Source organism: Lissotriton vulgaris, chromosome 7 (assembly GCF_964263255.1).
Source record: "Lissotriton vulgaris chromosome 7, aLisVul1.2, whole genome shotgun sequence".
Taxonomy (NCBI): Eukaryota; Metazoa; Chordata; class Amphibia; order Caudata; family Salamandridae; genus Lissotriton; species Lissotriton vulgaris.
The window spans coordinates 1609413364-1609701721 of NC_141695.1; positions in this window are offsets into that span (position 1 = coordinate 1609413364).

Consider the following 288358-nt stretch of genomic DNA (forward strand, 5'->3'; position numbering starts at 1 on the left):
TAACCTGATTTACACTTTGTTGAAAATATTTATTAGTCTAGTACGACGGTTCTACCTCCGCACGCCGCACTTTAGAATTCAGCTTTGAAAGATTAACTGTGAAGACGTTTATTATATTTGTATGCAACGTACTCTTTCAATTCTAACAAAATCTTTTTGGTTATCCGAACCAGTCTACTAATTGTCTGCTTTTACACAACCTTGCACTTTATAACTCAAATGTTAAAATGACAATATGTATGAATGTTTTTCAGTATTCTCCTTCCTCGTACTGTATTAATTGGATTTCAATTGTATTGTATTGCTATATTTGAACTCTCAATAAAAATAATAAAAAATAAAAAAAAATCATGGGCAGCAAGAGTCATACTAACATCCCTAAGCATGGTGCTTTTATGAACAGAAGGTATTAGACCTGTAAGTTTCTAAAAGCACGGTCCTTAATCACCAAAATGTGACACCGTGGTTCAGAACTAACCGATTCTAAATGTACCAACAGTTTGTGGATTCTCCTGGAGTGGTCCGAGGAAATAGGCAAAATATCGCAAAAGTTTGGGTTTTAAAAAAACTAAAATAGGGAAAAAGTGCTCCAGATAAAAGTGTCTGGATCCCCTGGGCACCTGATCCACTTGGCGCAGGCATCCCCGCACAGCGGATCTATCGCTGCCGTGGGAGAGTCTCTCTGTCTTTCTTGCCGCCATTCTCGAAGCCACAAGACACGCCCACTTGTGTTGGCCACGCCCCCCTCACCAGGTACTTAACGCGCGCTGAGTACAAGCGCTGGATTATATAGGTGGAACCTCCTGAGGTACAGCCGGGAGTAGAGTTAGCTTGTGTTTTTACTGTGTTATAATTTGTTTTTAAAAACTAATTTACCAATCCCCTGGGCACCTGATCCACTTGGCGCAGGCATCCCTGCACAGCGGATCTATCGCTGCCGCGGGAGAGTCTCTCTGTCTTTCTTGCCGCCATTCTCGAAGCCACAAGACACGCCCACTTGTGTTGGCCACGCCCCCCCCCCCCTCACCAGGTACTTAACGCGCTCTGAGTACAAGCGCTGCATTATATAGCTGGAACCTCCTGAGGCACAGCCGGGAGTAGAGTTAGCTCGTGTTTTTACTGTGTTATAGTTTGTTTTTAAAAACTAACTTACCGATCCCTTGGGCACCTGATCCACTTGGCGCAGGCATCCCCGCACAGCGGATCTATCGCTGCCGCGGGAGAGTCTCTCTGTCTTTCTTGCCGCCATTATCGAAGCCACAAGACACGCCCACTTGTGTTGGCCACGCCCCCCCTGTCCTCTCTCCACCCCAATAAGTATGTGCATCTACCGGAAGCGCAGCAGACGAGCGGAGCGGGCGCGAAGTTTGCTCGCCGAAGGCACGCTCAAGGCAAGCTCGTCTGCGCTCGTCCGCGCCGAGTCCGGGCCCAGGGCCATACCCCCTACATCTCTACCCCAAAACACCACGCAATACAGCGCTGAAACTCTCCACAGTATTAGGCCCCTAGGATTGGACTGTGGCCTGCATTGCTACCATGCAGAAGAACTTCCAGATACTTGCCCAAAATGTAAATTAACTCTTAAACCTAAGCAGGTCCAAGAAACGACACACGAGTACTGTATGTTTATGTTAAACTGCAGATCCCTGCCTAAACACAGGGCGGAAATTGCCCTTTTGTTAGAAGAACGCATGCCAGACGTAGTATTCCTCACGGAAACGTGGCTCGCGACAGATTCCGACCCTGCCCTAGTAACAGCCCTCCCTCCAGGCTTCCAAATTACTCGGCAGGACCGACCTGAGGGGAGAGGAGGAGGCCTAGCAATTATTTACAAGGAACAGTTCCACTGCCGAGTTATCCCGGAAGCAATCCCCGATTGTGAGAGCTTAGCCTTCAGTCTGGAACTCTCTCCTAACAACTGCTTCTCAGGAACACTAATCTATCGCCCCCCAGGCCCTCCTAAGCAGTTCCACAATCACCTTTCCTCGATTGTGGCTGAGCGCGTTAGCACTTCCTCTAACTTCACTCTGTTAGGTGATCTCAACCTTCATTTCGACACTGCTCTGGATCATACAGTCACGACGCTTGTAGACGACCTAGCTGCCTTGCAATTAATTCAACATGTCAAGACCCCGACTCACGTCAAGGGCCACTTGCTGGACCCTGTGTTCAGCAACTGTGTAGACCTTGTAGTAGGACCACCAATCCCCCTCCCGTGGACGGATCATTTACTGGTGCCTTTCACCTGGACCACGCTTAAGCCACCACCCGCTAGAACCACGATAAGACACGCCAGATCCTGGACGCGGCTGCCAGTTAACGAATGGACTAATAAGCTCGCCAGCAATCAACCCTTCCACAATGAGGATCCTTGTCTAGCCAATCAGGCTTACGAAGACTGGATCACACAATCCCTTGAAGCCACTCTCCCTCTGAGTAAAATAACGCTGAAACGCTCCCACAAAACTGCCCCCTGGTACTCAGAGGCTCTCAGGGAAAAGAAACGCCAATGCAGGAAAATTGAAAGACATTGGCGTCTAGACTATTCTTTGGAGGCAAAAATTTGATACCGAGACGCAATTAATGCCTACAAAGCAGAAGTCAAAGCTGCCCAATCTGTATACTTCTCTGACAGAATTATACTAGCCTAATCCAAACCCAAAGAAATTTTCCAAATACTGAAAAAAACTCACAAAACTTCCATCATCTAGCCTGCACGAGGCAAAAACCACAGCCCACTGCAATGACTTGGCAGAATTCTTCCACCAAAAAGTCAATAAAATCTACTCATACTTCCCCTCTATAGCCACTGCCCCCTTAGCTCTGGCCAATACAAATCTGGTAGACACCCCACCAGAGCCTCCACCTATACTGGATCACTTCCCCCTTCTAGATCTTGAAACCTTAGAGTCCGTGGCTCGTAAGGTAAAATCTGGATCCCCTGGCGATCCGGCTCCGCCAGATGTCATGATGTCAGCATCCCAGATCACCTTGCCAACCATAATGGACCTCTTGAACGCATCCATCACCTCTGGCACTGTCCCTCCCACTTGGAAGCGGGCCATGGTCTGAGCCCTGCTAAAAAAAACAATTTGGATCCCTCAGGTTTTAGCAACTACCAGCCTATTTCCCTGCTTCCCTGGGTGAGTAAAATCCTGGAGAGATACATCAACCTCCAACTGGTGAATTTCCTGGAAAACAACCAGCTGTTAGATTCCACCCAGACGGGTTTTAGACCCAAACACGGAACTGAGTCCGCCCTCCTAGTAGTCACTGAGGAATCCAGAAAAATCCTAGATCAAGGAGGATCAGTGGCAGTGATCCTCCTTGACCTTAGCGCAGCATTTGATACGGTCAGCCACGACACCCTGCTGAACCGCCTTTCGAGTGTCGGAATAATAGATAAAGCATTTGATGGAGAGACAGTGTCCATGAGTAGACCATTGAGGTGTGGAGTCCCACAAGGCTCCTCTTTAAGCCCTGCGCTTTTCAACATCTATATGAGGCCACTGGCTGAGGTTGTCCGTCCATTTGGGGTTAAGATTATTTCTTACGCGGACGACACCCAGCTGGTGGTCTCATTGGCGCAGGAGGCCGACATGCCACTGTCAGGTGGGCTTAGAAAGTGCTTAGAGGAGGTAAAGGGCTGGATGTCTTCATCATCCCTCAAGCTCAATGGGGATAAAACGGAGCTGATGCTCCTGGGCCCCTCTAACCCCATTTTTTCAACTCCCTGTGGCTCCCCTGTCTAGGCACCCCCCCCCCCAGCACCCAAGGACAACACTAAGAGCCTCGGGTGGGGCTGGATAAGACCCTTTAATTTAACATCCAGGCTACAAAACTTTCGGCTACCTGCTTTGGCCTTCTTAGGATGTTAAAGAAAATTCTCCCCCTTCTACCCATGGAGGCTAAGCAGGTAGCCATCCAGGGTTTGATACAGTCCCGCTTAGACTTCAACAATGTCCTCTACCTTGGTGCCCCGGAGTACACCTTGCGTAGACTTCAGACAGTGCAGAACTGTGCGGCTCGTACACTGCTACTGCTCCCACGCAATCAGCCAAAGCTGGACTGATCAGCCTGCATTGGCTACCAGTGCGTCAACGAATCCTCTTCAAGGCCATGTGTATTGCCCACCAGGCCTTTTGGGACACAGGTCCTATGATCACCCGTGACCTAGTAAAACATTATCAACCCAGCAGAAGCCTCCGATCTAGCCAGGCCTTCATGGCTATAGCTCCGAGAATAAAAAAGGCAAGGTCTGGCGGCAGGACGTTCACCTATAATGCCCCTAAGACCTGGAATTCACTTCCCCTTCATCTTAGATCTAACCCAAGCTTTCTTTATTCCGAAAAAAGTTAAAGACATTCCTGTTTAACCTCCCTCAGTAATTTCAGCTAGCTACTCTGTCACGCCATCTCTATTGGTTCCTAGCGCTTGGACGCCCCCGGGCAGCAATCGCGCTTTTATAAATTTACTTTTCATTTCATTTCATTTCATTTCCCCTAAAAATAGCATCCATGAACAGTTTACTGAACTAAAGTCACCATCTTCCCAGCTTTTAGTACCATGCAGAGCTGAATAAAAAAAAACGAATTTTATACCACAGTTTTGGCATTTCTCTGAGAGGAAACCTATTTTCCCTATTGTTTGTGCTGTCAACCTACTTTCAGTTTGTGGTAGAAACCAGCATGAAAACTAGGGGTGATGCAGGAAAGCTATAGATTTCTCAAAGGTAGACACCGTTCCGAATTCGGCAAGTGTTCCTATGTGTACAATACTCAAGGTTCTCCCAAGGAAAATATCTGTTGAAATAAAGAAATATTGAAAATGAGTAGGAAAAAATAGGCATTTGTGACAACATATTCAACTTTGTCACAATGGCCAATTTACAAAAGTAATATACTATTACCCCTGGTAGATCCTTCTGGTTCCAGGGAGAGATATATATATATATATATATATATATATATATATATATATATATATATATATGGTTTGTAGGCTGTCTAAGAATCCAAGGTACCCAGAGCCAACAACTGAGTTGCACCGTTCAATGGGTTTTCATTGAGTACTGAATATAGACCAACTCATTTAGCAAAATAGGCAGAGTGAAAAATGAATATCTAGGAAACCTATATATTTCTGAAATGGGTCCAATATATTGAGTTTGGAAGCAGTGGTTATCTCTACATGTCTGAATTTGTGGGTACCCATACAAGTGTATGATTTAGAGGGGATTTTTCTAAATGTCCTCTTTTTAATACACTGGCCTACATTTGAAAGGCACAAATGCTGCAAAATCCAATTGATATTAAGAAATGTTCTACTATTTTATGCTCCCACTGGTGTCCCAATAAAAATGGCACCTCATTTGTGTGGGGAAGCCTAGTGCCCGCAACAGGAAATGGCCAAAAATGCAACATAGAAGTATCCCATTTTTCCACCAAAAACTGACCCTTATTTTCCAATGTGACCTCTAGCTTATGGAGCCTAGCACAGCCCGCATCTAGGGAAACCTAGCCAACCTGCAAATATTTGTAAACTAGACACCTAGTGGGATTCAGGGTGGGCTGACTTGCATGGATCTCACCACATTTTGTACCCAAAGTTTCTTAAAAACCTTAAACCTTCACTAAAAAAACAGATTTTCCTCACATTTCTGTGGTGAAAAGTTCTGGAATATGTGGGGAGCCATAACCTTCCATTCACATGGCATTAGCCCAAGTCTCCCAATAAAAATTATACTTCACCTGGGTGTGTTTGCCTAGAGCCCGCAACAGGAAATGGCCCAAAATGCAACATGGATGCATCACATTTTTCCACCTAGAACTGACCGTTTTTTTCAATGTGAGTAGCTCTAGATTTTGGACCCTAGCTCAGCCAGCACCTAAGAAACATATCCGACCTGTACATGTGTTTAAACTAGATGCTTGTGGGTTTGGGCAGACTTGTATGGCTCTCTCAATGTTTTTTTTACACATTTTCCGTTGCAAACCTCAAACCTTCACTAAAAAACGCATGTACAGTGAAAAAATGGGGGTTACCCAAATCGTGCTTAGGAGAGTTTTTTAGTGTTAGAACTGGGGGTCTCTAGTTGGCAGAGGTAGGTACCACTATCAAAATAGGGACCCTTGCTTCTAGTCAGGGTAAAGAGGAAACACTCTTTAGATATACTCTGCTCACCCCCTTGGTAGCTTGGCACAAGCAGTCAGGCTTATCAAAGGCAATATGTAAAGTATTTGTACCAACACTCACAGTAACACAGTTAAAACACCACAAACTGACTCCACAACAGTTTAGAAAAATAAAGGTATTTTAATCTAAACTACACAAGACCAAAACAACAAAAATCCACATACACAGTTCAAGAATATGGTTGCCAAAGAGTTCTTAAAGTTGCGCTAATAATAATCCACAATTGCGTGAAAGGTTCACAGTTGTGTCACGTTTTGCCAACAGGACCTTTTAAATGCGACAACGTTTTAAAGCAGAAGCTGGTGCAGTGGAAAACAAGTGATGCTTTGCTCCTGAGACCAAGGGGAGGCATTGGCGACAGCCCTGCTGCAGCAGCGGGTGTGTTGCGACGAATCCGGTCTGTATGGGGAGGAAGGTGATAACTTGTATGGATTCCGGTGCGTAGGTTCCGTAGGGAGTTAGTTCTCGCAAAGGCACAATGCGATGATCTGTAGAGGCTGCGTTAATCTCCTGGATGACGATGCGCGATCCAGCGGCGATCTTCCTCTCGCAGCTCCTCGATGCGATGGCTCTGCGACGATGTTTGCAGCGACGTGATGCGGTCCCCAAGCAAGCGGTGAGGCGATCTCACCCAGCAATGACAGGCTCTGCGACGATGCTCGCAGCAATGGAAATCTTCCCGCAAAGGAAGGATACAACGTCTCCGGCAGCGGAAACAGGCGACGACCTCGGCCTTCGTAGCGGCGGGAATTTCCTCGTACTGTCGTGGATGCGCTCCGCAAGCGAGCGATGCATATCTTTTCTGTAGCAAAGTCCCTCAAATCTTGGTTTCCAGCATCCCAACACAAGTACCACTTCCAGAGGCACCACAAATGGCCCAAGCACTCTAGGAAGGACAGAGCTCTCTCAGCAGAGCTCAGGGAAGCTGGGGGCGAAGTCCTTTTGTTCCTGGGACGTCAAAACAGGGAGCCAGCTCATAGCAGGCCCTTGGAGATTCCTTTAAGTAAGGGGACAAAGGAACAACAAAGTCCTTCTCCTCTCCTAGGCAGCAAAGCAACTGAAGGTCAGTCCAGCATTGCTCAGCAGGGCAGTACTTGTTCTTCAGTCTTCCAGCTTTCCCCTTGGCAGAGGTTCCTTCTTGTTTCCAGGATGATGTAATTTTCTGTAGTCAGGAGTTCTGTACTTATACCCCTAAAAGTCTTTGATCCCTTTGTGCAGGAGGGCTCTGAGCCCGGTATAAACCAGTTCTGGGTGTTCCTTGAGCACTTTTTTTTCCTGGCCTCTCCTTTCCTTTCAGAGAGAGGGGCAGGGTCATCAGCCGCCCAGCAGGAGGTGGAGCCAGCATTGTGGAAGGCAGGCACAGCCCTATTCAGGCCCAGGTGTTACCCCCTCCCACCACTCTAGATGCAGATGGAGCTATTCAGCCCAGGGATGGCCCACTCAGACTCTGGGAGCCACCCAGCCCCTGTCACTCACAAATAAGACAGTCAATTCACAAACAGGCGAAGGCACACAGAAGGGTCGGACAAGAGAACAGAAACTTTCTAAAAGGGCTGTTCTCAAACACAGTATTTAAAAACAACCTTTCTTAAATGATGTGTTATGAAATTCTGAGTTCAGGGATAGCAGACTTGTATGACCTATCTTGCTCCTATGGGAAGATTTAATGGTAGCCACTGTAGCCAGCATTCCCCATGATAACCTATGGGGCAAGATTGCCTTACAATAGTGAAAAACGAAAATGGCTCTAATTCACTACCAGAGCATGTCACCTGCACAAGTACATGCTCTACCTTTCACATACACTGCGCCCTGCCCAAAGGGGTTTCTTGGGCCTTCCATAGGGGTGACCAATGTGTACAGCAAGGGAAGGGTTAGATCTGGCCAGGAGGACATGGCAGTTCACAGACTGCACACAGGCACTGCGGTGGCAGGCCTGAGACACCATTTTAGGGCTACTCATGTGGGTGGCACAATCAGTGCTGCAGGCCCACTAGTAGCATTTGTTATCACCAGCCCTGGCACACTCAGTGCACTTTACTAGGGACTTCTTGGTGACACAAATATGTCAATCATGTATAACCAATCATAATAACAATTTACACAGGGAGCACTTGCACTTTGACACTGAACAGCAGTGGCAAAGTGCCCAAAGCATCTAAACCAGCAAAAACGAAATCCAGCACAGCCTCAGAAATACAGGAAGTAGAGGTAAAAAGATAGGGGGAAACCACGCCGAAGATGACAGGTCTAACATTTAGCATACTGAGAGACCAGAACATTCAATAACATGCTTTCTCAAGATCTTCATCCTGAAGTTTATCTTAAGGAAGCAGTCATCAAGATGAGCATATTAATTGTACCTGTTATAATAGGCGAATCTGAAGAGCCTCCGATAGATACTGATCTAAACCAGGGAGAAAACTAAGGACCTCATTAGAATGATGGGTTGACCTCCACTGACAGGCCATCAATAGAGGTCTGCCCGATGGACAGGCCATTCGTCCACCAGTCACATGTCAATTCAGGCGGTCGGTCAGCAGAGACTGGGGGGAAAAAGCAACATCTCCAACAGGATCCAAGCTCCCGTTGGGGTGGCGGTCAGAATCGTATCCCTACCATGGGAGCGGTGCCTGTGCAGGCACTTCCATAGCGATTATGATTTCCCTTCCTGACTGCCTTTCATGGTGGCCCCACCGTCATGAAAAGGCAGCCAAAAAGGGACTTTGGGGGCCCCAAACAGGGCCCAACACTTGGGGCAAATGGAGGGCCCCCACACACATTAATGCACCATGTCCCAGGCACAACATGGTGCACTTTTTTGACCGCCAGCAAGGCAGTCGCATCATGATTCGACCGTCGGACCTCTGCAAAACAACAGTCAGCAATCCGACCATTGTATATCGTTATTGGCCCCTAAGTACACAGTAAAAAGAATCTCAGGTTAAAAGTGTCACCATGGATAAATACAAACCTTGGACAGAATTTTCTGAGGAGCTTCCCCTGGTGGGTTGTGTTGTTTTATTCTTACTAGTCTACTATTGTTAGGACCTTTCAATTAAAATGTTAGCCACCCAGTGTGTGGTACGAGAGTATAGGTGTGTTTCTTTGTTTTCATTACAAACAAACAGTATGTTTCTAAACTCTATCTTTATGTTGTATAACTTTTAAGGGATTTATAGCAAAGCTTGCTGAATTAATTGTGTTGGAGTTTAGGTTAAATAAATACTGTGATATTTAAATTTTAGATTGCTCCAATTTAGCGTATAGCATTCTGTGAGAAAATGCTCCTGGTGGTCACCCCAATTTTTTGACAAATTTTATTGCTGATTTTTAGACTCTGCATACTCTGGCACTGCTGTTAAGTGACTGTTGTATGTGCTCTGACCCCTAAAACATGTAGAAATTGGGTAATACCTGACTGCCGTATTTAACTCTCCTGTAAGACCAAAGTATATGGTGCAGAAACTACAGCCATTGTATTAAAAGTTAAATGTCAGCTGTGGACTGCAGCAATTATCATGTCACTGACTAGTGTGAAAAAGAGAAACATGGCTTCAGGTCTACCATTGTAGCTTGTGTATAACCTGCAGCGCAATCTATTGAAATTACCTTTTAATATGGAAAACTCCCTTTAAAATATTAATAAGTCACCCCTATGTAAGCCTTGTAGCCTACAAGGTAGGATGCTAATGATTAAAAGGGGTATATGTAGAAAATGTATGTTACCATGTCCTTTAAGTGACAAGGCCCTAAAAGCCATTTTTACCATGATAAGCACAGCTGCCCTATGTAGAAAATGTAGTATAGATTAAAATACTTAACAGTATCTAAAGGATGGGACCAGATAGAAAAATAATAAAACACGATTTTTTTTTTTGTGCAAGACTTTATTGACGGTGTCAGTAAATTACAGTAGTAGTGTGCCTACAACCCTGGAGCCGGTCTAATCATCCGTATTATCCGGAGCATAGAAGAATACACAGCTATTTAGCCGACAACCAGCGGTCCGGCAGCGCCCTTCATAATCTATACAACAATAGACAATCCACAGTTTCTGCATAACTCGAATTAAAGACTCATTAGTTCAAAACCAGTGTTTCTTATCCTTTGCAATTTGCTTTCCATTGCTAGATATATACCATCCTGGGTCGCCTAGCCCACCACTCCCACCCCCTACCAGACCCATCCCATGATTCCGTTGTACAGCCCAGACTTACTCAGTCCGTCGCCCTTTAGGTAGCCATTGAGAGTATGCAATTAACGTTCGTCCATCTCGTCATCCGAGCTGTCCGAATCTACTTCTTCTAGGGGGTCACAGAGGTCCCCTCTATATGCATTCCATGGTTGCCATACCGCATTCCATTTACGCGGGTTCGCCCTCAGCCTGTAGACCTCCCGTTCTATTACCATCAGTGTGTCCATATTCCTGCACCACTGTGACAAAGTCGGAACCTCCACCGCCCCCCATTTCTGCACTATATCTCATTTTGCTGTCACAATACCCACTGTGGCCCACAATCTACCATAAAACGCTAGGTCATTAGCTCCCCACACATTCAGCAGGCACACACGAGGGTCAGGCGTCAGAGATGTTTCTAATGTTTGCGAGATGGTTCGCATGACCTGCTGCCAATAGCTTGCAATGGACGGGCATTCCCAGATGGTGTGTATGAAAGTGCCCTATGTCCCACATCCCCTGAGACAATGTGGGTGTGGCACCCTATGTAATCTGTGTAGAGTTGTTCTTGTATAATATATCCTATGCAAAATTTTTTGTTGCACCAAACGGAACCTAGCTGATACACCCGCCTCGCGTGGGGACGCCAATGCTGCATTCCATTCCGTTTCATCCAGGTCTCCTATTTCTGCAACCCATTTGTCTCTTAGCCTTTCTAGTGGGTCCGGTAAATTATTCAGCAGTTTACGATATGTAAGTGAGGTTGCCCCCTCCTGCATGAAATCAGTGAGCAGGCGATCCTCGAGCGGTGATGATTCTGGGACTGTAGTGTCCGCCGGGATTGCTGCCATAAGGGCGTGCCTGATCTGGACATATCTATATGTTTCAGTGGGACCAAGGTCGAAGTGTTGCTGAAGATATGAAAACGGGACCACCCCTTCTCGTGACCACATGTCCCCCACCGTGGAGATCCCTATATTATCCCACTGGGTGAACTCTTTAGTCTGACGTAACAGTCCCAGAGCCCTCGTGTCCCACAATGGAGTTAACTTCGTGATGACTCCCCCCCACTTCAGTTTCGCCTGCGCCTTATGCCATAGCAAGACCGTATGTTTGGTGGGTCCCGTTAATTTAGCCGCTGCTCCCTTGTGATACAGTGGTGTCAATAGGTCATGCGTGCCCAGTTGCGCCCTATCCGCGAGGTATGCCGGCTCAGTCTGCGGAGTGTGTAGCCATTGATTAATAACTTTAAGTTGCGCTGCCCAATAGTACAACTGTACATTGGGCAGGGCGATCCCACCATCGTACCAGTTTCTGTTCAGTTTTAAGTGCGCAATGCGAGCTGGGCCGTCTCCCCACAGCAATCCCGTCACTGCGGCAGTCACCTTTTGGAAATAACCAGGAGGTACCAAGGTCGGTGTGTTTTCGAGCACATACAGGAAACGCGGCAGCGCCATCATTTTAAATAACGCCGCTCTGCCCAGCATTGTCAGCGGAAGGGCCTTCCAATGCCGAACATCGCTTCTCAATCGAGTGAGGGGAGGTTGCAGATTTCTTGTAAAGAATTCTTGAGCGTCCTGGGTGACAGAGTCCCAAATATTTAAAGGAGACCATCGCCACTTTCAAGGGGCAGGTGCCCGGGAGTGCGGGAGCTGGGCCCTTCAGTTCGTATAGAACCGATTTCGCCCAATTTATAGTATACCCGGATATTCGTCCATGGGTATCGCATATTTTTAACAGGTTAGGTACACCTCTCTCAGGGTCCGTCAAATAAATCAACATGTCGTCTGCATAGAGGGAAATTCTGTCTTCCCAATTGTCATGCCATTTGATCCCCTTCAATAGCGGGGTCTTTCTAATAGTAACCGCCAGCGGCTCCAAGACTAGTGCGAACAGTAGAGGTGAGAGTGGGCCCCCCCTGTCTAGTCCCTCTAGCCAGCGATATTTCACGGGACGTATGGCCGTTCGCCACCACACGTGCCACGGGGCGGGAGTATAGCAATCGCACCCAGGAGATGAATTTAGGGCCGAATCCCATGTGCTCCAGGACCGCAAATAAGTACTGCCACTCCACCAAGTCGAATGCCATCTTGGCATCTAGGGATAATATAACCGCCGGTTCTGTCAAAGCGGGCGCTTTGGCCAGCGCTCCCTGTACTCTACGGAGGTTTAGTGCAGTACTCCTATGCGGCATAAAGCCAGAATGGTCTGGGTGGATCAAATGCTCCAGGCATGGCAATAGTCTGGTCGCTAACACTTTCGCTAGTATTTTAGCCTCGGCGTTCAGAAGCGAGATCGGTCGATAAGACGTGCACTCACTTGGAGATTTACCCGGCTTCGGAATTGCCACTATAGTCGCCGTCCGTTGGTCGAGGGGTAGGATTCCGTTTTCTCGACTCTCCTCATACATCGCCCGCAGGGGCTCACTCAATTATTCTGACCGTGATTTATACCATTCGATTGGTATCCCGTTCGGCCCAAGTGCCTTACCCGATCGTATGTTTCCAATGGCCAACTGAATTTCCTCTGTTGTCAAGTCAGAGTCTAGTTCCGCTACTGCGTCCGTCGATAAAGTCGGTGTTAAGACGCCGCGGAGGGCCTCTTTAGCCATGTCCTCCGTAATTTTGACCGCTGGGGAGTATACCTCTTGGAAATGATCTGCCAGTAGTTCCACAATTTCTTCCGGGCGCGTGTGCATTAGTCCGGTTGTGTCTGCTATTTGCAGTATAGATTTATTACCTCCCTTTTTCCTGTCCAACCAAGCCAAGAGTTTACTTGCTTTCTCTCCGATATCATAAACTCTGTTTGTGGTCACTGCGATATCCGCCAGTGTTTGGCGTCTCAAGTGGTCATCATAAAGTCTTTGGCTCAGCTGGAGGGAATGCAACGTATCGTCCGACGGAGCAGCCATTTGAGTCGCGTTTGCTGTGCTAAGCCCAAGCTCGAGCTCTACCAATTCCCTCTTTTGCGCGCGCTTATGGCCCGATATGGACGAAACTGCCTGCCCCCTCAGGACCGTTTTATAGGCTTCCCACAGGATGGACGGGGAGTCGACCGAATGAAGGTTTTCTGTGAAGTAGTGTCGGGTCGCCTTTTTCAGGTCTTTACTAACCGACGGGACCTTAAGATACCCCGGATATATGGGGTATACTCTCCTACGAGTCTTTTCCTGACTGGATAGGGTTAATGTTATTGGGGAGTGATCTGAGATACCTCGTGGTTTGATCTGCACCTCATTGATCGTAAGGAGGCCTGCACCCAGTGTGAAAAAATAATCGATTTGAGACAAACTATTATGAGTGGCAGAATAATAGGTATACTGCCGCTCCTGCGGGTGCATGTGCCGCCAGACATCAATCAACCCCTGTGCTTCTAAAAAGTCACCGAATCGGGACGTACCAGGCGCCTGTGTGCGAGCCGGGAATCTGTCTTGAGCATTATTTATCACTGCATTAAAATCTCCTCCCACGATCAGATCGCCCTATGGAAGTTCCAGTAGGAATTTCCCTAGGTCAGGCAAAGCCATCGCATGCAGCGCTGGTGGGACATATACTGAGACTACATTCAGCGGCTAGTTTAGTGGTCTGGGCTATAAATTGGGATGATCTCCGCAACAGTATGCCCGTCCCACGCGATCCGGAGGTAAACCCCGAGTGAACTATCATCTGGTTACCTCGCCTATCCAGCGCTTGAGTAGCAGTGCCCATTAGGTGTGTCTCTTGGAGAAGAACCAGCGCCGGACTCACCGTCCTGATACCTTGCATAACCAATCCCCGCTTAATCTTGTCTTCCAGTCCCTAACATTCCAAGACAGGATTTGCAGCGGAGATACTGAAGTTACTTGACGCTCCACTCCTGAGGCGTCACCCCGCTGTTGTGTCGCCATTCAGACTTCCATGTATCCTAACTCTTCGGGATGGGGATGAGTCTACCCGGGGCGAATACAACCCTTCACAGTACGGTGCAGTGTGTCTAATCTGGAGTGTAAGGTTCCTAGCAATGGTAACAGCATTTCTTGCAATGTATTCTTGAGTCAACAAGCTAAACAATCCCAACAAACTTCTCCCCCCAAACCCCCCCTCCCTGCTCCCCTGCTATACGGACTCAGAACTGCCCGCCACCCCAACTTAGCAGAGTGCCTCCCCCATCCCATACACACACACACAATACTTGCTCGTTGGGGGCGAAGGACATCCCAGAGTCAGCGGCCCCTCGTACCCTCTACGGAGGCCCTTAGTCCCGTGTCCACAGCAGCCCACGCAGCCAAATCCACCCCAGAGAGGTGTATTGTGTCCACCATACGTTTACTCCTCTGCCAGTAAGTCACCAGTGACGCTGTCTCTCATAGGGGAGCGCCTTTCTTCTTCGGGTTCCGACTGCTGGGAAGTTATGTGGTCACCTGTATGCCGATCTCCTGGTCTTCTACTTGAGTGGCGGGGCTGCGACGCCGGCCTCCAACCGTCCAGCCAGTCTCTAGCCACATCCGGATTATCAAAAAAACATGTTTTATTGTCTGCCACCACTCGTAGTTTGGCCGGGAACAACATAGAGTACGGAATCTCTCTCGTCCGCAGTTCCTTTTTGATCTCTAAAAACGTCCTCCGGCGGCAGGCCACCTCCGCCGTATAGTCTGGAAAAAAGGCTAAAGTGGAGTTTTGGATTTTCACTGGGGGGGATACCCTTGCCGCCTGCAGAATGGCGTCCCTGTCGCGAAAGTTAAAAAGTCTCGCCAGTATGGGTCTTGGGGTTGCTCCTTGCTTAGGGCGCCCCCCCGCACTCTATGTGCCCTCTCCACAGAGAAGAAGGTCGACAGTCCTTTAGGCTGGAGCTTCGATTTGATCAGATCCTCGACGAAGAGGTCAGTTGCCCTTGTGCCCTCAGATTCCGGAACCCCAAGAATCCTTATGTTGTTCCTTCTAGAGCGCCCTTCCTGGTCGTCCAGTTTTTCCTTCAGCAGTTTATTTTCGACCGCCATTTTCTCCATTTCCGTCTGTAATTCTGACACATCCTCCACCAACGACTTTGTGACTCGCTCTAGTGACCCCACCTGCTCAGCCATCTTGTGGAGGTCTGCTCGGATCAGCGTGATCTTGGTAGAGATAGAGCCAACCATCGTCTGTACCTGCGCCAGTGCCCGCATCACGTCATCAAGCGTCGCTTTCTTCCCACCACCTACATCAGTTGATTTCGCAGCTTGCCCTTTTCCATCAGCGGGGGAGATGCACTCTTGTCAAAGGCGTACCTTTCGATGTGAGTCTGCGTCGTGCTGCCTTTGGGTCCCTTACCAGCCATGATGTTCTCGAAGATGATTCCCCTTGCACTGCGGTGGGACGCTTAATTCTAGGCACCGATCTGGTCGGAGCGTCGGGGTTGCCGGAGCCGCCACCCCCAAGTGTTGCTATTCTTTCCCCGGAACGGGGGTACTTCTGATTGCGGTATGCGGTAGCTCAGTCCTCGTCCCACCAACCTCTTCTGCCGAGCCGCTTGCACTGTGCCCTTAGTGGAGCGTCAGTTCGTATCTGAGCAGTGTTGAAGGCTCCCCTCCTTAGTTCGCACTGCGCCCAGCACTGACCTTTTTCGTGACTTCTCCTGGCGTGATTGTGGTTCGTCGCATCCTTCTAATGTTCCCCAGCCGGTTACATTTTCCTTTGCTCGACGCTGTGTCTGTTCGGTGGTTGACCATGCGTCCCGGTGCCCCGACGCCCCGTTGGTAACCAGACACCCGTGTCACCGCTGTGTCCCAGGCAGAGCAGCCGGTCCTCGTGAATATTTTGCGGCCCCGCCAATGTCTCTGACCACTGAGCGCGCCGCAGGGGTCACACGACGGCGCCTGCGGCGTCCGCAGCGTCCATGGAGGTGGAAGGGGGAGCCCCACACAGGTCTTCACGCCGCCACCGCGGTCACCAGTCCCGCACTGTTGCCTCTCCCTATGTTGCCACCTTGCAAGGATAGTCCGGAGCTTTACTCCGTTGCCTCGGCTCACTCTGCCAATGGCGCCGGCGCCCCTCCCCTCAATTCCGCCGTCTACGGTCTTTGGGCTGTTGTGCGGCTGCGGGGCTCCCGGGCTTTCCGCCGTGTCCGGGGGGGGAGGTCCACTGCTTGTCCGCTCCTCCACTTGCACTGATCCTCCGGCGCCGAGATCTTCTCCTTCAGGCCACCGGCTATTTCCGGCGAGTCTCCCCCGGACTGATGGCACTTCCGGCCGGCCTCGCTCCTCACTCGAATCCCCTGATTACGGTCCACCCACAGGCCACCGGCGTAGTCGAGTGCCGTGTCATCTTCCATGGTCGGATATTCTCCGCAGTTTCGTCCGCGTGTGGCACCCGGTCCCGGGCCACGGGTCCCTCCCTCAGAGACCTGAAAATATAGCGGATAATTGTCCGGATCGGTTGAGAGGCCGCTTCACTCTCGGAGCTCGCCTTCTAGGCTGCCGCCATGCTCGGCTGCTAGCCACGCCCCCCATCCTAAAACACTAATTTTAAAACTTAATTGAGTCCAATTCATTGGTAAAATCAACTTCACATAAACATTAAGGAAAAAGTACTTCCATAAAGTTATCCTTTACTTGCCTAATCTGTCATAAGGTTGATTAGCAATAGCCAGTGCTCATCCTGGGAAGATGTGTGAAATTCCACCCTGGGGGACATAACAGGCGGACCAGAATGGGCATCGATGACTCCTTTGAGCTCAATAGAATATGCAGGGGTGTTGTACGTCTCCAGTTGACACCACAATGTCAGATCCTGTGTGATAGGATTGTCTAAAGCAGATGTATAGGTTTTGCACATTTCAAAGGGAGCAAAGACAATGCCAAGACACTGGCATTTTCACAGTACACTTCCCACTCACACCCCTAACCTAAGAGCCCAAGATAAGTGTGGCCAAAAACCGGCACTATCTTTGCTGTGCCCTGTCAGATTGCAATTTGGGCCTATTTGTTGTAAAACAAAGTGAAAATACTGCAAAAGTAAGTAGGTCATGGCCTGGGCTCCTTTACTCCATCGATCAGAAAGGGACTAGGACCGTCAGAGTTCTCCCACCCACAGCCTGAAGAACCCTACCAAGCTGGAACCCCACCAAGGATTCCTCGGACCACTGCTGCACTTAGTAGCTGTGACCTGTAAGAAGGACCTGAGAAGGCTGGCCCCCTCTTTTACTTGAAATCCAAGGACAGATAGATCTGCAAGGATCAGATGGCTGATTCCCTGGGTGACTTTAGAAACATATAAAAGCTGAAGAGGCTATCCAGTGATTAATTTCATTTCACCAGTGGCAATTGGATCTAGACAACACTTTAATGTTGCTTTATGCCCGACACCTTGAGAGTCTCCAAATGCTCCATCTGAGGTCTCGGAGGCCATCAAAACTAGTTTGGGAATATTTTTGAAACTTTCGCTCAAGAGCTTGAGAGTTTCAAGGGGACCGACTTTGAAAAGTCCCCAACCAGACGTTCTATGGCATCAGATTGAATTTTAGGTTTGTAGTATGTGGGGAAGAGTGTTTCATTCAAAAAACAACAAGGTCCCTTCTCAAATTTGGATTTTGAAACTTTTTTCAAATGTCACTACTTCTAGGCCCTATGAAGAACAATCTACTTGGTGCATGCAACCTACTCTCTATCTCAATTGGCCTCAAGATACATGTAGGACTAGGGGTGGGTGGAACTTGCAGAGTTCTACTCTGCTGAATTTTGTGGAGTGTACAAAAAAGTCCATGGGATTCCGCGGAACTCCGTGAGTGGGCGGCAGTGCTCAGCTGTCCATTCGTGCAGGTTTTCTACATGCTGGATGCATGATGTGTGCTTCCTCACTGCAAAACCAGCATGAATGGCACCATGTGGTTTGCATGGTTTTTAAACATAACAGCTGTTTAATTTTACCTGCTTACCTGTTCTGTGTATGAGCTAGACCAGTTAAATCTTTGCAATTCTCACCCTTTCCCACTCATTCACCTTCCATTTTTCTTTATTTTATTAGTGGGTGTCTTTGGCTATTTTGTGTTCTTTTCTTTTTTTCTTTCACTGTGACTTTTTTGTACTTTTTTTGATTTGCCTTTATTCTTTAGTTCTTCTTTAGTTCTTCTAAATTCCTTCCTTTTCTATTTCTTCTTTTTTCCCACTAAGCACCATGGCAGAGCTGAGCGTGGCTTGGCAAAGCGGTGCCAGTGCATCTTCTAGCTACCTACTGTGCACTGTACAGTCGCCGGCGCCAACAAGGGGTGCAACCGTACCCTTTTTTTTCCGAGACAGAGGGGGGCGCACTTGTTTTTTCTTGCAGCACCACCTCCCCTCTGGCAGCAGGCATCAGACCTGAGAATGGGTACACCCTGCGGGAGTGTCGGCTGATGTGGGGGAAGATGTGCCAGTATGTATTGTTCTACAATGCAATTTTCTTTTTAAATAGTATATTGTTCACACTCATAGGTTAAGTTTGTGTTGCAAATAATATTTGATCCAGTTTGAGCTAGCCAGGTGCTCAATGTACTTGTTGGCAATCACTTGGGCTTATTATTTAAGAAGCTATGCAAATTCCTCTGTCCTGTTACTAGATAGTGGTATAGTAGTAAGTAATATCAGTGAGTTAGTGTGGTCTGTGTCTTTCTTTGTGTAGCTTGTACAGTCACAAGCAATCTCCCAGTGATGTGTAGTATATGCATCTATGCATTGAAAAAAGGGAGACTGAGTTGGCCGGTCAAAGGGGGTTGGGAATGAGATGAAAAGCAAAGAATATTGGTTGCAATACATTAGTAGTTCAAAATGTAGTTTAAGTTCTGAAAATTTGGAATAGGCCTTAGGTTTAGGAAATTAGGAATAGGCAACTCAATATTAGTGCTATAGGCGATCTCATTTAGAAAAGTACAATGTTACTGCGTTTGACGTTGCCTGACAAAATATTTTGGGGGAGACTAACTGTACCACTCATCTATTTTTTTATTTTCTTTATTTCATACATCAGCACCCAAGGGCAAGAAGAGGGCATCTGAGCTGGGTCAGGGTGCCGGGCTGCCACCACCAGTACCGCAGCAGGTGGAAGTACCACCACCAGCACTTGACAGATCTGCTGGTCCTCCTGTTAATATATCATTATTATGTCCCTGATTTTTACCTCTCCCCATTTAGAGTGATTTTTTTCCTTTTTGTATATACTGTGACTGTCTCTTCTCTTTTTGTTCAACTCCCCTTTGTTACATCTGATGTTCGTTAAATTGTTGGTATCCCTACATTATACTTTTTTCTATATTTCATGTTTCTGTAGCTGGCTTCCTCCTGTTTGTACTATTCTGGAGCTTTGTTCTGATTTGTTAGTAAGCTTACCTTACCCCACCTTATATTTATTGTGGACTGATACTGTAAGACTAAGCAACCAGATTTTAGGTACACTACTATAAGCATTGCAGACCCAAGCTATTCTATGCCTGTTTGTTAAGAAGGCTTTATTTTTCTTGCTCATGTCATACAGTAAAACGAGAGAGCACCTATGGTCATGGACCCCCCAATGTTGTGTTGTAGTATGTATTGTCATTCATTAATACAGTATACCAGCAGTTTCGATGACAGTGCAGCATGGCAGGAAAGTAGTAAGAGGACGAACCCATTGCATGTGTAAGCCAAGACCATATGTCCTTCTCCATAAGGATCTTTATGCTAGGGTCAAAGTCAGTCAAGATGGTATATGCACAAAGCACTTTAAAATTGACAAAGGGGTTAGTCAGGGTTGTATTTTAGCCTCACTGCTTTTCCTAATATATATACATAAATTAAATACCTCCCTTAGCAACGCCACTTTCGATATTCCACCTATAGGGGACATGGTTATTCCTGCTCCCTTATACGCGGATGATGCAGTTCTTTTGGCCCGCACTGCAATTGGTCTGCAGAAACTTTTAAATTCCTTTGGATTTTTTATTCAATCCTTGGACCTTATTGTCAATAAAACCAAATTGCATACAATGACAATGGGGCAGAGGCCAAAAAATTGTAAAACTTTTTATTGTGAAGGAGTAGAGCTGTCAAGGGTTTCCTCTTTCCCCCATTTTGAAGTTTTATTTGATGAAAGAGGCTCCTGGATTCCCCATCTAAGGGCTATAAAACGTGTTATGTCGAGGTCCATAGCTGCCATTCAAGGTTTTGCTTCCCGATTGGGAGCAAAGCCTTTTGAAGCCTTGCTTAAAATGTAGGGCTCTAAAAGTATTGCAATAGCATCATATGGGTCTGCAATTTGGGGATATAAATCCGCAATGGTACTCCAGCAAGTTGAAAATAAATTCATGAGATATCTTCTAGCGGTCCCCAAATCTACCGCTACGTATGCTATTCACCAAGAGCTGGCCAGTGGTTTTGTTGAGGATCATACTGGCATCGGTCCTGCAATTTGTTGGCTGAAGACATGGATTAATTCCGAACTGGGACTGAACAGAGAAATCCTGAGGGACTGCTTAGCTTTGAACAACGTGGTTAAAATTCAGTGGTAATAATACGTCAAATCAATGCTTGGAAAATTGGGGCGACTGGAACACTTTGCAACTCCGGAAAAAATAGTGAAAGAAGACGTGGCATGGATTAACACCATCGATGCTAGTGTTATTTTCCTCCTGTGCTGATATATCTTGATTCCCATTGTTCACGACGAGCTCAGCTCATCATGAGTGTATGGAGGTGTACATCATGACGAGCTGAGCTCGTCATGAGCGTCGAAGGAGTTAAAGCCTAATTTTTAAATATGCTGTCTGCTGGTAGAGAGGCATTGGAGATTGCCAACCCACAGCGAGAGCACATTTGCTGTTAAAGACAGTCCCACGGATTGAACCGTATTTGTTAACCGTTACAAAACCTTTTCATCGATTTCTTCTAATTAAGTTTCATTATCTTTTGGCAGATGTGCAGGGCTGGAGCAGGGTAAAAGACCTAGGTCTCTGTACATGTGATAATTTTTCTTCGCAGGACACCATGCACTTTACAATGTTTTGGGAACATTTTAGCCCTATGAGTAGAAAGTTTTTAAGACCCATTTTTAAGGGGAAGGGATTTGTACAAGTCAAACCTGCCCTGCTATATCTGCAGTTGTTAAACAATCCATGGGAGATTTTTAATGTTGCGAACTTCTTGGTGGCGGCAGTCAGACACAGTAAGAAACTGAGCTAAATATTTTAAAGTGCAGATTGATTTTATACATTGATATATTTGCTTATACTGTATGATTAATTGAACTATAAGTCATATGTTTTTATTGGTATTATTTTATTTTTTGGTTTGTATGTGGTATATTTTAAGGAACCCCGAATGTACAAATATGTTTTTAATCAGTTTCTTTCTTAGGCATTGTTCTCTGTGGTATACTTTTATGGATTTGGTTAGCCTAATAAAGTGTTTTGATTGGCCATATGTCCTTCATTTACCAATGTATTCTACCCCTTCACTGCGTTTTAGTGACTCAGAGTCATCATAGCTCTGCCCATTCATTACAAAAAGCTTTTGGTTGGCTTGAGTACCTGGCTTTCTAACATTGTCAACCAACAAAATGCCAAAAGTGATATTTTCAATAGAGGATACTGCTGACTGAACTGTAGTGATATATTGTGGTTGTATTTTGTAAAACAAAATAAGCGGAGATGCATCTGGCATCTAAAATGTGTACTGTTTTTTCTAGATGCACAGACCACCAGCGCCGTGGCTGGAAGCAGCGCCATAAGTGCAGCAGATGCGGCTGTGGTTGGAGGTGGAGGAGTCCCAACGTAGGCAGGGATGGGCAGTGGGAAGTCAAATTGCTTGCTTATTGACAATTACTGGTATACTCACTGCAAGGGTGTTGTGAACACTTCACAGCTACAGCGGGGGTTGAGTTCTCATTATTGGCTTCTTTTATATACAACTCAGCTGGCAAAAGCTCATAATGAACACTACAAATGATCGATTGATGGAACAAGGAAAGAAGGATGGATGGTTAAAAGAAAGGATGGGTGAAATGGTGTATGCATAGGTGGATGATAGGTCGTATGGGTGGGTAAATGGATAAATGGGTGGTTGAAAGGGAATTGTATGATCAGTGAATGAAAAGATAGATGCCTTGATGGATGGATAAAATGGACAGATGGATATATAGATAAATGGATGGACTGGGATGGAATGGTGAAAGACTGGATGAGAGAATGTAAAGCTTAAATGGTGGGTATCATTGGGTGAATACTAAAACAATGAAAGGATGAATGAATTGCTTGGATTTAAAAACAAGGGAGCTCTTCTGGAGAGGGGCCTGCTCACCTACCTTGATAGCATTTGGTCAAAGTGGGGGGTATTTAAATTTTCTGTCTACTCCCTGCACTCATTGCATTTGTTAAGCGAGGCTGATATATATCCCACGCTTCATCATTCATCACCTTCCTACCCTTGGTATTATGCCAGCCATTACCTAATTGCAGCTTGGTTCAATTCAGCACTGCAGTGTTGGCTTTGCAATGAGTGTCTGCTTCAGTTTATGTATGTGCAGCAAGGGGGAAGGCCAGGACCTATTTTATTTTGGCGTCTTTAAATTAACGCTAGACCAAACGATTTATTTGCATTTGATCTGGTACTTTATTTATACCTTTTCTTCCACTTTAAAAAAAATCTTTGTTGAATACTCAAAACAGAAAGAGACAATAAAGTCAATATACAGAAAGTGCCTATGTACATATGGTTCATAAAACATTAAATGACGACATTGTGTTTTGAATACACATTATGGACAAACATGAGTGAGAAAAATCACCAACAAAACATCCTATTATCTTAATGGTCTTGTGTTACCTTTAGCATCAAAGTCTGAGTATTATTTCATATCTAAATATTATTTCATAGACATTATAAAGATGTTATATGCATCAACGTTTCAATTAAGAAAGAATGAGGGAACACAGGGAAAACATTGGTGTCAAATACATGGGAGTTTTCCTCTATATATAGAAAAAATTAAATTCAAAATTCCTCCATGGTCGTATCATATGGCATGATAAAGCCAAAGCGTTTCGAGTCCCTAATATTGACTATACAGACTCTCATCAGGGCTCTTGATTGTTGGCAGCACTGCTGGTTTCTGGAGAGCAGTGTGTTTTCAGTCAACTCAGTTGTCTCTATCTTTTCTTCCAGCTGGAGATGTTTGACTACGAGCTTCTCTGCCCATTTATTGTTTCAGTTATCGACTCCGGAACCCGTGTTCACTGTTGAATGCGGGGAATTTTTCTTCGCGCTAATTGACTCATGGAAACTCTTAATGAGCTTTGAAAACTTCGCGCATGGGCTCTCGTCCTCGTGATGTGCTTTTCAGTTAGAGCGTCTTTCTTATTATTCTTCTGTTCGCTCATCTAATTTTTCGAAGTGAGGCGATGGCATTTCCAATTGGAGGCATCCCAGCAATGGCTTATCTAATTCAGTTTATGTGGCATTTATAAAGTTTTCATTGGATTGTAAACCAAAAAAAAAGGTTTGTTTCCCTCCCAGTGCCCACTTAGTCACCTCCTAGTACTACACTCCTTTATTCTTTCCTTCTGTCCTAACCTACCAAAAAAAGTGATAAAATCATTATTTTTTCTGGGAAAGTTATCATTTATATTTCATGGTTTCCATAACGGATGTACAGCACACCTGTTCAAAGTTTACATTTTCAACATTCCTTAACTACAGTAACTGACTAAGCCAAAGCATTGGCAGTGAGCACATAACGATGATAAGTGACGCCCCACTATTCTAAAAACAAAACCTCTACCTCCTACCCAAGCAAATCCCTCTAACTTACCCTGCAGTAGAGTAAATTTCCTTTCCTGACTGCCAAGCTAACGTATTTGTTGGAAATCTTTTGTGCTGCAGCACGCGGTCAGGGTGTGCAGTGGGGTTAAGTAGCTACGTTTGAGTTTTGCGGATGGGATACTCTGTGAGGAACATGCCGAATTCCTTTCAGCCAGTCAATGATTTTGCCTTTTATGTGAGGTATGTGTTAGTAAAAAAAGCCCTGTGAGCGTGACTAATCAGTGTATCAAATTTCAATGCACCTAGACGACCAGCAATGTACAGCTACTGTGCCACTATATAATTTTGAGTAAGTCCGTTGCATAGAGCATTGTTTACAATTTCTCTTTTTTCTTTTTCTTGATATAGCTACTCCTGTTGATTGAACACCTACACAGCAGGAGATAGCAACCTGACTGCAGTGGCAGAGGCTAGAGGCAATCGGGGATGAATTCCAATGGCTGTCGGCCCAGCAGGAGGAGAAAAAGGCAGCTGCCGCTTGCCTGGGTGCCAGCCAGCCTCTAGCCAACAACATCACCACTGCCACAGGCAAATGGCATCCACCCGTCTTACCACCACCACTGCTTTCCCCTTGCGCTCAGATTGCCTATTTCAGCACCAAGTTCTGCAGCACCTGGCACAGCCAGACTGCAGGATGGCAAAGATTGAGGGTAGCCTTGAGGAGCTCCAGACCTACGTGGAGAATGCCCTCTTTTTGCCCTTTTGTTATTTTTTGTTTTGTGGGAGAGACGTTTTGTTGTGGGTGGAGAGGGTCGAATTGGGATATGAATGAGACTAGTTTGGACTATTCTTTGAACATTTTGGACATTATTTGGGGGCGGGGTGATTTGTTTGGGGGGGTGGTGCGCCTGTTGAGGGTGGGAGAAAGTGGGTTTCATGTTATATTGGTACAAAAAGATAAGTTGTATGAAAAACAGTTTCTTCTACTTTATGCCTTAAGTGTTTTACTTTTACTTTGCGCTGCAGCCTTTTTGCACAGACAGTTTTAACCAGGTTGTTAAAGTGTATGTATATCAGTTATACCCATGTCCTATTACCCTCTGTAACTGTAATATTGATTGACCATTGGGGGTAGAATATGCTGCCATTGCCATTAGTGCCTGCAACTACCTAGATAAACGAGGAAAGTCAAAGTTGTATTGGATAGCTATCTGCAGTAGAAGTTATTACTTACTAAGTAAAGTAGTTCACTTCACCCCAGTTCTCATACCTGAATAGCTGATGCGATCGCTGCTACCTATTTCAATCTTCAAAAACTTCTTGTAGGGTTACCAAGGCACCTTCTTAATGGTGGTGGTAGTAGTGGCAGGCTAGTGTGCTAACAGGGAAGGCATAACAACTGTAGCATTAACTAAAGGGATTATCCATCACAGACAACCAAATTGAAGAAAAACACAGAGTTATTGGGTTATATATTTTATCATAGTTTTAAAAAGACTGAGACCAGTATACTACCACAATGACTCAACAAAGAAAAGAATACCTGATATTATAACAAAAACTAGCAATAGTAACTTCTACTGAGCAATGGGGAGCTATTTAATTTAATTAAAATTAAAGTTTACGAAATCCTTGAGTCAGGAGAAGTGAACTTACAGTCAGGAGTGGAGTTCACAAGGTTAAGTGTTTCACCACACAAGGCCTGAATGATGAAGCTGATGAATGATGTTCTATATCTAATTGCCTTTTTTTGCTTTTAAGCATGGATGGGTAAATGTGCAATACATTTATGGCATATATATCAATAAATCTCAATAAATCACACAGCCCATGGAAAGAGGGTTAGAGGTTTGATGATTGGATGGGAAAGGGATTTGTGGAAAGAAGTGACAAAGACAAACACTAGGCAACCACAATATGAATATTCATCAGGGCTACAATGAGCAGCCTTTCAACATCAATCTGTTGTGGAAGGAAATGACAATATTAGTATGGCACAGTTCAGTTAAATCCATGGCAAACAGTCATTCAGCCACAGGGACCCAAGTTCCATATATTATTATTATTATTATTAAATCGGTTTTGTACAGCGCACGGTTACCCTAGAGCATCCCAGCGCTTTGCCAACAGAGTGTAACAGAAGTAGCAGAGGCAGAGAAGATCAACAAAAGAGAAAAGTTTTCAATTGTTTTCGAAAGCGCAGAAGACAAGGTTCTGCGTGAAGACATAGAGGGAGAGCATTCCAAAGGGTGGAAATGTAAATGTTCGGTCATCTAGGTTTGAAAAATACTAATTGAGGAGAAGGGAAAAGCAGTGTGGTCTGGGGGTGCTGAGAGAGGCTGTACGGAGTGATAAGTGCCTGGATATCTGGGCAATGTTTATCCAACCGGCCACTTGTGGCTAAACAGTGACAGAAGCACCTGGGTTACTGAGAGAATGTAAATGGAGGGTGTTAGACCTGTCAGCCCTTTGGGTGGCCCCTCCTGTCATTATTGATTTTGTCCCCTTTTTGCCCCTCATAACCTTCATTTTTTATGTCCACTGGGAATTTTTCAAGTGTTGACCAGGGGGGTTAGGTGCTCCTTGACCCCATGGTTTCTCTCAGACCCAGAAATCCCTCCTTTTCTGAGGTACAGCCTAGATACCTAAAATCGTGGACAGTAACTGCCATAACGGTCTCCTCAGGAGAAAGACCCATAGGCTCGAAAAGGGACCTTCCAGAACCTTCTGGACCCTGCTGGACCTTTGTAGGGGAGCCTATACAAGGCGGACTGTTAGGCAGACATTTTAGAATTGACCAGTGAGAGCACAGAGTGGACCTGGCAAGGAGAGAGGCGCCTCTGAGTTAGAGGACAACGCTTTACAAGGAGTGGGATCGACCTGTGGGCCGGCTAATCTCCTGTTCTGACCTGACCCCACTTGGGCTGACCAAACCCTGCCAGGGTAGACCACACCTACATTTCTCAAAAGACCCATGTGATATTCCCAATGCCCTGGGGACCCCGTATTGAGTCGCTACCGAGGAGCTGAGGAAATTTAACTCCGAGGGGTCATCCCTAGAGACTGCGGAACTCAACTTGCCCCTCATATTGCCTGCGGGGAGTTATCTGGCCCATTCATCACGGACTCACCGCGCGTGGGTCTTGCGAGGCCAGCTGTCATTCCTGTGGGGCAGAGGGACCCTATCTGGCGCGGACTCCTTCTGTTGTTGACGGAAGACTGAGCGGCATCGGAAGAGGCGGACCAGCGTCGGAAGAGGCAGACCAGCGTCGGAAGAGGCGGACCAGCATCGGAAGAAGGGGGCGGGAAATTGACAAAGGCTCGCCCACATCGCCTCCTCTCCCTCTGACGAGTAAGGCGCGGGGCGGGATACGACGTCTTGAGGAACGCCGGGAGAGACGCAGCATAACCCCGGTCCCGTCAGCTGCTTGGAAGCCGGCAGCACGGGGGACGGAGACACCACAGAGCTGGGGTGCGTGGCCGAGTGAACAGACTGGGACAAGTGAGCAGAAACCCAGTAAGGCTGTGAGTGAAGCGTGAGGCCCCAGGGGTGAACGGGCCCTGCTACAGCCTACTAAGTGGTGGCGGGAGGGGAGAGACTGTCTCACCCGAGTTGTCACCTTGGTACCGAGTAACTGTGCATTAAGTGGGAAGTACCACTGTTTAAGTCAACAATTTCTGAGGAAAGGAGCTAACTGACTGTAATTCCTCTCTGCAAATATTAGCTGAGGTATTAGGGCTGCACGGATGTTAAGGGGGAACCGGATGAGAAGTGTGTTCTAATTGCACAAAATGACCTAAAGCCTAAGGATGAGTCTGTAAGAAACGAATATTCCATTGTAGGTTAAGAGCAATCTAAATGGTGATATGAAAAAGTAACATACATTGCCTGTCGTTATCCAGATTTCCAGCTGCTTGCGCCATGATAATAGGGGCCTGTTAGTGGACTGTTGCTGAAAACCTGTACCCTCTGCCTGTAGTAGCGCTGAAAGGTCGAGGGTAATGTACAAAGTTGGCAGGTTGTAGGGCAATCTGATAACCTCTGTGTACCTTAATTGAAGTTGTGGAATGTACATTTCTTGCATGAGTTTCAGGAATTAAATCTGGGAACTTGCCTTGAAGAAAAGTGAAAAGTATTAATGCTGCTTTGTGAAATTGTGCCTAGACCATAAATTGACAACAGAGATATGTACTGTGCTGATGGGAGACTGTGCTAAAAGTTAAAAGAAACTGCTAAAGATTATTTTATAAAAGAACAGCCCGTATTTTCCTAAAACTGGTGTAGTGTCCTTATTTTTGAGTGGATGGACGTTATGTTACTGAAGGGTGTGATGCAAACTTAACGCATGTGCCTTTGAATTAAGCCTTCCTACTTAGTGCCAAGCTACCCTTTGTGACTTGAAGATCCCAGGTCCAACAGAGGGCAAATAGGAAAGATGTGCGTTTGTGATCACTCAAGGGCTTGAAAATGGGTTGTTGCACTACCAAGGTTGGGGTATCAGAGACAACATTAGATGGCCAATGAGATGGGGATACTGAGAGGTCAAAAAAGGAGTCAGAGGTATGGGATTCCGGGACCTGGTCCTAGAGTGAGGGGGGTCAACAGTCCCTGCTAAAGTTTACTGTACAACCAGACCATATTTTGTGCAGTCTGGCTCCCTCTGTAATTTGTGAACCCACACAGTTCTAAAAATGATGGTTGATAGAAAAATTATACTGTATTGCCAAATCAGGTGGTGCATCTGCATTCATATTGGAATGTCAGTCGCTGGTCCCTGGTTGAACCGGTAAGGTAAGCATGAGTGTGATGGAGCTTTCGCTTTTCGTGCAGGAGAAGAAGAAATCTGCGGATTGTAAAACAGAAAGATATTGTAGAGTCAAGGAAAAGGACAAGGTAAGCATATTAAGGAGTGTACCAACTACCAAGACTCAGAGGCAGCACAAGAACCTAGGCTGTTGCAATCATTCATTTAATTAGTCATGGCAGATTGATTAACTGAGAAGTGAAAGCAATGTACAGCCAAACACAGACAGGTAGTTCCATTTACCAGGCTGATACATCCCACAACTGCCCCCAAACCACAACCAAATCAGAGGAGTTTGACATTTGAGCTAGCGCACACACTCAGCAGCATTTCCCAAATCAACACATATTTGAAGTCGATAGACTCAATACATTCCTTCTTCTGGCTGTTGAGTCCTACTCTTCTCCTCCTTACTCTGAGTAACAAATAAATCCAACTCCATCCCAAGATCTGTAGTACACTGATGTTGAAGAACAAGAAGAGAAACAGAATTTGAGTATTTTGTGTAGATTTGTCTTTGTTAACTAAAGTGACTGTTGTGTCTCTGAAGAACCTGTAAAAAGAAGTGGACCCTGCAAGTAAATCTTGCTGAGTGCGAAAGGGACAATCAACTTCAGGAAAAATAAACACCCATCATTGCCCCAAATATTGCAAATCCTTGAAATAAAGTTTACAAATCATTAGTTGAACACCCTTCCACACTGTCTGCCACCACATGAATCATCAATCATCTCTCACAATCATTCAATAATCATCACTCATTGGTGCTATAGTGAGTTACCTGTTCAGATCCAAGCAGGCAGGTAGGCAGTATGTACACAATTGCATCTCCTCTTTGATACAAGTAAAATATTGGAATTTAGCAGCCTTGTACATAAAATGATCTTTACTGGGGCAGCCCTGCTAGGGATTAATAAAAGAAGGATAGGCACGGAGGGAGGCAGGCATTGTCTACAATGTCCTTGAAGGGAACGGGGCGGATTCTTCACTCACTACACCGTGGTTCAAATCCAATCCAGCCATGCATTGCCTATAAATGGTGGGGCTGCATAAGTCTGACACAAACATAATGGTCCACTAACTATATATTTATTTTTGGGCAAATCAGCTTGGCGATAAATAATTAAAAAGTCTGTGGTGGCCTACTCTCAGTCAACGAAGTAGAGTTCATCCTCAAACTCAGGTGTTTCGCTTAGAAGTTGGTCACCATGATCTATGGCACTTGAGGCTGACCAACCCCCTTCTTCCTCCTGGTATTTCAGGAATGGTATAATTGTGTGGTATGAAATGTTGGTTCATTTTGATCATGGTCAATCTCTCCACATTTTGAGGCAAGAGACTGGTCCTTCTCACCGTGACAGCGCCACCAGCTGCACTGACCATATGCTTAGCAGACACACTGGCTACCGGTCAAGCCAGATACCTTACAGCCAGCCTGCGGAGTTCTAGGCATTGAGGAATCTTCCAACATCATTACACCAATGGGTTTTGATTCGCATAGACCTCTTGTGTCATCCAGATAGTCCTGTAACATCCTATGAATGGTCATTGATGCTGTCACTTGCTCTATTGTGTTTTTATCTAGGAACCTAAATCGATATTTCTATTTTATGCCCTTGTACGGTTATAATCAATAATATCCCTATAATGGCATAGGAATCATAACCATATTTAGTTGTAGCCCATGCAGTCACATTAAGCAAGGCTACTTCCCCAGACTCCTAGAAAGCACAACGAGTTCTCTAAACAAACCAAACCTCCAGCAACCTGGAAAATCCCCATTTGCTTTTGTTTTGATTTCCTAGAACTCCTGTGAAGCACTGTTAGAACGGCCAGTTCAAAGTGACATCTTTATTGACGTCTTATGTCCAACCTTACGACAAACCCGGCACCTTTCAGGTATAAATATACCAACGTTGCCTTAAGCAAACACACAATGGTGGTTTTGGAGCCGAGCAGCTATCTACTTGCCCGATAGCCCAGCTGATGCGAGAGCCCACGGACGCCGCCCCTCCCTTTTGACGCACTGAGAGAGACGCTGTCTTTTCTCCTACCGAGAAATCCAGCTCCGGTGTTCTCAGCCGCCTTCGCGGGCTGCTGGGATATCGAGTCCTGAAAGAGAGATACCAGACCACCTGCATTCTAGTACCCAGGTACTGAGCTGACTAAACCCTCTTTTCTCTGCACTCTGGTGAAACTAAGTACGCACGATTGACTGAGTGAAATAGCTGTCTATTTTTTTCACACGACTCTAGAGATACACTCTTATTCTGAGGGAGCAAAGTTGTCATGTTATATGGGTGTCAGAAGATAATCTCTTCTTGTCTATCCAGGGAGGTTAAACTCCTCCTCGTTTATTCGAGAACGTTTCTAGTGACCTCTGAGCTAGCTGGCAAACCTTAAGTCTAATATAGTCAGTAGAGACCTCATCGACCTCAGTCCTACGTCTACACTGCTGAGTATATTATTCCAATGCACAGAGCCTATTGGGAATATAGGAACTACACTACAGCTCGACCTCTTTTGCCTTCACCTCTGCACTGGGCTTAAGACCTGCAAATTGAAAGTAACACAATGCAGATGTTTTGGCCATGTGTTGTATTCCTGTTGTTTTTGTTGCCGCTTGTGTTATTGTTGCTGGTGTTGTCTGCTGTGAGACAATAGGACTGCCCTTCCTGGAAGTTGAAGGTGGCACCCCAGAACTTGTGCCCGATGGTGGGACTCTAATTTTCAGCCGTTCTTCTTTCAGGTCTGTGGCTCACTAAACAATCCATGCCCTGTATTGTGAAATATTCCCTTCTGAAAAAGGAAGAAAAGTCAGCAGCTGTTTGTTTATACCACGGATCAAGTACTGTGGCACAGATATACTCCTTGGATGACACGTTCAATGTGCAGCCTTGTATCATCAGCCCAAAAAAAAATTTCGTTGTGAACCAAATTATGCACATCTTCATTCACACCTGTGAACTTTCAACCACCATTTTTCTCTGGCCCTGTAGCCGATGCAGCAACAGGATAGCCTGGCCCATTGTACTGTCCTACTTGCTGACTTCCCTTGTGAAAACTTCAGAAGGAAGTAGCATCTCTATCAGGCATTTGACTCTGTTCTTTTGTGCAACACAATAGACATGTTTTTCCCAGTTACAACCCCTCCTCTTTGAATGACATACTCATTGATCAATTTGCACTACTCAAAATATACATTGCAGCATGTAATAGGTCGAGTTCCAATGTGATGGCTGCTCCTGTATGAGGGTTTTAACTGGTACTCTGTTTTCAGGCTGAATGGTCAACTGCTTCTGGGCTTTAAAAGAAAGCCAGGAATGAGTGCAGATTCTTCTGCAGGGGGTTAAGTAAGTTGCTGACTATTTCTTTGGTTTTGATAAATTCCTGCACAATGAGGTGGATGCAATGTGGCAAACACTGGACCCTGAATTAACCACCATCTGCCATGGCCCTAACTATATGACTGCCATTGTCCATGGCATGAAATCCAATTCTGAGACTTCAGGGTCTCAGAAGGGGTAAATACTGAAATCCAAATGGACTGAGGACTATCGAACTCTGTGTTTGTATATTTTCATTAGATTTACTCCAGGTGGTGAGTGCTGTGTTGCTAAACCCTCCTGGGCATGAGGGTGATTAATGAATCAAAACACGCATTTCCTTCCATAGAAGTAACATACCCATACTGGCACACCTTGATTGAAAAGTTCAATAAAGTTTCATGAAAGTCTTATTGCTGGTTTATCCATAGATTGATTTTATTCTTTTTTGATCATACTATTTCATTCATAGTACATTTTAAGAAACTTGTTTCATTCCATACTGTTATGCCCAAAGCATTTCGGGCAGAAGCCCTTCATCGGGGGACTTTAATTCTTAACAACTTTGTTCATTGTGGTAAAACTCATCCAAAATAGCTTGTTTTCAGCATGGCAAGATTGTTGTCCATGTGCACCTCTTTACTGGAGTTTGCTTGAAAATTTTCAGGCTGAGTTGAGACCACCAGTCACCCCCACACCACGCTGCTACTGTACACTGAGGAAATAATGCACAGCCTCTGCTAATACGGAGGGAAAGCTTCAAAAATGCCGTTTGTGCCCAATGAACAAAGTCATCTTGTGTGGAGAGGATTCCGTGACCTGTTGCCATGCGGGCTCTGATCAGCTGTTTGAGTGTCCTAAGCAACTTTTCGGATGCGATTTTACTTCAGGGTCTCAGCCATTCCAACACCTTGCTTTTAACGTCTTCTAAGATATTTGCAGCACCATGAGATTTCTCTATGGCAAACAAGGTGACTTTTGCACACCATTGAATGCCCTTAAATCTTTCTTCAGTGCTAAGACCCAGAGAAACTTGCTGCCTTAACCCTACAACAAAGATCCAGTGTGCAGTGATGCACATGTAATCAGTGGCTTGACAACTTGTCCACATGTCTGTTATCAGGTGGACTCTTCAAAGCTTGTCCAGTCAATTGCAGCACATCCTGCCGGAGAGCTGGAACAGACACTCTTGCAAAATAGGTCTGGCTGGGAACCTTTCATTCTGTCAAATTCTAAAAAAGTACTCCTTCCACAAAAGAAAAAGGGAGGAGGTCCATTGCTAACATTTTCTTTTTATTGAGTGGATTTAAGCATTACAATTGATGCAAAGAAAGAAACAATTTCATTAAACAATTCTGTCCTACAAAAGCAATCAAAATAGGGATAAAGTCCTAGTGCAATAAAGATAAGGTGCTAAGATTACAACTAGAGATACAGTGTAAGTATCACAAATATAAGGAAGGAACAGCAGCCATTATAAACTACATCAATAGCAGCATCTTAAGCTTAGATCACACTTGAGTCAAGTAAAATAAAGTTCATATTAATACCAAAGATTAGTTACCATCTAAAAGAGAAAAGACATGCATTGTTGAAAAGATTAATAACATTCGGAGTGGAAGTGCCCCCAAGCAATTTTAATATACATTGTTGAAAAACCCTGACCAGGTTGCTGCAAATCTATGAAAGGACTATATACGTTTAGCATATGCTTCTTCCCAGATATATGTCCTAACCATCTTGTCATGCCAATGATGAATCAAAGGTATCTTGTTGGACTTTCAATTCTGAAAAATGAACAACCTAGCCACTGCTATAGCTATGGAGAAGAAATATTATGGTCATTTGACAGTGATGGACCTATATTGACGAACCAAATAAGATCTATTTAAGAGAAGGGGTAATGTGAACCAATAATGCTAACTATTGATTTATCATTTGAAATACATCTAAGCAAAAATTTTGTGGATAACGACAATTAAAAAAAATCTGGTTCCAAGACCCTATCTCTAGGTGCCTGCACCTAAAGCAATGCTCTGAGGAAGCCGGAAACATCTTGTGGAGTCTTTTCGGCATATAGTTGGCTAGCCATCTTGACAAAAAAGACATTCTTTTATAGTTGGCAGATAGCAGAGCTCTATGCCCTACTCCACATAAGGTCTGCCATTCTTTTTTGCTGACACCGCACCCGGTTTCTTTTGATAGTTTAGAGAAAAAGTTACCAATCTCTTTAGTCTCCCCCAGCTTTGATAAACAAGAGTACCAATTGCAGACTCCAGTTAAGCCGTGAGCATATAGTTAACTTAGGATCATACATTTGTTCATAAGAAACTGGATAAAGGTAAAAGAAAGGGCTAAGAACCTAGGGTCCAGCTGCTGAGACAGTGACTCACAAGTGCTCAAGTTTGATAGATTGAAAAATCCCCCAAATGTTCAAAGCCCACCTCCCTCCATAATTGTAGGGTCCCCTGAGAGAACTGGAAGCCGGAAGCCTGGCAATTGTTAAATATTAGATATGGATGACATCTAGGAAGTTTATGTAATTTGAAAAATAATTGTATGCAATAAACTAGATCTAATAAGGTCTTTTATCAAGGATTTTTTGGCAATTTCGGGGGTGGAAAAAAACAGGTAATTTAGGTGCACTCTCAGTCAGCATCGTGTTTAGCAAAAGATTTTTGAATTTAGAAGATATCATTGGGAGCTGAATCAAATCATTCAATAATGCTGCATGATAATAAAGCTCAACATTTGGGAGGGCGAGCCCCCCTGAGTTCGGTCTAATTGTAATATTGCTAACAAAGTTCATGGCTGTTTATTTGCCCAAATGAAATTGTGAATTAATTTATGTACATCACTAAAATAGGATTTAAGAATTTTTAATAGGAAGATGAATGAACAAAAATAATAATATTAGTAAAATGGACATTTTTACCAAGGACACGCAACCTAATAAAGTTAAAGGAAGAAGAGACCATCTGTCCAAAAACCTCTTCGCTTTTTAAGTGTGTTTCCATAGTTAAGCATGAACAATTGATCATAATGATTAGTCACGAATAACCCTAAATATCTAATAGGTTTAGAGTCAGCCTGTTGAGGGAAAAAAGGAAATGATGCAGAGGGAGTATTAATCCATTGTTCCTCAGTCTTAGCTTGATTTAGCCTGTACCCGCCTATTCGTGTGAAAGCTATTATTTCATCAAATACGTTAGAAATATTAGATTAATCTTCTAATAGTTAAAGAATAATATCATCTGCGAATAACTAGATTTTTGCCATGGTCACTAGAGAGGCACTATCTGGGAATTGTTACATACATTTATTGCCAGAGATTCTATGAAAAGCAAAAATAGAAGAGGGGACAGAGGGCATCCCTGCCTAGTCCCACGCCGGATCTTAACTACTTCCACCTTGTCTTTATTTATCAAAGCTTTAGCCTCTGAACCTATATAAAGCTCTCTTAACATTTTAACCAGCTGCTCAGGGAGACCGCATTTTTGTGATATAAAAAACAGAGCCTGCCTGTCAACAGATCGCTGCCTTGACCTTGCTGACTGACAGGAATCAATCGCTTGTGTTAAGAAGTAGGTGTTAGAGGCTATAGATCTATGAGGTAGAAAACCTGTCTGATCCAGATGGACCACCTGTTGTGCACAAGGAGCAAACCTTGATGCCCAAATTTTCATGAAGATTTTATTGTATACATTAAATCGACTAATGCAGCAATATGCACTACGATCCTTATATTTCTTAAGAAAGCAAACCACCACCCCTTCTTTAAAGTTTTTTAATATGGGCTCACCATTTTTTTAATCAAATTTTAAAATTTTGTGCGAAAGGGCAGAAGCTCAAAGGTTTTAAAAACTTCAACAGGGAGCCGTCGTTACCTGCTGCTTTTGCATTAGCCATAGTTATTAATATATTACTAACTTCAATTCATGAGATAGGCTTATCGAGGGAGTTGCTCATGCTCTTTGAGATAGAGGGCAATTGTAGAGATTCAAAATAATATATGAGTGAAGCTAGGCTTATATCCTGCGCTTCCTCATAAATAGTTTTAAATGTTACAGAAAAACCTTGGCAACTTTATCCTGTGAGTCTTCTACTAGATTTTGACTATTCTGGATTTTAGTAGCCCAGGCCAAATATCATCCTATATGTTGGCTTTCCTCACAGAGTTTTGTTTGTAAGCCTTACTCCCCTTGATTGCCTGTAGATTAAAAAATTGCCTCAGCTTGTCTTTGGCTGACACTAGGTCTTGTAGAGAGGCAGTTGTTTGGGATTCTGACCTAGCCTTATTTAAGCTAATACTGACTCTTTCGACCACCGACTGTAATGAGAACACCACTTGTGATCGTAGTTCAGTCTCTGCAGCTGTATGTGCTATTACCTGGCCTCTAAAGGCTGTTTAAAAGCCTCCCACATACAAAACACAGGAGCAGAATTCTCACTAATTTCAAAGAAGTTTTTTTATGAAAAGCAGCATCTCAGCTATCCAATTCACACCTTCAAGAAGGGATTAATTGAAATACCAATGCTTAATACTTCTAGACCGAGCTTCCTTCAGATGAACTATCGTAGAAATACCTGAATGGTCGGAAAAGGAATTATAAGTGATGTCAGACTCGCCTCTGAATAGCATGTTGTCAATCTTTAAAAAAATCTATTTGAGAGGCTGTCTTGTACCTAGAGGAATAACAAGTATATTGAGACTGCCTTGGATGGCCTTGAAGCCACAGATCCAGAAGGGTAAAATCCTGTTTCGTCCTATTAATCAACTTAATTGCTTCTTATCTGGATTTGAAGTGTCTAGCCGAATATCTTGAATATAGTTGAAGCCTCCTCCTCAAATTATAGAACCCTGAGAAGCAGCCAATAAATCATAAATTTGGAGCAAAGCCAAAGTGTCATCAAATATAGGGCCATAATAATTCAAGAGACTAAACAGTACACCTCTAAGCTTAATATAAAAGAAATCCATCGACCTTGGACATCTCGACTATCTTTTAATGCTTCACAATTACAATTATTAGAAAATATAATAGCGACCCTGTGAACAGACATACCTGCGGAAGCAAAATAAGCTTGATTATACCCCATGGGAAGAATCATTTTGGGTGCATTTGACTTCAAATGAGTTTCCTAAATTAACGAAACATGGGGTGAGAAAGACAGCAGCCAAGTTAACATAGAGCTTGCTCTTTTAGAATTCAACAATCCATTTGCATTACACAAAATAATTTTGATACTATCCAGAGAGACAGGCGCTTGAGCATTGAAAACAGATAAAATAGACAAATAAACACAAAGAACAAAATGAAAAAAGTATTTTGATCCACTTGTATTTCCCTGCAATCACAACCCACTTCCGACCCACCCTACCTATCCATGTAGCTGGAGTCATCCTACCTCGCAGAATCCCCATCTGAAAGGATGCAATGGAGTTGCATCCTAAGTCTGTCAAAGCCTGTCAAGATCACCACGCCCAACAACCCACCCCCCGCCCACCCCCACCTCCCCTGAACCCCTGTCAACATCCTTGCAGGGCGCAGCCCCAAAAGGGAAAAAAAAAGTGAGGAGAAGAAGAAAACGTTTTTTACTTTAACTTCTAAAAACAACTTTCATTTTTGATTCACTTTAGAAAAGCCTGGGCTTCGAAAAAAATATTAAGGATCTTGAATTGACCTTTCCAAAGAACCTTCAGTTAATTGGATTGTAATAAGGAGGCCTGGGCACCTATCAACCTAAATTCAAAGGCTAGTTCGTGAAAGGCCTTTCTCCGCGTAGCTGAAGCCACTGAAAGATCGAAAAAAATCTTCAGGGAACCGTTTTGAAGCACTTTAACTTTTTCTGCTGAATAGCTCTTGAAAGAATTTGTTCCTTAATCCCGGATATCCTAAAAGTTAAACAAGAAAGTTCGTGTATATTTAGCCCCTGGTAGCTGATGAAAAGGAACTTTATGTGCACGCATAATTGTCAAATCCTCAGAGGCGGATGGTAATATCTGAAATTCTTAGCCAGGCCCGGACTGGCCGTTGCGGGCACCGGGCAATCCCCCGGTGCACCGCGAAGGTGGGGGCCGGTTTTGGGCCCCTGGGGGCCGTTTTTGCTACAGGGCCGTTTTTGCAGCATAGCTGCAAAATCGGCCCTGTAACCGAATCGGCCGAAAACCGGCCCCGGAAAAGAGCTCGGCGGCACCCCCAGCCCAGGTGGGGGTGTGGGGATGGGGCTGGTCTATCACTTTGCCAGGGCCGGTTTTGGTTCCCAGTCTGGCCCTGTTCTTAGCTCAGCTTCCTGTGACTGTTTTGGAAGTGCCAGTAAGATTTCCTCCATCTTAATAAGCCTTTGATTTAACAACTATGTATCCAAAGCTTGCTGTACCTTTGGACCGTGAATCTCAACCAAAATTGTATCGAGCACCCTTTTCAAAGTTTCTGACAGAAATTCCTACAGAGCGCTGGGATTTTTAAAGCAGGATACTTGCGGGGGAGCACTGGGTTAAAAGTGCCAACCGCTTGAGGAAAAAACTCTGTGCTGAAGAGGGACCAAAAGAGAGTTCATCTGAAATCAGGAGGACATTTGGAGCGCTAGAGTTTGGCCCCTCTCTCTCTTTCTGCAAGTTGCCCCTCTCAGTTGTTAACAACAGTGTTGATACATCTGATGCCATATTGCTATTGGAGTTGCTTGACATTAACCCTATACTGGTGTCAGCGTGGTCCTCTGCACAGTTAGGCTTATGCCCTATTTTTTTATATAGGGGATTAGTTTTAGCTTTTTGAGAGGGCACACACCTTGAGGGTCGCCTTCTTCTGAGTCATCGCTGCAGGAGCTCTTCATGTGACAACAAATGCGAGCGTCTGACAGAGGAAAAGGGTGGGGCCGGGGAGAGCCAATTCCACAGGCATCCGCAGCAGGACATGGGGCTGCTGCTGTGACCCATTTCCATAATGTTAAGCCTTTTAAGGACTTTCCAATTCCTGAGCCTCTCCTACCATGTCTCAGGCTCCCCAGAGGCCGGTGCGGCAGGCACAAGTTTGCCGAAAAGGCTCTGCCTGGCACACCAGTGGTGGATAGTTGCTTTTTCACACTGGCTACTTTCTTGGCAGCATTTTTCTTTGGGTCCATCTTCAAGCTGTCAGTTGGCAGTGACACTTAGCTGAACAAGTGGAAGAGAATGGAGGACACTCATCACGTAACGTGCTGTGTGGGCACATCATTCTGTACAGTCCATCTGTCTGGCAGTATTCTGGGTGATGTCTCTTTTGCACGTAAAAGCAAATGAGCACGAAACCATTTAGTGAAACATGGCATTGCTTGCAGTTTGATTATGTACAGCAAATTCAACATCATTTAGTGTGGTTACTTAAGTTATTATCAACAATAGTGTATCCATTCCAAAGTAAAACCACACCACCATAACATAAATATTTAATTCCCAATCTACACAAACAACATACAGATGCAAATGTTTGCTTTATGTGCATCTAAGTCAGGGAGGCAACTGTGGTGGTCAGGAAGGTGCAGGGGAAAATCTAATAATCCATTAAAAAATAATGCTTGTGTGCGCCTATTGTAGGCAAGGGGCCAAAGGGAGAAATGGAATAATCCTTAAGAAATTAATGCTGGCGAGTGTGCACCTATGGCAAGCATGGGGTCCAGGTGAAAATTGGACAAAGGAGGCATGGTAATACTGAAGAAAACACTACCATTAATTCAGCAATGCCAAAGACAAAATTTACATGAGCTATTAAAATGTTCACAACAATACACGTCCTCTCAAGGCATCACATATCACCCCATCTATACACTTTTCGTAGAATAAAATGTGAAATGCCCTAATAAACATTTTTTATTTAATTCATTGCCACCACTGCCCTAAATGATGTTTTAAGCAACATATAACACAGAAATCGTTGTTTCATGCTCCCATCACTAATACTGGGTCTACTGACTGGGTGGCCATTGGCAGACTAGGCCACATAGTAAAATAAAGAAATAGATTTCAATTCTTTTAAAAACAAACATAGTGAAAATGTACTAAACTGTGCAATTTTTTTTTTACAAAAGAAACAAAATTGAATGCAAAAAAATAACTAGGTCCCTACTGAAACTGCAGGCCACCCACTGCAATACATTTTAAAAATCGAATGAAAGTTCAAATAAATGCTGGTGCATGCCTTCTATTAAACAAACAACACCCTTATACAACAGTTTTTAAATTTACCTGTGATATCATACAAACAAAGTCCTTAAATTCAATGGTGTATATGCAGCAGACAAGAAGAGTGATCCTTCCAGTTGTAAATCCAAATGAAAAGTGACCAGGCGATGGACATAGCATTGGGAAGAGCCTGCTGGGCAGGAACAGAAGTTGCAGTCTCTGGTGCACTCTCTCCTTGCTGAAAAAAAAGTAAAATAAAAAATGGTGTCTCACACTACAAGCAACTTGAAGTTGGAGTAGAATATCAACTCGAAAACGTGTTTTGGAGGACATTTAGCTGCTTTGTGAGAAGACAATCAGCGACCGCATTCTAGTATTACGGATAGGGCGCTGTCACACCAAGGAGCCACACAAGTGCGCACGAAATCTCATGTATGCGCACTAGCACCTGGCAAGTCCACTGGCTCCTGCCACCGTGTGCCAAAACAAGTCTCCCATTCTGCAACTGAAAATAAATTCTGACGGATGGCAGAATTGGCGGCAACTCAGTGTAACATGTGGAGCGGGGTGTTCCTGAATTCCACAAACTCCATGAGCAGAGTGAATTTTCCACCCATCCCTACGTAGAACCTGGTCTACTACGATCATTGACTATCACTGGCACATTTCTCTTTTTTGGAACTATTTTCCCAAAAATCATTAAAAATTTGTTTTTCTGGTTCCCCTTAGTATAGTTCTGTACTTTTTTAACTTTAATTTTGCTTATAACATTTTTCTCTATTCTGATAAACAGGAGTGAAAGGAATATTATTGTGCTCTGCTTTCAAGTTTTTATATGCTATGGTGCTTCTAACTGCTTTACATATTTTTTTAAGTTAAGTCTGTTACCTATGGTGTACATCAATTCACCCCAACTAATAAATCATTTTATCACACATTTCAAGTAGAGAAAACATTAGGATTTAATTTGGAGTTAGAATTAGAATTATGGATAGGGTTTTGATAAGGGTATTAGTAACGGATTAAGTTCAGAGTAAGGCTCACTATCAGCATTGTTTTTAGTTTTACATGAATTTTTAGGGCTGGTTCTGTGAGGATTTATGAGATGCCAGAGCTAGTCATAATAGCGTATAATACAGAATTTCATCTAAAAAAACATTAATTTTCACAATTAAATTTTACAATCTCATTTTAAATTAACTGCCATTTTAAGTCAAACCAGACATGGTACGTCACCTACCCCGATTAACCAAATTTCTTTCTAATTACAATCAATCATTTAACAAAGTTTAAAACTGCACAGCAGATGGTCATTGAATCCAAGGAAAGTAAAAACCTATATCCTTCAATAAAAAGAATAGGATTGTAAAGGCTTTAAAATTGGAAATTGATTTTTAACACTCACAGATTTATACATTGGACAAAAAAGTAAAAAAAGCAAAGTGCTCTGTGATGTAAGGTAGTTACATGGGCAGGGACATAAATTATTCTACCAAGTACATTGCTGTGGAAAAGCCACCAAAAAGTTGACCAGGAAAGGTGAAGTTCTCGTGCTATATAAAGTTTTTGTTGAGAATTCATCAAGTGAATAAGATAAAAACTATAGTGATTGAACCGAATAGTTAAATCTAAATGGTTCACTGATTTAACAATGCACGTCACTTGCAGGCACTGAATCAGTTTAAAATACCATAGGCATTTTTTATACCAGGTTTGGCTTGATGAGGCATGTTTGTAGGGTTATTGAATAATACGCTCAAACCCAGCTTCAACAACATATTGTTGAGATACTTAAACCATCGAATACTTTGAACAATGGAGTGTGAGGCACTCCAATATGATTGTTCTGGTAAAATACAATTCCAGAATTTTCCAGATGTTAGCAATAAGGGGCGAGACCTACATGTTCCTACACTGGCTCGAGTGTTGAAGCACTTTTTTGGGCCATCAAGAGTCTTCTAGTAAAATCATTCTCGACTCTTTGGAGCTTAGCACAATCAGCATGCTCCCACACTTGCACTCGATAAATGGCAATTGCTTAACACTTAGCCCTCAGAGTTGTTTGCTCTTTCACTGGCTATCTGAACAATGCCTCTACTACTCTCATTGTTTTCAGAGCTCTTAAGGTTAATAATGAAGCCCAAGATATTTGAGCTTTAAAAACAATTCCCAAATAAGAGAAAGGATTGACCTTCTCCATCTCATTCACCCGAACCACAAAAACATGAGATTTTGTTCTTTTCCGGCCATACACCATAATAAACAACTTTTTATGATTTACTTTTAGATCCATAGAGGCCATAAAACCTACAAAGGAATTCAAATATTTCTGGACACTATTTGTTGTCCTTGCAATAAGGATAGTATTACCCTCATGTAAAAGTGATGCAATATTATTACTTCTAATCTTGATAAAAATCAAGATTTTTCCCCAGCAAGTAAGCCTCCGACCCATTAATGTAAACGATAAATGTCGGACATTCGCGATAGTATTTGAGTGGAGCCTACGTAATAGAAGAACCAGAGATACCTCAACACCCATGTCTCCTAGCATGGACCACAATTTGCCGTGATAGACAGAATCAAATGCGTAGGTAAGTCCGTTAAGGCAAGATGGACATAGCAATTCATGGACTTAGTATACTTGATAACAATCAATGACAAATTGAGGCATTGTTCTACTGTAGCCATACCTCGTCTGAACCCATACTGGCTTTTTGATAATATATTGTTCTCTGAGGTCCAATCTACTAACCAATCTAAAAGAACCCTTCCCAATATCTTAACCTTTGAATCAAATATTGATAAGGGCCTATAACACCCCAGGTTATTTGTATCCCCTTTTGTAAAGACAGCAACTACTCTTGGCTCTCTCTAAGACTTCTGGAATTGCTTGTGTTCGGAAAGAGAGAAACCCATTTTTTTGAAAATCTACTACTAACAATGACTCCTGAAAACATGATAAATCAAATCTGCAAACAAACGCTACCCAATCATCATTACTAAACTTTGAATTTATGCCTGCTATATTGCACGATAAAACAGAAAAACTGGGGTCCGAGTGAGCAAATGCTAACGGGGTTGTTTCAATCAATGCTGACCCTGAGGAACATCTTATAGCATGGGAAAATTATGTAACTTCAAACATTATAGCTGACGTCCCAACTTGGGAGTCAATAGGAGTGAGAGAAATATCAGCTTTCCCTTCTGATTCACCTTCCATTGGGACACGCTGGGGTTGTCGATCAATTTCAGCTAGGCCCCCTAACAGTTCAAATCTAATCACATGGGAAAAGGAGTCCAAGGTGACTGTAGAGTCTAAGTACTGGACCCTGCATACCACAATCCATATTCCTAAAATTCAGCGGAGGGTGAGGATAATAGTCCAAAGATCTTTCCTGGTTACTACCCTGCTTTACGTTGTGTAAACACGTCAACAAAAGTCTTGCAAACCCTGGTGTCCTAAAATGTATCACTATACAGTCACCCTCAAGGTTCTTCAAAGAGGGTCCCACCCATTCCACTCTCCAGTCTATGAGAATGTAATCGAAAATGGGTCTAGGGGAAATGGGGTTCCTCGTGTACCAATGTGCTGCTTTGTTAATAAGACTGTGACAATCCTCCTTAACCACTTCTGACAGTATGGGTACTCCTGTTAAAATATTAGTGTGAGGGGTACTCTCTGGTAGAAAATGTAGATGATCGGAGGGGGATGGTGGGTGGGATAGCATGCATCCACCGAACTGACATAGAAATTAAACACATTCAAACAGATCATATGGAATCCTGTGAATACCTAGGTATTAATATAAAGGCGACAGACAATCAAAGATGCACCCTACATGCCCTGTACCTTCCCCCAGGAAATAATGCGGCTTTCATAGACCAGTTAATGGAGATTATCACGGATAACTCTAACAAGCAAGCTAATAACATATACCTGGGCGATTTCAACCTGCACTGGGAAGACAGGGAAGACAAACAGGTTAACGCGATGAAAGACTTTTTGACAGAGCTAAATCTCTATCAAGCGTGCACACAACCAACACACTCGAAGGGTGCAACACTAGACTGGATAATAGCAAGAAAAAAGAACATAGTGATTCACTCAATTGCACCATGCGACTGGTCGGATCACCATGCAATAATCTTCCAAATTCCAAAATTGAAAAGGAACAATATCTCACAGCCCATCAAAAGCAAAAAGTGGACTCGCGACACAAAAGACTTGAACATCGAACGGTTAGTGGAAAACTGTGAGAAGGAGATGAAGCCACCTAACAAATTGGGGAATGTGAATGAACTAACAGAGCACTACACGTCGACCGTAACAAACATAGTTAACAACACCATGCCACTCAAGCTGAAAAGAATCTCAGAAAAGGACAAAAACCCATGGTTCAATGGTGCATTGAATGAGGAGAGAAGGAAATTAAGAATGGCTGAAAGAAAATGGAGAGAACATCCTGCAACACCTGAACTGAAATCACTCAGAAAAATCAGAAACAAATACAACAAAAAGATCCTCAGATCCAAAAAAGAATATATTAGGTCAGAATTGGACAATGCAAAAAATAGACCTAGGAAACTATTTGAAATTTTAAGACAACAATCCAACAAATTAGCAAAATCGGACCAAGAAACAACTAAAACCCAGTTAAGTTGTGAGGAATTCTCTAGTTTTTTCACCGAAAAGGCAAATAAGTTGGAAACAGAGCTCAAGACGGCAGCGGACCAACTGAACAACCAACCGCCTCAACTGAACAACCAACCGCACACTCCGAACAAGACCACACTGCCAGCCGACCAAGTGGAAGCAAAAAACAAAGCGCATTGGGACACCTTCAAGCTCTACGATCAGAATACCATCGCCAGGACACTAGCGGATATCAAACGGAACAACCACTATAATGATCCACTCCCCGCCAAATGTATACAAAAAATACACCACGTCATCATCCCAATATGGACAAGAATAATAAACGCCTCCCTATCTCAAGGGATCTTGCCAGATTGTTTAAAAACAGGCCAAGTGGTCCCCATCATCAAGAAACTAACAGCGGATCCGGCAGACCCCAATAATTTCCGCCCAGTCACTAATATTCCAGTTCTGGCCAAGCTAATCGAGAAATGCGTTCAAAACCAACTGACCCAGCACATCGCTAATTTCATGCTATTGGACGACTGCCAATCTGGATTCAGAACAGGTCACAGCACGGAAACAGCGATCCTACATATAGTTGATGACGCAGTACAGGCCCTGGACAGCAATAAGACATGTCTTCTAGTACTTCTTGACTTATCATCTGCATTCGACACTGTAAACCATGTAAAACTACTAGACAGACTTCACAACAGGATGGGAATGTCGGGAAATGTACTAAAATGGTTTGATTCCTTTCTTCAGAACAGAACACAAAAATTCTGGGTCAACCAGACACTATCCACATCAAGTCCAAACTCGATCGGAGTTCCTCAAGGCTCGACACTATCTCCATCACTCTTTAACCTTTATGTCGAACCTCTGACTGGAATCCTACGAGACGCAAACATATCCTATCATATGTATGCGGACGACACACAAGTGTATATCAAAGTCGAATCTCTGGAGGACATCAAGCTACTGAATGAGGCTTTGAAAATGGCACTAAGATGGCTAACCAGCAACCACCTGAAGCTCAATGCACAAAAAACGGAATTCCTTTTGATCTCTCCTCCGAAGAGACACTCTGAGGTAGAAGAATGGACCAGACAGATCACAGCTTTAAACTGCACCCCTACGCTAGTGGATTCTGCGAAATCATTGGGAATCACATTAGATAAAAATCTTGACATGAAAGCACACATCAATGTAATGGCAAAAAATGCCAGCTTTCACCTGAACTACTTAAGGAAGATGAAACCTTTCATCTCATCAGCAGATCTCAAACTGGCAATTCAATCACTAGTTATCTCAAGAATCGAATACGGATGTACAACCCTAGCTGGTCTACCGAAAATTTCCACTGCACCTCTGAAAGCATGCCTCAATGCAGCAGCAAGGCTCGTTACCGGATCGAGGAAATATGACCATATCTCCCCACATCTAAAAGCGCTAAACTGGCTGCCATATGAAGCCAGAATCCAATTCAAGATGGCATGTGTCACCCACAAAGCACTTCATTTCAAAACACCAAGATATCTGGCCCAGAAGCTTGAAATTTCAGGAGGAGTCAGACCAACCAGGAACGCCAATGCGCTGATACTGAAACCACCCATCTTCCGAAAAAAGAAAACATACGATAGAGCCTTCTCAGGAGCAGCACCCAGAATATGGAACTCACTCCCTCCAAATATCAGGAAAATGACTAACACGACAGCATTCAAAAAGGAAACCAAGATCTTCTTAATGAGTAAGTTCCTTACATAGCCAGGAAATGACCTCAACAACACCACGTGCTAAACTTCTCCCTACGGACTAAGAGAAGAAGAAAGTGAGAGTCGCAAAATAGATGGGAACTTGCCTCAAGTGCCTTATGGACCCAAAACCGAGAAGAAGTATACACAAACAAAGATAATTTGCCTGATCTATATTTAAAGGAATACAATGATCAAATATATTCGAAGAGCCATAGACGCTGACTGAAAATACTGATAAGGTGTAAACAGATGTCAAATACTAGACTATACTAGAATATGCTATGATATGTCCCTGATAGACCTATACAGACCCTACCTCACAGAAATGTAAATGTGTTCCTTATTGAACTTTGATGGAATCTTTTATAGAACTTTTATATGACCTTCACCTATCTACCTCATAGCAGTGGGATATGCTACCATATAGCCACATATTTACCTACCTCACTCGCCATATAACAATTTGTATGTATTTAGTGCGAATTATATAACTCATGTATATGTCATTGTGAAGCGCTCTGATACCCAAGGGTCACGTCCGCACTATATAAAACTCTTTAAATAAAATAAATAAAATAAAATAAAAATATGGGTGGTTGCTGGGGAAGAGATCTCCTCATGCCAGATATATTCTTACAAGCTTAGAGAGTTGTGGAGGGGCTGATTGTTGCACTGTGGCATCAGTCCCACCCCTACATGACGCATTGGAGGGACCAGATGTCTTAAAGGAGTCAGATATAGCAAGTCTTTGCTGTTGTGAAGAGACTTGACCAAGGCCTTCACTAGCCATTAAAAGTGGGTGCGTTAGGGTTTCTTTGTCTGTGTTGTTTTCCTGTTGTATAGGGGACCCCTGATCACTAGTTAAACTAAACCCCTTTTTGAGAGAAGACTGGATTGAATGCAATCTGTCTTCAGTCATCCTCAAGCAGAGCATAATGGGATTCAAGGTATTTAGTATAAGATGTTCTAAATAGTCATATGTTTTATTTGTGCCACATGACCCCCCCATGGAGGACTCTAACTATTCCTGCTGGGACAATCGGTCCTTTCAGGCCCTTCTTTTGAATAGCACATTGTTTTTTTGGGTCACACCACTTCTTCCGCCCTTTTTCATTTCCCCTGCCTGGAATCAGTTACTGCTTCTCTGCAATTATTCATAGCTATGGCTGGAGCAACATTGTCCAATGTTTTGGGAGGGATTTCAATTGTGACATTGGGAGAAAGGAGAGTAAATAGAGTATTCTCATGCTAAAAGTCCTCCTGACTAGATGATGCTTCCTTATACTCAGCTACTAGATGTGGGGAAAATTAGGACAATCTCCTTTCTGCCAGTTCAATTTCTTTATTTAGAGCCCACTGCAGAAAACCGTCAAGTGTGGTGCCCATTACGCCTGAGACTATGGTGGTTTTCTGCACTCCTAATCCAAAGTTACCATCACAGAATGCCAAAAGGACATTGAAATCAACTTAAACCACAATCCCTTCATGGGGGGTGGTTTATACAAAGGCGCCAAGAAGGGGGGCCCAGCCCAACCTTGTACGACCACAGGATGCCTCTTGATATTTTATGGCAGTCCGGCGCCTCAAAGAAACATTGTGGCCCTCTCTCCGGGCCGAGAAGGCTGGGAAATGTAGTCCCCCAGCAGGCAGGCAACAGGCACAGAAGACAAAAGTTGGCGCGAGGCAAGAGCCATCCATCCTGTCTGCCATCCTCAGGCATCATGATCTAATCTCTGGCAGTGCAAGCACCGTTTTCTCATTGGAGGAGATGGGGGACACCACACACTCAAAAGGATGTGGATTACGGAGATATATTCTAAAACAATAACAGGTGTTCCACTGGGGAGAATAAACTGCAGGCCTTCCAAGAAGGTGTAAGATATATTCTGGCAAAGCAGTCTAAGAAGCAAATCATTTGTGTGAGGTTGTTTGTTCTCATCTACTCGAGCTCGGCTGTAACGGGTAGGTCAAGAAGCAGGGACACAGGCATGTTGAGCCTCACCTAATGGGTTCACCCCTGATGTCCAATCCCGCCGACCCTCATGTGGTATTTAGTCCTTGACCTAGAGGCATAGGAGACCCCACAGAGGTAACACACAACATATACATGACACAAGCATGTCCCCTTCTCTCACTTTTTGTAAGGTCCTGAAGAATCGCGGGTAACTTGACCCAACGCGTGAAACATGTCGACCACTTTTCTCTAGTCTTCTCTAGTGTCACTCAACCTTATCTGTTGACACCTAGCAAGCTAGCCACACGTTTTAATTGCAGCCAGGGGACCCCCAGAATAAAGTGATTTCCGGTACCCCTAGCTACATTTTAGCAACTACATCATCATCACATACCACCCTGCCCACACACCCCCACTTCACCATAAGGCTGTTGGATAAAAGATCTCCGCCAAAGAGCCCCTCTTGAGGTGAGCCCGTCGGGGATTGCACCGCCTCCTCGACGAGGAGCAAACGCCGATGATGAAGCATGACATCCTTCGGGGTGTGTGAGGCAAATACATCCAACAAAATGGATGCCCCAAGGTGCCATTCAAACACCTTTGGTCATGCCAGCTAAACTTCCCCTCTTCCACAAAGGAACAGTACAGCAACCTCCCTCTTGCATCAGTTGTTTGTTCTCAAGCACAACCCTGGCTTCATATGATGTGATTGTGGACTATGCTTATTTGGGGTACAGGACTTGCAGAGGGGGGTTGTGTGCAGGTAACCACATAAACAACCCATGCCAAAAGCAGGACCTCAATCTTGCACAACCATGCAAGTGCACATGTAGGGCACCAATCGCACCACACATGGACACCCTATTATGTGAAATAAACTCTACATGCATTCTGCATGTCATGAATCACAGTCATTTGGAAATATTGTATGGGTATATCTTACCAAAATATAACCCGAGCGTGGTGGACAGAATAGATTCATGGGAAGTTCATTTGTCCTCTCCCAGTAGTACACGTAAAAAGCCTGTGCCCTGCACTAAAAATCTACCTATCACTGACTGCCATTGTCCACTTAGCTTGGAGAGGGGGCAATAGTCGTCCTCCACTATGAGTGTGAACATATGGTGTGTATACTATACTATGGCAGTTCGGGCTGGACTGTTCCCATGAGGCACAGGGTCAGACTGATTTGCATATGGCCATGTCTGAACTGGGGTGGTGGAGTGAGCTAAAGAATGATGAATGATTAAATCCAGATCAGTTGACTGGGGGTGAGTGTTTAATTTGCTCAAGCGCTCCATCCATCATCCCCTTTGGTATTGCTTTGTTCGCCCTAAGTTGGCAGGGTAAGCACAGATGTGGGTCCCTTGCTCACTTTGCCACTGGATTCAAGCTAGCCTGGCTGATGATGGCTGATTAGCCAGAAACCGGTCCCAGGATGCTTGTTTCTGGTCCAGGGAAGACATTGCTTGGCAGTTCGGGCTGGACTGTTCCCATGAGGCACAGGGTCAGACTGATTTGCATATGGCCATGTCTGAACTGGGGTGGTGGAGTGAGCTAAAGAATGATGATGGATTAAACCCAGATCACTTGACTGGGGGTGAGTGTTTGATTTGCTCAAGTGCTCTGTCCATCATCCCCTTTGGTATTACTATCATGTCCAGCAGAGCCTTTTGATGTGGAAGGAGCAAAAACAAAATGTGCAGCACTTCTAGTCGGCACATAGATGTGTAATTGACTGGAAGGAAAGCCACTGAGCTGGCCAAGAAGCAAAGAATGCCTTGGAGCAAATATTTATTTTCAGGAAGTTAAAGAATTTAGTTCCTGCACGTAGCAAAAATCAGATGGAAGTCTCCAAGTTGTAGTTCTGACTTATAAAACTAAATTCAACAGACAAGTGATGAATACAAAACCCAATCACAAGATTTGATAAGCCACAAACTAAGTAATCTTGGCCTCAGGCCAGGAACAAATATTTCAAATAAATGCTCCGACCTCCAGCACTGGTGGAAGATTTACAAAGAAATAGCCAATGCAGCCCAGAAACCAAAGTTGCTGCACTGGGTTGAGCTGGGTGGAGAGAGCTTCGCAGAGTCCTCCATAATAAATATGGCCTGCTGCTGCTCTCTTCCGCTGGGCTGACACTTTCAGAGATTGCTTAGCAGCACCCATGCACCTTAGCACCATAGTGCAAAGGTGTGTGTGCTGTACAGCATAGGTTTTGGACTGAAAGGGTACCCTTTTAATACAAAATATTATACTTCTGTATCATTTTAATTTTTCTTACATTGGATGTTTGCTGTACAGTGCAGCATATATGCAAAGTGTAAAATATAAGGAGAAATAAAAACATTTCTCCTATGGCTCGCTTGCCTCAAGGAGGCATTGTATTTTGACGCAAAGGCTTAGTATATAGGGTTTTGCGACATACACCATGGTTGGTTGCCCTGGAAAGCCCAAGTACCACCGTGGAACTGCCCTGTGATCCAAATCAGTGCATATTGCTATTTGCACTACACAAATGACACTTTTCCACAGCAAAAAAAAAATTGTGCTTGAAAGTAGTTATCATATCAAGACCTGGCACTAATTTGCATCAATTTGTGTGACTTTGCAGCAGCGCAAACTCTTGCTTAAATTGCCCCTTGCTTTTTCAAAATCAGGAGCACATTTACCAAACTGTCTCACAACGTAGTGCTGCTGCATTGTGTGACAGGGAGATAGCAGGAAAGCAGCATAGGCGAAAGGAGTCTGCATGAGTGTAGTGTAGGTTTTGTTCTAGAATGGTGATCCTCCAGTACAAAATTCAACGCTTGGACTAGTTTTACAGCGTTTCCCACTTCAGTGTGTGCTGCACAATGAAACACTCATTCAAAGTAGGAAATGTTAGGTGAAATAAGAGTATTTCTCATTTTTAATGCCTGCTTCAATGTGGCGTTAATATTTTGTGCAAAACCCTTGCCACTATATTTAGTAGACAAGGTTTTGCTCCAACAATGTGTGGTTGAAGCCAATGCCCATGTACCACCCTTGGAACCCCCCTTGGCGCAGAGTGCACAAAGCAGCATTTTGCACTGCTTTGCATTAAGTTAAGACTACTTTCCAGAAAAAAAAATTTGCACTGGAAAGAAAATCAAACAAAAAAAATTTCCGAAGGTTTGCATCACTTTCGTGATGCAAACCCAGCGAAATTGGTTCGGAAATCTGGGCCCAGATTAATTAAGGACTTGCATTGTCCTTGCATGACGCAAGTTGTTGCACGGCAACACAAGTTCTTGAAAGGAATTTACAAAGCCACACAAGGGGATATTTACGCTGCTTTGCATGATTTTGTAAGGAAATATAATGCAACACTGCATTGGTTACATTTAGTTGTGGTAGGCAGTCCTTGGGTGGAGTTTCGGCATTCTTATGCATCCACCATGGAAGCGGATGCAAATCCAGATTTACTACAGGTGGTAAGCCTGTGATTGAGCCAAAAGTGTGCACCTACCACAGAGAGGCGTAACGGGTGAAATATATTTATTTCTCCTCATTCGATGGGTGATGCATTCTGCATAATGCCTATAAAGTGGAGATTGCCCCTTGTGATTGTTTTTGTACAAGGAAGATGTCCCTTCCCACACTAAAACTGTAGTATATGATTATTGTTTGAAATGACGCGCGTGAATGCACGCGCGTCATTCACAAACAATAAACATCGTGTTATGGTTTGAATGTGTGTATTGTCGCGTGTTGTGTTCGCGTGAGGTGTGTATGTAGATCTGTGCCGCGTGTCTGTATGTTGTCCTTTGAATGTTGCGGCGTGCATGCAGGTTTGAGTCGCGTGTCTGTGTTGTTGCTTGAATGGAAACGCTTGGGTTAAATAGTGTTGCCGTGCGGTTAAACCGGCATTCAAATTGTACGCTGATGCTTTTGGCTGCACATTAAAGGATCTGCTTACCGAATTAACTGGAATTGTCTCCTGGAGAGTTTCTTTCACTTTTATTACACTGGCGACGATCAGGAACACGTTTCCATGCGTGCAACAAGTATATTTTTCAGAAGTTTTCTCATTTTTTCAACAAATCATTTTCATTGGCTGTTTCACTTGGAAATGTTTACATTGGCATTTTCTATTGGATGCTTCTCGATCTTTCTCATTGGATAATACAAAGAAGGATTTATAAGAGCTTTTTCCATTGGTAACTATTTGGAATCATCGGTTTTTAAAAAAAAAAAAAAGAGGAAACACTTTATTTCTTCAGTTGACTGTGGATTGTGAACAAGCAGAATATATTTGTCTAGAGGAGTATTTACAATAAGGAAATTAACAGTAAGTGACATCTGTGATTCGCACACACTTTTGTGAGTCACAAACATTTCAATTGTAAAATATTTATTTATTTTCACTATTTAAATGTGTTGCTTTTCGTTAACTATGACTGGGATTCAACCTCCTCCTTCATTTTTGGCCAGTAAGGGTGATCCTCCTATTGAGTGGGACATTTGGGAACCTATGTTTTTAGCATACGTTGAAGTTTTAGAGGAAGAAGAATGTGGAGCAGAAAGGAAATTAGCTCTATTAAAGCACTGTCTTGGTGGAATAGCACTTAAAGACTTCCAAAGTCTACCTCCTTTAAGTGACACTTCTAATTTGGATGTGTATCAGATTGCTACTAGGCAATTAGCTATTAGATATGGAAAAAAAATTAATATGGTCATGGAAAGATTTAAATTTTACTCAAGAAAACAACAAACAGATGAGTCCATTGATAACTATGTATCTACACTGAGAGCATTAGCAGTCACATGTGATTTTGAACATATTAATTATGATCAAGTTTTAAGAGATCAAATTCTTATGTGTACTAATAACAAAAAGATACAACAAAGACTATGGACAACCTCTGATATGACCTTAAATGCAGCGATTGAAATTGCAAAGTCAATAGAACATTCTGAAAAATTTGTAGATGAAATATGTTCGCAGAACAACAGTAAATCTGATATTCTAATTATAAATAAAGAAAATGAGAAATTTAAAGATTCAGGAAAATATGAAAAAAATATTAATACAAGGAATGATAACCAGTATAAAAATGAATACAGAAATAGATGGCAAAAACCTGATCAGAGAACAAATATGTGGCAAAGATCTGATCAAAGGATGAATACGTGGCAAAGAGCAGATTCAAGAACATACAATATGTACTGTTTTAGATGTGGTAGTAGTTACCATCTAGGGAATTCAAAATTATGTCCAGCACTGGACAAAGTATTTTCAAGATGTGAAAAAAAAGGGCATTTTTCAAAAGTTTGCAGATCAGCACCAAGGAGAGTCAGTTTAGTTCAAGATCAAGAACATGAAGGTTCAAGTGATTGTGAATTTGATGTGAATACTATACTGTGCATAACGAAGGAACCAAAAGTAAGGAAATTTCCTTCATGTAATATCACTGTTAATGGAGTTTCTACCAAAGTATTTGTTGACTCTTGCTCATGGTACACAATCCTACCTGACATCTTATTTAAATCTAATTGGCCTAATGTTAATTTGATACAACCAGATATCAAGCCAAGTGGATATACAGGCCATAAATTACAACTCATTGGTTACTTTATTGCTGAACTCAAATTTAAAAACCACTCTACACATGGGAAGGTGTATATTACAAAATCTGGTGATTCATTATTAGGTTGGCCACATGCAGAACAATTGGGAATGAAACTTGATCCTAATGCTGATCCTCCTGTTTATTCTATTGACTCTGAACCAAGCAAATCTGTACAAAGTAAAACTGGAGAAGACTTGATTTCCGAAATTAAAGAGAAATTTCCAAAATTATTCTGTGATGTTCTAGGAAAGTATAAAGGATTCGAACATCGGATAAAAGTACATGCAAATGCCTTGCCTGTCCGTCATAAAGTAAGGAATGTGCCTCTTTCTTATAGAGAAAAATTAAAAGAAATTCTAAATGACATGTGTCAAAAGAAAATAATAGAACCCATTGAATCATCTCCATGGGTTTCACCCATTGCAATTTCGATCAAATCTGGGGGAGATCTTCGCGTATGCATAGATTTACGCAGTTTGAACAATGCAATTTGTGTGGACTCACATCCTTTGCCCAATCTACACGAAATAGTTTCCACTTTAGATAATGCTAAGATATTCTCATGTCTAGATCTAGCAAGTGTGTATCACCAGGTGGTCCTGCATGAGGATTAACCCCTTCCATGCTCATGACGAGCTCAGCTCGTCATGAGGCACAGTTGAGCTGTGCTGATGACGAGCTGAGCTCGTCATGAACAATGGGATATGAGAAGATCCAGCACAGGGGAAAAATAACCACAGCAGCGATGTGGTTAAAAAGACTTAACTGCTTTTATTACACCTGAAGGGCTACATAGGTTCTGCAGGATGCCCTTTGGGTTAGCAAGTGCAGCTGCAGTTTTTCAGAGGCTGATGAAAGAGACATTAAGTGGATTAACTGGGGCAATTGCATTCCAAGATGACATTTTGGTCTTTGGGAAAGACATAATTGAACACGACAAGCATTTATTTGAAGTATTGAACGCCTTATCGGAGAAGGGTTTAACTCTACGTGCGTCCAAGTGCAAATTCAGGAGAGAAGAAGTAGAGTATCTTGGACATTGTATTAGTGCAAATGGTATTAGACCTAAAAATTCACATTTGGAAAACATTAGCAAAGCTCCTGTTCCTCAGAACAAAGAACAATTAGTTGCCTTCTTAGGTCTTGTTGAATTCTATGCAAAATTTATCCAGAACTATGCAAGTGTGATTGAACCTTTCAGGATGCTCTTGAAGAAGAATGCAAAATTTGAATGGACAGAAACTATGACGGAAACCTTCAATGCTGTAAAGTCAATGATTATTAAGGCACCCTGTCTTAAACCATTTGTGATTGGCAAGAAATGTATTGTAACAGTAGATGCAAGTAATTGTGGGTTGGGTGCTGTGCTGATCCAAGAGGAATGGGGTAAAGAATGGATCATATCATATGCCTCAAGAACGTTGAGAGAGTCTGAACGTCATTACTCTGTGATTGAAAGAGAACTTTTGGCATGTGTTTGGGGTGCTGAACATTTCCAACCTTTTTTGTGGGGAACGAAATTCACCATTAAAACTGATCACAAGCCCTTGGTACATATATTATCACCAGGCGGAGGACGTACACTTTCTTCTAGGTTAGCTAGACTTTCATCTAGGTTACAAAATTTTCAGTATTCTTTGGAATACATTCCTGGGAAATCAAATGTTCATGCTGATTGCATGTCAAGGCTTCCTTTGGCATGCAGAGATTCTGATGTGGTTGACAAAGATGAATGCGAAGTGGCACATGTTTATAATGATGTTAATTTAGTGTTTGGAGAAAATTCAATAGTAGAAGAAGAGACATGGAATGAAGAAATGAACAAAGACTTAGAACTCAAAGAAGTTAAGGAATATGTGTTGAAAGGTTGGCCTGAAGGAAGGAACTTTACAGGAGGTTTAATGAGTTATCACAAGATTAAGGATGAACTGGCTATAGAAAATGGGATCCTATTAAGAAATGATAAATTTATTCCACCTTTTGGTCTTAGGAAAAGGTTTCTGGATTTGGCTCATGTGGGGCATTTTGGAATATCAGTCACTAGAAGACGTTTAAAGAATAATTTCTGGTGGCCGGGTATTGATTATTTTGTTGAGCAACAGGTAAAACTGTGTGAACTATGTGCTAAGAGTGATAAAACAGCTAAGGCTTCACCCAGTGTACCACAACCTGTTGGATTACCTGCATCACCATGGAATAAGATTGGCATTGATATTATTGGACTATTTGGTGTTTTACCACAACAACATTCTTTTGGTATAGTACTTATAGATTATTTCTCAAAATGGCCAGAGATAAAGACAGTCAAGGAAGTTACTAGTGATGTTATTATACAGTTTATGGATGAAGTTTTCTGCAGAGAGGGTATTCCTCAAGAAGTAGTAACGGATAATGGTCCACAGTTTGTTAGTAAGCAAATGGAAAAGTATTTTAGTAGATGTGGCATTTTTCACAGAAGAATAGCAGTATTCCATCCTGAAGCCAATGGTCAAATAGAGTGGACAAGGAGGCTATCCAATTAGCTGTCAAAGGTGGGCTGTGCTGGAACAAAGCTTTACAGTCCATGCTATTATCATATAGGACTGCTCCCAATGCCATTACTTTGCTATCTCCTTTTGAGATGTTGAGAGGGCGTAAACCCAGTACTAATTTGGTTCCTTGGTGGTTAAAGAACAAGGATAGTAATCGTATTGATTTTGCAGAAGTTGATTTTGAAGAAATTCGCAGGAAAGTTGATATTTATAAGGAAAAAATGAAGAAGGATCTGTCAAAAGTGGAAACAAGGAGTTGTGTGCCTGTTTGTGTAGGTGATTTTGTGAGATTAAAAAAAGGCAGTTATGTACATAAAGGACTAGCGAAGTGGTCTGATCCTGTTAAGGTTGTTGAAGTATTTAAGAATGCTGTAAGAGTATTTGATGGAAGTGTTTGGCATTTTAGCAGAGTTTCAAAATATAATATCAGCAAAGAACCTTCTGAAGATGATTCATCTAATGTTGTTTCGGATGAGGATAACTCATTTAATGTATTTTTGGATGTTGACGCTAATGATTCAAAGTCATCTGAATTACCCACTGCTTCCACCAATTGTGATTCCAATACGCAAGAGTTACTAAGGAGTTCAAGATATCGCAGAATTCCATCAAGGTTCAATTACTTTGTTCTTTCTTAAAAAAAAAAGAGGGAGGTGTGTAGTATATGATTATTGTTTGAAATGACGCGCGTGAACGCACGCGCGTCATTCACAAACAATAAACATTGTGTTATGGTTTGAATGTGTGTATTGTCGCGTGTTGTGTTCGCGTGAGGTGTGTATGTAGATTTGTGCCGCGTGTCTGTATGTTGTCCTTTGAATGTTGCGGCGTGCATGCAGGTTTGAGTCGCGTGTCTGTGTTGTTGCTTGAATGGAAACGCTTGGGTTAAATAGTGTTGCCGTGCGGTTAAACCGGCATTCAAATTGTACGCTGATGCTTTTGTCTGCACATTAAAGGATCTGCTTACCGAATTAACTGGAATTGTCTCCTGGAGAGTTTCTTTCACTTTTATTACAAAAACAATCCTGCTTGTAATGCAGGCACACGTGCAACATGGCGGAAGGGTGACTGCATTGGCTCTAGGCAGCCTCAGGAGCACCAGGATAGATAGAGAGCTGAAGGGTGCCATACTTTAGTATGTTCAGCTGACTCCTGTTCACGCAACGCAACAACTTTGCTTGACGCTCGGCGCTGCATGAATTGTTAGTAAATATGCCCCTTGGTCATTAGCTGCATAAATTAACACAAAAGTCTGACTCGTGCTGTGTTGCTTCACACAACACTCAACAATCTAGGCCTGGGTCTGACTACCTAGGAGTAAAGCAATGAAAGGGCTTGCAGCGTTCAAAGTGCCAATGTCTCCCTTTAGGTAAAAAAAAAAAAAAATTAACTATTCTTTCACAGCCCTGTCTCATATTCTGCTTTACTAAAATCACCATGACTATAAATTTAATCGGCAAAGCAACAATACAAATCACGCTTGTCGGCTTGTCCCTTTCTTCAAGCTTTCTGCAGACCATGGGGGAGTTGGAGAAGCAGGGCCTTTTGTTTTTTATTTGTTTGTAACTAATTAAGTGATTGGCCCTTCTAATAAAAATGTCATACCTAGAATCGTCCAGCATATATGTACATTGTTAATGTAAAAAATTTAAATTGATTCTTGTATAGCGCACTACTCACCCGCAAGGGTCTCAAGGCGCTTGTACGAATACCGCTGTGGAACCCATCCTGGCTTTCCCTGTGAGGCGTCCACTCCTGGGCACCCACAAGGTGGAGGCCAGGCATCCTTAGCGTTGTGGCGGTCGTTGTGGAGATTAAGCAAGCTATTGCCCAGAGTTGCAGAGTGGGACTCCATGATTGGAATAGGCACCGAGGCGAGAGTTATCAGGTCCGTGGAATTTTTGAGCCCAAGACCCGCCGAGGTGGGAATTAAACCCTGGTCCCGGGCTAGACCTCTGCATCAGGGGCTGCCGCTCTAATCATTGAGCCACAGTTCTCCACTACATTTGCACTTGTGGTGGTGGCAAACAGAAAATTAAAAGTGCATCTCAACTAAGTTTACAAAGTCTTAGCAAGTTGTACCATTCTAGTAAAAAAATATGCTGCTATTTGTAGGACAGATTTTTGAAAAAAAATCGCCTTTCTTATGTGATGAAATCATTAAAACGTCCGATCAAAGGCACTCTTTGTTCATCCCTGGACTTTGAAAGAGCTGTCTCGGGTGAATCTGAGGGCCGCTGCCTAATATTCCCCGACACGTGAACTTTTCTTCAAATACTGAAAATACTAAAATAGACTTGAATTTCAGACTTTGCCAAATGAGAGAATACGACAGCTTTCTTCAGCCTCGTGAGACTCCTCTAAGAAGAACCCGAGGCACCGACACGGTTCCTTTCTTTTCCTTCACGCCTTTCCCTGTGTAATATTACTTTGAATTTAAGGTGTTGCTGTCGATTACAACGTACAAAAGAATGGATTTATTTTATTCGACTTGATGTTCTAAAAAACAGATTCGTTTTTTAGGTTTGCAGAGGTGCTGTATATTCAATGAACATGACAGATTCATTTATAACAGATAAGTGTACACCCCAAGTGTCCCCTTGTTAATTTCAGTTGTCTTATGTGGGATATGATGCATTTATAAAGTTTTTTAGGTAGATCAAAATTAGCAAACCTATATAGAAAACTCCTAACTTGCAAAAGAACTAGCCATAAAATCACCGTTAGGAAATACTCCAAAAGATTTATTTCTTCATCCTCACTTCTCTAAGTAAGTCGGTGGAGTTTGTGTCTACGTTGTGGGACATAAACGATCTCATTGTACAGGGGTGTGTATATAGTATTTGCACATGATTTAGGTAACTTTGGTTAACACATCTTTGTGACTTATCTGGTTACCTTGACTTGACAGCAGTTTTCTTGCTCAGGAGGTACCTGTGCCGCAAGGAAAAGGGGATTATGTGCAATATTCTTGGGTGGTCTGCCAGTTTGTGAGATGGTGAAGGAAGCGAGCCGTGCTTAATTTGTAAAAACACAGGAAGTGCCAAGGACCGAGGAATTTCAGAGATGTACTCTGCTGTTAGCACCACTCACAGCTACTGTTGGATGCAAGCCCGACCTACTTACTACCCATCAAATTCAAAGAAGTGTGACCTTTTGGAATATTTCAGGTCACCTCAAACTGTGGGGTGGCCTGGTCATCCCAGCTTTATCATTTTTGTAAGTATATTAAACAGTCAAACACTTCACTGACTTGCTGTTCTAAAAAACAGGCACACATCGCCATCATGTGGTAGACTCTCAAACATAAAGAGGTGCCGGTGGTCAGAAATAAATATTGGTGCCCAGCACTGAAAACACCTGCACCAATTTACGTACATATACACGTATACATATATATGAATAAGTGTCCAGCTTTGTTCACCTACTGCTCTGGTGCCTCTGCTGCAGGTGCCGGTCCCATAGCATAAGTCCAACTAAACCTTCAAAGAAGAAGAACTGACACACCAGGATAAGTGTTTATTCAGAACAAGGCTCGTTAGGAAAGGCATTTTTAGGTCGAGGACCGTAGGCTGAGCTTGCGCAGTTCAGTCCGAAGATTTAATGTTTCTTAGTTAGGGGGCTTGAACCCGCCCCTCTTCTCCATTGGCTGGCCTCGTAAATGCTGGCCAGCCATTGGAGGAGAGGGGCGTCACTCCCTTCAAGCCCCGTCTTTTCCTGATTCGGGGGCGTTTTTTATCTCTTCTTTCTCTCCCTGACGTCATCGGGAGAGAGCACGCCCCTCATCACGCTGCCTGCATGCTCAAATCGGCTCTCTGATTGGTGTTCCTTATTACCCAATCAGAGGGCCGACTTGCGCGTGCAGGCAGCGTGAGCAGACTCTGCCTCGCTTTTCTTGTTTTCTATAGCGAGTTTTCCTCTTGCCCAGAGATGTTAACATATTGACAAAGTTAGACAGCACTCGCCCAAGACAAGTGCGTCTGCCCAAGTCAGGTGTGAAGGCGGGCACATAAAAAAAGGTGACGGCTCGATTAACATGGAAATGGGAGATCACCCAAGTCCCTGGTGGGTGCCAATGTGGCGATGATGTGCGTTTGGAGGTTGGCTGCTCTCTCAGCGCTAATGCTGGTGGTGGGGGCTGTGTACGCACTCACTCTCTCCACTTTCCGGGGTGCCTGTCCGTGATCGGAACCCGTGATCGGCCTCTAGAGCCTGAGGCGACCCCAGCACTTGCGCATGAGTCACACCAGCTACGCGGAGACAGCCCCGGCACACCCGGAGCCCACGTCAAGCTAGTGCCCTCCTGGTCGACACTCCCCAGCCCTCCATGTTGGACCGGAGGGGGTGTACCTGTGACTCACGCCTGCGTCGGAGCAGATTAACTGCCTATTAGGCTTCCCACAAAAAGGCAGCGCTAAAAGTCATCTAGAAAAGGTGCTATGAGGCTGCTTTCTGCGTCACATTAGTATTGACAGCCGACCCCGGGAGTTTCAAAGGCGCTCTCCATGGTCTGGGCTGCGCGCCTCCCCTTCATCTCTCTTTGGCTGTTGGACTGAGTGCAGCTGGGCTCGGACCCCATTGGACACCGGTAAGTCTCTGCTGGTGTTCTCCAGGGCTCGGATGGACTCACCTGGACTCCATGTTGCTGCTGAGAGAGGGGCATTTTGTGGAATGGTCTGGATTAGTAATTTATATAAGTGTGCGAATAGAGCCGGTCACCCATTTCATCGCCTATAACCTGTTACACCACACCAAGCAGCAGACCAGATGGTATTACGTTAAATGTTGTTGTTTTTTAATGATTTTTGTAAATTATTTTTTTGCATGCGATGCTGCTGAAAGATGAAACTATTTTTGTTACAATTATTACATTTATATAGCAGCGAGTCAGCCTGCGTGAAGTGTTTACTGACAGAGTGACTCTGATCGGAGCGGACAACGTCACGGCAGTGTGTTAAATGCAGAGACAAGGCTCACTGGAGCCTTCCAGCTCTCGAGCACAGGGGAAATGGCCGTGGGATTTAAGGAGACAAGTACAGCTCCTTCCAAGCGCCTCTAGAGGGCAGAGGACACCGAGCCAGGCAGTACAATGCAGTGCGCATGCGGGAAAGACACTCGGACGCTCCTAAGATGCACTTCAGCAAGGGGGGAGCTCATGGATTCTGGTATAGTGCCATAACTTTTCTTAAACGTGTTGTGGGACTGAATGCTCGATGGGTAGAGCAGTAAGGGACGTGCCTGCATCGAGTAATGATATTTTAATGTGAATACTACAATAACAGATCAGTCACTCTTTCCTTACCGATGCAAACTCCTGATTTCTAGAATCTTTGGTTTCATTCGTGATTGGCTCTTCTCTGATCTTTGCTACAGCTGCACACCTCTCTTTTGTCTTCGGACCTCCCGAACGGCCTTCATACTGCCTGACTGACACCGAGAGATGAAGGGGGAGCCCCCTTGCTGCCACTGGTTCTTTCGCTTTTGTGCATCATGTAGATCGAGCCTTTTAACCCTTTCGCTGCGGCGGCAGTTCCGCTGCAGCACTAAGGGGGTGGCGCAGGCGCTCCAACGCTTATGACGGAACCGCTCCGTCATGGCCCTCGGGTGGGCTGTGCTTGTGACGGAGCGGTTCCGTCATGGCCCCGCCCGTTCTTTAGAACGTCAGCGCAGGCGCAAAATCAGCGCCGCGCAGGCGCGGCGAGCGGGCCATGACGGAACTGCTCCGTCACCAGCACAGCCCACCCGAGGGCCATGACGGAGCGGTTCCGTCATAAGCCTGGGAGGGGTTAAACTATAGGAACATAGGCATGGCATCATTACATTTTATTATTCTGGGACTTTCATCTGTCATTTCGAGGTTTGGCATGGGCACAATGCAAGGTCCGTTGTGCCTGGAGTGTTGTTTGAGGTGTCCATGGATAGACTCAGATCATGTATGATATATCTGGTTTCTTTTTCCCTCAGCGCTACCTGGGAGTGCAAATATTTTTGCTCTTTCCCCCTCATTTCCCTAAGCTAATCCGTTGCTTTCCTCACTCCTCCCCATCAAGAGAGTGTGTGTTCACCCGTGTATGCATGTGTGTCCGCACGTATATACATGTGTGTTTTCTAATTATTTGATCCCCCAACCATTCAATGTTGCTGCGAAAACTCTGAGGTGCAGACGTGATGGTGCATGCATGTGTATATGTCATCATGCTGAGGTAGCCGTAGCGTCAGGATGCAGAAATGCCCTACACAATCATTTGTTACCATATTGGGACTTTCTTTTAGTTTATTTTTTAACTCTTCCACGTTGGGAATAAAGCTTTTTTGTTTGTGGCTACTACACAGCATTGGCAAACAGCAACTGGCTTGCTAATGCAGTCTATATATCAACTTCTGCCTCACATTTGCTGTTTATAAGCACTGTAAATAGGAGATTATAGTCTTTTCAAACTCATTGCTGCTAAGTTTATTAACATCACAAAAAATAAATGAGTTGATCGATTCAGCCACATTCTAAACCTAGATCTCCAGCTGATACACAGATCTCATCAGTGAGTCCGTAACTCACTGACCTGTCCAAGAAGCATTGATCTTAAGTATAACACTAACTCCCCAGATTCTTAGAGCCTTTAAAATTGATGTTAATATGCCCAACTGAATGATGCTAATTTTATCAGCCCTAGAAATATAAAAGCATGTGCAGCTACACCAGGATTCAAAACCAACCTAAAAGTTAAACACAAATGTCAACAGTAAGTGCGCCGGTTTGTGAACATATACATTTTGAATATTTCACAATATCCGGTTTCCACAACATTTGTCAGGGTCAAAGTGCAGGATTAAACAAATCTGTACATTTCCATTCAGGTGATCGTTTGCTAATGCCTGGTACTCATTTTAGGTTTCACCTGTATAGCGCTTGCACAGTGCTTGAGAAAACGATTGTGTTTAATATAAACCTACAAGGGACTTATATCCTTCCTCACTCTCTCACTATATAATACTCACTCTTTGACTTTTTACTACTCGCTCTCTAATACTCTCTTTACTAATAACTCTCTCCTACTCACTATCAACTACTCACTCTACTACTCTACTACTTACTCTGTGTGTGGGTGCTAATGCAATAGGTCTCGCATATGCAAACGATTAAGCTATTGGCAATGTAAATGACAATGCGTTTATTTATGATTTAAAAAAATATATATATGTCATGAGCAATGCCAATAGCTCTACCTTTAATAATGCTGAGACCATTGCATTGTAAATGCTTGTTTATTTTATTAATAACTTTGGCGCCGTTCAACAAATCTGCACAAAACTTTCCAGAAAAAGTTCATCCACTTTGTCTCTTTAAAGAGCCGATCAGTCAAGCACGGGGGCAATAAAACGAGTTTCAAAAGTGTGATTTCCCACATGTAGTCTAGACCCCGAGGAAAGTTTGCACTCAATACAGAAAAAACCAGCTGAATTACACAAAAGTAATATATTATAGCAAAAGGGAGTAAAAAGTAAACATACATCTTAGAAACAACAGACTTCAAAATATAGATCACCCTACAAACGTATGATGAAACGTTCTGCTATCTACACATAAATAGCCTACCCCAAGAACCAGCATCAATGTCTTAGTCTCACTCTGTCAAAAGTGCATGAGACCCTATTCAAGATGTGAGGCTTTCCTTACATTGCATAAGGCACCAAAGATGTGGATAAAATGATAAACTCCTTTTATTCCTGGACACTTAATTTGTATGCTATAGTCTAATATATTGCTTATTATATGTGCTTCCTATAACATTATATTTTTTCCTGCTTTTATAAGTGGTTTAATGTAAACAAAGGTGTCACATTAACTGTAATCGAAATATTCTCATTGGGAAATAATTTGTTTTAGTCTTACTGTGAGTAGCCCAGCTTCCTTGAGTTTGCTGTGTTGCCCTAATGTGAGCTATACAAATAAATCTGAAGCAACAATTAACATAAATCAGCTGTAGAACCCTTTACACTTAATTGCCAATCTTTGAGAGAGTTATGCCACATCAGAAAACTCAGCTCAGCACAACTTACAACCGAAATATGCTTTCTGTCTGCATTTCAATAATGTATAGTGTTGTATAGTGAACGTTATTTCTTTATCTTTTCCCAACTCCACCCCAATTTTTATTTTCAGGTATAAATACGCCCCCCCCCCCCCAAAAAAAGAAGATCGGATATTCTGTTGATTTTGTCTCATTTTCTCTTGACCCTATTTTGACAGGTATTTGTTTATTTCGTAATTCGAGCTTTATCTGCATCATTCATTTCCTGGAAGTGCTGTTCTACCTAGACTGCGGCTTTGAAATGATTGGTATTGATTGCTACAGAATTAAGTGCATGGATTGGAATAGTTTAAACCAATCTCTCTTCAGCTGCAAATACAACACTGATTTGAACGTGCACTGCAATCAAAGTTCACATTTAGATAACTTTAAAGCAGTCTGGGACCTGAGACTGGGCTAAGAAGAAAGACATCAATGGACGTGATTTGCATAGCATTTTGCACCCCTAAATTGACTTTATGTGCATGGAAAGACCCCTTGGTGCAACCAAATGCCACATTTTGATTGAAAGAATATGGATGGGCAAAATTGGGACCTACCAAAGCACATATGGGGATACGGAATTTCCTCCAGCAATGTGGAGATGCTGCTCTTGCAAATGCAGTATTGGTATGGATTTGTGACCATTTCTGGAAACCTACCTACAAAAGCCGTGAGCACCCCGGGTATAATGAGTTTGAGAAACATTTATTGGACGGTTAATAAAACTATTATATCAGACAAGCAAACTGTGATAAAACAATGTGCATATTAAAATAAACAAATAATACATCTTCATTCAGTTTCTAGTCGTTTAGAATCAAAAACTTTACCAGTGGACTGAAGTGAGGCAAGTACTACATAGAAATAACCAACTTGCTTCTGTTTCATGACTCCCACAATTTACATAATCAATATCTATAAACCAAAAGGAGTAAGTACTTTCTATGTGTAAAATAAATCCTTAAGAGACGTTTTTCATGTGCTCCTTTTGCAATCCCTAGGTATCCATTGTTAATAACCTTGGTTTAGAAAAACTAAATTAATACAATGTATAACAAAGTCGTTAAGATCATGGTACAAGCCCTATATTTAGATGAGTTATATAAAAGCATAAAAATTGGAATCACAAATTTGTTTTTTTTTTGCTATGAAAACGTCTTGTTACTGTGCTATTTGCAAAGGTATCCCTTGAAGCTCTCAAACATGTACTTAAAACTAGCTCAGTGTATCAAAAAAGTAAACTCCAAAGTCCTGTGTGCTTATGTAAACTTGTTGATTATCATTTGTGTGACACATAGCGAGTTAGGCTCCATCTTACAGTGACACTTGCAAAATTACAAAACACATTATAAAGTATAAAGTGTAAAGTACAATTACTTATGTAAACGAGAAGGTTATTGTTTGTAAGGCATATTACAATGGTGTACAAATGGCAGTCGAGGTATCAGCCAGTGACAATGAACATAACCCAGCATCAGAAATTCACTGCTACAGTGAACATGAGGGGGTATGTAGGGTTGAACTTAATAAAATTGGATTTACAGTGCGATATACAAATTACTTTTAAACTCCTTGTTACAGTGCCAGTTACAAAGGTAGCCCTTAGGATCAAAGCTCTCATACACATACTTAAAACCAGCTCAGTGTACAAAAAAATTACAAAGTGCCATGTGCTTATGTAAACCTGTTGATTACCATTCGTGTGACATACAATGAACTAGGGGGGATATGTACAAGGAAGTGGTGGAGCATGTTGTTAGCCTCCTTGGCTTAACGACATGCTCGCCACTTCTGAAATGCAAGGCTGCACCATATTTACAAGAATGTGGTGCAGCCTTGAGTTTCCCTCTGCGATGGCACTAAGTTTGGCAACGTAGCGCCAACGCAGGTACCTTTGAACCAGAGTGGAAGGGTGTCTGCTTGCAGTGGAGGATTGTTTATGTGTAAGAAGGTGTCCCTTCCTGCACATACAATAATCCTAAAATGCCATTCTGTCACTGCCATGTGTGCTGCTGCATGCAGCACACATGAAAGTGACAAAATGGCATTTTTTTTAAAGGTTTGCTTATGTACAGGAAGGGACAGCTTCCTGTACATCAACAAACCATGGCATTTTTCTTTTCCATGTGTGCTGCCCAAGTCAGCACACATGGAAAAAGCAAAAACAAGGAGAAATAATGCATTTCTCCTCGTTTTGCCAACTTAAGACCAGGGTTTTTCCTGGGCTTAATTTTGGTGCTGCCTCCTATGCATGCCACCCTTGTACATAGGGGGCAGCGTCAAATGCAATGAGTGTTGCGGTGGAACGCCAGCCACAACACCCACTGCCCGCCCCTTTCACGCTAACGATAGTGTGAAAGGGGACCTTATGTACAAGGCAGCGTTAAGCCACGTTAAGTGGCTTGATACTTTGTACAGAAGGCGCAGCCCCCATCACCACCACAGCGTCCGTAAAAGTGATGTTGTTGTGGCGATAGGTGCTTGTACTTATGCTTCTTGATTTCTAAAGTTGCTGCTTGCAAAATTACAAAATTGGTCGTAAAGTGCCAAGTGCTTATGTAAATGAGAACGTTCTTGCTTACATTGCAACGATGTACCATTGCCAGTCCAGATACTTGCCACTGACAATGAACCCTTTCCAGGGTCAAAAAACACATTGCTACAATGAACATAAGGAGCGTTTTAGGACCAAGCTCATTTTCTATAGCCCTAATATTGCTATGTCCAGATATTTTAGTACTCAAAACATTAACTGTTGATCAGTGCCCTGCATTGAAACATCCATTGGTTCCTTAATACATTTCACTCTCAGACAGTTAGAACATGTACATTGAAGTTTTCTTCTTAGAGGCAGGAAATACCGACAAATACAACAAAAGTACAAGGGACTCCAGTCAATATCCCCACCCTCTATAACATTTGCATGGAACATTGATTTTCCTGGATATTAACCCCTTCGCTGCGGGGGTTATTTTCCCGCTGTGCTGGGGGGGAGGGGGGCGCGCACTGCGCCCGCATGCTCATGACGAGCTGAGCTCGTCATGAGGCACGGCGCTCCTGTGATCATGACCAGCTCAGCTCGTCATGACCACACCCGTTCCCGTGGAAAGCTCAGCACAGCAGGGGAATTATCCCCGCATGCGAGCGTTCCACGGCTCATGACGAGCTGAGCTCGTCATGAGCACCGGAGCGCCGTGGCTCATGACGAGCTCAGCTCGTCATGAGCATGGAAGGAGTTAAAACGAGGTAAGGTTGGGGAAAAGAGGGGGTGTAGGTTGATATGAGGAACTGTGTTTTATGCAGTTAGCTTAGAGCCTCGAAATTCTTCTCAAAGGAGTAGTCAGTTTCCACCAACTATGCTTGTATTCGTATTCAATGTTGTTGTCCCAGAATTCCTTCAGGTGAAGTTCTCCAGGGTCGGAAAGCCATTATCAGCATGTATTTTAAAATTCTCATCCAGCTCTTTCCAAAACGATTTTATTATTGAATCCCTTGGATACATGCTTACTCTAAAACAATATTTGCTTATTTTGGGTTTGCTACACGTGTTAAGCGAATCATGCCAACCTCCAGTCAGAGTTGACTCAATTGTGCACTAGTGGATGATCCAAACACGGTTTGATAGCACATGATTGCGGTGTGACAATGTCGTAATCTAGCTAAGAGACTAAAACTGGAGACCAGTGGAATAATGCTGGCATGAGCTTTGCACTAAAGACCTCTAATGCACGAGTCCCATTGGGGACATTTATGCTTCTGTTGATTTCCTTCAGCTGATTTTGCAGAAAGCACACACAAGGGCAAGCATCATGTTAAGCTGATATTTAATTTTAGACTGGTGTCTAGCCATACTTCCAAACAGAGATAGAAATCAGTAGTAGATATAATTTGCCCTTCAGTCTTCCAATAATACTTGGTCTTAGTGTATCCAAGTTTCAGAATCTTTGACGGCGTTTGTTTCAATTTCTTATCTTGATTATTCTTCTGAAGAGCACCACCAGTATGAAAATTTGCAGGTGTTCATGTATACTTTTTGAATGCAGAAATCGCAATATTATTATGCGATCTTCAATCGTTAAGATTCTTTTCCTTGTTCCTGTCGTGACCAGACTGGTGGGCACAAGGACCCACGGGGTCAGGGACATTGGAGACAGGACACCGGACACCACATCCGGTCAGGGGGCAGGGGAGGCATTCCAGGGGAGCGAGGACAGGAGGCAGGAAGCAGAACGAGCTGGGCCCAGAAGCATATATATAATAAAGGTTACCTGAACGAATGACCGGTGTCGTGTGATCTTTGGGGACGCATCACGACACTACAACTGGCGACGAAGGTCAACGAAGTCCCGCGTGTATCAAAACCAGGAGCCCACACTGGATCGCGTCGTGTGCAGGAAGGAATGCGGCGAAATTCGACAGCTTCAGGAAGCGCAACAACGCGGGAGCCCACCCAGACTGCTGCAAAATCAAGATTGCCTATGTCCGGTAAGCGCTGTGTGTGAGCGCGTGAAATTGAAAAAGTGACGCGAGTCCGGGTAGCCATTTTGAAATCAGGCGAAAACAACCAACCAGCGCGCGAGGAATACGAGTGGCCATTTTGAAGTCAGGCAACGTCCGATTGGTCCCGAAGTCAGACGGAGGAGCCCATGAGAAGGCAGAAATAGGCGGCGGCCATTTTGAAGTCAGGCAAAGGCGAAATATAGCAAGAAAAGGCCGAAAAGAGCCTCAAAGAAAGTGAAAAAGGCATAAAAAGGTAGCCAAAAGCAAAGATAAAGGCCCAGAAAGAGTACAAAAGAAGACAAGTGCCAGAAAGAGCACCAAAGGACATAAAATAATCAAAAGTGCCAAAAGAGAGCACCACAAAGTAACAAAGGAAAGAGAAATGGCCTGAACCAAGGCAGAGCGCACAATATCGCAGACCGCTCCCAATCAACATATCAGAGCCACAAGTGGGGATAAGATGGGAGCGATGGGTCAAGAGGTTCGAAAGATACATGGAGGCCACGGATGTAGTAGAGGCTAAGCAACTAGGTCTTTTCCTCAACCTAGTAGGTAATGACGTGGATGATCTACTAGTGACCTTACCGGAAAGTGAGATATCAACATATAAGAACCTCATAAAATGTTTGACAAACAAATTTGACCCACAAAGAAACATTGATTTCGAGCGATACACATTCACCATAGCATTCCATCACACAGATGAGTCGTTGGATGACTTTGCAACGCGATTAAGGAAGCTGGTAACACATTGCGAGTTCGATAAATATGACAACGAACAAGCGCTTAGCCTGCGCATCATCGAAGGGTGTCGCGACACAGAGTTCCACACAAGAATCCTAAAGGAACCAACATACCTAGAGAACATACTGGCACTAGCAAGAGCAGAAGCAAGAGAAACGTCACATGCAAAACAAATAGAGCGAGGAAAAGAACGACGAGTTGAACAGGTGCACTGCGTAGCAGAAAACAGCCGCATCAGCAGCTGGAAGAAGGGACAAAGTGAACAAACAACAAGGAAACAACAAGAATCACTGTGCTACAGGTGCGGACTGGAATTTCCACATAGAGGCGAGTGCCCAGCGTTTGGTCAAACTTGCAGAAAATGCAACAGGAGCAACCACTTTGCCAGTGTGTGCCAAAGGATGACATTTAGAAGCGAAAGGGGAAGACCGGGAAGACAGCGGATGATAACAAGCAGGCATGTCCGACACGTTGAAACAGCAAACAGAAGCTCATCAATAGAGTCGGGAGACGAGGAAGAAGAAGAAAAGGTGGAGCGACTCTACTTCATGTCTGCAGATGAAAACAAGACTGAAGAAAGCATCCGCCTGGTAGACAAGAAAACGATCAAGAAAACGGAGTCTGTGACAATAGACGTAGGACCACACAAAGCACGGTTCGTGCTTGACAGCGGCGCCAAGTATAACTTCATGTGCGCGTCGGAATATGACAAGATGGAAATAAAGCCAACGCTACAACCGTCAAGAGTCGAGGTGTTCACATGGGGCTCAAGAAGACCGGTGACCAACCTAGGGGAATTCACAGAAAATTTAACATACAAAAGCCAAACGACTAAAGAAGAGATTCATGTGCTGAGAGGGGATATTCCAGCACCGTGCCTGCTGAGCAACGTCACAGCACAAGTGATGGGCCTGCTCGAGATGACATACAACATGTCTGAAAAGGGAAGCATCCTAAAAGAATATCCAAAACTACTGAAAGGACTGGGTAAGTTAAAAGGGTGACAAATCACGCTACACATCGACAAAACAATAAAGCCGGTAGCTCAGCACCACCGCCGAGTACCCATACACCTGCAACCACAAGTAGAAGAAGCGATCGAATCACTGCTGAAACAGGACATCATAGAGCCAGCAGAGGGACCGACGCCCTGGGTGTCACCAATAGTGGTTGTACCAAACAAAAACACTTCAAAGATCAGGATCCGTGTCGACATGAGGGTACCAAACACAGCAATTGAAAGAGAAAGACACCCTGGACCTCACCTCAACAACATGATCAGCTGCCTAACAGGAACGAGACGATTCTCCAAACTGGATCCGTGCAAGGGATAGCATCAGATAGAGCTAGATCCGCAGTCAAGATACATAACAACATTCTCTACGCACCTAGGTCTATTCCGCTATAAGCGTCTGAGCTTTGGGATATCGTCAGCTGCCGAAATATTCCAAGAGACAATAAGACAAGTGATAAGGCCAGTGAAAAATAGTTTGAATTATAGCGATGACATCCTGGTGTTCGGCAAGTCAGATGAGGAGCACGACAAGGCGCTGCGAGAAGTATGCTTCCAGCTGGAGCAAGCCGTACTCACACTAAATGAAGACAAGTGTGAACTGGGGCGAGATGAACTGGTGTTCTTTGGGCACATTTTTTCAAAAAAAGGAATGCGGCCAGATCGCAGCAAGGTGGACACTCTGGAAAAAGCAAGACAGCCAAGTGATGTTACAGAAGTCAGGTCATTCCTCGGCCTTGCTAGCTACTGCACAAGGTACATCAAAGACTTTGCGACAGTTAGTGCACCGTTGCGGGAACTGACAAGACAAGGACAGAGCTTTGCATGGACAAAAGAATGCATCAAGGCCTTTGAAGAAATAAGAGAAGCTGTGACTGCAGTAGATGACTTGGTGTACTTTGACCCGCTTCTATGCACTGAATTGACAGTAGATGCAAGCCAGGTAGCGTTGGGGGAAATACTGGCACAACACAGACCAGGAAAGGACTCCCCAAGATGTGTGGTGGCTTATGGGAGCAAAAGCCTATCGGACATTGAGAGAGCATACTCTCAACCTGAGAAAGAGAGTCTGGCAGTTGTGTGGGCCTGCGAACATTATCACATGTTCATCTATGGGAAACCTTTCACCATAGTAACGGAACACCAATCTCTAATCACAATCTATGGGAATCCCAATGCCAAGATACCACCCCGAATAGAGAGGTGGGAAATAAGGCTAATGGACTATAATTTCAAAATAATACACAAGCCTGGCAAAGAACAGAATCCAGCTGACTACATGTCACGACATCCTTTGCCACAGAAGACTGAGGCCACGACTTTGGCGGAGGAATATTTAAACTTCATATTGAAACACAACACTCCGGCCTCAATAACAATGACAGAGCTGGAAGAGGAGACAAAACGATACCCCACCATGCAAGCCATCTAGAAAGACAACAAAGGTGGAGACACATAAAAGACAACAGCATCTTGGAGGAAGGGGTAATAAAAGAGGAACTGATGGCATTTAAGAAAATTCACGAAGAGCTCCCAGAGACTGAAAATGGCAATATGATGAGAGGAACGAGGATAGTGATGCCCCGCACGCTGAGGAAGCAAACAATAGAACTGGCGCTCGAGTCACACCGAGGAATGGTTGCAACTAAGAAAATGCTGAGATAAAAGGTATGGTTCCCAAGGCTGGACAGCATGGTTGAAGCGACTGTCATGCGTGGCCACGTCTGCCAGGTGACGGGGCCACCACCCAAGCCGGAGCCGTTACAAATGTATGAACTGCCAAAGGCGGTTGGACCGAACTAGCGGCAGATTTCTATGGACCACTAGAGACAGGAAACTATCTATTGGTCATCATAGACAAGTTCTCCTGTTTTTCAATAGTCAGACAAGTAGCATCAACATCTGCAAGCGCGACACTACCAGTCATGGACGATGTATTTGCAGCATGGAACTCGCCACAAGTACTTAAAAACTGACAATGGCTCGCCATTCTCAGGAGAAGAATTCCGAAAATGTATGGAATATCTAGGAATTCGACACAGGAAGAAAACGCCTCTCTGGCCACAAGCAAATGGAATGGCGGAACGGTTCATGGGGACCATAAAGAAGGCAGTCCAAAGAGCGAAAATGACACAAATATCGATAGGTCAGGCACTATGCCAGATACTGAGGAATTACACAAACACCCCTCACAGCTCCACAGGCTGATGCCCGGCCGAATAAGTTCTGGGTCGTTCAAGCAGGACCCGTTTGCCGCAGATGGAAGCCACGATGAGTGTGGAACGAAGCGACATAGCTGTCAAAGATGAAGAGGCAAAAGCAAAAATGAAGGACTACTCTGATCAACGGAAGCATGCCTCCAAAACAAAAATAAAAAAAGGCGACACCGTGATAGTGCGGCAACGGCAGCAGAGGAAGTCAGGCAGCACACTCTCGAAGGACCCGCTGACCGTAATGGAAGTGAAAGGACCAATGATAACAGCGGCAGCATGGCGGTACAACATCACAAGGAACAGCTCGCACTTCAGAGAGCTAAAAACAGAAGAAGAACTGCCAACAACAACAACGGCAGTGAAGGAGGAAGACAATGGAGTGAAAATGAAACAAGACCGAGAAGATCGTGCAAGAAACCGCACAGACTGATTGAAGACATGTAATGTGACAAGGACCTGCAAGTGTGAGAGAGTCTGTCAGTCTCTCTCTCTCTCTCTCTCTCTCTTTCACACTCTCACACTCTCACTCACTCACTCACTCGTCACCAGCAGTGACAGCACACCGCATCACAGAAACTGTTTTGTTTGTAACAACGTGGGAGATGTCATGACCAGACTGGTGGGCACTAGGACCCACGGGGTCAGGGCATTCCAGGGGAGCGAGGGCAGGAAGCAGGACGAGCTGTGCCCAGAAGCATATATATAATAAAGGTTACCTGAACGAATGACTGGTGTCGTGTGATCCTTGGGGACACATCACAACACTACAGTTCCCTTCCTTCTTTTCCCATTCTATCCCGTTTTACTTTCTCTATGACATTACTTTCAATTACAAACAGCTTTATTTTCTGTCATCCACTTTGTATAGTTATTACTTTATATTAATTTCTGACATCTGTATTACTCTTGTTGACCTTTTGGGATTTTAATACAGCTGCTTAAAAAAGAGCTACAATTGGGTATGCATTTGATGGAACCTCTTCATGGGTCAAACGGCTTTATCTGTTCAGAAATAACGTAATGTACAATGTACAAATGCTTAATTGTGCAGTGCATGCATGCATCATTTGCACCCTTTGGAAAATTTGCATAGAATCATTTTATGCTTTTGTGTAGGCATCTAAGTTTCTCATGGTGGTCGATATTCCTCTACGAGAGAGGGCTAAAGGCACCTCTCTTGCTGCCATAGCGCCAAGGCAGCTGTCAGACCGGGATGGCAGACAAATTTAGTAACTTCACCCATGGTCCACTGGTCCGGCAAATAGGTCCTGTGCCAGGGGCCATTCTTGCAGTGGGGACTGAACAGCATCATGGGGTTGGAAGCGGCACACATCCTCTGGCATTCACTGAGGGCAGGTAGCTGCGGTCTGGCAGCGGGGTTGCCAGAGTATGGCACAACAAAAGTACTGGTGCCACTGCATATGACCACAGCCTCCCATCCCAGCGGAGCACAGTAGCTAGCCAAGGAAGCCCTGACTTGAAGATTATTCACTCAGTGAAGAAATGATCAAAGACCACACACATCATTACATTTGTCCACTAATGAATCCTGTGTATATCGCGTCACGGTCCTCTTCCTTTACAGGACTTGGCGTAATATATTACTAATATGTGCCTGTGTGTGACACAGTAACAACATTGTGAATCCTGAGCAAAATCAGGGTCGAGACATTGGGTATCCCCCCACCCCACCTTGTCGGGGAGATGCAAGAAAAGTACTTCTCAAGTCACTGAAAGCTCTGGCAAATGATACAGCTTTGACAATATTTGAGAAATTGACTAAAATGAATATTCAAGAATTGCTGTAAATGCCTGAAGAACATTGAAATGCGTAATTTGCTGAGGAAAATGTTCTTTCGGCGATTGAACTCCTTAAAAATATATTTCTCTATGTGAAAGTCCAAATTCGCAATGGGCAGCATTTCGAAAATTGCTTCTCTAGAGAAGCTTTCCATAAATGTGGCAGTTCATCGGGATAAACAAGATTTTGAAGGGCAGGATGTATTCAAGTTTTGTATAGCAGACGGCTGAATTGAACATAAGAGCTTAGCATACCTGCCCTGAATTAGAGATGCCTCCTTCTAACCACCCCTGGCAAAGCCAGATGAATGGCTTTTTTGTTCAGTGTGTACTTATAGTTCCATGACTGAGTGTGTATGTTGTCCAAACTCTCCTAAAAAAAAATCCCATAAAGAAGCTGCATCTTTATTTATGGAGAAGGGTTTCTTTGCTGAACACACTTCATCAGGAAAGTTAAGTTCTCTCCTCAAAGACGAGTTTTATGATAACCAGGAAGAAGAAGACGTTTGCTCTAAGTAGTGAACGTAAAAGGTATACCCAGCAAAATATTGCGTAGTAGTATGAAAAAAGGACAGTACTTTTGCTGCTGTGGTTTAAAAAAAAGCCTATATGCATGCATATATTTATATCGTTTCACAATTATTTATTGGAAGATTAAAACAAAACAGTGTATAGGGGTAGGAGGGACAGGGAACATAAGCTACCACATGTAAAACAGTAATACTGTACTGGAAAACACAGTCTAAGATGAAACAGAGCGCTAAGTACATAACATGTGGTGTTCCCACGAGGCATGGGCCCATGGAAGGACAAGGAAGGGCAATATCAAGGAGGACACGAGGGTCCACATCTGTACACAGACTGATCAACGGGGTGAGGGGGGCCAGAGAAAATGTTACATGACAAAAAGAAGCGAATGGAGGAAAAGCAAACATGAAATCCATAATTGTATCCATACGCCCAGGGTCTGGGGGGGGGGCGAAAAGAGGGGTAGAATTGAAAGAGACGGTGAAAGAGAGGAAAAGGATGAGAGGCAAAGAAGAAGTGAGATGTGGAAAAGGTGGGAGTGGGAGAGGAAAGTGGGAAAAGTAGGCATGCACCATCAAGGATCATGACCAGATGGGATCTCAAGGGCAGTGTCAGTGTCATATAACATCTGCCCACTCTTTTGGGGACAAGGGAACTCCCAATTATGGGATACTGGGCTTTATCCGAAGGAGAGGCGCCCAGGTGAGGAAGATGGTCGCTGTTTTATCCTGTAGGTTATAGATGTTCCGCTCAGAGGAGGCTGTCTGTATGTTGTTTTTTTTTTTTTAGTTTCAAAAAAACCTTTATTTACGTACTGAATCATATCACACAGCGTGTAGCCTACAACCCAGAGGCTGGCAGCAAATCATAGGCAGCAAGTCTGCATCTTCTGGTCACACCATACATAGCCAATAAGCCGACACCCCGGAGGTCCGGCGGCAGTCAAATAATATGTAATTCAAGAGTCTCCGTTTTATCTGCAGCTCCGTAGTGCTGGGCCTGCTTCGCCCTCCTCGCATGTGGGCGTATAGTATCTTGTCAATGATTGCTGTGCCTACCTCACTAAAATGCAGGCTTAAAACAGTTGCTTGTACCCCAGAGTACAAAACTAACCCCAACTACCCCCCACCCTTAACTCACCAGACACTCACCATCTCAACCCATCCTCATGAAAGTAGACCCACTTACCGCCCTACCCCTTCCGCCCCAGGGGCAACCTACATTCACTTTGTATTCTGCCCTTTACTACAATCAAGTCAGCAAAACTCAGCTCTCCCCTTCAGTTCGACGTCCCTGCATAAACAATACGTTAGAGCACTGCTCCCGACCCTCCCTACCTACTGGGGTCCACTATACCCAGATTTCCTACCAGCCTCCTCTATCTCTGAAATTCATCTATGTGTCCCCTTAAGCTTGTCCTGTCTCCTCCTCCATCAGTTCCTGTCCGTCCCACATCTCACCCTGTGGCATCCCCTCCCGTTCTTCAGTGTGCGATTCCAGTCGCCTCACCCTGTGTTGTTACCTCACTATCCCCAGTGTGCAAATATGTCCTGTACAGACTCCGCAAATCCTTGGGCCAAGTCTTAGGCGGAAGCAATTCACTGTAAGTTTCCGACTGCGTGCTGCAATACAACATATCTCTTGCCCATCTCCTCTTAGTTGGCAACGGACCCCTCATCCAGCATACAGCCACCACCCGCCTAGCTATTAACAAGCCTATATCTGCTAGACGTCTCAGTGCCATGGGTAGTGGCTTGGAGTAACTAAGCAGTGCCAGTGCAGAATTAGTTGGCATCTCTATTCTCAAGATCTCACTCATTTCCAAAAACACTTCTTTCCAAAATTTATTAACACTGGGACAGCTCCACGCATATGTATGAAATCTGCCTCCTGTGCATGACAACGTTAACATTCAGCGGATTCTCGAAGCCCATACCTATGCAGTCTCTCTGGCGTGTAATAGACGCGCTGCAAATATTTGAAATGAATCAGCCTGTGTCTTCCATTGAGAGACAGCTTCCTCGTATTTGCACAACATTATTTCCACATTTTGTCATCTATCTGCATTTGTAAATCGCGCAGCCATGCAATCCTAGCCTTAGAGTGTTGTTGCTCCTTTTGTTGAACTCCTAGCCTAATTAAGTTCGTAACCAACTTGTGAGGGGCCGCCATTTTAATCACCTAAGTAAGTTCCGCATTCTCCGGGGGTTCCGCCAGGTCTGCGCCCAATAGTTCTAGGAGCGCACTGCGCACCCTGTGGAATTGAAATTGTAGTAATAGCGAGGCCTCAATATCCGAGGAGAGAATCTGCTCCCAGGTTTTTACTACTCCGTCTATAAATAAGTCCTCCATCTTTACAGTTCCCAGTTTATTCAGTGCATGCGTGACTCCTTTCTCTTTCAGTGGGGCAAGCCACACCGTCCATTCTATCGGAATAAGTGGGGAGTACAGCAGTAAACAGTCCTTTTCCTGTAAGAGCGCATGCCACGCGTGATTCATGGCCTTAATCGAGTCCAGTTTACCAATACTGCGATCAGCCGGGTAGAACACAGTGGCTGGTAATGGGGCAGGGTCTGCAAACAGACGCTCAAGAATCACATGTGGAATAGCAGAATTTCCGTGTATCCACTTATGTAGATGAGCCGTCTGGGACACTATGGAGTATCTTTCCATGTCTGGTGCACCCAGTCCTCCCATCTCAAAAGGGAGCGTTAGAATTTTCCACTGGACTCTGGGCTGTTTTCCGCCCCAGGCGAGTTTAATGAGAACTTGAGTCAGGCTCTTGAAAAAGGCCTTGGAGAGAACTACTGGGATATTATTAAATAGGAACAGAAACGGAGGTAATACCACCATCTTCATGATGGCAATCCTACCCATTAATGTCAAGGGTAACTTGCACCATGCGTCCACGTCCTCAACCAACCTCGTAAAAGCCACCCCGTAATTTTCCCGTACTAAAACGTCCGGGTCCGTATGGAGCTGAATCCCTAAATACCTGACCGATTCCGTTGTCCATTGCAACGGGTACTCCATATCAAATTGTAGTGTCACTGGTGTTAATGGGAACGCAACTGATTTGGTACAGTTTACTTTTAGTCCTGAAAGAGCTCCAAATCTTACCACTTCTCTGAGCACTGAGGAAAGGTTCATTTCCGGGTCATGGACATATAACAGTGTGTTATCTGCATATGTAGAGATACCAATCTGGTATGTTGGAAAGTTGATCCCCTCGTACCTATGGTATTCCCTTATTGCACATGCCAATGGTTCCGCGACCAACACATACAATAAGGGCGAAAGTGGGCAGCCCTGCCTAGTACCTCTACTTATTTCAAAAGCTTCTGTGACACTATCGCCCATGCGCAGTCTCGCTGTGGGTTTGTAGTATAAGGCTCCTATCATCTGCAAAAAGGGTTCCCCCAGCCCCAGTTTACGAAGCACCCTCAGCATGAAGGGCCACTCCACCGAGTCGAAGGCCTTCTCCATGTCGAGGAAAATCGCTAGCGCTTTGTTTTCCTGGCGTACATGTTGCATGGTCCCAAGCACTGTGCGGATATTATAAGTGAGGTTTCTGGCAGGTATAAATCCTGCTTGCTCCGGAGCAACCATTTCTGGGATGAGTAACGCCAGACGCGTGGCCAATACTTTTGCAAACAATTTAGCATCTACATTTATCAGAGAAAGCGGTCTGTAGGAACCACACGAATTAGCAGGTTTCCCAGGTTTCAGAATTGTGACGAGAACTGCCTCCCTCATAGATCCAGGCATACTACCCTCTACACAGATGTCGTCAAATAGAGTAGATAGATGTGGAACTAGTTTATCTTTAAAGGCTTTATAAAAGCCCACTGTCAGCCCATCCGCTCCCGGTGCACTACCAGAGCGCATCCCTTCCAGCGCCTCCATAATCTCATCCTGGTGTATGGGCATCATCAAGAATTCTCTTTGGGAATTGGACAGTAGAGGCATTTTAATGTAGCTAAGATAATCATCTATTTCCTCTTCCACTCGAGTGGATCTGGACTTATATAGTCCCGAATAGTAGTCTCTGAACTACTCAAGTATTTCTGTTTCCCCTGTGAGTACCTCCCCCGTTGACTCCATCAGCTCATCTATCACCAGAGGTCGTCTCTCATTCCGCATTATTCTAGTCAGCAGTGACCTGGGTCGTTCCCCCTCACCATATGTTCGCGCTGTGGCGTATTTGCCCATGTGTTGCACTTCCCTGTCCGCCTCCTCATTATATTCAGAAATTAGCGTTTTCATTTGCTCTGCAGTGTCAGCATCGGAGTTAACCTGCTGTTGCCTTTCTAGGGTTGACCATTGAGTTTCGAGATGTTTCAGTCTATGCCTTATTGCTTTGAGAACACTTGAGTGTTTGGACATTGCAATACCACGGATGTACACTTTAAATGCGTCCCATACCGTTTGAAAACTATCGACTGACCCCACATTAGTCTCAAAGAAACTATCTATATGTTCTGCCAATTCTCCTCTGAATACTTCATCCAGTAATGAGTAAGGGGGAAAGCGCCATGTAAATGGGGGGATTCTCTTTACCGGCGTTTCCAATATTAGTAGCAGGGGGGAGTGGTCTGAGAGGGGGCGTGGCAGTATCATGCACTCCTTAATGCTTTTGACATTAGCTTGGGATGCTAGCCAGTAGTCGATTCTTGTATGGATATCATGGTAGGCAGAATAGTGTGTATATCCGCCCTTCGTGGGGTTCCTATATCTACAGACATCAACCAAGTCTAATTTGACAAGCTCCGATTTCATTTGCAAAGCCGCAGCCGCTGGTCGCCTTGCTGGCCCCGCTGACCTGTCCACTTCCGGGTCAAATACTAGATTAAAATCCCCCCCCCCCCCCACAACATTCTGGAGCAGACATAAGGCCTGCAATGTGTGTGAGAAGTTGGCCCGATATGCAACGTTCGCTATTCTAGCGACCGCTATGTATCGTTCCAACGACCCTTATTGTGTTTGGTTGTAAGTCAACCTATAGACCAGCTATCCTAGTAGCGTGGATACGAGCAGTCTAAGGCTAAAGACTCGAGAGGGCGCGTTAAGCCAGCTGTTTACCACACATGTACCCCTTGAACACCCAGTGAAAGGACACCACACAAGTGTTATGAAAATAAACAGGATATTTATTAAGATTCACAACAGCCCTGGACTCTTTATGAGGACAGGGTACTAAGCACAAACCAAATCTCTTAGGAAAATACTTCAAGTGCACAATTAAAACAAGTGCAAGGACACGGAAAGTTTAAGGTCTCGGGCGGACCCGATAAGGCAAGTCGGAAGCGAGGGACTCGGGACCCTAGAGTAAAGAGGCTATGCAGGCACCGAAATGCCGAGTTACCTAGCCACGAGGGCTGCGGCTGCACAAGTCTTACAGGCGTCGGGGTCTTCGCTGACGAGCCAGGAGCCGGAAGAAAAGGAGTTGCTGGCCGGCGACCAGTGATGAATAGTTCGTAGAGATCCAAGCCTGGATCAGAGATTGTTGATACCTGAAAGCAGAGGGGACCAAGTTCGTACTACTAGCCAGTAGTCAGAGGGTACCAGGATGGCACCGGTTGGCCGTCACCTCGACCAGGTGAGTGGGCGACGCTAGGCTCTGCAGTCTCACGGACCAGGAGGCGTTGTCGGCGAAGGTGCGAGCTGTCCCACGAAGGATGATGCTGTCGGCGTCGCTGGGCCCAGGATGGGGCAACAAGCCTTGGCAGATCTCAGGGCCACGTGGTGGGCCTAAGATGGCGTCTTGAGTGGACCAGGAGGGTCCGGGGTGCTTCTCGCAAAGATGGAAGCAAGGGCCAGTCTGGAGCAACCAGACCAGCAGTGTTGATTGTCGGATGTCGTCACAGAAGGGCACAAGCCAGCGGCTAGTGACCAGACAACGTGCTGAGCAGCGAGCAGAAGGGCCCCACGCAGATCGTGGAGATGCTGGGGGACTGCACTTCGGTGCTGGAGCGGCTCAGGGTCGGGGCTTCTCGGACCCCAGAGCACTCACCAGGGAATCGCTTCGATGGTCGTGCTGGTTAAGAGCGTGCAGGTTCTGATGATGGCCGGTCCCTCGAGGTCTCGTCGCACCCACAGATCACAGCTGAGCTGATGACGTGGGTAGAGGTCAGAGGTGCCAGGGAAGCCGGTTCTCGTCGAGCTGGGCCGTCGGATTCCTTGAGGAAGGACTTACAGCAAACCGCAGAGTTCTTAGATGGTGCCCGCTGATGCAGGGTGACTACTCCTTAGTCACAAGGGAGAAATCTTGAGAAGAGTCTTGAGTGTCCTTTCGTAGAAAGTAGTTCTTGATTCAAAGATGATCTAATTTGGAAGGGTCCCCGCTCCGGCCTTTATTCTAAAGAAAGGGGTGGGTACATGACTAGGTCCTGCCCTAAGGGTGGGACCAGGAAGGGAGGTAGTTACACCCCTCTCCCCTGCCGGACTTTCCCCAGGCCAGGGTTGGTGCCCCTGGAACTGGTTCTGACCGGCAGATGCGTAGTGAGCACCGGGGTGCCACTCCGCAGTCACCTTCTCGCAAAAGCCCTACCTACCCAGAATACACAAACCCTGTCTGGGACGGTGCGAACACCGCCCTCGACAGGAAACCCTTTGTCCAAGCTCTCCTCGCTGGAAGGACTCCCAGCAGCAGGAGGTCAGACTCGTGTCTGTGGTGGCAGCATCCATTTTGTGGAGCTGAGGCTTTAGTTAACTTTAACCGGGGTTCACAGTTACGTACATGTCGTGTCCCTCTAGGAGGGCGGAATGCTAACCTCGTCGCCAGAGTTGGTGAGAGGGCAGCATCCCGATTCGTATGACACCTTACTCGACATGTCTTGATAACGCGACACCGAAGTTACCGATGTGGTACGCGTTATCATGGAACAGCCATTGGGTCTTGATTCCGCAAGCTGCAACCGGGCTCGGCTCGGGCCAGAGCCTAGTTCACACGAGCCCATGCACTCTGCCTTCAGGATTGTCAAGGCCTGCCATAGGAGTGACTGATAGGAACTCGAGTGTCCATTGTATGGTTAGATATAGGGCTACTATATCTAAAGCAAAGTGTGATTACACGACTTCGCCCCAGCTGTCATGCAGCCAGTTGTGTCAAATTTAGGAGGCCAGTCAGGGGTGGCATAATACATGCTGCAGCCCCTGGCGGCCCTGGGTACACCTATGCCCTGCGTTACGGGGTCTGATAAGGTGGCCCAGTACCAATTGGTAAATGCACCTAGGGTACATATCGTAATTTAGAAAGAGAACAGCCAGGCTGTGGGTCGGATTAGCAGGCCCACAGCCAGAGAAAGTCGTAAACCAGTGAAACAAAAGCAAAAAATCTGGGTGATCATAGGATTGCAGACCCTACTCTCCTACATGACCCCCCCCCCAAACGTCGGAACAATAAGCTAACCTTGACCAGGTGAGTCTTCTTGTTCTAAGTGGAAATATCTGGAGAGCCCATCGGCATTGCCATGATCAGTACCAGGTCTATGTTCCACTGTAAAGTCCATCCCCTGTAGGGAAATGGACCACCTTAGCAGTTTGGGGTTTTCACCCTTCATCTGATTTAGCCACAAGAGGGGCTTATGGTCGGTCTGAATCTTGAAGTGAGTGCCACACAAGTATGGCCTCAGCTTCTTCAGGGCCCAAACCACAGCAAAGGCCTCCCTCTCAATAGCTGACCAATTCTTCTCTCTAGGGGTCAGCCTTCTGCTTATAAAAGCAATGGGCTGGTCTTGACCATCAAAATTCAGTTGAGAAAGAACAGCTCCCACACCCAACTCAGAAGCATCTGTTTGGACAATGAATGGTTTGGAGTAGTCCGGACTCTTGAGGATAGGCGCCGTGCACATGGCCTGCTTTAGGTCATCGAATGCTTTTTGACAGCTCGCTGTCCACTGAACCTTTTTTGGCATTTTCTTGCTTGTCAGTTCGTTTAATGGTGTCACGATGGAACCATAGTTCCTGACAAACTTCCGGTAGTATCCAGTCAGGCCCAAGAAAGCTCGAACCTGAGTCTGGGTGGTTGGAGGAGCCCAGTCCCTGAATGACTGTATCTTGCTCTCCAGTGGCTGAACCTGGCCTCCACCTACAAGGTGGCCCAGGTATACAACCTGTGTCTGCCCTATCTGGCACTTGGTGGCCTTGATAGTGAGGCCTGCTGCTTGCAGAGCCTCTAACGCTTTCCGCAGGTGGACCAGGTGATCCTCCCAGGTGGAGCTAAAGACAGCAATATCGTCAAGATACGCCGCACAGAAGTCATCCAGCCCAGTAAGGACTTGATTCACCAACCTTTGGAAGGTGGCAGGTGCATTTTTCAGACCAAAGGGCATCACCACGAACTGATAATGCCCACCAGGGGTTGAAAATGCGGTTTTAGGCTTGGCGTCCTCAGCTAACCTGATTTGCCAATACCCAGCTGTCAGGTCAAACGTACTTAAGTAGTTGGCCGAGGCCAATCTATCGATAAGCTCGTCTGCCCTCGGTATTGGGTGGGCGTCAGTCTTAGTGACTGCATTGAGACCCCTGTAGTCTACGCAAAACCTCATCTCTCTCTTACCACCCTGGGTGTGAGGTTTCGGCACTAGAACTACGGGACTAGCCCAAGGGCTATCCGAGGGTTCAATGACTCCCAGCTCCAACATTTTCTGCACTTCACTCTTGATGCAGTCTCTAACGGGATCAGGCTGCCGGTAGATTTTACTCTTAACGGGCAAGCTGTCACCAGTGTCAACCTCATGGGTGCACCAATCGGTCTGACTGGGTGTTAGAGAAAACATATGTCTGAACGACTGAAGAACCTGTTTACAGTCGCTCTGTTGATGTTCGGAGAGGCTGCCACAAAAGACAACACCATCTACCGATCCATCGTCAGGATTCTGAGTGAGCAGGTCGGGGAGAGGGTCACTCTCTTCTTCCTGTCCCTCATCTAGGGCCATGAGCAAACTCATGTCCTTCCTGTCGACATATGCCTTGAGCCTGTTGACATGAAGCACCCTGTGGGGGCTCCGGGGAGTTCCCAGGTCGACCAGGTAGGTGACCTCTCCCTTTTTCTCCAGGATGGTGTAGGGCCCGGACCATTTGTCCTTGAGTGCTGCTGGGGCCACTGGCTCCAACACCCACACCTTCTGTCCGGGCTGGTAAACAGTCAAGACAGCCTTTTGGTCATGCCAAGCTTTCTGGAGTTCTTGGCTGGCCTTAAGGTTTTCAGATGCCTTCTCCATGTATTCAGCCATCCGCGAGCGGAGGCCAAGCACATAGTCCACTATGTTGGCTGCAGGCTTTTTGAGAGGTCTCTCCCATCCTTCCTTCACCAAACACAGGGGTCCTCTTACAGGATGCCCGTACAAAAGTTCAAAAGGGCTGTAGCCAACCCCCTTCTGTGGGACTTCTCTGTAGGCGAACAAGAGGCAGGGGATCAGGACGTCCCATCTACGCCGAAGCTTTTCAGGTAGTCCATGAATCATCCCTTTAAGGGTCCTGTTGAATCTCTCAACAAGCCCATTGCATTGTGGATGATAGGGTGTAGTGAACTTGTAGTTGACACCACATTCCTTCCACATAGCAGTTAAGTAGCTCGACATAAAGTTTGCACCTCTGTCGGAGACGACCTCCTTAGGGAAGCCCACTCTGGAGAATACTCCAACTAGGGCTCTTGCCACAACAGGTGCTGTAGTGGTCCTAAGGGGAATAGCTTCAGGATACCTGGTGGCATGATCCACTACCACCAGTATAAACTTGTGCCCTGATGCTGTTGGTGGTTCCATGGGACCGACGATGTCGATCCCCACCCGTTCAAAGGGCACCCCCACCACAGGCATTGGTATAAGGGGGGCCTTTGTCGTGCCACCTGACTTACCACTGGCTTGGCAAGTGACACAGGAGCGGCAAAACTCCTTGGTATCTTCGTTCATAAGAGGCCAGTGAAAGTGTGAGACAAGCCTGTCCCACGTTTTCGTCTGGCCTAAGTGACCTGCTAAGGGAATCTCGTGGGCCAAGGTAAGTAGGAAACCACGCTGAGACAAGGGTACAACCAGCCTCCTGGTCATGCCAGGCTTGGGGTTTCTTGACTCAGTGTACAGGAGTCCATCTTCCCAGTATACCTTGTGGGTACCTGTGGCGTTCCCAGCAGCCTCAGCAGCAGCCTGCTGTCTGAGGGGTTCAAGAGAAGGGCAGTCTAACTGGTCCTTCCCCAGGTCTTCCCTTGAGGGTCCCCCTGAACCCAAGAATTCAACTTGATCAAGTTCGAACTCCCTAGGCTCAGTTTCCCTCAATTCCTGTAGGTCAGCCTCCTCTGAGACTTGATCCACGACCTGGGGCAAGGGGGAAGGCGCAGCCTTAACCCTACTGCTCTTTTTCCTGGGAGGTGTCTGGTCCGTTGTTCCAGGATCCAGCACCTGTTCAGTGGGGCATTTCCTGACCTGTGACCTGGTCACAGCGAACACATGTGCTGGCAAACCTAACATTTCCATGTGAGTCCGGTGCTCCACTTCGGACCATTGTGATGACTCCAAATCATTGCCCAACTAACAATCCACTGGGAGGTCTGGACTAACTACAACCTTCTTTTGGCCAGTTACCCCTCCCCAGGAGAAAGCTACAATTGCCATACTGTGATTGGTAGTGACATTGCTTGCATTGGTCACCAGGAATTCTGTACCTGGCATGATCTGTCCAGGGTCCACAAAGTTAGGCGTCACCATGGTGACGCTGGCACAAGTGTCCCTATAGGCCTGAGCCATCTTTCCATTTATGAAAGGCGTCTGTCTGTATTTGCCCAAGGTATTGGGACTTATGTCAGGGGACACGTCCGCGTCCCCTGTACTGACAAGGACAGCCTGAGTGAGTGTGCCAACTAAGTTGTCACGCCCCTCAGAACCCAGGGTTAACCCTACTAAACCCTTGGGAGGCGCACTACCACTGCTGACTGTACTAGGGGGCACAGGTGCCTTAGGGGCTGCAGTGGCAGGAGTCTGCCCTCCTCCTTTCTTGGTGCACTCACTAAACCAGTGAGATTTACTTTTACAGTACTGGCACCATCTTTTGGATTGGCCTTCTTTCTTCTTTTGGGGAGCCTGACCCCCACCCTCTTTGGGTTGTTGGGGACCTGTCGAAGACTTCTGGTCATTTTGTTCCCCCTTAGAATCTTTACCCTTCTGGTCTGCTTTCTTCTGACCACCTTGATTCTGGCCCTGGTTCTGTTTAACTCTCGTACGAACCCATCTGTCTGCCTTCTTTCCCAATTCTTGGGGAGAGGTCAGATCCGAGTCGACAAGATGCTGATGCAACAACTGGTTCTGACAATTGTTTAAAATTTGTTCTCTCATCATCAAATTATACAATCCTTTGTAATCAGTAACCTTACTGCCCAGCAACCAGCCCTCAAAAGCCTTAGTGGCACAATCGACAAAGTCAGACCAATCTTGAGACTGCGTTTTCTGGGTATCCATGAACAGCACCCTGTACTGCTCAGTGGTTAGGCCGAACCCTTCAACGAGTGTATTTTTCAAGACTTGGTAATCGTTCGCATCCTCCACCCTTGTGGTGAGTAGCTTGTCTCTTCCTTTACCTTCAAAGGAGAGCCACAAGATAGCTGCCCACTGACTCTGGGGAACACCTTGCACCGTGCAGGCCCTCTCCAAAGCAGTAATCCATTTGTGGATGTCGTCCCCTTGTTTAAAGGGGGGCACTATCTTACCAAGGTGTTTCGTATCGAAACTCTTTTCCCTATTGCTAGGTACATTGCTGCCACCAGTGGGGACTACCCCACTTAACTGTTGCTCTCTCGCAAAGGCAAGCCTTTCTTTGGCCAGGGCAAGTTCTTCCCTTTCGATCCTCAGATTAGCTGCCCTTTCCTTAGCTTCGTACACTCTCCGCTGAGGGGACGTCATCCCTCTTTGCGAAGAGTTGCGAGAGCCATTGGTTTGAAGGGATCTGCCAGAGTCTCTCGACAGAGATCGGGCTCGTCCATTCCCAATGTTAAGCGGACCTGACAGTAGCGCTGGGGGTCCCCCAGTACCACTATCATGTTTGCTTAAGTTGGACCTGCTTAGTCTAACGACTTCTACCTGTCCCTTATCTGCCTCATCCCCAGAGGGATCCTCATCCTCATCATCCTCCACATCTTCGTTCTCAGTTGCGAGGTGGATGAGGTCAGAATCGTCTCTGGTTCCCTCGAGGGGAGGCATGTCTCCTTCTGGATTAGAAGAGCTAAGACGGGTCTCAGCTTTTCTGGCATCATAAGTCTCCAAGAGACCAATCAGAAAGGACGTGGTGGGGTTAGACCCCTGCTTGATCTTCCGGGAGTGACACACCTGTCTTAACTCCTTGAAGCTCAGCACAGTATATCTTGAAGGGATGACCTGTGGAGGGTCAACTGACACAAGGGGAGACTCAGAGTTTCCTCCTTTGTCCGACATACTGTTTCTAGTGTGGTGTAAGTGATGCACCTACCTACACTACGTGTTTACCTACTGTTCCCTTGCTAAGAGTTGCAGCCAAGGTGTGCTAAGCCTTGAGGAGCTGCAACAGCTGGTTCAGTAGAACTCAGAGTATTCTAAGCTTTAGTTATATGTACTAACAGTACTTATGCGATCTTTCAACAAGATATTCTTAGGATACGTGTGGTAAAACAACAGCAAGCTCAAATCCCAACCGCTGCTCACCAATGTGAGAAGTTGGCCCGATATGCAACGTTCGCTATTCTAGCGACCGCTATGTATCGTTCCAACGACCCTTATTGTGTTTGGTTGTAAGTCAACCTATAGACCAGCTATCCTAGTAGCGTGGATACGAGCAGTCTAAGGCTAAAGACTCGAGAGGGCGCGTTAAGCCAGCTGTTTACCACACATGTACCCCTTGAACACCCAGTGAAAGGACACCACACAAGTGTTATGAAAATAAACAGGATATTTATTAAGATTCACAACAGCCCTGGACTCTTTATGAGGACAGAGTACTAAGCACAAACCAAATCTCTTAGGAAAATACTTCAAGTGCACAATTAAAACAAGTGTCCGAGGACACGGAAAGTTTAAGGTCTCGGGCGGACATGATAAGGCAAGTCGGAAGCGAGGGACTCGGGACCCTAGAGTAAAGAGGCTATGCAGGCACCGAAATGCCGAGTTACCTAGCCACGAGGGCTGCGGCTGCACAAGTCTTACAGGCGTCGGGGTCTTCGCTGACGAGCCAGGAGCCGGAAGAAAAGGAGTTGCTGGCCGGCGACCAGTGATGAATAGTTCGTAGAGATCCAAGCCTGGATCAGAGATTGTTGATACCTGAAAGCAGAGGGGACCAAGTTCGTACTACTAGCCAGTAGTCAGAGGGTACCAGGATGGCACCGGTTGGCCGTCACCTCGACCAGGTGAGTGGGCGACGCTAGGCTCTGCAGTCTCACGGACCAGGAGGCGTTGTCGGCGACCACGGCGGAGGTGCGAGCTGTCCCACGAAGGATGATGCTGTCGGCGTCGCTGGGCCCAGGATGGGGCAACAAGCCTTGGCAGATCTCAGGGCCACGTGGTGGGCCTAAGATGGCATCTTGAGTGGACCAGGAGGGTCCGGGGTGCTTCTCGCAAAGATGGAAGCAAGGGCCAGTCTGGAGCAACCAGACCAGCAGTGTTGATTGTCGGATGTCGTCACAGAAGGGCACAAGCCAGCGGCTAGTGACCAGACAACGTGCTGAGCAGCGAGCAGAAGTGCCCCACGCAGATCGTGGAGATGCTGGGGGACTGCACTTCGGTGCTGGAGCGGCTCAGGGTCGGGGCTTCTCGGACCCCAGAGCACTCACCAGGGAATCGCTTCGATGGTCGTGCTGGTTAAGAGCGTGCAGGTTCTGATGATGGCCGGTCCCTCGAGGTCTCGTCGCACCCACAGATCACAGCTGAGCTGATGACGTGGGTAGAGGTCAGAGGTGCCAGGGAAGCCGGTTCTCGTCGAGCTGGGCCGTCGGATTCCTTGAGGAAGGACTTACAGCAAACCGCAGAGTTCTTAGATGGTGCCCGCTGATGCAGGGTGACTACTCCTTAGTCACAAGGGAGAAATCTTGAGAAGAGTCTTGAGTGTCCTTTCGTAGAAAGTAGTTCTTGATTCAAAGATGATCTAATTTGGAAGGGTCCCCGCTCCGGCCTTTATTCTAAAGAAAGCGGTGGGTACATGACTAGGTCCTGCCCTAAGGGTGGGACCAGGAAGGGAGGTAGTTACACCCCTCTCCCCTGCCGGACTTTCCCCAGGCCAGGGTTGGTGCCCCTGGAACTGGTTCTGACCGGCAGATGCGTAGTGAGCACCGGGGTGCCACTCCGCAGTCACCTTCTCGCAAAAGCCCTACCTACCCAGAATACACAAACCCTGTCTGGGACGGTGCGAACACCGCCCTCGACAGGAAACCCTTTGTCCAAGCTCTCCTCGCTGGAAGGACTCCCAGCAGCAGGAGGTCAGACTCGTGTCTGTGGTGGCAGCATCCATTTTGTGGAGCTGAGGCTTTAGTTAACTTTAACCGGGGTTCACAGTTACGTACATGTCGTGTCCCTCTAGGAGGGCGGAATGCTAACCTCGTCGCCAGAGTTGGTGAGAGGGCAGCATCCCGATTCGTATGACACCTTACTCGACATGTCTTGATAACGCGACACCGAAGTTACCGATGTGGTACGCGTTATCATGGAACAGCCATTGGGTCTTGATTCCGCAAGCTGCAACCGGGCTCGGCTCGGGCCAGAGCCTAGTTCACACGAGCCCATGCACTCTGCCTTCAGGATTGTCAAGGCCTGCCATAGGAGTGACTGATAGGAACTCGAGTGTCCATTGTATGGTTAGATATAGGGCTACTATATCTAAAGCAAAGTGTGATTACACGACTTCGCCCCAGCTGTCATGCAGCCAGTTGTGTCAAATTTAGGAGGCCAGTCAGGGGTGGCATAATACATGCTGCAGCCCCTGGCGGCCCTGGGTACACCTATGCCCTGCGTTACGGGGTCTGATAAGGTGGCCCAGTACCAATTGGTAAATGCACCTAGGGTACATATCGTAATTTAGAAAGAGAACAGCCAGGCTGTGGGTCGGATTAGCAGGCCCACAGCCAGAGAAAGTCGTAAACCAGTGAAACAAAAGCAAAAAATCTGGGTGATCATAGGATTGCAGACCCTACTCTCCTACAATGTGCAGCTAGATCCTCATAAAACTCTGGGGAGTCGTAGTTGGGACCATAAACGTTAACCACAATAAGGTCCTGTCCCTTACCTACACACCTGGCAATCAAGTAACGGCTTTCTGAGTCCGCTTTAAGCATTGTCAATTGTAACTTTGATCTAGGATTGACCCATACAATCACTCCTCAGGAATTTGTAGTAAACCCTGCAGCCACACTATTTCCCCTCAGCCCCGTAGCGGAAAGCATCCTGCTTGTTATTGGGAGTTTAGTCTCCTGGATAAGTTCTAAATCAATATGGTGTCTGTGTAGGTAATTTATAACTTTCCTAAGCTTGCGGTAATCGTTAAGACCTCTCACATTCTACGTCAACGCCCTCAAAGATTCGAGAGCCCTCTCACCATTCATTCCACTACAATCAGTCATCTGTAAAGGGAGTCAATATAGTCATCCAATGTTGTTCCCCAGCTCCTGGGAGCCGTTCTCCCATGGGCGTCAGCCAACAGAGCTACTTTCCGAAAATTAGAACTGAAAAGGACTTCATCTGGCGTAACAAGCAACTTCCCTTTCCCCGAAACAAACCACCCTCCCCTCCCCAATCTACCCCTCTCACAGCCGACCTCCCCCAACCTGGCCTGGCAGCGCCCTATCCCTCCCCTTTCCACTCCTCGCTTGAACCTACTCGAACAACCCCCAAACCGGCCCTCGTAGGACCCATTAGAGCCAAAAGCGCTAGGGCAGAGGTCGCTAGTACAAACATACAACAGTACATCAGCATTATATATCTCACCTTCGCCCCAGCTCTATCACCCTCTAAGTGTCTATTAACGTGAGGCTAAGTCAATACTTAGTGGGTTTTCTAAAGGCTTCGCCCTTCATTTCCCCCCCACCTAAAGCACACATATCATTAGCAATGTTCAATAACCATATGCATTGTATTGTACGCTGAAACCATTTCCGCAAATAGTCTATTAATGTCACCTGCCTGCCATCGGGCACACATATATCGAAATGATCTCACCCAGCCATAGTGCTGCAACCCAGTCACGGGTTTCTTCGCTCCCATTTTTCGGCACTTCTCAACTCCCAAGGTTCACTGCAATACGAGTCCCAGCAGTAACAACTTTGTTCAGTCTCCAGTGAGTCCAACAGTGTGCAGTCCTGAGTATCGCCCACCGAGTCATTCCAACTCGTTCAGTTGTCTGTTCTTATTCTGCTCCTCATTTTGAACGCTGGGGCTACTCCTCTGTTCCTTGGACCACACCTTTAAAGATTTCTGAAGCTCTCTAGAGTCCGTGAAAAAGTGTGAGTGACCTCGTCTATTTATCCGCAGTTTTGCCGATACAACATAGCATAGTCCAATCCAAGTTCCCGGAGTTGCTTCTTGTATGGGGCGAAGTGCCGTCACTCCTCCTGCACTTTTGCAGTGAAGTCAGGGTACAAAGAGACATCCATGCCTTCGAATTGTAGTTTCCCTTTGTCCCTTGCAACCCTCAACACCGTATCTCGGTCCCTGTAGTTCAACAGTTTCGCTATTATTGGCCTCGGGGGCGTCCCCGGGCGCGGTCGAGGTCCCAACGTGCGGTGAGCTCTTTCTACTATAAACATCGGCGAGAAGACATCCTCTCCCAAAAGGGTAATCAAGAGTTTCTCTACAAAGAGTTCCATCTTCCCAGTTTGCGTCGTCTCCCCTATCCCCGTAATGCGAATGTTCGAGCGCCTCGAGCGGGCCTCCAAATCCTCTGATTTATCCTGTATAATTTGAAGTAGTCTAGTGAACTGCTTGCAGTCTTTATCCCATTCGGACTGTGCTTCTTCCACTTCAGTAAGCCGTCTCTCGGACATGTCAAGCTGCTCCGCATGTTTGTCCACCCGCTCTGACATGCGATCCATTCGTTACGTGAGGGCGTCAATCTTCGAGCCAATGGACGCCATGCTGTCTTGCAATCCTTTCTCCATTGTCACCAGCATGTCTTCTATATCCGCATACAGTGAGCCCTCTTGGCCTCTGCCCTTCGGGGATGGCTCAGGCACTTGTGACTCCGGTACCTTAGAACGTCGCTGGTCAAAAGCCAGCTTGGTCTGGGTTTTGTCGCCCTTGCCCATAGTGATCCGTCATGCTCCGAGTCAATCTGCCTCCCAGCACGTGCACAGAGACTGGTTCTATAGCGATGCTCCAACCACTAAGTCCACGCAGGAGATTCCTGTGGTGCAAGTGGCTCCCGCACCCCTGCACCCTCCGGGGCTAATAACCAGTGTATACGGCTCTCACCAATCTGGCTCACAGTGTGGCCTGTTGTACCCAAATGAGCTCGTTGCCGTATCTCAAGCGTGTATAGGCCTTGATCCTGTTCCTCTCTCCAGCTGCCTTCGCACGAGTGAAGTCTGGGACAGCCTAGCAGGGTTCAGTTGGGACGCCGACAGGGGAAAGACTGCTGCCAATTGTTACCGCTCCTTCAGCTCTGTGTCTGCAGCTTTACAGTTTCCTTCCCTGTTCATCCAATAGGCAGGCCCTCCCTATGGCCCTCTCGGGCCCCTGTGGCCAGCAAAAATTCTCAAGTCTGGACCCCCACCGCTCTCTACTGGCAGCATCAGTAACGGTTTTAGAGGGCGACCTGGTAAATACAGTCCTCAGGAGCGTACCTCAATCCGTTCCAGCTAACCGCTCCTCCAAGTACGGGAAACTCTTCTTGCTCGCCCTCTCTTCTGTAAGCACATTGAGGTTATGCTGGGCTAGCTGTTATAGGCCGCCAAGTTGGTGCTTGTACACTGGCTCCTGTCGCAGTCCTACAGTTCGCGCCGTCCACTCACACGACCGCTCGATGCCTGGGTGGGGCAGGACTCCCCTTTTCCACCGCTTGCGTTCGGCCTGAGGCGAGTGTCTTGCAGGAGTTTCAGTAGCTGCACTCTCCCCCAGTGAGCCACCACACTCTCAGTCTCTCTTAGGCCTTCTCCCTCCACAGGATCCGTGCATCTGGGCTCTTCCTGCCACTTAGCGCTAACTGTGAGGGGGTGAGGGGGCAATAGTTCCGATCAACCGGCACTCAGTTATGCATCAATAGCCAAGATAGTTGCCTTTTAGGAAGCATAAGCCAATTTTAGTGCCGTATTAGCTGTTCCCAGATCTCACGATTAAGTTCCGATCCTCTGCCGTTATTCAGCTGCCAGTTCACTAGGAGGGAACCATGCGTGGCTCCGAGGCCCTTTCCCCCCACCTCTGCACTCCAGCGCAGTTGGGTGTTGCACTCCCTCTCTGAGCGTCAGCTTGTGTGTTCTCCCCTCCGCTTATCGCTATCTCCCTCCGCGCCGCCGGCTGATTTCGTGCTCCGTCGCCGCTCCGATGGCGACGGGACTGCGACTCCCTCGCCAGCCGCACGCAGGGTCACGTACGCCGGCCGGTAGCCCAGGCAAGTCCGCTGCTCAGGGCCTAGTCCGCCAGCAAACCCACGTGTATTCTGGCTGCTCCATACTTCATCGAATTTCAGCGGAATGCTGTTCAAACGTTCCCTTCCATCACTGGAGAGTGTGTCTTCACTTCAGGGGTCTGTAGCCTCTGTTAATTTAGGATATTTAGCAGGATTTTGCTGGTAATAGAGCAGAAGTCGGCTCCTACGCTTCCTTCATCGGTGCTGGCAAGCTCCGCCCACCGGCTGTCTGTATGTTATTGAGAGCCATTCGGCATGGCAGAGGGGGTGGAAGAACGCCAGTGGTGGAGAATTCAGATGTTAGCCATGGCGAGAGCAGTATGAGATAGACGGCCCTAAAGGCGGGCATGAGGTGACAGGCCTGCTGCCATCGGTTTTTTACAGGAGCCCAGTGCCAGTGATGCAGTGACCTAAAGAGACAGAACTGCAATTGTGCTAAGTTGGAGAGGTTCTGGGAACCCAGTACTGGATAGTATTGCCCAATTACAAAAAATAATATTTTAGTAGGAGGTTTACTCGAGGCCCAGGACCTCTTAGGCCTCAAAAAGTGATTTGTGCAAACTGTTTCTTGAGTTAGTACTCCTCCACCAAAATCATAAAAAGCAGAAAAGAGAGGGAAATTCGAGTCCTTTTTTATGAAACAATTTTCTGTGTTTATATGCAATAAATCTTCTTTAAAAGCATCCAATTGATTCAGAATCACATTGGTACAAGTATGCCAGCCGACACGTGTTTCGCCCGTTGGGTCAAAGTCGACCAGGGCCTTTTCAAGGCTTCTGTAATAATGTAGATGTACAACATGAGGAAAAACTCTTAGTTTGAAATGAGTCGTGTCAAACGAGCTTTCAACATATCTTGGGAATGTTGTTATTTCTGTTAAGAATTCATTAGGGCATGGTCCAGGGTCAATCCCATATCAAAAGCTTCTCGCTAGGCTGTCCTCCCGGGGCACCATGATCCATTGCCTCCAGAAGGTCTGCTCAATGCTCAGGTTCATATTTTGTTTGAAGTCTGGTTTGCCATGCGATACAGAGGTTATTTAGAAGGTGCAGGGAGAAAATATGATGGGTCAAGAGGCTATTCCCCATGGAAACAACCCCACATTCTATAGGTAGGAGACTACAGGAGAGATATGGAAGACCCAGGGCTGCACACCCAGGTGACCATTTAGACAATTTCAGACCCATCGCCAGGACTGATAGGATGGGAGTCCAAATTCTTCGCGAAGTACTGTGAAGGATTAGAGGGCACCCTGTTTGAGGACTTGGAGGCTGTAGAGAGGTGTAATGAGGCCACACCCTCCCAGTTCAACATCTCGCCACCTTTAACGATGCCAGAGTAGCACCATGATGGTGCATGGTGATGAAAAAGAGGATCCACCCTGAAGAGGCGGTGGGCCCGCCACCATGATTTGACTATGGCTTGCAGCATTGAATTGGTGGGGATCGGCATATGTCCGCCACTCAGCATGGTACACTCCAACTGCACCCACTGTGGCAGATCCAGTGTCTCGGGAAGCTTGCAAACGAGAGGCACCAAGAAAAGGGCCAGAGAGTAGTGTTCAATGGAGGGGAGGCCCAGGCCCCCACAAGATTGTTGTGCCAGGAGTTTGCTACTGGCTAACCTGGGAATGGGATGGTCCCCCAGACAAAAGAACGTATGCTCTGGTCCAAGGAAAGCAGCAATAGGAGAAGGACCAGTAGGGACAGTATGCAGAGGAAGTAGGAATATCATGGCTGTGTCACTAACTGAACCGCCTGTACCCTGCCCCATAATGAGAGTCCAAAGTGGGGCCACATTTCAAAACCAAACTTCATACGCACCAGCACAGGATTGAGATTACCTGCCACTATGCGGTCCAGTCCTTGGTTACTGTAAACCCCCAGGTACTTAAGGCGCAACAAATTCCAGTGGAAAGGATAAGCTGATACTACTGCAGCACTGGTGGTTATCTGTGACATGGGAAGTGCCTCACTTTTGTCTCAGTCACCCTATACCTTGAGAGCACTGCACGGCCAGAGAGGATGTCCAAGAGGGCCAGGAAAGAAGGAGGGAGGTCTGAGAGGGTGAGCCTATAAAGATAAATGATGGACATCCCACAGGGGATGGTGATACTTGTTAGGTGCAGGGATTGGCAAAGATATGCCATGAGGGGTTCCAGGCATAACAGCAAGGATGACAACGGGCATCCCTGCTGGGTCCCTTGCTTGACAGGGAAGGGGTCTGAGAGAAAGGCCCCAAAGTTAACTTGGGTAGAAGGTGAATCATAAAGCCTTTGAACTTTGGCTATAAAGCCCTCCCCTAAACTAAACCATCGGAGGATCACAAAGAGGTATCCTCCCTAAATGCAATTGTATGCCTTACTGGAATCCAGTGAGAGGCTGAGGGGATCAATCTGTATATCCTTGGCTTACCGCAGGCCATGATCAAGTGTTTGGAGGTGATTTCTGGAGAAGCAACAGGGGACAAGCCTCACCTGTTTATAGTGGATCAAGGACAGGATCACCCCTCAGAGGTGAGCCACCAGCAACCCGCAAATATCTGGATGTCCCTGTTAAGCAGGGAGATGGGCCTGTAGCTGAGCAGAGTAGGCCTCCAAATTGGCAGGGTTGTCTGCCACCTCTGGGGTGTACAGGGCCCGGTAGAAATCTGCAAACTCATTGACATATTTAGCAGGCGAGTGAGGATAGTGCCATCCATGGATTTAATGGCCAGAAACACCTCCTGTTGGCACAGCTGTGCCACCAACAGCCATCCCACCTTCTTGCCTTGCTCATAGAGATGATTTTTAAGTCGTTGAATCGCATACTTGGCTTTAGAGGTGTAGTGCTAGAGGCACTCTTATGGTTTGACACTACGTGAGGACCTTTGCCTACCATGATTTTAATTGTCTTTAACCCTATTCTGAATGTACGACATCCTGCATATGCCTTTCTTCCTTGAAGGTTTCTTTTGTGTAATCTTGCAGGCTTAAAGTTGGAGCTGTCACAGAGTGGAACATCCTTGCCAGGAACAGAATATGTGGGATGTGCATTTGAAAGCACGAGAGAGATGTGGAATGTACTTTTTGGTCTCGAAGTGCAGTGTTTTGAGTAGTGGTGCACAAATGTGGATTATGTTGTACATTGAGAGATGAAGTATGTGATTCTATAGGCAGTGGTGCACAAATGTGCATTATGTTGTACATTGGGAGGTATTATGAAGTTCTTACTATTGGCTTTGAAATGCCCTCATGTGCAATGTTATGAGTAGTGGTGCACAAATGTTGATTATGTTGTACATTGAGAGATGAAGTATGTGATGCTATAGGCAGTGGTGCACAAATGTGCATTATGTTGTACATTGGGAGGTATTATGAAGTTCTTACTTTTGGTTTGACATGCCCTCATGTCATCTTGAATTCTGACTCTATCTTGCTAGAGCTTTCTGCACGCACAGGCAGGCTCCCAGAGTGCTCAAGTTGTTTGAGTTATTCACGTTCAAGGTAGCTTTGTTTTTGGATTGGAGATTGTTGAATGTATCCTCGGAGGCTTTAATAAGCTTCGCTGGGATAAAGTGTGCTTGGAGCTTTTAAGAGCAGAGCTTGGTGTTGCCAGAGAAATATGTGGAATGTGCAGCTCTGTATTGGAGTCAAAATACAGGGGCCTGGTCAGCTTCCGTCTTGACCTTGACACAGACCAGTACGGTCAGCTCAGTTTTTCGTAAAAGAAGAAAGGGGGTGAGTTTCTAGAACCTTCGCGTTAGGTTGAGTAAAAGGTTTTAAAGGCAGTGGATCTTGGCAGCCAATGGGAGCTCATTTGTGGGGCAGACGTGTCGTCACAAAAAAGAATCTTGGATTTGAGTCCCAGTCGCGGGTCCCTACCTGACTGTCAAAGGGCTCTTCCAGCTTAAGTTGGCAAAAATGTCGAGTGAACGACAGGTGAGATGTTTGAGTATTGACTTTGTGATGTGTGTGAGTGACTTCGTAATTCCAAGTCCAGTGAGTATGTATGGGTGCCTGTATGCACATTGAAGTGTAATCATCTGATGTATTTAGCGCATATATCTTTCTGATTTCTTGCAGGACGTCCAGTATTATTTGCTGCTTGCTTATTCATATTATTATTGGTTGCACATATATATATATATATATATATATATATATATATATATATATATATATAACCTACTGGCGGTCGCCAGTAGGTAGTTATAGTTAGGATTGTTTTCTATAGGAAATCCGCAACATTCTATTGGCAATAACTTTGGCGCCGGTTGAGGAATCTGCCTGTAATTTTCCTTAAATTTGCCTCGCTGCGCTCCGCTCCTTCCCTGAAGGGGGGGGGGATTTGTCAAGCGGGGACCGAGATAAAAGGGGGGTCCCAAAACATGTTTTCCCCATGTTAATTTCCATAGGGAGGTTGGACTCACCTTTAGCCCGAACGGCTGAATGGATTTCCACAAAACTTGGCAAAATTGTAGGGACTGGTAGCCCGATGTGCCTTTGCTATGTCTCAAGATATGTGCTCCAGTGGGTTTTGAGTAATTTAGGTTAAAAAAAAATATATATATATATGGGTGGAGCCTAACCACACATCTGATCTGATTGGTTGTCAGCACTTCATCCAAGAAGTGTTGGCAGCCATCTTGGGACCAATATACATGATAGCACCTCATTAAAAAGCATTGTAGTTTATAGAGGGTTTTAGGACTTTAGTTACATTATAAATCATTTGATGGTACCATACTCATTTTAGGAATTGTGGTGTGTTCTAAGGTGATTTTACCATGTGAAAAAGCCTTCTGCTGTGATATCATGAACCATGTTTGAAAGAAAACATAATATCTCATGATTTTCCCACAGTGGTTTGGAAGGGGATCTATAAGCTAAACTGAAAGCATATTTTCTGTAAATTCACATTATCTTTCTCAGTCATGTGAGAATGAAGTCCGACATTCTCAGTAAAACATGTACATCCAACAAGGACAGAGACTGTCAGTTGATTCCTTTGTGTTCTACTGCAGCCTCCTAAAGTGTTCTAAAGAACAACTAGAGCGCTAACAGTCCTACTTATTACAAAGGTATAGCACACCTGAAGCCATCGTGATGGGAATAAAGTGGTAAGTCTTAGAACATTTAATTTAAAAAGGAACAAAATGAGGGGGTATATTATGCCATAGAAAGTATTATTAGTGCTGCAGAAAGAAAAATAAGGGCACATTTTGAGTGACTTCTCAAATCCTCTTCTATTTCATAAAAAAATTCTGACATGCACTCTCCCAAGATGGCCACCAGAGACAAAAGAGCCCAAATGTAGCCCAAATATCACCCACATGTAGCCCAAGCAAAGCCTAATGACAGAATGTCCCAGAGTGTTCTAAAGAACAACTAGAGCGCTAACAATCCTACTTATTACAAAGGTATGGCACACCTGAAGCCATGTTGATTGGAATAAAGTGGTAACTCTTAAAACATTTAATTTAAAAAGGAACAAAATGAGGGGGTATATTTTGCCATAGAAAGTATGATTAGTGCTGCAGAAAGAAAAATTAGGGCACATTTTGAGTGACTTCTCAAATCCTCTTCAATTTCATTAAAAAATTCTGACATGCAGACAGAAACATGCACTTTGAATACCAGCAGCAGACTTCCCTGGTGCCTTTTTGATGGAACCGAAGTAAACAAGCATTGAAAATGCAATAGATCTCGCCCTCATTTAAGTTAAAGCCATTCTGTTCGTAATGAGGTGGCTTTTTAGCTTTGCTTTTATGAGTGTTTTTTAAACTTTCATGTAAATAACATGCATCTGTATGCGTATATGTATGCATGTATTTATATTTGTATTTACTTAGATATATAGATTATATATGTATGTATATATATATATATATATATATATACATACTCATACATATATATAAATGCATATGCATATATATGCATATATATATGTGTGTATATGTGTGCGTGTAGAGAGACGTAGAGAGGTAAAGGTGTAGAGGTAGAGAGGTAGCGGTAGAGAGGTAGCAACTAGTAGAGAGAGAAGAAGAGAGAGGTAGAGAGGTAGAGAGTGAGTAATAGAGAGTGAGTAGTAGAGAGTAGTAGAGAGAGTAGTAGAGAGAGTAGTAGAGTGAATAGTAGAGTGAGTAGCAGAGAGTAGTAGAGAGTGAGTAGTAGAGAGTGAGTAGTAGAGAGTAGTAGAGAGTAAGTAGTAGAGTGAGTAGTAGAGAGCAGTAGAGAGTAGTAAAGAGTGAGTAGTAGAGAGTAGTAGGTAGAGAGTAGTAGAGAGTGAGTAGTAGAGAGTGAGTAGCAGAGAGAGAATAGTAGAGAGTAGTAGAGTGAGTAGTAGAGACTAGTAGAGAGAGAGTAGTAGAGAGTGAGTAGTAGAGAGTGAGTAGTAGAGAGTGAGTAGTAGAGAGTAGTAGAGAGTGAGTAGTAGAGAGTGAGTAGTAGAGAGTAGTAGAGAGTGAGTAGTAGAGACAAAGTAGTAGAGACAGAGTAGTAGAGAGTGAGTAGTAGAGAGTAGTAGAGTGAATAGTAGAGTGAGTAGTAGAGAGTAGTAGAGTAGTAGAGAGTGAGTATTTGAGAGTAGTGGAGTAGGAGAGAGTAAGTAGTAGAGAGTAGAGGAGAATATTCCAAAGTTTGGGACAACACCACTTGCACAATAAGTCCAATCAAATCATATCACTTAGAGTCCTTATTGAAGCGCTGAATCTTGGTGTATATTCAATTGCTTTTATTTTCCTTAAGTTTATCTACCACAGCCAGCCGAAACTTTTCGTTCTGTACAACAGAACTTCTTCAGGGCGTTCTGATTTCCTTCAAGTTATGTCGGTATCCTGTCATATAACTAGATATTTCTTCCAAATGTTAGACGAGTCGTAAGTACATTCTTATTCAAAGTGACTAAGTATTAATTTTACCCACACAATTCGGGCAGACTTGAGTAATTTATAGCATCCTCAAAGTCAGTCTTTCAAAATTTTTAAAGTATAGGACTTGATAATCCAAATCTGAATGTTTCTCAAGAAAAGTCATTTTCAATCGTTCGGAATATCTGTGTTTGGGCAGATATGACCCAGGGACCCCCAGTATGCAGGGGGAATTAGTCCCCCCTCTGCAAACGCGCCAGTGGCCTGCGTTGCAGAGAGGTGTAAAAAGGGGAATAGCCTCATTACACCTTTGTGCAATGCAGCCCCCTGGTGCATACCTGAGGTTCCAGGTGGGCTAGTTGGCCCCCAGGGACCCCTAGTATGCAAGGGGAATTAGTTCCCCCTCTTCAAACATGCACGGGGGCTGCGTTGCAGAGAGGTGTAAAAAAGGATGTGGCCTCATTACACCTCTCTGCAATGCAGCCCCCTGGCACATACTGGAGGCTCCTGGTGGGCTAGTTGGCCCCCAGGGGCCCCCGGTATGCAAGGGGAATTAGTTCCCCCTCTTCAAACATGCACAGGGGCTGCGTTGCAGAGAGGTGTAAAAAGGGGTGTGGTTAATCAGTTTAATACTTTGCTCTCCATAGCAAATTGTCCTTCCACAAAATTTGCAAACAATTTTGAAATCTCCAAACTGGATTTGTATGTGTGGGACCATCTCACTTGTCTCTGGACCCGATGGAGTGGGTTGCTTACTTTGGGAGGTGCTGGGTGAAGATTGGGGAGGGTTTCTGGTTAGTTCTTTGACCTCTGCCGCAGCATAGTTGTTTGGGTGCCGGCGTTGCATGTGGCGAATCATGGTGTTGTTGCAAAAAGAATACTTTTTGGCAGGGTTCCCCTGGAAAGTACAGTTCCACAGATAAGACAAGTAACCTTTGGCTCATTAACTTCCTTGAGCCCCCTTGGGATTTTAAAAAACTCCCAGACAATGTGCTCCTTTGGCTTATAGGTGGTAGTATCTTCAGGCAGGTACCGCCTCTCCTCCTCCTCCTCCTCTTCTTCTTCTTCTCCACCACTGTGGTGTTGTGGTGGTCCTTGTGGTGGTGGTGGTGGTTGAGATGCTCCTGCTGCTGCTGCTACTGTAGCCATTTCTCAGTACAAATAGGTACAAATAGGTCTGCAAACAGGTCTTCCTCAGTCAAAGTAAACATTGAGAATGAGGAAAAAAGGTGGGGGCTTTCATCTTTTGGAGAACAAAACTGTCCTGAACCAATGAAAAGTGTTATTTTCAGGTCACATGACACTGGCTTTATCATTTGGAAACCAAAACTGTCCTGAACCAATGAAAAGTCTTATTTTCAGGTCACATGACCCGACGCGCTTACGCTACTGTTCTGACCGAGTTTTCGGCCCCTTTTTGAGTAAAGGTGACTGAAGGTGACTTTACCCTGCAATCATTCTAATAGGAGGACTAGAACCTCAGACCGGGCCTATTTACAAGGCGTTTGATGCAATTCCCTACCCTTTTCTTTATTCTAGGGCTTATAAACTTATGTTAAGGGATGGATTCCTTAGTATTAGTATTAATCCGTCCTTTTGTAAGAGTGCTAGTATACTTCTAATTGAGTTATGCTTATTTCGGGCCTTGTAGGCCTCAAATGGGAGAGACTCCATCTTTCTTTCTGCCTCTGCATATTGAGATGCTTTTAGGTCAAATGTAATGTTTTAGTTATGAGGTGTTGTTCGCTTGGAGAGAACCGGCTCAGGCTGGCCCTTATCGAAGAACTATATTTTTCTTCGTATCGAAGACATACCATCAGGCCGGCCGGCTGAGAATGTGTCCTTGGTACGGGGAGGTACAAGAATTTGGTGGGCAGCAGGTTACTGGCCGTAACTTTCCATGCATGAACAGGGTTCCATATTAGCGAAAGCACGAAGCAGTCAGTGAGTTAGTTCGTAGGCAGCAGCTGGCCGTTAGCATCATTGCAGTTAATCATCTTAAGGCAGACAGTCGCCATTTTGAAGTCCGAGAAAGACCGAAAGCGAATACTCTCTTAGAAAGATTGAAGTTATTTTAGCTGGAGCAGCTGGCGAGCTTTGACATTAAGATCAGAGCATGCAGAGTGAAGCAGTTAGTGGAGCGAACTAATACTAGAGCGGCAGAAACTGATTTATAAGATCGAAGTTGGAAGGTGAAGACAAGTCCGCGATTGAGAGGAGAGAGGGGTAGTGCAGAACAGCGAGAGTGCAGCTGACGAGACAGAGAATACGAGGAAGGTTCCAGTGACTTGGAGGGAAACGGAGGAGACAGAGCATAGCGGTGCAGACGTGTATCCGTGACTGCAGGGGTGATCCTAAGACGAGCCAAGGCACAGACGAGAAGGGAACCCAGATGACTACCGAGTACAGACTTCATACTCATAAGGTGACGTCGACCCTTTCTTATTAGTGTTCACACACATTCTAACCTTTCCTTTTGCTTTTCAGGCTATGTGTGATATTGCAGTGTTATATTGTTGATGTTATTATTGAATAAAGATACCCCAGTTCTTAGTGAACTAGTGTGTGATCGTTACTTCCTTATGATAAAGTCAACCTTTCTTCTAGTCAGATGCTGTTATGTGAACGGATGCGACTCCCGTCCAGGTAAATGGTAACTGAGCAAGGGAGTAGAGGAGCACTCAAAATAGGGAATAACCTTTACACAGTATAATTTGGCCATTCTTGTGTGGGAGAGGATTGACCTGTCTATCTGTCCCATAATCTATAATATTGTATTAACCTAGTAGATAGAGAGAGAGTTCCCAATATGGAGAAGTTATTCATAGGAAAGTGATCGTCGTTGTGTAGCGGCGTTATAGAGAGCATTGACCGTGGTCGATGTGTATAGCCACAGGATTGTGGCTTGCGGGAGCACCGGGGGGACACGGTGTGTAACGAGAGCATTGACTATGGTCAATGTGTATACCCACAGGATTGTGGCTTGTGTATGTAGGAAATAGAGAGAGCACTAGGGGGATACAGTGCCTATACCCACAGGATTGTGGCTTGCGCGAGCACTGATGGTGATCAGTGTGTAATGGTAAATAAATCGGAACTGCCTCAGGGTAGTTTAGTCTGAGCCCATGTTGCTGCGAGACTATAAGGTATGAGTGTGGTGTTGTAAAGGATCTAAGCTTGTATATTGCTAATTCCCCATCCTTAGGTAGGTACACAGGTGCCTTTTGTAAGTAGGTCTTGAGGAGGGAGATGGTTACGTTTCGGCTGGGTTAGTGATGTTCTAGTCTGATTCTATCTGGTCCGAAAATCCGGTCGTTACATCTGGCGTCACGAACCGTTTACGAAAGGCTGTTAGCGTGGTGTTGTTTCTATCTTGTTGGTTTGCGCTCGGTACGTACGGTGTTCATTTTGTATATTATTTGTTTATAGTTGTATGTATCTTTTTCTTTTGTCACAATGTTTTTGAGACGGTCAAAATCTACTTTTAAATTGCCTATTGAAATTCCCGGCTGGGAATCAACGCCTTACGAGGCTTTGGCCCGTGAGTGGGCCGATTCTACTGGTTTGAGTGAGAATTGGAGTTCCTGTTTGGAACTGGCGTACACGACTAATGTAATTGCTGGTTTACAGAAAGCGCCAGTTGTGAAGGGTGAGGAGCTTCCTATTTTAGGACGCAGAGGTTGGATTGTTTTATCTGCGTACAGAATTGTTCATGAGAAATTTGTGAAATTACAGAGACAATATGTGGAAATGGAAGAAAAGTTTGTTGAAGTGCAGAATGCTCACACTCTTGAGATGTCAAAATAAATTGCTTGCCGACAAACTTGAGACTTATCAGACAATAGCCGAAAGAGCTGCTGTTCGTATTGCTAAGTACAAATATAAGAATCGTCGTGGTCGTGTTTGTAAACGGAAAGTGCGTCTGGTCATGGCAAAAGCCGGACTGGATTGGAATCCTGATGAATGGGATGGTAATATCTGGGACTCGAATGATTCTGGCTCCTCGGCTGAGGAGTCTGACAAGCGCGAGCCTCTCGCACCGGACGTGACTGTAAATCTAATACTTTTGACAAATTTGAAGGTTCCGACGATCATTGTCGGTATTCTACATCTGATGACGTTTCTCAATCTAAATGTCCTTCTACATTTGTGGATCGGGCTTCTTCTGATGCTTGTCCTGAGGTTTCTGCGCATCCAGTTTTTCGACGTAAATTACAACAGGCTCCTGGTAACCCGAACAGTATTCCTTTAGATAGTTTGGAAGATTTTACGCAACAGGAGATAAGTGACATTTTGCAACCATTTCGGCAACGGCCCGGTGAGGCCTTGCTTCCATGGATGGTGCGCCTTTACGAACTTGGTGCTGCGGGCATCATGTTAGATGCAGGAGATGCCTTGAAATTTTGTTCTTTGAGTTCTGATTCTACTGTTCAAGATCATTTCCGTAACTATAATGTTCCTGGTCAAATTAGTCTGCTTCAGTTAGCGACTGAGGGTTGTAATAACAAATACCCTACTGAATCGGATTGGCCTCCGAATGACAAGCCATGGTACACATTGCGCGATGCGGCACAAAGCCTGAAGGAGGAAGTGATGAAAACTGTGATTTTTCTGGGTACATCTGACAGATTGTTGGATGGTTGATTGACATCTTCTGTGCGGAATCGCATTATCAGTTCTTCCCCTGTTGCTTATAAACAGGTTATGATGACTTTGTTGATCAATCAGACTGGCAATGCATTGTCTATGGTGCTTGAATCTGTACGTCAGCTTGGTGAGCTGGGCGAATGGCTTAAACCTGAAAGACAGTCCAGACCTGAGGGTCGTACTGCTGGGAATCATCGGGTCACTAGATGTGATATGTTTCTTGCTTTGTTGGATGATGGTGTGAAAAGGGAAGACATTGATGGTGAACCTAATAATCGCTTGTGGGATATGTTTCGCAAACGTGGTTTGGATCAGAAGGAGGGTGCCCGACGTGTGCGAAAAAATGAATGTGATCGTGAATATTCTGATGACAGTGAGGATGACAGACGTCGTGATGATTCGGATCGGCGTGATGGACGCCGGTATGAGCGAGATATGTCCCCTCGGCGTGAAAGAGAGAGGGGGCATGAGGGAGGAAGAGAAAGGGGGAGAGATGACCGTGTTGAAAACAGATATAGAGATGAAAGGGATCAGTCCCCCGAGATGAGGAGAAGGGAGGATCGTCACAGATTTTCCGAACAAAACTCACAATACCATGCAGACGACAGGAATCCATTTCGTAATGGGGATGAATATGAACATGACATTACATCGTCCAAAAAATTTGAGAGCATTTATCCTGATTTGTCTTGGTTGTCAGAACGCAATAAAAATGACTAGGAAATAGGTCAAGCTCCAGTGCGCAGGTGGGCTCACAAAGACAATAGACCCTATGTAGATATTGAAATTTTTTGGAAACATCGTAATATCCAAAGGGCCCGAGCATTGGTAGATACAGGAGCGGAGGCCACTCTTATTCATGGAAAATCGAAGAAATTTAAAGGACAATTTTTCACAATTACCGGTTTAGGTGGAAAGGAAACCCCTGCAGTGCAAACAAAAATTGAAATGAAAATAGGTAGAATTCCTCGAAAAGAATATTCTGTTTTAGTTGTGCCACTTTTGGAATACATAATTGGAATTGATATTTTAAAAGGTATGACATTGCACCTAGATGACGGTTGTTATCAGTTTGGGAGTACAAGTTATATATCATCTAGACCTGTACGAGTTGGTCGTTTGAGAATGCCCCCTGTAAAAATTCCTCAGGCTACAAAAGTTGTTTCCCAAAAACAGTATTGTATCCCAGGTGGTCATGAAGAGATTAGTTCTACAATTCAGGATTTATAACTCCGGTTACTTCTGCTTGGAATAATCCCGTTTGGCCTGTGCGTAAAAGTGATAATTCTTGGCGCATGACTGTTGATTACCGCAAATTGAATAAACATACACCGCCTCTGACTGTTGCAGTACCAGACATGATTACTTTAATTGAAAGAATTCAGAAGCATCCAGGAATATGGTATGCGTCTATTGATATTGCTAATGTTTTCTTTTCAATCCCAATTGCCCCTGAGTGTCAGGAACAGTTCATTTTTACGTGGAATGGACGTCAAATGACGTTTAGAAGTTTTCCCCAAGGTTATGTACACAGTCCTACGATTTGTCACCGGCTGGTGGCGGAACATTTATCTGAAATACCTATAAACCCACAAATTCAGATGTGTCATTATATTGACGACATTTTGATTCAAGGTGAGACACAAGTTCAAGTTCAGACTCAGTTGGATCAGGTCATTGATCATTTACGTGAAAAGGGTTGGGAAATCAATCCCGACAAGTTGCAAGGTCCGTCACAAAGTGTGAAATTTTTAGGCATCAATTGGCATAAAGGTAACAGAGAAGTGATTCCACAAGTGAAGCAGAAAATTCTTGATTTTGCGGTTCCTCGGAACCGAAGAGAAGCCCAAAGCTTTATTGGTTTATTTGGTTTTTGGCGTCAACACATCCCACATTTGAGTCAGATATTGGCCCCTTTATACAGAGTTACTCGTAAAAAGAATGCGTTTGAATGGAGTAAACCGCAGCAGGATGCGTTTGATTTGGCGAAAGAAGCAATTCAGTATGCTTTGGATTTGTGGCCCGTGCGTTATGGTGATGTGGATCTGAATGTGTCTGTGCAAGGTCTTTATGCTAATTGGAGTTTGTGGCAAAAACAAGGCAGAAATAAAGTACCATTAGGTTTTTGGACTAAAAAGTTACCTGATGCTGGTGAGCGTTACACACCTTTTGAGAAACAGTTACTTGCATGTTATTGGGCTCTGGTGGATACCGAGCAATTAACTTTGGGACATGATGTGGTATTGAGACCTGAAATTCCGTTTATGCAATGGGTTTTGAGTTCGCCGAAAACTCATCGAATTGGACATGCTCAAGAGGCGAGTGTGATTAAGTGGAAATGGTACATACAAGACAGGGCACGCGTGGGACCGAAAGGTGTTGCGTCGTTATATGAGCAAGTGGCGCAGGCGCCATCGAATGAGACTGGGAGTGAATGCTCCGTACCTATGGTACACGAATCCCCTGTTAAGTGGGGTAAGCCATTTGATGATCTGTCCGTGGAGGACAGAAACCATGTGTGGTTTACGGATGGTTCAGCGAGGTACATAGGAGAGAAGAGGCATTGGAAAGCAGTGTCCTATAATCCCGTCACACAAAAATTGCTGAGTACAACTGGTGAAGGAAAGAGTAGTCAATTTGCTGAATTATATGCTGTTTACCAAGTTTTAAAACAGGAGTTACCCGGTACATGTCATCTTTTTACTGATTCCTGGTCCACTGCTAATGGACTGGCGGTTTGGTTACCAACTTGGCATTCTCATAATTGGGAATTGCATTCTAACGAACTTTGGGGTAAAGAGTTATTGCAAGAAATTTGGGAGCTACTCCCACAAAGTACTGTTACAATCTTTCATGTGGATGCTCATACATCGATAGACTCCCTTGACAAATTTTTTCACAATATTGCAGATGAGAAATCTAAAATTGCTGAGGCAGTGGTGGACATGCAGGATTCTGATTTGGCGGGATTGGCGAAATGAGCCCACCAGAAAGCAGGACATTTTGGAGAGAGAGCCACTAGCAGGTGGACTGCTGACCGAGGAATTTATATTCCTTTAAATTTGGTTAAAGATACTATACTGCATTGTCCTATCTGTCAACATTCTAGACAGCGAAAAGTGCCCCAAATTGTTAAAGGACATTTACACCGAGGGAAATTACCTGCTCAAATTTGGCAGATTGATTATATTGGTCCACTCCCTATGAGTAAAAATTGCCAATATATTTGCACCATCATTGATACATACAGTGGCCTTTTAGTGGCCTGTCCTTGTAAACGAGCTACCCAAGTAAACACCATTAAAACATTGGAATTAATTATGCTGTATTATGGTGTTCCATTTCAAATTCAATCTGATAATGCATCCCATTTTAAGGGAAGATTGGTGCATGAATTTTGTGTGAAGAACAACATTGAATGGGTGTTTCATATACCATACTATCCACAGGCAGCAGGCCTTATTGAAAGAATGAATGGTTTGTTAAAAGATCAATTACGTAAATTAACTGACAATAAATATAGGAATTGGAGAGAATATTTGTTTCAGGCACTGTTGATTTTGAATAATCGTCCCTTTTTAAATGCTGAATCACCATTAATGTGTTTATTTCCGACAGCTGTTGAAGCCAAACCGAATACAGTTAGTAATACTGTAATGTATTGGGAGATTTCCCCTGGAGCTCTGGCTCCATGCAGAGCAACCCCAGGTTCTGCAGGCTTAGATCTGCATGCCATGAATGACATTACTGTAAAAAGCAGAGATCTAGTTATCATTGAGACTGGCATTGGTGTCGGTATACCAACTGGAAATTTTGGATTGATTGCCCCTAGATCGGGCCTGGCCTTAAAAGGCATTCAAGTACTTGGAGGAGTCATTGACAGTGATTATCAGGGAGAGATTAAGGTACTCCTGCTGAATAGCAGTGAAGTTGATTTACCGATTCATAAGACCGACCGAATTGCTCCGTTGCTAATCATGCCTGTTTTTAGTGGTGAGATTCAGAAAGGCACTGCCCCAACTTTGTTAACTGTTGGAGGACAAAAAGGTTTTGGCTCCACTGATAATCCAGGAGGAGAGTGTGGGTGCAATCGCCTAAAAATCTCCCTGAACAAGCTGAAATTATTGCAACCGGTCATGATAACACAGTACTCGTCATGAGACCAGGGAAAGATAGATGGGAAGCTGTCCCGGCTGACAAATGTTACTTACGAGAATGAATAATGCCTGTATTTAATTTTCTTTCAGATCATTCTATGGACTGCTGTTGCAGGATGTGCCGGCGTTGGACTCCTTTTGGCCTGCTACGTCGGGAAAGGAGGGAACCCACAGACTTTGGTTGATTCGATAACCCGAGTACCGCGTTCCTTTGCTGCGTGGGATTCATCATCTAACTTTTGGACTACCCTGGCACGAAGGGTGACACATTCCCCACATTTCTGTTTAACACCGATGCGTTCGGTGACTGACATATTAGCGACCTGTTTGGTTGCCGTCCCCGCTTCGTTGGAGACCCTGGCCCATATTTTCAATATATCAAATGCCCGTCCTAATATTATTCTTGGTGATTTCGCAACACATGAATATTGCCCTTTATGTACTGTACTTTCAGACCCTGTACCCCCAATTCATTCCCAAAGAATTACATATAATATCACGCAGGGTGATTTATGTTTTTTCCTTACCTGTGATCCAAATGCTATAACTGAATGTGTGCGTTTGAAATTGAAAGGTGCTACTTCATTCACAGTTCATGAAAAGACTATGTTCCCGGAGATCACCGAAGTCGTGTATTTCAGTCAAAAATAACATGGCCTGTAAAAGTCTTGTAGTTACCCCTAGCCACTATCGTACAATGCTATTACCTTCTGGATGGCTTTTCTCTTGTGGCAATTCATCTTGGCCTTATATTCCTGCAAATATTTCTGGAGGACCTTGTGCTATTACCAGACTGAGTTTATTAATGTTTTCTTCACATCCTAATATGCATTCCCGTGTTGTTCGTGATGCAGTAATGTTAAAAGACAATTGTGACTCTACACTACATTTATTTTCTGAATCTGAATATCTTTGTTTGGCTTATTCTATTCTGGGTGTCCCTGCCTTAGCGGTCTATAATGCTAAATCCATCGGGAAAATGGCCTGTTGGATGGTTAAATCTATTAATCACACTTCTACAATTCTATCTGACATGCTACTGGACGCCCAGGGTGAATGCAGAGCTATTTTGCAAAACAGGGCTGCAATCGACTATCTTTTGCTAAAAGATGGACATGACTGTTCTGACTGAGGGCCTTTGTTGTTTCAATTTATCAGATCATACTAGATCCATTCAGGCTCATATCGACAAACTTCATGACTTGACCAAAGAAGTTAGAAAACACATTGATCAGGGCTGGTTTGACTGGCTCTTTAATTGGTTACCAGATTTACATTCTTTACGTCAGATATTAGGGGGTATCCTGATTACTATTTGCATTTTAATCGCTATTTGCTGTTTTATTCAGTGCATTCCATCTTTACTCCAAACCTGTAGATGTGGTACTAGAAATAGACCAGTTAGTTTTGTTTCATATTATTCCTCAACAGATGTTAGTTCCATTTAGCGAATGATTAGTAGTCTAAAGTCAAGGGTGAAGTGTTCTGACCGATTTTTCGGCCCCTTTTTGAGTGAAGGTGACTGAAGGTGACTTTAGCCTGCTATCATTCTAATAGGAGGACTAGAACCTCAGACCGGGCCTATTTACAAGGCGTTTGATGCAATTCCCTACCCTTTTCTTTATTCTAGGGCTTATAAACTTATGTTAAGGGATAGATCCCTTAGTATTAGTATTAATACGTCCTTTTGTAAGAGTGCTAGTATACTTCTAATGGAGTTATGCTTATTTCGGGCCTTGTAGGCCTCAAACGGGAGAGACTCCATCTTTCTTTCTGCCTCGGCAGCTTGAGATGCTTTTAGGTCAAATGTAATGTTTTAGTTATGATGTGTTGTTCGCTTGGAGAGAACCGGCTCAGGCTGGCCCTTATCGAAGAATTGTATTTTTCTTCGTATCGAAGACATAACATCAGGCCGGCCGGCTGAGAACGTGTCTTTGGTACGGGGAGGTACAAGAATTTGGTAGGCGGCAGGTTACTGGCCGTAACTTTCCATGCATGAACAGGGTTCCATATTAGCGAAAGCACGAAGCAGTCAGTGAGTTAGTTTGTAGGCAGCAGCTAGCCGTTAGCATCATTGCAGTTAATCATCTTAAGGCAGACAGTCGCCATTTCGAAGTCCGAGAAAGACCGAAAGCTAATACTCTCTTAGAAAGATTGAAGTTATTTTAGCTGGAGCAGCTGGCGAGTTTTGACATTAAGATCAGAGCATGTAGAGTGAAGCAGTTAGTGGAGCGAAAGAATACTAGAGCGGCAGAAACTGATTTATAAGATCGAAGTTGGAAGGTGAAGACAGTCGGCGATTGAGAGGAGAGAGGGGTAGTGCAGAACAGCGAGAGTGCAGCTGACGAGACAGAGAATACGAGGAAGGTTCCAGTGACTTGGAGGGAAACAGAGATGACAGAGCATAGCGGTGCAGACGTGTATCCGTGACTGCAGGGGTGATCTTAAGACGAGCCAAGGCACAGACGAGAAGGGAACGCAGATGATTACCGAGTACAGACTTCATACTCATAAGGTGACGTCGACCCTTTCTTATTAGTGTGCACACACATTCTAACCTTTCCTTTTGCTTTTTAGGCTATGTGTGATATTGCAGTGTTATATTGTTGATGTTATTAATGAATAAAGATACCCCAGTTCTTAGTGAACTAGTGTGTGATCGTTACTTCCTTATGATAAAGTTAACCTTTCTTCTAGTCAGATGCTGTTATGTGAACGGATGCGACTCCCGTCCAGGTAAATGGTAACTGAGCAAGGGAGTAGAGGAGCACTCAAAATAGGGAATAACCTTTACACAGTATAATTTGGCCATTCTTGTGTGGGAGAGGATTGACCTGTCTATCTGTCCCATAATCTATAATATTGTATTATCCTAGTAGATAGAGAGAGAGTTCCCAATATGGAGAAGGCATTCATAGGAAAGTGATCGTCGTTGTGTAGCGGCGTTATAGAGAGCATTGACCGTGGTCGATGTGTATACCCACAGGATTGTGGCTTGCGAGACCACCGGGGGGGACACGGTGTGTAACGAGAGCATTGACTATGGTCAAAGTGTATACCTACCGGATTGTGGCTTGTGTATGTAGGAAATAGAGAGAGCACTGGGGGATACAGTACCTATACCCACAGGATTGTGGCTTGCACGAGCACTGATGGTGATCAGTGTGTAATGGTAAATAATCGGGACTGCCTCAGGGTAGTTTAGTCTGGGCCGATGTTGCCGCAAGACTGTAAGGTATGAGTGTGGTGTTGTAAAGGATCTAAGCTTGTATATTGCTAATTCTCCATCCTTAGGTAGGTACACAGGTGCCTTTTGTAAGTAGATCCTGAGGAGGGAGATGGTTACGTTTCGGATGGGTTAGTGATGTTCTAGTCCGATTCTATCTGGTCCGAAAATCCGGTCGTTACAGCTACGCGCCCCGGGGCGCTTACGTAGCGCGATCGTATGCGCTCGAGTGCTTCCGGGTGCGCTTACGCCGTGCGTATCACGCGGACGCGGCTACGCGATATGTCACAATGATTTTTTCGTTCGCGGCAATAGCGCTAACGGGAAGCTCACTGGTACGCGCACCGGGGCGCGCTGCATGACTGCGCTTACCGGTGCGCTCACCGGTACGCGCACCGGGAGCGCTCCATGGCAAAAAAAAAACCATGAACAATATACATAAATAAAATAGTATTACATAAATATACAATATAGGATTCATTATAAAAAATATTACATTTCATAGCTATAGAAATTTGCTATTAAAAAACCTTTGAAATTCACTGAAAAAACATAGGTTTGAGGCCCTTTATATAGTTAGGAATTAGCATTTAAAAAACCTATGAAATTGACTGAAAAAACCATAGGTTTGACACCAGTTATAGTTAGCTGGAAATTTTACTGACATAAAACCATTGAAATTCCCACGTTATAGTTAGTTGGACTCACTATAACTTGCGCGCCTGCAATGCACTGCTGATGACGTCACAAATTACACCACTCATGACATGGTCAGTGACATCACTCATGACATCACTGATGACACCATCCTTGTGACAGAGTGACAGACCTCCTTTCAGTGTAATGTAACCCTTGAATCACATATTCAAAAATAGAAACTAACATTTTTTAAAAAAATGGAGATACCCATACCAGTTACAACAACCAATTCAGTAATTCCACCATCTATATACACATCCACTCATTCACCAACATGTCGTGAGTGATGTAATATGTGACGTCATCAACAGTGCATTGCAGGCGCGCAAGTTATAGTGAGTCCAACTAACTATAACGTGGGAATTTCAATGGTTTTATGTCAGTAAAATTTCCAGCTAACTATAACTGGTGTCAAACCTATGGTTTTTTTCAGTAAATTTAATAGGTTTTTTAAATGCTAATTCCTAACTATAACTGGTGTGAAACCTATGGTTTTTTCAGTATATATATATATATATATATATATATATATATATATATATATATATATATATATATATATATATATATATATACATATATTTTTTTTTTTTTTACCTACTGGCGGTCGCCAGTAGGTAGTTATAGTTAGGATCTACTTTCCATAGGAAATCCGCAACATTCTTTTGGGAATAACTTTGGCGCCGGTGGACGAATCTTTGCGAATTTCTCAAAGTTCGTGGCCCGCTCCGCTCCTTCCCTGAAAATGTGGCGGGATTCGTCAAGCGGGGGCCGAGATAAAAAGGGGGTCCCAAAACGTGTTTTCCCCATGTTAATTTCCATAGGACTCACTTTTAGCCCGAACGGCTGAATGGATTTTCACCAAACTTGGCAAAATTGTAGGGACTGGTAGCCCGATGTGCCTTTGCTATGTCTCAAGATATGTGCTACAGTAGATTTTGAGTAATTTAGGTTTAAAAAAATATATATATATCTATAAGCGCGCCCCAGTACGCGCACCAGGGAGCGCACCGGGCGCGCCACGCGACTTGCGCACGGAAAGCGGATTGGCTCTCGGGTGTCTGTAAACATTCCAAACAGTCCGGAGCGGCCGCCATCTTGTGTCTCGGTAAAATCGAGACACAAGAGGTGGCAAAAACAAAGGGGGAAATTACCATAAGGGGGCAGAGTAGACCCCCCCCTGACCCCCTAGGTTTGATGTGGGGGCCATAAAAGGGCCCCGCGATTTGCGTGGGGGGAGCGCCCGGTACGCGCACCGGGGAGCGTACCATAGGGAAAAAAGAATGACAGAGTTTTCAAAAAATGTAGCATTTTTTTTATAAATTGGAGGTAGTTCTAAAATGAACTGTTTTTTAATTCTTTTTGTTGTTTTATATTTTTTTATTGTTTTAGGGAACATTTTGTACTTTTTTTGGCTTTTCTGAACACTTTTTATATTTTTTTTGTATTTTTTATGGGGAGAAACAAAAAATAGGGAATTGTAAATGGCTCAACTGGAGCAAAAAAAAAATCTGGAACATTTAGGGTTTTCTTGGCCACTTATGGTTATCACCAGTAACCATGATAAGTTCGATACTTTGCTCACCATAGCAAAGTGTCTTGTTACAATATTTGCACACAATTTTGTAATCGGCAAACTTAGGTTGAATAGTAGCCAATGTGTCTCTTGCCCCCGGACCCGATGGAGTGGGTTGTTTTGATGTTGAGGGTCTAGACGTTGATGGGGGTAGCTTACTGCAGAGGTCCCTTAACTCTGCATTAGAATAATTGTTTGGATGCAAACGCATCATGTGGCGAATCATTGTATGATTCCCGAAGGAATACTTTTTGTTAGGGTTCCCCCTGGACAACTCAGCACCACAAAGTAAACATGTCACCTTTGCAGTGTTGACTTTTTTAAAACCCCTTGGGATTTTGTAGAACTCCCAAATAAAGTGCTCTTTTGGTTGGTAGGGCTGTTTATTTTCAGGCAGGAATTCCCTTCTCTGTTCCTCCTCTTCATCATTCTCCTCCTCATCCTCTTGACCACCAATGTAATCTTCTGGTGGTCTTTTAGATGGTGGTGGTGGTGGGGCAGATCCTCCAGCTGCTGCTGCTAATGTAGCCATTTCAAACTAGTAAAGAGTAGAGATAGAACTCCAAAAAGGTCTTCCTCAGTCAAAAGACAAAGTCAGAATAAGGAAAAAAGGTGGGGGCTTTCATCATTTGGAAAACAAAACTGTTCTGGACCAATGAAAAGTGTTATCTTCAAGTCACATGACCCAGGCTTTTATCATTTGGAAACCAAAACTGATCTGCACCAATGAAAAGTGTTTTTTTCAGATCACATGACCTGACGCACTGTCGAGACGTTGCGCGATCGTATACGATCGCGTGCTTCCGGGTGCGCTTACGCAGTTCGTCATATGACGCATCACGCGACTGCGCAAAACGTCACGATGTTGTTTTCGTTCGCGGCAATAGCGCTAACGGGACGCTCCCCGGTACGCGCCCCGGGGCGTGCTGCAAAATTGCGCTGACCGGGGCTCTCCCCGGTACGCGCCCCGGGAGCGCTCCGGGGCAAAAAAAAAAAATTTGAAAAGTAAAAATATAAAAAATATTATTACATAATTATACAATATAAAATTTGTTATAAAAATATTACTTTTCATACCTATAGAGAGTTGCTATTAGAAAAACATTGAAATTCACAGAAAAAAACCATAGGTTTCACACCAGTTATAGTTAGAAATTAGCATTTAAAAAACCTATTAAATTCACTGAAAAAACCATAGGTTTCACACCAGTTATAGTTATCTGGAAATTTTACTCGCATAAAACCATTGAAATTCCCATGTTATAGTTAGTTGGACTCACTATAACTTGCGCGTGCAATGCACTGCTGATGACGTCACATATTACATCACTCATGACATGGTCAGTGACATCACTCATGATATCACTGATGACACCATCCTTGTGACAGAGTGACAGACCTCCTTTCACTGTAATGTAACTCTTGAAACACATATTCAAAAATAGAAACTTAAATTTCCAAAAAAATGGACATACCCATATCAGTTACAACAACCAATTCAGTAATTCCACCATCTATATACACATCCACTCCTATATATATATATATAGCATTGCATAAATAAAACCCCAAGTCTTATTCTGAAAAAAACTGTCTTTGAGGTGCTCTATTATATAAAGTAAAACCCCTTTCTAGGTGTTGTGTTATATGTATTGCTTTCTTGTGTTTGAGCCATCATGTGGGAGTGGTATTTTGGGAGGGCGAAGCAAGACAAGAGGTGAACAGGGTGCTGAGGTCCATGCGGGCATCCTCCAAGTGGTGGCAAACAGGGGGCAAGAGATTGTCAGTGGCATGTAGGGGACGCATATATGTATTTTGAAAAGTAAAATGACATAATCCAATATGCAATATCAAAACAGCAAAGTAAAAGGAAAACACGCGCAAGCTAAGGATATTTGAGGCCATATTTATGGCAAGGTAACGCAGCGCAGCAAGTCACGCTGCTGCGCTGCACAGCAGTGCAGGGAAAGGGCATGAATGGGCCGTATTTAAAAGAATACCATGCATTCCTGATCTTTTCCCTCTGCTGGCACCATTTTGACTGCCTATCACCATGAGCAGGCACCCTTGCACCATGGTGCAAGAGTGTCTACTTTGTAGGCAGGATTGTTTTTGTGCAGTAAGTGACACCTTCCTGCACAAAAACGATCCTTAGAGGCTAATAAAGATATTTCTCCTGGTAATGCCTCACCTGGGGAGGTGTATCTTTTTAGCACATTCCAAGGTTTACCAGTTCTGGTAAATCTGGGAATGCTGTTAATATTGATAATACAACATCAATGTATGCAATGATATATGTACGTATATCAACATACTAATCTCGCTTGTTGAGTCCACCCACAGAAATATGTGGTCAGGCAGGCCTTGCAACGTAGGCTTGAAGCAGCTGATTGACAGATCAGAGGTGGGATGACAAATTACCCTTAGACAAATGCACAAACAGGAAAACTCTGATCAATCCCACAGCTATGCAGTGACACCACATTGGTTTTAGGAGATTAGCCCCAATAAAACACATTTGGCCGGAGGGGCGCATGTTCCAAAAATACCATAAAGTCAGATGTCACACTGATTTAGGAACATTCAACCAATCAGAACACAATATGCTCACTACATGCAGTGATTACCTGCTCCCCATGCTGGACATCCGGACACGTATTGACTGGCTCCATATTGTGTCCAATCAAGATCGAGACCAACCTATGCTGCTTATCAAATGACCAGATTTATGGCCCACGAATAGGCCCAGATTTCTTTCTCCAAAGTAATGTGCAAACTGTGTTATGGCACTTCAGGTAATGTATAAAAAGAGCGTTCAAAGCCAACATGCTTTGAGACAGTCTTTAGGCCCCAACTCTGTTGCCTGGTCTCGTGGCCACTGTTTTTTAAGTAAACCAACTGTTCCTTTTTTTGCCAAATGCCTCTTGTCTTTAATTTTTTCAAGGTAAATTCATATCCGATCAACATTTTGGGAAAGCAGGTAGGAAAGATTAGCTTTTCTATCCCGACTGCAGCCAAAGGAACAGGACCCCACCCATTCAGATTCACATCTGTGCAGCAAGAACGGTGAGCAGATTCCGCAATTGATTGGAGGTTCTGTGGAAATCTCTGGCACGTAGAGCCATCTGAAGCTGTCGTAAGTGGGTAAGAGACTACATCCAATTCTTAATCCCAGCATTTCACGTATAGATAACTAGGAAGAAGTGTAAAAATCTAACCTGAGCACCCTACCACTATGAGAAATCTGACATTTTGCTATTTTATGAGCCCACATTTAGTAGTTGCAAGGTGGCATTGTAGGCGATCCCGCAGAGGTCACCCTTCTCAGATAATGTAATGTAATGTAATGTATATGTAATGTATAGGCATTTATATAGCGCACTACTTACCCGGAGAGTCCCAAGGCGCTTCGACCGCTGCAAAACCCTTCCTGGCTTCCCTGAGAGATGGTCCCTTAATGGGTATCTCCAGGGTCAGACCAGGCATCACCGGCGGTCTGGTGGGGCCGTTAGTGAAGATGAGGCAAGCTAATGCCCAGAGTTGCCGAGTGTGATCGCTGATCAGAGTGGGCACCGAGGCGAGAGAATTATCGAGTCCGCTGACCCTGGTCCAGAAACCTGCCGCGCCGGGAATCGAACCCTGGTCCCGGGCCGTCCTCTGCTCTCGGGTCTGCCGCCTCTAACCAGTGAGCCACACTACTTCACCTAGTCAGCATGCTAGGAAAGGAGAGGATTGTTTAGTCACTTGGACAGCTGGGCATGACACAGAGGGTACGCTTGTCTCTGGGTGTGATACAGATACCGCTTAGACTGCTGGGCAAGACATAAGAGGGAATGCTTGATCCCTGGGTGTGGGGCCTCACCGCTTGGATCACTGAGGTTGGCACAGATGGTAAGCATTGGCTCTGGGTGTGATATAGAGCCAAAATCTTGGTGTTAATTGTTTAGGCTAAAAGAGTTTTCTTAGTACTATTTTTTTATTTATTTATTTATTTATGGGCTTGTTACGCGCCGGCATCACACCCGAAGGTGTATCTCCGCGCGGTGCTGTGAGGTGGACAGGTCGAAAGCTCCTCCTAGAATAGTACAGTCTTTAGACGTTTCCTAAAAACTGAGTGACTCTGGCAATCTCTAAGAGAGAGGGGGAGGCTGTTCCATAGACGAGGACCCATGATGGATAGGGCTCGGCCTCCCTGTCTGGTCTTATAATGTCTAGGGACTTGGAGCAGCTGTTGGTTGGAGGACCTAAGGATGCGGGATGGACGGTGGTAGACAAATTTGTCTGTGAAGTAATGTGGTCCCAGATTGTGTAAGCTTTTATGTATTAAACAGCTGATCTTGAATTCTATCCGTTTCCGGATAGGAAGCCAATGAAGGGCTTTAAGGAGGGGGAGGGACGGTGTTCTGGGGGGGGTATTGGTCACCAGCCGTGCTGCGGTATTCTGCACCACCTGTAGTCTATTGAGCACTCCCTCATTGGCTGCTAGGAGTAAGCCATTACAATAGTCCAGGCGGCTCAAAACGAGGGCCTGGACCAGGGTCTTCCGGGTATCGTCAGGTAGAAGGGGGAACACCTTCCGAAGGAGACCGATAATGTGGAAGCAGGACCCTGCAGTGGTGTTGGCGTGATGAAAAAGGGTGAGGTCCTGGTCTAGACGCACCCCCAGGTTCTTTACTACTTGTTTGGGGGGCGGGGCCTGTCCCAAGCTAGGAGGCCACCAGTCTGGGGTCCACAGGATTCTCGCCTCTCCGAATAACATGACCTCAGACTTTCCCACATTGCACTGTAGAAAGTTTTTGGCCATCCAGCTGGCGATTGCAGTCATGCCGTTAGAGAAAGTTTGTCTAATCTCAGGCGTAAAGGTCTTAAAAGTAAACAGCAGCTGCGTGTCGTCAGCGTAGGAGATAGGCATGAACCCAAAGGACCTTATCATGTCGGCCAGAGAGGAGACATATACGTTGAACAACGTAGGGCTAAGACATGAGCCCTGTGGGACTCCTCTAATGATGTTAGCCGAGGTGGAACTGAAGGAGCCCATGTTCACTGTCTGAGTCCGCTCTGAAAGAAAGCTGGTAAACCATGCCAGGGCAGATTTGTCGATGCCTATCTCCTTTAATCTGGCAAGGAGAATGGCATGGGATATGGTGTCGAATGCTGCGGACAAGTCCAGCAGCACCAACACCACAGACAACCCTCTATCAAGGGACATACGTATGGCATCCGTAACGGAGAGGAGGGCGGTCTCAGTACCATGCCTGGGCCTGAACCCGGACTGAGAATGGTCTAAGCTGCCAGTCTGCTCAATAAAGGTGGAGAGATGGTGATTGACATGCTTCTCAGTCAATTTGCCGATGAATGGCAAGAGGGAGATAGGCCTCAGGTTGGTCATGTCTGACCAAGGGATGGCGGTGTTCTTTCTGATAGGTTTGACTATGGCCTCCTTCCACCTCCGAGGGACCAGTCCCTCAGATAGGGAACGGTTAATCACCGTCCGAATGCAGGGGCTGAGGACACTCCCAATGAGGTGCATGACCCGGGCAGGTACGAGGTCTACTGGGCTGCCTGATTTAATGGTCCCAATCAGAGAGTTGACCTGGTCTAAAGAGATCTCAGGTATGAATGATAGTGAGGCTGGGGCAGCACAGGCTGTTCCAGGCTGGGAACTGGAAGAAGGGGCATTCTCATCCACGGATGTGTTAGATTGGGAGATTTTTTGGTAAATGGCATCTATTTTATCACAGAAAAAACCGGCCGTGTCATCGCACAGTTTTTGGGTTAGTACTTCTGCACTGTCGCAAGCGACCGGCTTGGTAAATGTGCAGAGCACCTGGTACAACATTTTGGGGTCGTTCCCGGCCCCAGAGAGTTGGGAGATAATATGGGACTTACGGGCAGCTCTGATGTTTTTATGATAGAGTCTCATTGCTGAGCTATACCTGTCTCTATCGACAGTGCTGCGCGAGAGTCTCCAGGCTTTCTCCAGCTTTCTGCAAGCTCTTTTCTCCGTGCGTAGTAGGTCTGAGTACCACAGTTCTTGTTTACGGTCCGACCGCTGGTTACAGAGTCTTAGGGGGGCGATCATATTGACAGCTGTGCTTAAAGCATTGTTGAATTTGGACAAGGCCAGGTTGGGGGAGTCTGAGGGAAGGAAATCAGGAGGAATAAAGGCAGTTCTAAAAGAGTCAACGGACACCTTGTGCCACTGTCTGCGCCAAAGCGGCAGAGGGACAGGGTTGGGGCGTTCCTCCGAGAGCGTGGGGAGGAGGAAATGGATTATAAAATGATCAGTCCATTCCACCTGTAAAGGGGGGTGACAGGTCAAGGAATGGGAGTTAGATAGGATTAAGTCGAGGGTGTGCCCGGCCTGATGAGTCGGACCCTGGTTATACTGTTTGAAGCCTAGGGCAGATAGGTCAGTCAGCAAATTGCGAGTATCAGCGTTATCCGATAGTTCGCTGTGAACATTGAAGTCACCTAGGAGGACAAAATTAGTTCCAGCTCTAATATGGGGGGCTAGAGTCTCCAGAAGGATAGACGAAGCCTCAGTGTAGGGGCCCGGAGGACGGTACACTAATGCTCCCTTCCAATGAGATAGGGGTGAGCAACCAATTTTAAAAACCAGTATCTCAATGTCGTCAGTGCAGCATTGATCGAGAAGAGTGACAGTGAGAGTATCCTTGTAGATTACCGCAACCCCGCCGCCAGTTTTAACAGGGCGGTCAAGTCTAAGAATCTTATACCCTGAAGGGACCCCCAAGGTGATAGCAGGGACTGAATGGGGTTTAAGCCAGGTCTCGGTACAGAAACAGTAGTCGGGGCGGTTAGAGTGTATTAGGTCCCAAACTTCTGAATGGTGCTTAGGGAGAGATCTGACATTACATAGTATGCTATTACCCCCGGGGGGCAGAGGGTTAAGGTCCACAGGGGTTGGAATGTCAACAATGGGAGGACCAAACAGTGACTGGAAATGGCAATGTTTGCAGGAAAAAGGGCCCCCGGGACATGGCCCAGAGTCCTGTGCGCAGCCTTTCGGTGGCGGATGCCACAGATTACGTAGGTCTTTAGAGGAGTAACTTAGTCTATCCGCTACTCTACAGGTGGACGCAACAGATGTAGGGGTCATGGCCCCTGGCCCCGTTCGGTCACGGACGGGCACAGACGGGCTCCTCTCTGGCTCGTCTCAGGCGCGACTAAGGCGCCCCCTGCGCGCAACCGCTGCGCGCTTGGGCGACGAGAAGGCTTAAATGCCCTGCCTGAAGTGATAGCTAGAGCGCTAACAGCGCGAGAGTGTGGGTGGGGTCACTGGCTCTTCCTGTCCCGCCCTCCGCTCAAGCGGCACTGGCTGCCGTGTCGGACCGGGGCGGGGCAGGGGAAGAAATGAGCACAGGCCCGGAATCAGCGCGGTGATAGAAGTGAGTGTGCAAAAGGTATTTAAAAAGGATTATTACAATTAAAAGCACAAATTAAAATATTACTGAGCGCAAGAGCGCAAGCACAGCAAACAGGTACCGGCTAGCAGGGAGCGCCGGAGCGCTGACACAATCACAGCTGATAGTAAAGCGGAGCGGGGAGACACTGCCACCGTCCCTCCTTCCGCAAGCTGCCGCTGCTCCTCGCCGCCTTAAATGCCCTGCCTGAAGTGATAGCTAGAGCGCTAACAGCGCGAGAGTGTGGGTGGGGTCACTGGCTCTTCCTGTCCCGCCCTCCGCTCAAGCGGCACTGGCTGCCGTGTCGGACCGGGGCGGGGCAGGGGAAGAAATGAGCACAGGCCCGGAATCAGCGCGGTGATAGAAGTGAGTGTGCAAAAGGTATTTAAAAAGGATTATTACAATTAAAAGCACAAATTAAAATATTACTGAGCGCAAGAGCGCAAGCACAGCAAACAGGTACCGGCTAGCAGGGAGCGCCGGAGCGCTGACACAATCACAGCTGATAGTAAAGCGGAGCGGGGAGACACTGCCACCGTCCCTCCCTCCTATTGGTTTCTTAAAACTGGTAGCATCTGAAAGAAGTGAGAGGTGTTATACCCTTAGACCCCTGGGCGTGACACAGCCAGCAGGCATGATCCCTGGATCTGACATAGGGTGTAATTTGGATGTTAGGGAAACATTTGGACCGTAGAGAGTGAGGTGCAGCTTGTGATTTTTTTATGTATTGTGAAAATCTTTTGATGCATCTTTGTCCGAAAGCTGAGCTTGTAGTAAATGAGTTATTAGCTGCATAATCCCTTAAAAAGTTTCCAACCCATCCTGGAGTAGCCTTTGAACCACATGGAAACAAGATTCCACAGGCAGGCTAAAAAGTGAGATAAACTATGCTGTGAATGGCATGCACACACTAAGATGCATGCCTTCCCCTGGCCAGAATCTTCAATGCCAACATAATAGAACACAGGAGGTAAAACATTCGGACCAGGTATGTAGGGCAAAAGAAGACTAGAAAAGAGGCACTGTTAGAACTGTGGGCCATCATTGAGGTGGCCCGATCGAAAATTCTGTCCCAGAACTTGCAAGCAAGGAATCTGCTCCTCCCCATCATACTCAGAGGTACTCTCTTTAATGCCTGCCATCCTTTCCGCTCCTGCACTGGGTTACACAAATCTGTCTGTCGAGAGGGCGGAAGAGCCCCCCACCAGGCAGCAAACCACTAGATCTAGGACAGGAAGGTTTGCCAGACTGGCAAACGCAGACAATTCCAGCCTCATCCCAATTCAGTGCCAGAACTCCCCAAAGTTCAACCCTCCATCCATTGAATGCAACCCACCATGCCCCAGGGAGCCTACATACCAACTCATCCAGTAGAGCGATTTCAGGTAACTGAAAGGTTCATAGCCATACTGGCTAGTGATACCACCAGTGGACGTTGGAATAGGTTCCAACCCTCTGGGGTCCAACACTGAGGGGGGGTGCCATAGGGTATTCTCCACAAGGCTATGCCAAAGTATCGGAAGTAATGAAAGGAAGTGGAATTAATTAATTATTAACCGTACAATTACTTAAAATCTGTACAATAAAACACATTTATAAATGAAACCCATCCCTCCTGTACATCTATCCCCAAGGAACTTCCTACAAAAAGATGCCCCATGCCGGCATGGGCTCAGTTTATAGCAATGGGTCCCATTTGAGGAACTGCGTTAAAATGAGTTAAAATGTGAGAATGCTCCAGTTCACACCAGTAGTTGCTTAGTCTTATAGGAATCCCTGTTTGTGTAAAGTCATTCAATCATTGTTACAGGATCTGGTTGTGCCCCCATCATGGTCCCCCTCTCTCTTGTAGTCTAGTTGACCATGCTGCGGGCCCCTGGGTTGAGGGACTTCCTTCACGGTGGAGGCACAGGAAGTGAGCTGGAGGACAAGTTCCTCCCAAGGAGAACCGCGCATAGCATCAAGTGAATGAGGTGAATGAGGTGGAAGTTAGAAGAGAGGTGAGGGTTGAGAGTAGAGAGAGAGAACGTTCTCGTCCTGGAGGCACAAAGAGAGAACAGAACCATACACCCTATCCCAGGGAGAGCAGAACTAGGTCCTGGGAACCGCACGGAGAGCAGCCCAAGGTGGGACCTGAAGTGAATAACCTATCGGGAACACAAACACCACTAGATCATCAGCTTAGGAGAGGGGCCAACCAAAAAATAGGAGATCAGGCTAGCATGGCCCAACCTCAATTAAGACATGGGAGAAGCAGAAAGGTACCTCTATGCATGCAGATGTCTGCCGGTCCCCCTGAATGCGCCAGTCAAATAAGCTAACCCCCTAGAGAGGTAGTATCTAGAGAAGAAGATGAGTTCTTTGCACAACTGTTTTGTCACCTGTTAGCCTGCTGTACCGAAAGAGAGGGAAAATATAATAGACCCTGGCCTGAGGAGGGATCCTTTGAGCACGATGACATGGCCATTGTGGAAGACTGCATCTAGCACACAGGGTGGAACTTCCCCTACATGCAGGAATGCCTGATGGGAACACTACGTATACAATAAACCTAGCAAGATGCGATGTCAAGAGTCTGCTCAGTAGCCTCATTGGAGAGCAGCCTACCATGATGTTTTCCTGAGCCCGCATCCGAGCCATCACACCAACCAACACCACACATGATGGACAACATTAAAATTCATTTAGATTCCAGATATGGACAGCCCTGAGAGAAAAGTTCCCTGACTGCCCAGACATAGGAGGATTGATGGCAGAGAGTATGAAGCCTGGGTAACCAGTGACTGACTTTCTAGACAGAATGAGGGAACCATGGGGACAGAAGACCAGAAAGCCATGGACTGACACGGGCCCCGACATGGTCCCCAGGTTGCATTTGTCGGAAAGTACGATCTGCTTCTTCTGGTTACCCCCACTTTTTTGCTGATGTATCACTGTTTTTGACTAGTCAGACTGAGGTCCTGATTATCAGGATTGCAGTCAATCTGTTATCTTCCTTAAATTGTTGTATATGTACTTTAGGTACACTTCAGATTGGATACTGGGTACCCTTATCAGTCCCTAGTATATGGTACTCCATGTACCAAGGGCATAGGTACCCCAGAGGCCTCCCAAGGGCTGCAGCATATATTATGCTACCCATGAGAGGCCATTCAAAATGACATGACAGGCCTGCTACAGCAGACTGTGTAAGGTGGTGCTTGCACCACTTACTGAGATATAGGTTCACTATATCTATCTAAATCACTACACTTAAAAGTCTATTAGTCACCCCTATGGCAGGCCTTATCAATCCTGAAGGCTGGGTGCTGGGTTTTAGATGAGAGGGTGCCCCTGCATGAGCAGACCCCCTCTACAGCCTTCGGAGACCATTCACCGGGGTTGTCTGTGATGCAGCCGTACAAATATGTTTAATAATAATATTATTAATAATAATAGGTCAATTTATAAAGCGCAATGGTTACACTAATGCCAGTGTGTCCCCGCGCAGCGGTAAAGTCAGCCAGAATTCAGAAACCCACAGCCCTCACTCTACTAAACTTGGGGAGAGAGAAGCGTTTTTAATTTTTTCCTGAAACATCTCTCCTGGGCCTCCATCCGGAGTTCCATCGGGTGACCATTCCATTGCTTGGCCGCCAATAGTCGGGAAGACCGACCTCCCATCCTGGCCTTTTTGATAGCAGGTACGCACACCAAGCCTACTCCACCTGACCTCAGCTGACGTGTGGGAACATAGGGGGACAGGAGTTCCGACAAATACGAAGGGGCCTTTCCCTGCAGGATCCGGTGGCAGACACAGAGTGCCTTGAAAGTGACTCTCTCTTTTATCGGGAGCCAATGTAGCACATCCCGAGCTGCCCTGGCCGATGACCTTATCGGGCGCCTAAAGATAAGGCAGGCTGCCGCATTCTGCACTCCCTGCAGAAGGAGCAAGCACTTGGCTGGTGCGCCTAGATAAAGAATGTTACCGTAGTCTAGGCGGGACGCCACCAGCGCATGAACCAGAATCTTCCTAGCCGCCATGGGTAGTAGGTCCAGGGTTTTACGCAGGACCTTCAGGATCCCAAAGCAGGCGCCTGCCACCCGCCTAGTTTGTTAATCGAAAGAAAGGCTGGGATCCAACCAAACTCCCAAGTTCTTTGCCTGCACACAGGGCGTGGGTGTCACTGCCAAATCCTGAGCCCCCATGCCGATGACCACACAGTCGGAGCCCTACCCACCACAAGCACCTCCGTCTTGTCGCCATTCAGCTTCAGGCAGTTCTTGGCCATTCAAGCAGCCAATTCTTGCATGCATGCCCTGAAGCTGGAGGCAGCCGACTCGGTGCCTGGGTCAGGGAGACCACCAGCTGCGTGTCATCGGCATAGGATACGACCCTGATCCCAAACCCCTCTGAAATCTCCGCCACCGGAGCTACATAGATATTAAACAGGGTTGGGCTCAGGGTCGAGCCCTGCGGCACTCCCTGGTTAGCTTGATGACCCAGGAGTAGTGTTCGCCATGTCTCACCTGAAAGCACCCACCCGACAGGAAAGATTTTAGCCAATTCAGGGCACTGCCAGACACCCCACCCTCCCTCTGACATTGCACCAGCGTATGATGAGCTACAGTTTCAAAGGTGGCACTTAGATCCAGCAGGAACAAGGCCGCCGTTTGACCTGCGTCCACAAGTTGCCTGATGGATTCGGTGGCAAAGAGCAGAGCTGATTCTGTCGAGTACCTAGCTCGAAAGCCGGACTGGGTGGGGTAAAGAAGATCATGTTCCTCAATATAGGACTTTAGCTGTGCATTCACCACTTTTTCAGCCACCTTTGCAAAGTACGGCAAAAGGGAGATAGGGCGTAGGTTATCTAAACGATCTAACCCGAGGTGCGGTCTCTTAGGGAGCGGGAAAACCACGGCTTGCTTCCAGCACCCCGGAACACAACACGTTCCAAAAGAAGTCGCCACCAGATGTCTTATAAAGGGCTCCAGGCATTCCAGACTCCCTTTTAACCTTTTAGGAGGAGCCGGGTACCTGGGGGATCCGGACTTAATACTACTACAGATGTTAATCAGTTGTTCCGGGAGGGGTATCGAGAATTCCTTCAGCCCTCCTCACTCCTCCACAGGTTCTGTTTCTTCCAGCCCCTCCTCTGCACCTCTGGCCGCTTCCAAGAAGGTGGAATACATTTTTTCCACCTTCTCGGAAAATCATTCGGCTATCTGGTTACAGAGCACCTCTGAGCCCACGGCCGGTGCTGCTAAGCTGGCAATAGAGGTTAACTCCCGGTAAACCTTGAAGAGCTCCCAAGTCGAGCTGCTGGCTCAGTCAATTCTCTCCAAAAAATGATCAGCCTTAGCCATTCTGATTAGCTTATGGTAGCTCCTTAGCGCCTCTTTATAGTGCTCTTTCCCCTGCTCTGAGAAGTCTGCCCTACAGAGCCTTTCCCATCATTTACACCCCGCTCTTGCTGCTCTCAGGACCTCTGAGTACCACGGGGCCGACCTGAGTTCTGTACAGTTTTCTCCTAGCCCATGGGGCCATACAGTCCAGAGCCTCCGTGATACGTCTAAGTTCTTACATGCCGATTCGGAATCGCTGTCCCCTTGCGGACCATCCTGCGCCAGGGCCTTGTTAAAAAGTCCCTGCGAAAAGACCCCCCCCTCCTACAAGTGTATTATAACCTCACGGTAAATGCTAACTTTAAAATGGCTGCTTAGAAACAAGTTGTAGTTGGTGTCAAACACCTTGGAATCATACCTCCACACCAGTAACTGGTTTTGGGAGGTATGATTCCATCCTTCTAGAAGCACTACTGTGGGTCACCGGCCTATCCAGTTACAGCTTTCTCAACTGGGGAAGCACAACATGGATGCTGCAGGCCACAAACACGAGTCTGCCCTCCTGCTGCTGAGCCAAGCTCATGCAGAGGAAGTAAAGACAATAGGATACTGTCACAGGGAGTTGTAACCACCTCCGAGACAGGATTTAGTGTATTGGGGTTGGGTGGGTGCACTCAGAGTGCCAGAGAGTCTGCACGTTGGGCACATTTGGTGTCCCTGTGCATAGTCCAGAAATACAGAGTGGACTGGCCTGTGTAGTAAGATTAGGCACCAAACCTTACAAGGTATTACAGGACCACATATTACTTTACTACAGGAAGAAAGAGGAAAAGGATGGGGAAAAACAGGAGCAAGCCCAAAGTGACACTGCTAAGCTCGGCCAACATAAGTGGTGCCACGTTGGCCACGAGTGTACAAATAGCACCAGTCTTGAAGGAAACTCTGCCGCAAAATACCAGAGGGTTTCCACCCAGTTCTTCTGCCACCGAACACCAGAGGGTTTCCACCCAGTCCTAGCGGCAGAGGTCAGGGGTGCGGGCAGCAGCCAGACCAAAAAGAGTGCTACTACTGTCACCAAATGGACCACACGACCTATGACCCTGCTCGCAGGCAGGCAGGCAGGTCGCTCCCCATGCTGCTGCACGGCTCTGCCTGCATTGTTTTTGCCTAATCTTGTATTTTTCCCCTGTGCCTAGCTTGCTTTCTTGCCCAGACTTGTTTTTATTCCCCTGTGCCTGTACTTGCTTACTTGCCCAGACTTGTTTTTATTCCCCTGTGACTGTACTTGGTTTCTTGCCAAACATTTTTTTTTATTCCCCTGTGCGTGTACTTGCTTTCTTGCCCAGAATTGTTTTTATTCCCCTGTGCCTGTACTTGCTCTCTTGCCCAGACTTGTTTTTATTCCTCTGTGCCTGTACTTGTTTTCTTGCCTAAACTTGTTTTTCCTTCATCTGCCCAGTTCTGCCGCGGCCCCGCCCGTTTTTCCCGCCGCTGCGTCCCGGCGGCCCGCCCACCTGCAATCCCATTCGCCGCCCTGCTCCCGCCTCCCAGCTGCTCCTCCCTCCCTCATCCCCTCATAGCGGCCGCGCTCAGCTGGGGCGCCACTGGCGAGCCGCTGGTGCGCCGCTGGCGCACCCAAGGCAAGCCCATCTGCGCCCGTCCGCGCCTGGACCGCGCGCAGCACCAGAACCCTTGGCCCCCACGCCCCCCACCGCACCCGACCCAGACTCAGCTAAGACACCGACTCCCTCCACGGTCTCAACACCGGCCAAGACTAATGCTGCAACCAGGCCGCCCCGAAGCACACCCACGGACCCTTCTCCTGCCGCAGCTGCAGATTAACCTGCGACAGAACCATCAAACCACCAAGAACCAGACCCAACCACCTCCGCTGCATACTCAACACCCGCTCCGCACGCAAACACGCCATCGAGCTCTAGGACCTGCTCAACACCACAGGCCCGGACGTAGCCTTCCTGACCGAGACGTGGCGGAACGACATCGCCGTAGCCATCCCAGATGGATACAAGATCACCCGCAGGGACCGCGCCAACGGCATTGGAGGAGGAATAGCCATCGTCCACAAGTCCACCCTCAAAGTCACCACCCATGCAGACGACTCCCTCAAGACCGCCGAACACCTGCACTTCAGGATCCACACGACCCCAACACCACCCTCAGAGGAACTCTCATCTACAGACCCCCCCCAACCCCGGGCTCGCTTCAGCGACTCCATCGCCGACCTCGCCAGCACCCACGCACTCGCCTCCATGGACTACATCCTCCTCGGGGACCTGAACTTCCACCTCGAGAACAACAACAACGCCAACTCCTCCAAGCTGATCGATAACTTCGAGAACCTCGGCCTCAGACAACTCCTCACCGTGCCCACCCACGCCGCCGGCCACACGCTGGACGCCATCTTCTCCACAAGCACCCACGTCACCTTCGACCACACAACCGAACCCCACTGGACCGACCATAGCTGCATTTACTTCACCCTCAAAAAACCAACCACGCACCATAGTACCCAACAGCTGTCTCGCCGCTGCTGGAGCAAAGTCACCGAAGATCAGCTGATCACCACCCTCTGCAAGAACCCACCCACCGACCCCACCAACCCAGACGACGCAGCCCCAACCTCAGACAGTGGATGAACGACTGTGCCAACACCCTTGTCCCACTGAAGAAACCCTCCAACAACCACGCCAGCAAGAGAGCCACCTGGTTCACCGAAGAGCTCCTGGCCGCCAAGCGTGCATGCCGGAAACTGGAGAAGGAATGGCTCCATGAACGCACACCGGACAACCACGCAGCCCTCAAAGACGCCACCCGCAGACACCACCACCTCATCAGATCAGCCAAGAGATCCTCCTTCAAAGACCGCCTGGATGACAACGCACACGACTGCAAAGAGCTCTTCCGCATTGTAAAAGAACTCTCCAACCCCAGCGCCAACACCAACGACATCCCGCCCTCACAGGAACTGTGCGACTCACTGGCCATCTTCTTCCACCGCAAGATCGCCGACATCCACGAAAGCTTCAACACCACGACCGACCCGACCACGCCAGACTCCACCCCTCTCCTTAACACCAACAGCACCAACCGCCTTACCTCATGGTCCAACGTCCGCGACGTTGAGACACGCAAGGTCATGAACTCCATCCACTCAGGATCACCGACAGACCCGTGCCCACACCACATATTTAACAAGGAAGACGCAGCCATCGCACCCCAACTACGGAAGATCATCAACATCTCCTTCAAAACAGCGACATTCCTGGAAAGCTGGAAGCACGCCAAAATCAACGCCCTCCTCAAAAAGCCCAAGGCAGACCCCAAGGACCTCAAGTACCTCCGGCCCATCTCCCTGCTCCCGGTCTTGGCGAAGGTCATCGAGAAAATAGTCAACATGCAACTGACCCGCCACCTCGAAGACAACAACATCCTGGACCCATCCCAATCCGGTTTCAGACGAAACCACAGCACCAAGACAGCCCTCATTGCCGCCACAGACGACATCAGGTGCCAATTAGACAATGGCGAAACATCTGCCCTCATCCTCCTGGACCTCTCGGCCGCCTTCGACACGGTCTGCCATCGCACTCTAAAAACGCGCCTCCAAGAAGCCGGTATCCAAGAGAAGGCCCTCGACTGGACAACATCCTTCCTCTCCGACAGATCCCAGAGCGTCCACCTCCCACCTCCCACCTCCCACCTTTCTGATCCGAAGCCACCGACATCATCTGCAGCGCCCCCCAGGGCTCCTCCCTCAGCCCAACGCTGTTCAACATCTACATGGCCCCCCCTCGCACAAGTGGCCCGCCACCACAACCTCAACATCATCTCCTACGCTGACGACACTCAGCTGATCCTCTCCCTCACTAAGGACCCACACACCGCCAAAACCAACATCCACGACGGAATGAAGGCCATCGCCGACTGGATGAGGAGCAGCCGTCTGAAACTGAACTCTGACAAGATGGAGGTCCTCATCCTCGGACCCAACCCCTCCGCCTGGGATGATTCCTGCTGGCCAACCACTCTGGGGACAGCACCGACACCCACCGACCACGCACGCAATCTTGGATTCATCCTCGACTCCTCCCTCTTCATGTCCAAACAGGTCACCGCCGTCTCCTCCTCCTGCTACAACACCCTCTGCATGCTCCGCAGGATCTACAAGTGGATCCCGACCGAAACAAGAAGAACGGTGGCACAGGCCCTCATCAGCAGCAGGCTGGACTATGGCAACGCACTCCACGCCGGAATCCCAGCCAAACACCTACGACGTCTACAGCGCATCCAAAATGCCTCCGCTCGACTGATCATCAACATCCCCCGCCGCAGCCACTTCACCCCCCACCTGAGAAACCTATACTGGCTCTCCATCGACAAGAGGATCACCTTCAAACTCCTCACCCACGCACACAAAGTACTCCACAACGCCGGACCAGCCTACCTGAACAGCAGACTCAGCTTCCACACCCCCTCGCCGCCAGCTCCGCTCCGCCAGCCTCGCCCTCGCCGCCCCCCCGCATCCAACGAACAACCTCAGGCGGCAGATACTTCTCCTACCTCGCCGCCAAGGCCTGGAACACTCTTCCTACCCACCTATGGCAGACCGAAGACCCACTCGCCTTCAGAAGACTTCTCAAGACCTGGCTCTTCGAACAGTAGCGAAGCTTACAACCCCTCCCCCCCCCCAGCGCCTTGAGACCCTCACGGGTAAATAGCGCGCTCACAAATAGATTTACTGATTGATTGATTGACACGACCAACCGATGCCGCCTAAAGGCATACCACGAGCAAAGAAAGAAAGGCCTGAGCCAGTCCCCGCAAAAATCTCATCCACAAAAACAAGCCCAGATCACCCAAAACAGCACAGTCAGCCATAAAGAAATAAGTCAGCAAACACTCTACCGCAGCAAGGACCTGGTCATTGGTCAAATTTCATGGGAGCATCAGCAGGCCCGAACCATGCCCAGCAAGCATTGGGCCACAGGCACAGCAGGGAAGGGGGATTGTCTGGGGAGGGAATGCCTTCACGCAATCGCCCACTCCAAAAACGTAGTAAATCCAAACCCCAAATATGGCCCATCCATTTCACACAGCTCCAGGAAACTCACCACAACAATAAAGACTTGTGAAAAAGGAGTCGGAAAAACCTCAGGCTTTTACTTGCGTTCAGGAAAAACACAGGGCTGCTCTATGTTAGGTCCATTGGTATTCCACGCTATAATCTGCCATTTGGGTGACTGCAGGGCCTAGGCCCCGCTCTGCTGCTAGTCCTCAGGGCAGGGTTGGTGAGCCACACTCCAGTGGGAAGGCAGTCTGACGAGCGGGCAGGGTGTCCCCCAACCAGTGCATAAAAATAGGCACCCGGGTCTCTTCATCCAGGTCCAATTTGTAAGGGTTCCTATTAAGAGATCGAAAGGACCCCATTTAGGCCTCCAGCTAGTGAAGGCCCCCTTTTATTTCCAAAACGAGGCAGAACTCCAGTGCCAGAAGCCACGTTTTCTTTACACTTAGGATGATAGTGTCGTCCATACTACTTCATAGTCCACACACAAATAAAGCGACAATGTAGCACCAAGTCAGTAGGGAAATTTACCAGGGCAATCAGGCACCTCAGTTCATTACTCACAGAACAACAAGTCCCAGCCACACGCCTGACTCCCATAATGTCAGCAAGATGTTTTGCCTCCTCCTCTCCCCTAATGCTTCCAAACATCCAAAGTCTGCTCATTGGATCATGTCCCCTCCATATCAGCGGGAGTAGCATGTCATCGGGTAAGAAGTCCCTGATCCCTGCTGAGAGCGGCAGCCCAAAAGCATCTTGCATTGGAGTGAGAAAGGGGTGCTAGGAGGGAAAGGGGTTCTGTAAATGACCATCGCAGTACCCACAGGAGGTGCACGGATACGCTCACCAACCGCACCCAGCTTGTTGAATCAAATAACACAGGGCCTCACCAACATCGTGCAAGGGAGCAATAGGCCTGATCCCAGTTATTGCTACATCTGAATCACCCGGTGCCTCAGATCAACTTCTCAACTCCCACCGGTATGAAAGAATAAAAATCAGTCCTTCATGAGATCTTAGGAAGGCAGCCAATGACCTGCAGGAAGCAGCCCAAAAACAAAGCTTCCAGAAAAACGGAGTAATCAAAACACCCAACTCCGTCAGAGAAAACCAGAATACACACCACGTACAGGGACTAGTGGGCCATACACGTGTCCTCAGGACACTTGCAATTACTCACATCCCCCAAATTGTGACAGGCTCCCTTCCTTCGCGCAGTTGAAGGTCAAAAGGTACGCATCTAAGAAACTTCACACACATACACACACACGTTAGGGAAAATAGTATATTAAAAGGGCTCACAATGCTCATAAAACGATAGTTAGGTAAAAAGAGTCATCCACACAGTTATGAAGATCACCCCACTAAAACACTTATCTCTGTCACAGCGAGGGCGAAAGACTAAAACCCACAAAATAAAACAGGCGGCCCATGACCAAAAACTCAATGATTCCTGAAATGGCACCCAAACTGGGGCCTTCCATCAACGATGTCCAAAATCAACCCCCAAAAATTTTAAAATTAAAAAGAACTCTGTAAATCCCTCAAAGCAATACACAGTCTGTAGGTTCAAAAAAACGAAAAAATACTTTTGAGTCCCAGTGTGGTGTTTCCATTGTAGGGCTTCTTTCAAAGGCACTGCTGCCTATGAAAGACACACTGAGGAAGGACTTCCATGCTGCCCGCCCACCAGACCACAAACTTGGTTGTAATCTGAAGAGCGGAGGCAGCGACCTTCAGCGTACCGGACAGCGGCAGACTGTTCGACTCATAGAAGAGCCTATACTGCAGAATGCCACTGTCAGAGCGCCAACTGCACCTACCAGCATGGTGTGACATATATGCTAGGACAATAGGGGTACATATCCAGGGGGGCACTATATGTACCCTCCCACAAGCACCCCTAGGCCCAAGAGTGTGAGGGGCACCCTATTAGGGTCCCCCTTAGTTGCCTCAACTACGCACTTTTCTTGGTAGATTCACCGTCATGGACAGGGTGGTGGTTTGGCAGCTCATAATATGCTCAGCGGGTCGCAGCACCACCACCAACATATTACTATGCCTGACAACCACCAAAATACTGCGGTATCCTGAATCCTTATGGGAGGCGGTGGTCCTGCTGCAGTCTGACTGCCACACTCCTAATGCGGCACACAATATGGCAGTGGTCAGACTGCCACTGTGAGTGCAGCGCTCCTATGGACCGTCGTACATATAAATCCCTTACTATGACTTGAAAGAAGCCTGTATTTAATCATTTGTAACACAACTTTTCTGCCTTTGTTTACTTTAATTATTAGTCATGGATGTTTAACACAGCTCTAGAACATGTTTAAATGTGTTTTCCGTTTGCTGTTGAAGTATGTACAGATAAGGGCTAAAAACAACAGCTTTGCTGATTTCGCTTTTTTTTAACCACCCAGAAGAAAATCAGCTGTGTGGCAATCCTAGATGCAAACTGCCTTGAATGAGTGAATGAAACCCATTGTCTTCAGTTGTATATAGTACAAACTTGGTCCAAAGGTATTGAAGTGCTTTACATGAGTATTGATTACATTACATAAGGACACATTCTTGTTTTATACACATGGAGATTAAATGATTTGCCAGAATCAAAGGTAGTTGAGCTGATGCCCAGACAGAAACCTAGCTCCCCAGTTCATAATTTGCCAGCTCTAGCTATAACATCACATCCTGGTTAGAGGGAGGGTGTCAGGCAGAAGCCACGTAAAAGCTCAATTCTTTTTAGGTTTGAGGTTCCAACTGGACAGGAGCTGAGCCAGAGCTAGCGAGCAAGCCCTTAGGAGCATATTTATGAAAATAGTGGCCCAGGGCAGTGCAGCAAGTCAATTTAATTCAATTCAATGGTATCTTTATTCGACTTTACAAGGCAAGTCATATAAGCATATTTAAACATTTCATTTACAGACAAGTATAAAATCAGTTTGTTTCATAAGAATCAGTAGGAACAAAATGTATTAGCATAAGGTACCACACTGTAGTATATACCATAGGATAGAAATTGTGCAAAATAAGCAAATGTTAAAAAAGGGACAACACAGGCCTAAAGGGCCAATCAATTCAGTCGTTAAGTTAAAAATACATCATGTACAGTTAAATAGAGTCTACAGCTGCCATCCCCTAATGCATCGACAGCCTACATCTAATTACATATTTTAAAAACTTTGCTGCTACTAAATTAGTCAGATCATCTTGTAGCATATACAACTTAATCAGAGCAGGTCTACACTGCCTCAGGCCCCATGATTTTAAAAGGGGTGATAGATATCTTTTCCTTCCCCAGGTAAAATATTTACAAAAAATAATAAAATGTATATTGGAATGTGTTGAGACATTGTCACTGGGGCAATTAGTTAAATTGTGAGACCAATCATTTATATTTGGAAAAGTTATCAGTCTGAAAAAGCTGTCTGTTCTCATCCTAGATAACAATGATCTAGTATAGCTTGAATGATCTGGGGATAGGTATTGGTGTAGGCCCTGTCCGTATAGTATCAAGTGATGTTGTATGTTACTAGGTTTACCTCTCTCGGACAGTTCACGTCTGTCTTCCAGTAGGGCCAGGCAGCTTCTCTTAAGAGACTTCTTGGAGATTAAATCGAATGAGGTAGGGGAGTCAAATAGTTCTGGGAGACCTAGGGTAGTTAAAAAGTTTCTAACATAAGTCAACCATGTAATGTTATTGGCCCCTTCTAATTTCATACAATCATCTATAATAAGTCTATTAAAAACTGTGTCTTCAGAGGTCCATATCTTATGCCACAACATAATTGGGCTAATTTTGATTAGGTCAGATATATGGACCCTATCAAGCTCTCTGTGACAAACGGTGCTGGAAGTTGACGTCGGGACGGCCAAGAGATATCGGAGGAAAGCATTTTCCTTTATCTGTATCTCTTGGATATTCCCCGTCCCCCATATACCAGCACCGTAAGTTGCTGTAGATACACATTTTGCAGCATAGATATCAAGGAGGATTTGGACCGGTTTGCCACCCAGTTTGTTTGTAAATTGTTTCAAAGCCCCAATGGCTCGGGAAAAAGCCATATTGCGGGTGGATATGGCAGAGGTCCATGTGCCTCTACAATTAAACATAATGCCCAAATATGAAAATGATTTTGTTTGGCTAACCTTTGATTGGTTTAAAAAGGTTTTACATTGGGTACTAGATTTTGATGAACAGGTCATAGTAAAAGTCTTTCCCACATTTATCTTTAGGCCTTTAGAACTCATAAAATCAGAGAAACTAGACAACGCTTTTTGTAGGCCTAGCTGTGTTCTCACCATGATGACTGTGTCGTCAGCATAAAGTAAAATTGGAACAGCACAGCCATCTATTTTGGGGTAATCTACATCAAGTGTCATTAGATGGGCTGCCACACCATTAATGTATAAGTTAAAAAGGAGTGGCGCCAGTATACAGCCTTGGCGTACCCCTTTTTTAATGGGGAATTTTGACGTGCATTCCCCATTTCTCCCATATCGGGCCCTCGCACCTACCCCTCTGTAAAGCTCCTTTAAAAATTCAAGAATGGAATTATCAATCCCTAATTCAGTCAGGGTTTTCCGCAAGACATTGTGACTGAGGCAGTCAAAGCTGAGCTCAAGTCTACAAATGTCATGAAGAGTTCACCTTTCTTGGCTGCCATGTATTTACCTATAATTAATGACAAATTGAGAACTTGCTCAATGGTCCCCATCCCTTCTCTGAATCCATATTGGAATCTGGAAAGGATGCCCGTATCCTTAGCCCAAGATTGCAGCCTATTCAGGATGATTCGGCCAGCTACTTTCATTATTGAATCTAGCAGGGAAATCGCCTATAACATTTGGGGTCCTGACGATTTCCCTTTTTGAAAATGGGCACCACAACTGCCTCCTGCCATGTTGTTGGAAAACCAATGGAATTATATACCTATTAAGAACATTAGTCAGTAGTGGTGCCCAGAGGTCCGTGTTATCTTTATAGATGTCCACAGGGACCCCGTCTGGGCCTGGGGCTTTAGATTTGGAGCTTTCCTGTAGTGCCATCTCAACCTCTGCTAATGTAAAGACAATCTGTAATGGGAAGGCATTTATGGAAGAACCTACTAGTGAAGAGTCCTGATGGGATGAGTCCGCTACAGATACATTTTCTAAACTGCCCAGATCATCTTTCTTAAACAAATCTGTAAAGTAATTGACCCAGACAGATTCTTCAATAGCAATCTCAATCGAATCTGTTTGTTTGTCATCAAAAAAAGGGGCATTAACCTCTCTCCAGAACATAATGTTATCTCTTAATTCACTAGCCCTTCTCAATGCCTCCCAGGCTGCTTCCTTAAGTTCCAATTTCCGTTTGTGTAACGCAAGTTTATAGGCTGCTCTTGCCCCCCTGATCTCAATTCTGTCTCTTGGAACCCTCTTTAGTACTTCCTTTAGATATTGATGGGCTTTGGTGCAACGAGAATTGAACCAGCCCATTGTTCTGTCCGTGTCACATTTCTTCCTCTTTCTAACTAGATTACTGCTTATTTTAGATGTGATTTCCCCAAAGGCTGTTACGACCATTGAAGGATTAGGATTTACGTCAAGGCATATCATGAAGGAGTTGGGGTCATCAGACACTAGATCATGAATACATTTCTCAGGATTGACTTTGCACCATTTAATTGCATAGCCATTAGATCTAGCCAGCGAGACCCCGTGGCAGTATAGAGCCTCTGTCAGGTCCGAAGCTTGTCTATCTCTGGGGCCCATGTCGAAAATAGCACTAATCGGGTAGTGATCGCTAAGTGCGAATTTTTCAGTATTAAAAGACCATATGCTGTGATGGTAGTTAGTAGAAACCAGCATAAAGTCGATGATGGAAACTAAGCCCCGGCCAGTAAAAGTGGGTTCAAAGTTTACCTGAATCATTTAACTCATTTGCAAAACCGAGGTTCAGGTCGTGCATCATATTATTTAATAATTGTCCAACGGTAGAATGTTCTAAATGCGTGCTGGGGTCTCCGCTTAAGTCAACTATACACATGACTTTGTCCCATTTTGGGCACACAAATGACAATTAAAGTCGGCTGTTACAATGCAACATATGTCCGATTGCTCTGTTTCCATCCTCCTAATAATAACTCCATTTAGTTCTTCTAAAACCAGTTTTTGCTCTTCCTGCTTGCCTGCCCTGGACCACTGGGAAAGGGCAGGAATGCACTGTATTTAAGCAATATGGCGAATTCTGTTCTTTCCCCCTGTGTTGGTGCCATTTGTGCAGCCTAGCACCAATGCAGGCGCCATTGCACCATGGTTTAAAGGTGTATGTGTTGTAGGAAGCATTGTTTTTGTGTGGGAAGGAAGTCCTTAGACTTTTGGTCTCAGTTAAACTTAAGACTCAAACGTAAGTTTAACTGAGTCAAAAGTCTGAATTTGGCCCAAGGTGTTTATTTCCATCATAAAACTGAGATTAGAGGTCAAATATCCTAATGCCATGGTTAAAATGTACAGGTTGGACAAGACACTGTGGCAATGGGCACTGACTGAACAGTATGAGTGGTGGATATTGTTTTTCACCACTGATATTTCAAAGTGTTCATTCTATTTGGATACCGGAGTGCATTTTTAAATGTTTTGCTCAAAATTTGCAATAGCGAGCATTTAAGGCTTACTCCAGGATGTGGTAAAGGGATTAGATCTCAAACATAGTATGAAGAGTATTCATACTTGTAAACTTAATCTCAAGTTGAGTTACTTTTTAACAAGGCCCCACTTTAGAGGGGTGGAGTTCAAATGAAACCCACAAAATCTGCTATGTGACTCATAGTTCCCCTGCTCCCCAACAAGTTATGTCTCTGCACACACAACGTGCATCCACACTCGCAGTGTTTCTCCAATGGTACAGATTGTCCTGTGAAGTGGTAATGGAAAATCAACCACCGTACTTGGCCCTTGCAGTGATGACTGGGGACCATGACTGGGTGGCCCAGGGAAGGGGTTTCTCCTCCTCTGTGCCTTGAAGAACCAGACCCCTAAAACCAACAAAAACAGGTCAAAATACAGGAGGGAGGCACAATGTTTGGGAACAATCCTGCATAAAGAGCAGGTCCAACAGACTGGTTGTGAAGGCCAGGCAGTGGGCCACATCTCATGGGCCTTACAGCACAATACTTTGCTGTGAGGTCCAGGCGAAAGGACACTTGTTCACATGGGCCCCAAAGCAAGGAACGTGTTATATTGTTCCATGGGAAGGAATACTCTTCCCCTGGGCTAACAGTCCTGCACCAATGTTGAGAGGCCAATGGTAGAGGGCCCAGCTATTCTGGGTCTCCTCTCCAGGGCCTCGCAGTGCTGGACCACGGATCTGAGGCCAAGGAGAGTAGAAACACCTACCCTATGCCCATAGCCAGGGTGTAGCATTGCAAGGCCTCTCCCCTGGGCCTTTCAGCCAATTTTGGGTGACACTCTAAAGTATACAAAAAAGTGATGGACGGAATGCTTGAGCCAGTGCTGAGGCTAGCGCCCCCTTTGAAATATATTGAGCCCCACCAGGGGACCTACCTCCAATTTGAAGACATCTGTCTTCCTCATTTGTCTTTTTATTGTGTGCACTTCCAGTTAAAGACATTTTTCTTGGTTGATGAGGCAAGGAATTTTTGTTTTATTCTTTACCAAGAAGTTCTATTGGGATGTTTAGATGTGTTGCTTTGGTTTAGACTTGAAGGGGCCTATTTACTAGCCCCTTGCATCTCCGGTACATCTCTTTTTCCCATATTAACCCCTTCAGTGCTCATGACAAAGCCAGCTCGTCATGGGCGTTACCTGTGTGTCCGAGTTAGGACACCCCCGCGCCGCACGGCCACCAGCTGCTGCGTGTGCCCCCCACCCGCCTGCCTGCCTCGCTGCCCGGCCGCCGCCGTGTGACCACGCCCCCGAGCGGCGTGTTCTCCCACGGAGCTGCCCTTCTGCACTGCTTGTCTTCTTTTGAATTGTATTCTCTGTTTGTGCTGTTGTGCTGTTGTAATTGCTGCCTGTTGCCCGTTTTCCCCCGTAGCGCGTAGCCCCTCTGCACTAATTGTATTTCTCATTTTCTGTCCATTGTTGTGATTTGGCCTGCTTTTTTCCCCCGTCTCCCCCCACCCGCCTCCCGCTTCCCGCCACCGCCGCTGACCACGCCCCCTTTTGTCTTCTGTACCCTCCCCGCTCCCGCCTCCCAGCTGCCCGGCCCTCCCTCGCACTTGGCCATATATGGCGACCGTGCGACGCAGGTGAGTGTGACCGAGTTAGGACACCCCTGCGCCGCACGGCCACCAGCTGCTGTGTGTGCCCCCCACCCGCCTGCCTGCCTCGCTGCCCGGCCGCCGCCGTGTGACCACGCCCCCGCTCCCGAGCGGCGTGTTCTCCCACGGAGCTGCCCTTCTGCACTGCTTGTCTTCTTTTGAATTGTATTCTCTGCTTGTGCTGTTGTGCTGTTGTAATTGCTGCCTGTTGCCCGTTTTCCCCCGTAGCGCGTAGCCCCTCTGCACTAATTGAATTTTTCATTTTCTGTCCATTGTTGTGATTTGGCCTGCTTTTTTCCCCCGTCTCCCCCCACCCGCCTCCCGTTTCCCGCCACCGCCGCTGACCACGCCCCCTTTTGTCTTCTGTACCCTCCCCGCTCCCGCCTCCCAGCTGCCCCGCCCTCCCTCGCACTTCGCCATATATGGCGACCGTGCAAACGCGCAGCGGTCACGCGCAGCGGGCGCGCCGTTTGTGTGCCGAAGGCGCGCCAAAGGTAAGCCTGTCTGCGCCCGTCCGCGCCTGGACCGCGCCCAGTGCCAGGACCCCTGGCCCTCATGGACCCCAGCCCACTTGCCTGACGTCCTCCGCCGCCACCCTCATCGCACTCAACACCGGCCGATTCCCAGGTTGCTACCAAGCCACCCCACTACGCTCCCACGGACCCTTCTGCTGCCTCGCCTGCAAGTTTACCTGCGTCCGGACCTGCCCGCCGCCAGCACCTGCCAAACCGAACTCCAGCAGCAACCACCTCAAGTGCATCCTGCTCAACACCCGCTCCGTCCACAGACACGCCATCGAACTCTGGAACCTTCTCGACACCACAGCCCCAGACGTTGCCTTCCTCACGGAGACCTGGATGAACGCCTCTTCAGCTCCCGACATCGCCATCGCCATCCCAGAGGGCTACAAGATCACCCGGAGGGACCGCACCCCCAACCAGAGGGGAGGAGGCATCGCCATCATCCACAGGAACACCATCCGCATTACGACCAGCACCGACGACACCCTCACCACCGCCGAACACCTACACTTCCAGATCCGCACCGACCCGAAGACCACCCTCAGAGGCACCCTGATCTACCGACCCCCGGGACCACGCACACAATTCAGCGAGGACATCACCGACTTCGTCAGCCCGCATGCCCTCCCCTCCGCTGACTACATCCTCCTGGGGGACCTCAACTTCCACCTGGAGAACAACAACGACCACAACACCACCACCCTGCTCAACAACCTCGCCAACCTTGGACTCAAGCAACTGGTGAGCACCCCCACCCACCTCGCCGGACACACACTCGACGCCGTCTTCTCATCCAGCAAAGACATCGCCTTCAGCCACGCCACAGGACTCCACTGGACGGACCACAGCTGCGTCCACTTCACCTTCAGAAGAACGACGATCCACCATCACCAGCAACAGGTCGCCCGCAGAAGCTGGAGCAAGATCACAGCCGACCAGCTCGCCGCTTCCCTGAGCCAGCACCCTCCCGCCAGCTCAGCGAACCCCAGCCAGGCCGCCGACAACCTCACGAAGTGGATCAGCAACTGCGCAGACGAACTCGCCCCACTGAGGACCCCGCCCAGCAGACCCGGCAGCAAGAAGGCCCCATGGTTCACCGACGAACTCAAGAGCTCCAAGAAGAACTGCCGAGCCCTCGAGAAAGCCTGGAGAAAAGACCCAACACCGGACAACATGACCACCCTCAAGTTCGCCACCCGGAAGCACCACCAACTGATCCGCACCGCCAAGAAAACTGCATTCAAGGACCGGCTGGACAACCACGCACACAACTGCAAGGAACTCTTCAACATCGTGAAAGAGCTCTCCAACCCCAACGCATGAAGCAACGACATCACCCCTTCGCAAGACCTCTGCAACTCCCTCGCCTCCTACTTCCACAACAAGATCACGGACATACACAACAGCTTCAGCATTCAACCGACGCACGCCACGACCGCAGCAACACCGCCCACCACCACCCTCCGCGCCTGGACTCCGGTCAACACCGAAGACACCGTCCGCATGATGAACTCCGTCCACTCCGGATCTCCGACCGACCCCTGCCCTCACCACGTCTTCAACAAGGCGGACGCTGTCATCGCTCCCCACCTGCGGGACATTATCAACACCTCCTTCAACACCGCCACCTTCCCTGAGAGCTGGAAGCACGCCGAACTCAGCGCTCTACTCAAGAAACCCACAGCGGACCCCACCGAACTCAAGAATTACCGCCCCATCTCGCTCCTCCCGTTTCCAGCCAAAGTCATCGAGAAGACCGTCAACAGACAGCTTGCCGCCTTCCTCGAGACGAACGGATCCCTCGACCCCTCACAGTCTGGTTTCCGAGCCAACCATAGCACCGAGACCGCCCTCATCGCCGCCACCGACGACATCCGAGCCCTGATGGACAACGGAGATACAGCGGCCCTCATCCTCCTAGACCTCTCCGCGGAATTCGACACTGTCTGCCACCGCACCCTAGTGCAGCGCCTCAGCAACGTCGGAATCCAGGAGAAGGCACTGGAATGGATCATCTCCTTCCTCGACGGAAGAACACAGAGAGTCCGCCTACCACCGTTCAAGTCAGAAGCCACCAAAGTCATCTGCGGCGTCCCTCAAGGATCCTCGCTGAGCCCCACCCTCTTCAACGTCTACATGAGCCCCCTCGCGGCCATCGCACGCAAACACAACCTCAACATAATCTCCTACGCCGACGACACCCAGCTGATCCTCTCCCTGACCAACGACCCAGCCGCAGCCAGAGCCAATCTGCACGAAGGGATGAAAGATGTAGCCGAGTGGATGACAACCAGCTGCCTGAAACTGAACTCAGACAAGACGGAGGTCCTCATCCTGGGCTCCTCGCCCTCCGCCTGGGACGACTCCTGGTGGCCCCCCGCCCTGGGCACCGCACCCAAACCGACGGACCACGCACGGAACCTGGGTTTCATCCTGGACTCCTCCCTCTCCATGACCAGGCAAGTCAACGCCGTCTCCTTGTCGTGCTTCAACATACTACGCATGCTACGGAAGATCTTCTGGTGGATCCCCACCGAGACCAGGAAGACCGTCACCCAGGCCCTCGTCACCAGCCGACTGGACTACGGCAACGCCCTCTACGCCGGTACCACCGCCAAGCTCCAGAAGAGACTCCAGCGGATCCAGAACGCCTCAGCCAGACTCATCCTTGGCATCCCACGAACCAGCCACATCTCCGGACATCTGCGAGACCTGCACTGGCTCCCCGTCAACAAAAGAATCACCTTCCGTCTCCTCACCCACGCACACAAAGCCCTACACGATCAAGGCCCGAGCTACCTCAACAACCGAGTCAACTTCTACGCTCCCAAACGCCACCTCCGATCAGCCAACCACGCCCTCGCCGCCGTCCCCCGCATCCGAAGAGCGACAACAGGAGGAAGGTCCTTCTCCTACCTGGCCTCCAAGACCTGGAACTCCCTCCCTCCCGACCTGCGCTTGACCCAAGACCACCTCTCCTTCAGGAAGAAGCTCAAGACCTGGCTGTTCGAGCAGTAACGCCCCCCCCCCCCCAAGCGCCTTGAGACCCTACGGGTAAGTAGTGCGCTCTTTGATTGATTGATTGATTGACCTGCACTGCGTGCATGACGAGCTGGCTTTGTCATGTAACGCGGGTTTTTTTTTAATTTTCAGCACACAGCGGGAAAAGCTGCAGCACTCATGTGGTTAAAAGTGATGCACCAGCGGCACAAGTGGCTCATCACTTTTTGACTGTGTCTTTAGCTTTGTCCTTGTACAGAGCTTCATAGCCTTTCATATAGGTTTGCGCTATCTAAATAACACATACACTCATACATGCCTAATGCACTAATCTTGAAAAACCTTTTTAACATTTGATTAAACATTATAAGTTTGGGAGAGACCCAGGCCAAACATTTCCTTCCAATGTGAATAATATAATGCATTTCCTGTTAATCAAAATTTAAAATATATGTATTTATTTTATTATTATTTAAGTTTTTGTTGTTTTATTGTTTATTGTTTTATTATTATTTAAGTTTTTGTTGTTTTATTGATATCAGTGGCTCAGGCGACGGACTCCTCTTAAAGGGAGTCATGCTTACGCGCAGGGGTTACGCGCAGCGGGTACGCCGGATCACCGCCGGAGTCACGCCAGAGTCCAGCCCGTCTGCGCCCGTCAGCGTCCCGGAGGCGAGCGGGGCGGGCTCAGTCACAGTGCGTATATACTCCTGGGCCCCCCCGTTCCGATATACATCTGGTGAGCTACGCTCACTACAATATCTAGCTGGTGGCTGCTGCACTGTCTTTCCCGGACGCCACAGGGGTAAGTCTTGCTGCCCTGGCTGTGGCTGGCGCCCCAACCGCGCTTTATCATCGCTCCCCAACAAAGACATCGATAGTGTTGGGTATCTCTGCATGCTGTTAAATACCAGATCTGCGTGCAGACACGCACAAGACATTTATGAGCTCCTTGATATGGAAAAGCCACTTTGTTTTATGCTGACTGAGACGTGGTTGGGGGAATTTTCAAATCCTGATGTTGCCATGGCCATTCCGCCTGACTATAATATCTTCAGGAAGGACAGAGCTAAGGGAAGGGGCGGTGGAGTGGCACTGGTGGTGAAGAAATGCGTGCCATGTGCCATTCTGCCAGTGGATGATATCCGCGGCTCCGAGGCCCTTGCCTTTTCCATCACACTGGCTCCTCACCAATCCTTTAAAGGATTACTAGTATATAGACCACCTGGCCCACCTGGAACCTTTTTTGAAGACTTTGATTCGGTTTTGCTGGGACTGGCCCTGAAAGCAGAGCATTGTATAGTAGCCGGGGATTTCAACTTCCGTATGGATGATCCGTCGGACCCGGACACTATCAAACTATTGGAGGCTACGGCCCCTTTGGGCCTGATCCCCTACCTTCAGGGGCCAACGCACGACAAGGGACACACTCTCAACCAGGTCTTCTCGACATCTCCTCTCTAGGTGAAAGAGATTATTCCGGTGCTATGGTCAGACCATCGGCTAGCCAAATTCTCGATCAGAGGCACAGCTAAACCGTCTAATTCTGTGTCCCAGCAGCAGGGACGAGTCCCCAGGGCATACCATCGAGTGACCCCTGCGATGCTAGCCCAGGCCGCCCTGGATCATCCATGCCCCTCTCAGGCGACCAGGAGAAGGACTTGGAGTCTTTGCAAGCATGGCTTTTAGATAGGCTAAACGATCTTGCCCCGGTGCTGGCCCCCCGCCTAATATCGAAACGGGTTTCGGCTCCCTGGTCCACTGCGGCACTGTCAGCTGCTCGGCAGCAGTGTAAGGCAGCCGAAAGAGCCTGGCGTTCACAATACGACTCTGTGGCTAGGCTGACCTATAAGATGGCGGTTAAGGCCTACCACCGGGACATTCGCCTTGGAAAAAAAGCCTACCTTGCAGGGAGGATAGAAGCCGCCTCCAACTCCTGTAAGGAGATTTTCATCATAGTGAGAGAATTTATGGCTCCGAGGTCCAATACATCTCAAGATATGCCCTCCAAATCCTGGGCTTCGGATCTTGCTAACTTTTTCACCAGCAAGATTAAACTTATCCAGGACTCCATTCCACCGGTGGCGCCCGCGGGGCCGACCAATCCCGAGGATGACCTGCACCTTTCGGCCCCGCTAGGTCCGATGTTGGCCGTTTTTCCACCTATCTCAGCCCCTGCTTCCTTAGAGCTTATGGGCAATCTCAAATCTGGGTCGCCTTTGGACCCTTGCCGGGCCAAATTCTTGGCAAAAATCGCTGAGCCAGGGAGTGGTTCCGCAGGCCTGGAAGCAGGCAATGGTCATCCCTTTGCTGAAGAAGCCTGGTCTTGACCCTAAGGCTCCGGTCAGTTATAGGCCTATCTCTCTGTTGCCTGCTCTTACGAAAATTTTGGAGAAGCATGTACACAAGGTGCTCTCCAATTTTCTGGAAACCCACGAGATTCTGCATGCCACCCAATCCGGCTTCCGCCCAAATCTCGGTACAGAGACCGCGCTCATAGAGGTCTCAGAATCCATCAAAGGGGTTCTGGACACTGGGGGCAAAGCCATGCTGGTGATGTTGGATTTGTCGGCGGCTTTCGACACCGTCCCCCATGACGGCCTTCTCGCAAGACTCTATGAGATTGGCGTACGGGGGACGGTGCTCAGCTGGTTTTCATCCTTCCTAGCTGGCCGCCGGCAAACGGTCTGGGCCTCCCCAGATTCCGCCGTGATGCCGCCTTTGGGAGTCGGGGTTCCACAGGGCTCCATACTGAGCCCGACCCTTTTTAACATCTTCATGACCCCTTTGGCGGCGCTGGCGGAGTCGTTCGGGCCCAGATCGTATCCTACGCAGACGACACCCAGCTCCTCTTCTCTTGTAAGAGAGGAGGAGACTTTGATGGAGAGAGTATCCGGGATTGCCAGCTAAACAGCCTCAAGTGCAATTCCGATAAGTCCGAGGTACTCTTCTTCGGGTGTGCTACGGAGCCAGACTGGCAAGCTTGGTGGCCCATTAACATGTTCCCTCCGTCTTGCTCATCCCAAATTGCTAAGAACCTGGGGGTCAAGATGGACAAGGGTCTGACGTTAAGATTTCAGATCCTTGGTGTGACGGGCACATGCTTCGGCCTCCTGAAGATGCTGGGGAGGTTTCTACCTCTTCTGTCTGAGGAACATAGGAAGCTGACTGTGCAGGCTCTGATCGGCTCTAGGCTAGATTATTCCAACGCTCTCTACCTGGGCCTGCCAGAGTACCTGCTGCAGCGGCTCCAAATTGTGCAGAAAGCGGCCGCGAGGGCCATTTTTGGCCTTAACAGGCGAGCCAGTGCTGCTGGCTTGTTGCAGACTTTACATTGGCTGCCCATCCGTAAACGGATTGTTTTCAAGGCATTAACTTTGGCCTACAAAGCTCTTCATGCGGTGGGAGCAAAGTACCTCCAAAGGAGACTTGCCTTTTACCATCCGGCTCGCTCTCTCAGGTCAGAATCTCTGTTCCTGGCGTCTGTGCCGCGAGTGAAGAGAGCCCGCATTGGAGGCCGCTCCTTCGGACTGCTGGCGCCACAGTTGTGGAACACCTTGCCGCTAACACTCCGGGGAGCCACCAGCCTATTTGCATTTAGGAAGGGCCTCAAAACCTGGCTTTTTACCCTTTAGACTGTTCTGCTGTTCTCTCTGTTTTCTTTCTGCATTTCACCTTGTTTTTTTATTACTGTGTTGTGTTATTTTGCTGTAGGTCTCCTTATTAAAAGCGCCGGGACACTCTTTTTGAGTAGCGAGGCACAGGTTGCGAGGAGTGCTGAGGATTCGGGAACTGGAGGATGTTGAGAGCTGGACACCACTGTTGGAGGAAGCGAGCAGGAGGCGCCCGTTTGATTGGAGTCTAATGGCGACTGCCGTAGTTTGGCGGGCTGCTTGCTGCTGGGTGTTGCGCTTTCAGAATCGGTGATGAATCCCTGTCATCTCCGCTACCGCCAGCCGTGCTAGGAGATCAACTGCTACCGAGCCTGAGCCTGTTCCACGTGGGATGTGTGGTGAGCGGCTCAGCATTATCGAGACGGACTTGGATACACTGTTGGATACACTGTATCAAGGTAGGATCGAGGAAAAACATTTCATCGCTGGCAATAACGTTGAGAATGAGGGTATCTCCTGCTCCCGTTCTTTGCTGACTTTTCGTATGTTCGTTGCTAGCTGCATACTTTCTGCATATTGGCGCCTGAACTTGCATTATTGGCGCATTGAGAATCGAAATTTGCCTAGCTTACGTAACGGTAAGTTTCAATTCTATTAAGGACACGGAGGCGAGGATTATGCTATATCTTCCTTCGCTTTATTAACATAAAGAAACCACAGCAGCTTAGGAAAAGATATAATAAGAACAAAAAATGCTTTAAACATAAAGCATTGACGTAATGTTCAACAAAAATCAACAACAACTCCCAAGAGTCTCTTTGTTATAATCATAGTCCACAGTCCTTTGTCACTGTTCATCATCCCTATATAACCGGACTTCCCATCATCTTCCTCCTCTTTCTTCGCGCAGATCACGCTAAGCCTCATTGGTCCTGTTTAGCACCGTCGTTGCCTGCCAAAAAAGGAACAGCATCAGCGAGGTGGCCCAGGAAAAGGTTACAACAAGGCGAGGAGCATTCAGTGAACAACACAGTACAGACAACGTAAAGGAAAACGCTTTACTTACTGCCATACGGGTGGGTAGAGACACCACCGTAGTCCGGGTGGGATAATCCTCGCCTCCGTGTCCTTAATAGAATTGAAACTTACCGTTACGTAAGCTAGGCAAATTTCGATTCTATGTCAGGACCGGAGGCTTCAGATTATGCTAGTTTAAAGCTTACTTACCACCAACTGAGCTAAATCCACCACTGGCTTAAAATAAAACCTCTTGAAGGTGGAATCCGAGGACCAGTCCGCCGCTCGCATAAGGTCCTCCAGACGAGCACCCACCGAGAATGCCTTAGAGGCCATGGCCCCCCTGGCGGAGTGTGCTCCAAAGAGAGAAGTATTGATGCCCGCTTCTTGCATGACCCAACGCACCCACCTAGCGATAGTGGGGGAGGAGACAGCTTTGTGTGGCTTCCGCAGGGCAATCAACAACTGACGCTCGCCCGGAGGGCGAAGATCCAATGTCAGGTCCTCGTATGCTTTGAGGCATTGCACAACACACAACTTAGGAGTGTCAGTAAAGGCTGGATAAGAGATGGAACGCGACGACGTCTTAGTGCGTCGACCCACCGTAAAAGTAACCCCCTCCGGGGAAAAAATGCGTGCAGAAACATCCAGCGCGCGCACGTCCGAGACGCGCCTACAAGAGACCAGACATAACAACATGGCTAATTTCGCCGAAAGCTCCTTCAGAGACAGATAAGAATTCGCTGGCCACGATAGGAACAGGTTCAGGACCAAGTTGACGTCCCAAAGGACGGAGTACCTGGGCTCAGGCGGCAGCGCGAGGCGAACCGCTCGCAGAAGCCGGCACACAAAAGGGTGTTCCCCTACCGGATGGCCATCGATGTTATCATGGCCCGCAGAAATCGCCGACCGGATAGCATTGATCGTTCTATACGCCAAACCCTTGTCGGCCAAATGAGCCAGGAAATTCAGCACGGGAACAAGGCCGGCGACCATGGGATCCAAATCCCTTCGTAAACACCAACGCATCCACTTAAGCCAAGCGGATCTGTAACGCTTCGTCGTACTATCGGCCCATGCTTTGGAGAGCAAGTGCTCAGCTGACCCCGAAAGGCCCGGGAGCGTCCAGCGTCTCCTGAGAGCCTCCACGCCACGAGGCGGAGAGTGTTCTGCATGACGAGAGGGTGAGGTTCCCGATCCGGGCTCGTCAGGAGCAGAGGAAACAGGGGGAGTAGGATTGGAAAATCCCAGGAAAGTTCCAGAAGAACCGGAAACCATACTTGAGACCTCCACAGCGGTGTAACCAACACTAGGTCCGCACCCTGGCGGCGTATTTGAGCCGCCGTTCGCATGATCATGGAGAACGGGGGAAACGCAAACGGCTGTTCCCGACTCCAATCCTGCAAGAACGCGTCCGTGGCCTCCGCCAGAGGGTCCGGCCTCCAGCTGTAAAACCGCGGCAGCTGGTGGTCGAGACGGGACGCGAAGAGGTCCACCGAGAAGGGGCCCCAAAGGGAGTGGAGCCACCGGAAAACTCCCGGGTCCAGTTTCCACTGGCTGGCATCCCTGAGATGTCGAGAGTGCCAATCCGCTACCTGATTGGACTGGCCTGGCAGATACTCCGCCGTCACCGCAATGTGACGAGACAGGCAATAATCCCAGAAGTCCTTCGCTAAATCCGCCAAGGCGCGGGACCGAGGACCTCCCAGGTGGTTCACATATCGGACCGCCGAAACATTGTCCATCCGGAGCAGGACACAAGCCTTGACCGAATCTTTGGTCCAACAGCGAACCGCGAAGGAGCCCGCAAGGAGCTCCAAACAATTGATATGCAATTGTTGTTCTTCTGACGACCAGGCGCCGCCGGTGGAAAAATCCCCGCACCGGGCGCCCCAGCCCGACCTGCTGGCGTCGGACTCTATTATTAAGTCCGGAGCCGACCCGAAGATCGCTCGCCCATTCCATGCCTCCATGTGAGACAGCCACCATGACATCTCCTCCTTCACTTCGTCCGTGAGGGGAACCCACTGATCGTAACACATCCCACGGCGCAAATGCTGCGCTTTCAGGCGCTGAAGAGCCCTGTAGTGCAGCGGGCCTGGGAAAATCGCCTGGATGGAGGACGACAGAAGACCCACCACCTTGGCGACATGGCGCAGTGACGTCCGATCCCTCGCGATCGTCTGCCGAAGCAGGTGCCGTATCTTTGCGACCTTCCGGCACGGTAGGCTCAAGACCGCCTGCACCGAGTCCACAACGAAACCTAAAAAGGTGATCTGCTGAGTGGGAACCAAGACCGACTTGGAGCCGTTGACGACGAACCCCAGTCTCTGAAGCAGGCCGACCGCTTGACGCAGTTGTCCTGCCAGCACCTCCGGGCACTGCCCCATGAGGAGGATGTCGTCTAAGTAAACTATCATACGGACCCCCTGGCTTCTGAGAAACTCCACTACCGGGTGAAGGACCTTCGTGAAGCACCACGGGGCCGAAGAAAGGCCGAACGGCAGGGCGGTGAATTCGAACACCTGGCCGTCCCACAGAAATTGTAGGAAACGACGATGAGGGGGGTGGATGGGAACGACCAAGTAGGCATCCTTGAGATCCAGTCGCACCATCCAATCCCGAGGGAGGAGCACGTCCCGAAGGAGGTGGATCCCCTCCATCTTGAAGTGACGGTAGACCAACCACCCATTGAATTCCTTGAGGTTGATCACAGGCCTCTTGCCCCCATCCGTCTTGTCTACCAAGAAGACGTTGCTGAGGAACCCATGCGGGTGGCGCGTTGATAGGCGGATGGCTCCCTTGCGCAGCGAGTCCGAGACCTCCCCGTCTATCAATCGCGCGTCGGAATCTGAGAAAACCATTGGGCGCGGGGGCCTCACCTGAGTTGGCTGGTCGTGAAACTCTATATGGAAACCTCTCACAGTTTGCAAAACCCAAGCATCGGCAGTGAGCAACTCCCACTCCCCGTAAAAGCTTGCCAGCCGCCCCCCAATCGGAACTTGATCCAAGCAAAGTACACTTACCGGGGGCATGTCCTTGTCCGGACTTCTTTTGGAATCCTCTTCCACCATAGCGTTGTCCCCTCGTGGGGTAGAAATTGGTGTAGTTGGCCGAGGTCTGGTACTGACCTCTTCCGGAGCCTTGTCCACGGTTGTTGGTCTGCTGACCACGGCCGATCGCGCGGCCCCTGCCGCGACCGGCCCCTCCAGAAAAACGCTGGTGAAACACCCTCTTGATGCTGGACTGGGCCTTGTCCAGCGACGTGAACGTGTTCACGAACTTTCCAAGCTCGCGGATGAAAGGTTCACCGAAGAGGCCACCCAGGTCCCCCAGCTTCGGGTCCAGTTTAATAAGGAGCGACCGCCGCCGCTCCGTGGACAGGGCACAGTTGGCGTTGCCCAAGAAGACGATCACCCTCTGGGCCCAGTTGGAGAGCACCTCCGGTGAAATGGCGGTGCCATTCGCTCGAGCCCCCTCCGCCATATCGAGGATCTTCGTGGCGGGCCCGACCGCATCCAACAGCTTGTCCTGGCAGGCTCGCCAGGACCGATCGATCCCCTTCCTGGGGTCCTTCATGAATTTCGCCAGGAAGGTGGCCATCTTGGGGTCCAATTCTGGGGTCATAGCCACCTTCCCCTCCAAAGTAGGCCGAGGGCATTCCCCGCGCAGGCAACCCCTCGCCTCCTTCTCCAGGGGCTTGCGCAGCCGGCCCGCGACAAACTTCGCCACCGTCTCCCCCGGGGCCCAGGCCGCGGATCGGGGGTGGACGATCTCGTCCGGGTCCAGCATGCCCGACTCATCTCGGGGCATCTCCTTTCCCGAAGGCGCCGGGAGCCAAGACCGGGTCGACTCCCCGTCGTCATCCGTGTCCGGAGAGTCGTAGATCGGGGAAGCGGGCGCCGTTGACAGACCGCCCGAAGTGCCAGGGTCCACCAAGGGCGTCGGAGGCACCGCCGTCGCTTTGGCCAGGAAGGCGTCACGAAGACGCTCGAAGGCGTCCTTATCCACGCCTTGGGCCTCCGATGAAGGCCCCTCACCCCGGGGTCTCTTCGGAGCGGGCGGCAACCCGCCGGATGTCCCCGGGAGCTCGGGGGGCGGCGGCACCTGCGCCGCTGCCAGCTTGGCACACTCCTCCACGATGCGGGCCGAAAGGCGTTCCTCCATGGGCCCTACCACCTCCGTCACACAACGATAGATGGAGCTGTCCACCGCCTGATAAAACTCATCATCCTGCAGATAGGGGCAGGCCTCCTCATCATACTCCCCTTCCATGTCGGAACCAAGGGCAAATGCGGGGCACCCAAGAGGGCGGCAACCGAGAAAGTTCTCGAATGTGGGCAGGCCCAGCGGCTGCGATCACGTTTTGGGCCAGCTGACGTGGCAGGTGGGCTGCACCAACCCCCAAGCGCGCAGACCCTCCTCGCCGGGACCGGGTCTACGTACCCCTCAAGCGCGCCAGGCCACACACGAATAAAGAGGTGCACAGCTCTCGCCCGAAGGCGATTCACGCGGTCAAACCGCCATACAGACCCCAAAGGGCGTCAATTTGTGAAGTACAGACCCGGAGCACCAGGTGTCAGAGGGGTACGCGAGGGTCGGCCCCTGCGCAAGCAGACCCCACGGCGCGGCTCCTCGCACCGCGGAGGCGCGCCGGAGGGTCGGCGAGGCGACAGGCCGCCCCCTTGCGGTCTATGTACACACCGCACACAAGTGGGAAAAAAAAGTCGCGTAGGAACGGCAGAACGTTCCCACAACTAGGGGACTCTGAAAGGAAATAAACCATGCAAGGAGTCCCCAAAGACCGCAAGACACAAGTACAATACAAGAAGACAAATAGAAAAGCACTTATCTGGCTGCGGGAGCAGCGAAGAAAGAGGAGGAAGATGATGGGAAGTCCGGTTATATAGGGATGATGAACAGTGACAAAGGACTGTGGACTATGATTATAACAAAGAGACTCTTGGGAGTTGTTGTTGATTTTTGTTGAACATTACGTCAATGCTTTATGTTTAAAGCATTTTTTGTTCTTATTATATCTTTTCCTAAGCTGCTGTGGTTTCTTTATGTTAATAAAGCGAAGGAAGATATAGCATAATCTGAAGCCTCCGGTCCTGACATAGAATTTCCCCTGTCGCTGATAATATAAGGCAATTCTGCAGACTGGGTGAAGTTTAAGTTCCTGTATTCCTTTTGGCTTTCCTGGCTTTACTTTGCTTTACCTTGCGATGTACGGCAGATAAGCACTACAATCCATTAATGTACCTTTAAGAGAACTCTGAGAGAGCAGCTGCCGGAGACTAGTAATCGGTTGTGCGGCTCTGTATTTCAACGGACTTGTGCTGCATTCCAAACGGACAAACTGACCTGGGTTATACTGCATCAGACACTCTTCTGCCAAACTTGGAACCAGCGTAGCTGCTATTTACAAGGCTCTTCAGGGGACTCAAGCAACTCACCAGGGGTCCCGCTTGGAATCACCATCAGCCTGACTGCAGCCGCGGCGCTCTCTGCCTACGAGCGCCGCCGCGGACTGGACACCGGAGAACAGGGAGCGGGGAAGCAAGGACTTCAACCCCCAGCATCCCGAGCGGTCGGAAGCCGCACACCGCGAGTTGGCGCCAGGCGGCGCATATAGTGCTGCACCTCCCCCCGCGACGCGGGAGCGCGCGGGAAGCGCCCGGGACAAGGGCGGGACAGTCGTTGGCAGGAGGAGGCAGGGCAGGGCCAGTAACTCTGCCCTTCACAATGGGGAAACGCAAGCTGACTGTGAACACGGGCGAAGGTAAGAATGCCAAGGTACCCAGGAAAGCTGAGTCAATAATATCCTACCTCACATCTGCGGTGGGTGCCTTGAATGATGAAATAGCAAATGCGGAAAAAGAACTGGGTCTGGAACAGCCCACCACAGAGCCGGGGGACCTAAGTAACATAGTTGCTCCTGAGCAAGCCCCTCATATTCCACTAGAACCCAGTATCGCTGTAAGGGCTCCTAATATTCCTCCCGCAACTAGGACCACTACCCCTCCTCCCCAATCCAGTTGTGAAACTGTACATCATGATCTGGCTAATAACATACCAGCTAAAGCCAAACACAAAAGAGGCAGGACAACCCGCAAGGGTGACCCGGGTGGTGCGGGTAAATCGATCTCTGAGGATGCCCACGCCCACCTGATAGAGGTAATTGAGGGCTTATTTGAATCCCGGGTGGAACCCTTGCTAGTAAATATAGCGAAAGATATCGTGGACACCCTCAAAACATGCGTGAATAACATCATGAGTAAATGCGACAAGATCGACAAACTCTTACATGAGCGCTATGTACATTGTGATCCGCACTTTAAAAACAATCTTATACCTGAGCAACAAGGGAGGACACCCCTAACAATCAGCGACACTGCCAATGTGTTAGTTAGCCCGCACACGCAACCATTTAGCACAAACTGTGCCGCCATGGATATAGCACATGATGACAAGATCGCTCCATCGAGGGGGGCTCAAACAGCGGCCAGTGCGGCGGATGGGGCATCAAGTGCGGCACCAACTTCCTCTACACAGGGGCACAAACTCAATGACCCTTGTAAAAGACTGTCTCGGGCAGTGCATCTTCCACCGGACGCTGCCCGTTTAGTTGTTATCTTGACTGGGATCCCGCGTCTCAAACCACAACAGATCGAAACTGAACATGAGCTTTTGAATAGAACTAGAAACTGGTGCTCACAGTTCAGCAGCGGGAGTGTGGATGTGGGCAGACACATTATAGCTGCTAGGAGGGTGGATTGGGTGGGAAGGAGGGCAAAATGTATTCCTGGGGATTGTGTTATTGTTAATTTTGACAGAGGAAACCTGGCAGACACTCTTCTATGGGATGGTTCTGAGCTAGTCGGTGACGGTATCAGACCACTCCCACTAGGGTACTTTTATCCTCCTCCCACACACCCCCAGACAAGATCTTCCCACCCCCCCATCCCACACCCTGATAAAGCCGGTTGGACAAGGGCCCCTCCATATATATCTAACCAAACTCAACAGGCCTTACTGCGGGCAAGCTCCAATCCCGTAGTAGTCCCACCCATCCAAGTACACCACATTGGCAGCCAGGGGGCAGGGATCTTACTCACTAATAGGTTCTCCCCCCTTTCTTCTGATTCCCCTCTGAATTCCAACGATTGACAACCATCTAATGTGCCCCCCCCCGCGGAGGCTACCTCCGCTCGCAGGAATTGCCACACATCAGTAGTAAGCTGGAACATCGCTGGGTTAGGGAAGAAAGTCACGGATGCTAGATGGTTAAAATTCGTGTCCCAATATGAGATTATGGGTTTCCAAGAAACGTGGGACGCCAGTGACAACTTTTTCCTGGATGGGTTCCGGAGCTTTTCAGTCAAGGCAATCCCAGGGGAGGGCGGAAGGCACAAAGGAGGGTTGCACATTCTCTTCTCCTTAAAACTGGCAGGGGTTACCACAAAGATTGATTGCACCTCCGATAACATCCTCTGCATTGAGTGGGTCAGACCAAACTCCCCGCTAATTCTCATAATTAATTTTTACAATGCCCCCACAAGGGATAGTAACTGTTCTCATCTGAAGTCCCTTTCTCTGTTTTTATTTTCATACAAGTCAAAGCAATGCGCTCCATTCGATATCTTGTTATTGGGTGATTTTAACGTCCATCCATGTGGGTGGGGTTGTTTGTCCATGGAGGTATTGGGCCCACCAGGAGCCGTTAGTACTCACTTTGAGCACACCGCGCATGGGGCGGACCTAGAAAACTTACTTGCCAATTTAAATTTATATGAGGCTGAAGGGTCTTGGGGTGAAGTGAGGGCACCGACCTTTGTAGGCAAGGATGCCAGTACAATTATCGATTACATCTTCATTACTCCCGGCCTAATCAACACGGCGGTAGCCTATGACGTGTGCACCTCCCCTTTTAGCGATCACAATCCTGTAGTCCTGACACTGGACATGGGCGACAACACTGCCACCCAGGTTGAGCGTCTGGGGGCCGGTGGAGACGCCCTCGTCCCTAGGGAGCAGGGCCGCAGATTAAACTGGGCAAAGGTTGTCCCGGAGAACTTCATGGACAACCTTGTTCAGAACAGACAAGCTGACATTAAAACCTGCATGGAGAGTACAAGTGAGGGAACGGCCATTATCACCTCCTTCACCGCCATATGCACACAAATTAGCCATGACCTGATGTCCACAAAAAACCATGTGGTTTCATCTAGCCCTAGATGGTTCGACAGGGAGTGCTCTCAAAAACACAAGGCTTTGCTCCAGGCTCTCAAACATCAGCCCAGAGATAGGGAGTTGGTGGGTCAGCTTAGAAAAGAATATAGGCTGGCTATCGAGACACGCAAAAAAACTATAAAAAGCGAGGCATGGGATAGCTTAACATCGGTCAGTGTACTGAGAGATAGTTCTCAATTTTGGACGATCTTAAATCATCCGTATTTTGCCTCCTCTAATAACACCGTGTTGGACTGCGTGATACCAGAGGATGATTGGGTGAACCACTTCAGTAAAATTTATAACAGTGCAGATCTTCTAACTACACCCCATCCCCTTCAGCCTCCTACCGAACCCCCCCTTTTGTCCTTTTCCGAATTTGAGGTTATCAGGGCAATTGAAGATATGACCAAACATAAGGCACCGGGCCCAGACGGAGTCCCTGCAGACCTATATAGCTCGCAGTCACTATTCTGGGCCAAAATCCTTACAAATGTCTTTAATTCAACTGTCATTGTGGGGTTCCCAAAAACCTGGTCCACCTCAACCATCATCCCTATATTTAAGAAGGGCTCTAGATCGGACCCGGCATGTTACAGGCCGATCTCGCTAATCGACTCTGCCGTAAAGATTCTTGGCAGAGTCATTCTACACAGATTAGGCGACATTATTAAGGAGAAGGGGGTGCTCTCTGACCTGCAATACGGTTTCAGGGAGAAAAGAGGTACAATAGAGCAGTGCTTGAACCTCCACATGCTGATTAGTAAGTACACCATGGCCAAGGAGGGGCACTTATACCTGGCCTTTATGGACCTTTCTTCGGCCTTTGACTTGGTCAATAGGGCCAAGCTATGGTCCATACTGGCTGGTATTGGGATTGATCCCCCCCTAGTAGACTTCCTGGCCGCACTCCATGCAGACCTTTCAGCTAATATCAGAATCAACCGTGATGGTAAAACCACCAGACCATTTAGTTCTAGAAGAGGTGTCAGGCAGGGCTGTATCTTAGCCCCACTTCTGTTTACCATCTACATCAACTCCCTAGATAAAGCCCTGGAGGGGACCACACCCGATATCCCTTATGTGGGGGGGTCCGCAGTTCCCGTACTCCTCTATGCCGACGATGCGGTGCTTTTAGCCCGCACAGGGGTGGGGTTACAGAGGCTCCTTAATGCATTTGGTCATTTTATGTCCTCGCTAGACCTGTTGGTCAATAACAATAAATCACATATTATGCTGGCAGGGAAGCGACCAAGGCCAAAAAAGTTGAAATCCTTTAGTTGCTGTGGAGAGGGGATCTCGAGAGTACAAGTGTTTACTTACCTGGGAGTGATATTCGAAGAGAAGGGCTCTTGGTCCCCACAGGTGGACGCAAAATCCTTAGCTGTCACCAGATCCACCTCTGCACTTTTGAGTTTTGCCAAACGTCTTGGGTCTCGACCGATGGAGGCATTATTGAAGGTCTACAAAACCAAATGTTTATCTATAGCCTCCTACGGCGCCCCGCTGTGGGGCTACGCAAACTGTGGCAAACTACAAACAGCAGAAAACCACTTTCTCAGGTCCTTGTTGGGTGTTCCACAATCCACACCTGTCCTTTCTATACATACTGAATTAGGGCTGGGTTATCTCACTGACTCACTCCAACTAGCGCCCCTCATGTGTTGGACCAAAACTTGGCTGAACACGGACATTGCTTTGAACCATAAAATCCTCAGGGATTGCATGTCCTTGGATAACGCCTTAAAAATCCCATGGCTGAAATACATAAAGGGGGAGATGGGTAGACTTGGCAGACCAAACCTATACAGCCACCCAAACACTATACTCAAGGGAGATTTGAAATGGATCAAAGAAAACTTCATAAGGAGGGCAGTTCAAACACGGGAGGAGAAAGAACTAATTAAACCAAGAGTTAGAGCTAATTTCCTACTCCTGACTTCGCCCCAAATTGAACCTTATTTAATAATCGTGAGCAGACCGTACCATCGTCACCTGCTTATCAGATTCCGGTTCAATTTAATCCAATACTCCCTGGGCGATTTTCCTGTGTGGGGTGTTCCTGATGAATCTACCCCGTGTAGCTGTGATAACTTCTCTGAGCAAACCCTCATGCATTTCATTATGTTTTGTAGCCACTACAAAGCGAGCAGGTCGAGGTTCTTGGCACCCATTTTAAGAGATGCAGGTTTTGCCCAGGTACGGCCTGCTTTACTCTACCTTCAGCTATTAGGCAGCACCAGGACAATTCTCGGGGTTGCTAGCTTCCTGGTTGCTGCTATGCGTATTAGGACCAGGATGCTATCCCCGAGACAATTGGAAGGGTGATTTTACCACTATGATTTCAGGTTTGCTTTTAACCTCCATGAATTTTACTGAATTGTTCTGCCTTTGTAACTCACATGAATTTTATCAAATTGTAATGAATTTTATCAAATTGTAATTAATTTTTAAATACATGTTGTTTTGTTGCTTTTATGATTTTAAATGTAATCGAATAAAGCTTGTTTTGACTGACTGATTGAGTAGCCGTGCGCTATACAAAAACAAATATAACATAACATAACATAACATAACATAACATAACATCAACACCAGGAAAGTTGCTCCTTCCAAAGTCACTCAATAATAGTCAATTAATGTCACTTCATGTGATGTAATTTCCTGTGATTTCACATTGTATTAGAATTAGAGGGGTCTCACACATTCCCTTTCTGACCGGGGCCCCAAAAATTCTAAAGCTGGCCCTGGCAGTGGAGCTCCTTGCTGCAGTCTTTAGGTGGGTGGCAGATACATAGGTCATTAGGTGCGAAGGCTTCCTACACATTAAGGGCCTCATTTTAGAGGGAATTGGTGTAGGGCAGTCCTGCAAGCTTTCTCCCTGCGCTGTCCTACCGCAACGTTAAACAACAGGAATGTATTGTAATTAAGAAATACGGTGCATTCCTGTCCTTTCCCCCAGTGCTGGTAAACGATTTGCTGGCTACCACCTACGCAAGCACCCTTGCACCATGATGCAAGGGTGTCTGCATTGTATGCAGGATTGTTTTTGTGCAGGATGGGGCACCTTCCAGAATAAAAATTATTCAGAGAGGCGTTTTCCTCTTTTTTTGTCAGCTGCAGAACGCAGCATAGAAGGAAAGAGTAAAAAACGAGGAGAAATCAAAAAGAATTTCCTCATTATTCCTGCTCTGAGGAGGCATAAGGTTTTAGCGCTGTCCAAGGTTTATGTGATTAAGTAAAACTGGGGCAATGTCAAAATCCGTAGGAGTTGTGTGGGAACACCCACCCTCCACAACGCCCATGGAATGCCTCCCTGGCGCTGAGTAAGGCAAAGCAGTGCCCTGTGCTGCTTTGTCTTACTCCATATCTATGAGGCCATGCAAAGTGGCTTTGTGTGGCCTCTTGGATATGATTGAGAGGCTTGCGCCGTCAGAGTGTCAAATAAGTGATGCCCTGGTGGCACAAGGCTCTCATAAATAGGCCCCTATATCTCTTTATGCATATTGTATCCTCCTTTATACACAGGATACATTGATTTTCCTACCCGAGAGATTACAGGTTCTGCAGAGGTTTGGGGAGATGTCAGGACTCTATGTTAACATTTCAAAGTTGTTTTTTCCCCTTTTGACAGCACAGGGCACTCTCTCACCTCCACTTCAGCTGAGGCATCTCAAATGTCAGATTTAACTGTTGTGGGATGGTTGCCTTTTAACATAAAGTAGGGGAACTGTTCCTGTCAAATCAAAAAGTATGGACATTTCATGCCCCTCAGATCCTGTGCACATCAACCTCTTCTGGAAGCTAGTCTTCCTGTCCTAGATGACATTCTCTCAGGGTAGGTCTTATGGATATTTTTTGGGAATGGTCCTCTTTACAGGGATTTTGGACTCAAATTTGGATCTCCGTCATGCTACAACCAGCAATAACCTTGAGGTCCATCACAAACCTTTTTTACTAGTGATACGGTCACGTCCCAATAAATGTAAGCTCTGACTCCAGGTGGCAGACTTGGCACTGATATTAGGGAAGCGCCTCAACACACAGAACTGGAAATTCCTCCACTCTGCTTTGGGTGCTGCATGGGACGGAGAACTCCATAAATGGGTGAAGATAGAAAGGAACATTATAGCCACCCAGCAGTGGCCATGCAATGGCTGCTCCTCATTGACTTATTTTGGCACAATGATGATCTGATACAGAGGTATAGTCGATGACCCTCCTTGACGCAGTGGGGCATAAATGCCACAGGAGCACCACTTTTTTCTACGCTCCGGTGTCGTTGCACCCAACCCTATATTTGCAAGGTGGTGCTAAGCCACTTAACATGGCTTGACACCACCTTGTAAAAATGCCCCTTACCGCAGCCGTCTACTGCGGCAAAGGGACGGGCAATGTATGTTCCTGTGGGTCTTCCACCACAACACCCACTGCTTGTTTGACACTGTTTTAGATTTACAAGGCTGGGGCAGGGCCAACAACTAAGGCCAGGTAATACCTGGTCTTAGTATGGCGATACGAGGAAAAATGGTTAATTTCTCCTCATTTTTTGCTCTTTCTATGTGTGCAGAATGAAAGAGCAAATTGCCATTGTTGATTATTTATATACAGGAAGGTGCCACTTCCTGTATGAAAACAATTGCCCCTGCAGCACAGGCACCAATACAGCATGGCGGCAGGGTACCTGCGCTGGCGCAAGGCAGCTTTTTTAGCACCAGCATTACAGGAAATACAGAGGTGCACAGTATTTTTGTAAATGTGGCCCATCCCTGTGTTTTGAAAATGTCGGAGCGCTGTGTTGACAGATTTGGCGTAACTTAGCGCTCCGGCATTTTCTTCTACATTTTATCACTGTTTGGAATGCATTAACCACTACTAAACGATCACTCCCCCTTCTACCAATTGAGAGAACACTATGGATCCTGGGCATACATTAACGTAATTACTTTTGGAGTCATTAACTCTTCAGTTATGTTTATTATATTTGACTGATGAACGGACTAAGGTGTTACTGAACAATACTACCCTGTTGTTTGACTATAATATGTTAAGATGAGTATGACTGATCGCAGTCTCTGCACTTGTTTATTAAGTTGTATTATTCACACCTTCCTAAAACCATATGTCCCTTTATCATCTCCTCCCCCACCAATTCTGTCTATTCTTCCTCTTACAGTTTGTAATTCCTGTGGTAAGTTTTCTATTTCGCTGCTTCATGTTTATATTATTTGATTAATGGAAATAAAAAAGATTTAAATTAAAAGAAATGTTAATCATATAAAAAAATTAACAGTCAAACTAATATTATATTCGGGTCCATGTGGTAGAAATTGGAGTAATTTCCTATTCCCAAATATCAGGCAAATCGTATATTCTATATATTACAATCATGAATTTCTTTTGGTCAATTTGCTTATTATTATTTTATTTTATTAGTAGTAGTACTTTTAGTTTTATTTTCATTTTCGGAAACCACTCTATTTCACTCACCTTTTTCGGAAGGGAAGTCTCAGTTCAGACATTATATTGACAGGTGCTGTAGGACAAGGTTGTTTTTATGGAAGTAACCAAACCCGGCAAGCGTAGACTGGATGTAAAATCGATTCCTTCCTGGCTTGATAAAAATGCATCTAAAGGCACAGAAAATAATGTTCTGCTTCGGAAAATCTGTTTCAAGACAAGTTTTGTCCTTCACTAAATGACAATGCAAATCATATCCGACACTTCACTTGTCACCTTGAATATAATCAACTGCAAAAAGTATACCCATAGGCACTAAACAGACCGCTGTTTCCGCGGTTAGGCAGAGATGGAATATGCTAAACATATTGCTATGTATAGAAATTGATGTTTTTTCAGAGTGTTTTACTGCGGAGAGTAAAAAGGAAATTAGATGACCCCCAGAGTAATTACGGAGCTATATTTTTCCCTGAGATGCCTCAGATGACCTTATAAATTAAATGTAACAGTTATGAGACCACAGTAGCAGCAACTACAAATGAAAGACCCACACTTTTGAGGGCACTCGTGTACTTTAAAAATCCACATTCTAATCATTGTTGTAGTAGAGTTAAAATGGTGGGTGTTTAATCCCGGTAGAAACCATTTCTTAAAGGGGCCAACGAGTGAATAACGTCACAAAAGGTCTCAAATTGCAAGCAAGTATCATCAAAATATCCTTCGAGCATGCCTACTGTTAGTTAATGTTAGCAGGCAAAGAGAGATAAAAACAGGCCTTTTCACTACACAGAAGTATATAAAAAATTATTAACAAATAGGTCTTACATTATATGCGTTTTTCTTCATTAATGACAGTCTGACTCAATTGACAGACCATGCACATTTTATGGGGTTAGGAAACTGTAGTCTTGGAGAAAGAGGACTTCATAAGAAACAAACTCTACAAGATGGAAGGCTTTGGACCAAATGGAAAGTTCCACAACAACTCCAATGTAATATATTGAACTGTGTAACAAAATCACACTCAACCCTGCAACAAAGTCCTTATACTGAAGCAAGTATGGAACATGAGGACAGTGAAGGGACAATAAGGTATGTTTCTCTGTTCCATTAAAGATCTAAGGGGCTGATTACGAGTCTGGCCGTCGTAAGACCGCCAGACCTGCAATGGTCCATCCGCCTCATTAGGACTTCAAAAGTCGTTGCAGTGGAAAACCGCCGGCTGTGCTAGGGAACAGTCATTCCCTGGCGTTGGAGGAGCTGCGCAACAAAGTAGCATGCTGCTCAGGATATCATGAGTTCTGCCACAACCAGCCATTTCATAGAAGGAGCCCAGGCATGAAAAGGCTGGCGGGGGAGGAACAAACCGGGCACCACGGGCCCCCATGCACCCCCTGCCACTGGGAAATCTCAGGGAGGCACAACATGTGCCCCACTGTTTGTATTCCCCCAAAGTTCCATCATGGCATGAAAGTCACTGTCCATGCCGTGCTAGAACTTTTTTGCCGTTCCCATTGCGGTGCCATGGGAAAGGCAAAGGACCGTCTTCATTGCACGAGTTCAACTTGAAATAAGTCAGGCGGTCCTTGCGGGGGTTTGTCTCAGCTGTGTTGGCGGAGAGCCAGTGCAACTGTGCCAAAGTCATAATCAGACCATAAGTTATTGCAAACTACAGTTGCTCGCATACATCGCATCTCTAAATCTCATTCAAGTACAAATTTGACACGTGCCTGATTTACAGGCATAAGCCAACTTTGCAATTCACAAACGTTATTTCACAGTTGTGAATGGAATTCCTCACACAGTGGTTTCTCTATGAGTAAAGCTACGCCTGTGGATGATGATTGGAAGCTCGAGGGCAGGAAAGCTAAACCCTCATATTTAGGCAAGTCACAATCTCATCGCTAACACCAACTTGCCCATGAAACTGTAAGAGATTTAGGCCCAGATTTACTAAGCTTTTACATCAGGGTTACATCACTTTTTTGGCATAGGCACGATGCAAAATCTATTTGGGTATTTGCATAGCCAAGCAAATCCTGATTCGTGCAGCTTTGCATGGCTTTGTAACCAATGCAAAGTAACACAATGCAACACATTGTGCTGTCTTGATTTATCTTGTATCAGGAAGGCGTTATATATGTATTCCTGTGCATTCACCCATGTATTAAAATGCAAACCCATGTTTACAAAGACTTGTGAACTTGGGTTTGTGCAAAATTGTGTGACTATGCGAGACTTACAAAAACAGGAGAAATATATGTATTTTTTCTTGTTAGGCAGCCATAAGTGTGCCAACACTAGGAGAGAGTTTTTCCGTACCGTTGAAAATATGACTCAATTCTGTTTTCTCCCTTTCACACAACTCAGGACAACAACTTGACTTGCTGCTCTGCTTTGTGTGAAATATTATTAAATATGCCCCTAACTCTTGACAATGACAGCGGTTCACTGACAATATATGGACTCTCAAAATAACGGCATACTAAAATATCATCACAAATTACAAAAATATCGAGAAAAAAGTTCAATTGTCACTAAAATTGTTGTCTAAAATATCCTTTTTTTAAAATATATATGAATTTAAACAGTAAACATTACTTATATTAAATAACAATAATATAATAAAAATAAAATATATTTAATGATTTTTTTTAAATATATCAATTATAGTTATTTGTAAAAAGTAAAACACATACATATTCGTATATATATATATATATATATCTGCAATACCTCGCAGATTAACCTCGCTTCAGCGCGAAATCACGAGCATGGACCCAAGTTGTAAGTGCATTATTTTATTTCCTTTTGCAAAGAGTCAAGACTCGTCTCGGCCGTCCAAGCGACCTTGATCACATGACTACGCAGTCTGACAAGCCCCATTTTAAAGTGCACATGCATCATTCTTGACAGACATAAAAAAATATTTTCAGGTATGAATACATATACAAAGATGCTTTTTACCTTAGTGTTTAAATGTTTAAATACTTTTTGTAAACACAACATCAGCATAAATGCTTAATTCTTTATGGCAAGTAAGAGCATCACAGTGTTGGAGGTTCTACAGAGTTAAGCCACTTTTTCTTGGTATATATATATATATATGTATTTACATGTATCTAATTAAAATCCTTATTAAACAAATCATTTCAATTTATAATTTCTTTAAAACAATAACATAATTAATACATATATTTATATATACATACATCCAATTACATGAGACATTTAAAAAACAAACCCTTTTAATTAAAAATAAAAAGTTCAACAAAGTAAAAAATTACAATTTACAAAAAATATATTAAATTCTAAAAACAATAATCATAAGCTTCATTTTAAATAAACAAACACATAATAACATCAATTTAAACAATGTAAAGTAAACAATAAAACTTTACAAATAATACATATACTAGTCCCTCTCCAGTCAGTGCAACAGTAGAGAAAATGTTGGATTCTGGAGGGGAAAAACTTACTATTCCCACTCCAGTCAATGCAACAGTAGGCAAAGTGTTGGATTGTGGAGGGGTGTAATTATTCTGTTCCCACTCCAGTCAATGCAACAGTGGGGAAAGTGTTGGATTGCAGAGGGGTAAAATTTATTATTCCCACTCCATTCAGTGCAACATTAGAAACAGACTAATTTAAACAAAATTATTTCAAAAACATACTAGATAACAAAAAATATGAATATGTAAATATAATAAAATATAATTTTTTTAATACATTTTAGTACATTACATATTTATTACAATGTTTAATACATATCATAAATTACTACACATTTGTATAATTAAACTACATATCTATGGGCCTGATTACGATGGCGGTGAACCCGCCACCGAAGGCTGCCAGTGGCGGGTTCATCGCCATCGTAAGGCCTTTTCTGCAGACAAATTAGGATAGCGGGCGGTGTGCCTGGCAGACAGAAAGCCCGTCTGCCACGGTCCCTTTCTCACTGCTCCATCAGGATTCAAGCAAGCCGGGCCGAAGAAGGCTGAAATGCCAGAAACCGGTCCCCGGTAGCTTGTCTCCTTTCTGGTGAAGAATTGGCTTGGTAGTTTAGTCTGCCCTGTTCCCATGATGCACTGGGCCAGGGACAGACTGATTTGCATGTAGCCAGGTTCTGAGCTGGGATGGGGCAGTGAGATAAATAACGGTGATGGATCAAGCCCTGATCTTTGGACTGGGTAAGAGTGGTCTGTTTAACTCAGACACTCTGTTCATCACCACCCCCTTTTCTAAATCGTTTTTGGCCACTATAGGTGTGGCAGGGTATACTCAGACATGAGTCCCTTTCTCACTGCTCCATCAGGATTCAAGCAAGCCGGGCCGAAGAAGGCTGAAATGCCAGAAACCGGTCCCCGGTAGCTTGTCTCCTTTCTGGTGAAGAATTGGCTTGGTAGTTTAGTCTGCCCTGTTCCCATGATGCACTGGGCCAGGGACAGACTGATTTGCATGTAGCCAGGTTCTGAGCTGGGATGGGGCAGTGAGATAAATAACGGTGATGGATCAAGCCCTGATCTTTGGACTGGGTAAGAGTGGTCTGTTTAACTCAGACACTCTGTTCATCACCACCCCCTTTTCTAAATCGTTTTTGGCCACTATAGGTGTGGCAGGGTATACTCAGACATGAGTCCCTTTCTCACTGCTCCATCAGGATTCAAGCAAGCCGGGCCGAAGAAGGCTGAAATGCCAGAAACCGGTCCCCGGTAGCTTGTCTCCTTTCTGGTGAAGAATTGGCTTGGTAGTTTAGTCTGCCCTGTTCCCATGATGCACTGGGCCAGGGACAGACTGATTTGCATGTAGCCAGGTTCTGAGCTGGGATGGGGCAGTGAGATAAATAACGGTGATGGATCAAGCCCTGATCTTTGGACTGGGTAAGAGTGGTCTGTTTAACTCAGACACTCTGTTCATCACCACCCCCTTTTCTAAATCGTTTTTGGCCACTATAGGTGTGGCAGGGTATACTCAGACATGAGTCCCTTTCTCACTGCTCCATCAGGATTCAAGCAAGCCGGGCCGAAGAAGGCTGAAATGCCAGAAACCGGTCCCCGGTAGCTTGTCTCCTTTCTGGTGAAGAATTGGCTTGGTAGTTTAGTCTGCCCTGTTCCCATGATGCACTGGGCCAGGGACAGACTGATTTGCATGTAGCCAGGTTCTGAGCTGGGATGGGGCAGTGAGATAAATAACGGTGATGGATCAAGCCCTGATCTTTGGACTGGGTAAGAGTGGTCTGTTTAACTCAGACACTCTGTTCATCACCACCCCCTTTTCTAAAACGGATCCCACAGAGGCAATCATTACGATTGCCTGTTCGGACCCACCCCACAAACTGGTGGAGGTGCCTAGCAGACACCGACTACCAGATTTGGATGCTGCATCCCCTCCAGCTTGTCTACGGCAGTTCAACTACCAGTGACAGGCTGGTGGGGATGTACTTTGGGGGCCAGGTTTGGGCCCCCCTTGTGCAGGGGCATGTGCATTATGCACTTGGGGGCACCTATAGTGACCCCCTGCACCAGGTAGCAGGTACCGCATGGTGCTTGCCACGTAGTGCAGGGAAATGCACCATATGCATTATTAACATAGTGGCAGGTGCTGAAGCCAGCACCTGCCGTATTGTTAATAATGCCTTTTGTGGCCACCGTGGTGGGGGCCGCATTGTAATTTGTTGTGCGGGACCGCTGCCATATAGGGGGACAGTCCCAATCCCCGGAACGATGGTAGATGGACTTAAGTCCATCCACCATCGTAATAACCCCCTATATTCTCAAAATAATATTAGCCAATAATTCCAATGCTACTTGCATTTTAAAAGCACAACATAATTAACTCATAGGCCATCATTATGGTGCTGGGTGCATTGCCACCCGACATCTAGTGCAGCAGTCCCTCAGTAAAATTACAATATCAGCATTCAGAGCGCAGTGGTCAGGGGGAAAGACTGCCACTTCTGACAGGTCAAGGAGCCCATTGGAGCGACAGTTGGACTGCAATCACTACAATCAAGACAGTGTGCAGGCACAGGCGTAGGGATTACGATGTCCATTTCCCACAGCCTTTTTATTGTGGTGCCACCGCCATGGAAAGGCTGTCAGAAAGGGACTTTGGCGGCCCCTAGCAAGACCCCTATGGGCCTTTGCTATGTGGCCAGGGGGGACATGTAATGCCCTCTAACAATCCATGCCCCGTGTGCCAGGCACATCGTGCATGGATGCTTGCAAACATGCATTCCTATTGCTGCTTGGGCTGCAGCCTTTTTACATGCACAAGCTGCAATAGAAAAATCTATGTTTCCGACTGCCAATATGCTGGTATCTTAATTTGGCCGGTGGAGCCATCCATTTCATGCTGGGCGAACTCCATCCCGCAGAAATGGCAGTAGGACGCTCGCCTGTCCGCCATTGTATTGAATCCCATATTAATAATTAACAATTATAAAACATTAAATAATTAAATAACGATTTTAAATTCATTATTACTAAAATAACTTTCTACCCTATATTTCTCTAAAGAACACAAAGCATGCCTAAGATTAATTCTTTGAATTATATTATTTACGCGTTTCATAATTACATATGTATTAAAATATTAATAATAATTAACTATTACTAGAAATTACATCCCCACCTTTTAGACATACAACACAAAAAACCCACATCTAATGTATAAATAAAAAAATATATGCATCATTGTCATAATTCATTGTAAGTTAAACAATTATTATTAATAATTAGCTATAAAAAAATTATTATATTTAATTAACATTGCACCGTTTTCTACAAATGCCACAACTCACACCTAATATATAACAAAGAATGTCCATCAAATGAAATATTATTAAATGTGCCCCTAACTCTTGACAATGCTAGCTTTTCACTGACAATATATGGACTCTCAAAATAACGGCATACTAAAATATCATCACAAATTACAAAAATATCGAGAAAAAAGTTCAATTGTCACTAATATTGTTGTCTAAAATATCCTTTTTTTAAAATATATATGAATTTAAACAGTAAACATTACTTATATTAAATAACAATAATATAATAAAAATATATATATTGAATGATTTTTAAAAAAAATATCAATTATAATTATTTGCAAAAAGTAAAACATACATATTTGTATATATATATATATATATATATATATATATATATATATATATATATATATATATATATATATATATATATATATATATATATCTGCAATACCTAGCAGATTAACCTCGCTTCAGCGCAAAATCACGAGCGTGCACCGAAGTTGTAAGTGCATTATTTTATTTCCTTTTGCAAAGAGTCAAGACACGTCTCGGCCGACCAAGCGGCCTTGATAACATGACTACGCAGTCTGACAAGCCCCATTTTAAAGTGCACATGCACCATTCTTGTCAGACATAAAAAAAATACTTTCATGTATAAATACATATACAAAGATGCTTTTTACCTTAGTGTTTAAATGTTTAAATAATTTTTGTAAACACAACATCAGCATAAATGCTGAATTCTTTATGGCAAGTAAGAGCATCACAGTGTTGGAGGTTCTACAGAGTTAAGCCACTTTTACACGTTCCATAATTACATATGTATTAAAATATGAAGAATAATTAACTATTACTAGAATTGATGTAATGACCTCCCCACCTTTCAGACATACAACACAAAAAAACCACATATAATGTATAAATAAAAATATATTATATGCATTATCATAATTCATTATAAGTTAAACAATTATTATTAATAATTAGCTATAAAAAATAATTATATTTAATTAACATCGCACCCTTTACTACAAATGCCACAACTCACACCTAATATATAACAAAGAATGTCCATCAAATGAAATATTATTAAATGTGCCCCTAACTCTTGACAATGCTAGCTTTTCACTGACAATATATGGACTCTCAAAATAACGGCATACTAAAATATCATCACAAATTACAAAAATATCGAGAAAAAAGTTCAATTGTCACTAATATTGTTGTCTAAAATATCCTTTTTTAAAAATATATATGAATTTAAACAGTAAACATTACTTATATTAAATAACAATAATATAATAAAAATATATATATTGAATGATTTTTAAAAAAAAATATCAATTATAATTATTTGCAAAAAGTAAAACATACATATTTGTATATATATATATGTATATATATATATATCTGCAATACCTAGCAGATTAACCTCGCTTCAGCGCAAAATCACGAGCGTGCACCGAAGTTGTAAGTGCATTATTTTATTTCCTTTTGCAAAGAGTCAAGACACGTCTCGGCCGACCAAGAGGCCTTGATAACATGACTACGCAGTCTGACAAGCCCCATTTTAAAGTGCACATGCACCATTCTTGTCAGACATAAAAAAAATACTTTCATGTATAAATACATATACAAAGATGCTTTTTACCTTAGTGTTTAAATGTTTAAATAATTTTTGTAAACACAACATCAGCATAAATGCTGAATTCTTTATGGCAAGTAAGAGCATCACAGTGTTGGAGGTTCTACAGAGTTAAGCCACTTTTACACGTTCCATAATTACATATGTATTAAAATATGAAGAATAATTAACTATTACTAGAATTGATGTAATGACCTCCCCACCTTTCAGACATACAACACAAAAAAAACACATATAATGTATAAATAAAAAAATATTATATGCATCATTATCATAATTCATTATAAGTTAAACAATTATTATTAATAATTAGCTATAAAAAATAATTATATTTAATTAACATTGCACCCTTTACTACAAATGCCACAACTCACACCTAATATATAACAAAGAATGTCCAACAAATAAAATGCTAACTAAAAAAACATTAACAATAATTAGATAAACGTTTTATATCATATACAATTAAAGTACATACTAAAATACATAGAAATAATTAAAAACAATATACTTCACAAAGATATTTTTGTAAAGTATATTAATAATTTTGATATTTTTGTAAACTATATTAAGGATTTCGATATTGGTAAAATCGATATTGCTTACCTTAAAATCGATATTCTTGACAACAATATTGTTGCACACAATATTTCTGTGTGGCGATATTCCAGATCAATATTTCTGTGTGACAATATTAGATTTTTTATATTTTGTCTGAGTACAGGGTAAATCCTCTTCCCAAGCAAGAAGAAAATTTAACAACCATCAAACTTGATGGAGGTTTTGCAGAAGGGGTTTATTCCTTTGGGGTAAAATGTTTCCCCCATGGAGAAATAAAAAAAATTCTTTATGGGCAAAAATATACATGTGTGTAGATTTGCATTTCTGAAAAAAAAATTTGCACATTTTCCCGACGAATCCTGGTAATTTGTGACTAAAGATATGTGAATTTAAAGCAGTTATAAGTCAGAACCTTTGAGAGCTTTAAGATTTATAACTGCTTTGACGAATTAGACCCAAACGCTTTGGGACCCTTGATTCCTCAGACCTTTGAGGCAGATACGTCATATTACCATTCCTGGGACTGTACATGGTGGTGGCAGTGTTATGTAATGACAGCCCTATTCTCCAAGTCCTAGGAAAATCAGTGGTTGGAGGTTGATTTTCTGTTGAGTAATTAACTTTTACCACTGGGGTCAATGGTCCTACAAACTACTGTTTGCATGCCAACTATTTTTATTAGGGAATTGACTCAATGGCCCTCATTACAATGTTGGGTGGACTTGCATCTGCCCAACACTGTTTCAGTGAGGGATCCGCTTGACCAATACGTGCGGTCACAAACTTCTATTTTACAATGGAAGCTTGTGCTGCAATCCGAAACCGCAGCACAAGCTCCCATTGTAAAAATCGACATTTTTGCACATACCTGCACCGTGTGGCAGGCACCTCATGGTGCCTGCCACACTGTGCAAGGATATGAAGGGGGGCACAGGGCATCAACCGTAGGTGCCAGGGGAGAAGGGGCTCTTCCAGGGGCCCTCAAATTCGCTCTCTGACAGCCTTTCCATGTCAGAAAGGCTGACATGTGAAGACTTTGGATAACCAACATCATAACCTCGATGGCTGAAAGGCTGACCTTAAGGGATTATGAGCGGCTTCTGACTGGACGACGGGCTCAGTTGGATTCTCTGGTCAGTTTACACTCCAACCGTCAACATATTAATTCTGCGGTCAGAATGTAAACCTATCAGGTCAGTCGGCAAGCCTCCGACGTGCAGTCAGAGCCTTGCGGACAACATCGTAAATAGGCTCAATGTGCTGTTGTACACTCCCATTTCAAAATAGGAGCTTGTGCTACGGCCGTACTCATAGAGAAATGGAAGATTATGTTCATCCGTGCACCACGTGGCATGCACTTTAAGGTGCCTGCCACATGGTGCAGAGATCAACAGTGCCCCCTTGGCACCCAACCAGAGGCTACAAGGAGCAAAGGGCCCTGCTAGGGGCCCCCTAACTCTCTTTCCGACAGGCTTTCCATATCAGAAAGCCCGGCATGGAAAGCCTGTGGGAAACCAAGCATTGTAATCCCAACCACGGAAACGCCATCCATTGGGATTCTGGGCCAGTCTCTGACTGGCCTACTGTCTCATTGAGCCCATCAGAATGCAGACGGAATGACCAGCTGGTTTATATCCAGAAAGCCTAGATTGTAATTAGGCAGTCGGAAGTGAAACCGATGATGAGTGTCGGAAAGCATCTGACCTGAGGTCGAAGGCTTTCCAACACTCATCGTAATCAGCCCCTATGTATTGAATTCCTTTATGTTGGTTGGTGGATTATTATTATATTTTTTAAATAATATTTACTAAGTATAGTTTAATATGTCAGTGTTTAATAATTGGTTGTTTTATATATTTGTGTCATTCTTGCAATAAAATATTTATGTTCAATTTTTTTTAAAAAAGATTTGATGGTTTTTTATTTTGTTTTAGTTTTTGAGGTTTTTGGTAGGCTTTAATTTAAAAAATTCTTTTGACTATCATTTCTAAGTAATCCAGGCTTTTATTTTTTATGAAGAGTTTGACTGTAAACTGCAGAATATCGTACATTATTTTAATATTTCGCTTAGTTTAGGGCCAATGTGGGTTACAGATTGCTCTATTCTTAGTTCTTGGTAGCTGTGCTCTTTTTGTAATGCTTCAATTTGTTTTTGTAATGTTGGTTGAGTTCTGCCTAGTGTGGATAGGAAGGCTTTGTGCCATCCTTCCACTGTGTTGTTTTCTTTGGCTTCCTGTGCCAAGGTGCTGTCAGACATTCCACCATGGTATCTGGTACTTGGCTTGGCGTCGGTGTCCTGACTGATGCAGCCTGTCAACCCATGTATTTTCAAAGTAGTCCATTAGGGGACTAATTTTGTCTTCATTTTGTTGGTAGAAAGGGCTTTCTATTAGTAAATTAGAGTAGTTGCCTACCTTTGTGACAGGGACGTTCTTTAATTTTTTCAATTTCGATAGCAAATTCGCTGTTAGTGGAGTATTTTACACTTACGGCCTGATTTCAACCTTTGAAGTAGTACCACCAGGGCGACGCGTCAGCAATTGGGAGGAAGGTGCCAAGGCGGCGGCATCCCGACTGAGGGATTCTGAGTTGACCGCTGAGTCGGTGGGGTTCTTGCGGTGAGCCTGAAGGCAATGTCACTGCACTGCAGTGCCTGCACTGTGGTGCACATACTGTTACCATGCACCATTGTCATGCAAGGCACACAGTGCATGCACAACAGTGCAGGCTTAAGAGACACAACATGTGCCCCCAGCTACAATGCCCAGTGGGTGAAAAAAGCTGGGGGCTCTGTTTGGCACCCCCTCCCTCCTTTCTGCTGATCTTTTCATGGCTGGATCCCCTCATTGAAAAGGTCGACAGAAATGCAGGTTGGAATAGGCACGGCGGTGCTGGCATTGGCACTTCTTCAAATCCCTAACACTGTGCACACTGCTGCAGGATCCAGGGTGCTGGCGGTGGTCTTCTTTCCGTCCAACCGCCAGGGTCAGAATCGGTCAGTCCGACTTCCAAAGTCATAGCAGTCGGACCGCCACAAAGGGTATGGCGGTCTTGGGACCGCTGTACTAATAACAAAGCCCTAAAGGTCTTGCCATATACTCTGATTACAGTTATAGTAACAGCTTGTATGGCTGTGAGGGGGTATATTTCAAGAATTGTTAGAATCATAGCTTGTTAACATTCTATGATTATTTTTTGGGGGTGTTATTTGTATGTTGTTTTATATTATTCAGGAGTTCACAGTAGGTGCTGCTGCTTTTGTTTGGGAGTATATCATATATGAAAGTGACATTGGTGTTTTCATATTTACTATGTATGGAGTATATTTGAGTGAACTGATTAGGACACATTTCGAAGGTCCCATCCATCATCCAGGTTTGTCATAGTGTAGGTTTTATTAAGTTGTTACTGTGGAGAAAATCAAGATGCTTTTTTTGCATTATTTAAATTGGCATGTAAAATGAACAATTCCTTATTATGGTCCTGATTATGATGTTGGGCGTAGCGCCACCAACAGGCTGTTGGTGGCAGTCCACGCAACATCGAGGGAAGCGATCCGACTGCTGAATTACAATACGGCGGTCAGAACGTAGAGGTTGGGGTGAAAGACCACCGCCTCTGACAGGTTCAAGGAGACCGTCGGGGCGGGGTCGGACGGCAATTTCTAGAATGAAGGCACTGACTACTCAGGCACTGCCAAAGAGATTACAATGTCTATTTCCCTCAGCCTTTTCCTGGCAGTCCCCTGTTTGCCCCTGCAATGTGGCCAGAGGGGTACATGTGGTGCCCCCCCAAAAAAATGCACCCTGTGCCAGGCAACACATGGTACCTGGCACAGGGTGCCTGGATGTTTATTAGCATGCATTTTTTAATTGCGGCTATTGTGTTAGCTCTTTTCTGGGCGGCAGCACAATAGAAAAATCCATGTTTCTGACCACCTACACTGCAGTCGTATCAGTATATGGCGGGTGGACCCACCGACTACATGTCAGGCGGTCTGAAGGACTGGGTTCTTTTGGACCCAGCGGTGCCAGGGCACAACACCTGAAACCTTCGTGGGTAACCTGCTCCGGCGTACAAGTTCACAGAGACACGGGACACTTCCCCAGGCGTCAAAGAGTCAAGGTTTATTTACTGCAGGGAACACAGAAGTCACAGGAAGTACATCGAGTGTAGTTCGGGGAGACTGCTTCAAATTGTATTTGTGGATCGCTCCTTTTATACAGTTCTTACCCATAGGATAACATGATACACAATAGTTTACAACCTGGTTCCCACAAGTCGCTCTCAGAGGGGTCGTTTTAGATCACTTTGAAACACATAAGGTCCGGAACATAAGTGCGGAAACATTTGGCGGTTCCCAACTGTAAAAACCCATCTTCCCACCATTAGCAAATTCCAATCAGCAGTAAAGTAGATCGAAATAAGAACGAAGACAGGTGTAGAGGAAGACGGAGACAGTGGGGAGATCGGAAAGGGTGTAAAAGGGGAGTGTCGAGAAGCACGAGATACAGGCATCAAAGGGACGTGCCTAATGAGATGCACGGCTGAGACAATAAGCCCGTGCGGCAAGATGAGCCTCGAGCGGCGCCATCTGCCTTACAGTAGCATCCCCCTCGTCATAAAGGCACTTACAAAGAACATGTGTCTTCCGCCATATCTTGGGAGTCCCAGGGTCGCGAAGCGGACAGCGTCCGTTCGCTGGCTACTTGAGGGCAAGAGACAAAATGGATGCCGTATCTAAGATGGAACCCGTGGGTACAGATGAGAAACCCACATAACAAACGAACGGTTTAAGTTAGCACAGCGAAACTGCGCACACCTACTAAACTCGTCATTTGCGGTTCATAGATACTAGACTCGACCATATCCGTGCGAGTCGAAAACACCACTTACAATTGTCACGGAACCTCAGACGCTCCTTTTGCCCTCATGTAGGCAAGCACTAGTCGGAATCATATTCGATATTCATCAGACCATCAAGATGTCGTTGTAGCATAGCTCTGTCCGATCGAGTCCCCTTGGTAACAGATGGTTGTCTCATACACGTTGTAGCACAGTGGCCACATAAGGCAGGACCACACTGCACACAAAGGCAACACGTGAACAGGAACACTACCACAACCCCGATGATCGTCAGAATCTTCCAACCCCAAGTCGACACCAGGCCCCAAAACCAACCGAGTAGCGTCCAATCCCCTACATCCACGTGTATGGATTCGGAGATCTTGTGCAACTTCGAGATGGCTTGATAGACAGTAGGAGCATTATCTGGGATGAAAATGCAACAGCTCGAATGGATCACTTTACATACCCCACCGCGATCTGCTAAGACAACATCTAAAACCATACGGTTTTGTAATGTCATAAGTCTCTCCGCCTGAAGTTCTGTGGTGATATTACCAAGGGCACTGGCAGTAATGTTAGCTGTCGATTCTACCACTCGAGTCAAATGTCTCAGGTTCCTACTATTAACCATAGGTCCCCAAAACGGGAGGAAACCCTTGAAAAAGTCTCCTGCCTCTTGACCGGCAGTATCCTCTTCGCTAAGTACGCCTCGTACAACTCTAGTCTTATGATAATCGGCATCTACAGTAAACGTCGGAGGCAACAGATTTGCAACGAAACATGAGCCCATGAAGTCTGCGGGCAACCATGTGTATGCACGATCATGACAGATAAAGTATGTACCCTTGGCAGCCAGAAACACAGGGGACGGGGACATTGGCAGAACGTAACTTTCAGTGCAAGCACTTGCTCCAAGTGAGGCTTGCGAGCCACGACCCACAAGACAAAGATTACCAGTGTGGGGTACGACCCATATTGGAGACGAGCTTTTAAGCTGCTTTTCATTAGTGAACATACTATATTCCCCTCTACTTAGGACCTTATAGGCTTGTACCTCTTCTTTAGGGATAAGAAAAGGATCATGGATCTCATCTTCCATATCCTCTATAGCCATCGATAGCAGCCTCTGATACGAGGTAGGACCAAAGTTGGGGGAACGTTGTTCTTGCGTGGGGTGGAAACCCAGAGCGCTTCGAAACATTGTTTGGAATGCTCGAGCTGATCCTTGGGAACTATACGGTAACACCAGATATGGAATTCCCTTACCCGTAGTATGTGGCATCAACCCACACACCCAACAATTAGTAGTGTTAACCACTAACTGATGCTGATGGAGGAGCTGGATAAACGAATTATTGCGGAATTCTACACGTCTAGCCTGTTCGTGTTCTGGTAACATGTGAAAGGAATGGGGAGAAGCAGTAGAAGTAAGGTTAGGGTAAGGAGTAGGAGTAGGAGTAACAAGGAAAAAGTAAGACATAGTGTAATACACCCCACCTGCCAAAAATGCAGAAGCAGTCAAAAACAAAACAAACAATTGGGATACAAAACATTTTGTACGACTAAGTTTCTGCAGCTTGACTCTATACGCCTGAGCTCCTTCCAAATCATTCAGCTTCGAAAATGCCATTTCCCTACGACCGTCCGCAACGTTTCTTGACGCACTTCGTTCTGTGCAGCAATAGTCAATCCCCAGGAGTTCCTAGGAACCGACGGTCTTTAACCTAGCGTCAAGACCTACTGTCCAGAAGGAAGTACGCGCGCGGCCCTACGGCCCTCAATACACAACATGTATTTATTTAGCACAATATTTCTCAGCTGTGGAAGGAAAAAGATACAAGGAAGAAGCTTGATATATATATATATATATACAAAACAATTTTCAATGATACGAATGTTCAAAATTGATCATGGGAAACGAGGATATTGCAGTTATCAATTTCAGCAAAGCAAGAAAATTTATTTGTCCTTAGTGTAAGATCGCAAAGAATATCGATGTTTCCCTGGACGTGTCTGCTCGTCGAACAAAGGATCTGTTGAAGAGACAGCGTCCTGCTGATCAGTTCGTTGGTCTGGTCTTGAGTCTTTTGCTGACAAGTATTCAACAGTGGCTTTCTGCTGCGCTGAGGGTTCTCCAACAAGCTGTGCGTCGCTAAAAGGTACAAACGCCGGCAATGTTTCTGTTTCTGTTGACGCAATGCCTTTCCTTACCCACGGGTCTGCCGGCAAAGGAATAGGGACTCGCTTACAATGGGTAGCATGTACCCAATTCTTCCGCCCCTCAAGACGAACGGCAGTCCTCGTGGCCAGGAGCACCTGGTAAGGTCCGGTAAAGCGGGGGTCCAGATTGTTTTTGCGTGAAAAATTTCGGGTAACTACCCAATCTCCGGGCTGGAGCTGGTGGCCTGGACCCTCCGTCTGCGTCGGCAAGGCGTCGTAAACCTGTTGATGAATTAACCTCAGTTTAGCAGTCAAGTCATGTAAGTAATCAATCAACATCGGAAACTCAAGATCAGAGAATATACCTGGCCTAGGAACCCCCCACACATTCGCAGGACGGCCGAACACTATTTCATAGGGACTAAGCCCTATTCGGGAGTGTACAGTCGCCCTAGTTGACAGTAATGCTAGAGGCAAAGCATCAGGCCACGAAAGTCCAGTCGTAGCCTGAATCTTCGCTAGTTTTAATTTAAGGGTGCCATTGTACCCTTCAACCAATCCAGCTGACTGGGGATGATTGGCGCTATGGAATTTCTGATTAATTCCAAGGCCCTTACACACACTCTTCATCACACTTCCAACAAACTCACTTCCGTTATCTGACCACACGACTCTAGGCATTCCATACCGAGGAAAGTATTCCTTCAGTAGGATTTTCGCAGTAGACAAAGTAGTATTATCCTTGAGGGGATAGGCCTCGATCCATCGGGAGAATGCGCAAACCACAACCAAAACGTATTTCAGGTTATTGCATCGCTCCATATGGATGAAGTCCAATTGGATCACCTCAAAGGGATACGAAGGAGGAGCAAAACTGCCAGGAGGAGTTGGGGTTCCTTTGCCAGGATTGTACATTATACACACCATACAATTCTTCACCAAACGTTCAGCACACTTAGCAATTCCATCATTCTTCCACACATCAGCCAGCAACTTGCAAATACCTTTCGCGCTAATATGTGCTAATCCATGTGCCATTTGCACAATGGCCAGTACATACGCATCAGGCAACATCCATCTTTTCTGATCCGACAAATCAATCCAGCAACCATTCACATCCAACCTTCCCGTACTTTCTTTCCACTTCATCTTTTCAGTGTCGGTGGCCTCGTTCTGAATTGCTTTCACACTCTCTATAGTATTTTCACACGTACTCGATTCTGTAGGCCACCTAACCGAATTCGTCACATACATTCGAGTGCTAAGGTTCCGGGCAGTCTCCTTAGCAATCTCATCTGCAAACGCATTACCACGACCAACATCATCCGTCACTTTACGATGCGCACTACACTTAACAATTGCAATTTGAGCAGGCAAAGTCAATGCATCCAAAAGATCGTTCACAAGCTGGCCATGCTGTATTTTCGTGCCATGCGACGTCAAGAAACCACGCTCTCGCCACAATCGTCCAAAACTATGCGCTACACCAAAAGCATACTGACTATCGGTGTACACATTCACACGTTTACCTTTTGCTAATACACATGCTCTAGTGAGAGCAATCAGCTCTGCAGCTTGGGCAGAATTCTGATTCAATCTCGCAGTCTCAACAACAGTATTCAATGTCACCACAGCATAAGCAGTAGTCACATCACCATTCGGCAACTTAAAACATGACCCATCCACATACAGGATGCCATCCGGGTTTTCCAATGGGGTGTTTTTAAGGTCCACACGACCTTTTGTTTCCTCTTCTGTCCGCAAGTAACAGTCATGTTCTGCTACTTCATCTGACTCTGCACTAATTGGTAACAAAGTTGCCGGATTGAGGACATTACAACGTTTTATCTGAATGTGGCTTGCCAAGAGCGTCAATTCGTACCCAGATAACCTCGCACTCGTCAAGTGCTGAGTTTTCGTACGATTCAAAAGAGTATCGACTGCATGCGGAACCATCACCGTAAGCATATTATCCATGACCAATCCTGCTGATTGTCGGATGGAGACCGCAGCTGCCGCAGTTGCTCTCAAACAACTCGGCAATGCTCTAGCTACTGGGTCTAAGGTCGAGGAAAAATATGCACATGGACGTTGTTTACCACCAAAAGGTTGCGTTAAGACACTCAAAGCACAACCTTCCCTCTCGTGAACATATAACGTGAACGGTTTACTGTAATCAGGGGTACCTAACACAGGAGCCGAACACAATGAATCACGTAATTCAGAAAAACTTTTCTGACATTCTTCCGTCCATGGTAAAGGAGTCGAAACATCCTTGCACGTAAGAGCCACCAATGGTTTCGCTAGCAATGAAAAATTGGGAATCCACTGCCTGCAGTACGACGTGATACCTAAAAAGGCACGCACATCTCTTTGGGTTTGTGGCACAGCCATGCGCGCAATCGCTGCAATTCTCTCTGGGGTCAATCTCCTTCCCTCCTTTGACAATAAGTGACCTAAGTAGGTTACTTCTTGACAACAATATTGCAGTTTAGAAGGTGACACCTTGTGATTTAACTCACAGAGATGTTGCAGCAACGACACTGTAGCGATTTTGCAGATGTCCTGAGTATCAGCAGCCACCAATAAGTCGTCGACGTATTGGATTAAAACCGCACCAACCGGCAACCTAAACGCATCTAGTTGAACCTTCAAAGCTTGACTGTAAATCGATGGACTTTCACAGTAGCCCTGAGGAGCGCGTTTGAACCGGAAGCTACGTCCACCAAGAGAGAAACCGAAAAGGTCCCTACTCTCTTCGGCAATCGGGATGCTGAAAAACGCATTTTTCAAATCAATCACCGAGAACCATGAAGCTGTAGCTGGAATCAGAGTCAGTAGCGCCGTGATGTCAGGCACAACAGGGAATTGAGGAACCACAATTTTATTTACCTCCCGTAAATCGATAACAAAACGATAAACAGGCGGTTTGGTAGGATCAGTACGTTTAAGAATGGGCAGTACAGGACTATTGCACACGTTTCCCCGAGTCTCTTCAATGACATCTTTCTCGATCAAATCATAAATGATCGCTAACAAAGCTCGTTCACCATCAAGTGAGATACGGTATTGGGGAATACGTGGCAATCGCACATTCGATTTCAACTGAACAACGTAAGGGGAGATATCAAGTAGGCCCACATCATTTGGACCCGTCGCCCACAAAGATGCAGGAAGAGAACTCAATTCCGGCGGAAGCTTATCGAGAGACAAGTACATGGGAGAGACTACTCTCTCTCCTAACGTAAGCTTTACACCCGCAGGAGAACAATACAAAGTTGCATACAAACGTTTGAGCAAATCCAGACCCAAAAGATTTTCGCCACAACCAGTAGACAAAATCAATGGAGCTTCGAGCTCACGAGGCCCAATTTTAAGGGGCAAAGGGCGCGAAACTGGATTGCTAACGGGGGCGCCAGAAAATCCAACGGAAACATTTGTTAAGCCAGACAAAGGTGCGCCAGGGAGTTTCGAATGCATGATAGAACTTTTCGCTGCACCAGTGTCCAACAGAAAAGGCTCAACGACGCCCGATGTAGCAACTGCGACGTAAGGCCCTCTCTGATCAACCGGAACTGATACCACTCCCTCTCCTTGTCTTTGGCTGTCCTAGTAGTTACTATCGTCAGTTCCCTGATCGACGTAATAATCGTCTACATTGTACTGCGCAGATCGTCCTTGCGATGATCCACGTTGATCGAAACAGTTATTAGAATTTGATGAATTGTCAGAGCGATCGTTCTGAGCACCACGACCTCTACCACGTGAGGCGTTCTGTGAACCACCACGACCTCCTCTAGACGAATTACCACCACTACGGTCATTTAAAGCAGGACAATTGAATTTAATGTGTCCCTCCTGTCTACAATAAGCACATTGATTGTACCCTAACGAAGATCTTTGGAAAGAGGAATCATTACGCGACTGCGATCGATTCGATTGCGACTGCGATCTATTCTGCTGAGGCGCATTCTGATTAGAACGCGGCGGATATGCTTGTTGTAACAACACTTTAGTTTTCAGCTCTTTCGTTTTTTTATCGGCACGGTCATTTTCCTCTTTTTCTCTATTCTCGTAATATTGTGCCGTAGCCAATATCTGAGCTGAGGTAGAAACAGCCCACGCACTTTCTGAATTTTTCAATTTATGGCTCAAGTCGGGCAATAAGTTTGATACGAATTTATCTACAAACAACCTCTGTCCACCCTCAGTACCCATATCCTGTCCACTATGATCAATGAATGCTTCCTCAAACCTCGTAAAGAAATCGGAAACACTCTCATCTTTCTTCTGCTTACAGGCTGACAACTTGTCCCAATTTACCTTCATAGCTGGCATAAGCGTTTTCATTAATGTAATGATTCGTTGGGGAAGAAGTTCAATCAACTGATCGGGTTTAGTAGCAGCCACTTGTCCAGCGTCTGCCGCTGTAATGGCAGCCCAATCACCACCTAATTCATTCGCATGATCTTGGTGACGAATCTTGGCCCATACCGGTTGCGGTACGATATTACCAAACAACATGTCGATATCGGCCAGATTCATTATCGTAGCATCCACAAGCTGCGATAATTCTTTGTAATACCCCGCAGGATTTTTGCGAGGATCAGGCAAAGTTTGTTTCACCTGAAGCACTTCCGATCGTTTCCAAGGGAGGTGTATCCACACTCTCTGGAAATGTGCCGCCACTGGAGCATTAGCATTAGTATTATCAGCGGGTATCCAAACTGGCGGAACTTCACGCATAGGATATTGGCCAGACCCATCACCTTTCTCAATGTCCTCAACGAACAATGCATGAGGAATAGGAGCGGGACGAAGAGATAGCAACCGCTCAATAGCACGTCGGACATTAGTGTCGACTATCAGTCCACTTGCGAACTGAAGCCGAAGTTCAGACAGGGCGGACAGCACCTCGTCAGGCGCAACGGCCACTATCTGATCATGTAAGAACTTGCACATTTCATCAAACACATACCTCTGAGTAGGTATGTTGAATTGATCAAACGTTTCGAGGACAACACGAGGTGGATTTCTAACAGGGTTTATCATCCAACCCATCGCCATATTGTATAGCGCAACACGTTCTCTATTACCAGGAAGCTGGCTACGTCTCTGAGGACCCTCAGAACCAGCAGACCCAAAAACAGGTCCGAGCGACTGAAAGAAGTTTGTCGCAAGGGGAGAATCACGATTACGAGTAGAGGGAGAAGAATAAGACACAGGACTAACAAGAGAAGGAGTAGAGACATTAGCAACAACAGGGGTTAACAACACAGGAGTAGTAGCGGGAACAGGAGTATGTGGAAGCGGAGGAGCAGTAGGAATAGAACCAGGCAAAGGGGCAGGAACAGGCGGAAGAGCGGGTGCAGGTTGAGGAACTGGTGGAGGAATAACAGGTGGAAGAACAGGTACGGCAGGGACCACAGGAGCCGCGGTACCCTGTACGTACGGAGGTGGCGACTTCATAAGATAGGACATTAAAGAATCCTCAACTGCCTCTTCCTTCTTATCCGACTCCGTAGGCAAAGCAGGATAGCATTTGTCTATGGACATACGCTGTAGCCTCTCAAACACTTCCTTATCCTTATCCTCCTTATCACGCTGAAACTGCTCAGCTTTCTTCACTATGGTAGCAACATTATCTCGCTCACTACGTTTATTCTGTCTGATCTCTTTCTGTCGGGCTTCTTTGCGCCACAACCGAAAGGCATCAAACATGGCCGGCCTAGATTTGCGTTCGAACAACTTTATTTCCAAATTATCTAAGATCGACGCTTCGAAGCTACCGTGAGGTGGCCAACGAAGATCGCCGTCTTTCTTTGTATATTTTATCCAATAATCGTTAAAAGCAATCGGGCCTAGCCCATGTTTGCTATATAAATCATAAGTAGGAGTTCCAACCGGAGGTATCGGACACGAGTCCTCCAGCAGGGAATCCGCACCACAAGGGCTAAAGCAACTGAACAAAGTACTGCGACCAGGCATCTTGCACACTAGCCGAGTTTCACAAACTTCAAGGGTTACGGGATTTCGGGATTTACCAAGTCCCAGCAAAGAACAAAACCCTCGGTTTTTGGCGGCTGCAGTCGTCAAACAAATACAACAACAACGAAGTACGCTAGCAAAGTGTCACCGACAAAAACACTTACACAGCGTGTACAACAAAGACACCCGCTAAAGTGTCTACAACAAAAACACTCGCTAAAGTGTTTACAACAAAGACACTCGCTAAAGTGTCAACCAAGAACTCTGGGAGCGACCCACAAATACTTAACTCAAAGATCAATGGCGTCCTCAGGAAGGCCCGTCAATCGTCTCGCTATACCAAGGTCTACGCCAGGCGCCAAAACAGGTCTACAGTCAGGGCAGCAGTCCGTCGCAGCCGTTAGGAGGCGGGAATCTTCGCGGGAAAAGTCTTCGGGCCACTTATTTCGACAACAAGATCGATGAAGCGGGGTGCACCTTCCCTCGGAGATTTCACACGAAGTTCCTCACGATCGTCGGGCTTGGACCGGTACCACTGATGCAGCCCCACGTTGGGCGCCAACTGAAGGACTGGGTTCTTTTGGACCCAGCGGTGCCAGGGCACAACACCTGAAACCTTCGTGGGTAACCTGCTCCGGCGTACAAGTTCACAGAGACACGGGACACTTCCCCAGGCGTCAAAGAGTCAAGGTTTATTTACTGCAGGGAACACAGAAGTCACAGGAAGTACATCGAGTGTAGTTCGGGGAGACTGCTTCAAATTGTATTTGTGGATCGCTCCTTTTATACAGTTCTTACCCATAGGATAACATGATACACAATAGTTTACAACCTGGTTCCCACAAGTCGCTCTCAGAGGGGTCGTTTTAGATCACTTTGAAACACATAAGGTCCGGAACATAAGTGCGGAAACATTTGGCGGTTCCCAACTGTAAAAACCCATCTTCCCACCATTAGCAAATTCCAATCAGCAGTAAAGTAGATCAAAATAAGAACGAAGACAGGTGTAGAGGAAGACGGAGACAGTGGGGAGATCGGAAAGGGTGTAAAAGGGGAGTGTCGAGAAGCACGAGATACAGGCATCAAAGGGACGTGCCTAATGAGATGCACGGCTGAGACAATAAGCCCGTGCGGCAAGATGAGCCTCGAGCGGCGCCATCTGCCTTACAGTAGCATCCCCCTCGTCATAAAGGCACTTACAAAGAACATGTGTCTTCCGCCATATCTTGGGAGTCCCAGGGTCGCGAAGCGGACAGCGTCCGTTCGCTGGCTACTTGAGGGCAAGAGACAAAATGGATGCCGTATCTAAGATGGAACCCGTGGGTACAGATGAGAAACCCACATAACAAACGAACGGTTTAAGTTAGCACAGCGAAACTGCGCACACCTACTAAACTCGTCATTTGCGGTTCATAGATACTAGACTCGACCATATCCGTGCGAGTCGAAAACACCACTTACAATTGTCACGGAACCTCAGGTCTCCATCCCACAGCGATGGTGGTCGGATGCTTGTCCAACTACCATAAGGCCCTATGTGCTAATTTTAAATGGTCAGGTATATGTATGTCTTGGTATGTTTTAGGCGCAGGTGGGGTATCGCTGGTGGCTATTTTATTGTGTGAAATTGAGCGTTTTAAATCAGGGAGAGGCAGTAGTTGGCCTGTTCCATTCATGGGGACTTTGGGTAGTATGCCTTTCCGGATTTTGCTTGTGGGTACCTGAGAGCTAATTCTTGCCTCTCATATATCTTGTAAAATTTCCATCATCATTATTTCTGTAACATTTGGGGGTCGGTTGCACTCTTACATTTTTTGTAAAATTATTTTCTGTAGTTGCTCTCCCTTCGCATGCATCCGAACAATATTTAGTGCATTTCCAGTTTATGGTTTCTATTGTTGCACTTTATTGGCTGAAGGTGTAGCCCATATGGTCTCATCGTTTTTTCTCCTTCTGTGAAGTTATACATTTACCATCTTCTGTCATTGTATCTGTAAATAGTTTAACAGTATAAATATATTATCTATTGATGTTTGCTTCTTTGTTATTAATATTTTTACAAAATGCAGTCACTTATTATTTATTTACTTGTATGTTTTGTTGAGATGTTTTGCATGGTTTAAAAACTTTACCTTGTTTTAACTAAGCAGGTGCTGAAATTTCTGTTGACAGAGAAAAAAGTTATATTATTATTTAAATATGGCATGCTCGTTAAGATTTAGAGAGGTAGGTTTATTTTTGGTCGTTAGTTGGTAGAGTTTTTAAATGATTATAAACGCATACTTATTTTTTTCTATATGTTTGGTGCTTTGTTATAGTTCATATTTTCTGGCAGTTTGTTGGGTTGGAAGTCTGTTTTTCTTTTCCTTTAGGCAGTCTATGTAAAAAGATAAAAGTTACAGAGTGTATTTGTTTTTATTAGTGTGCCATTTATATAGTTGCCTTAATTGTTTGATTTTATTGGTTAAAGTTGTTTGTAGCGTTATTCTATTGGTTGATTTAGTATAGTTTGAATTCTTCTCATCAGGTGAGTCCTTGTTGGGTAAACACTAATGTATGTTTATTTTTGCATTATATTATATATTTGTTTTATGTATATATTAATTAGATTGTATATGTATATTCATTTATATTAAATAATATGGCCGTATTTTATAGCTAATAATTATTATTTTAGTATATTTAAACATATGTGTTTTGGGTTTAGTGTCTTTACGGGGTGTTTGTTTCATTTTTGGTTCATGTCATTTTTTTTTATTATAGTTCTTTAATATAAATTTTGAGTTTATTTGAAGTAATTGTTTAAGTTAAAATAGTTTTTTTTTTGTTTTTTTAAATATTTTATTATTTTCACCTGGTATTAAGTTACAAAAACATTCAAATATTATTTCAGATTAAACAAGTTTTTCACATACAGACATGATCTGCTCCCAAAAAGAAAATAAAAAATGGAAAACAAAAATTAGAAAAAGAAAATCATTAATGTACATAAGTCAAGACTTAATGTTAATTCAATTCAATTCTAGTTTCCCCCATATTTTCTCAAATTTCTGCAATGATTTGACACCTCTAAGTTCTGCCAACGTACATTCCATGGTGTTGATTTCATTAACTAAATACCACCATTCCAAGGCGTTAGGTGGGTTAGGACTGACCCAAGCTCTAGCTAGAGTTAATTTAGCGCAGGATAATAGGATAAATAATAATACGGGATGTGGTTGATTTATAGTATATAAACCTAATATTACCATAGGGGCTGTTATTGATGTGCTGGTAACGTTTTTTATAGCTAAAATTTTCCCCACTTCTTCCCAGAACTTCCCAAGTTTTGGACATGTGAATAGCATATGTGTTAGATCTGCTGCATATTCGTCACATTTTGGACACTTGGTTTTTTCACCCAGATTATTATTTGAGGCCCATTTAGAAATCTTTTCTGGTGTGTAGTATAGCATATATATAGTTCTATATTGCTGTAGACGTAAACTAGAGGATCTTACATAGTGGTGAATGTTAGTGTACGCATTGGTTATCTGTTTTCCTGTTATATTAGTTCCTAGTTTCACATTCCATTTGCTTGCTATTATTTCGTTATCATTCGTTCTTAAATCTGTCAATATTTTATTTGCCAAACTGATTATTGATTTCTCCTTTTTTGAGTTTAGGATATCCCAGATACCCCCGCTCGATAAGACTTTAATTTTGTTCTTCCGCACTAGAAAATCGTAAATTTGCCTATATTTAAACTCGTGTGTGTCTAGTAATCCATATATTTGTTTTAAGGTGCGGAAATCCATCATGCCTTGAGTGGTATATAAGTCCCCTAGTACCTCGATTCCTTTCGATTGCCATCTTCGGGATTCCCCGTCACTAAATATGTTAGGTAATCCAGGATTATCCCATAAAGTTAGTTGGGTGTGATATATGTTGCTTTTACAATGTATTTGTATATCTTTCCATATCTTTACTAGGTCCCGTGCTGTCTTAAATTTAACCCTTTTGTAGAAGTTCGGGTCTGTAATACGAAGTAGAAACTGTTTAGAATCTTCTTTTAAAAGTAAATGGTGGTAAAAAAGCAGATTCTCTGGGTCTAATAAGGATCTAATACACCTTATAAATGAGGCCCAAAAATAAAGTTTTAAATCAGGAAAATTGAGACCGCCTGATCCGAGCTTCAATTTCGACCTATTTCAGGAGTCATCGTTTTTCATCAGAAAATGAATTTTTCGGACTGTACCAAAAATGATTCAAAATGTCAAATGGATCGTGCCTCATGTTGAATAATCACTTTTTAACCCCTCAGAGTGACCAAAATTGCCATTTTTACAAGAGTTTTGATTACTCAAAAGCTTCAATTTTGACCAATTTCAGGCACATAAATGACTTTAAACACACTTATTTTAGTTGAAAAAGTCATAATTCACATCCAACAGTCGTTTGGAGTCTAAAGATTAAATGTTAAAATTTCATCAATATGGACCATTTTGGGGACATTCGACAGGTCCGGAGTCATCGTTTTTCATCAGAAAATCAATTTTTCGGACTCTACCAAAAATAATTCAAAATGTCAAATGGATCGTGCCTCATGTTGAATAACCACTTTTTAACCCCTCAGAGTGACCAAAATTGCCATTTTTACAGAGTTTTGCTTACTCAAAAGCTTAAATTTTGACCAATTTCAGGCACATAAATGACTTTAAACACACTTATTTTAGTTGAAAAAGTCATAATTCACATCCAACAGTCGTTTGGAGTCAAAAGATTAAATGTTAAAATTTCATCGATATGGACCATTTTGGGGACATCCGCCTGATCCGATTTGGTTTTTTAACATCTTTAGCGATCTCCTAGCTCTCTTATAACCCCAGATAAAGTTGCAAAAAACGCTGTCTAATTGTTTGAAAAAAAGCCTATTTTGTGCCAGAGGAATTGATCTGAATAGATATAAGTATTTGGGTATAATTTTCATTTTTATTAGATTTATTCTGCCGATTAAGTTTAATGGAAGTCGGTGCCATTTTTTTAGATTCGAGGTGGTGGTTTTCATTAATTTATTATAATTGACAGTGGACAAAGCGCTTGGATGTGTGGAGGCTCTGCATTGGAACTTACTTTCAATTTCAATTCAATTCATTTATATAAATTTCATTCCATCTAATTTAGAGAGCATAGATAAAAGTATGCAAATTAAAATAATACAATATCATTATTCTTAATACAATACATTTAGTAAGGATTACCAATTAAAATAACAGAATTCATGTCAAAACCCTCCAGACAATGAGGGTTTAGGGTTTAAACTTTAGACTGTGCAAAGGTGCGGAATTCAATGTCTACAGTTTGCACAATTAACACAGTAAGGGGTCAAAGAGAGTGCTGCTTATTCTCAGTTACCAGAATAATTCAGAAATAAATAATTAAAACTGTTGATTTCAAATAAAAAGACATCTTTTTAAATTTATAAAACCATTTAAAAATATTAAATGTATTGTACAAGACCTGTGTCGCATCGGGCCTGATTCGGGTAGTTTTCCGAGTACGAAGCTAAGGCTTAGCAAAGCTTTCGTAATTCTAGTGAGTGTCTCCTTTGCTTACAAGCCCAAAGAAATGAAGCTACACACAAAACATACAAAAGGGTCATGGAGTTTCTTCATAAAGAACAGGGCAACACAACACTGCTTAAAATTGTTTCTCCTTAATACTTTCACTTTAAAAGGTTCCTACCCTGTAACAAGCAAACTTAACTCTCACCTAGGCCTTGCCCCTTTAAAGCCCTGCTAGCCAGCTAGGCACCAATCCCAGTGGCAAGAGGCAGTTCCTAGCAGAGGATTTGAATGACCATATGAGAGGGTTTGTGCATTATAATAGCCACACCTGGGTGGGCACAGGGAGCTCTGATCAGGGGAGCAAAGGATGAGCTATGCTGGATTTAGGTAAAAAAGGGTACTGTGAGACACAGATACTGCTGCAAAAGGGTGTATCATCCCCCCTTGGACCTTTTGCCCCTTGGTTAGCGAGTGAACAGTAGTTTCCCCCGCCCATAGGGTGGCATAAATGTGGCATTCTAGTACCCTCCTCAAAACACTCTTGGGCATGTAGAGATCAGAAGTACGACTTCCCTGTTGTCTGAACCCAAAAGGTAGACTGGACCTGCTTTGTTTGAACTCAGTGCTACGCAAACAAATGATGAACGGAATGCTGAATAAATCATACATTCATACCCAGTCAAGAGATCTGGGTTAAATCCATCATTCTTTTGCTCACCATGCCACTCCAGTTTAGACCCAGCCATATGCAATCAGTCTTCTGTGCCTCATGGGAACAGTCGAGACCGAACTGCCAAGCCAGGTCCTCCCTGGACCGGAAACAAGCATCCTGGGACTGGGTTCTGGTTATTACTCTTGATCAGCCAGGCTAGCTTGAATCCAATGGCACAGTTAGCAAGGGACCCACGTGTGGGCATACCCATCCCACTTAGTGTGAAAAGTGCTACGCAAACAAATGATGGATGGAATGCTGAATAAATCATACATTCACCCCCAGTCAAATGATCTGGGTTAAATCCATTGTTCTTTTGCTCACCATGCCACCCCAGTTTAGGCCCAGCAATACCCAAATCAGTCTTGACCCTGTGCATCATGGAAACAGTCCAGACCGAACTGCCAAGCCAGGTCCTCCCTGGACCAGAAACAAGCATCCTGGGACCGGTTTCTGGGTATTACCCTTCATGAGCCAGGCTAACTTGAATCCAGTGGCACAGTGAGTAAGGGACCCACATCTGGGCACAACCATCCCACTTACGGCAAAAATTGCTACGCAAAGAAATGATGGCCGGAATGCTGAATAAATCATACATTCACCCTCAGTCAAAAGATCTGGGTTAAATCCATCATTCTTTTGCTCGCCATGCCACCCCAGTTTGAACTAAGGGCTCCACAAGTGACTCCAAGGGTCAGCTGTCTGAACTTGTGTTTGAGCTACAGTGACATAATAAGTTTCCAAAGGCCCTTTTCCTGAGACTGCACAGCTGATCGGACTAAACTGGTCCTGATCCCCAAGGTCCTAGACTTTTGACTGGAATCAGTATGCGTTTCTCTCTGCCTAACTGAAGGTTTTACCAGATCCAACGCTAAAAAATGCAAGGCCCTGCAGAGCTGCACAGCTCCCAGCTGAAAGCTTCACTGGATTTGAGGCAGAGTGCTACAAAGTCCCACCACACTGTACAGCTCCCACCCAAACGCTTCACCAGGAAAAGACATAGTGACACAGAGCTCTGCATAACAGTGACGCCCAATACTGTCTTCTTATGGAAACTGAGTTTGAAGATGTGATTTACCACCAGATACAGGGAACATTTATGAGCAGCACTTTTGCCCTGAGTGTAGCCTGTCTCTTTGTACATCAGTTCCAGACAGACCACATCTACATTTCATATAACCATATAAGGATAACATAAAACTCTGGCGTTGTTACACTGGCGATGTGCTGATAATATGGCATGGCAGTGAGAAGTTGGCAACTGACATTTGCAGACTGGATACACTCTAGGGATGGACTCCTGAAGTTTGCTTACACATTCTGCAGGAATATAGCAGTTCCTTTGGACTGGGCGATTGCCATTGGGAGCAATGGCATTGAAACTAGGGTTCAAAAAAGGGTCATATAGAAATAGCATGCAATTATATGACATTTTTCATCCCAGGGCCTTATGGGAAAACTTCCCATTTGGACAGTTTTTAAGAGTGAGATATAATTGCTCCTGTCTGGAAACATTTAAAACACAAGCCACTACCCTAGAGGAAAAGTAGATTGCACAACACTACCCTACTAGAAACAAATCCCTGACATGAGACTGACAGGATTGCATGTGTAACCACGTATACCCCCATTTCCAACTGAGTACAGAGTATTGTCTGGAAACACTGGAGAATATGAAACAGCAGAAGCAAACAATGGACTACTCCGCTCTTTGCATTCAAATGCAACACAAGCAATCAGGATATGCTCATACATACTAAGATCCAGAAAGCTATGACCGGCTTATAACGGCTAGGGCGGTCGACCTCGAATCTGGGGAACAGGGTTCGAGTCTCGGCAATGACGCTGAACATCCTATTATTCTGGGCAAATCACTTAATCTCCCCGTGCCTAACAAACAATGAATGTGTCCTCATGTAATGCAACTGGTGCTATGTAAAGCGCTTTGATACCCGATTCGGGTCAAGTTTACGCTATATAAAACTATGTAAAAAAAAAAACACTTCAAAACACTCTTTGGGATACCCAACCCCCAGTGGTACATCCCCTGTGGGAACTTGGTGACATGTGATTTTACCACACAAATGAAGGAAGTAAACATCAAGACTGTGCAACCAAGGATACTGATTTAGCTTATGAGTTTTAATTGTGAAAATGTGGTATATTAGATTACCTACCCGTGTGGTTTATTCTACTTTGGCATGACAGCTAGGAAAATAATGAACACCGCTGCACCACCCGGGAACAATCCCAAACTGACATGCCACAATTCGGAGGCTACCCATACTGACAGAAAACTTTCTGTGGTGGTCCTGGTAAAAGTGTTGACAAGTGTCCCTGAAATCACTAAAAAGCTATTTATCCGGGAACAAAGATGGGTATACTGTCTAAGGACATGGGAGGTGGACCTCAAAAACAAATTACCATGACTCCATGACATATGCCCCCACTCCTGTACCCAAAAAGCTCACTTACTGTAGTAGAGCAGTTCAGAATATTAGAACTAAGGCTGTCAAAACAAAAGGAAACAGATTGATGCATTGAATGTCCACTCATTATACCACTATTAGTATAATGCATAATTCAAAATACATCACTGAAACACCCATCGCAGTTCCATGGATCAAGGTTTCCCAAAAAAGAAGAGGGATCCGTTATTTATAGAAATGTGTTCCAAATAAGAGGGGGAGTCTGGTTTGTACAAATTCCCATCGAATCACTTTGAAATACTAATAATTATGATTCGGGGATTAAAATTCCCAGAATTTCCTTCCTGAGCACACACTAATCAGGAAGAGACATGGCACCCTTAAAAAACGAGCCTGTCTGACTACACAATGCCAATTTAGTCAGAACCCAAGTCACACAGTTGAAACAATAATGATGTTTTATAAAAAGACGATGCGTGCCTCAGCGGAGGCAGCACACGTCACCTAATGGGGCACTAGTGTGACGGCACTTTCATTCCATGCTTAAATGCAGAGGAATAACTGCAAGCACCTTTTCTCTAGTCAGGTAGGTAAGGGTGTGTAACAAGACGGCAAGTACCTCGGCTGAGGCAGTGCTGGTCACCTAATTGGGAATTAACTAGCTCAGTGGTGCTTTCAATCCGAGCTGTAACACAGAGGGATAATTGCAGGCACCTTTACTCTAATCAAGAAAAGGAATTAGATACAGCGTAATGCAATTAAAAGGCATGTGTGAGCATAAGTGTATATACGTCAGGGAGATACATCTAACCAATCAAGGATGTGGTAACGGGTGTATTTAAGATGGCCTCCCAGTGACTCCCACGATTATTAGGAGGAAGGAGCCAGTACCATTAGGTGACTGGCGAGGAACTCACTGTGGTGTAGTAAGTGGATAGTGGTGGGAAGTAATACTTTCTACATAGGAAGTTTTGAAACCTTTTGAATAATAGCAGGATTGACAGTTCATGTCTCTTCCTTATAGCGTGTGACTGCATGGGTTCCTTGAGGCCTTCCTGCATGGCACCCAGATGACCCTTATTTAGGATAAGAGTGAGTGAGCTGGGCTCCCAGCATAAAACGTTTTGACATGTGTGTGATACACTTTTGGAGTTTCACACATACACTGCATGCAAATGATGCCAACATGTAAATGAAGTATACCAGGGGCCGTATTACGGAAGTGCCCCATGGGTGCAACAGCCATTTGCACATGATATGTGCGCCCCAGGGTACTTTGGTACTACAGAAGGGGTCTCAGACGCTTATGCATCCCCGTCTGTAATACCAATAGTGCTGGTGCACATAATGCACCAGCGATATCATCCAAGGGCATTCGCTCATTTGCATGGGGTTATTTTGCCTCTGCACCCGCGTCATATTACAGATGTGGGCGCAGAGGCAAAGAAGCTTTCAGGAGGTGCACTGACACTGTGCCAGTTGATGGCAGCCCTCTGGAGGGCGTAAAGGGTCCCATGGACCCCTAAGACACCCACTTGCAGGTGGGTATAGTCACTCACTGCACCAGACTTGCCGCAAGCACAGTGACACATGTAGCGGTTTCAAAGCAACCGCTCCGTTCTGGACATAAATGCGCTGCCCTGGAGGCAGCATGGTGTGGCGGCTGCCCTGGGGACAGCGCATTCATCCTAATATGGTGTATTATTTGCTTCGGGCATGCCGTTTAAAAGGTGCGCCCAGCACAAGTAAAGAAAATTATTCATCCTAACACAGTGTATTTTCCTTCTTTAGCCCCAGCCACACTTTTTAAAAGGTGCATCCAGTTCAAACAAGGAAAATGTGTTACAGCCCCTGGTTTCTGCTGGTAATGAACAATTGTTAATAATGTCTTTCAGGCGAAGTTATCTTTTATTTTTAAAATTTCTTTATTAGATAGAGACCACAGATACAAAAATAACCAAACATTCGATTAAGTGGATTATACAATGCAGGATCGGATCATAGAGATTACAGATATATACAAGATGTTTGGGACTAGAGGACAACTTATGCTACTGAAAAATAAACCGTTCCTTTATATCATTCATTGCTTGCATTGACAAGATCAAGTCAAAATACCAGCGTCAAGTTACCTACATTAAATCCTACCAAGTCACAAGCAAATATATGACTGATCAATTTATATTAAATTGTCCTTAGATGATAATAAAGGAAAAAGAAAAAACAGAGAACAAAAAAAAAAAGAACAGAAGCCATGTAGGTACACTGGATAGCTTAACCTCACGATCTTATATGTCCATATATGCCCTAACAGCGCCCCATATTGCCTGCCCCAGTGCCTTTTTCCGCCTCCCCTTCAAAACATACAGATTGTATTCCATATTATACATAAAGAGAAAACGAGTTCTCCACACATCAAATGAAGGGGCCTTAGTTTGTAGCCACGCTGATGCAATGCACAACCTTAGCACTGCTGATGCAATGAATATCAAATAACAAACTTCATTACCGTGTTCTGTACGTAATCCACCTGCATCTATACCCAACAAAATCTGACTTGTTGAAAGTTGTATAGGAACACCCAGAATCTTGGATAGAAACCCGTTTATGTGTCTGAACAATTCTAATAATTTCGTGCAAGTACCAAAGATATGCACTAGATCAGCATGTAAAGTATTACATCTAAAACACTTTCCATCTGGGTCTCCCCCCCACTTTGTAATTTTATCAGGCGTACGATAAAGATAAAACAAAGTCTTATAATGTTGTGTCTTTAAGTTGGCGGACATAAATATACGGAAAGCCAGTTCGATCGAGAGCTCCAACGGTACTTCAGGGTTCCTTAATCTTTCTTCCTATTTTATTCGGTGTGATTCCAAATCATTGGGCATTGCCTCTATAATTATTTTATACAGTGCCCCGATGCGTGTGCGTTTTTTATTTGCCTCAATAAGAGGATTAGCCACATTCACTATGTTCAATTTAGTAAGATATTCACGCAGCTGCAGATACTTAAAAAAGTGCGGAGTATACAACTGATATTGTTCCTTCAATTGGGAGAAAGATTTTAACCCATCTGTATTATAGAAATCTCCAACTGTTATAAAGCCTCTTAAGCGCCAGTTAACCACTATGCGATCCCAGCAAATACTGGGGTGCAGGATCGGTGCAGTTAATGGGGTATAAATGGACACGCTTCCAATATTATATTGCTTCCTTATTGCCTTCCATGCCTTATACGCAGCAGCAATCACCTTAAACCTTGTGCGCTTGTAATAATTCCAGTCTATGTCGATAAAGTCCCGATTCCTAGCTTCAGCCCCTAAAAGTAAAGAGTATATAGAAGGTTGCAGTGCTGGCTCCACAGGTCCCTGACCAGTTAATAAGATATTCATTTGCTGCAGCATACATAAATAATAATACAAAAGAAAATCAGGGACTGCCCAGCCACCCACTGCCCTGGGCAGCACCATATATTTCTTAGCCCGTCGCTCTTTCCCCTGAGACCACATGAACCTCATACAGATTGCTTGCAGTTGTGAAATGAGTGCACAGGTAATCTCTAATGGTAAACATCGATAAAGTTATAGCACTTTAGGTAATACCATCATTTTCAAGACGTTGCATCTACCTACCAGTGTCATGTGTTACAGCCCCTGGTTTCTGCTGGTAATGAACAATTGTTAATAATGTCTTTCAGGTGAAGTTATCACTGGCAGAGAAGTTGGGGTTTAGTGTGTGTCCTGCTGAGTGGGTTGGGGAGGTGACCCGTTGTTTGTTCAGTCAGTAAACTGTCAAAGACACGGAAACATACAGATACTGAAATCTCAAAGGCTGTTGTTGCTCAGAGTGTAGCTTTCATGTGGACTCTAGAGCACATAGTTATCACCAAGGCCGAGTTAAAACCAATGCTCTGGCCTTTTAGCTGATCAGTAGGCAAGCTAGCACATGTTACAGGAAATCTGTGCAGACTCACTGATAATATACAACCTGGGTTAGTCTACAGAACTTAAGATATTTCTAGGAGTCTAGTTCAGGTAACCATAGCCTTAGAGGAATTGCATACATCTAATGCAGCAATTAGGGTGGCTATTCTCATTGGGGAGAATGAGAAGTCATCAAGCTAAAACAGCATTTCAGTTGTGCAGGGGACATCGGTACACCATAGCTTGTGTAAGTATTGGAAAAGTGTGGGTGCAGCAACAATGCATACTATGGAGAAGTACACTGTGGTATGTAGGAGTAGGTGATGGGAAGATGCATGGCATCCATCATGTACAAAGTTGCTATTTATGTTTTCCATTTTAATTGTTGTATTACCGTGACTATTTTATTGATACAGTTGTCATTGTATTTTTCCTACACTTTGAATAAATGCAGAATACGACCTCTTAATCAATTAGGTTGTCCCTGTTCATATATGTCTATCCACCACTATATATATAAGTTACCTCAGAGCATATCTGTACTCACTGCATCCAGTTCAGGGGATTGCTGTGGGATCTCATCATCTACTTGATCATCACAATTTACTGGAGGATCACCTTCAAGGAAGTAGTCTTCTGCATCATCTAACAGGTGGCTTAGTTCTAACACCAAGTGAAGGATCATTGCCACTGATGCAAAGCTAACATTCACTTTGTGCTGTATTACTTTTTGTAAGCAACACATGCCTCCACATCAGAGTGCAGTGTGGCATGATTTCTTCAGCACAAAGTGTGTAGAAAGAGGCAAACTGTGCCAGTCAATAGAATAATTGCATATATTCACTGATGTGTAATACACGGCTATCACGGTTTACAAGGGTTCTGACTAAGCATCAATTTACAGAGGAGTAACATCCTGTGGACTTTGCCAAATTCCATGTTATAATTGCTAATTTGTGATCCTCTACAGACATATGCCTACAGAGTAAGTGGTGTTTGAATTCCATTCAGTAATGGTGGGATTGGAGGGGCCTTTGATACTGCGTATTCCATGGACACATGACTCACATAAAGTATAGACTATGAGAGGAGATTCCTGTAGAAGTAGGTTGTATTAATAATTCTAATGTTTATGGATTGGTCTAATGTAATATAGACGTACATGAATATATTATGCTTATATAATCAACCCTTTAACCAAAAGACAGATTATCACACAGAATATTTTCAAGAATTAGGACCCGATTATGACTTTGGCTTTGTGGGAGCGGGGCCATCATGCTGACAAGCCGCCGCCATGCTGTTGCCTAGCTGCCACACTGCCAAAGCAGTGTGAACACTGCCAGCAAAATAATGAGTTATCTCGTGTCTGGCGGGCATTTCTTTGTGGTCCCATGAGGGTGCCTCTGAAAAATGGCACTGCAATGGGAGCGTCAAAGGCAGTTCCTTCATGGCATGGACTCTGAAGGCCATGCTGTTGCTGTGCAGGAACTAGAGTGCATAGACAATGGGGGGGGGGGGGTACAACATGTGCCCCCTGCTTGTACCCCATGGGCCTGAGGCTTTGTTTCCTCTCCACCACAGTTTTCATGGTGGGCTCACTGCCATAAAAACCATGGTGAAGAGGAAACTCACAATATGCTTGGTGGTGCTGCAGCAGAACTGCCAAGCATATTGCGGCCTCAAGTCTGCCGCAACACCACCAGAAGTTTCTGATCCCTAGCAGTTGTGGCGGTCCCATGCCGGTCTGACCCTCTAACTTGTAATAAGGCAGTTGGACCGCCGGTGTGGCAGTGCCCGCACTGCCACCGTGGCTAAGTCGTAATCAGGCCATTAAATAATTTAAAAGTGCACACATTTTGCACATCCCTAATTAATATTTATATGGATGTTTTTCAAATTGCTGTATGTCAGTTTTTGATTTTTCGTAACTTTGCACCTGCCAAATCTGGGTGGTAAATTACAAGCACATAAAGTTGTTTTTGTAACTATTTTGATAGCTAATCATGTACAGGAATCACAAATTGCAAATTGGTATTCGCTTTTATGAGGTTGCTATTTTACACTTATTTTGCAATTGCATTTGTCGCCATGCTGTGCTGCTTTAAGGAATCCATACTTTCCAGGGCTTCTCACATTCTTAAGGGCACTTTTTCCTGTCACAAATTTACACAAACGTGTATCCCGCAAAAATGTCATACATCAGGCACTAAATTCCACTACTTTTTTCTATTTTTATTATCACTACTACTTACTGTTGCAGTCCTTCTCCTTTTTAAAAACATGCTTGGCTGTTTAAGTTTTGTCATAATTTATTCGTTTTCATATTAGGAAGGTGAATTTGATTATTGTAGCACAGGGCAGGTGATTAGGACAATAAAATTAAGGGCCATATTTAGCATTATTTCATGTATTGCAATGCAGCAAGAAGCCTTGCTGCACTGCGCTATTTGAAAGGGAGAGGGCAACAACTTGCTTCAAGATATGGGGTATTTATGCTCCATGCATGCGCTGGCACACAAACTCATGCCTATAGCCAACGCAGGGTGCTGCGTTAAAGATAGGATTGTTCTTGTGTAGGAAGGGACGCCATCCTTTACATGTGCTGCACAATACAGCACATATAGAAAGAGGAAAAAACAAGGAGAAGTAATATTATTTCTCTTTGTTACGCCTCCCCTCGGAAGGCGTAGCATTCTGACATATTCCCAGGTCTACCAGTATTGGCAGAGTAACACAAAGTAGCAACTTGTGCTGCCTTGCATAACTCTTGATTTACCAGGCCACGCAAGGTGGCTTTGCGTACTTTCGTAAATCTCCTAATAGGTTTGAGTCACCCTGCACACCCTTGCACCTCTACCCTTGTACTACAAAACTGAAACCTACACAACATATGATGTAGTGGTTGTGGCCTTTTGAAATTTTCTTTGGATGTTATATAATAAAAGCCATGAATAGAGAATGCCCCATTAGGTCAAACCTGGAAAGAGACAGGCACAAGTGAAGAGACAGAGCGGGGGACAAAGTTTTAAAAAATGTATAAGAGAATTAATAAAGAACAGAAATCAAAGGTAAAAAGGTAACATGAGTAAATAAATTATTAAAATATAGAAATTGATAGACTTGAAAGTCTCGGTTGTCTAAGTACGGCTTTAGGTTGTGCAAAGAGGATTGCATGCAGCAGAATATACCTCTTCTCCCCTGCAGTAGTTTTCCTTTCATTGTTAAACGCATTGCAAAACCCATAAGTTATTTCTATTTTCCGCATTAGTAGCCCCAGCTGTTGCTTTTGAACTGTGGAACTAGGATTGAAGCCTAGCCTCAGCTTAATTTACTGTATTCTTGGCAATTTTCTCATGGCCTTAGTTAGAGTTTTGGCAGATGGCGTTGCTCGAATATTAATTTACCTTGAAAAAAAAAAAGAAGAGAGACATTTGGCAAAACAGGACCAGTTGGTTTAATGAAACGCTCCAGCCGGGAGTACACCTTACAGAAACGGGTCTGAGGACTGTCTCATAGTACAATCAATCCAAGTGATCTTTTGCAGTTTTGGGAGCAATAAAAGTAACTTCACTGATCCTAGTTTGCTGGAGTCATCAATTAAAAGACCATGATATTTAAATGCAGGTGGACCTTTCCCTTGAGTGAAAACAATGTGGGCCATGGGGCTGTGTGTCAAGATGTCCTGCAAAAGGGGCGTGTGATCACGGAGTGTACTGAGTGTGTTGTGTTGTGATTGGATGTATGTTCCTAACTTCATGTGGCATTTGACTTTATGGTGTTTTGGGAATGCACACACCCCTCTGGCCATATGCGCTTTATTGGGGCCAATATTCTAGGACCATTGTGGTGTCCCTGTGCTTATCTACGTGGATGGACCTGAATTTCCTGTTTGAACGTTTTGCTGCCAGCTATGTGCCACTCCACCTGTGACCAATCAATCAGTTACCACAGGCCCAGGTTGCAGAGCCTGCCTGATTACAAATTTTCAAGTCAGGGTTGATGGAGAGTTCATGACGGGTGAATTTGACAATAGCAATGTGATTTCATACATGTATGCAGGTGTACCATTGTAAGCATTAGCATTGTTTTTATCAAGATCAGCATTGGTGTACCTCATCAAAACATGGCGAATATCTTGTCTGTCATATTACAGGTGTCATAGGCTATAATTAGGGGTGGGCGGAATGGGCATTGATTCATTCCACAGAATACCATGGCATTACATTAAAATTCCAATGAATTCCGTGGAATTACACCAAGAGGGAGAGTGGGTACCCCAATGTTCACTGCATACCCCTAGGTGCCCTTACATAAGTGTGTAAGGTCACAGAGGGATATCCACTCCAGTGCGTACCCCTGGGTGCCCTTACATACTGATGCAAGGAGACCCAGTGGTATGCACTGTATTTTGCAGCGAAGTGCATTGCATAGCACTTGTTGCTCTTACACAAGCATGCAAGGGCCCTTACATAAGTATCTAAGTGCGCCAAGAGGAATGCACTGCTGTACAACGGTCTTTAATCAGGGCTGGAAGAGGGAGCAATCCCTCTATGTTTAAAAAACACTGCAGGTTAAACTTTATCTGCAATGGTTTTTAAACATCGACAAACTGCTCCCTCTTCCAGCCCTGTTAAAAATTCAAACCACTGCTGTTACGCCAGTGGAGTGGCGGCATTGTATCAGCAATTTCACGTTACAACAGTAACACTGAATTACCAAATTCCTCTAGTTTTGCCTGCGGAATGTATTATTCTGCCCACTCCTGGCTATAATGTGTTTGTAAGACAGTGGACGAGACATCCGCCATGTTTGTGACAGAGTGCCCCATTCGCCTAACTATAAATAAGGTCATTAATCTCTTATAGATGTGTTTTGCAATCTGGTTATTGTGTAAAGCACTTCAATGCAATTGGGTCTAGATACAACTTCCAAAAATAAATTAAAATACTTGAACAGCTCCACAAGTTCCAGTCATTTTTTGAATATTCCTAATATTGAACAGTATACTCCAGGCACCCATTTCTCCATAGACGCAATTTACACGACTTTAGTAGGCCCGAAGCGGTACAGGCAATTTACACGACTTTAGTAGGCCAGAAGCGGAACAGGCTTTACCCTCCTGGGACTATCTATGAATTCCCACCAACATTAGTTGCTATATTTTATATGGTTATATGGTTCACCTCCATGTAATGCATGTTTTTCTTTAAATCAATGTGGTCATAAAATGTTAATAGTATTCTAGAATGTAAAGCCTGTTGATGATGTAAGGTCTGTGATGGTCACTATCTGCTTGGACCAGTACTGTGCTGCATCTATTAAAGCTCCCTCTTAAACATATGTGTTGTGGACCGTGTGATGCGCTCTGTTGCTCTTTGTGCTTCCTACAGTGTTTGCCCTCCTGGGACTATCTGTGAATCCGCACTAGCATTGGTTTTTATTATCTATTGTGGCACCCACCAAATGAATCCGTCACAGCTCTTATCTTAAAAGGCACCGCTGTGCTCTCTAGATGTGAATATTAGATTGTATTCCAAGGAATCCCATTGAATACCAGGCCCTGCAGCTTCTTTTCGCACCTGCAAAAAGTTACCCATTAATAACTCTTTTTACCCGCATGACATGCTCATAAATCACCACATGCACCCAGTGTGAAACTTAGATGCAGTTACAAGAGTTAAGAACTTAGAAAACTGCAGTTCAGATAACAAATTACAGCATAAAGAAAAGCTCCCACAAAAGTAAAATGCTGATCGCCAAGCGCTATAAATCATGTTCGTTTTAAAGGTTTTCTCTATGTGGTGGAATTCGTTATAGAAAGCAACACATTCAATAATTTGGTTCCAGTACCATGTGCAATTGTGCATCCATCTAACATCTTCAACGTTTAGTACCACTGGAATCAGCAGAAGGGGCTATACTGTTTGCTTTGTGGCATCAACTAGTTAGAGCCCTGAACTGTAGGCCTTGGCTTTTTCATGGTGAAGGGCTTTTAACAATGGGTATAGTCCTTGGCTGCAATCATATGATGATGTTAGAGCATTCTATCCATGGGGTGTGTCAGAATGTGCTAACATTTAGGTGCAGGGAGGGGAAACCCTGAAAAGCTGGGTCAGAGGAGATATATCTCCTGATAGATTCACCCATTAGATAAGGTTGTGCATGAATTTTATCTGCTCTGAAGCAAAGATCGTGCATATCCACAAAAACTAACACAGTATTAAAATCCCAACAGGATCCAGTTGTCAAGAACTAGGTTTCCATCAAACTCCTGCCACTTCACCCACTTGTTCAGCTTTGCGGCATTCTGGCTATGCCACACGGGGAAACAGCATTTACAACGCAGTCATTACATCGCTGTACCATTACAACGCGGCTGTTACAACGTTGGTAGTACGCGATGCATTTACATCGCAAGTCATTACAATGACTTGCACTAAGGGGCGCTGAGGTATTGGAAATGAGCCAATGATCCAGGCCCGGGGATGCTCCTCTTGGGGATCAGGAACGTGTTCCTGTAGGGCCATCAGGAATTAAGTAGGTTAATTTGCATTTCCAGGCAGGTCCAGTGCAGGTCAACTGGGCAGTTGCAGGGGGGCCTCTAAGGCTGGATTTATCCCTGTAGCCTAGAACAGGAGTTCAGCCAGCTGACCCTTACAGACACTCTACCTGGAATAAAAGAAGCAGGTCCTGTCTTCCTTCCCAAAGATCAGGGTAGACCTCAAACAGCAGTGCAATCCTCGGGCAGCACGACAGTCCTCCTGTAGTGTCCACAGGTCCAGGAGTGCACTAAAGAGTTGGTCTGAGAGTCCAATATTTAGACCTGGTGTCAGCCTTTGAAGTGGGAAAAACTTCTACACTTCCTCCTACATTTGGTTTTGGATTTTCATTCCTACTCTTGCCCGGGGTCCAGGGGCCTGGGGTGACAATAGGCTGGTGTTAAGTTCTTATCAGTGTGCAGCAGGCAACCTCTATGAAATGTAAAACACAATTCCTCCCCTCTTATCCTGACAACACCTAGTCACCCTCTGTCCCATTGTCCAGGAGGAATAGACAAAGGTCAACAGCCAACTACACCCAGTCTTGTGATCAGTACACAGGCTGAAGACACCAAAGGGTTAGGAGAAGAAAATGCAAACTTTCTAAAAATGGCATTTGCAGAATTGTGGCCTAAAATCCAAATTCAACATCAAGGAGGGTTTAAAATAAATATGACATTTAAACCTGCTCTAAATCAAACGTTATCATGTGTTAAATCTAGTATTGTAGCCCAATGTTCTCCTATGGGAGTGGTAGGCCTTGCACTAGTGAACAATTGATTTAAGAGTTTTTCCTACCAGGATATGTAAACTTAAATACACAACTTTTTTAGTACCCTGAACCTGACCCTGGGCCCTCTCTTCAGCACACTCCAGGACCTGCAGATACTACAGAAGAAGGACTTCCTTGCAACCAGAATACTACCCTGCTGCTGGAGGCCTGCCTGATGTCCAAGAAGAAAGACTGGACCTGATCCCTTCATCCCAGGACACCTGAAGTGACTCCAATGGTCGGATGATTGTCTTCCTGTTCAAAGCTACAGGGACATAAGTTACCAAGGCCTCCCAGCAATTGCCCAGCTGACCTGTTGCAGTAAGCTTTCCTGGTCCTGCAAGTGGGCCTGCAAGTGAACCTGCCTGAGCCCTGCTGGCCTCTGCATGAGTGAGTACCTGAACCCCAAGAGGTGCCTCCCAAGGTCCCAGGCCCTTGGTTGGCATCAGAGTGCACTCCTCTGATCAAGAAGGAGAATTCCTGAAGTTTTGAGCTCTTCATGTCTGCGAACAAGCTCATTCCTGCCGACATCTTGTTGCCTGTGCCAACAGCCAATTAGGGGTGGACGGAGCTCACAGAGTTTCACTATGTGGAATTCCCCAGAGTTGAATAAAAATGACATGGAATTCCTTTAAGATCCTATTCAGCTCACCACCAATTATGAGACCTTTCCACTATCCTTAGACTGTGACTGCGGATGAACCAGTGTTTCCCGGTGACTCAGTGAGTTTAACAGTTGGCGCATGAAGTTCAGTATTAAAGTGATTCATAAAAAACATATAATAACATAAAGAGCACTGTACCATACACACGTCTTCAAGTCAGTCCGCCTCAAGATTGACCTCGAACAAATGCTTCCCCTGCAATTGTACAGTGAATTTGCCCTTGCCAATGGTCCGCTGCAGCTCATAGTATCTGATCCGGGTTAGACCTGGCCCTCGGGGTAGGTGTGCCAGGGAAGCCGCTGCCTTTTCTGTCAGTGTGGTGGTCGGGTGGAGGGGGTCCCACGACAGTTACTAGAACTGTGTCGGGTGTTCAAGTACCAGGGCCGAGCGTGGTGCGCAGGGACTGGGGGCGTGGCCCACTGGAATGACATCAACATAGATGCCAGGAAAAGTAAGAGCAGGAGAGCGGCTCAGTGAATAATTTGCGCATGCTCATCTGCAGGGAGGGAGCCCAATAAACATCTTCAGTCAGGCGCAACTTCACCACCTCTTCACTGAAACATTTACTCGTCAGTGCCAATCCAGACAGGCAGGTCGAGTCATCCAGTCCCTGGAAGGGCCAGGCAAAGGCACACAGTGAAGTCAGGCACCTCCCCCTGACAGAGGTTGGGGACATGCAGCTGAAAGTTCCTGGCCAGTGGCATGTGTACTCTACTGACAGTACACCTAATGAACAACTGGACAGTGCTTTTCAACCAACTGCAAGGTAGTCTGAGGTATGCGAGGTCCAACAGCATATAAACAAGTGAGAAGAACTTCTGTATCTAATCCTATTCTGGTGTCAGAGACAAGGAGCAGAGGAAGCAGTCAGTAGCCTCCCCAAGGCTTTTATTGTGACATGGTGCCACTCCCTCTGTCAGGCTGAGGCTGAAAAAGCTGCCTCCTCTGTATTGTCAAAGCAGGGGGGGGGGGGGGGTGAGAAAGGGACAGGGAGGAAGAGCTAGACAGCAGCACCTTGGGCATGCGGTGCTGATTAGGGCTTCAGACTGACTGAACTGGCTCTACCCTTTCCAAGAGACAGCACTGTGCCCGATGAGACACCCCATTCAACCAGTGTGGTAATCCAGACCTGTGCTCTTTGATAATAACCCTACACCCACTGTAGACTCCCTGACAGCCACACAGGGGATGTTTCTTTGATCACTAAGAGAGCACTACAGCACCCTCTAAGTAGGGGTGAGCCAGCACCGGTAAACTCTGCTACACATCAGTGGGAGGTGGAGTTTTTGCAGAACTCCATGCTCCATGCAGACCGTGGAGTGGGCAAAACTATACATGCTCCGCTGGCGGAGCGAAGTTCACCACCCACCCCTATACTGCTACTGCTATTCTGCAGTGAACCCAACTCTTCATGCTACAGCAACCACCAACGACAAACGGCAACATGAGATCTGCAATTATCGCTATAACATCAACAACCTGCAGTGACCACCAACGGGAAGCTCCTTCCTGTTGACCATCTGCAAAACCCAATAGGATCTCCACAAACAGCGATGGCCATCCGTGCTACCCAGCCTGCTCTTCGCACTAAAGCGTTGACCATCCATGATGCTCTTCCTGGTCCTTGTGGCTTCCTCAGTGAACTGGACTCTTTTCACCAGGCTTTGAGAAGACAACTCTTTCAGTGGGATTTACTTACTTACTCCATTGTAGTCGGCCTGACACTATGAGTTTTGCCCAGTGACCAGATAATCGCGAGTGTTAATTTGGGCGTTTAGGCTTTACACTTATCTTACATTTTTTTAAATAGAATATTTCCAGTTCTGCTGCTTAGATTTTTGTCATTTTGCTGTCAAATAATTTATTACATTTTATTCTACCTTTCTAAATTGGTGAGGGTTTTTTCTTGTGTTTTCCTTCCACTTTATTAGTATTTGAGTGCTGCATTCATACCTACACATTGCTTCCATTTTAAGCTTGACTACGTTTGTGCCAAGCAACCCGAGGGTTAAGCATAGTGTTATTGAGTGAATTTCCCTAGAGAAGGGCTCAACCAATAAGCCAATTTCTCACACAGTCCTCCTTCTGTCTACTACAGTTTCAGTTGTGTTCTCAAGAGGGTGCCCAGGGTTGCCACGTTTATGACTGGCAATACCCTGTGACTGTGTGTGACTCCTCGCCCTTCCACGACACATTAGATAAAATGTTTCCATGTGTAACCTTAGCCACATTTGCATTATTTCCTGTGAGGCCTACTTCAAGCAATCCCAAAGGTACCCGGTCTACCTAAATCTAAGATGGCATGAACCTTTCTTCTCTTGTGCCGAGCTTCTATAACCACTCTAAAGGTGTAGCCAGGGAAATGATCAACACTCATCAATACTAATTCAGAGGGCAGCTCCTCTATCTATGGAATTGTTTCCTGGCAGGCTAGGTAGACAAAAGAGCATAGTGTGATCTAAATCTGCCACTGAAAGAGTAGGCACACTTTAAACCTATGCAAGTGAATGAGCAAAGCATCCAGGTCATCTTGTTAAGGGAAGGTCAACGTCCCTCCCACACGCAAGGCCTTTGTCTGAGCTCTAGGAGCCAATTCACTGTCATCCAGTTAGAAGAAAATACAAATGGGCTTTAGGTAGGTTAAAAGTGACTTTTTAAATTTTGTAAAGTATTTGCTACAAATCTAATTGTACCAATGAATTGGATTTGTAACAAATATTTTTAAAAGTCCATAACTTCACCTTTTATCTTGCTCTTAAATGGAGATTACTGCATTATCATTAATAATGAATCCCAGTGCTTTCCTATGGAACAGCCAATCCTTCTACAGCGAAAATAGCTTTCAGGGTATTGTCACTGTAAGGACATGTTTAACATTAAACTTTTAAATGCCCTTCTTTTAAATATCAAGTACTATGCCTTCAATCCCTTGCATGCTGATGACGACTGGGGGCCGTCATAAACCCGCCCACTCGCGATTTTTCCGCACAGGCGCAGAATCACGGCCGCATGGAAGGGGTTAAGGCCACCTTAGGAGTGACATAATGTTGTCTTAAGGGAGAGGTTAGGTGTATCAGAAGGGTCTTCATTGACAGGAAGAATTTTCAGTTTAAACCTGCACAGCCAGGTTACTGGTGTCAGGCCTGAGCTCATATTTTATATTGTCACTTTAGCAGAGATACAATATGTGCTGCAGTCCACTTTTGAAATGTAACTACAGGCTCTGGGTGCACTTAACATATACTAGGGACTTATAGGTACGTTACATGTGACAATTAGGAGTACAGCCAAATGTAACATTCTGTAGGTGTCGGAGCACACACACGGGTTCCTGGTTGGCAGAGTCGAAGTGCACAGAGTAAAATAAACAGCTGCATCAGTACGGAAGAAAATAAGGGTGATTCTACAAAAAGTAGGTACTTTCTTGTAGTGATTGTATTACCTTTTACTCAGCCCTCCAGTGCTTTTGCTGAGACATCTAAAAAGTCAACCCAGGATTGGCGTGTCTTTAATCCTAGCTCTGAACAGTAAGAAGAGAATGTAGATTATTAGTTGGAGTGGAAGGTAGTCCACAAATAAAATAATGTTACAATTCTTTTAGGTCAAGTACAGGTTTCCGTAATTTCAACCTCAGCTCAATCCCACAGGCTTAATTTAAGAAAACGTGTGAAGCATTTAGAAGTACCAAAAAATTTAAAAATGAAATACACAACAAAATAAAACACCCAATCCAATTAAAAAAAACTAAAGAATAATTTCATTAACAAAATTACACTAAAATTACAAAAGTCCAATAAGAGGAATCAGCTAAATGACTTTATAAGTTTTACATGAAATAAATCCAAATAGAGTTATGAGTCAACCGCAATCATCTAGTTGCGCTTGACAAGGTCCTATTCTAGAGATAATCTACTCAGGATAATCTCATGGATTGCTTCCACTGAGAGACCGAAATATTGAATTCTCATCCACATCAGTCTTTTGAAACTATATATATGACCATGTCATTAGTGATGTAATATGTGAGTTCATGTAACAGCTGGGGTAACTATAACTGCTGAATTTCACTTGTTTTGTACGAGTGATATCTGAGCCCAACTAGAAACTCTGTGTAACTTTTGTTTTTATTAGTGAATTTCTGTTTTTTTCAATTCTATTTTCTAACTAGAATGCCCCAGAGGGGGGCGTGGCCAAGATTGCGACGATGGCAGACCTGTTGCTCAGCTGATTATAGGTGACTAGTGCATTCTACAGGGAGCATACATACATTGGACCGCTTCGCGAGTCCACACACACCCTTGATTTCACAGTTGTCCTGCCGCAATAGACGCTGGGGCTGACCGTCACTGAGTAGGCCTAAAGCAGCGGGTGGTGGAGACCCGGGTGGTTGAGACCCGGGTGCCGGTGACTACGCTGGAGTGTGCTGCTTGCGGGATGCCTGACGCGGCCACAATTGTGGAACTGGACAAAGACAGGGCTGCTACCAGAGGCCTGCATAGGGAGGAGACAGCACCACTTGCTTGGTTTGGTTGGGGCGAGTGGCCTGGAGGCCCATGGCCCCCAGCCTCTACTGAAGCCTGAGTTTGTGATGCGGCTGGGGTGGACCGGAGATGCCGCTCTTTTGCAGTGCCCAGAGCAATTGGCCCCTTCGCATTGCCCCGCAGTAAACCTGTTGTGAAAGCCTGGCACTGTGGAACCCCAGAGGTGCTGGAACTCAACGTGATGATACATGGTAAGAGGGGCACACACGGGCCCTTACAACATGGCTGGGAAGGTGCCTGGGACCCCGCCGGGCCCACGTGGCTGAGGGTCGGCATTAATCACAGAAGAACACTGCAGATCACAGCACCACGCTACTGATGCTAGGCCCTCCCTGGCGGCTGTGCAGAGCGGGGAACTGCCCTTATTATCCGGTGCCCAAGTACCGAGGTAATTTTTCACGGACGCCCCGGAGGAAGCATCTGGTTACCTGATCCTCGTAGGTTAGAGAATACCCGGCCTGAAAAGACGAGGTAACCAACTTTGGTGGCTTGGAATTGAGCTGCCTGCACACGGGTGGAGTCCACAGGCCTGCCCCTCATTTTATTGTACCCTATCCTCCCAATTTCAATATAACAGTCTGATTGTTGACACACTGTCCAACGCAGCATATGTTCTTTCTGCTCCCCAGTTGTCCAGGGACCAAATCGTGGAAGATGGGGGTGAGTCTATACCTCGCTAATCCCCCCTTCTCAGAGTTATGGCTGCATCCCGTGATCACTGACACCGGACCCGAGCGTGCACCAGACCCGCCTTCCCACTATATATTGTAGTGGCTCTACAACTCAGCAAGATAATAGCTGGCACTGATGGAGCCTGCTGCCTTGACAGATATTGAAACCCAAAAACCAGAAGCGCTGGGAAATCCTCCAGATAGTGCATGACTGTGCTGTGTGTCCGTGTTACCTACACTACGGAATTGGTGAGTTAACTGCTGGCTGCCTGTTGCGCCCCATAGAATACCGGTGGGACACTCAATTTCTTTCTCCATGTGGGAACAGTGCAAGGACATCTCTCAGTGTTGATTTGACTAGTCGAGATGGGGAAGACCAAATCAGACAATGCGCAGCCTCATTCGTCGGATGCGCCATCCTCTGCTGCTGGTGGAGGTAACGCCATACAACAAGTGGCCACCAACCCAATTGATCCTTCTGGTCACTCACACAGGTTTGATGAGTAGATGGCAGCGATGTTAGATAATAAGACCACACTGGGCTCCAACATGTACCCACTATGCATGGAAATAGGATTCCTGAGAGAAGATCACAAAAACCTTAAGGATAAAGTGGAGGAATCGCAATCCACATTGGCGTCCCTGCGCCCTACTGTTTCCACAGCCACATACCGTACTAAATTTCGACAGCGAGAAGTGGAATACCTGAAGAGCCGGGTGGAAGACCAGGAGGGTCGCTCCTATAGGAATAACATCGGCATTGTGGTTCTGCCAGAACAGGTAGACAGGCACAATCTTTCCTGTCTCCGGCAGATGTTCTCCAGGGTAAACAGTCACATTTCTTCTCCATTGAAAGGGCACATATAGTGTCCAATGGCCTCCCCACCTCTGGGCAACCCACCTAGACCAGTGGTAGCGAGATTGTTCAATTATTGTGATAGGGACCATATTCTCCAGGTGACCAGAGCTTGTGGCTCTTGGCACATTGAGAATGCAGCTATACACATTTATCTAGATTACACCCTGTCCGTGCAGCACCGCAGATCTTCTTAGACGGAAGTCAAGCAATGCCTTTAAACCCATGGCATCCAGTATGCAGTCCAGTACCCAGCTAACTATGTATCCGTCACAAGGATGGTACCATTTTGTGCTATACGCCAGATGAGGCCTGGGCATGGCTAGACCAAAATAGACAGGGCTGCCCCCCTTGCCCATTTTATTTGCATTGGCTATGGAGCTTTTGGCATGAAAACTAAGGGGGCTCCCTATTACTTAAACACAAGGTTTTAGGGCCCTCCCAAAGAGTAAATTCACTTTGATTGAAGTCAGAGAAAGGGGAAATGACTTCTACAGTCTGGCTGCCGTGATTAAGAAAGTTCTACCATTCCATCTCTTGTTCCAAACTCTGGGTAGAGTGACCAAATTAAGATGAGCTGAACAGAGATTTCTGCCTGAAATGTACTGCTGGAACATCTCCATAATCCCAACTGGGTTAGCTTGATGAAGAGCCTAGTATTCTATAAAGAGGACCTTGTACTTGATGCATTTCTTTTAATATGAAGCCAGTGCAGCTCACTTAGCCCTGCAGACACCAACTGACATCTGGGGATGTGAAAGATAGCCCTGGCTAACGCATTTTGCGCTACCTGCAATTTTTGCTGGGTGCTGTTAATATTGTCCAGATAGAGCATGTTACAATAATCCGTTCTGGAGATAACTAGCGCCCGAGCAACCTGTTTCCGTGCTGAGAAGGGGATAAAAAGGAAAGGTTTTCTTCAACCTTCTTATAAGTCAGAAACAAGTCACAGCTGTGCGAATAGCCTGTCCGTTCAGACAGAGATCGAAGTCTAAGATCACCCTGATATTTCTTTTTGTCCTTCTCTGCTGGGACGGCAAAGTGCCAAGTGTGTCTGGCAACCAGTTGTTGTTTCAAATGAAAGCTTGCATAAAAAAAAACTCCTCAGTTTTCTCCCAAATTGAGCTTTAGGACGTTCCTTTCCACCCAACCTTCCACAGCTGACATACAGTGGGAGAATTGGCTGATGTAGCTGCTGTGTTCCTAGGAGTCGACACAATGATCTGGGTGTCATCAGCATATGACACCATGAGTAGCCCATAGGAGTGGATGAGTATTATGAAATGTAATATTGTAACCCAGTGTTTTTCTATTGAGTACCCAGCCCTGCTACAGTGAAATAGCTTTTGGAGCTTTTTCATTGTAGGTACATGTTTAACTTTAAGTTTCCGCATGTCCTCCTTTTAAGTACCATGCACCCTATCTTAGGGCTTATATAGGCCTACATAGGAGTGACCTATTAATATATAAATAGAAGGCGTTGACCTGTCAAAAGTGTACATTTTGACTTATTGAATTGCATTTTTAAACATCCACAGCCAGGCGACAATGATAGGCCTGAAGTCCTACTATAATGGGTGGCACAATGGGTGCTGCAGTCCGCTAGTGACATTTAACTTATACAACCTGGCTGCACTTTGTACCATTTATTAGGGACTTGTAGGGAAGTTAGGTATGCCAATTAGGAGTATAATCAATTAAACATGTTTTAAAGTCAGAGAACATTCACCGTGGCCTGGTTAGCTGAGTCTCAGGTTCAAAAATAGCAGCATCAGTTCCCCAAAAATTGGAGTGATCATGCAAAAAGAGGCATTTTCCAAAAGGGTCTCTTTCACTCAGAGCCATATGTGCATCATCCAGCTAAAGATAATGTTTTCATATGAAGCATTCAATAGTATTAGCAGGTGCTACCGTTGCAACTCGCCAGCTCGTATGACCGAGCTTTTGAGAATGTCATCTTGAAAGTAAGTTGTACCTCGTAGCTGCAGCTCCTGTCAATGCTTGGCAGCGAAAAATGGAAACCCCCCTTCAGCATGAACAGCAAACAACAGAACACGTGTCAAGATTTTACACACTGGAAAAAAATGTTGTTCTGTCAGCTTTGTACGAATTAAACAAGAAACTCACATTTGTTTTTAGGGCTCATTTTAAAGCCGATTGAAAACCGATCAGTGAACCCACTCGAAACAGAACACAAAATAGAGATCATGCTAATCCATATATTAGGCCTGTGATATTTGCTAATATCATTAGAACACAAATTATAGGAAGCTGCTGTACATCATGGGCACTAACAGTCAAGCTTGCAAGAGGTACAACATGTACAACATTGCACACCCACACATACACATGGAACATTGCCACCACAAGGGCACCAGCAGTGCTAGGTACCCTCAATCAGTGAAAAGATACAGCATGGGGTGGGCAGCAGTAGTAGCAAAGGATGCTCCCCTCCCAACAGTACAGGATTAGCATAGGTACAAAGCACGTCAATAAAGCTTTGATTGCCTAATACTACGGCTGACACCCCATGTATCCCGTGGCATACATTTTAAAGTGGGTTTGCATTTTTACATGAATAAATGGCATGTATAAATGAGCACCACCAGTGAGTACATTGTTCTATTAAATTGAGAGTCAAGTTTATTTCAGTGATTGCTGTTTTGATGCCAGCGAACCCTTATGTGGAGCTTTTAGTGTATGTGCATTTGTTATTGACACGATAGTGTGCTCTACAACATACTCTGGGGCATATTTACAAGGGGGTTGGCCACCAGAATGTCACTTTAGCAGCATTCTAGTGGCAATATCAACTTCTCCTTAATTTCAAAGAGGCGTTAAGTAACTTAACATGGCTTAACACGCCTTATAAATAAGGCCCCTTTTCACGCTTCACTTAGCATGAAAGGGGAGTGCAATGGTTGTTGCAGTGGGCATTCTGCCGCAACACCCATTGCTTTTTGACGCTGCCCCATATTTACAAGGCTGGGGCAGCACCAAAACATAAGACCAGGGAGTACCCAGTTTTAGACTGGGGATACGAGGAGGTAATTAATTATTATTATTTTTTTTTTTAAAACATTTATTTTGATAGAAGCAATACAGTTGCAGGCCTACAACCACAGGGGCCGGCTGTTGCTAAAACGAAACAGAAAACCAAGAGTGCATCTTTACACAGCTATTTAGCCAACAACCCGAGGGTCCGGCAGCAATTTCGCACATCATTCTGAAAAGTCCTGTGGTAGTAAGCAGGATAAATGAAAGGTTTCACTTTTTATGATATATAATTACAATGAAAATAAACTAAAATAACTAGCGAGGCGAGAAGAAACTGAATGGTGGGTGTCTGTCCTAGGGGAGGGGGGAATCTCGGGGGCGGGTGAACACAGCATCAGTAGAATTATGTGGCAAACAAGGAATGTGCGGTTACGGGGACAGAGGTATTTCAGGGACATTCACCAGGGGAGGAGTACAAATCTCTCCTCGGTATAGATTCCATTGGTTCCATATCCGCCCCCACTTCTTGGGTCTACCACAAGCGATGTACACCGTTTTTTCCCTAAACATGCACCAGTCCATGTTTTCCTTCCAGACTGAAATCAGAGGTGCTCTTTGGGATTCCCACAATTGAGCTATGTCCCTTTTGTCTACCATATTACCAAGGGTAGCCCATTGCGTCTGTGCCACGTTATAAATGTTAGGTTCCCATACATTCAGCAAGCAACGTCTAGCCTCCAGCAACAGCGAAACTCCTGTAACTTCTTCCATAACAGCATGCACACGATTCCAAAACACCACAACATCCGGGCATTCCCATATGATATGGAGGAAGGTAGCAGTCAAACCGCATCCGCGCTTACACAACCCATCCACAGAAAAACCCATACGCAGCAGCCGTTGACCCGTGACATAGATACGGTGCAGAATTTTTAATTGCACCAGCCGGAGACGGGCCGGAATCGCAACCTCTTTAGGAGAAGATATCGCAGCCTGCCAATCTTCATCGTCCAACTCCAGTCCTTCGCCGGTCCAAGCACCCCGAAGCTGCGAAAGCAAATCCGATCGATCATTAATACGTTTTTTAGATATTAGGGAGATAGTGCTATCCGGGACGTGTCCATCAAGCACTCTATCCTCGAGAGGGGAAGATTCTGGGATAACGGTCCCGGTCGGGAAAACCGAACCAAGCGCATGGCGGATCTGTATGTAGCGAAAATGCTCCTTATCACTGAGTGCGTATTCCGATTTGAGCTCGTCAAAAGTCCTAACCCTGTTCTTGACCCAGAGATCCCCGACCTTGCTGATACCAATGAGGTCCCACTTCTCGAAGCCCTTCATGGTCCAAAGACTGCCCAATTTCTCCGAAGCGTAGAGCGGAGTCGCTCTAGTCAATATGTCCGACCATCCCATAGCCGCGTTTGCGCTGCACCACACCCGCACCGCGACTCCAGTGGGCACAGTCAATTTCCTCCCAGTCGATCTGGAATATAGCACTCTATTGTAGGTCCCTCCCGGTAGCTGCCATTTATCCATTTCAAAGGCAGGATTAGGAACGGGGCCGTACATTGCATGATTAATTGCACTTAATTGGGATGCCCAGTAGTAACGTCTAATATCAGGCAACGCAATGCCCCCATCGTACCATGGCAGAGTCCGCTTCGCTAGGGCAATGCGAGGACGCCCCCCCCCATATCAACTTCCTCTGCAGGCTCAATCTCGCGGAAGTAACTGGCAGGCACAAGATCAAGCGTATTTTGGACAGCATACAGGAATCGGGAAAGGGACATCATCTTGAAAAGAGCTGCCCTCCCGACCGGGGACAGCGGTAGTCCGCACCAAGCCGTCACATCAGACTCGAGGCGGAGAAGCGGGGGAAGCAGGTTCCGTTCATACCGAGTTGCGGGGTCCAGTGATATGAAGATCCCCAAATACTTAAAACCAGTGTGTGAAATCGGTATCGGGCAGACACGCGGCAATGGGGGTACCTCTCCGGTGAGCGAATAAATACAAGTTTTAGCCTAATTATTCACTAGTCCAGAATTCTTTCGAACGAGCTAAGTACATCAAACAGTACCCCCAGTGAGTTCCGAGGGGAAGTGAGATATAGCAGGATGTCGTCTGCGTATAGCGATATGCGGTCCTCGAAGTCAGGGGACCACCTAATACCTTTAAGCAATGGTTCCCACCGCAAGCAGCAAGAGGTTCTAAAGCAAGCGCAAAGAGCAACGGAGATAGAGGGCACCCCTGTCGCGTACCTCTCCCAAGAACAAAGGATCCCGAGACCCTGCCGTTAACCACCACCTGAGCCAACAGTTCCTCGTATAGGAGTTTGACCCAACCGATGAACCCGGGGCCAAAACCAAATTTCACTAGGGCCGCCCATAAATATGGCCATTCCACCGTATCGAAGGCCATCGTGGCATCGAAGGAGACCAAGATGGCCTGCTCGCTCAGTGACTCCGCTCTCGCCAAGACGCCATGAAGACGTCGCAGGTTGAGCGCGGTGTTGCGGTGGGGAATAAACCCGGACTGATCCGGGTGTATCAGGTCACCGATCACCTAAATTAGACGGTTGGCCAGAAGTTTTGCCAAGATCTTGGGTTCGGCGTTTAGGAGAGATATCGGTCTATATGATGTACACAGGTCCCGGGGTTTCCCTTCCTTATGAATAACAACAATGGACGCCAGTCTCTGATCTCGGGGAAGGGATCCGACATCTCGCGATTCTAGGAACATCTGACAAAGGTGCGGCGCCATTTTGTCCAGACACAACTTATACAGTTCGATGGGGATGCCATTCGGGCCTGTTGCTTTCCCGGAGCAAATGGAGCGGATAGCGAGCGCTATTTCATCGTTGGAGAATTCTGCCTCCATAAGCTCTTTGTCCGAATCAGACACGCTGGGCAGTGCGATATCTCTAAGCAACAAGTGTGAGTCCTCTTCCGGTCTGTCTGAGACCGGCGCATACACCTTTTGGAAGTGATGTGCGAAACCTTCCACTATCTCAACGGGATCCACAACCCGCACTCCATCCGCTCTCTCAACAACAGGCACAACACGATTCAGTCTTCCCCTTTTGTCCAACCAGGCGATCAATTTCCCCGCTTTATCTCTCACATCATACAGACGCCCCTGCTGCTCACGACTCATAGCCATGGCCGCATCAGTAACCAATGTTCTATAGTCAAACTGTTCAAGGGCTAAAACGTGCAACCCCTCCTGTGTAACGTCAGATTGCAGCTCTTCTTCCAAGGCAGTAATTTCAGTCTCCAGTCGCACAACCTCCTCATTCCTACTTTTCTTTGCGCTAGCAATCAATGACAGGGTTTGGCCATGGATCACCGTCTTGAAGGCCTCCCATAGTGAGATGGAGGAAGACACCGACCCAACATTGTCAGCAAAATAATGGTCCATAGACTGAACCACACCAGCCCTAGTTTTGGGATTGCGAAGGTGCCAGGGATTAATCGGAGCCACCCGACCCTCCGCTCCCAACTGCAGATCAATAGAGAGCCAAAGTGGGGAGTGGTCCGAGATACCCCTGGCTAGGTGTCTAATTTCTCTCACCGAAGTGGCTTGCGCTGCCGGCACCAGGACATAATCAAGCCTCGAAAGGCTCCCATGGGCGCTAGAATAAAAGGTGTATTGTGCCTGTCCGGGGTGCAGCAGCCTCCAACAGTCCACCAATCCCAGCGTCTCCAGGAAGTTACCCAGCCAAGATTGCGATCTAGCAAGATCTCTGGAGGGGTTGCGGTCCTCCCTACCACATACAACTGAGTTAAAGTCACCACCCACTACCAAAATACCTTCGGGGAGTCCCAACACCACTTTTCCCAAATCAGAAAACGTTGTGGTTTGTAAACCTGGCGGGACATAAACAGAGAGTATGGAAATCGTCTTCCCCGCCCACCTGCCCGTAATGGCTGCATATCGTCCCCTATCGTCGAGTATAGTATTGTCTATTTCCAGGGGGAGGGAGCTCTTGACTAGAACGCCAGCCCCCTCGACCCAGTAGTGAATCCGGAGTGCGCTACCAGACGATAGCCTCACCTATTCATCGCATGGCATGTGTTCCCTATCAAATGCGTTTCTTGTAACAACACTACATCAGGGGAAAGACATTTCAAATACTGCAGTACTATCCCCCGCTTTATCCTGTCTCCCAAACCGTTAACATTCCAAATTAGCACCCTCAGTCCCCTACCCCCACCCCGAAAGTGAAAACAGATCCCCTCCCATAACGAGACAGACATCAAAGTCAAAATATGCAGTAATACGTAGCCTCAGAACAAATGAATGTAGAACAAAGTCCCCCCACCACCCCCAAAGAAATTCCCCAAACATCTCCCCCCACCCTGCACCCCTGCGTTAGACCAAAAAGCCACCCCAACTTGAAGTGTGCCTGTTGCCCCAGTGTAAAACTAATCTACAAAAAGAGAAGAAACCCCCAGAAGGAGGGAGAGTCCCGATTCCCCACCGCCCCCGGGTATTTACCAATATACATACAAACACAAAAAGTCATCGAACCACTGCTGCAATGTCTATAGAGCACGCCTGCCGGTCAGTTCTCACTACTCCTGCTCCGCTGAGCCACCTTCAGCGCCCCTCAATTGTTCCGGCTGATCTCGATGCGTTGGCAGAGTATCTAGCCAGTCACTGACTACCTCGGGTCGGTCAAAGAAGAGCGCACGTTCCTTATATTCTATGCGTAGTCGGGCAGGGAAGAGCATAGCATATTTCAAGCCCATGTCCCTGAGTCGCCCTTTCACCCCCATGAATCCCATCCGCTGATTTTGTACAGCCTGCGTGAAATCTGGGTAGAAATCAATGGTCACATTCTCGAATTTCGTGGGACCGTTGGCCCGCGACGCCTGCAGGATAGCGTCCCTATCCCGAAAATTGAAAATCCTGGCTATGATGGGCCGTGGAGGGGCGCCCGGTTTATGTTTCCCACCAGGGACTCTGTGAGCACGCTCCACTGCAAAAAAGTTACTGAGGCCCTTGGGGGCCAAATGGTTCAGTAGTAGGTCCTCTACAAGGAGATCCGTCGATAGTTCAGTGGGCTTCTCCGGAACCCCGATGATACGCACATTGTTGCGCCTAGCCCGACTTTCGAAATCATCCAGCCGATGGGTGAACAAGTCATTAGAAGACCGCAGGTTACGAACTTCTGTCTGGAGATCAGACACGTCGATTGTAAGACTGGCGGTTTTAATATCCAGAGACTTGACCCGCTCATTGGTCTTTGCCAAATCAGTCCTGATCAAGTTGACATCGATTGCTACCGTGTCAATCTTTGAAGCCAATGTCTCGTACTGCTGGCCCATGGATGTCTTCATGCTTGCAATGGCGCCCATGACGTCCCGCAATGTCAGTTCTTCAGTCGCAGGGGAGCCATCCCCAGTCTCGTGCAGAGCTTTACCAACACCACTGGGGGATCCTTTTGGACGGGTGTAGCGGTCCATAATGTTGGATTGGGTGGAGCCCCCTCGGTGCGTACCCTTGGTTGTCCGCTTCTCACTTTCTGGTTTGCTCGCCATGTTGAGCAACGCGCCCCGGCGGGGCCTTTGGGGCCTGATTTGAATGGCTCCGCACAAAGCTGACTTGTAGAGTCCAGGGACGAGGGGCAGAAGGCAAGCGTTCGACCAGTGGTTGATCACTGGCCAGCAAAGTCAAATGGCGGCAGGTTACAGCAGACAAAGACCCAAAACGAAACCGAAAGCACTTCAGGGGCACTGGTCGGTTTCCACTGGCCGTTGTTGTTCAATTGCCACCTGGGCATCTCGGGGACTCAAGTCCCGGGCTGCTCATCGGTGTAGGCCACAATGTTTCGAGGTGGAGTAAGTCTGGTTCCCGGAAGCCAAATCGATTTCTGGAAAGAGCTTCTATGTCAGCAGGGTGATATCCATAAGGACCCGTCGTCTATATCAGGATCTGTGACAGGATTGTAGCAGGGTTTCCGTTCTCCCACAGAACTGTGCACAAAGATCTAGAACCTGGATGAGTTAGGGTGACCCAAAACTCACCTTAGTATCAGAAATCCCCTTACCAAGCTAGCTACAGTGTCTCATTGGTCCTAACAAACTCCCAATGACTTAGACAATCCAGAACATGAACTTAGGGTACCTCAGGTATCGTGGAACACATGAACACTCTTTCGCTTTATAATCATTTCAAACCATAACAGGGAGTAAAAGAACACACGTGCAAGTTTGAAATATTTATTTTTCAATGCAAGGTTCTCAAACGCAGTATCTTATATAATACCAACATACATATTATAAAAATCAGAGTTATCAGCATAGTCACTAGTCCATAGTAAGCGAACGGTGATAGCATATTATAATGCAAAATCTATAGAAATTTATATCACCTATATTTCGCGCACCTTATTTAGCATACTATATTATATCTAAGAAGGTCTCATTTGGGTTTTTAGCAGGGCGGGCCCATACCTCTAAATGTCAGCAGAAGAAGATCACATCATCAGCTACCAACTCTCTCCATGCGAAGCAACATCAAGTGTGTTTTTGCATTCTCAGTAACTCTATCTTAAACCCGCGTAGAGCCCAATGTTGGCAGCAACATTATTTGTGTTATGTCTAATGTGGTGCGAGGATCAGGCCTCCCAGCAACCTTGTGTTAGGTTATTCTTAGAGGCTATAGATCTCAGTGTGCAGACAGTGTACCAAGTGTACCAGGCCCGACTGATATCAGAGCAATAACATATTATTCTCAATAAATCACATCTTTCGTCTAGGTTGAAAGCTACAATAATAATTATGTGCCGTGTGCAAACTGAAGCCGAAGGAAAATATGTCGTTTAAACATTTAATAAGCTCATGCTAACTTAACACAATATATAGAAAAGCATTAACTATATGACACCCCCCCAATGATCCGAGGACGGTCAAGAAACAAGGCAATAATATAATAAAGGCATAACATGAAAGCAGAGTTCAATAATATTGAGCCAAGCTAAATGTATGTATCTGTATACAAAAATTAATAAAAATATCTATGAATGCCTATAGTGGCCAAACAAAAATGTAAAAATACTCGAACTCGAGGCCTAATATAAAATCACAGGCCTAGAACATATGAAGTAAATTGTTCGTAAGAAAAACGGCACCATTCAGAATTACTAAAAAGTCACGTGCCCGTATAGTAAAATTCTCCAAAGCCACTCATGGGTGGATAGAATATGCAAAATAGGTAGCCACAGCTTCCAACATGAAATCACTGTCATCATCCGAAAACAGTTCAGCCATCCAATTAAGCAATGAGAAAGAACATACGTGCTCCTCCAACACCGAACCCTCTAGCAACATCAGAGGACAACTCGGTGGGTTCTCAAGAACGCTATGTGCCAGAAACTCATGCGCCGCTGCGGGGATGTCCCACTGACCCATTAGTCCATGCATCGCTGCCAAGGCCATAATCCTTTCGCCTGAACAAATCAACTCGTGAGCAACTACGGGGCCCATCAGGTGATTACAATCGACTTCAGGAGATAACGGCAAGCAGAGACACAAATCAATGGCCCAGTCAAATTCGCAGCTCAGGCAATGAAACACAGGCTGGACACATGTGAAATAGGAAAATCAAAAAGATAATCCAAATGCCGTGCTTAAGGTCGCAAGCGGCAAGGTGCCATAGTAATCAAGCATCCGGTTGCGAAACAGTGTCAGAAGGGGCTGAGTGGCTTCTTGCGCAGGATGGGCATCCATGTTTTAGGAAGCAGAATAACACCAAAACGCCTGCAGCTAAAGCCAGCAAAACAGGAGATCCGCCAAACAAGCTCGAAAATATTGAATGGAAGAAAGCTGGGATAACACCAAAAATCTTTTCAAACGTAGTCACGAGACCACTGCTAACCAATTAAAAAAAATGAGCTAAGCCAGACGTGGAGGAGGCATTAAAGATCTGAGGTACTAATTCGCAGAAATGAAACGGCAAGTCAGTATTTAAAAGTGCCTGCACCTCTGTGCGTGTGTTAGCTATGTGAAGGACATAAGTTTCACGGGCCGAGCTCAGGGCCACTTCTTTTTGAGACAAAAGAGCCCTTATTCGGCTCATACCATTGAACTCCGCTTTCAAGGTTGGGATGCGCGGCCAGATGGAAACATCTGAATTCCCATGCGTGGGTGGATATAACACGTTCTTGCAACACACCACACGTTCTGATACAGTAACCACATAGGCGATATCGACCATTAACCCACAACACTCCTCGTTATTCAAAAGCAAATAACTACCGTTTGTCAATAATGTGAATGTGGGAACAATTGCAGGAACCGGTGTGCCTTTTAAAACACAGGCCAAATTAGGTCGGTCCTGATTACAAGAACCATGCAACTGGATATGTCTGCATATCAGTGAACGGTCAGGCGACTGTGTGCATTTTTCACCATTCAGATTCACTTCCTTTCCATCCTTCAGGCATCTGTAGGTGTATGGTAAAGACCATGCCTCATGTAGGAAAGCACTGCCTAGTGGTTCATATCGCCCTATAGCAATATACCTCATACAATTAGTAAATTTATACAAAGCAAATGGTAAAGTAATAACACCATGGATAAGCCATGTAGCAGCAGCTGCTTCAGCAACAGAAAAGGGCAAAGATTCTAACTTTTCAATGTGTAACATAGAAAATGATGCATCTCGCATGGAAAGCATGCGCTGTTTGTCAGTCAAATTAAATGGGGCAAATAGGGACCACACGTTCATGTAACTCCAACGCGACCAGATTTCAGAGTCTGTAGTGTCCACGCAAACTGCATCACAGTACGCAATTGATTTTGTCCATGGTACAATACAGATACTTCACCATTTACAATGTCGACCACAGAAGAGACAATATTGTTCAACGTGTAAATTCGGGAAGAAAGCATGTTAATACTGTTATCGACAACTGCAAGCACCTTTTCCAAATTTGCTTGGTCAATCGCTCTTAGGCGTTTAGCAGCCTCAATTTGCGAAAATTTCCAAATTTCATTGTAAACTGCATAAATCCACCGTTTAGATCTACCCTTAGCTGGGCCTTTTATAAAATCATTCAAATCCCTGTTTTCAGTTAACTGAGACAGATGTAGTTTAACTGCAGCTAAAGTGGAATGTTGTAACCAATTCTGACACAGTTTCCCCACAGAATAAGTGGTGACAGTATAATCAGTTTCAAAACGGGGATCAGGTCTGACTTCAGTGAACCCTTCAGCCAAACCCAGAAAACGACGTTGGCAAGAATCAGCACTCCTATGCCACATCAGCCAACCCTTCGAATCCAGACTGGATATATTAAAGGATGAATTGTGCAATAGAGCTTGCAACTCATGAATGGACAATTAAGTATAATTACCCCATCCTGAATATTCTTCCAAATCGGGGATAATTGGTGTATTTAATTTTTTAGAAGTAGCCAATCCAAAGCATGTTGTTTGGAAAATGGACGAATTTAGAAACAACATGTGATTCGGGATGAGACATGCACGGTGCAAAGCCTCAGTGCCTTGTACCTGCCAATCTTTGGTACCCCAAACCGATTTAAGGTCAATTGTTCCTTTCCAAAACTCGTAGCCATCTACAGCTAATCTGTCTAGAAATGACTTCGAATACAGCAATTTTGTATCAGTAAGTCTAACTTTGGACAAGGACTTTTGTGTCATTTTGAAATAAAATGACTCAGGATTTGATTGATCAAAATCTGTAAAATAAGTGTATTTTTTCAGAAATGTATTGGAGCTGCCTCCCAATGGAGCAGGGCAATGTTCCCACTGTGTGTAATTTACAGCAACCCTCCTGGAATTTGTCTTATGTAAAAAATGATTACCATAATGTTGAAAACAAAACAAATCACCATAATTAATAGAGTCTAAATATACATCCTCAGCATCAAAGGCAGCATAGTATTTCAAATCAGAGAACAATGCTTCTACGGCCTGAATATCCCAATCATCAGAACGTATATTTTGTTTAATCACATACCCCATGTTTACTCTAAGCACATTCGGAACATTAATCACTTCAGTGGGCCCATGTATTTGAAATCTAACTGCATCCCACACAATCCCATCAAGGACAGGCCAAGCAGTAATTTTGACTGTATTCAAGTTTCGTTTCAGTCTGTGTGCTGAATGTGAAGAGGAAAGAGGGGCCAATGTTCCATTAAGGTACCGAATTCCTGTTCTTTCATTAACATAGTGACCATCGATCAGGCGGAAAAAATAAAACACAAAACCAATTGACATAAAAAGGTAAAATGAAAATAGAATCAACCAAATGTATGTCCAAGGGGGAATTAAAAAATGTTTTTTAAATAAGGTGGCATATTTTGCAATAGTTGAGGGTTTCTTTGAAAGTTCCGAAACAGAGTCAAAAGAGAATCTTGACTGGTCGGCCAAACGAGTCTGCAAATCTGGCATAGATAAGTCAGCAGGATAGGTGTAGTTCAGCTCATCAATGTTAGTAGCAGGAATAGTATTTAATAAAGGACTGGATATGGCAGGCATCTCGAGGGACACCTCCTGTTCTGCACCAGAAGTAATAGCCAGCACAGAATGCCTCACCATGGAAGGACAGGATATAGCTGGTGTCATGCTATGAAGAATCGGCCACCCTGTGTGTCTTGACATTGTCAATAGAGATAAATCTGTTTTCCTTATGACCTGGAAGTGGTGGTAATATGACTGTTCTCGTGCCCTTCACTCCAAGAACTCGAACCGGTGCTCGATATGAGGGACCAAACTCTTTCTTGTTATCGATCTTCTCTCGAACCAGTTCTCCAACTTGGGGTAGCCAGCCAAATACCGGGATCTGCAACGCATCATCCGATGTGGAGGGCAAATGTTCCTTTGCTAGACTGTCTCTGGTCTTTTGTAGATCCTGTAAAACATTGCAATGTTCATCTACGTCAAAGGCCATGGCCTGGGCCTTGCAGTCTAGACCGTCTAGGTCAGGGACGTACATCTTGATACCAAAGAGCATTTCGTATGGGGTCCGCCCACCCAGAGACCTTCTAGGGAGATTATTAAGAGCACGCCATTGAGGTGGGCTAACCAGTTTCTGCCAGTGCCTATAACTCGAGCTGTCAAAGATTGCTTTAAGTCACGGTTCATTCGTTCAACTACACTATTTCCCTCGGGTCTGTAGGGAGACGAAAACTTGACTTGGACCCCCAATGAAACCATAGCATCCTTATACGCCTTAGAGGCGAAAGCCGGACCCTGGTCCGAATGGAAGGTACCACAGGCAAAAATCCCTACAAAGACTCGCAAATCCTTAATGACAGTCCGTGAATCAGCGCTCCGATGGGGCCATACCCACACAAAGCGTGTGCATGAATCAACTGCTACTAAGATATACTTATATGCAGTATCAGAAGAAAAAGGACTGCAGTGATCCAAATAAACGCACCCCAGTGGTTTATTAGAAATGTACAACTGTGTCTGAGGCGGACGCGCAGCAGTTGAAGGCTTAATCTGCTGGCAAATGTCACATTGAAGGACATAATCGCGCGTCTGTTTGTACAGTCCCCGCCACCAGAACCTCTGTTGTAGCTGAGTTACAGTGGCCGAGACGCCCGCATGCGCAGACCCCACACCTTCATGAGCCGCTGTAATCAAAGAAGCCCTGCGATCCGAGTTGGGAATTAAACGTTCGCCAACTTCAGGAATTTTCACATAAGGAACCTTATCGGGACTTAAGTGGTATGTGTATTTAGAAGGGAACCCCGCAGGATATTTACTTCCCTCTCAGTAGCAGCAACCGCTGCCAAGATGTCATCATCTATCTTACTTTTGGACCTCGTGACTGCTGCAACTAAGTATTTCGATACTGCAGACTTCGCTGCCTCATCAGCAAGCGAATTTCCGACAGCGTGGACCCCCACGCGCTGATGGCCAAGAGTATGAATTACAAACACGAGCGGCAACTTCTCTTTGAGTTCTGCCACTAGGACCCAGATCATCTTATGTTTTATAGTGCTACCTTTGGAATCACGAAATTCATTCTGAATCCAAAAGAACAAGTTCTCATTGTAAGACTGGACACAGTAGTAAGAGTCACTTACGACCAAAGTCGTCACACTCGGATCTGCGTACTCCAATGCAAGCATCAGAGCACGAAGCTCAGCCAATTGTGCGGTGCAGTCCCCAAGCGTCTGCGTGTGCACGACACTGGACTTGAATTCATCGTTCACCATGGCACCGACCACAATGGCGCAAGCGGAAACGTAGGCATGTTTAGAGCCATGCGCAACCTGCGCCGAACCATCAGTGTAAATGATGCAATGGAAATCCTCCAACGGCCGCATTGCTAAAGGAGCAGGATAAACAAACTCATACTGTAAGAACTCCTGCGACCGTAACGTGGCGTCAAAAATAAACGTGACATCCTGGGATGACAAGGATGCAGCCCATTGAATCCACCGAGGGTGCAAAGCTTTAGAATTAGGTACACTGGCTTTCAAAACTGCCTCCAAGGCAGGACACGGGGTAACAACCAACATGAGCTTTCCCTGTGACAGGGCACGTTCCTTAAGAATGGCCATCTGCACAGCCGTCAAAACTTTCTCCACAGTGGAAAAACGCAATTCAGCCGAAGTGTACAAGTGTGACTTGTAAGCCATAGGTACTGTATCTCCTTCATTAAAAGTTAGGTACGTGAAACCTACCGTCCCCGGGACAATTCTTATCACCAGGTTGGTTTGATTATCACGAGTCTGTAAGTATTCAGAAGCGAGCAAGTCAGCTTGCAAAGACTGCAGAATAGCCGAATGCTCAGGCAGCCAGCATGATTTGGAAAAAGATGGTTGTATCAAAGCATACAAAGGCTTGATACGCTGGGCATATTCCGGAATGTATGTCCTCCCGAAATTCAAAAAGCCCAGTAAAGATTGTAATTTTTTCAGTGTTGTCGGAGAGCGCAACTGAGCGCACTTCCCCAGGAAGTGAGGAGCCAAGCCTTTTCCTTCATTAGTTAGTTCATAGCCTAGAAACAACACTGTGTATTCTGCAATGTGCGATTTTGCAAAATTAAACTTGTAACCCATGTCTGCAAAGTTACAAATAATACTGTTCACTCGACACAGATGCTCCCAAAGTTCGTCGTCTGTGAGATAGATATCATCCACATAGGAACAAGCATCTGGGTCGATCCTTTCCAACAGAGAGACAATGCGTGCGGAAATACGCCAGGACTATTCTTATAGCCCATTGGAAGACGCCGAAACATTTTTTTGACCCCGCCGCATGTGAAAGAAGTCCATTGGGAACTTAGACTGTCCAATGAATGGGCATAAAAACCATTGGAAATGTCAAGCGTGGTTTTGAACCGCTTACGCACAAGACTATTTACAAGGGCAGAGCCGTGAGTATTCTGTACTGCACAGTTATGGCAATGCGAGTTTAAATGCCGGTAATCCAAAACCAAACGGTAAGAGCCGTCCGGTTTGTTCACAGTAAAAAGAGGGTTAATCATCAGTGACACACGCGTTTCAATTACACCTTGATATTCCAATTTTTCAATGATCGCTGCGACCGAAGCTTTGGCTTCACGTCGTATGGGATACTGAGGTTGAGGCTGCGGCTGAGACCGTAAAGGAATCTCGTGGTTCGGGGACAATTTATCCCAGCCACACTGATTACGGTACACAGCCGGTGCAAGCGCCAGAGCCCACTCTTCTGCAAAGTGCAGCGCTTCCACTCTCGAAACTGTGTTCGCGAAACTGGGGAGGATCACCTCCTCCCCTCTTGGAGCTGCGAGCACAAAAGGTGGGGGCCAGTCAGCCTCCGAAAGCAAAATGTCATATGTAGACGAAAGATTTTCCCAAAATACCCCTTTAACCGTACGCTGTATGTCACCTTCAATTAACAGGACAATTTCAAAAAGTCTATCAGGGGGAGCAACTCTTGTATCTGCTGTTTCAATTACAACATAAGTGTCAGTCGCTGTCACCTTCAGTAGTGGACGGAGGGCCTCTCTCACTATGGTAATCTCCGCCGCGCTGTCGAGCAAGGTCAGAGCCCAAGTCAGATTCCGAAGCCTCGTTCTCACAATCTGGGGCATATCGATGCGCTGTCAAGGCTGCGACTTTCTTCTTGGCAAACTGCGGTCTCTGAGGCGTAGAGCCCTCCTGCTTGTCTGCACCGTTGCGCGGGCGGGGCTGACCACGTCCTTGCTGGCCACCCCGGCCCCTGCCGCCCCCTCCACCACCGGTTGACGGAGCCAATGAGTCCTGAAAGGAACGAGGAGAGCGTTGGTCAGAAGCCTGAAAACGTTCAGGTGTCTTAATCATCGCGCGGTCGCGCAAATCATAAACACGTTCCGACTGCGCAGGCAACGGAGACGCAGGGCGCGAAACCTGTGTTTGTTGTTGTTGTTGCTTACCCTGATTCTGTTTTTTAGGCCAATTTTGTTTTTTGGACTTGGGCTGAGAGTTCGCCTCCGAAGACTGTCCCTGGGGCTGCTTTTTCTCTTTATCAGAAAAAGTCTTAAGACCCTTGGCATTGCGGCCAACCATTTTATAAGCCGCCACAATTATCCTTGCTAACTGACGGGGTTTGTCCGCGTCGGGAATTAACGCCAAGGCGTTAGCCACCTGGAAGTTCACTGCATCCCCCTTGACATTCGCTAGGATCAGATCGCAAACCACCTCAAAGGAGCCACACAGGCGCATACCCAACTCAACCGCTGACTCCGGTCCGTGATCATCTTGAACACGTTTAAGGACCGCAGACAGGTTGGACATAGACGGGGAGCCAAAGCACCTCGAATAGACTGCTGCAAAAGTCTTACCCCATGTTTCACAGTCAACAAGCTTAGGGGCCAAATCTTTTGGCAAACTAAGTGTAAGAATCCAGTGTTTTCACCAGGATTCGTATTAGGAAACACAGTCTCCAGCTGGTCGAATTTCTCGGCAAGCCAGAAAGGAAAGTCATCCTTATCCTGGGGCTTCTTGCCCATTACGGAATTCACCATGACAGGACTGATTTTCAAACCAGCCTGACCTGCTTGAAGCTGTGCACCCCTGGGGGCCGCGCCTTGAACATTATGACTTGTGTAATGAACAAGTGCCCTAATCACTTGAACCGCGACCTCGTGAAGACATCGCAGGTCAGCCACGTTACAAGTGGCGCGATTAGGGTGAGGAGTAAATCCAGCCAAAGCGGGCCATTGCGTGCCCGGAATGGACAAAGGACCTAACCTCGGAGCGGTTAAAGCGTGTGGTAGGGCGCCACCAAACCAAACTCCATGCTGCCAAACATCAATAGGTACTTCCTGTGCTCTGTACGGAGCATACGCAGCAGGTACAGCTGACGGAGTGTACGAGTGGAACACACCAGAATTCGCGTCCACCGCCGGAAATGTCACCCACGAATAAAACAGTTCGTAAGGGTAAGCATGTTCCGCACTCACTACCAGAACCACAGCCAAGCCTTCCAAAGGGACATCATAAGCCCGCAAATGGTCCCGCACCGCAATGCGACTATGCAGCGGGATGTCCACGGCTTGTGCCATGACTGCACAGGAACGTGAAAAAACAAAGATTACTTTGTAGCACTACTGGGTAGTAATTCAAGGAAACCGTTTTTAGAAAGATTCAAGCTTGAAAAGACCTATTTCAAAAATAGGTAGGTTTTTCCGACACCACCGTTTTCCAGAAACGGGAATGAAGGGGTTAAGGTTTGAATGATATACTACTCGAGTGTCATGATATAAGGCCAACAAACGTTGGGCGCCATGTAGCAGGGTTTCAGTTCTCCCACAGAACTGTGCACAGAGATCTAGAACCTGGGTGAGTTAGGGTGACCCAAAACTCACCTTAGTATCAGAAATCCCCTTACCAAGCTAGCTACAGTGTCTCATTGGTCCTAACAAACTCCCAATGACTTAGACAATCCAGAACATGAACTTAGGGTACCTCAGGTATCGTGGAACACATGAACACTCTTTCGCTTTATAATCATTTCAAACCATAACAGGGAGTAAAAGAACACACGTGCAAGTTTGAAATATTTATTTTTCAATGCAAGGTTCTCAAACGCAGTATCTTATATAATACCAACATACATATTATAAAAATCAGAGTTATCAGCATAGTCACTAGTCCATAGTAAGCGAACGGTGATAGCATATTATAATGCAAAATCTATAGAAATTTATATCACCTATATTTCGCGCACCTTATTTAGCATACTATATTATATCTAAGAAGGTCTCATTTGGGTTTTTAGCAGGGCGGGCCCATACCTCTAAATGTCAGCAGAAGAAGATCACATCATCAGCTACCAACTCTCTCCATGCGAAGCAACATCAAGTGTGTTTTTGCATTCTCAGTAACTCTATCTTAAACCCGCGTAGAGCCCAATGTTGGCAGCAACATTATTTGTGTTATGTCTAATGTGGTGCGAGGATCAGGCCTCCCAGCAACCTTGTGTTAGGTTATTCTTAGAGGCTATAGATCTCAGTGTGCAGACAGTGTACCAAGTGTACCAGGCCCGACTGATATCAGAGCAATAACATATTATTCTCAATAAATCACATCTTTCGTCTAGGTTGAAAGCTACAATAATAATTATGTGCCGTGTGCAAACTGAAGCCGAAGGAAAATATGTCGTTTAAACATTTAATAAGCTCATGCTAACTTAACACAATATATAGAAAAGCATTAACTATATGACACCCCCCCAATGATCCGAGGACGGTCAAGAAACAAGGCAATAATATAATAAAGGCATAACATGAAAGCAGAGTTCAATAATATTGAGCCAAGCTAAATGTATGTATCTGTATACAAAAATTAATAAAAATATCTATGAATGCCTATAGTGGCCAAACAAAAATGTAAAAATACTCGAACTCGAGGCCTAATATAAAATCACAGGCCTAGAACATATGAAGTAAATTGTTCGTAAGAAAAACGGCACCATTCAGAATTACTAAAAAGTCACGTGCCCGTATAGTAAAATTCTCCAAAGCCACTCATGGGTGGATAGAATATGCAAAATAGGTAGCCACAGCTTCCAACATGAAATCACTGTCATCATCCGAAAACAGTTCAGCCATCCAATTAAGCAATGAGAAAGAACATACGTGCTCCTCCAACACCGAACCCTCTAGCAACATCAGAGGACAACTCGGTGGGTTCTCAAGAACGCTATGTGCCAGAAACTCATGCGCCGCTGCGGGGATGTCCCACTGACCCATTAGTCCATGCATCGCTGCCAAGGCCATAATCCTTTCGCCTGAACAAATCAACTCGTGAGCAACTACGGGGCCCATCAGGTGATTACAATCGACTTCAGGAGATAACGGCAAGCAGAGACACAAATCAATGGCCCAGTCAAATTCGCAGCTCAGGCAATGAAACACAGGCTGGACACATGTGAAATAGGAAAATCGAAAAGATAATCCAAATGCCGTGCTTAAGGTCGCAAGCGGCAAGGTGCCATAGTAATCAAGCATCCGGTTGCGAAACAGTGTCAGAAGGGGCTGAGTGGCTTCTTGCGCAGGATGGGCATCCATGTTTTAGGAAGCAGAATAACACCAAAACGCCTGCAGCTAAAGCCAGCAAAACAGGAGATCCGCCAAACAAGCTCGAAAATATTGAATGGAAGAAAGCTGGGATAACACCAAAAATCTTTTCAAACGTAGTCACGAGACCACTGCTAACCAATTAAAAAAAATGAGCTAAGCCAGACGTGGAGGAGGCATTAAAGATCTGAGGTACTAATTCGCAGAAATGAAACGGCAAGTCAGTATTTAAAAGTGCCTGCACCTCTGTGCGTGTGTTAGCTATGTGAAGGACATAAGTTTCACGGGCCGAGCTCAGGGCCACTTCTTTTTGAGACAAAAGAGCCCTTATTCGGCTCATACCATTGAACTCCGCTTTCAAGGTTGGGATGCGCGGCCAGATGGAAACATCTGAATTCCCATGCGTGGGTGGATATAACACGTTCTTGCAACACACCACACGTTCTGATACAGTAACCACATAGGCGATATCGACCATTAACCCACAACACTCCTCGTTATTCAAAAGCAAATAACTACCGTTTGTCAATAATGTGAATGTGGGAACAATTGCAGGAACCGGTGTGCCTTTTAAAACACAGGCCAAATTAGGTCGGTCCTGATTACAAGAACCATGCAACTGGATATGTCTGCATATCAGTGAACGGTCAGGCGACTGTGTGCATTTTTCACCATTCAGATTCACTTCCTTTCCATCCTTCAGGCATCTGTAGGTGTATGGTAAAGACCATGCCTCATGTAGGAAAGCACTGCCTAGTGGTTCATATCGCCCTATAGCAATATACCTCATACAATTAGTAAATTTATACAAAGCAAATGGTAAAGTAATAACACCATGGATAAGCCATGTAGCAGCAGCTGCTTCAGCAACAGAAAAGGGCAAAGATTCTAACTTTTCAATGTGTAACATAGAAAATGATGCATCTCGCATGGAAAGCATGCGCTGTTTGTCAGTCAAATTAAATGGGGCAAATAGGGACCACACGTTCATGTAACTCCAACGCGACCAGATTTCAGAGTCTGTAGTGTCCACGCAAACTGCATCACAGTACGCAATTGATTTTGTCCATGGTACAATACAGATACTTCACCATTTACAATGTCGACCACAGAAGAGACAATATTGTTCAACGTGTAAATTCGGGAAGAAAGCATGTTAATACTGTTATCGACAACTGCAAGCACCTTTTCCAAATTTGCTTGGTCAATCGCTCTTAGGCGTTTAGCAGCCTCAATTTGCGAAAATTTCCAAATTTCATTGTAAACTGCATAAATCCACCGTTTAGATCTACCCTTAGCTGGGCCTTTTATAAAATCATTCAAATCCCTGTTTTCAGTTAACTGAGACAGATGTAGTTTAACTGCAGCTAAAGTGGAATGTTGTAACCAATTCTGACACAGTTTCCCCACAGAATAAGTGGTGACAGTATAATCAGTTTCAAAACGGGGATCAGGTCTGACTTCAGTGAACCCTTCAGCCAAACCCAGAAAACGACGTTGGCAAGAATCAGCACTCCTATGCCACATCAGCCAACCCTTCGAATCCAGACTGGATATATTAAAGGATGAATTGTGCAATAGAGCTTGCAACTCATGAATGGACAATTAAGTATAATTACCCCATCCTGAATATTCTTCCAAATCGGGGATAATTGGTGTATTTAATTTTTTAGAAGTAGCCAATCCAAAGCATGTTGTTTGGAAAATGGACGAATTTAGAAACAACATGTGATTCGGGATGAGACATGCACGGTGCAAAGCCTCAGTGCCTTGTACCTGCCAATCTTTGGTACCCCAAACCGATTTAAGGTCAATTGTTCCTTTCCAAAACTCGTAGCCATCTACAGCTAATCTGTCTAGAAATGACTTCGAATACAGCAATTTTGTATCAGTAAGTCTAACTTTGGACAAGGACTTTTGTGTCATTTTGAAATAAAATGACTCAGGATTTGATTGATCAAAATCTGTAAAATAAGTGTATTTTTTCAGAAATGTATTGGAGCTGCCTCCCAATGGAGCAGGGCAATGTTCCCACTGTGTGTAATTTACAGCAACCCTCCTGGAATTTGTCTTATGTAAAAAATGATTACCATAATGTTGAAAACAAAACAAATCACCATAATTAATAGAGTCTAAATATAAATCCTCAGCATCAAAGGCAGCATAGTATTTCAAATCAGAGAACAATGCTTCTACGGCCTGAATATCCCAATCATCAGAACGTATATTTTGTTTAATCACATACCCCATGTTTACTCTAAGCACATTCGGAACATTAATCACTTCAGTGGGCCCATGTATTTGAAATCTAACTGCATCCCACACAATCCCATCAAGGACAGGCCAAGCAGTAATTTTGACTGTATTCAAGTTTCGTTTCAGTCTGTGTGCTGAATGTGAAGAGGAAAGAGGGGCCAATGTTCCATTAAGGTACCGAATTCCTGTTCTTTCATTAACATAGTGACCATCGATCAGGCGGAAAAAATAAAACACAAAACCAATTGACATAAAAAGGTAAAATGAAAATAGAATCAACCAAATGTATGTCCAAGGGGGAATTAAAAAATGTTTTTTAAATAAGGTGGCATATTTTGCAATAGTTGAGGGTTTCTTTGAAAGTTCCGAAACAGAGTCAAAAGAGAATCTTGACTGGTCGGCCAAACGAGTCTGCAAATCTGGCATAGATAAGTCAGCAGGATAGGTGTAGTTCAGCTCATCAATGTTAGTAGCAGGAATAGTATTTAATAAAGGACTGGATATGGCAGGCATCTCGAGGGACACCTCCTGTTCTGCACCAGAAGTAATAGCCAGCACAGAATGCCTCACCATGGAAGGACAGGATATAGCTGGTGTCATGCTATGAAGAATCGGCCACCCTGTGTGTCTTGACATTGTCAATAGAGATAAATCTGTTTTCCTTATGACCTGGAAGTGGTGGTAATATGACTGTTCTCGTGCCCTTCACTCCAAGAACTCGAACCGGTGCTCGATATGAGGGACCAAACTCTTTCTTGTTATCGATCTTCTCTCGAACCAGTTCTCCAACTTGGGGTAGCCAGCCAAATACCGGGATCTGCAACGCATCATCCGATGTGGAGGGCAAATGTTCCTTTGCTAGACTGTCTCTGGTCTTTTGTAGATCCTGTAAAACATTGCAATGTTCATCTACGTCAAAGGCCATGGCCTGGGCCTTGCAGTCTAGACCGTCTAGGTCAGGGACGTACATCTTGATACCAAAGAGCATTTCGTATGGGGTCCGCCCACCCAGAGACCTTCTAGGGAGATTATTAAGAGCACGCCATTGAGGTGGGCTAACCAGTTTCTGCCAGTGCCTATAACTCGAGCTGTCAAAGATTGCTTTAAGTCACGGTTCATTCGTTCAACTACACTATTTCCCTCGGGTCTGTAGGGAGACGAAAACTTGACTTGGACCCCCAATGAAACCATAGCATCCTTATACGCCTTAGAGGCGAAAGCCGGACCCTGGTCCGAATGGAAGGTACCACAGGCAAAAATCCCTACAAAGACTCGCAAATCCTTAATGACAGTCCGTGAATCAGCGCTCCGATGGGGCCATACCCACACAAAGCGTGTGCATGAATCAACTGCTACTAAGATATACTTATATGCAGTATCAGAAGAAAAAGGACTGCAGTGATCCAAATAAACGCACCCCAGTGGTTTATTAGAAATGTACAACTGTGTCTGAGGCGGACGCGCAGCAGTTGAAGGCTTAATCTGCTGGCAAATGTCACATTGAAGGACATAATCGCGCGTCTGTTTGTACAGTCCCCGCCACCAGAACCTCTGTTGTAGCTGAGTTACAGTGGCCGAGACGCCCGCATGCGCAGACCCCACACCTTCATGAGCCGCTGTAATCAAAGAAGCCCTGCGATCCGAGTTGGGAATTAAACGTTCGCCAACTTCAGGAATTTTCACATAAGGAACCTTATCGGGACTTAAGTGGTATGTGTATTTAGAAGGGAACCCCGCAGGATATTTACTTCCCTCTCAGTAGCAGCAACCGCTGCCAAGATGTCATCATCTATCTTACTTTTGGACCTCGTGACTGCTGCAACTAAGTATTTCGATACTGCAGACTTCGCTGCCTCATCAGCAAGCGAATTTCCGACAGCGTGGACCCCCACGCGCTGATGGCCAAGAGTATGAATTACAAACACGAGCGGCAACTTCTCTTTGAGTTCTGCCACTAGGACCCAGATCATCTTATGTTTTATAGTGCTACCTTTGGAATCACGAAATTCATTCTGAATCCAAAAGAACAAGTTCTCATTGTAAGACTGGACACAGTAGTAAGAGTCACTTACGACCAAAGTCGTCACACTCGGATCTGCGTACTCCAATGCAAGCATCAGAGCACGAAGCTCAGCCAATTGTGCGGTGCAGTCCCCAAGCGTCTGCGTGTGCACGACACTGGACTTGAATTCATCGTTCACCATGGCACCGACCACAATGGCGCAAGCGGAAACGTAGGCATGTTTAGAGCCATGCGCAACCTGCGCCGAACCATCAGTGTAAATGATGCAATGGAAATCCTCCAACGGCCGCATTGCTAAAGGAGCAGGATAAACAAACTCATACTGTAAGAACTCCTGCGACCGTAACGTGGCGTCAAAAATAAACGTGACATCCTGGGATGACAAGGATGCAGCCCATTGAATCCACCGAGGGTGCAAAGCTTTAGAATTAGGTACACTGGCTTTCAAAACTGCCTCCAAGGCAGGACACGGGGTAACAACCAACATGAGCTTTCCCTGTGACAGGGCACGTTCCTTAAGAATGGCCATCTGCACAGCCGTCAAAACTTTCTCCACAGTGGAAAAACGCAATTCAGCCGAAGTGTACAAGTGTGACTTGTAAGCCATAGGTACTGTATCTCCTTCATTAAAAGTTAGGTACGTGAAACCTACCGTCCCCGGGACAATTCTTATCACCAGGTTGGTTTGATTATCACGAGTCTGTAAGTATTCAGAAGCGAGCAAGTCAGCTTGCAAAGACTGCAGAATAGCCGAATGCTCAGGCAGCCAGCATGATTTGGAAAAAGATGGTTGTATCAAAGCATACAAAGGCTTGATACGCTGGGCATATTCCGGAATGTATGTCCTCCCGAAATTCAAAAAGCCCAGTAAAGATTGTAATTTTTTCAGTGTTGTCGGAGAGCGCAACTGAGCGCACTTCCCCAGGAAGTGAGGAGCCAAGCCTTTTCCTTCATTAGTTAGTTCATAGCCTAGAAACAACACTGTGTATTCTGCAATGTGCGATTTTGCAAAATTAAACTTGTAACCCATGTCTGCAAAGTTACAAATAATACTGTTCACTCGACACAGATGCTACCAAAGTTCGTCGTCTGTGAGATAGATATCATCCACATAGGAACAAGCATCTGGGTCGATCCTTTCCAACAGAGAGACAATGCGTGCGGAAATACGCCAGGACTATTCTTATAGCCCATTGGAAGACGCCGAAACATTTTTTTGACCCCGCCGCATGTGAAAGAAGTCCATTGGGAACTTAGACTGTCCAATGAATGGGCATAAAAACCATTGGAAATGTCAAGCGTGGTTTTGAACCGCTTACGCACAAGACTATTTACAAGGGCAGAGCCGTGAGTATTCTGTACTGCACAGTTATGGCAATGCGAGTTTAAATGCCGGTAATCCAAAACCAAACGGTAAGAGCCGTCCGGTTTGTTCACAGTAAAAAGAGGGTTAATCATCAGTGACACACGCGTTTCAATTACACCTTGATATTCCAATTTTTCAATGATCGCTGCGACCGAAGCTTTGGCTTCACGTCGTATGGGATACTGAGGTTGAGGCTGCGGCTGAGACCGTAAAGGAATCTCGTGGTTCGGGGACAATTTATCCCAGCCACACTGATTACGGTACACAGCCGGTGCAAGCGCCAGAGCCCACTCTTCTGCAAAGTGCAGCGCTTCCACTCTCGAAACTGTGTTCGCGAAACTGGGGAGGATCACCTCCTCCCCTCTTGGAGCTGCGAGCACAAAAGGTGGGGGCCAGTCAGCCTCCGAAAGCAAAATGTCATATGTAGACGAAAGATTTTCCCAAAATACCCCTTTAACCGTACGCTGTATGTCACCTTCAATTAACAGGACAATTTCAAAAAGTCTATCAGGGGGAGCAACTCTTGTATCTGCTGTTTCAATTACAACATAAGTGTCAGTCGCTGTCACCTTCAGTAGTGGACGGAGGGCCTCTCTCACTATGGTAATCTCCGCCGCGCTGTCGAGCAAGGTCAGAGCCCAAGTCAGATTCCGAAGCCTCGTTCTCACAATCTGGGGCATATCGATGCGCTGTCAAGGCTGCGACTTTCTTCTTGGCAAACTGCGGTCTCTGAGGCGTAGAGCCCTCCTGCTTGTCTGCACCGTTGCGCGGGCGGGGCTGACCACGTCCTTGCTGGCCACCCCGGCCCCTGCCGCCCCCTCCACCACCGGTTGACGGAGCCAATGAGTCCTGAAAGGAACGAGGAGAGCGTTGGTCAGAAGCCTGAAAACGTTCAGGTGTCTTAATCATCGCGCGGTCGCGCAAATCATAAACACGTTCCGACTGCGCAGGCAACGGAGACGCAGGGCGCGAAACCTGTGTTTGTTGTTGTTGTTGCTTACCCTGATTCTGTTTTTTAGGCCAATTTTGTTTTTTGGACTTGGGCTGAGAGTTCGCCTCCGAAGACTGTCCCTGGGGCTGCTTTTTCTCTTTATCAGAAAAAGTCTTAAGACCCTTGGCATTGCGGCCAACCATTTTATAAGCCGCCACAATTATCCTTGCTAACTGACGGGGTTTGTCCGCGTCGGGAATTAACGCCAAGGCGTTAGCCACCTGGAAGTTCACTGCATCCCCCTTGACATTCGCTAGGATCAGATCGCAAACCACCTCAAAGGAGCCACACAGGCGCATACCCAACTCAACCGCTGACTCCGGTCCGTGATCATCTTGAACACGTTTAAGGACCGCAGACAGGTTGGACATAGACGGGGAGCCAAAGCACCTCGAATAGACTGCTGCAAAAGTCTTACCCCATGTTTCACAGTCAACAAGCTTAGGGGCCAAATCTTTTGGCAAACTAAGTGTAAGAATCCAGTGTTTTCACCAGGATTCGTATTAGGAAACACAGTCTCCAGCTGGTCGAATTTCTCGGCAAGCCAGAAAGGAAAGTCATCCTTATCCTGGGGCTTCTTGCCCATTACGGAATTCACCATGACAGGACTGATTTTCAAACCAGCCTGACCTGCTTGAAGCTGTGCACCCCTGGGGGCCGCGCCTTGAACATTATGACTTGTGTAATGAACAAGTGCCCTAATCACTTGAACCGCGACCTCGTGAAGACATCGCAGGTCAGCCACGTTACAAGTGGCGCGATTAGGGTGAGGAGTAAATCCAGCCAAAGCGGGCCATTGCGTGCCCGGAATGGACAAAGGACCTAACCTCGGAGCGGTTAAAGCGTGTGGTAGGGCGCCACCAAACCAAACTCCATGCTGCCAAACATCAATAGGTACTTCCTGTGCTCTGTACGGAGCATACGCAGCAGGTACAGCTGACGGAGTGTACGAGTGGAACACACCAGAATTCGCGTCCACCGCCGGAAATGTCACCCACGAATAAAACAGTTCGTAAGGGTAAGCATGTTCCGCACTCACTACCAGAACCACAGCCAAGCCTTCCAAAGGGACATCATAAGCCCGCAAATGGTCCCGCACCGCAATGCGACTATGCAGCGGGATGTCCACGGCTTGTGCCATGACTGCACAGGAACGTGAAAAAACAAAGATTACTTTGTAGCACTACTGGGTAGTAATTCAAGGAAACCGTTTTTAGAAAGATTCAAGCTTGAAAAGACCTATTTCAAAAATAGGTAGGTTTTTCCGACACCACCGTTTTCCAGAAACGGGAATGAAGGGGTTAAGGTTTGAATGATATACTACTCGAGTGTCATGATATAAGGCCAACAAACGTTGGGCGCCATGTAGCAGGGTTTCAGTTCTCCCACAGAACTGTGCACAGAGATCTAGAACCTGGGTGAGTTAGGGTGACCCAAAACTCACCTTAGTATCAGAAATCCCCTTACCAAGCTAGCTACAGTGTCTCATTGGTCCTAACAAACTCCCAATGACTTAGACAATCCAGAACATGAACTTAGGGTACCTCAGGTATCGTGGAACACATGAACACTCTTTCGCTTTATAATCATTTCAACCCATAACAGGGAGTAAAAGAACACAGGTGCAAGTTTGAAATATTTATTTTTCAATGCAAGGTTCTCAAACGCAGTATCTTATATAATACCAACATACATATTATAAAAATCAGAGTTATCAGCATAGTCACTAGTCCATAGTAAGCGAACTGTGATAGCATATTATAATGCAAAATCTATAGAAATGTATATCACCTATATTTCGCGCACCCTATTTAGCATACTATATTATATCTAAGAAGGTCTCATTTGGGCTTTTAGCAGGGCGGGCCGATACCTCTAAATGTCAGCAGAAGAAGATCACATCATCAGCTACCAACTCTCTCCATGCGAAGCAACATCAAGTGTGTTTTTGCATTCTCAGTAACTATCTTAAACCCGCGTAGAGCCCAATGTTGGCAGCAACATTATTTGTGTTATGTCTAATGTGGTGCGAGGATCAGGCCTCCCAGCAACCTTGTGTTAGGTTATTCTTAGAGGCTATAGATCTCAGTGTGCAGACAGTGTACCAAGTGTACCAGGCATGACTGATATCAGAGCAATAACATATTATTCTCAATAAATCACATCTTTCGTCTAGGTTGAAAGCTACAATAATAATTATGTTCCGTGTGCAAACTGAAGCCGAAGGAAAATATGTTGTTTAAACATTTGATAAGCTCATGCTAACTTAACACAATATATAGAAAAGCATTAACTATATGACAGGATAGATGCGGGAGGCGGCGAGGGTCTTGGGAGCCCTGTGCTCACGCGACCATCTTGGATGCGCGCTAAGCTCCTCCTCCGGTAATTCATTTCTTGTTTCTTGTTCTTTGCTCTTTCCATGTGTGCTGCATTCTGAAGCTCACATAGAAACCGCGAATTGCCTTTAAAGATTTAAAAGTGTCCCTTCCTGCACATAAACTATTGCCCCTGCAGCGCAGGCACACTTGCAACATGGCACAAGGGTGCCTGCGGTGGTGCTAGGTAGCTTTATTAGCCCTAGGGTAAAGACAGGGGTGCACCGCATTTTTGTAAATGAGGCGCATCCCTGCATTTTAGAAATGTCGGAATGTGGCATTACCAATTTTGGCGCAACAGAGTGCCCCCACATTTTTGTGTAAATACCTCCCTATGGGATCCTGCTACGTTCATCGGTGGTATTGCTTATGGTTTAGCTGGGCAGTAGAAAAACGTAAGGAAGCTCTAAAGAGTGGAATTAGAGTACTCCGGTGACAACACAAGCATACAGTTCAGGGTTGTTCTTGGGGCCATGTTCACAGATGTTTATATGTAGATCTGTATGACCCCACTGAAGCAGTTTTCAAGGTTTATCTGAAAGATTGGCCTGCTGCTGGCCCCCATGTGAGGGCCTGTGAAAGAATGTACCCCCTGTGATAAGTAACTGTAAAACAACATTCTCTTCGATGTGCAGCGTAAAACACCATAGTCCTTTTAGATCAGTAGCAAAGTACTTTGTATTCCATAGTTTGCATCTGCAAATTTACTCTGCAAAGGCCAACGTCAGATGGAATATTAATACCAGTCAAGAAAGCTTGACAGGGATTACAACTGTTTGCTTGAATGCACCGCTGGGAGAAGAAGCTATGCTCACACATCTACGGTAGGAGGCCTTGGCTACAGAGTTGAAATGTCAAGCAAAACCACTAATTCAGATATGGAGTGCCTTTAGGGAATGCTCCGTCCAGAAACTTCCAGAAAACAAATGATTAAAAAGGAACCTCATACTGTAATAGGGTTAATTGCTAAAATGATAAGGTGTTTACTTGAGGTAATAAAGGTAGAATTTATTTCAAATTTACTGAGACTTTTTTTTTAAAGTAAAAAAGTGAGAAGTATTCCTCCTGAACAATGGAATTATACTGACATCTTTAGCAATTGTCGAAAAAAATATTTTAGCTCTTATTTGTGGAACAAAATAAATGAAGAAAAACCACCTTTCCAAGAATAGTTGAAACATTTATACAAATAGGTACATAGAGCTAAAGGCACCTGTTCCTCAGCCGAATGCAAAAAGAAGCATAGACAAAGCCAAAAGTTCCATGTACAACTGGCAAACATTTCTTCTGAATCAAAAAAATGAAGAGTTCATCCACAAATTCAAGACTGCTATACTTTCTCACTACCACCAGAGCATGTCTGCACCCACCTGATAGGTTGTTATACCGAAGCTACCACCAGCTCTGATCTGAAAGTGTGGGACACAGGACATCCATGAAGTGATTTGTTTCCAACCAGACTTATGAATGTTAAAGCATACTATCACCCGCAAGGTTATCCTGGTAGGTGAATATATACCTTTCAGCAGTTTTACCAATTGGTTGGTATTAGTCCAATCCTGCAAGAAAAAGATAGATAAGTAAATGAAGTGTATGATAGATGATATTAAGACAATTACTAATGTTCAAGCAAATAGGAAACATGTAGATGTCTGATGCAATGCTTTGAACAGTTTTTTGATTTCCACGCATGAAAGTGGCTGCACCATTTGAAGATGTATGTTTCATTCCGAAAAAGAAATCATGCAGGAAGGAGTATTAGTTTGCTGTGTTACCATTGTAGTGTGGGAGGTAGGCCCTCCCTGACGCGTTCACAAAGACCACACAGACACAGGACTTAGAGTTGTGGTTACTTAGTAGCCTAACCACGCCCGGCTCCCCGGTCTTTTTATTCAATACCTCTGGCCGTACACCAGTTGTCCCCACTTGTCTCACGCACGTGGGGTCTACAAGTTTATCCCCCTGGTGCGTGTGGTGTCGCCTAGGTCTTTGCGACAACACATTCCTCCTACGCACTGGGAAAAAAACAACACCAAACATATCAAATGCCAAACATTACAGAACACATGATTCTAGTCCGTCATGATCATAAACACTCTTAACTTTTCGTCTCAGGGTTACTCAGGACCACAGCATCTTCATCCACCTCGAGTCAGCCACACACAAAGTCTTATAGTTCTGCGATGGTCCAGGGTGTGGTTGCAACATGTAGCGTCCTATGCCACACACAAAGTCTTATACTTCTGGGATGGTCCAGGGTGTGGTTGCAACAGGTAGCGTCCTAGGCCACTCACAAAGTCTTATACTTCTGCGATGGTCCAAGGTATGGTTGCGACAGGTACCGTCCTAGGCCACTCACAAAGTCTTATACTTCTGGGATGGTCCAAGGTATGGTTGTGACAGGTAGCGTCCTAGGCCACTCACAAAGTCTTATACTTCTGGGATGGTCCAGAGTGTGGTTGCGATAGGTACCATCCTAGGCCACTCCTGGTGGAGGATCCCAGCAAGGAACCAATTGGACTTGAAACCTCGGCCGATGTCGGCTCCCGCTCGTCGCTGCTGGGGAAGGGCTCAGTACAGTTGCAGAAGGGGCCAGTGAGGGTGTCGAAAACAGATCTTATGAGTGACTGTCTATCTCCTGGTTCAGGATACTGTCTCTCTCCTAGTTGAGGTGATTGTCTTCCACGATATACTCTAGGGGGTCGACGGGTGCTGGTCATGGTGCTAACTTTAGCAGAATCCTCTTGAACTGGGGCACATTCAGTGTGACGCATTTGGTGTCTTTCTGAGCAGTCACCATTGTACCATTGATGTGGGTGACGATCCATGGGTTGAGTTCAAAAGGCATCCTGGGGAGGGGATCCCTCACCAGCACGTGGTCCCCTACCTTGATGGGACTTTGCTTAGCCAGCCATTTTTGAGATGCCTAAACATTGTTGAGTATTCTCCAGGAGTCAGATTTGTTCAGAGGGTTAGGTACACCCTCTCATGCTGGGAGTTGGAGAATGGTGTCCACCATGGACCTTACAAACACATATTTCTGGGGAGACACCGTCTGTGAAGTGTGGGGTGAGTCTGTATTCTCACAAGAACTGATACAGGGGATATTCAATGCTAGTGCCCTCTGCTACCGCGATCCGGATCACCTTGGCGACAATCCTCATCAGACGTTCCACCTCTCCATTAGCTTGAGGCCACCGGGTGGGTATGCCCCAGTGCTTGATGCTTTAGGAGTCCAGATAGTCAATCAGCTCAGACCCACTGAAGGCGGGCCAATTGTCGGTGCGGATCTGTGCAAACAGGCCATGAGTTTCTCGAGCTTTGGCATGACTTCTGTGACTGATGTGGTAGCTACGTGTTCCAATTCAGAATAGCGCGAGTAGTCATCTACTACCACCAGCATGTGTGCTCCGTTTGGGAGGCTGCCAAAATCCACACTGTCTCTGCCATGGAGCAGTGGAGCTGGTCTCTATGATGACAGGGGCCGACGGGTCGGGCTGCCTTGTTGCAAAAGCAGGCTTGGCAATCTAGAACTACTGCTTCAACTTTTTTGTTCCAGCCTACGAAACCAGACCTTGCTCCTGAGTCGGTTCTTGGCCTTTACTATGCACTGATGCACTCCATGTGCGAAGAGAACTGCTTTCTATGTCAGGCTTCTGGTAGTACAAGCTTCGGGCCTCGTAAAAGACACCCTTCGCCAGTGACTGACAGTTCCTGACAGACATTGTACAATGCTTGGAGTATGGATTGAGCTGTGTCTGTGCTGAAGGATGTTGGTTTCAGGAGCGGCCGCCTGTCGCTGGTGGACGTTGCCCTAATGGCCATTTGCAGGTAGTCATCACGTTGCATAGCATCCACACAATGAGAACCCTTGAAACAGCAGGATCAGTGTCAAGTCAAGTCAAATGATCTTTATTCGGAATTAATACATCCATAAAAGTACACACAGGTTAAAATACATAATTTTTTTTGATAAAAAACAGATTGATTATACTGTTACATAAAAATGACCTTTTCCAAATTCAGGAGAGCAGCTATATATCAAAACATCAATTTGTGCAAATGGCAATGTTACAAGAGTTCACAGTGTGAGGACATTTTACTTATGAATTTCCACAAAAATCGTTTCCTTTAAACCCAAACGTCTACATATCTATGCACTAGTATACAATACCCAGACGTGCAAAAAGCAAATGTGCAAAAAGGCAAAGTACAAATGTTCAAATGTTCATTAGTCATGTTCCATGGTTGCCCGTGACCGCACACTAGCTTTGAGGAAACAGCTCACAGTAAATATCACCTCATCTGAGGGCATCATTTGGAAAATTCTTATTGCCTGAATAAAGTCCCTTAAATCGTATTTACGACAATATGGCATTAGATATTGAGAAGTATACAATTTATAAAAACCACAGAAGAAAAAATAGTGTATCAAACTTTGTTTACCACCCTCGGAACAAGGGCAATCCAACTGCTCCAGATGTTTATTGTAGCCAAGGGGAAAGCTTAGTATATTTACAATGCTTCCATCCCGAAATCGGAACAGAAGGCTCCTGTTCCATCTTCCTAATGTAATTAACAAATACCTCTGTGATGAAGCTAAAATGCCATTTTCGGGCTCAGCATAAGAAATATATTTAGTAACTGAGGGTTTGGGGTATTCTAATCTTATCCGTTCCTCCCCGTATAAAGCATACAGTGCCCGTTTAACCATGTTCTTGTGTACATGGGCAATAGTATTTGGGGAGCTAAACAAAAGGCCCTGGCCAACACTGGACAGGCTTTTCTCGACAGCCTTCAGCGATGGTACAAGGTTGGACCTTTCGCTTTGTAGGCAGTCAGATATTATGCTGCGAGTTAAATGGGCCGCTGGGTTTAGCCAGATTTTTAGCCAGAAGAGAGCGGGCCTTGATCGGATAAAGTCCTCAATATACAATAACTTTAGCTCATTGTGATAGATGAATGTTGGAGCGCAGAAAACTCCCCCCCAAGACCTTTCTGCAAAATATGTTTTCCTCTGTCTGAATGGGCACACAATTAGAATATCCCCACACTTCTGCTCCATAAGTTCCCGTGGGTTGGCATTGAGTACGGTAAATCTTTAGCAGAGAAGTGATAACGTCAGCTTGTTTGGGTTGCCGTAGGGAGAGAATTGAGTTGATGGATTTACCAATTTTATTTCTCCCATAGGCGACATGAGGCTGCCAGGAACCCGTGTTAGAAAATAATAGTCCTAAGTAAGGGAAAGTGCTTGTGCATTTTAGGATGTTTTAACCTGATTTAATTGAGGTTATGTTGTATTTTTTGGACCTACAATTCATGATGAAAGATTTTTTTAAATTGGTGTTAAGGCCCAAATCTGACATAAAAGCAACAAAACCAGAAATTAAAATACGCAGGGCATTGGGTGTGCGACCCATTAGCATCGCGTCATCCGCGTACAACAAAGCAGGAATTGGGTTGCCATTTATATTTGGGACATCCTTAGTTATCGCACACAAGTTGCTGCTCAGCCCATTAATATATAAAATAAAAAGTGGGGCGAGTACACAGCCCTGTCTGACACCCCTGCCAATTAAAATATCATTCGAGACTTCTCCCTCAGCATTAATGCGCACTCTGGCCTTTAAGTCCCTATGCAAATAAGAAAGAAAATACACCAAGGAATCATCTAAACCATAACTAAGCAAAAGTGACCACAAACTAGAACGATTAACGAAATCGAAGGCTGAACTTAAATCCATAAAACCAAGGTACAAAGGGGATTTTTTTACAATAGTGTACTTCGCCATTATCAGATTCAAATTCAAACATTGTTCAACAGTACCCACATGGCTTCTAAAGCCAAGCTGGCAATGATGTAAGACATTGTCCTCTGCCCAGCTCCTAATCATTTTAAAAATTACCCTCCCAAGAACCTTCAGTGTATTGTCAATTAGTGATATCGGACGGTAACAGGCAGGGTCCAGTCTGTCACCCTTTTTGAATATTGGTACAATAACACTATTTGACCATGATTCTGGGATTGAGCTATCCGATAAGTTGTTAAACAGATTGCAAAGTAAAGGGGCCCAAAAATTAATTTCAGATTTAATTTGATCTATTGAGAGACCGTCCGGGCCGGGTACTTTATTGCTCGCACTTTCGACTATAGCATCCTCAACCTCGGATAATGCAATATTCAAGGGTCTAGCAGTCATAACAGGGGGAACAATATCTGTTAGAGGCCCTGGTACAGCGTAAATTTTAGAAAAATGCTCTGCCCACACATCTCCTGTTATATTACAATTAATAACTTTAATATTAGAACCAAAGAATCTTAGAGACTTGACCTCTCTGCAAAATCCAGTGGTATCTTTCAGTGTCGCAGTGCGGGTAAGAGATTCCCAATGGTCCATCACTAGGGCCTCAGATCGAGTGCGTCGCGTGGTTTTATACCTAGCTCTCAGATCTCTTACAAGTGACAAATCCCTTGGTTTAGTTTTCAGGGACTCCCTCAGTTCTCTATTGGCCCTAGAGCATGAAGAGTCAAACCAGCGGGGGCCACGGTCTTTATTATCCCGAGCTGGTTTCGAGGATTCTCTTTTGATAGCCGAACAGAGATTACTAAAGGAATTAACCACGTCTCGGCCCGATCTATCAAGGGACAGGCAGTTCTCAATTAATATTGGATGTTTGTTAATGACTTTAGCTAAAATATCTTTGTTGTCGACCCCTTTCCATACCACTCTTAGTCTGTCAGTAGATGCTTCCAAATTTTGCGCACCAGTTTCTACACTCGTTACATCCTTTATGTTCCCTGGGTTATTTAAATATACTCTAATTGGGTAGTGATCGCTATGGGTGGAGCAAGTGACCTCTGCCTTTAAAATAATATCGCACAGTGAGGGGGAAATAAACATGTAGTCTATTGTGGAAGCGCATCCCTGACCAATGTAGGTGGGGGTCAACATGTTATTCCCTCCTGTACCGGCGATTTCCATAGCATTCACTAATTCACGGGATGCTAGGTAATCCCTTAGTTCCTCACCGTTTCTACAGGGGGGATTGTTACGGTACATATGGGCATTGAAGTCTCCTCCAATACAGATTCCGTCAAAAGTTCCATGTTTCTGCCCCACTAAAATTTCGTCAATAAAGTTAAATAAAATTAAGAAGTTATTATTAGGGTGGGTCACAAAATCATTATTATAAAAATTAATTAAACATCATTTCAACCTGTTAGTGTATTTTATGGCCATAAAACATTTTCCATGTGTCTGGATCAGTTTAGTTTGTACACCGGTTTTTATTTTAGCCCAAATAGAAAGGCCCCCACTAGGACTACCCATAGATGAAGCAGATGCCATTACGTTATGGCAACTGAAGCCCTCTAATATGGGCATGGTTGTGCACCAGGTCTCCTGTAACATCAGTATATCGCATTTTGTATAAACCCAATCTGACCACTCTTAAATTTTTAATTTCGATCTAAGACCCGCTATATTCCAACTCACAAGAGATAGTTCAGAACCCTGCATGATAGTTGTTTGGTTAACAGATTGTTGACTGACTACAGTGAGTGGAAGGGGCGGTAGGATATCCGGTAATAGTTCAGGATTGGGTACCTGGGATGGTTGATCCACATTCATAATAACCAAATTGGTAACTGATGGTCAGTCTAGCATATCCAGTTCAGATAAGGGTGCAAACCTATTATGCATCTTAAGGGGAAAGGGGGCTGGATGGAATTGCCTTAGTGGTGGTCTATAGAAATAACTTAGGGGTAGTAGAGTTGCAACAGTGGAAATGCCAGAGCGGTTGTTATTTCTGTTAAGCAAGAATCTTACAGTGCCTGGATTTTTAAAATTAAGGACTATACAGTCACCTTCAATGTCTTTAAATAACGGCCCCACCCATGACACCCTACGAGCTGATAAAATTTCTCTAGAGATGTCATACCCAACACCTTTGTGCTTTGTTAGCCAATCGATGCATTTATTGTGCAGTTGAACCCATGATTCCACCTGTCCCTCCCTCAGTGGTGGTATGCCTGCTAAGACCAGAACAAATGGGCAGGCATCAGGGGGTAAATGCAGAGCAGGCCCCTGATGTTTAAATGGCCTGCTATGCCCAGACAGCCCCATACCCCTGCTGTCCACAGGGGTAGGCCCCACCACCGTAGTTGACTGGGTAGAGCCACTGTTCTGGTTGTCAGTACTAGGATTCACAGTAGCTGGTAATAGTGAATTTATGGGTGTGGGCGGAGGTTTAGATGGTAAATTAGTTGCTGCCTTGTTATTCCCGGCATTATTGCATATGGGTTGGGTGGTGGGTAGTTCAATGGGCAGTTGGGGTCCAGAGGTACTGGGGCCCCCGGCCGATTTAAGACTATGACATGAGGCATCAGGCTTCCCACAAGATAAGGTGTTACTAACTGACTCAAGCTCTTTCAATAGACGGTCACCCCTGATTTGGTCCAGGGTGACAGTCCCCTTTTTTTTTACCTCTTCATTTTTTACCAGGTTTTCTAATCTGTCCAGTCTTTTAAAAACATTATTAAACTGTTTTATCATTTGCTTCTCTAAACGATTAAAAATAGTGTCAACTATAGTCTCTATGAGATTCCTATTCTGTTTCGATATGGTATTATTTTCTCCCACTGGGACAGTCTGTGTCCATATCGTATTCTGATTTCCAGTGGGATTGTTGGTTGTAGTAGTAGAGATGCCATCCGTATCCGCTGAGTCCTTATCATCAATGCAGATAGTATCTGCCCCTGTTGATTTTTGTTTATTCCACAAACTCTGTGGCGTGGGTTGACTCTTGTGGATTAACGGTTGTTTTCTTTTATTAGCACTGGGCTTGGCTGCACCTCTTTTACGCTTTTCCCCTCCCAGTTTATTGTTGGCTTCCAAAGTCCCGATAGCAATAACGTCCGCCTGGGAATTAATTGTTATTGCGGAAGCATCCTCCACCAACAGGGGCTCAGGAGGTATTGGTACTGAAACGGGTTTGGAAATTACAACTGTGGGAGATAAGGGAATTCTAGGACTTATTTGCGAGGATGTTGGCCGTATAGAAGTGTTAGAACAGCTCAAGGACATTCTCCTTTCTGTATCAGCGATTTCATTAGTAACCAAGTTAAGAGCATTTTCAAGTAAAGTCTCAAATGTGGGAGGGGGAAATGGGAAGTCATCCTGGGCAGCTGTCTTGTCCATTGACTCCATAGAAACAAGTTTTTAACTCACCACAGTAGAAATGTTGGAGGGATGGCTCGCCCGTCCACTGTTGTCCACTGATGGCCACAGACGCCCGCCCTCTGCCCGGGCTCAGCCCGGCGCTGCCTGCGCGCGTCCCGCGGGGCGGGAGGCGTGCCCTTCTCTTAAGGCGCCGCCTGGCACGTTGTTGACGTTGCTCCCGCCGCGCCTGCCGCGGTGCTGCTGGGAGTTGTAGTTCCCAGTGGTGCCGGTGGTATTTACCGTTGCCCTCACGGCTAGAGAGACTAGCAGGGTACTGGTGGCGCTACTGGAACTGCTGTTTCCCTCACGGCGCGGTGTGCTGCTTTACAGAGTGCCCCAGTGACGCTCGGCGCGCCCTTCTCTTAAGGCGCCGCCTGGCGCGTTGTTGACGTTGCTCCCGCCGCGCCTGCCGCGGTGCTGCTGGGAGTTGTAGTTCCCAGTGGTGCCGGTGGTATTTACCGTTGCCCTCACGGCTAGAGAGACTAGCAGGGTACTGGTGGCACTACTGGAACTGCCGTTTCCCTCTCGGCGCGGTGTGCTGCTTTACCGAGTGCCCCAGTGACGCTCGGCGCACCCTTCTCTTAAGGCGCTGCCTGGCGCGTTGTTGACGTTGCTCCCGCCGCGCCTGCTGCGGTGCTGCGGTGCTGCTGGGAGTTGTAGTTCCCAGTGGTGCCGGTGGTATTTACCGTTGCCCTCACGGCTAGAGAGACTAGCAGGGTACTGGTGGCGCTACTGGGACTGCCGTTTCCCTCACGGCGCGGTGTGCTGCTTTACAGAGTGCCCCAGTGACGCTCGGCGCGCCCTTCTCTTAAGGCGCCGCCTGGCGCGTTGTTGACGTTGCTCCCGCCGCGCCTGCCGCAGTGCTGCTGGGAGTTGTAGTTCCCAGTGGTGCCGGTGGTATTTACCGTTGCCCTCACGGCTAGAGAGACTAGCAGGGTACTGGTGGCGCTACTGGAACTGCCGTTTCCCTCACGGCGCGGTGTGCTCCTTTACAGAGTGCCCCAGTGACGCTCGGCGCGCCCTTCTCTTAAGGCGCCGCCTGGCGCGTTGTTGACGTTGCGCCTGCCGCGGTGCTGCTGGGAGTTGTAGTTCCCAGTGGTGCCGGTGGTATTTACCGTTGCCCTCACGGCTAGAGAGACTAGCAGGGTACTGGTGGCACTACTGGAACTGCCGTTTCCCTCTCGGCGCGGTGTGCTGCTTTACCGAGTGCCCCAGTGACGCTCGGCGCGCCCTTCTCTTAAGACGCCGCCTGGCGCGTTGTTGACGTTGCTCCCGCCGCGCCTGCTGCGGTGCTGCTTGGAGTTGTAGTTCCCAGTGGTGCCGGTGGTATTTACCGTTGCCCTCACGGCTAGAGAGACTAGCAGGGTACTGGTGGCGCTACTGGAACTGCCGTTTCCCCTCACGGCGCGGTGTGCTGCTTTACAGAGTGCCCCAGTGTAGCTCGGTGCGCCCTCCTCTTAAGGCGCCGCCTGGCGCGTTGTTGACATTGCTCCCGCCGCGCCTGCCGCGGTGCTGCTGGGAGTTGTAGTTCCCAGTGGTGCCGGTGGTATTTACCGTTGCCCTCACGGCTAGAGAGACTAGCAGGGTACTGGTGGCGCTACTGGAACTGCCGTTTCCCTCACGGTGCGGTGTGCTGCTTTACAGAGTGCCCCAGTGACGCTCGGCGCGCCCTTCTCTTAAGGCGCCGCCTGGCGCGTTGTTGACGTTGCTCCCGCCGTGCCTGCCGTGGTGCTGCTGGGAGTTGTAGTTCCCAGTGGTGCCGGTGGTATTTACCGTTGCCCTCACGGCTAGAGAGACTAGCAGGGTACTGGTAGCGCTACTGGAACTACCGTTTCCCTCACGGCGCGGTGTGCTGCTTTACAGTGTGCTGTCTACGCGCCTGTGGTGACAAGGAGTGTCGGCGTCGACTGTCAGCCTCCCTCCAGCTGGAGCTGCCGGTGACAGTGTGCTGTAACCTATATTTCAACAAAGGGAGAGGTAGGGAGAATCAAGGACACTCTCTTAATCCCCGGTTAAATGTATTTCAACAAAAGAAGAGAGGTCTGGTCAGTCACAAGACTGCCACGGATCTGGAGCAAATGATGGAAGGGTAACACAATCACTCTATTTGAGTAGGAAGGCCCTCACACACCGACCTAGTCAGTGTCATGCTTCATCATCGGGCCCCACCGAAGAGACCGAGTGCCTCTTCGGTGTGCTACGACGCCAGAAAGACTGCGGAGCTGGTCGTGTGGGGAGGGCGTGATGTGAGTGAAAAATAATTAAAAGTGCCTAGGAGGGTATAAAAAAAAAAAAGGTTTTTTAATGAGTGATCCCTAAGACACAGGTAAGTGCTATATGTGTCTGAATTTACGTGCCAAGGTTGTTAGGATTTGGTTAAATTCAGCTAGATACCACACAGTTAATTTAATCAGTCAACATGTTTCTGCCGTACTAGTGGTATAGATTCACCAAGGCATTCTTCAGGACTATACCCCGGCGGTATGGACACTCTAATAGTCCACCCTGACCTGGGGACGTGAAAGTGAAAAAGAAAAGGTGAAAAAAGTGCTTAAAATTAGAAGAGCTTGATGCTCATTCTAAGAAAAAAGCCCCAAATTCAGGGGTGTCTCAGCACTTTAAAACAGGGCGCTACTAGCACCATGGGTCTCGGGAGGAGGATTGGAGCGCGCCTGGCACATCGCCCTCAGCGCTCACAACCCGCGTCTTAACCTTCAAGAATCCTCGGAACCGGACCCCGCTGCTGGGCTTCCCATTCCGCTTTCCAGCTGCCTGACATTACAAAGGTTATTGTTTGCTGCTGTGGAACCTGTTTGCAAGCTGTGTGATTAAAGTCGAATTATTGTACTGCCAGTGGCCTCTCTCGTCTCAGGGCTAACTTTGTTGGAATTAATTGCGGTTGGAGCCCAGCCGCTGAGAGAGACCCACCGCTTGAAAGCGGGTCCTGCGCTGATGCATACTGCGTGTCGGCGCTTTGGTGAGGCAGAGTTGGGACTGGTCAAGTTCTGACATATATTCGTGTCAGGCAGCTGGAAAGCGGAATGGGAAGCCCAGCAGCTTCGAGTAACATCCCACAGGGGTTATGAACTACATGTTTGAAATGCGCAGTGTTTAAAGCGGACTCACTGGAGAATACCTTGTGGCACTACGAGATCCAGAAGGCTACGAGGGTAGCCACGCCTACAGGGCAGGACTTGAATATAATTGTGCACAGGAAACACGGCTTTCTCACAAAGCGCCTGACAGCCACTGAAGAAGGGAATTAAGTTCCTGAAACGCGTTTGGCATTACAAAGGTTATTGTTTGATGCTGTGGAACCTGTTTGCAAGCTGTGTGATTAAAGTCGAATTATTGTACTGCCAGTGGCCTCTCTCGTCTCGGGGCTAACTTTGTTGGAATATATATATATATATATATAAGTTAGGTGTGATTACACCGCCTTACCCAGGCTACAAGTACAGACCTGTGGTGTCAGGCTAACCAGGATTAGCATAATACATGCTGCAGCCCCTGGTAGGCCTAGGGTGCACCTATGCCCTGGGTACCTATGGTACACTATACATGGGCTCACAAGGGTGACTCAGTAACCAATCTGGTATGTACCTAAAGTACATGATATGGGCATGATTAGCAGGGCAACAGCCATACTAAAGTCGAAAAACCAGAGTATTACTACAAAACGTGGGGGTAACCATAGGAAGCAGACCCTACTCTCCTACACTGACCACATGAACAACTGCTGCATCGTCTTCATCAATTTCTTTGTAGGACAGGGTGTCCAGGAGTGGTTCCACAGTGCTGGAAGCTTTCCGTGAGGGTTTGGGTCATTGTCCTTGCGGATAATGGCAGACTTTAACAAAACGATTAGTCTTGCAGGTTTTGCTGTTCATGGGTCAGCTTCTGGCCTAGGAGTTAGGGTCACCACACCACCCGTATAGGCAGGAAAATGATCCCTGTTTGGCAAGGCCTGATCGGTGCTTGGCTGACTCTATTTTGTCCATGCCCTCTTTCGGTTGAACGGCATTGACAGGTTCTTCCTTGATGGGGACCGGTGAGGTAGGACCTTTGAAAGTAAGTTTGAGCAACCCAAGGTCAGTATGTCCCTCTTGACAGATTGGGGTACTGGAGGATTCTTTCCCAAAGCTTGGAGGATGCGCACCCCTCGATGAACTGGGTGCATATCAAATTGTCTTCATCTGGGAGGGTACAGGCCAGTTCCCTCAGCTGACTGTGGAAGACATTCACAGATTCCTCTGGGTGCTGCAAGCCTGGACCAGGAGGTATCACTCATAATGGGATTGGGATAAGGTTCTAAGTGACCCATGATGGCATCTCGCAACGTGGCATAGTTCCATGAAGTGCCTGCCTCCATGACGTTATTTGATATTTTATGGGTGTAGGCTCCTGCCAAGTGCAGGAGCATGGGAATCCCGCGACCTGCAGGTACTTCAAAAGCTTCTGGCTTGGGAGGGTGGGGATCCAGTGATGGTGTAGGGTTCAAGTGCAGGAAAGAAAGCCATGAAGCTGTGCGATAGGCTACCTCATGGGCGTTTGAGGCATAGAGAAGCACACTGTCAAGGAATAAGGGTGGCACCAGTGTGGTGGCTGAAGAGATCGGGAGTGCATGTGCTCGGAAAGGTTTGGTGCCTCCAACACAGGGAGCAGGCTAAAACGCTGAGTAATCCTGCTGGAATCTTTGACTGGTTATCAAATCTGGTCTCATTTAACTCCTTTATTGTATACCATGGCACAGTGATTCTCTGAAGGGCGCTCAAGAGCCTGAATTGTGGAGGAAAATGCTTCTCTCATGTTCCTTCCAATGGTGGCTAGTCACTGACCCAAAAGGGCCTCCCTAAGGGCCTGTCGTGACGATGCAGGGCTCTGCAGGGGTGTCTCTAGGGCCTGGGGTGGCAGTCAGGTGTGCCCCCTGGTGAGGATAGAATATGGTAGACGTCGGGATGGCCATGTGAAGGAGCCCCGCCTCCCACGCTCATGGATGGAGCATCGCCTGCGGTGGTTGGATGCAGGTTACAGCACACTGTCACCGGCAGCTCCAGCTGGAGGGAGGGTGACAGTCGACGCCGACACTCCTTGTCACCACAGGCACGTAGACAGCACAACAGGGATCCGAGGGTGAGTGGCCAGGCAACTGGTATGATGAGGAAGGCATGCATGGGAGTAGCAGACCCCCCTCCTTGACAGTGTAGTGTTGGAGGTAGGCCCTCCCTGACGTGTACCTAAATACCATACAGACACAGCTCTTAGGGGTCGATTTTGATATCATGAGGAAAGACTCTGAACGGCATTCAATTAGGTTGAATCCGATTCGGAAGCTTTGCTTCTGACCAATCGGTCACCTTTCTGGATGACCGATTACGATGCAAGTGTGCCGTCTGGGCTGTCTGAATCGGTTCAGAATGGCATTCAAGCAACTCGAGTCATTCGGGGCCGAATAGTACAGCCCTATGTAGCCGGTTTCCGAAAGAGCGAGTACGATGACCGATACGGACAGCCGTTCCGAACTGGTTTGTCCGAGACGAAATGGTTGTGGGAATTGGACTTCAGGGGCCCGTAGCAGGTTCCCTGTCACACATAGGCCTCTGGATGGAAGTACCCAAGGGACCCCCTTTCCCAACGATGCACAGTGTGGCAAGCACCATGGGGTGCCCACCACAGGGTGCAAGGTTGTCCCTACCCACCCATTTTTTGAATGGTAACCTGTGTTCTCATCAGGAACACAGCTGTCATTGAAGTCAATGAGAGACCGACAGAACCGAGTCCATAAGCATCCAGACACATTGTAATCAGTCAGTAGGACTCCCCAAATATGAATCGTCCAGAAAGCATTCCTAACCTGATTCGGTGGAAATGCTTTCCTGACGACATCGTAATCGGCCCCTTACAGTAGTAGTTACTTAATGGCCTAACCAAGCCGAGCGCCCTGTACTTTTTATTGGCAGATGTTCCCACTTGTTTCACGCATGAAAGGGTCTACAAGTTTATCCCTCTTGTGCGTGTGGGGTCATGTGGTTATCTCTCTGGTGCCCAGGTCTTTGCGACAATACAACCACCAATAGCCAAAGAATCAGTCTGCACTGGTTGTAGGCCAGTGCAAAATGTAAGGCATCCTTTATATGAATTCCTTGTGTCTCTTTCCGTACCACTTACAGATCATTAACACAAATGAACTACTATGTCCAATGTAAACACTGAGTTGTGCAGGCCACCGTCTGCCTTGCAGCTGCTCCCTCCCTTGTTAACAAATGCTAATCTGTGACAAGCGCTCCTACACAGCTCATGTTCATAGTAAAAATTGATTTTGCTGCTTTCAGAACCTCTCTGCTCTTTAGCACGCTGCACTTCATTGGGAGCATTATTCAATCACTTTTGAGGGCATTATTCATGCAATGACACGGTGAGGCACACCATACCTACTCTGTCTCCCGCGGCCATTTCCGCATGCCATCTTGGATTGGTGAGCGGTCAAGTGTCTGTAGACCTACTCCCAATCCTGTACATAAGGAGACCTATGTCGTGGATGCACAGCGCGCTCCTGAGAACAGCCGGCACTTTTAAATCTATTTTAAATTACATTTGCTTGAATTTGCTACTTGTTTTAAAATCTGTTGTATGTTAACTGTGTAGCCAATAATAAGATTGTTGCTATAAAAACTCTGGGGGAAGTTGCTGGGAAAACGCTGATATCTGAATCTGACAGTTAAAACTGAATTTGCTGCTTTCAGAACCTTTCTTATCTTTAGCACTCTGCACTTTGTTGGGAGAATTATTTGTGCCTTGATAGGGAGCGTTGCAACATTTTTACTCTGTCTCCCGGGGACATTTACGCATGCCATTTTAGATTGGTGAGCAGTCTAGTGTCTGTAGACCTTCTTTCACTCACCTACGTATGGAGATCCATGCCACCAAAGAGCACAGCAGACGCACTCCTGGTGCAAATTAAGCTTGCCAAATGCAGGCCCACCCGCACCCATCCGTGACCAGATCGCACCCAGCGCCAGCCATGCTGCCCGTTCCTCCACTACTCAGGTTAGCACCTCACAAGAGAAGCACTCCTATCCTTGAATTTTAGTCTTTATTTTCCCCTGCTCTAAGAGCAGAGAAAATTTGCTGCCGAAATATGAGCACAGCTGGAGAATTTCTTATGACAGTGAGGCAAAACAGTCATTTAAGGCTGCTCTCAGAAACGTCCACAAACTCACTCCGAATTCCATGATCGAGCATTTCACAATGCACATTGTGACTGCTGCTATTTCCTCTAGAATTTTTTCAAATATTGTTAAGTCCTTTACTTCCCCTGATGTGGTTAAAAGTGACTTTCTCTGCTCGCATGATCTCTGCACTAGGCTATGAGATTTTTGGATGAAAAAATCCCAAAACTCTATTCCACCTTCCAGGGTTATGTCGGTACAGTAGACCTGTTGATGCCACCCGCCAGTCACTTACCCAATCTCTCTGAGCTTTGCATTATATTGGAAGACGATTCACTTAAGGAATTGCTGGAATGCAAATCAGGTTCTTCGGAGGACCCCCCTCAAATTCTTAGATTGGTTTCACATTTGGTAAATCCTTTCCGCAATATGATCTGAAAAGGTGGGAAGTCATTTATTTTTAATTTATAATTAGTTGTTAATTAATATTAATTAACAATTAAATACATAAATTATGTAATTAATTTTAGTTGTGGAGTTACAGGGTGGGAAGTAATTTATGTTTAATTAATAATTAGTTTATAATTTTTTTTAAAAATACCGAATTTCTAATTAATTAGGGTAATTTAATTATTTTTGGTGGGGGGGTAGAAAAACATCAGCAGACTGGAGGGAGTTAACGCAGAAGGATACTAAGCAGCAGGAAGCAATGTTAGACATGTTTACAAAAGAAGTACAAGTAGTTAGTAATTTTTCTTATGTTGTTGTTAATTACAACAAAAGGAGGCAGTTTATAGTGGAAATAGACCTAGGGTATAAAAATGGCTTTGCCTAGAAAAATTAAGATCTGTTCCTTAAATATCTGTGGCCTTAATGACCCTAAGAAACGACAAGTCCTGGCGAAACTAGTGCAGATATTACAGATTAATATATTGTGTCTGCAAGAAACACATGTGCCATGGGATAACAGAGGGTACCTAAAAACAATGGGCATGGAGCTGGTAGTTTGCTCCAAACAAATGGGTGTGAAAAGAGGAGTTGCGATTCTTAAAAGAAGGGGGGTTGGAACCAGTCTTAATGCTGTGGCTGACAAATGGGGCCGTTGGGCCATTTCAGTGATTAAACTGGGACAAATGAGGTTTACATTGTGTAATGACTATGGACCAAATTTAGATGACGCTGAGCTATTTAACTTTTTACATTTAGAATTAGCACAATGGACTTTGCCTATGGTACTGTGTGGGGACATGAATATAAATCTGGAAGCAATTGTAAATGTTAGATCTAATTATGCTTATAATGGAAGAAAGAGGTTGGTCTTTAAGGTACTTCGGGCTTTGATCTTGGATCATGGTTAATATGATGTCTGGAACTTAAAGCATCCAGTAGATGATAGGTTTACATTTTACTCTGCTCCTCATGCTAAATTTGTGCGTTTAGATTATTTTTTTATTACAACTTCACTTATGGCAAGTGCTAAAATTGAGATTCATCCTAAGTTGGTCTCTGATCATAACCCGGTGATACTGGAGCTTCATGTTGAGCACGAAGAGAGGGTAGAGCCTCAGCAGTGGTCGTTTGATAGAAAATTGCTGATGGACGGATGTTAGACCTGACATCATTGGCTTGAGTCTCTCCTCCATTTTTTCTGTTTGCCTCCACTGTTTTACGATGTTTTGCTGGTACATGCTTTGGGCGCCGTGCCACTGCTGATCAGTGCCATAGCGCAAGTGCTCCCTATGTTAAATTGATGATTCAATTGTATCCATGTTTGGCTTATTTGGTTTACTGTCAGTCCCTCGTCTAGCGCACCAGGAGTGCCGGGGCTTGTAAATACAAATGCCGCTCGTGGGCTTGCAGCACGTGTTGTGCCACCCACAGGAGCGGCCTCGTAAAAGAATGTCTACGGGTCGGACATTGCGAGACCCACGTGCAGCCTCGTGCTGTCACGCAGGCTGCGCAAGTATACCTACTTGCCGCGCCCCTCAAACCTTCCCTGGACTTCATGTTAGTCACCCCTATGGTAGGCCCCCGGGCAGGGTGCATTGCAAGTATAAGGTAGGACACGCCTGACCAAGTTGGCATGTCCTAATAGTGAATTACAGCCATCTTTGTTCTTCACTATTGCGAGGTAGCCTGCTCTCCATTAGTTAGAATGGGCCGCCGGGATTATTAACGCTATGATCCTAGCTGGCTCGGGGAGCATGGTGCAATGTCGAGTTTGGTATCCCTGAACTCGGGGTTTAATTACGCATCCGTTGGTGTGGATGGTTTTTGGACTCTGGGTTTGAAAATAGCACTTTTAGAAAGTGTCTATTTTCTTGTCTAACCATATCTGGTTTCTGCTGGTCTTGCATGTGTGTGACAGGAGCTGGGTGGCTCCACAGGTCTGGATGAGTCAGTGTGGGATGAGTGGGACATTTGCGTTGAGAGTAGGGGGAGAGTAGTTGCTGATAGGCTGCCCTGCCTGATACAATGCTGGCTCCACCTCCTGCCAAGCGGCTGATGGCTCTGTGCCTGCCATGGACGATCCTAGCCCCACCTCCTGCCAGGAGGCCGATAGCTCTGCTCCTGCCAGTGTCAATGCTGGCTCCACCTCCTGCTGGGCGTCTGAGGACCCAGCCCTGCGCAATGAATAGGCCAGGTGCTTCTGCCTGGCTCCACCCACAACAGACCCAGGATGTTGGGAAATTCCCCTGCATGGACAAAGGGATCAAAGCCGAAAAGGGGTACAAGAGAAGGACCCCTGAACCAAGAATTTAGATCACTTCTGACAAGGAACCCTGTAACCAAGGACAAGAGGCCTGCTGATCTGAGGACTTGCCTACCCCTTCTGCCAGTGTGCTGTTTGCTGGGGGGAATCCTGCAGTGCTTCTTTATTTTTGCCAAGGAACCAGGAGAGAGGAACTGTGTGTGTACTCTCACGCTTGCTAAGAAAATCTCCAAGGACTGGAAGAGTGCCAGTCTCCTGCTGAAGTCACAGGGCTAAAGGACTTCATCTGCTACAAGTGCTATTTGCTGGAACCTGTGAATCCAGCACCTCTGAAAGAGCCAGCAACTTCGACGCCGACGGACGTCGCCGAATCCAGCTCGACACCGTGAGTGACGGCTCAAGTGTCCCGCTTCCTCGACGCCGGCCGCCGGGCCCGATCGACGCCAGCAGCAACGCCAGTGAGTAGTGAGTGCGGCTCCAGCTCCAAGGGACCTCGTGTCTGCACCGCTGCTGATCGCATCGCCCTCGTGCCCTCTCGACGCCGTGAGCGCTGCTCACTCTGTGCAACCGCATCATCGACGACGACGCCTGCTAAGGCCTGATCGACACCGAAGACGTGACGCCGGATTGCTCGACGCCGCTGATCATCGTGTGCTTCATTTTCCAAAAGGTACTGTGTTGTTGGGGGTCCGTGTGACTCCGGGCTCGACGTAGCGCTCCTCGCTGTTGACGCCGAACCTTTGGATTAACTTTGCCTCGACGTCGTGTAGCCCCCGTGTGGGTTACCCTGTTGCTAAGAACTGTGTTTTCAGAAATAAGATTTGCTTTGATACTAAAGACTTTGTGCTAAAGAAGAAACTACCTTGAACTATTTTTCCCTTCCCAGAGTACTTATTAAGATTGTGTACATTTTTGTCGTTATTTGGTCTTGTGCTAAGCCTTATATAAAAATACTTATTTTTATAATACTACTGTGTCGTGTCCATTTGTAGTGTATTCACTTTATTACTGTATGTGGTCATAAATGCTTAACACACAGCCTCTGAGATAAGCCTGTCTGTTCTGCCAAGCTACCAAGGGGGTGAGCAGGGGTTATCGAAGGGTGTGATCCCCTTGCCCTGACTAGAAAAGGTGTGTCCCTATTTGTCAGAAGTGTATACCTCTGCCAACTAGAGACAGCCGGTTCTAACAACGGAGAATATCGTCAGTTTATGGATAAAAAATCCAGGAATATTTTGAGTTCAATAAAGGTACTGCCCCTATAGCGACAGTCTGGGACGCATTTAAATCAGTAATCAAGGGCGAAACCCTAAGTTTCTCGAAATTCAAGCGCAAAAGGAGCCTGCTTAAGCACCGGCAGGAATTTGATCAGATGCTACGGGCCGAGAAGAAGCTGGCAGAGGCGTTAAGGGTTGGCGTGGAGGCAGATATATTTAACCTGATTTAGAAGGAACTCACTATCTTAAGGTCTAGGGCTTATGCGAATATAGCTGACAATATAGCAGCACAATATGTTCAATATAAAGAAGAAGTGTATGAGTTTGGTGAGAAAACGGGTAGAGTATTGGCCAAAAGGGTTAGGGAAAAAGCTGTCTTTAATGATATTCCCAAAGTAAGAGATCTGCAGGGGGTGTTACAAGAGACTAAGGGAGGCGTTCTGACTGCCTTCCAAGAATTTTACCAGGATCTATATACTGACGATATTGGGGAGATTGCCTTGGGCGAGTATCTAAACGAAGTAATCCCAGCAACACTGTCCGAAATGCAAAAATCTACTTTACAAGAGCCACCAGAATGGGGGGAAATAGAGACGGCAATATTAGGACTTGCCCAGGGGAAAGCAATGGGTCCAGATAATAACCCCTTGGAATTCTATCGGCTATTTAGGGATAGCCTGAGAGCGGAATTGGTTGAAATTTGCCAGGAAGCCTTTCTGGGGAATGCTCCCCAGTCCTGGGCTAATGCCACGATAGTGGTGTTTAAAAAGAAGGGCAAAAAAGATATTGAAATGGGGTTTTCACAGACCAATATCCTTACTAAATTTGGATAGTAAAATCTATTCGAAGCTGATAGCCAATAGGCTGAATGATATGATGCCAGGCTTGGTTTCGTTAAGGCAATATGGCATTATACAACATAGGGAAACCACTGATCATATAAGGTGGATTATTTCAATCTTGGACTGGGCACAGGGGAAGAATTCTCCGGTTGGCGTGGCCCTGTTGGACGCTGAAAAAGCATTCAACAGGGTCTCGTGGAGTTTTTTGTGGCTAGTCTTGGCGAGCAAGGGGTTTCCGGAGGCCTTAATTAGACCAATTAAAGTGTTATATAAAGAGCCAGCTGCATTCATTAGGATCGCAGGGGAATTATCAGGGAAGGTGTTGATAGAAAGGGGGACGAGGCAGGGTTGCCCCTGCTCCCCCCTTCTTTTTGCTTTATATATTGACCCTTTTATTTTAACATTAGAGAAAAACCGGGCTATTAAACCTGTTCAGATTCAAAATAGGGAGTTTAAAGTCTGTGCATATGCAGATGATATTGCGATGGTATCATCTGACATCGCAAGCGCATTACCTATATCATAGAGGCTGCAGAGGCATTCGGCCGGCTGTCCGGCTATAAACTAAATGTAGCAAAGACTCAATTTATTCACTCGGAAGCCGGCCGACCAGGAAATATTAAATTTGAAAATGAGGTGACATACTTGGGTATAAAACTTATGGCTAATGTTGAAAATATTATCCCCGCCAATTTAGATCCTATAATAGCTGCCTCCAATAAAACATTAGAGAGATTAGATAATTTAAAACTTTCACTTGCTGGGCGTAGTAACGTATTGAAAATGCTTATTTTCCCCAAATTTTTGTATATATTTTGAGCTATTCCTTTTTTAATATCTTCCCATTATTTAGCCCAAATAGATAGAATGTTTGCTAGATTTTTATGGGGGTATCATCGGGCCCGGAGATCTTTAACAAAATTTACTTTACCTAGAGACAGAGGAGGCTGGGGCATCCCCAATTTTCAGTTTTATCACTGGATAGCAATATTACAGCATATGGGGGTGCTGGTTTTATCATTTGATCCTACTGAAGATTTTTCTGCCCCATCTATATATGAGATGCTTCTGGGTGAAGAGGCAAAATAATGTCTAAATAGAATGTGGAACCAAGTTATTATAAGAAGACCAAGTTTAAAATAATCTACACAGCCTATCTGGTATGGAGGATAATAAAGAAAAAACTTGGAATTACCCGCAATTTAACATTATATACACCTCTTTAGAAGTGCTCTCTCCTTCCTGAAATTTTTAATGATCTGGTGATGTTAGGATGGAAAGATCGGGGGGTGTGTGATCTAGGAGATCTGTTTCAAGGGAATAGTTTTGCCTGTTTTGATCACCTTATGAGGAAATACAAGCTGCAACGTGCTGATTTTTTAAAATATATTCAGCTTTGGCGTTTTTGTGAGCAGAAGCTGTTAGGAAACATGATTGTACTAGGAAAGATAGAGATTATCGAAGCAATTAAGGGTAGGCATAAATTGGGCCCTCTGTATCAATTGCTTCTCGCAACGGTAGAAGACGATTTCCGGGCAAATGAAGAGAAATGGCAAGATAAGTTGGGTGTAGTACGAGTCAATTTGGAAAGAAGCATAGAGATAGCCACTACTGCATTATTAAATGGGTCTTTCCAAAGTCAGCACTATATGTCGGTGTTTGATCTATACTATACACCAGGTAAATTGGCAAAATGGAAGTCGGAACGGGGGAATACCTGTAGCCGATGTAGCCTATATGCTGCTGATGCTGCTCATGTATTTTTTCTATGTCCAAAGCTTTCCCAGTTCATTGGGGATGTTGAGCTTTATATCACGCAATGCTTGGGCATCCATGTTAGACTAACCACACAACTGGTTATATTTGGTGTGGAAGAAAATATGTTGTATAAATGGTCACCTGCAGAGGAAGCCCTTATCTTCATTTGTATGTCTGTATATAGATTTTGCATTACATCGCAGTGGATTGACACGGAACCACCAAACTTTATAAAATGGCAAGCAAAATTACTGTCAATATATTACCTTGAATCCTCATTGTATAAAATTAAGGGCATAAGGCGGAAAAAGTTTGGGTATAAATTATGGTCACCAATTGCCAATTGGATAGGTCCTTAAGGTTTATAGATGTGGGTTTCTTTTGGTATGTATTTGCTTTTGCTTTTGGCCCCGTGGGTATTCAGCATTGTTATGAAGCACTTGATCCAGCGGCTCAGTGTCATTCAAATCTCTGTTATGGTTCATGTAAATTTAAGTACTTGTTGGCGTCTCTTTCTTCTGTCTGTCTGCTGTTAAAAAAATCAATTTTAAAAAAAGGGTAATTTTAATATTTTTTGTGTTTGGGTTTTGGGTTTATAGGAGTGAGGGGTAGGGAGTAAATTAATTTTACTCACTTTATAAGTAGTTGTTAAATGCTAGTAGTTATTTAATTGAATTAAAAATGTCATTGTTTAATTAATTGTTTTACAGTATTATTTTAGGTGTGGGCTGTGGGGATTATACGTGTAAAGGGTGGGACGTTAATTACACTTTTTAATTAATAATATTTGTTTTATTGATAGTTATGTTAATAATACAAATACATTTTTTATTTTCGATGTGGGTTGTGAGTTGTGTGGGGCTATAGGCTAGGAAGTAGAGATTAAATGTATGTAATATTTAATGTTTTTGTTAAAAAATTATTTCAAAGTAAAAATATTTATTTGATTCAAAAGTATTTTTTTATTTTATTTAATATAACATGTTTAGGTATTTGTGATATGTCTTTAACATTACAATATATTTTATATTAATATTGAATATATATTTGTATTTAAATTGTTTACATAATTATAATTTTTTACTTAATTTAAAAAACACTTACTCTACGGTTGCACTCACTGGAGTGGGAATAGTAATTTTTATCCCTCCGCTATCAAACAGTTTTTTCTACTGTTGCACTCATTGGAGTAAAAATAGTAATTTTACCCCTCCGCTATTCAACACTTTACCTACTGTTGTACTCACTGGATTGAGAATAGTTATTTTTAGCCCTCCGCTATCAAACACTTTACCTATTGTTGGACTCACTGGAGTGGGAATAGTCATTTTTACCCCTGCGCTATCCTACACTTTCCATATTGCTGCACTCATTGGAGTGGGAATAGTAAATTTTACCCCTCCACTATCCAACACTTTCCCTACTGTTGCACTCACTGGAGTTGGAATAGTCATTTGTACCCCTTCTCTATCCAACACTTTTCCCACTGTTGCACTGACTGCAGTGTACATGTAAGTTAAAGATTTTTAAATAGTTTAATGTTTTAATTTATGTTTTTTAATAGATTTATGTTATCAGTAGATTATATATATATATATGAAGGTAAATTCTGCCTAGAAAGGAAGAAGCAGGAACCCAAGGGGACAGGTAGGAGAGACTTTAATGATGAGGAAACTGCTCTGGTGGCGGCGAATGCATTTCGGACATTTCCTTCTTCAGCGCCCTGCACCGAACCCAAGAATCACTGTGAGTATCCTGCTGCAGTTAAGAATAGTTCCAACAGGTCTGCTCCTCCCCCTTGATGATCGCATTCACCTGTTGCAGTTTTTTCACATCTTGGAACTGCAACTCCCACAATGCCGTGTGGCAGCAAGGTTGGTAGGTGAAAATAACGGGGATGGAAGGTAAGTTGTTTGTAGCGGTTCCCAGTAGCTGGCAGGCACAATTACACCATCTGCTGAATCCTCCCACGTCCGGTCTCCCCTCGAGTCCCCTTTACTACCACAGCCCCCAGTGTCAAGAGTCAATAAGGCAGGGACTAGAATGTGAAATGCAAATTGTCCAAGAGAGGTAAATTACCTCAACTGCTCGCTTACTCCTTCAACCAGGGTGTGTGCCAAGAAACTCCGTATCCGGACAAGTAGAAAAGCCGTGAGGCGTGCCAGTAGAAGCCTGAACCCAAAACGTGGCAGGGGTGTCCTGAGCTGCGCTGCTGGCAAACGCAGGAAATATATGAAGGTAAGTTCTGCTTAGAAAGGAAGAAGCAGGAACCCAAGGGGACAGATAGGAGAGACTTTAATGATGAGGAAACTGCTCCGGTGGTGGCGAATGCATTTCAGACATTTCCTTCTTCAACGCCCTGCACCGGGCCCAAGAATCACCGCGAGTATCCTGCTGCAGTTAAGAATAGTTCCAACAGGTCCGCTCCTCCCCCTTGATGATCGCATTCACCTGTTGCAGTTTTTTCACATCTTGGAACTGCAACTCTCACAATGCCGTGTGGCAGCAAGGTTGGTAGGTGAAAATAACGGGGATGGCAGGTAAGTTGTTTGTAGTGGTTCCCAGTAGCTGGCAGGCACAATGACACCATCTGCTGAATCCTCCCACGTCCGGTCTCCACTCGAGTCCCCTTTACTACCACAGCCCCAGTGTCAAGAGTCAATAAGGCAGGGACATATATATATATATACATATTTGTAAAATATTGATATTAGTTTATTACTTTTTAAAATTAAGTTTATTTGTTATATTTGTTAAAATGTTTATTAATTCGAATGTTTTTTGAAAATCCATTTTATTCTTTAATATATTTAATGTTTATTTATTTTATAGATATAGAAATTAAAAAACAACATTTTGTACAACTATATTTATGACATCGATATTCTTCTTTGATATTTTTGTACTAACATTATAAGTATAGGATGTAGATAATTTTGACATCAATATTATAGTCACGATATTTTTGTATTCGGATATTTTGAGTGTCGATATTTTGTCAGTGTACCGAGAAATAGACTTGGCTGGTCCAGCAGGTGAGATTGTTGAGATCGAACTACCTGTGACTTATGAGCATTACCAGGTTTGCCAAAGACTGTCAGGGTGGTAGGTCATTCGCGTTACTGACAGTGAAGCTCTGGAACACCCTGCCAATCAATCTTTGCATGGCTGAGTCTGAGCACTGTTTTAGGAAAAAAATAAAAACCTGGCTCTTTGACCTAAACCAGATTTTACTGTCCAGTCTTGTTCGTTCTCAGTCTCTGCTTTTGAGCGCTATTGCACTTCTTCTGAAGCAGCCGAGCAATGTACAAATGCCATTGATTTATTGATAGTATGCAGACCTGCAAAATGCTATTTTGCCAGGCCACTAGAGGTGACCCACTCAAATGGTTGACACTTCCAAGCCTGCTTCTGCATCGTGTTCTTGGACATCTCCTTCCAGTTCAATAAACAAGAAAAAAATCATAAATACTTCTAAAAGCTTAGGAGCAGATTTACCAATATTTCATGCAACGGATCAAGAAAACTTGTTGCACTGTGTTGCATGAAAGAGAGAGAGAGAGTGAGAGCAGAAATGTGCCACATCTACTAATACATGGTACATTTCTTCTGTCTCTTACCGCTGGCATACTGGGAAACATCCTTTACAACGCAACTTTTACCACGCAGTGCTTTTACATCGCAACTTTTAGAACACAAACCATTAGAACGCATTGCGCTGGGGGGCGCTCTAGGATAGGGAATAGATTTAATTTACTATCCAACACCTTCCCTACTATCCACGGGGACTGGAGTTGGAATAGTAAATTAAACAATTCACTATCCAGCACCCCTCAACACCATGCGTTGTAAAGGCATGCATTGTAAAAGTTGCGATGTAAAAGCATGCGTGGTAAAAGCATGTGTTGTAATGCCATACATCCGGCATACTTGTATTTGCATAGTGCCAATGCAGGGTCTTGTGCGCCATTTTGCCTGCATTAAAAGCAGGATTGTTTTTGGCAGGAAGGCATTTTTCTTTCTGTTTGTGTGTTGTTGAATGCAGCACGCATACCAAGAGGAATCACTTACAAAATATCAACACAAAAAATATTGGGTAGACAGAATATCATGACAAAAATATCTAGCACCAAAATATCGAGAAAGAAAGTGCAATTAGGTAAGTATAGACTTGCTATTTTCAACTCCACATCTACATTCCTTGAAGAGATATATATTTAGAAGCTCTCCCCGGTGAGGGAACTGGGACTGCGAGCTGCGTGCTCCTCTGAACGTGGTGTTTTAAACTTGTCACTCATTTTACTTGTTCCGCACTTGTTGCGCTTTTAATATTGCTTTCCTTTTCACCTCATTGATTTGCTAAAATTGGGGGGCTCTGAAAGAGTTAAGGGGAATTTATTTTCGAGGTACTCTGACACTCTTACATTTTCATTAGCTTTTGACTGCCTTCACTCGGCACAGCCGCTTTCGCCGACATTCGGCGGCGGTGGGCGCCATCTTGAGTCAGGCAGGGACAGCGTTCTAGTCGCGCCGTCCTCCTGCTCTATCAGATTATTTAAGTGACCTCTCCCTCGCACTCGGTGCCTACAGAAGCTCTCCCCGGTGAGGGAACTGGGGCTGCGAGCTGCGCGCTCCTCTGAACGTGGTGTTTTAAACTTGTCACTCATTTTACTTGTTCCGCACTTGTAGCGCTTTTAATATTGCTTTCCTTTTCACCTCATTGATTTGCTAAAATTGGGGGGCTCTGAAAGAGTTAAGGGGAATTTATTTTCGAGGTACTCTGACACTCTTACATTTTCATTAGCTTTTGACTGCCTTCACTCGGCACAGCCGCTTTCGCCGACATTCGGCGGCGGTGGGCGCCATCTTGAGTCAGGCGGGGACAGCGTTCTAGTCGCGCCGTCCTCCCGCCCTTTTCTCTTTCTATAAAATGTGTAGGCCGTCCAGACGGCGCAGCGGGCTGGTGCAGCGGGCGCGCCGAATGCGCGCCGAAGCCGCGCCTAAGCCAAGCCCGTCTGCGCCCGTCCGCGCCAGGACTGCGCCGGGCATGCTGACCTAACCCATCTAGCCATCAGGTATGACTCTAACGAGCTTCTCACATTGCGCCACAAAATGACTAGCCACAGCTGTAAGGGACGTCCCCCTATCAATCGTCTCTGGGGCCCTTTTTCATGCCGCTTTTGCAGATGGTCGTCTCTGGGACCCACACGCGTAACCCCCAACACATCCCCCATACCTACACACAAGCTCATCATTTTTAAAGGCGGGCTTATTAATGCCAGGTCTCTAGCATGTCATGGACAAGATATTCATGACCTCATACTCTCTCACGTCCTAGACGCCCTCTTTATCACCGAAACCTGGTTACATGAGGCGTCCAACCCTGACTTGGCAATCGCCCTCCCCCCGACTTTACTATCCATAGGCGGGACAGACCCAGTGGCAGGGGAAGGGGGATAGCCTTTATCACCAAGAAATCCTTTATGTGCCACACATTCGATCTGAGCCACCTCAAGGACAGTGAGGGCATAGGCTTTGTGATCTAAATCAACCCCTCTACCTCCTTCTCAGGAGGTCTTGTCTATCGCCCCCCTGGAAACGCCACGCCATTCTTAAATTCTCTTGATGAGACCCTCGGATCACTCATGACTCATTACCCTACCTTCACCCTTCTCGGAGATTTCAACCTCCATCTAGAATCCCGCGCAGACCTTCACACTATAAGTTTCCATCAATCACTCGATATTTTTGGCCTCTCTCAACTGGTCACTCCCCCAACACACCGGGCCGGCCACACGTTAGATGGCATTTGTACAAATGTAGCCACTCTATTCGCATCTCCCCCGATTCCACAAATATGGACCGATCACTGTTTCATCCCTTTTTCTATCAAGGCTATACCTTTAGCACAACTGAACACTAAGTGTTCCCCCACCCCTTCTCGACCAACTGGAAGAAAGTGGCCGAGCGCATTAAGTTGAACCCCCAGCCTCCGACCCCCCCTCCTACCATTGTCTCCTACCATTGTCGGAGACGTATCGTTAGACTCCAACAACTTTCATACGTGGATCGAGAAAGTGGTCTCGGTTAATTCCAATCTAAATAGTCAAAAATGAGTCCATCGCAAAAGAAAGCCTAATGCCCCCTGGTATACCCAGGCCCTTACCGAAAGTCACTTCTTGTGCAGAGTCCTGGAAAGAAAGTGGAGGAAAACCTACGACTACACTTCCAGAACCCTCTACATCCTGCAGAGGAAACGATACATCGCTAACATAAAAAAAGCTAAAAAGGAGTTTTTTACCATGGCCATAGAGGAAGCTAAACAGAAACAGCAAACAATTTTAACATAGTCAAGTCTTTTACCCATCCCAAAGCCCTTGCACTCGAAATTCCTCCATCCCAAACCCTTTGTGATCAAATAGCCGATTTTTTCATCGAGAAAATCAACAATATTCACAAGGACTTCCCCCCCCCGCCCCCCTAATCTCCTCACAGGAAGCCGCCATCAAGGTACCCACTCTGGGTAGCTTCTCAACAGTATCCCTTCTGCAAACACAGAAGGCCATTATGACCTGTAGATCGGGTGCCCCTACAGACTCTTGCCCCCCGACTATCCTCCACCATCTCATCGAGGCTGTCAACCCCACTATCAATGCCATTGTCAACGAATCCCTTAGCTCTGGCATTGTTCCCGATGAATGGAAAAAGGCCATTGTTAAGCCCCTAATGAAAAAAACAAAACAAATATCCGACAGACCTTTCCAATATGCGCCCTATCTCCCTACTTCCGGTACTAGGCAAAATTACAGAGCAGCTAGTACACGAGGAGTTAAAAGCCTTTGTGGAAAACAATCACATCTTGCACCCACAGCAATCAGGTTTTCGCCCTGGCCACTCCACTGAAACTGCATTGATCGAGCTATCAGACTCCATCAAGTTCCTGCAGGATGAGGGGAGACAAGCAGTACTCATCCTGCTTTACCTAACCGCAGCATTCGACACCATCTCACATGCCATTCTCATTAACAGAATGTGCGAGATTGGTCTAACAGGCACAGTACTTACATGGATAACATCATTCCTATCCAACAGATCTCAAACAGTCTCATTAGGCCCTTTTCTTTCCGGCGAAAGACCCACCTCATCAGGAGTGCCCCAGGGGTCCATACTCAGTCCACTCTTTTTTAATATCTACATGGCCCCCCTTCTCACAGTGATTGAATCCCACGGAATCCTCGTTACATCTTATGCTGACGACACTTAGCTCGTCATCACCATAGATAAAAAATGCACTGATGCCGCCCTCAGATTTCAGAACTGCCTCTCTCAAGTCTTCTCTTGGCTCAACAATAACCATCTTAAGTGCAATAGTGCCAAAACAGAAATTATACCCTTAGGTAAAGACATCCTCTTCTCCCCAAAAGACTGGTGGCCTCAAAATTCTGAAGCCCCGCCGAGCGCGGTTTCCTCGGCCCGCAACCTGGGGGTCCAATTCGACTCGTCCCTCAGTTTTGACGACCATGTGCGCATCACTGCGGGTTGCTGTTTCAGTCTCATTAAACAGTTGAAGAAATTCTTTGACTTTCTACCCATCTCAGCCAGGAAATCTGTCGCGGTGGCCCTGATCCTATCCCGGCTGGATTATTGTAATGGCCTGATGGCAGGAGTAAAGAAGTCCACTCTTAAGAAACTGCAAAGCGTCCAACACGCGGCGGCTAGGCTTGTCCTCAAACTCCCAAGAAGGTCCTCGGCCTCACCAGCCCTCAACACCCTTCATTGGCTGCCCCTCCACAAAAGAATCCTCTTTAAACTCCTAGTCACGGTTTTCAGGGCCACTAGGAATACAGGCCCTTTCTACCTCTCCAAGCGCTTTTTACACTACACTCCATCGCGTTACCTGAGGTCATCAGGAGCCAACCTGGTTACTGTTCCTAGAATCAAGTTAAAAACGAAGGGAGGAAAGACTTTTTCATTCCTTGCAGCAAAGGCATGGAACAGCCTCCCCTTCAACCTCAGGCACGCCCCAACAGAAAGCCTTTTTAGGAAACTCTTGAAGACCTGGATCTTCCCACAGCCCGACTCATTAGTTCTTGCAGCTATCTGATCCTTGCCTCACCGAACTGGTTCGTCTGTATGCTCAGCGCCAAGATGCTCCTCCCGGAGCGATAGTTGCGCTATACAAACCCCAATAAATATCAAATATCAAATATATATATATATATATATATATATATATATATATTCACTGAAAAAACCATAGGTTTCACACCAGTTATAGTTAGCTGGAAATTTTACTGACTTAAAACCATAGAAATTCCAACGTTATAGTTAGATAGACTCACTATAACAAGCGCGCCTGCAATGCACTGCTGATGACGTCACATATTACATCACTCATGACATCGTCAGTGACATCACTCATGACATCACTGATGACACCAGCCAGTGAATGTGTGTCTTTCTTTAAAATTAATATGTTTAATATTTGTATTTGTAAAGGTTGATGGAAGAATAAATGGTTAAATAAGTGTGTAAATGGATGTTTAAAAAAAAAATGATTGGTTAACTGCTTTATTAGTGTATTTTATTGAATACATATATTAGCGAGTAACTTTTAAATATTGAAATATATGTATCAGTGTTTCACTTTGTGTATAAGTAGCTGCATGGGTTACTGACTGACTCACTGTTTGTATGTGTTTTGAAGACAGCATATGTGCAGGACTGTATGGGTGGATGAGTGTGTATATGTGTGTGTTAGTGAGTTAATGACTGTCTCACTATTGTGTTTTTTAGTAACAACATATCTTTTATTCTAGTGTTTGAGTTTTGATGTATATAAGTGAGTATATGTGAGAGTAAGAGATTGTAAGAGTTCCTGTTTAAATAAGTATATGTTTATATAAATGATTGTTTAAGAGAGTAAGTATGTGTAAGTTTCCTTAGAAGTAAAGAGGTAGTGTGTGTATAGTTTTATATGCAAATAAATGGATGTTCAATAATTTATTTGCATGTGTGAGTATGTGTGTGAGTAACTTTTGGATGACTGTCGGTGTATAACAGGATGTATCGATCTATCACTACATATGATGAGTGAGTATATGTATGAGTGACTATATAGAACTGTTGGTAAATGAGTGGATGTGCATATAGATGGTGGAATTACTGAATTGGTTGTTGTAACTGGTATGGGTATCTCCATTTTTTTGAAAATGTTAGTTTCTATTTTTGAATATCTATTTCAAGGGTTACATTACACTAAAAGGAGGTCTGTCACTGTCACAAGGATGGTGTCATAAGTGATGTCATGAGTGATGTCACCGACGATGTCATGAGTGATGTAATATGTGACGTCATCAGCAGTGCATTGCAGGCGCGCTTGTTATAGTGAGTCCAACTAACTATAACGTTGGAATTTCTATGGTTTTATGTCAGTAAAATTTCCAGCTAACTATAACTGGTGTGAAACTTATGGTTTTTTCAGTGAATTTAATAGGTTTTTTAAATGCTAATTCCTAACTATAACTGGTGTGAAACCTATGGTTTTTTTCAGTGAATTTCATAGGTTTTTTAATTGCTAATTCCTAACTATATATAAGGCCTCAAACATATGAAATGTAATATTTTTGATAATGAATCCTATATTGTATATTTATATAATACTTTTTTTTTTTTTGCCCTGGTGCGCTCCCGGTGCGCGCCCCGGTGTGCGCACTAGAAAGCGCAGTTTTTCTGGAGCGTCCCGTTAGCGCTATTGCCACAAACGAAAACAATGTGACGTATCGCGTAGTCGCGATCGCGTGATACGCACGGCTTAAGCGCACCCGGAAGTACTCGAGCGAATACGATCGCGCAACGTAAGCATCTGACGCGCTTACGCGCTTACGCGCTTACGCACATGACCCGGGCTTTCATCATTTGGAAACCAAAACTGTTCTGCACCAATAAAAAGTGTTATTTTCAGGTCGCGTAATCGCGTCGGGTCATGTGACCTGAAAATAACACTTTTTATTGGTGCAGATCAGTTTTGGTTTCCAAATGATGAAAGCCCGGGTCATGTGACCTAAAAATAACCCTTTTCATTGGTTCAGGACAGGGTTTTTTTTCCAAATGATGAAAGCCCCCACCTTTTTTCCTTATTCTGACTTTGTCCTTTGACTGAGGAAGACCTGTTTGGAGATATAAGAGAAATATTTTGTACTTTAAAATGGCTACAGTAGCAGCAGCAGCTGGAGCATCTGCATCACCACCACCACCACCCAGGAGGAGGAGGAGGAGAGGAGGAGAGAAGGTGGCTGCCAGAAGACAATCCACCATACAGGTCAAGGCAGCACATTGTATGGGAGTTTTTTTCTATCCCAGAGGGCAAGAAGAAAGTCAATGCGCCAAAGGTAACTTGCCACATCTGTGGCATTGAACTTTCAAGGGGGAAACCTAACAAAAAATATTCATTTGGTAATAACACCATGATTAGGCACATGCAGCGCAAGCATCCGAACAACTATGCTGCCGCAGAGGTGAGAGAACTGGCCAGTAACCCTCCCCAATCTTCAACCAGCACCTCTAAAAGAAAGCAACCCACTCCATCGGGACCAGAGACAAGGGAGACAGTCCCTTGCATACAACCACGGTTTGGTGAATTCAGGATCACATGTATTTTTTGTGTTAAGACCATCTCCTATGGTGAGCAGAGCATAAAGCTCATCCTCCTTGCTGGTGACAACCACAATTGCCCCAAAAAAACCCTAATTTTTTCCTGATTTTTTTTTGCTCCAGTTGAGCCGTTTTCAATTCCCTGTTTTTTGTTTCTCCCCATAAAAATAACAAAAAAATATAAAATAGTTCATAAAAGCCAAAAAAAGTACAAAATGTTCAAAAAACATTAAAAAAATATAAAACAACAAAAAGAAGAAAAAACAGAAAACAGTTCTTTTTAGAACTACCTCCAAAATATTAAAAAAGGCTACATTTTTTAAAAACGATCATTCTTTTTTCCCCATGGAACGCTTCCCGGTACGCTCTGCGGTGCGCGTACCGGACGCTCCCCCCGCGCAAATCCAAGGCCCTTTTATAGCCCTCACATCAAACCTAGGGGGTCAGGGGGGGTCTACTCTGCCCCCTTATGGTCATTTCCCCCTTTGTTTTTGCCACCTCTTGTGTCTCGATCCTACCGAGACACAAGATGGCGGCCGCTCCGGACTGTTTGGAATGTTGACAGACACCCAAGAGCCAATCAGCTTTCCGCGAGCGAACTCGCGTAGCGCGCTGGTTAGCGCCCCGGTGCGCGTACCGGGGAGCGCTTATAGATGTATATATTTTTTTGAACCTAAATTACTCAAAATCCACTAGAACGCATATCTTGAGACATAGCAAAGGCACATCGGGCTACCAGTCCCTACAATTTTGCCAAGTTTGGTGGAAATCCATTCAGCCGTTCGGGCTAAAAGTGAGGTCGACCGCCCTATGGAAATTAACATGGGGAAAACATGTTTTGGGACCCCCCTTTTATCTCGGCCCCCGCTTAACAAATCCCCCCCAAACTTTCAGGGAAGGACCGGGGCGCCGCGAGGCAAATTTGAGGAAATTTTCAGGCAGATTCCTCAACCGGCGCCAAAGTTATTCACAATAGAATGTTGAGATTTTGTATTGAAAATAATCCTAACAATAACTACCTACTGGCGACCGCCAGTAGGTAATATATATATATATATTCAACAAACCGCAGTTACAATCACTCTCTCAGAGTTCAAACTAACACAGGAAAATCCAGAAAAAGGTGCAGCAAATGGGGGTTTATTCAAGTCATAAACCCGCCGTGATGCGTTTCGCCACCGTAGTGGCTTGTTCACACAGCATTTGAATACACGACAATTCATGACCATATAATTATAATGGTGACTTATAATGGTAATTCAGACCAGATACATTGGGGGGTTCTAAGGAGTGACCCCATTGTAGGTAAAAACCTTCCTGAGAGACCTAGCATCACATATAGAAGAGGTCCTAACCTCAAAGACATGCTGGTCCACAGTGATCTTACACAAAATCCAGCCAGGAAAGGTATTGACTTGCAAGGCTTCTTTCAATTTGGCCATTGTAAAGCCTGTGAAAACAGCAAGATGGTCAAGGAATTTTGGAATACCAGCACAAACACCATGATCAACAGATCACAATTTCTCACTGGCACAAGCACATTGGTTATCTATCTATTGGAGTGCCAGTACAAACTCGGGTATGTGGAAGGCACTACACATATGGTGAAAAAACGTGTTCTTGAACACATGAGGGCAATCACGAATAAGGACAATCAATATCTGATTGCTCGTCATTTCAGTAGTCATCATTTTTCTGATTATACCAAACTCTCCTACTATGCTGTAGAACAATGTCGCGTTCTAATCTAGGACCCTGATCGATACTGTGACCTTATGCCCCTATACGGCTATAATCCCTTTGTACCCCTATATTGGCATAACCGATCAAATGCAATATTCAGAAACTCATCTCTGGCCTCACACGAACAGAGCCACATTTCAGAATCGATTCCTCTGCAACTTCCTTTGCAGCTCATTAGTGCAAATGACACAGCAGAAGACACTATCTAAGATTCCTAGATTAGCACTCCGAGTTCAACAAGATAAAAACTCAGCAACCTGGGAAAGCCCCGCTTGCTATGTTTTGATTAGTAATAGAACTCTAATGAGCACTGATAGACGATCACTTCCTAGTGACATCTTTATTGGCGTCTTATGTCCAAAAACTTACGTCAAACAAGGCACCTTTCAGGTATAAATATTACCAACGTTGCCTTAAGCAAACGCTGAAGCTGCTGCTGATGATGATACCCTCGCTGCTATCGCTACTGCTATCGCTGCTAACGAGCGAACGATGGTGTGGTGCACATAGGAGCTGAACAGCTGTCCCCCTGCAAGAGCCCAGCAGATGCAATCTGCCCGCGGACGCTGCCCCTCCTCCTCTTCCTCGACGCGCTGAGAGAGACGCTGTCTTTTCTCCTGCCGAGAAATCCAGCTCCGGCGTTTCCAGCCTACTCTTGCGAGTGACTGGGATATCGAGTCCCTGGAAGGAGATACCAGACCTCCAACATTCTATTCCAGAGGTATGGTGTTGACTAAACCCTTAGAGAGAATTCTTGAAGCAAACCTTGGCAAAACCAACTTAACTAAAGCTACTTACTTACTCCCCTCCCAAGTATTAGGCTTAGGTCAGGTACACTGGGGTAGGCGTAGTTAGAAGCACCAGTTGAGTAAGTTAGCTAAATGTATATATGAATGTATATATGTTTTATTCATTTTAAACCATTGTATGGCTAAGAAACCATATCAATGCTTTTACAGTATTATTTCGCAATACTCATTTTACTGTACGTACTTTTTATAATAACAAGTCTTGCAATTGTGGCAATTCATTTCTCTTGTATGAGAAGAAAGACTGTTCAATAAATAATACCTTTTATTGAAAACTCCCGTCTTTCTATTCTCTACATATTGTGAAAGTAATCTGCACAACAACTGACTGAGTAAAATAACTATCTATTGTTTCACACGACCCTAGAGATTGACTCTTATCTGAGGAGCAAAGTTGTCATGTTGCACGGTTGTTGGAAAACTGAATCCCTTCTTGGCTGTGCCAGGGAAGCTGATCACTTCCTATTCAGTCAAGAAAGTTTCCAGTGACCTCTGAGCTAGTTGGTAACAAACCCAATTAAGTTTAGCATAGTCAGTGGAGACCTGGAAGATCCGCACTTCTACATCCATACTACTGTTTATGTTATTGCAATGCGCAGGGCCTATTGGGAAAATAGGAACTACACTACAACAAGTGTTAGCAAAAGCAAGAGGGGGGAATTGTGTACTTAGACACCGAGAAGCCAGACACATTGTGGGTATGTGTACCCGTTTTCCGAACGGGCACAACATGGATGAGGAAATGGCAATACACCTACTCCAGCCTGCCCGCCCCGGTCCGACTCGGTAGCCAATACCGTTGTGCGGAGGGCGGGACAGGCAAGAGCCAGACACACACAGGAAGTCGAGCAGGCAGCGTTCTAGTTGCTCACTTCCGAGGGCTATTTAGCCCCTCGTCGGAACTGGCGCGCAGCGACTGCGCGCAGCGGGGCGCCAATGACGGCGCCGAAGACAAGCCAAAGACCTGCCCGTCTGCGCCCGTCCGCGCCAGAACGGCGCCAGGTGCCAGAAGCCATGCCCAATAATATTAACCGCCACAAAACCATCAGGTATTCTGTTCGAGATTTGATATCTCTGAAACCCTCTCACTCCCCTGCCTGCATTACCGAGGACTGGCCCCTCCCTGAAGGCCCTTTTTCCTGTAGGAAATGTCGTTTTCAATCCATCACCCTCCCCCACGAAGACATCAGAGGCAAAGAAACATGTAAGCAGTCTACAATGCATTCTGCTTAATGTACGATCAATGCCCAAACACCAGCTCCAGATTTGGGATTTACTACATACCAATCAACCAGATCTGTGTTTTCTCACAGAAACCTGGCTGAAACCCCACACTACGCCCGCAATTGCAATAGCTATTCCTCCAGGCTATAAGTTTTTACACATGGATAGACCTATTAAAATAGGAGGTGGACTAGCTATTATTTATAAAGAACATCTGAAAATAACCATTCTTGAGGAAAAATGTAGCCCCACCCTGGAAATTGTAACTTTTCGCATAAATCTATCTACCATAATAGCTATGAAAGGTGCTCTCATATACCGCCCACCTGGATCAAGCACAGGATTTTCCCTCTCTCTGATGGAATTGATAGCCCCCTACCTCAGAGCCAACGAAAACTTTGTTCTCCTAGGCGATTTTAATATCCACGCAGACAATCTGGAACTTACAGAAACTAAAGCTTTGCTTGCAGATATGTCCACAATAGGGCTCCAACTCCATAACTCTGACCCCACCCACGAAGGAGGACACCTTTTAGACCTACTTTTTTCTAACAGTCCCACCTTGCCATGCAAAACCACTCCTCACCTGAGCTGGACTGATCATTATCTGTTAGAATTCAATCTTCCCATTTCACATAAAAAGACAACAAACAAAAATTTTCCCCCAATTTGGCGACGCCAATGGCACAAAATAACTATTGAAGGACTACAGGAAACCTGGAAAATACCCTCAATCCCAGACACAGATAACGTAGATGACATGCTCGCTAAATTTAATGTTTCTCTACTGGAAGCAATAGACAAACTAGCCCCGCTAAAACTCCACAAACAATTTCCCACCCATAAACAGGAGAAATGGTACACAGAGGTACTAAGAGCAGAGAAGCAAGGGTGTAGAAGACTGGAAAAGAAATGGAGAAAATCTCACCTAGTAGAGGATAAAAAAGCCCACTCAGAAGCTCAATCGAAATATTACAAAAATATTAGAAAAGCTCGGAAAAACTGTCTGGCACAGCAACTGTCAGAGGCGGGCAATTCCTCGAAGGAACTGTACAAAATATTGGAATCCTTCGTGAAACCCACAGCTTGCATCAGCGCAGATGATTTCTCACTACCATTGTGTAACGAGATCTCCCTGTTCTTCGAGAGCAAAATCAATACGATTTACGATAAAATCCTGAAAACAACCAGCACCAACAGTGGAAATTATGTCCCCATGACCCCGCAACCAAAAAATCTCCATCCTTACTTTCCTTTCCCCCAGTGTCTAACACAGACCTTTCTCCCCTAATTAACCACATAAAATCTGGTTCTCCTAATGATCTCCTACCAGCGAAAATGATGGCCCCTTTAAACTCAATTCTAGGTCCACCCATACAAGCCATCATAAATCAATCCCTGAGCAAAGGACAGGTACCTACAGTGTGGAAACAGGCTGTAGTCAATCCAATTCGGAAAAATGCCGCGTTACCCTGGTCGGACCTTTCAAACCTCAGACCTATTTCCCTCCTACCCTACCTCAGTAAACTCACAGAGAAACATGTTAACACACACCTGTCGAAATACATCGAAGCAGCGGAAGCCTTGGACCCATCCCAATCTGGTTTCAGGCCTAATCACAGCACTGAATCAGCCCTCCTATCCGTGACCGACAACATCAGGATGTCACTGGACAGGGGGGAATCCGTGATTCTAGTGCTGTTAGATTTATCCGCTGCTTTCGACACGGTATCACATGAACTCCTCTTAGAAAGACTGAGTGATGTGGGAATAGGAGGCACGGCTCTCTCATGGCTAAAAAGCTTTCTTTCCGATCGCACACAAGGAGTCAGACTAGGTTCTCACTCCTCTCCATCTAGAGTGCTTACTAAGGGTGTGCCACAGGGCTCATGCCTTAGCCCCACGCTTTTTAACATTTATGTGGCCCCCTTAGCAAATATGATAAGATCCTTTGGATTCACTCCGGTGTCGTACGCTGACGACACCCAACTTCTGTTTCCCTTCACAACCCTCACACCGGAAATTCTTTCATCATTTGCCAGTGGGATGAGAACGATAGCACAATGGATGGCAATAAATTTTCTACAATGCAACGTGACCAAAACAGAGGTCATGCTGTTTGGAGGGGCGACTCTCCTCTGGTCACCAGATTGGTGGCCTCTGGAACTAGGCCCGGTCCCCAACCCCAAGCCCATAGCAAAAAACCTTGGCATTAAGCTGGACCAAGCACTCCTGCTTAAGGAACACACCACTCAGGTTGCAGGTGCCTGCATTCACGTGGTAGGGCTCCTAAGACGTGTCTTTCCTTTCCTGCCAGACAACCACAGAAAGACCCTCATCCAAACTTTAATCCTAGGCAGAATGGATTATTGTAATGGGCTTTACCTATCAGCGAACGAAGAACAAATAGACAAACTTCAGGTTGTCCAAAATACGGCAGCAAGGCTGGCCCTCAATGCCCCCCCCAGAACGCCCTCCCGCCCCCTACTACACCAACTCCATTGGCTTCCCGTGAAGCAGCGCATCAATTTTAAAATCTGTAACATCATACACAGATGCCTGTACGGTACCAGCCCCAGATACCTACGGGAGAAATTTGTACCTTACTGCCCTAGACGCGCACTCCGCTCTAGTAACCATCTGTTGCTACAAATTCCAAAAATAAGAAGAGTTAGGCAGGGAGGTCGAGCCCTGTCCTACAAAGGACCCTTACTTTGGAACTCCCTGCCCACTGAACTGAAACAGATTAGCAATTTAGTGCTGTTCAGGAAAAAATTGAAAACGTACCTTTTTACTAGGCCATAATACCTATCCCCCCCCAGCATTTCACCACTGCAGTAAGCTGTCCTAAAACTGCTAGCAACAGCGCAGAGATATCCCTTCGGGAATTGACTCAGGCGCTTTACAAGCAAATAAATAAATAAATAAATAAATAAGAAGAATGATATCCATGTATCCTATCATGTCTAATGGGTGCTTTTTACTGTTTGTTTACTTTTCACCGATTTTTTACAATCTTTTATAGCCTGCCTAACCTGAGTATATATCTTTTCCCCACAGGAGGAAAGGAAGGTAACTCGTCACAAGCCGGTGGCAACTGGATCCCTACCCTTTTCTTCAGACCATCCTACAGTCACACTCCAATTCACAGATAAGATTTTAACTTGCACTTTGATAATTTATTTTGGAATATGTGGGTTTGACACAGGGGGTATACACAGCATAAGGTATCATTCATGTGAAAAACATGGACTTACTTGACACTTTGTCATTCATCACACATACCCACTAACAAGGGTTCAATTATATTAATTGTCTCTAACACAGTGCTGTCAACGTAGAGCTTACACCCACTAGCAAGGGTGACATTGATCATCGTATGATGAAGACAGTTTCCACCTTGTCTGTCAGTATGCTTACTGGAATGATAGTGCCACTGACATATGAAATCAAGTGGCCAACAGCTCCCCGTACCGCAAGGAGCACATGTCCATAAGACTAATCATGGGCGAATTTTGCGAATTCGCGATCCGCGAATTTGCGGATTTGCGAATTAGCGATCCGCAAAATTCGCGAATTTGTGCGAATTTGCGGATTTTTGTTTTTTTGCGTGTTCGCGGGGTTTTTTGCGTGTTCGCGGGTTTTTTTGCGTGTTAGCAGGGATTTTTGCGTCTTCGCGAGCCGCTTGCATAGCGAAGTTACCCATGCAGTCGTTTATGGGAGAGGGAGAGAGATAGATAGATAGATAGATAGATAGATAGATAGATAGATAGATAGATAGATAGATAGATAGATAGATAGATATAGAGAGAAAGAGAGGGAAAGAGAGAGGGAGAGAGAGAACGAGAGAGAGGCCGGATCTCTAAAGGGCCAGATTCCTGAGTTGCCCCTATAGAATATACAGCTTTTTATTTTTACCAAAATGCATATGAAAATTGTGCTGTAAAGGTCTCTTTTAGTTTAACCCCTCCTGACAACTCAAAATGGGTGTATTTGCCATCCTCTCCCTTCTTCCTGTTTTTTTAGATCTGTAAGTGCTTCCTGATGAGGTTTAATTCCTTGGACAGGTGCCTCGTTGTCTACATGTAACTATTCTCTGACCCTGCTTCAAGGGTCAGAGCAGGGTCAGAGAATAATTGCAAGTAGGTAACGAGGCGCCAGGAAGCAATTAGCAGCAGGTGTCCAAGCTGGAGTTTAATTTGTTTGTAACCCTTTTGTAAAAGGTTACAAAGAAATTAGGTTCAACTTTTGCACCTGCTGCTGTAACCCTTGCTTGAAAATTCGTCCCCGCTGACTTGCGGATTTTACCGCGATTTCGCGAGATTCGCGGATCGCGAAATCGCGGAAAATCCGCAAATTCACCCGCGAAACGGATTTTACGCCCACCCTTACATAAGACACATGACTACATCAACCATAATGCCATGCTCTCTGTTATTTGTTGTGATAACACGGTATCTAAAACAAATACAAAAACCAGACAGCACATGAATGAAGCGCCATAAACTGAAATCAAACTTGAAAGTACAAATGATTACGAAATATGTTAATTTAACTTTATTTTGACATTCAAAGATGGAGCCTAAACTCTGAGTACATGGTTCACAAAGTGCATTTTTAATGTTAATGAATTACTGCATGTAATGACAAGACTGTGTATTCAAACGCTGTGTGAACAAGCAACTATGGTGGTGAAACGCGTCACGGCGAGTTTATGACTTGAATAAACCCCCATTTGCTGCATCTTTCCTGGATTTTCCTGTGTTAGTTTGAACTCTGGGAGCGCAATTGCAACTGTGGTTTGTTGATTAATATTTACCGGTTTTCTCCGCCGGTCTCACGCCACCCTGAAGATTGGGAGCGGACAAAGGAGTAACTCGGATTGGAGATATATATATATATAAATTAAATAAAGTGTGGAGAACCATATGAATCGTAACTGTGATATTCAATATAAATTAATGGCTGGAGATTGCGCTTCACATTCTTTTATATTGAATTGATTTGGACAAACTGTTGAAAGTATCATCCTATTAATTATATTTGTGTATAGAAACATTTATATATTGTATATGTAGGAATTTTTATAGCACATATATATTTTTATAAGAACAAAGTGTATATATATATATATATATATATACACATTTTTCTATGTTGTATTTATACAAAAATCAAACAGTTTTCATAGACACTATGTCTTTTATGTGGTCCAAATGTCATAGATTGTATATAGGATTTCTTCGCTTTCTATGTATGCATAATGAGCAGCTGGTTCGAGCACTTTTTGAGAACTATAAGTGCCTTCGTTTGTGTTTATGGCACGTCATGTGATCAAGCCTCTTGATGGAGGCGAAACGCGTCATGGCGGATTGCTGGCTGATTATTTGCACTAAAAGCACTAAGGATTTTGCACCAGATTTTGGGTCCACTCCTCGTTGTTCTTTTCCAAGAAAGGTAAATCTTGAATGGCGATTTTCGAAATATATATATATATAGGGGTGAAGGTACTTGGATAATTTTGCGTTTGCCAGAAGCGCACTACAGGACACCCCTGCCGCGCCAAAAGGGTCCAGAATCTTCACTGGCAAGCCTCACGGCCAACTTCCTGTCCGGATACGGACTGAATCTGGTACCCGCCCTGTTGGAAGGAGAAAGTGAGCAGTTGAGGTATTTTACCTCTCACGGGCTAATTGCGGACTGCATTCTAGTCCCTGCCTAATTGACTCCTGACATTTGCGGATGTGGCAGTGTATAGGGGGACCCGAGGGGTGACCGAGTGCTCCGGCATTCAGCAGCCTGTGTCATCGTGCCTGCCAGCATTGGGGTACCGGAGCATTCTACTGACTATCTCTCCCTACGAATTTCACCTACCTGCATTGCTGCTGCTACGAGGCATTATGGGTGTTGTAGTTTTAAGATGTGAACGAACTGCAACAGGTGGACGCCATCGTCATCGAGGGAGGAGCGTACCTGTCTTGAACCATTCAAATTGCGGCAGGAAAGACTTCACTGTGTTTCATGGGTGTGGTGTTGGGCGCTGAAGAAGGTCGTTACCGAAATGCATTCGCCGCCACTGGAGCAGTTTGCAGAACATTAAAGTCTCCCGAAGTTTCCTCCTGGGTTCCTGCTTCTTTCTTTTTCAAAGGGAGAAGGTACTTGGATAATTTTGCGTTTGCCAGAAGCGCACTACAGGACACCCCTGCCGCGCCAAAAGGGTCCAGAATCTTCACTGGCAAGCCTCACGGCCAACTTCCTGTCCGGATACGGACTGAATCTGGTACCCGCCCTGTTGGAAGGAGAAAGTGAGCAGTTGAGGTATTTTAACTCTCACGGGCTAATTGCGGACTGCATTCTAGTCCCTGCCTAATTGACTCCTGACATTTGCGGATGTGGCAGTGTATAGGGGGACCCGAGGGGTGACCAAGTGTTCCGGCATTCAGCAGCCTGTGTCATCGTGCCTGCCAGCATTGGGGTACCGGAGTATTCTACTGACTATCTCTCCCTACGAATTTCACCTACCTGCATTGCTGCTGCTACGAGGCATTATGGGTGTTGTAGTTTTAAGATGTGAACGAACTGCAACAGGTGGACGCCATCGTCATCGAGGGAGGAGCGTACCTGTCTTGAACCATTCAAATTGCGGCAGGAAAGACTTCACTGTGTTTCATGGGTCTGGTGTTGGGCGCTGAAGAAGGTCGTTACCGAAATGCATTCGCCGCCACTGGAGCAGTTTGCAGAACATTAAAGTCTCCCGAAGTTTCCTCCTGGGTTCCTGCTTCTTTCTTTTTCAAAGGGAGAAGGTACTTGGATAATTTTGCGTTTGCCAGAAGCGCACTACAGGACACCCCTGCCGCGCCAAAAGGGTCCAGAATCTTCACTGGCAAGCCTCACTGCCAACTTCCTGTCCGGATACGGACTGAATCTGGTACCCGCCCTGTTGGAAGGAGAAAGTGAGCAGTTGAGGTATTTTACCTCTCACGGGCTAATTGCGGACTGCATTCTAGTCCCTGCCTAATTGACTCCTGACATTTGCAGATGTGGCAGTGTATAGGGGGACCCGAGGGGTGACCGAGTGTTCCGACATTCAGCAGCCTGCGTCATCGTGCCTGCCAGCATTGGGGTACCGGAGCATTCTACTGACTATCTCTCCCTACGAATTTCACCTACCTGCATTGCTGCTGCTACGAGGCATTATGGGTGTTGTAGTTTTAAGATGTGAACGAACTGCAACAGGTGGACGCCATCGTCATCGAGGGAGGAGCGTACCTGTCTTGAACCATTCAAATTGCGGCAGGAAAGACTTCACTGTGTTTCATGGGTCTGGTGTTGGGCGCTGAAGAAGGTCGTTACCGAAATGCATTCGCCGCCACTGGAGCAGTTTGCAGAACATTAAAGTCTCCCGAAGTTTCCTCCTGGGTTCCTGCTTCTTTCTTTTTCAAAGGGAGAAGGTACTTGGATAATTTTGCGTTTGCCAGAAGCGCACTACAGGACACCCCTGCCGCGCCAAAAGGGTCCAGAATCTTCACTGGCAAGCCTCACGGCCAACTTCCTGTCCGGATACGGACTGAATCTGGTACCCGCCCTGTTGGAAGGAGAAAGTGAGCAGTTGAGGTATTTTACCTCTCACGGGCTAATTGCGGACTGCATTCTAGTCCCTGCCTAATTGACTCCTGACATTTGCAGATGTGGCAGTGTATAGGGGGACCCGAGGGGTGACCGAGTGTTCCGGCATTCAGCAGCCTGTGTCATCGTGCCTGCCAGCATTGGGGTACCGGAGCATTCTACTGACTATCTCTCCCTACGAATTTCACCTACCTGCATTGCTGCTGCTACGAGGCATTATGGGTGTTGTAGTTTTAAGATGTGAACGAACTGCAACAGGTGGATGCCATCGTCATCGAGGGAGGAGCGTACCTGTCTTGAACCATTCAAATTGCGGCAGGAAAGACTTCACTGTGTTTCATGGGTCTGGTGTTGGGCGCTGAAGAAGGTTGTTACCAAAATGCATTCGCCGCCACTGGAGCAGTTTGCAGAACATTAAAGTCTCCCGAAGTTTCCTCCTGGGTTCCTGCTTCTTTCTTTTTCAAAGGGAGAAGGTACTTGGATATATATATATATATATATATATATATATATATATATTACCTACTGGCAGTCGCCAGTAGGTAGTTATAGTTAGGACCTAGTTTCCATAGGAAATCCGCAACATTCTATTGAGAATAACTTTGGCGCCGGTGGACAAATCTTTGCGAATTTCTCAAAGAAGATGGCCTGCTCCGCTCCGCTCCTTCCCTAAAAGTTTGGGGGCGATTCGTCAAGTGGGGGCTGAGATAAAAGGGGGGTCCCAAAACGTGTTTTCCCCATGTTATTTTCAATAGGACGTTTAGACACGGCTACAGCTCGAACGGCTGAATGGATTTATAAGAAATTTGGTAGAAAGGTAGAGTCCAGCTCACAGATTATGCTTTTCTTTGACTGGTGTAAATCTGTTCAGTAGTTGCTGAGAAAATTAACTTTGAAAAAATATATATTGGGCTACATTGGGCTATATATATCTAGAGCCCAAATGTAGCCCAATGTAGCCCAAAGATGGCCACCAGAGACAAAAAAAAACAAATGTAGCCCAAATATCAGCCACATGTAGCCCAACTATAGCTCAATGACAGAATGTCCCAGAGTGTTCTAAAGAACAACTAGAGCGCTAACAGTCTTACTTATGACAAAAGTATGGCACACCTGAAGTCATCTTGATTGGAATAAAGTGTTAACACTTAAAACATTTAATTTGCAAAGGAACAAAATGAGGGGGTTCATTTTGCCATAGAAATTATGATTAGTGCTGAAGAAAGAAAAATTAGGGCACATTTTGAGTGACTTCTCAAATCCTCTTATATTTCATTAAAAAAATTCTGATATGCAGTCTCACAAGATGGCCACCAGAGACAAAAGAGCCCAAATGTAGCCCAAATATCAGCCAGATGTAGCCCAACTATAGCCCAATGACAGTAGTTAGGACCTAGTTTCCATAGGAAATCTGCAACATTCTATTGAGAATAACTTTGGTGCCGGTGGACGAATCTTTGCGAATTTCTCAAAGAACATGGCCCGCTCTGCTCCGCTCCTTCCCTGAAAGTTTGGGGGGGATTCGTCAAGTGGGGGCTGAGATAAAAGGGGGATCCCAAAACGTGTTTTCCCCATGTTATTTTCCATAGGACCTTTAGACACGGCTACAGCTCGAATGGCTGAATGGATTTATAAGAAATTTGGTAGAAAGGTAGAGTCCGGCTCGCAGATTACGCTTTTCTTTGAATGGTGTATATCTGTTTAGTAGTTGCTGAGAAAATTAACTTTGAAAAAATATATATTGGGCTACATTGGGCTATATATATGTTAGAGCCCAAATGTAGCCC